The sequence below is a fragment of the Girardinichthys multiradiatus genome, chromosome 9 (genome assembly GCF_021462225.1).
Source record: "Girardinichthys multiradiatus isolate DD_20200921_A chromosome 9, DD_fGirMul_XY1, whole genome shotgun sequence".
Taxonomy (NCBI): domain Eukaryota; kingdom Metazoa; phylum Chordata; class Actinopteri; order Cyprinodontiformes; family Goodeidae; genus Girardinichthys; species Girardinichthys multiradiatus.
In genome coordinates this window covers 16,370,450-16,658,807 of record NC_061802.1, presented here as the reverse complement: position 1 = coordinate 16,658,807, position 288,358 = coordinate 16,370,450, and the positions used below count along the sequence as shown (strand labels likewise).

The 288,358-nt window shown below is 39.8% G+C and overlaps 10 protein-coding genes and 1 long non-coding RNA gene across 18 annotated transcripts; 5 read left to right on the top strand and 6 right to left on the bottom strand.

Annotated features, from left to right (window-relative positions):
- Positions 1-1,452: 1,452 nt before the first annotated feature.
- Positions 1,453-7,722, top strand: LOC124874347. Of its 2 annotated transcripts, none has more exons than XR_007039774.1 (4): positions 1,453-1,964; positions 2,150-2,199; positions 2,294-2,336; positions 6,688-7,722. It is a non-coding gene; the product is annotated as an uncharacterized LOC124874347 (long non-coding RNA). The 2 variants fall into 2 exon arrangements; XR_007039775.1 differs by having other exon boundaries at positions 2,075-2,199.
- A 152-nt stretch (positions 7,723-7,874) lies between these two features.
- Positions 7,875-21,863, bottom strand: sirt5 (sirtuin 5). 2 transcript variants are annotated; one of them, XM_047375680.1, is made up of 9 exons: positions 21,839-21,863; positions 17,137-17,248; positions 16,909-17,042; positions 10,950-11,175; positions 10,676-10,763; positions 9,730-9,783; positions 9,524-9,647; positions 8,415-8,530; positions 7,875-8,311 (listed from the first exon to the last, which is right to left on the bottom strand). In XM_047375680.1, the coding sequence occupies exons 2-9, from the start codon at positions 17,234-17,236 to the stop codon at positions 8,239-8,241; spliced, it is 915 nt and encodes a 304-aa protein (XP_047231636.1). In that variant the 5' UTR covers positions 17,237-17,248; positions 21,839-21,863; the 3' UTR covers positions 7,875-8,238. The 2 variants fall into 2 exon arrangements, with proteins under 2 accessions (XP_047231636.1, XP_047231635.1); XM_047375679.1 differs by lacking the exon at positions 21,839-21,863 and adding an exon at positions 21,756-21,780.
- A 245-nt stretch (positions 21,864-22,108) lies between these two features.
- Positions 22,109-79,144, top strand: phactr1 (phosphatase and actin regulator 1). 4 transcript variants are annotated; one of them, XM_047375674.1, is made up of 15 exons: positions 22,109-22,299; positions 51,870-51,972; positions 58,533-58,815; positions 61,033-61,197; positions 63,177-63,257; positions 64,457-64,582; positions 64,669-64,875; positions 64,955-65,216; positions 67,186-67,382; positions 67,724-67,880; positions 70,639-70,694; positions 70,775-70,836; positions 71,833-71,973; positions 73,291-73,367; positions 78,215-79,144. In XM_047375674.1, the coding sequence occupies exons 1-15, from the start codon at positions 22,160-22,162 to the stop codon at positions 78,228-78,230; spliced, it is 2,073 nt and encodes a 690-aa protein (XP_047231630.1). In that variant the 5' UTR covers positions 22,109-22,159; the 3' UTR covers positions 78,231-79,144. The 4 variants fall into 4 exon arrangements, with proteins under 4 accessions (XP_047231630.1, XP_047231634.1, XP_047231633.1 ...); XM_047375678.1 differs by lacking the exons at positions 51,870-51,972; positions 58,533-58,815 and adding an exon at positions 26,058-26,210 and having other exon boundaries at positions 22,162-22,299; XM_047375677.1 differs by lacking the exons at positions 51,870-51,972; positions 58,533-58,815 and adding an exon at positions 25,850-26,210 and having other exon boundaries at positions 22,164-22,299.
- Positions 79,059-88,889, bottom strand: tbc1d7 (TBC1 domain family, member 7). Of its 2 annotated transcripts, none has more exons than XM_047375682.1 (8): positions 88,656-88,889; positions 87,179-87,298; positions 85,011-85,091; positions 84,691-84,776; positions 82,844-82,981; positions 80,772-80,917; positions 80,263-80,392; positions 79,059-79,466 (listed from the first exon to the last, which is right to left on the bottom strand). In XM_047375682.1, exons 2-8 carry the CDS (start codon positions 87,288-87,290, stop codon positions 79,380-79,382), a joined length of 780 nt encoding a protein of 259 aa, XP_047231638.1. In that variant the 5' UTR covers positions 87,291-87,298; positions 88,656-88,889; the 3' UTR covers positions 79,059-79,379. The 2 variants fall into 2 exon arrangements, with proteins under 2 accessions (XP_047231638.1, XP_047231637.1); XM_047375681.1 differs by having other exon boundaries at positions 84,586-84,776; positions 88,656-88,888.
- Positions 88,890-94,315: 5,426 nt separating this feature from the next.
- Positions 94,316-131,711, bottom strand: LOC124873902 (desmoplakin-like). Its single transcript, XM_047374939.1, has 25 exons — positions 131,431-131,711; positions 128,469-128,556; positions 128,032-128,147; positions 127,785-127,935; positions 126,007-126,132; positions 125,686-125,745; positions 125,417-125,584; positions 125,074-125,178; positions 124,870-124,965; positions 121,504-121,629; positions 121,176-121,328; positions 120,829-120,983; positions 120,589-120,715; positions 119,799-119,985; positions 118,892-119,604; positions 118,614-118,792; positions 117,513-117,651; positions 115,821-116,014; positions 115,539-115,701; positions 115,348-115,431; positions 115,167-115,274; positions 114,998-115,096; positions 113,061-114,887; positions 105,147-111,509; positions 94,316-97,139 (listed from the first exon to the last, which is right to left on the bottom strand). The coding sequence occupies exons 1-25, from the start codon at positions 131,664-131,666 to the stop codon at positions 94,953-94,955; spliced, it is 13,950 nt and encodes a 4,649-aa protein (XP_047230895.1). The 5' UTR covers positions 131,667-131,711; the 3' UTR covers positions 94,316-94,952.
- Positions 131,712-153,915: 22,204 nt separating this feature from the next.
- Positions 153,916-179,234, top strand: LOC124874142 (solute carrier family 22 member 23). The gene is made up of 10 exons (XM_047375372.1): positions 153,916-154,907; positions 156,722-156,825; positions 159,501-159,655; positions 170,611-170,797; positions 172,322-172,449; positions 172,980-173,082; positions 173,269-173,495; positions 174,408-174,440; positions 174,532-174,655; positions 176,957-179,234. The coding sequence occupies exons 1-10, from the start codon at positions 154,488-154,490 to the stop codon at positions 177,375-177,377; spliced, it is 1,902 nt and encodes a 633-aa protein (XP_047231328.1). The 5' UTR covers positions 153,916-154,487; the 3' UTR covers positions 177,378-179,234.
- On the bottom strand, positions 179,118-181,309 carry psmg4 (proteasome (prosome, macropain) assembly chaperone 4). The gene is made up of 3 exons (XM_047375374.1): positions 181,009-181,309; positions 180,781-180,856; positions 179,118-179,463 (listed from the first exon to the last, which is right to left on the bottom strand). The coding sequence occupies exons 1-3, from the start codon at positions 181,228-181,230 to the stop codon at positions 179,342-179,344; spliced, it is 420 nt and encodes a 139-aa protein (XP_047231330.1). The 5' UTR covers positions 181,231-181,309; the 3' UTR covers positions 179,118-179,341.
- Positions 181,310-182,848: 1,539 nt separating this feature from the next.
- bphl (biphenyl hydrolase like) lies at positions 182,849-191,155 on the bottom strand. The gene is made up of 7 exons (XM_047373926.1): positions 190,914-191,155; positions 189,059-189,162; positions 188,810-188,976; positions 183,666-183,819; positions 183,432-183,563; positions 183,148-183,271; positions 182,849-183,058 (listed from the first exon to the last, which is right to left on the bottom strand). Exons 1-7 carry the CDS (start codon positions 190,994-190,996, stop codon positions 182,968-182,970), a joined length of 855 nt encoding a protein of 284 aa, XP_047229882.1. The 5' UTR covers positions 190,997-191,155; the 3' UTR covers positions 182,849-182,967.
- A 4,644-nt stretch (positions 191,156-195,799) lies between these two features.
- Positions 195,800-209,534, top strand: LOC124873353 (dual specificity protein phosphatase 22-B-like). The gene is made up of 7 exons (XM_047373927.1): positions 195,800-196,112; positions 196,196-196,229; positions 200,416-200,498; positions 202,485-202,534; positions 202,710-202,784; positions 204,319-204,490; positions 207,667-209,534. Exons 1-7 carry the CDS (start codon positions 196,092-196,094, stop codon positions 207,820-207,822), a joined length of 591 nt encoding a protein of 196 aa, XP_047229883.1. The 5' UTR covers positions 195,800-196,091; the 3' UTR covers positions 207,823-209,534.
- Positions 209,535-210,715: 1,181 nt separating this feature from the next.
- On the top strand, positions 210,716-217,067 carry LOC124873505 (interferon regulatory factor 4-like). Its single transcript, XM_047374196.1, has 9 exons — positions 210,716-210,872; positions 211,059-211,258; positions 211,820-212,006; positions 212,089-212,165; positions 212,497-212,635; positions 212,732-212,833; positions 213,697-214,071; positions 214,729-214,841; positions 215,874-217,067. The coding sequence occupies exons 2-9, from the start codon at positions 211,061-211,063 to the stop codon at positions 216,033-216,035; spliced, it is 1,353 nt and encodes a 450-aa protein (XP_047230152.1). The 5' UTR covers positions 210,716-210,872; positions 211,059-211,060; the 3' UTR covers positions 216,036-217,067.
- Positions 217,068-223,487: 6,420 nt separating this feature from the next.
- Positions 223,488-286,140, bottom strand: exoc2 (exocyst complex component 2). Of its 2 annotated transcripts, XM_047375843.1 has the most exons (29): positions 286,069-286,132; positions 285,612-285,651; positions 274,228-274,385; positions 271,886-272,062; positions 269,994-270,117; positions 267,241-267,354; positions 265,158-265,282; positions 259,392-259,472; positions 257,486-257,631; positions 253,054-253,135; positions 252,843-252,945; positions 250,791-250,909; positions 246,337-246,450; positions 245,973-246,097; positions 244,382-244,450; positions 244,125-244,282; positions 243,893-244,014; positions 241,362-241,423; positions 239,922-240,002; positions 239,655-239,714; positions 238,676-238,737; positions 238,517-238,586; positions 234,619-234,735; positions 232,844-232,985; positions 224,978-225,033; positions 224,766-224,888; positions 224,460-224,521; positions 224,102-224,161; positions 223,488-224,016 (listed from the first exon to the last, which is right to left on the bottom strand). In XM_047375843.1, exons 3-29 carry the CDS (start codon positions 274,343-274,345, stop codon positions 223,923-223,925), a joined length of 2,766 nt encoding a protein of 921 aa, XP_047231799.1. In that variant the 5' UTR covers positions 274,346-274,385; positions 285,612-285,651; positions 286,069-286,132; the 3' UTR covers positions 223,488-223,922. The 2 variants fall into 2 exon arrangements, with proteins under 2 accessions (XP_047231799.1, XP_047231800.1); XM_047375844.1 differs by lacking the exon at positions 285,612-285,651 and having other exon boundaries at positions 286,069-286,140.
- Positions 286,141-288,358: the final 2,218 nt, after the last annotated feature.

Below are 288,358 nucleotides of genomic sequence, written 5' to 3'. Positions count from 1 at the left end.
GCATTACATTGCAAACGTGCCGAAAAATTGATTGAATTGCAGCAGGGCCGAGCTCAATTTGTGGCAGTGGCAGGCAGAACTGGTTCCGGTGGCAGGCTGTGGCATCCTTGTGGCAGTTTTTAAGCATTTATTTATAATTTTCTGTGAGTGACAATTCAGAATAGCCGCTCATGCTCTATAATAAACCGGCTGTTTGTGCAATAAATCTTCATCATCCTTTCAACACGTCACACATACACATAGTGCTATTTATTTTTCATGTCATGTAAATACAATCACCTTATGTTATGGGTCTAAAGCTGTTTATTAAATAATAATCAATAATGAAATCATTATTTAAAGGTAACAGGCTATAACAATAATGACAACCCATTTGCCAATAATCAGCATCAGCTTCCACAAAAACAGCGGCAACCGCATTGGCAAGCTTTTACGGCCGGTCTGGCACCTTCTGGCATCCTAGCGGAATCCCCTGCCACCCTGCATTGGCTGTGGCGGAACTGCCACAGCCAATGCAGACGTGCACAGCGCCCCCTACCGAACAAGATGGGTAGCTCGGTCAGCAGGGAGTTGAGGAAGAGCGGCTGCTGACGTCACTCTGCTGCGCCCGCCGCTCTGAATGCTTTTTCGTTTTCGAGTTCTGGGCAGTACTTTGCGGGCAGACCACGAAAACGAAAAGCAATGTCTGCTTTGTTTTCTTTTTGATTATGGCATAAAATGTGCAGTCATGAAGAAGAAAATGCAAATAGTATGATTTTATTTATGGGTCAAATAATGCAGCCACATTCTTAAAATGAAAAAGCATTTCTGGAAATGCTTTTTCATTTTCAAATTTTACATTTCAAATTGAATTTTGGTATCTATTTGCTGGGGTACATTTTGAAAAATAAATCTCAAATGTCTTTTTCTTTTTCATTTTAATTAAGTGAAAGAATGAGCAGTCTTGAAGAAGAAAATTAAAATGCAAATAGGATTATTGATTACTAATTTCATTTATGAGTCAAACAATGCAGCCACATTTTTAAAATGAAAAAGCATTTCTGAAAATGCTTTTTCATTCGAAATATGGTAACGATTTGCTTCCATAGATTAATGCGGTTTATTATGAAAGTTCCAGAAAAGTTCCTACCGGACCTTCATGTTGTAACCATGGCGGCGGTCCCAGCATGGAATACTCCACTGGTTGTAGTTTTGTTGATCCCTTCAGTCATTATCCCCTCACAGCGGAAGTACTCTCTGGCTAACTTTGTTGTTCAGATAAGATTAGGTTTCTCAACACAACCTCAGACCCTATTAAGTCCGCAGATTAATGCAAGTAAAATAACTAAGAACAGTACTTTTGTAGCGGCGTAACAAAACTTTCGCACAATTCAAAAACAATAAATGTGTTGTTGATAATATTTCTGACAAATTGACAATCCTTCAGTTTTTCAAATGAGTTTCAAAGAATCTGAGTCAGAGTGGAATAGTTCAGTTTAGGTTTGACTTCTGTAAGTGCTAGAACGTCTAAGCAACGACGAATCTAAAGTAGTCCTGATGCAAAAACTAGGAGTGATACTGTCATATTGTTTTCACAAATTCAGCAGAGCTTACATAGATCATAGGATGATCAATTACGCAGCAAATTCCTTTGAAAGCACTTGAGTCTAGTGTAAAGTTGGAAGCTATAGTTCACTTCAACAAGCCAAAACTTAACTGTCATTTAACTGAATTGAATTTATGGCTGTGGCTGGCTGCTCTGAGAGTTTTCCTTCTGTTGTACAAAAACCTACTGAACTCCTGTAGTAATTCTGACAGATTGTTTGCAACAATCCAGCATTTTGCAGGTCAGCAGTCAATGGTTTTATCATTGACGCCCCCCCCCCACACACTCCTAAATATTAGCTCTAAATCTACCTCAATCTTTCATGAAGAACAACGTAGAGAGACTCCATGGAAACAAAGAAATCACACGGACTAGTCAGGTAAAGAAAGAGATGCGGAGTTGAGTAAAAATACACATGGGTGCTTAAAGAAAGACGTGCTGTCTTTTCACTTGATCTGTGTGCAACTCTATGTGTTGACATCATGTCAGAATCAATACCCTGGAGCTCTTCTGGCAATCACACTTGTTGAGCTCAGTCTGAACCTCTGCTGTCATCACACACAGGGTTTTGGGGTCTTATTCAGCTGACATCTGACAGAATATGTTGTTAAATAGTAAGTTCTGTCTGTCCAACATGTGCCGTGGTTTTCTTTGCTGTTTTCATAGCATAACATGTTTTTAAACTCTTATGTGTTTCAAATCCCACAGCATCAGAAACCCACCTAAAATACTAAAGACTGAGGTGCATAAGGTGAGTTTCTACTAATTCATCATTTATTTCATGCCAGACCCAACAGGAGTGTTTGTTACTAACAGTGCAGTATTTGTCCCATCTGTCTAAAGCACACCAGTTTAAGTTCAAGTGGAGCTCAGCACACATCACATGCTTACCTTTCTGACAGTAGAACAGAAATTCTTTCTTTCTTGCATCCTTCCCAAATAACCGGATGGGATGTAGAAACTGTCTGAGGGTTGTTATGGAGACTGACTTACCATCCTCCTCAGTGTGTATGGTGGCAGATAAACTTCAGTCCTCATCAAGCCTTGTTCGACCCAGTTTCAGTTGTTTTAACCTGTTAACCCTGTTTTATTGCAATTTCCACCTGAAATTACATAACTTAAATAAATCAAGTGTAGCTCTACAGTTATAAGGTCTACCTGCAAACCTTTGGTACCTGTGTAAAGGTAAGACATAAAGAATATTTTTCAAGTGTATTAAAAAAACAACTTTTTGAGTATATTCGTGTTATACCTCACTGGATATACAATCTAATCTCCATTTATCTACATAATTTTAACTATGAGATAAACTCAGATTGAGGTCAAATATGTGGTTGTGATCCATGTAATTTAAACTCTAACGTATACAAAAGCAAGAATATCTAATGATCAACTTTGATGCGTTCTAATTTTTCTATGTGTGCACCTCCAAGATCCTCATAGAAGTATGCAGGAAATAACTCCTCTTCTGTATGCATGTTGCACTGAATAATTCCTCCAAAGTAAAACAACAAATGGTCTTGCTGTAGTTTTGTTTTCTCCAAAAAATGAATAAAGTATACGTTTTTCTAGGTGTGAATGAAAAATCGATGGCACAGAGAGCAACAGGTATGTTTGCTGAAACAAGAGGTGGGCACGTTTGGACTCCAGGCTCAAAGCAGATTCACTTTCACAGTTTGCCAAATGAATTAATATGATGCTCCAGTTTGCACCAAAAAATATGATCTAATTGGAATTTCTGTTGGCTCGCCGCAGTTTTACAGGGAGATAAATCATTCATACACATACCCATAGACACTGTACGTTTAATCTAGTCAGTCTATTTGGTTAATCTTAATTCGATTAGCTTTATCCTTTGGCGTGTTAAAAAACATTAGGATCTGCACTGATCAAATGAGCACAAAAAAACTCATTGTACAGTTATTTGCTTTATTTGCGTCTTCTGTTCTCTGCAACCTAATTCTTGGTATATAAATAATGTGCATCCTATTTTTTTCTTCTTCTAATTATCATTTCATCCACAGGAATAACATGCCTCTCCAGGTTCTAAGCCTAAACAAATATTAGTTTTTTTCAAATGTTTGTGCAAAACAATGCAGACAAAATTCTGGGAAAACAGCTGCACCGTTTCCTTCTTTTAAGTCCCACAGCCACCTGGAAACACATAAACAGAGTCCTTTAGAGGTAACATGTGGGTGCACAGATGATAAAACTGGAGTCGAAGTGGGGTTACAGCATGGAGGAGTATTACCCTACCAGCGCTGTGGCTGGTGACACAGTGACACTGACGTAGATATTTACTGCAACCTTGATCCGGCCTTGGCCCAGGACGACAAAGTGCTATAATTCTTCTTTTCACTGCATCACTGTCTTCAGCTCAGAGCAACTTTAACTTCCATCTCTGACTGATGGAACACTTAAGGAGCAATTGTAGTATTTTTTTCTATCTTTTTGCATCATATGTACAATATTGTATATATGATTTAAATTATTGGGTTCCAAACCAGAGATATATCTGTTAACCATGGTTCCAGGCTTTCTAAAAAGTATTACTTTGGAACTTAGCTGCTTTTTCTCTCATTTTTAGTCTCGCCCATTTTAAAATAAAAATGTTTTATTTAGGCAAGTCATTTATCCATAACACACAGTGCCTTGCAAAAGTATTCACAGCTCTTGATCTTTTATGTAATAGATTTTTGGCAAAGTAGCCCATAATTGTGAAGGAGAAACAAAATGATACATAGTTTTAAACATTAAACTAAAATAATAGATTTTATTCACGAACAAAACTAAAAAAACACAGTTTGACATACTGTTCTTACTCATTATTAGAGACAAGACTTTTCAGACAGTTAATCTACTTTTGTCCCCTGTAGGAACTTCCCTCATTGTTTTTAAGTTCCCACTATACAAAGTGCTCTATCAACCACAAGGACAAAAACTAAGTACAAAAGCAGCAAAACTCAAAAATAATTTTGAAAAACTCTTCGGAAAGCCTAGACAACTATTGATCAAGACCAACATAGGACTGCTTGAAAAAAAAGTATAAAGATATGAGGACTACTTTGGTAAAAAAAAAAAAAAAAAAAAGCTGCAATCCATTGTGTCTAAGTGTGAGTAGCAACTGTATTACTCATCATAATAGACATTTCAATCACATTTTGTGTTATTTTAGGAATTACAAAAATGTAATAAATAAACTATTAAATTGGCAAATATTTTTGGCACCAATTAAATGTCATGCTTTTACTGCCACAAAAGTGTTGAACTGGGCGTTAACAGCATATAAGTAAAATTATAAGTGGTCAACCACACATAAGTGATGAGTAAAAACAGCCTCTAAACAGGAGCTTTAAACATGCTTTCACAAATATTCTTGAAAACTGCTTTGAGATCAGCCCAACACTTGGCTTCAAAGTCATGAATGCTTCACTCCTTGTACCAACGATTTTCTTTATAAAGTATTTGAGCATCAATATTCTGTTTTTACTTTTCACATAAACAAGGGCCTTAAGACAAAACTTCAAAATATTCCATAACCCACTTTAAGAATGTACTTAAAACACCCTTGGAGACACACTAGTGAACCACTGTTTAACACTTGACTGTTTTCCATGTCCTAAATCAAATTGACCATAAAGAACTGTTCTTCCAACTCTAGTTTGTACACATACACCTATAAGCTGAGGTTTAAATGCAGTGGCAGTACCATTAAACTGTGAAGTAACACAACAGAAAGACAAGTGCACCCTATTGCTCTATTAGTTCAGCCACGTTTACTAGGGTCAATTGCCAGAACTTTGCATTGTGATGTGACAGCCTCCCAACAGTGTGAGGTGGTATCAGTCAAATGATAGAAAAGTTCATGTGGTTTGGCTCCCCTTACGAAGGTATTCATAGGTCATGCTGAGGCACATCTACTTTAGCCATAGAACATCTGGGAAGCACCAGTGAATGAAGACTGAGCTTCAAAATCATTGAGGTAAAGCTAATTCTGTGCCTTAAATGTTTAATTTAGTTCTTAATATCACCACCAAGAGTTGGTGAGTACAAGTGATTAAAACTAACCAGCAAGGAAACTTTTCGACTTTTTCCCCATCATTCAAGCTCAAAAGACAACTCTAAAATATGCAAACTCCCCTCGTTAATATAATTTCCAACTTGTAGCAGGCAGTACACTTTACTGTGACTGACTACCATAGTTCTGTGTTACCAAACCCAATTAAAGGAAGCACATCAGTGGTAGAAAGTTTAAATAGGGCTTCCTCAACAGAAACTGTTACTAGTTTTCATATACAGTTGTATCTAAAATTATTCAACCGCCACTGCAGATTAGTCTCATTGGCATAACATCACCACTTGAAGGGAAAACAGGGAAGCTTGTAACCCTTAGAATACCATCTTAATTGTGTTGTATGGAGGTGACAGCATCATGTTGTGGGAAGGAAATGAAGGAGGGACTGGTGCACTTCACAAAAGAGATGACATTAAACATTTCAACACATCAGTCAAGAAGTTACAGCTGGGGACAATTATGGCTTCTTAATTAACTATGACCCTAAGCATACAACCAAATGAAATTAGTTAAAATGTGGATAAAAGAACTCAAAGTATTGTGGGGAGAATTGCAAAAGTTTGTGTGAACAAGGCGGCATAGAAACCTGATTCAGTTACACCAGTTTTATCAGTAAGAATGGGCCACGATTCTAGTAAACCATTGTGAGAAGTTTGTGGGAAAATGCCAAGACTTTTAATCCAGTTCAAATAGTTTTAAATGCAATTAAGTGCTAAGAAAATGTAGGTGAACCTCTGAATATGAAGAAAGTTGAAAGAACATTTCTAAAAAATATATATATATCTCTCTCGCTCTTCTGGCATTTAGCAAGTAAAAATAAATTCAGTATTCCTAACTGACCTAAAATAGAAGTTTAGTCTAATTTTAAGTCAGATGGTGAGAAAAACAAGCTTATGTGTCTTTTTATCCAAGGTACTGTATGCAAATAACTGTTTAACTCTGTAGGATTGTGTTAATAGAAGGAGGTTGTTTGGGTATGACCCTTGCTGTCTTTACTTTTGCACCGCTTTCTTTTTGTCTCTGACAGGTCGTGCTGGGCGGTATATCTCAGATTGGTGTGAAATCGCCGCCTAACAGGCGGGAAATTGGCTGTGTTATTTTTGGAGAGGAGTCATGGGGGACCGTCGGACCATCATCCTCTCTCTAATAAGCAGGTGATGGAGGCATATCGAGGGAGGGAGAGATGGTGTCTCAAACACAGCGCTCTAGCAGATGTGCATATAAGAGGGAACACAGCCCTGTGAGAGGTAGGCAAGTAAAAGCAGAGTGTGTGTTGTAGAAACTATCAAAATAATAAGACAGATTTGAATAACGTCTGTTGGAAGAGCTGGACTCAGCCTGGTCTGTTGGTGCTCAAGTTCATATTGTGAAAGTGAACTGGGCTGCATTGTTTGTGCCCACACACAGAAGTGTCACAAATAATCCGATTTTTACTTAGAAACTAGAATCTGTCTGATATATTCCCCTCAGCACTGATGCATCTGTCCACAAAAATATGGAAACAGTTCTTATAGAGGATGTTTAGTCAGTTTGCTTTGTGGCAACAACAAAAAGTAATACACTAAGAAAAAACAAATCGGTAATTAGTAGCATTGCATCAATTTCTCTAATGATCACACTTCATTAATCAGGTTTCAACATTCTTGTTTTGCAGATGACGGATCAGCTCTGTGAGATGGAGCCTTGCTATGCATCATGTTTTAAACTATTCAATAAATTTCCTGCTGGATTGAGATCCAGAATGTCTGCAAGCCATGTCATGTTGAGATGATCTGCATTTCTCCAAAAAAACCATGGATGCTCCATGCTGATTATTATAAAATATATAAAAATATCAATCTTGAAGAAAAAAACGTAAAAGCTGCTTTTTTGTTTTCAGAAGCAACTCGTAAGAGAACAACATCTTACAAGCTGCTGTAGTTTTCCATTTGCACAATAAGGCTTCTTAGATAAATTATTTCAGATTCCAGGCAATATAAACAGAACAGCAGTGCAGCTCTGGACATAGTGACTGTAAAGCATGGGTTCATGCACAGATTATACAAGGGGGGTAAATTGAGGCCAAGCAGTGAAGTGTCAGGGCAGATATATTTGGGAAGCAGAACAACGCTTATAACACAGACCCTATTTAGGTGTTTGCTGCTTCAACTGGAGCAGAAAACCTCCAGAAACGGGCTTGTTTTTTGCAGCTTGTTTACACACCTGCACATTAAGTAAATTCAGCAGTTTTTATTGAATACTCTTCATTCAGTACCTCAAAAAAACACCCATTTCTGTACATCTCAGTTAGCAGTCACAACCTCTGAAAAGAAGCAGCAGCTAAACACTGACCCCTGCTGTCATAAAAGTTTAATTCATTGCTCTAAACTGATTTTCATACACTTAAAAACTTCTGTTTTTAAGTCAGTGCTGACAACACAGATGTGTAGTGCAGCTTTGGAAAACAATATTTAAAACCATGCTTAATAGTGAAGTTCACTGCTCAGTGTGCACGCTGTTTCTATTAATAAGTCTCCCCTTTGTCCTCCTCTCCAGATCCTTCCCATTACCACGTTTTTGGCAGTACAGTTCTGTGTTTTCAGTTCAGCTCGCTCTCGTGGCGTGCCAGCGCAGGGGGTAAGGTGGTCCCACAAGGGCCGTGAAAGTGGAACCCGCAACCAGAAGGAAACTTTACCAACAGATAGCTGTCATTGTGATGTACATGAATGAAAACATGGCATGTGATTTGTGGGCAAAATCAAAATAAACACGTGCTTGAAGCGCTCAGTGGCTGGAGTATTCTCCATGTTGAATTCAGCCACGGGAACACCTCTGGCTGCTACCTGAGGAGCAAACATGGCTGCTGGATACACGACTGAAGAGGTGCCAACCTGCAGGAACAATTAAATGAATCAGCATATAAAAAAGGCTATGTGGAAAACGTTTAAAAAACCGCCTTAATTTTTCAAAAATATTTTTCAAAAAGAATAGGATGAATTTTACTCCATACAAAATTGCGGGCTTCTTGCTATCCTGGTGCTGTTTCACCAGTGGGTTCAACGTATTGCGGCATTGCACACCGTGACTGAATTATATTTTTTGAGTAAAGTTGTCCTTAAACAAAATAAAGTCCGGCTCCTTGGACACAAAAATAAAAAATAAAATAAAATATTGAGGGACACAAATGCTGATTACCAGGGAACTTTCTGCTCAAAGGAATGTCAACGGGAAGAAAATAAAAATAATGATGTGTAGCAAATTAAAGGTGTAATAGGAAAAATGCCTTACAAAACAGTTAGTAGTGATAAATAAGTAACCCAGTCTTGGTTAGGCTGACAACTACACAGAAACAAACTGTAGATTAGAAATATATAGTCAATTTTATTTGTGACTGTTCCACAATCTGCCATTTTTATTTAAACAAAATAACATTTTATTCTGATGTAAACATTTCCGCTGACTTTTCTGCAAATTAAGACAAACAATATATGCAGCTCATTTCAGATTATCTTCACCAAACATGCATCACAGTCTACCTGCAAACCTCTTTTGTGGAAGACAGAAGGGACTACATTCATTAATGTGCAGGTTTACCATCAAATTTCTAATTTTCCTTCTCCTGAGAGCTGCTGATGGAAAACTTGAATCTGCCCAAATCATTTTAGCTCACATGAAAACACTACAAGTACAGTTACAGAATCAGGCATCAGCACGATGTTCTTTCAGTCACATAATTCATTGTAATGCCCTAAAAATAGACTCTGGAGTTCAGGATATGTCACACTGTTAAACCCGTCTCCTTTAGGTTTCCCTTTTGACACTAAAACTTGCTCCAAAATAATGTAAAATATTTATTTATAGGACGAAATATCACAAACACCTACTACAAGACACAGGTCACAGCTGTCCAACGCTTTCTCTGCAAAAGAGAGGATGTCTGCGTCCAGGGTCTCCCCAAACCAAACCACAGCCGGTCTCAGGAGCCCGTTACAGCCCCTCTGCTCACATCTGAAACACGCACAGTTAATATCAAAACAGAACTACTATGAGAATAAAATAAGGTAGGTAGAGGTGTCTGAGTGTGCTGTACCGGGGAAGCTGCTCAACAGGAATCTGGGCGTCATGCGTGTCTGGGTCAGGAGCTCTGAGGAGACAGGTAGGTGCTGCTCAGAACGTGGACCATGTTACAGAGCATGTGGTATTGCTCAAACGTTGTGGAAATAAAAATGAACAAGCCTTGAAACAAAAAATATATATTCTTGGCTTTTGATCTTCTTAAATCCACATTTATAAGAGCAAAAATGATTCTCAACTTTCATTTTAAATTCCATATATTTTAGCCCTTTTAGACAAATTGTTAACTAATTTATTTTCTCTTTTTAAAGTTTGTTTAAGATGCTGAGCCTTTCAGAGTCTTCATCCTTGGGGTCTGATTTTAATGTTGTGGTTGGAAAACAAGCCCAGATCATCAACCCTCCACCACTGTGTTTGACACTTGCTATATATATATATATATATATATATATATATATATATATATATATATATATATATATATATATTGTCTCCTTCCAAACAGGCCATACTTGTTCAGTCTTATTCCTATTGTCCTGTCCTGATTTTTAACATCCAACATGCCAACTTAGGTCTGTAGAGCCCGAGATGAAGCTCAGATTCCGGTGCAAAAATGACCTAAAATAAGTCAGGTTCTGGTATTAATTGTGGCATCAGAGTTAAATTCTGCAGCTGGCATAAAATTTTAACAATGGGAATTTTGTTTTCAATCACACACATCCATTTTAAATGTCAGATTAGAGACAAAGTGGCTTTCAGAGTGATGTTTGTCATGAGTCAAATTTCTCCTTTTCACTGTGTCATCGGGTGTTATTTAGCTTGCTGACATTCGACTGACTGAGATGGCCTCGATTTCTCTGGCATTTCAAGCTCAAATGACATTGATATTTCTTAAAACACATTTTCACACCGTCTGGGAAAAAATGGCAGAGATTGCCAAACGAGACCGGATGAGCACTTACCCTCTGCCCTCTAGAGCAGCACAAACGGGGCTCTTGTAATTGGCCTCCTCGTGACCGCACATCATGCAGCGCGTTTTAAACAAGCTGCCTACGTTCACACACAAGAGAGAGGGACTGATTAATGCCGGGAAGATAATCGTTAGGCTATTTGAGCTTTAGGTCACCTTTTCAGAGTTTTGCATAATTCAGTTTTGTCTAAAAGAAGCCCAGTGATGAGAGGAGTATATATTTGCTAAATAAAACACAATGGTTAAGAAAAAAAAAGACATCACACCATGGATTTCTAGCAGGGTTTTTGATCCAGCGCGGCGGTGCAGCTCATCGATGTTCTGCGTGATGACGGTAACTTTTCGGCCCTGTTTGCCAAGACGTTCCTCGCACTCTGCGATGGCCAGGTGGGCGGGGTTGGGGTTCTTGGTAAGCATGACCTCACGACGGTAGTGGTAGAACTCCCAAACACGAGAGGGATTGTGGGCGAAGGCCGTCTGAGTGGCCAGTTCCTGAAAGACAGAGCGGGACTGTTTTTACTCTAGTCTTCTGATTTACATCAAACACAACCAAACCTCCGAACTGAACAGTAGGTTTTGAGTAGGGAGGCCCCTCAAAACGGATCTAGAACTGAATATATTTCTGATCAATGGAATCGTATTACATGAAACATAATACTGCAGATTTAAATTATTTGGAAAAAAAGATATAGTTTAACACAACTGTAAGTATGATGAGGCAGCAACAATTTTAGAATGTAAAGTGGTAGATATGTTATCAAAAGCACAGAAAATTGAATAAATGATGAAAAACACTGAAGTTATAAAACTAAAAACTAATTAAGCAGGAAGCAAATAAAACATTTTATTTAAAAATTAGATTAACAGATTTATTTTTTAAAAACGTACTGCACAAACACTATGAGAACATTTAACCATCATATGAATATTTAAACAACACCTCAAGGCATTAGCCAGGACATTAAAGCATTGGCACAAATGGGTCAATGACTCTAAACATACCACCAAATTATTTACAAAGTGGCTTAATAAGTCGGTGTTCTGGAGTGGCCATAACAGAGCCCTGATCGCAGTCTCAGAAAACTAAGGGCAGAGCTGCAAATGTCTGCGTGAGCAAGGCAGGCAACAGACCAGTTACAGTGCCTTGTGAAAGTATTTGGCCCCCATGAACCTTTCAACCTTTTGCCACATTTCAGGCTTCAAACATAAAGATATAAAATTCTAATTTTTGGTGAAGAATCAACAACAAGTGGGACACAATCATGAAGTGGAATGAAATTTATTGGATGTGTCAAACTTTTTTAACAAATAAAAAACTGAAAAGTGGGGCGTGTAATATTATTCGTCCCCTTTACTTTCAGTGCAGCAAACTTACTCCAGAAGTTCAGTGAGGATCTCTGAATGATCCAATGTTGTCCCAAATGACTGATGATGATAAATAGAATCCACCTGTGTGTAATCAAGTCTCCGTATAAATTTACCTGCTCTGTGATAGTCTCAGGGTTCTGTTCAAAGTGCAGAGAGCATCATGAAGACCAAGGAACACACCAGGCAGGTCCGAGATACTGTTGTGGAGACGTTTAAAGCTGGATTTGGATATAAACAGATTTCCCAAGCTTTAAACATCCCAAGGAGCACTGTGCAAGCAATCATATTGAAATGGAAGGAGTATCAGACCACTACAAATCTACCAAGACCCGGCCGTCCCTCTAAACTTTCATCTCGAACAAGGAGAAGACTGATCAGAGATGCAGCCAAGAGGCCCATGATCACTCTGGATGAACTGCAGAGATCTACAGCTGAGGTGGGAGAGTCTATCCATAGGACAACAATCAGTCGTACACTGCACAAATCTGGCCTTTATGGAAGAGTAGCAAGAAGAAAGCCACTTCTCAAAGATATCCAGAAAACGTCTCGTTTAAAGTTTGCCACAAGCCACCTGGGAAACACACCAAACATGTGGAAGAAGGTGCTCTGGTTAGATGAAACCAAAATCGAACTGTTTGGCCACAATTTAAAATGATATGTTTGGCGTAAAAGCAACACAGCAAAATTGATGGGAAGATGGATGGGGCCAAATACAGGACCATTCTGGAAGAAAACCTGTTGGAGTCTGCAAGAGACCTGAGACTGGGACAGAGATTTATCTCCCAACAAGACAATGATCCAAAACATGAAGCCAAATCTACAATGTAATGGTTAAAAAATAAACGTATCCAGGTGTTGGAATGGCCAAGTCAAAGTCCAGACCTGAATCCAATCAAGAATCTGTGGAAAGAGCTGAAGACTGCTGTTGACGAACGCTCTCCATCCAACCTCACTGAGCTCGAGCTGTTTTGCAAGGAAGAATGGGCAAGAATTTCAGTCTCTCGATGTGCAAAACTGATAGAGACAAACCCCAAGCGACTTGCAGCTGTAATTGCAGCAAAGGGTGGTGCTACAAAGTATTAACGTTAGGGGGCCGAATAATATTGCACGCCCCACTTTTCAGTTTTTTATTTGTTAAAAAGGTTTGACATGTCCAATAAATTTCATTCCACTTCACGATTGTGTCCCACTTGTTGTTGATTCACAAAACAATTTGAATTTTATATCTTTATGTTTGAAGCCTGAAATGTGGCAAGAGGTTGACCAGTTCAAGGGGGCCGAATACTTTCGTAAGGCACTGTACACCAGTTCTTTTAGGAGTAGGACAAGATTCCAGCAAACTAATTCAATTCAATTCAGTTTTATTTAAAAAGCGCCAATTCACAACACATGTTGTCTCAAGGCACTTCACAAAAGTCAGGTACATACATTCCAATTAATCCTGACCATTGAACAGTGCAGTCAGATTCAGTTATTTATTCAAATTGGATAAAAAGTTTTTCTATCTAAGGAAACCCAGTAGATTGCATCCAGTCAGTGACTTGCAGCATTCACTCCTCCTGGATGAGCATGTAGAGACAGTGGACAGTCACTGGCGTTGACTTTGCAGCAATCCCTCATACTGAGCATGCATGTAGCGACAGTGGAGAGGAAAAACTCCCTTTTAACAGGAAGAAACCTCCAGCAGAACCAGAACCAGGCTCAGTGTGAGCAGCCATCTGCCACAACGACTGGGGATTTGAGAGAACAGAGCAGAGACACAAAGAGAACAAAGAAGTACTGATCCAGGAGTACGTTCTATGGGAAGGAAAAGTAAATGTTAATGGATATAGCTCCTTTAGTCGTTTCACCTAGAAAGAAAGAACAGATAAACTCTGAGACAGTTTTCAAGGTTAGAGTCTGAAAGAGAACACATATAGTTAGTTACAGTAGAAGCTCAGTCAATCGCCATGTTTGGGAGAGAGAAAGGGTTAAACACTAAAAGACAGGGCTATGTGGATCATCTGTAGAGGGTGAGCATTAAGTTGTTGCCAGCAGAAGCTCGGACGATGCCCCTCTCCAGAAAGGTGTCACAGGCAGAGACAGAGTCAGGCCAGGTGTAGCTTCTAGGAAGAGAATAGAGAGAACAAGGTTAAAAGCTGAAATAACAGCAAATAATGCAAAATTGGAGAGTAGTGTGAGAATGTAGCGAAGAGGGTGAAAGTGGTCATTATGTCCTCCAGCAGCCTAAGCCTATAGCAGCATAACTACACAGATAGTTTCAGTTCAGATTATTTAGTTAAACGGCGCTTATTTACAACAATGTCGTCTCAAGGCACCTCACAAAGAGTCCCACTGATGGTCGTTGTTATACTAAAAACCACAATGATTGGGAGACCTCCCTCTGTCAGACTGATTATAACCATTGGAAAAGAGAAGGTGAGAAGCTTGTAGAAGGATATACAAAACATTTGACAAAAGTCATACAGATTAAAAGGCAATTCTGTCACTAAGGAAAGGTGTGCAAACTTCCAAATTTGTAGGTTTGGTAAAAAACATTTTTGGTATTTGGTAAATGGAAATAATTCTAACCGACCTAAAGCAGGATGTTTAGTCTGATTTACTTAAATTGCAAGTAAAGAAAAAAAAAGAGTTGGGATTATGAATCTGAGAATATTATTTAATATTTAATATTTTATCAAATAATATTTTTGTCTGTTAAGGGTTGTCCTGTGAATACCAGCCCAGTAAGGCGATGGTATTAGGACAAAATAGAAAGGTGTGAGACGAGCTCTGACATTATTGAACAGCATAAACTCTGCACACACATGAAATGAATTCACACAATTTCTTAAAATACAAGAATTTATTAACAAAAACAAGTAAACTAAACTACCAAGCAGAATTAAAGAATAACAAAGACTAATGGGCTATGTACAATATAAACAAGTTCATTAAAGATGATTGGAAATCATGACCAAAAAGAGTGATGCAACATTACAATGCAATGTTTATGTTTGAGAACCAAGGATTATCTTGAAGGATCTGGAAATGAAGTTCAGTTAGTCTTGGAACTAACTTAGACAACCATTCACAATGCAAGATCAGATAACATATTATTTTTATAAAATAATGTTTTAAAGAATGATCTGCTGAATAAAACCAACTTTTTGGATGACTAATTCTCAACGGTGTCTCATTAGCTGCCTTTCTTTATTCAACTAATATTTAAAGAAATATTATTAAGGAAATATTTTGGAAACGAGCCAAATCTTTCTGGAGAAATGGGGCTTAATGGTGTTTACTTAGTTATCAAATTTAGTAAAATAATGTTTAGGGACTATTATTTACTAGCTTGAAAACTAACAACCTTTCTGTTAAATACTCTTTAGTAGCAAGTACGTGTTCTTACCGGTTAGCATTTGAGCTAACAAAAGAAGCTGATAGCTTAGAACCAGAATCAACACATGCCTTTAAAATACCGTTAATAAAAGGGTTAAAATGCATTAGCACGGACGGCACGTTATGGTCAATCTTCTGTGTTTAAAATCCCCCTTCAAGTAAAGTTTGTCTTAACTTTAAAAACACACAAACAAAGAACACAAAACTGAACATGTGTGCTGCAGATATTCTGCTAGCACCAAGATAGCTGAGTTCAACACAAACAAAACTTCACAAAATGAAAAACGTTTAGATCATTTCAATCTAAATCCTTCTATTTTTCTACCCAAACACTTAATCTCATGAACTGTGGTGAGGAAGGTTGTCCAAGGCGGTGAAGTTTGAATAAACGTCCACAGTCGACAAACTGTTAGCTTCCAGCTAACCTCTGTAGCTGTGGATGAAAGACGGCTCATTGTGTCCACCAACCATACTGCATGTTAACAGTGATGTGGTCTCTGCTGTCTTCCTTCCAGACTGGGAGACCGCGTCTCTCCAGGTGCTTCTCTGGAACACCGTTTGCTTCTGCAGGTCTCAAAGAGACAGTCAGGCAATGCTTATACCTTAATTTCCCCTTTTTATGAATGAATACTGGGTACACAAACAGTTATTCACTCGTACTTAACTGGTGCATATGATCGCGTCATCTTATGACACTCTTGGATCCAGTTGAAGAATTTATGTCTTTTTGCCAGCAAAGAGACATTAGTGCGCTGCCTCACCGATTCTGGTCCCGCAAAGAGGAACAGTGGAAGAGGGAGACTTGTGGGAGAGGGAGTGCTCTTATACAGACAGTGGCATCATGGGAACTCCGCTGTTACAGTTTGCTTGGCTGTGCCGGAAGTAGGTTAAATGCACTTTATCTTGAAAGTTCCAGAAGAGTCAGTACTGGAGTTTAATGTTGAAATCCATGGCTGGGTCCCAACAAAAGGTTATGTGTCGTTTATAGTGTATATACAAATCTGGTTTCAACTGTGTAAAAAAGCTCATTCTTCATTGATTAATCTCTTTCATATCCCTGTGACAGTTAAATCACAAAAACGGAGGAATTTATCTGAAAACAAAATGACTGCAACCTTATCAGCAACAAAGTATTATGATTTTGTAATCTTTTGTCCTCCATTTTCTTATTGTTTTTAACCACACACTGTGCAGTGAACCATCCTGGTCTGGTGTGAGGAATGAACAAAAAAAAAAATCTGTCAAGTTAGCAGTAGAAGCGCAAAGAAAAACTTTGAAAGACCTTTAAAAGTCTTCTGAAGGTCTTTCAACAATTGATCAAAACATGCTGATGGAAAATCCAAGTACAGAATAGATGCTCGGCCAACACTAACCTAAATAACTAAGAAAGGGGTTAAGGAGTTAAAAACCCTCCCTTGATTTTGTTCTGTAGAAGTAGAACATGTTTGTTCTGGACCAGCACCAGTAGGTACCCACCTGCGCTTGCCATTTTCTCCAGTAGCCTCCTGCTCCTCTGAAAGTTGGGACTCCACTCTCAGCACTCACTCCTGCTCCTGTGATGATGGCGATGTTGTTGGATTTAGAGAAAACCTTCCTGAACGCTGCCAGGTCTAAACATGAACATAAAAAGACACAGTTGCATTTTGAAAAGAGAGATACAGTTACTTAAAATATAAATAATAAAAAGTTCTGCACTGGGTTTACCTGAACTGGGTCTGGCCATGGCCTGGATTCTCCACGGCTTTCTCAGCCAGGCATACAGGTGAGTGTTTATGACTCGACAGGCGAAACGGCGTACAATCATCAGGTTATAGAACTAGTGGGGAAGAAAAACATTACAATACTCCTTGCTTAACATGACACATAATTCAGGCTGTGTGTGTTTGAGGTAGCAAGATGTCCCTGTGCTCATTCCCTAGTAGGGGCCTTTCTCTGGGGAATTAGTATGTCATCCCTGTGTTCAAATGGGTTTCCTCTCCCTGCCAAACACATATATAGTAGGTTAACTGGCCACTCAGAAATGTCTTTGAGTCTTTAAAGGGTAGATTTTCCCAATTGTTTCCGTGGGGTATAGGAAGAGCCAAGAGAAATGACTTTTTAGCCCTTAAAACTCAAATTTTAAAGGGACACGAGTAGCTACGGAGTAGATATTGTGCCTACAAACACTGGTAAATATTTTCTCATTTAACATATTTTAAAAGGCCCAATAATCAGTGTCATATCTATATGAATATATTAAGTTTAATATCACTAAAAATATTGTTACTCCGTTTTAAAAGCAGGAACAATCTAAAAATTTTTTTTCGTTCGTCGTCTTCCGCTTTACCCGGGACCGGGTCGCGGGGGCAGCAGACTCAGCAGAGACGCCCAGACGTCCCTCTCTCCAGACACCTCCTCCAGTTCCTCCAGGGGGAGCCCAAGGCGTTCCCAGGCCAGCCGAGAGACATAGTCCCTCCAGCGTGTCCTGGGCCGTCCCCTGGGCCTCCTCCCGGTGGGACGTGCCTGGAACACCTCCCGAGGAAGGCGTCCAGGAGGCATCCGGTATAGATGCCCGAGCCACCTCAACTGGCTCCTCTCGATGTGGAGGAGCAGGGGCTCTACTCCGAGCCCCTCTCGGATGGCCGAGCTCCTCACCCTATCTCTAAGGGAGAGCCCGGCCACCCTACGGAGGAAGTTCATTTCAGCCGCTTGTATCCGGGATCTCGTTCTTTCGGTCATGACCCAAAGTTCATGGCCATAGGTGAGGGTAGGAACGTAGACCGACCGGTAAATTGAGAGCTTTGCTTTTCGGCTCAGCTCTCTCTTCACCACAACAGACCGGCACAGCGCCACCATTACTGCGGCAGCCGCACCGATCCGTCTGTCAATCTCCCGCTCCATTCTTCCCTCACTCGTGAACAAGACCCCGAGATACTTAAACTCCTCCACTTGAGGCAGGAACTCCCCTCCAACCTGAAGAGGACAAGCCACCCTTTTCCGGTCGAGTACCATGGCCTCGGACTTGGAGGAGCTGATCCTCATCCCAGCCGCTTCACACTCGGCTGCGAACCGCCACAGCGCATGCTGTAGGTCATGGCTAGAGGGGGCCAGCAGGACCACGTCATCTGCAAAAAGAAGAGACGAAATCCACTGGTCCCCAAACCAGACCCCCTCCGGCCCTTGGCTGCGTCTAGAAATCCTGTCCATAAAAGTTATGAACAGGACCGGTGACAAAGGGCAGCCCTGCCGGAGTCCAACATGCACCGGGAACAGGTCCGACTTAGAGCCGGCAATGCGAACCAAACTCCTGCTCCGCTCGTACAGGGACCGGATGGCCCCTAATAAAGGGCCCCCGATTCCATACTCCTGGAGCACCCCCCACAGAGCATCACGAGGGACACAGTCGAATGTTTTCTCCAGGTCCACAAAACACATGTGAACCGGTTGGGAAAACTCCCATGAACCGTCAAGTACCCTGTAGAGGGTATAGAGCTGGTCCAGTGTTCCACGGCCGGGACGAAAACCACACTGCTCCTCCTGAAGCCGAGGTTCGACTATTGGTCGGACTCTCCTCTCCAATACCCTGGTGTAGGCCTTACCAGGGAGGCTGAGGAGTGTGATCCCCCTGTAGTTGGAACACACCCTCCGGTCACCCTTCTCATAAAGGGGGACCACCACCCCAGTCTGCCAGTCCAGAGGCACTGTCCCCGTCCGCCACACAATGTTGAAGAGGCGTGTCAACCATGACAGCCCCATAACACCCAGAGACTTGAGGTACTCAGGGCGGATCTCATCCACCCCTGAAGCCCTGCCACCGCGGAGCTTTTTAACCACCTCAGTGATTTCAGCTTGGGTGATGAAAGAGTCTAACCTCGAGTCCCCAGCCTCTGTTTCCACCAGGGAATGCGTGATGGCAGGATTGAGGAGATCCTCAAAGTACTCCTGCCACCACCCGATAATGTCCCCATCTGGCTCTTGGCCAGGGATGGTTTGACAGAATTAGAGTATGCCATGCATTTTAGGTAGCTTGATTGGATCTGACGCAGTGTTGAAGTTTTCTAAAATAGTCACTGATAGGTTTAGAAGCACCGAACTCCTACCAGGCCCGAGTTGTGCGTCTGCCACAACCTGGGCCGCGGCACGCTCGGCCTCACTGTATCCGTCAGCCGCCTCAGGAGTCCCACAAGCCAACCACAGCCGATAGGACTCCTTCTTCAGCTTGACAGCATCCCTTACTGCCGGTGTCCACCACCGGGTTCTGGGATTGCCGCCGCAACAGGCACCGCAGACCTTACGGCCGCAGCTACGGGCAGCAGCATCGACAATAGATGCAGAGAACATGGTCCACTCGGACTCTATGTCTCCAACATCCCCCGGGATCTATTTGAAGCTCTCCCGGAGGTGGGAGTTGAATACATCCCTGGCCGAGGGCTCCGCCAGGCGTTCCCAGCAGACCCTCACTATGCGCTTGGGCCTGCCAAGTCTGTCCGGCTTTCTCCTCCTCCAGCGGATCCAACTCACCACCAGGTGGTGATCAGTGGACAGCTCAGCCCCTCTCTTCACCCGAGTGTCCAAAACATGCGGCCGAAGGTCTGATGATACGACAACAAAGTCGATCATCGACCTCCTGCCTAGGGTGTCCTGGTGCCAAGTGCACTGATGGACACTCGTATGTTTGAACATGGTGTTCGTTATGGACAATCCGTGGCTAGCACAGAAGTCCAATAACAAAACACCACTCGGATTCAGATCGGGGAGGCCATTCCTCCCGATCACGCCTCTCCAGGTGTTACTGTCGTTCCCCACGTGGGCGTTGAAGTCCCCCAGCAGAATAATGGAGTCCCCGGGAGGGGCACTATCCAGCACCCCCGACAGGGACGCCTAAAAGGCCAGGTACTCTGCACTACCACTCGGCCCGTAGGCTGAAATGATAGTCAGAGACCTCTCCCCAACCCGAAGGCGCAGGGATACTACCCTCTCATCCACTGGGGTAAACCCCAACACGAGACGGCTGAGCTGGGGGGCAACAAGCAAACCCACACCAGCCCGCCGCCTCTCCCCGTGGGCCACTCCAGAGTAGAAGAGAGTCCAACCCCTCTCAAGGAGATGGGTTCCAGAGCCCACGCTGTGCGTGGAGGCGAGCCCGACTATTTCTAGTCGATATCTCTCGACCTCCCGCACAAGCTCAGGCTCCTTCCCCCCCAGCGAGGTGACATTTCACGTCCCTAAAGCCAGCCTAAGCATCTGGGGATCGGGCCGCTGAGGTCTCCACCTTCGTCCGCCACCCAATCCTCTTTGCACCGATCCCTCACGGTTCCCCCTGCAGGTGGTGGGCCCACTGGGGGATGGCCTCACATCTCTCGTTCGGGCTTGGCCCGGCCTGTCCCGCGAGGAGCAACCTGGCCACCAGGCGCTCTCCGACGAGTCCCGACCCCAGGCCTGGCTCCAGGGTGGGACACCGGCTCCACCGTACCGGGCGACGTCACGTGCCTCGATATTTCTTGAACCACTCTTTGTCTGACCCATCACCTAGAGCCTGTTTGCCATGGGAGACCCTACCAGGGGCATTTAGGCCCCAGACAACATAGCCTCTAGGATCATTTGAGCACTCAAACCCCTCCACCACGTTAAGGTGGCGGTACAAGGAGAGGACATTTTTTATTTTTTTTTCATATGATTATTTTTACCGAAACAATAATAAGAATGTGTAGTTTGTGCATTACTGTACTAAGTTTATATAATTTTGGCAAAATGTAGTATATTTGCATTTAGACTAATATCTAGATCATTTCATCTATGTTTGCAGAATATTATATTTACCCAACTCTGTTTTTTTAGAACTAGCAAAATTCAAAAATCTAAATATATTACAAATACATTCTAAGTACATTTATTTGTCAGTTCACTGCATTTGGCAATCGTATATATTTTTCCTTATAATCAATAAAAAAAATACGCGGGCTAGCATCTGCTGTAGGATTGATAACTGCTTACATTGTATATAAAGACACATTTTTTGCAAAAGACATCAGTGGGGAAAATTATGATGCAGGAAAACAGAATTCAGCCTTGTTCTACAGGAAGCTAGTGTGCAGAAACGGAATGCAGCCCCTCTGATGTTGCTGCCATGACTAAAAGGTCCGTCAACTGTTAAAAGTTATGCTGCCTTCGAAAGCAACTCGAAACTCGTAACGTTAGTCTTTAAACAAGAAAAAAATCTATGTAAACATCTCCAGAAGTAAAACGTCGTAGCTGGAAACGTGTTAACCCAAATATTAGCCACTTGCGTCGCTCTCATGTCACATATACTAAGGTAAAATAACGTAAAATATTTAACCGGTTACATTTTTTCTTATAAAGCTCTCCAGCTTAGATACTTCGATTAAAACAAGAACGTGATTGCCGATGAAGATTTGTTGTTCAGCACCTCGGAGGATTTTTTTGTCTCTCGCACAACAGGAAAAAAATCAAAAATTGTCGCGATTCCGAGTCCTTAAATTACTTTTTCTGGCTACATTGAATGCAACATAGAACTGTACTAGCTAAGCTAACAACCTTGGAGTTCGCACGAGAGAAAACCGTAACCAAGGAAACAGCTAACAGCTAAACGTCTAGCGTAGGAAAGCGAACTGAATCTAGACTTTCGGGAATACAATTAGTATTTTATCTGACGTGGAGTTAAAAGCTGCTGACCTACCTGTCGGACCAAAATCAGGACAACCAGTCGTTTCAAGCAGGAAGTCAGTATATGCGTTTTTCCTCCTCGGCCTTGGATTGGATCAACTGGGAGAACATGAACCTATCATGGTACAACTCAAATGACCAGCAGAGGGCGCGATCACACTACTCATCCACTGAGCAATTTGAGTGTCCATACTCACTGAGAAGGTACGAAAAATAATTTTATTTTTATCAACATCTCGGTAGCGATTATGACGGACTGCAGTTCGTACTTTCTCTTAGCCAACATAAAAAGGATATGTTCGAAAGCACTCACTGGACCGACAAATACACAGGAAAAAAATGGAAACTAAGTTAAGATCTAAGTAGAAGATGCAGATTTGTACAAGTGAGGAAATTTGTTTGACTGCAGTTGACAGTTTTTTCCTCAAAATGGTGCCTATCCTGAAAGCAGTCTGATAATGTGGGAAATACTTCCCAACCTCAATCCTTTTAAAAATTTGCGAACTATGCTAACTCCATATTAGGAAACCAGTCAATTTTAATGAACAATTTAAATGTCAGGAGCTTGTTGATGGGTATACAAATCGAGATGTTTGTCTGTATTTGAGCCTCACCAACTGTAATAATAAATTGAATCTGACTGTATGGTTTGATAAATAGGATCAAATTCAAATGTATGTCATTGAATTTGTATTATTGGAATGAATTGACTGTGTATACATTTAATTATTTTTGTAAAGTGCCTTGAGACAGCATTTGTTGTGAATTGGCTCTATACACATAAAATGAATTTAATTTATATATTTTTGACCATGAATAGTCAACAAAATTTCCATCATAAACTCAAAGTTGGGTTTGCACATACAAGTAAGTTTACCTAAAAAGAGTTTCTGCCAGAAATGTATAGTAATGCTTTCTGCTGCTAACAGTACATCCCTTTCTTTTCATAAGAAAATAATAGGAAATAATTTGCTAATGACTGACATATTGTGGCAAAATATTGGTAGTTTCCTCCTGTTTGAAGGGTTATTAAGCTGTTCATACAAAATACAACATTTAACACAAATGTTGCTTAATGCTAATTGTTTTGGATTTACTTACTTTTACTTTTTTCAATTTGAAATTTGGGTAGTCATTAAGACATTTCACCCTGGAACTAAACTCGTTGACTGACACATTGTGCAAAAATATTCACACAACTTGATATGATATATACTATCTGGCATCAGTCAAAAATTTGTAGAAAAATGTAAAGTAGCAGAATTAAAGTTTAATAGTAATTAACAGATTATAAATTAAAAAGTGTAGAGTGAAGCGTCAACTTAAACCGTTTTCAAAATCTATGTAACATAAATATTAGCATTGACTTTCAAATTTCTATCAATGTTGCGTCAAGTGAGTTGTGGATATACTTATATAATTTATTGATAATATAAAATGTTTAGGACCAAGCACCTTGTGGTACACCATAGGTAAGATTGTGTAAAACAGAGTTAATGTTATTTATCTGACCGAAGTGATTTCTCTTACAACTGTTTATCTAATTGTGTGCTTTTCACATAACACCATGTGTCTCACGCTTTTTCATCAGCAGTATCAATGACTTTTATAAATTCAGTAAACAGTACCACAGCAAATAGTGCTATTACCCACTGAATTTGTTACATCTTTAAAAAGCTGCATTACTGTCATAGGGTTGGACCTACAGGGGTTGGACAATGAAACTGAAACACCTGGTTTTGGACTACAATAATTTATTAGTATGGTGTAGGGCCTCCTTTTGCGGCCAATACAGCGTCAATTCGTCTTGGGAATGACATATACAAGTCCCGCACGGTGGTCAGAGGGATTTTAAGCCATTCTTCTTGCAGGATAGTGGCCAGGTCACTACGTGATACTGGTGGAGGAAAACGTTTCCTGACTCGCTCCTCCAAAACACCCCAAAGTGGCTCAATAATATTTAGATCTGGTGACTGTGCAGGCCATGGGAGATGTTCAACTTCACTTTCATGTTCATCAAACCAATCTTTCACCAGTCTTGTTGTGTGTATTGGTGCATTGTCATCCTGATACATGGCACCGCCTTCAGGATACAATGTTTGAACCATTGGATGAACATGGTCCTCAAGAATGGTTCGGTAGTCCTTGGCAGTGACGCGCCCATCTAGCACCAGTATTGGGCCAAGGGAATGCCATGATATGGCAGCCTAAACCATCACTGATCCACCCCCATGCTTCACTCTGGGCATGCAACAGTCCGGGTGGTACGCTTCTTTGGGGCTTCTCCACACCGTAACTCTCCCGGATGTGGGGAAAACAGTAAAGGTGGACTCATCAGAGAACAATACATGTTTCACATTGTCCACAGCCCAAGATTTGTGCTCCTTGCACCATTGAAACCGACATTTGGCATTGGCATGAGTGACCAAAGGTTTGGCTATAGCAGCCCGGCCGTGTATATTGACCCTGTGGAGCTCCTGACGGACAGTTCTGGTGGAAACAGGAGAGTTGAGGTGCACATTTAATTCTGCCGTGATTTGGGCAGCCGTGGTTTTATGTTTTTTGGATACAATCCGGGTTAGCACCCGAACATCCCTTTCAGACAGCTTCCTCTTGCGTCCACAGTTAATCCTGTTGGATGTGGTTCGTCCTTCTTGGTGGTATGCTGACATTACCCTGGATACCGTGGCTCTTGATACATCACAAAGACTTGCTGTCTTGGTCACAGATGCGCCAGCAAGACGTGCACCAACAATTTGTCCTCTTTTGAACTCTGGTATGTCACCCATAATGTTGTGTGCATTTCAATATTTTGAGCAGAACTGTGCTCTTACCCTGCTAATTGAACCTTCACACTCTGCTCTTACTGGTGCAATGTGCAATCAATGAAGACTGGCTACCAGGCTGGTCCAATTTAGCCATGAAACCTCCCACACTAAAATGACAGGTGTTTCAGTTTCATTGTCCAACCCCTGTAATTTGCTTTAAACATCTGATTATAAAATCTGTATTTGATTTGTTTGTTCAAACAATTTAATGGACAGCAGTTTGAATTATTATACTGACTTCCTTCCGGAAATGGGTCACATATGCAAAACACAGGATTTTACCAACAACAGAGTTTAAACACTACAACACAACTGTGCCAATTCATCTCACTATATTTATTACACTTAGTGAAAGTAGTCGTAGTAGTAGTAGTAGCTGTATGTACATCTAGGTTAAAACAGCTATGTGTGCATGGTGTATTTAATAGTGACAATGTACATTTTAGAGCTAACATCACAGTACTACATCACAATGATGTCCACAAGAACCTAGTCAGCCTAAAACACAACCATTATTGGTGAAAGCTATTTGTACGCTTGAAAGATCATGTGTCTGACAGGATTCACTAGGAGTCTGATGGATGCAACTTTCCTTTTACATGCATTGTGTTTACCACATCCTTTATATTCTGTTTGAGATGGTAGGATCCAGCAATCGGATTTCAGGCAGTTGAATTAAAATATCAGTTTTGAGTTTATGAGAATTCAACATTATGATATGAACAGTTTATACATAGATTCTTGGAATTAATCAGTTTTTAAAAATCTTAGATTTTCCTGATCTCAACACCTCAATAAATGTAGGGTGGTCATACAATCTGATGCAAGAAAAGCAAGAAAGACAGTGTGTATATCTATTATATACTATTTCATTTTAAACATCATATCACGTTCCAGGTTAATTCCCTTCACTTTCGGGTTTACAGGATGCTCACAGGCCAATTACAGTGGTGTGTTTGTGGTGAGCCGCTGATTTGTTGGATTCTGTACTGAAGTACATGGAAAGAAATATCTCTTCAAGCCTTTCATTTATTCCTCTTCATCTCTATCCCCTCTTTACGCCCCCTCCCACACCGTCTCTCCGGGCGGGCGCACTGCTGACTGCCGCTGCGGCGCCGACTCTCCTTCTCTCAGTCCCGCCGGTCGCCTGTGGACGCTGCCCCGCTTGGCCGAACATGGCGGCGGCGCCGGAGGAGGAGGTAGACCGCAGACCGATCCGGAGGGTCCGGTCCAAGAGCGACACGCCTTACATCAATGAGGCGCGGATCTCCCTTCACCTGGAGACAGGTAGGCAGACCCCATGTCCATGCATGTTCACGGCTTTGGGTGGTTTTACCAGCTTGGTACTTCGGTTGTGATGGGAGATGAATTGCTTCGTGGCTTCCCACGGACGCAACGTGACTTTGGGTTTTCATTGTGCAGCATGGACTCTTTCCATAGTGCGGAAGCGTCGTGCTGGCAGTCATAACTGTAGACCACTACATGTGATGTGCAGGAAAGCCAATTGTCCGCGGAGGACGATGGATTGTTTCTGCTGGCAGCATGACACCGCCTTGATTGTTGGCTGCAGTGAAATGTTGGTGAACTTGACTGCCACGGGTTGCTAATTTTTCTAAATGCGCCTTTAATTTATGCCAGATTTCGGCGAAAACAGGATTTAGCCTTTGTGTTGTTGTTTCCTTTGTTACCATGGTCACTATACGGTGCGCCTCTTTTCTTCTGCGTCTCCATACTGGTTTCTGCTGATCCTCCTCCTCATGTGAAAGCATGTATGACTGAGGGAGGCGGCTGTAATGTCACAGCAGAGCTGAGCGGAGCTGTCCACTGCGCCACGGTGCTGAAAATGCCATGGACAGAGCGAGCGGCCGCGGTATCTTGGGAGCTGATCATCATCCGCAATTGATATATTATTATTTTCTCTAACTGCATCACGGTATATTGGGTAAACACTCCCTTCCCCCCAAAATTGGCTGCTGATGAGACAAATCTCAGTCACATTGAATGTAAAGCCCAGTCCATACTTTCCATTTCAAATTTCCCAGCTCATGGATATTGACTAAAACATGCATTTCCACCCTTATACATGCTGCTTTATTACAAAATAATCCAGAGGAACACTGTGAAGTAATACCAATGAAATTATGAATTACTTAGATTCTTTTTCTGTTATATGCCCCCTTTTGGCTTGCTCCGGTCTTCATGACTCATGATGATCAGGCAAACCTACTCATGATCTCTCTCAACTGTTCTCTCTCTGGTCCATAACCATCTCTCTCCATTTTATGCCCTAATAAAAGCAGCACATCCCCTCAGGCAAATTAGCCAAGCCTCTACAGTTTAAATAACGCCACATTTCTTTCCTTTGAGGCCCTTGTCAGGCGATCCATGGGCATAGAAATGTCCTAAAGGAGCAGGAAAAGGCTCCTGTGTCGTCTCCTGGCTGCGAGGTTGCAGCTGCATGAGGAAATATTTTTCTTCATGCATATCTCATGGAACATTTGGTTTTTTTTTTTTCTTTATTCTTCCCCAGATTTTCTTTGAGTCTAATCGTATTTATTTTCTGTTATCACATAAGCCAACTGCACACCCACTCTCACGATTTCCAGTTAAATTGTTTTTGGCTGCTGATGTGCATAAATCCAGCCCACTCCTCTCTTTGATGTGTGTCACCCTTCACATGTGACAAACGTTCATCAAGCCCATGTGTCTTTGTTTGCACACTTGCTTTATGTGTGGGAGGATGGGTGTATCTGTGACTAATTCAGTGTAGTAAACAATTTATTACCAGATGGCTTGTTGTTGCTGTTGCTCTCTTAAGTTCAACAGTCTCCTGCTCCATTAGCCTTTTTATTAACCAGATATGTTTATTAAAAAAAGATTTTTATGGTAAGTTTCCTTCTTACAAGTTAAAATCATTCGGAGTTTACTGTATGTAATAAGCAGCGACAATCAAAAAATTTATTCATGAGAATTTTTAAGCATTGTGCCTTGAAAAAGTATTCACACCTACAGTGCCTTGCGAAAGTACTCGGCCCCCTTGAACTGGTCAACCTCTTGCCACATTTCAGGCTTCAAACATAAAGATATAAAATTCAAATGTTTTGTGAAGAATCAACAACAAGTGGGACACAATCGTGAAGTGGAATGAAATTTATTGGATGTGTCAAACTTTTTTAACAAATGAAAAACTGAAAAGTGGGGCATGCAATAATATTTGGCCCCCTAACGTTAATACTTTGTAGCGCCACCCTTTGTTGCAATTACAGCTGCAAGTCGCTTGGGGTTTGTCTCTATCAGTTTTGCACATCGAGAGACTGAAATTCTTGCCCATTCTTCCTTGCAAAACAGCTCGAGCTCAGTGAGGTTGGATGGAGAGCGTTCGTCAACAGCAGTCTTCAGCTCTTTCCACAGATTCTTGATTGGATTCAGGTCTGGACTTTGACTTGGCCATTCCAACACCTGGATACGTTTATTTTTTAACCATTACATTGTAGATTTGGCTTTATGTTTTGGATCATTGTCTTGTTGGGAGATAAATCTCCGTCCCAGTCTCAGGTCTCTTGCAGACTCCAACAGGTTTTCTTCCAGAATGGTCCTGTATTTGGCCCCATCCATCTTCCCATCAATTTTGCTGTGTTGCTTTTACGCCAAACATATCATTTTAAATTGTGGCCAAACAGTTCGATTTTGGTTTCATCTAACCAGAGCACCTTCTTCCACATGTTTGGTGTGTCTCCCAGGTGGCTTGTGGCAAACTTTAAACAAGACGTTTTCTGGATATCTTTGAGAAATGGCTTTCTTCTTGCTACTCTTCCATAAAGGCCAGATTTGTGCAGTGTACGACTGATTGTTGTCCTATGGACAGACTCTCCCACCTCAGCTGTAGATCTCTGCAGTTCATCCAGAGTGATCATGGGCCTCTTGGCTGCATCTCTGATCAGTCTTCTCCTTGTTCGAGATGAAAGTTTAGAGGGACGGCTGGGTCTTGGTAGATTTGCAGTGGTCTAATACTCCTTCCATTTCAATGTGATTACTTGCACAGTGCTCCTTGGGATGTTTAAAGCTTGGGAAATCTGTTTGTATCCAAATCCGGCTTTAAACGTCTCCACAACAGTATCTCGGACCTGCCTGGTGTGTTCCTTGGTCTTCATGATGCTCTCTGCACTTTGAACAGAACCCTGAGACTATCACAGAGCAGGTGCATTTATACGGAGACTTGATTACACACAGGTGGATTCTATTTATCATCATCAGTCATTTGGGACAACATTGGATCATTCAGAGATCCTCACTGAACTTCTGGAGTGAGTTTGCTGCACTGAAAGTAAAGGGGACGAATAATATTACACGCCCCACTTTTCAGTTTTTTATTTGTTAAAAAAGTTTGACACATCCAATAAATTTCATTCCACTTCACGATTGTGTCCCACTTGTTGATTCTTTACAAAAAATTTGAATTTTATATCTTTACGTTTGAAGCCTGAAATGTGGCAAGAGGTTGAAAAGTACTTTCGCAAGGCACTGTAATAAACTTTTTCACATTTTGATACATTACAGTCAGACTTTTTTATGTTTCCTATTAGGATACTGACACAAAGTAATGCATAATTGTGAAGTGATAGGAAGATGATACAAGCTTTTTAAGTTGTTTTTTTAACTAGAATCTGGAAATTGTGGCATGCATATGTATTCAGCCACCTTAGCTCTGCTACCCCTAAATAAAATCCAGCACCACTAATCAATTTCAGAAGTCAACCAGTTAGTAAATAGAGTTCACCGGTTTGTAACTGGTTCTCAGTACATATACAACTTTTGGACAATTATTGTTATTCTCCAATCCACAACTCTGTCTTCTATACAGTCGAAGAGTGTCAAGAAGAAAGCCATTGTTGAAAGAAAACCACAAGACATGTATGTGACACAGAAAATATGTGGCTGAATAAAAAAGTTTGAAAGGTCCTGCTAATCAGATTAAAAGTTTAATATTATAATAAAATTTTCTACGGGGGACAAAGGTGATTTGGGATTTTCTACCTTAGGTCTGAGAGAGGCGGATCTCGCTGTGTGCAGTGAGAAGCAGTTCGCTGCAAAAGACCTAGCTGAGCTGGGCTCTCCTAACAATAGTTAAGGGGAAGGTTACAGAGCACCGAGAAGGCTCTGACTCTTGGTCCAAATGTGGACAAGTTTTAAAGGAATATTCCCCTATTACCCAGATCCGTAAAGGGCTAGAAGGGTTCGAAGGGATTGGCTCTCACCCAGGGAAAAACCTTTAATTTTATGGATCAAAAATGCACCTATTGCATCAATGAATGGGTTAAAACATTCGATTTTCCAGCAGGGGGCTTGTTCAGCCCTAAAATATAAAAATTAATGAATTTTAGTCTGTAGTCCAACCTTTCTTTAAATTTCTTTAATTTTTTACTCTCTTTTATCATACCACCACAATGAATTTTTTGTGTTTTTTGTCACTGCAAAGTACATTTTTCATCATGTAAAGCACTTTGAATTGTCTTGTTGCTTAAATGCTATATAAATAAACTTGCCTTGCCTTGAAATAGTTTAACTTAAATACAAGAGTAGTATAATTTCTAAGTGATTTCATATTAATACAGAACATTTTGTAGCAGTCCTTGGCTTGTTGGCCGAGTCCTTAATTATATTTGAATTTAAAAAATAATTGATATAATTCTTTAATACATTATTGTTATTGTTAGCTGTTAGATTAAAGGACAAAAAATTAGCACAGATCAAAAAGTAATTTGCTCATTCAGATCATGACAACATTAACTGATATTTTCAAAAACATATCGTAAACTGAGTATGTTAACTTAGTGTGTTACAAAAGTGAGCCTCTCCTTATCCACCTTAAGTTTTTGTTTAGATATTATCAAAAGTATTACACTCCTTATAGGTTCCTGCTTTACTACATCATGAAAAAGATAAGATTCTAAAAGTGAGAATGTTTTATTAATTTTCCCTTAAGTATTATACATTTCTTTAAAAAGCCAGTCAGTCAGTCATTTTCTACCGCTTATTCCATAGTGGGTCGCAGGGGAGCTGGTGCCTATCTCCAGCAGTCTATGGGCGAGAGGCAGGGTACACCCTGGACAGGTCGCCAGTCCATCACAGGGCAAAACACATACAACCATGCACACACTCATTCATACACCTAAGGGAAATTTAGAGTTACCAATTAACCTAATAGGCATGTCTTTGGACTGTTGGAGTACCCGGTGAGAACCCACACATGCACGGGGAGAACATGCAAACTCCATGCAGAAAGACCCCCGGCCGGGAATCGAACCCAGGACCTTCTTACTGCAAGGCAACAGTGCTACCAACTGCGCCACCGTGCATTTTTTTAAATTCCCCTGTTGTTGTTATACATATTTTCCTGTCATGGAGTGAGACTTAAATGTGATCTTTTAATGTAAAAGTTTTTTTTGTTTTATATTTTTATAATGCTATATGTATTGATTACTTGTTCAGTTACCTAGCTTTGACTTATAAATTAATCAGGTAGTACACAAACAAGTACATAAACAAATTAGTACAACATACTAATGTTTCTTTTTGTCACTGTAAAGTACTTTTTTCATCATAAATGACTTTATGTTGTCTTCTTGGTGAAATGTGCTGTACAAATAAACTTGCTTTGCCTAGATAGATAATCAGCTGGCTGGTTCTTCTTGGATCTTCTTTCAGGTATTTCTTTGGATTATTTCTTCTTATTTCTAGATGTTTAGGCCTGACTCTTCCTTGGTTCTCTACTTTCTGCTTTACTCATATTTAAAGCACTCACTGCCCAATGTAATGTCAGAGTTTAGGCGCAAATTAATTAATTCAGTTCACTTTATTATAATCACAAATGTCATCTCAAGGCACTGTAGAAGACAGATGGGTCGAATAGTTGTTCGACCATGTTTTGCTGAATATTGGACCATTTGCACATTGCTGGACGCCACCAGGCCTTCCGGCGTTTTCGGCCATTTTGTATCCCAGTATAGTCTGCTACTACAAATCCCAGGGGGCACTGCGGCTGATATGATGGGGCGTCCCAAGTCTGACGTGACAGGACACTATATAGGATGGTGGCCCCTTTAAGGAGGTGCTTTCCAGCTGAAACCGAGACGTGGTTATCACGCAACTGGAGCATCAATTCTGGAGAAGAAATCCCACTTGGACATTCATTCATTCTCCCCGTTGACCAACGAAAAAGAAAAATTCATGAAAGAGGTTTCTGGAATAGGAAGGCCAGAAATTTCACTTTACCGATTGAAGACGTGAGTTTAACACGTAGCAGAAGAAAAAACCCTCACAGAGGTTTCAAGGAGACAGATTGCCACCCTTGCTTTTGTTCCAGTCGACTACTGACGGTCAGATCATTTTTTTCCCTTTCGCAAAGGAGCCCAAAGGACGAAGGCTGTAACCCCCCCCCCCCCCCCCCCCCCCCCCCTTCTCTCTCTCCTTCTGCTCAGAGAAGACTTCAACAAGTAAAATCCATCCTTTTATTTTTATTTCTTTATTAGGAATAGCGTGGGCAGGGTAGAGTAGGTTTTAGTGCGATTTAGAATCGCCAATTATAGTCAAATGTGTTCTGAATTGTATGTGCATGTTATTGTTTTGAAATTTGATTGCTGTTGAACTCTGAAGCCGCCGCACTTCTCAAGTTGTGTTTTTACTGTGTGACACCTGGCACAGCTGCGCTGTTAAAATTGAATTGCTATAATAACTTCATGGTGACAATCAACCATTTTCTTTGTCTTCGACACTTCATGTTTATTAGTTGCCGCCAAAAGGTTTACAACCCTTTGTGTTCTCGGACATCCCCAGCGGTGGGGGATGTTTTATGGCTCACAGTAACTAAGCTACACTTTCTGGCGGGCCGCTCCCCAAACTCCGCTCCGCGTCACTTTATCACTTGTTTGCCATAACTGCTGGTTTGATTCCATACACGCCCACTGCTGTTGGTTTAGTAGATATTCTACCCTTGTTAGTAGAACTTTGCATGTTTGATTAGGTGAAGATTATTGAATCGGAAGAGCGAATTGTATCAGGGCTATTGATTTAATAAATATGCATATAGATAAAGAGAAGGCGTTTGTGTTTATTTTGTGCAAGAGTGATTTGTCAGTCAAAACAAGGTCAGAGTTCCCCACATTTCGGCAGAAACGGTTGATTAAACAGTGACATCTAGTAAATAGTTATCAACTATTACTGAGAATTTACTCATTGTAATTATCAAGGGCTTTGAGCCACAATTACAATTTCAGAAGACATCTCTGATTTCGATTAATAAATCAGGATTTTTAATTTTGGTTAAGAAATTAATTTAGTTAAATTATGATTTTCAATTATAATTATTGATAAATATTAATTAATCAATAATCATAATCCCAACATAGTATTAGGACTTCACATAAAATGAGTAAAAACAGCTAAAGCTAAAGAAATGCTTACATTTTAAAAGATTTTATGGAGATGAAAAAGTAATTCAATTGTTTTAAATTTGATGCATTTCTTCTTTTCGTATCTTATAGCTTTTTGTCTTGTTAGGCTTTTTTTTTATTTGCACTCTTTTAATTAATCTGGTTTAACAGAAGAAATTCTTAGTTTTCAGAAGTTATGACAGAGAAGATCAGACCACCTACATTCATCCAACCTGGTTCTGTTGATGGAACAGCTCTGTTGTTACTGAAGCAATAGGAGAAAACCTTTTCTCCTCCTTTGTGCCCACATACACGTCTCTGACTGGGATAAAAACCTACTTACCACATAGCTACAGGTTTAAGTACAGTATGCCTAGGGTTTAGATCCAAGCATAATCATGTGTTGGAATGACCACAAAGTTCAGACTTAAATCCAACTGAGACTCTGTATCAACACCTTGAGCTTTTTAAAAAGAACAATGGGCAAAAAACAAGTCTCTAGATGGGCAAAGCTGATGGAGGCATACCTGAAAAGACAATTCAAGTTGAATTGGTTCCATAAGGTTTTGACTCATGCCACATTTTTCAGATCTGTGTGAAAACCATGTATTCTTTTTCTTCCACTTTACAATTATGCTCTACTTTGTTTAGTCTATCACATAAAACCCTAATAAGATATGTAGAAAGTTCCCACGTGGTAAAATGTGAAACAGTTATAAGGGGAATTAATATTTATTCAAGACACCATTCCTTTATTGTTGTGGACCAGAATTTCTCTGGTTGGATTTTGTCCAGCTGCCTTCTTAAACTGGTGTAATCTTCATCTGTCTTCTTGTTTGGCTTATCTTATTGTTTTTGTAAAGCTTCTACTTGGAGTTTTTATCTGAAAGTCCTGTGGAGCTCTGTTACTGATGGCCACGTATGTCTTTCATCTGTTCCGACCTTTTTGCGCTTTACCAAATCATTATTATGGTCCTTTTCCTGATTACCATCTGTTTTTGCAATTAGGTGATTTCCTGATCTTTCTTAGTGCTCTTAGTTGATGTTAATAATGGTCGCAAGGCTTTAATTTGAACTTTTAAAAATAATACAGAAGAAGGAAAATAGCACACGTTATAATAGATCATTTCTTTTTTTCTGGAATAAAATGTGGAAACTACAACATTGTCTTTAAACTTCTGTCATTTTCATATTCGCTTCCTGCTTCTCTGTGAGTTTCTGTGTCTGTTATTGCCAATGGAAAGGTAACCCCTTCCAGTTCACACTGCTGTGGTTTTATAGTAGATTACAGCAGTGAGGCTGAAAAAAGGTAACTTCTTCTTCAATAAATACACCTGGATCCTTCCTTATTCTATTTTTATAAGCTAGTCTCCATCTACCTTCATATTATAATATCTTTTAGCTGCAGAAAGCAGTAATATTCGCAGGTTTTATTCATGTTAATTTGCTCTCCTTATGGTGTTAAAAATAATCTGTCCTGCTTATATCTGGTGGAAAAAGGTGGTTTGCACTTATCTACAGCATTATATTAAAGATACCACAATGTTTTATCTAGTATACCACAGAACATATATATTATATTAATGCATAGTTAATAACAGGGTTCCTACACAATCTAGAAAAATCTGAAAAGAATTAAATTTATCTGTTTTTCATGCCTGGATAAGTATAGGAAAATAATTGTTTTTTTTTTTTTACTTCTTTTAGTGTCCCATTATTAAAGGTTGTATCTGTCCATCAGTTCATCCATACATCTGCCCATTCAATTTGACAGATTCCATATTTAAGACATAACCTTTATAGAAACATCCACCACATATTCATATTCAACCTATCTATTTGTATTTTAATGGTATATTTGTACTTTAAGAATGAGCAAAAAATGAATTTCCCAATCTGAAATTAAACGTATGGAAAAAGGAAACAATTTAAGGAACCAGTAGGTCCAGGATCTTGCCTGTAAAATATGGTGTGCCTCAGGGCTCCATTTTTATTTTATTTTATTTTTTTATTATTAACCAGAAAAAAATTGTTTCTATCACTGTTATGCTCATGACAAAAAGAGCATCTGATGGTTATAAAACCTTTTACATTTCACTGATACATAACTATTTTAATTAATTTTATCTTTCTTTAGAAGCATCCACACTCATCTCTTTGCTGCCAAGTATTCTGATGACAGACCTTATATGAGACTCAATTAAGGGGAGCCTCCTGTCACTGGCTCTTTGTGAGTTTTAAAATCTGTATTGATTTTATTGATTGCTTTTAAAGTATCTTTGTTGCCTCTCATCATCTTTTTTGCCTGACTTTAGTATCATATGACCATGTTTGTGTACTCAATTTCTCTGTAAGAATATGTTATTTGTTAAAGCAGCACAGTTAAAATTAGGGACATGTTTGCTGGAGACCAAACCAGTTTTTGCCCAGCTCCTCTTATTTATGTAATCAATATTTAGGTTAACCTTTATACTAAAGATTTTTCTGATTGATCTAACATTGATCAAATAATTAAATTCTGCTCTAGTTCATGGGTATCTATATTTTAAATCCAATGTTTTAGGATTTCACCTCATTTTATCCACATAAAGTCACTCCAGATTGTACACAGAGCCCATTGGAATTCAGAGCATCTCAGTTGGAGCTCATAAAGAGATGCTGGCATTATTCTGTTCTCATTCAAACACAATAAGTACTAACACCATCCTGAATGAGGAGCTGAGAAAGGGAGTCTTTAAATAAGAGGAGGTAGAAGAGTGGGAGAAGCTTTAAGGATGAGAACAGGATGAAGCCTTTCACATTGTAAGACCATGAATACCGACATACTAACAAAAGGAGAAACCAAGCTGGCTCTCATCCATAGAATACTGTGAGAAAAGGGCTTGTATCTCTTATTATCAGCTGTCTATGAACACAAGTCAGTCCTGGAGCAACACAGAGCCAAGCATACCTGGGCAAAAATAAAAACACACAGCCAAGAAGTCTGAGAGGTTTGAAATCAAATCCAGCGCCTCCTAGCAAATATACCACCCTCCCTCTCTTCCTCTGAGTGTATCCATTCAGCTCACACAATCCGGCCATTGTGCTGAGTGAGGAATCCTGAGCCGAGGAAGGCAAATGAGTCAGAGCTGTTCTCTCTGAAGACAGTGGGAATTATGTCTCCCAGCTGGATGATGTCAGAGTGCAGGAACAAATATGAGGTGTGTCGTAACAGAAGATACCCAGTGCTGCTATGCTTAATAATATTTCAATGATATAACATTATTCTTTTTCAGACTGACTTAACTATTATTAAGGCCTATTTAGGGCAAGAATGATGTGATGATGTGACTAGTATAAATGTTTGGACCCTGAGACTTACAGTCATTCAAATAACTTGACAATCATGTACTGTTAGGAAGGACCACTGCTTAAATCTCACAATAGTAAGGAGAAAAACATGTTTCCAAAAATTTCAGTTGCTGTTTTTTGTTTTCTGTGATCTTCATGGATCACTCTTATCAGCATGTACATTTCTCTAACGGCGTTTATGATTTGCCCTGGTTTTTCCATTATTGTATAGTTCCTTGTAAATAATTTATGGTTACACTCATTATTTTTACAAGTGGCTACAATTTTTTTATAAATCACCCATAAACAATTGATGGGCTCAACTGTTCACTTGGCATCAGTGTCATTTTAAGCCTGCCCAAAATGTATTCAAGTTGCAATTTATACAATAATTATGTATTGCATACGATCCACTTCATTTAAATTTAAAAGAAAACTTCATGTGCCGTAGGCAAAATAAGTATTTTTTATCTTGATGATGATTTTGCACATTTGCTCTACTAATTGAAAAGAAACAGTGAAACAGTGTCTTTAATGGTACTTTCTACTGAGTTTGGAAAGGCAGAAAACTAGTTAAAAATCACGAATAAAATGCAAAAAAATAAAACAAAATTGATTTGCATAGCAATGACTAAAACGCATATGTGGTCTCCAAGGAGAAGACTCAGAACTTGATGGATAAATATTTGTTGGAAAGCACAGTGCTAAGACTTTTCCTGTAGTTGCTCACAAAGTTGGCACACATCTGAGAATCAGAGATTCGCTGTCCATAAAGTCTCTAAATCCTTTAGGTTTCTTGGCTTTCACTAACTCAAAGTTTAGCTCTTTAACAGATTTTCTGTATAATTGAGATTTGCTGACTGGTTAGGCCATGACCTTATGTAGCCACTCCTTTGTTGCCTAAGTATGTGTCTTGACCTTTTGTCATATTGAGAGACTCAATATGATCAATTTTAAGTGTTCTGACTGAGGGAAGAAGGTTCTTGTCAAAGTGTTTATGGTACATGGACCCACCTATGGCCCCCTTAATGCAGTGGAAAAATAAACAGCCCAAAAAGTATAATGTTTTCAACTCTGTGCTTCACTATAGAGTTGGTGTTCTCTCGGCCAAACTGAGCCTTTTTCTTCCTCTAAATGCAGTGGGTTGAGCTGATGTCAATGAGCATAGATTCTGGTGTCATCTCATCAAAGTACTTTCTAAAAGCCTTTATTTTATCAATTAGATGTTTAGTAACAAAGTAAAACTGAATCTGTAACTGTGTCTTGTGTAGTAGAGAGCTGTAGGATTTCAGTCAATTGCACTGAGGTGTATTATCAATAATGTTCTTGGTAACTGGGTCCCAACTGCCTTCAGATCATGAACGAACCCCTCCTGTGTACCTGTAGGCTGATCCCACACCTTTCTCATGACTATCCTCACCCCATAAAGCCAGATCTTTCATAGAACTCCAGATCGAGAGCCTATGATTCATCTAATATTTGTTCAGTTTCCTAATAATCACACCAGCAGCTGTCACCTTCTCACCAAGCTTCTTGTTGATGGTCTTGTAGCCCGATCCGGCCTTATGCAAATCAACGGGCTTTCCTCTGACATCTTTTGATGGCTCTTTAGTCTTGGACATGACTTGGACATAAAGAGGTTGAAATTAATTAAATGGTTCTGTAAACATGTGTGGCTTTTTACACGCAATGAGTTACAAACAAGGATATGTGCAATAATACACTGCTCAAAAAAATAAAGGGAAGACTTAAACAACACAATATAACTCCAAGTAAATCAAACTTCTGTGAAATCAAACTGTCCACTTAGGAAGCAACACTGATTGACAATCAATTTCAGATGTTGTTGTTCAAATGGAATAGACAACAGGGGGAAATCTTTGGTGATTAGCAAGACTCACTCAATAAAGGAGTGGTTCTGCAGGTGGGGACCACAGACCACTTCTCAGTACCTATGCTTTCTGCTTGATGTTTTGGTCACTTTTGAATGTTGGTGCTGCTTTCACACTCGTGGTAGCATGAGACGGACTCTACAACCCACACAAGTGGCTCAGGTAGTGCAGCTCATCCAGGATGGCACATCAATGCGAGCTGTGGCAAGAAGGTTTGCAGTGTCTGTCAGCATAGTGTCCAGAGCCTGGAGGCACTACCAGGAGACAGGCCAGTACACAAGGAGACGTGGAGGAGGCCGTAGGAGGGCAACAACCCAACAGCAGGACCGCTACCTCTGTCTTTGTGCAAGGAGGAACAGGAGGAGCACTGCCAGGAACCTGCAAAATGACCTCCAGCAGGCCACAAATGCGCATGTGTCTGCACAAACGGTTAGAAACCAACTCCATGAGGATGGTAAGAGGGCCCGATGTCTACAAATAGGGGTTGTGCTCGCAGCCCAACATCGTGCAGGACGCTTGGCATTTGCCAGAGAACACCAGGATTGGCAAATTAGCCACTGGCACCCTGTGCTCTTCACAGATGAAAGCAGGTTCACATTGAGCATGTGACAGACGTGACAGAGTCTGGAGACACGGTGGAGAGGGATCTGCTGCCTGCAACATCCTTCAGCATGACCGGTTTGGCAGTGGGTCAGTAATGGTTTGGGGTGGCATTTATTTGGAGGGCCACATGGCCCTCCATGTGCTCGCCAGAGGTAGCCTGACTGACATTAGGTACCGAGATGAGATCCTCACACCCCTTGTGAGACAATATGCTGCTGCGGTTGACCCTGGGTTCCTCCTAATGCAGGACAATGCTAGACCTCATGTGGCTGGAGTGTGTCAGCAGTTCCTGCAAGATGAAGACATTGAAGCTATGGACTGGCCCGCCCGTTCCCCAGACCTGAATCCGATTGAGCACATCTGGAACATCATGTCTCGCTCCATCCACCAACGTCACGTTGTACCACAGACTGTCTAGGAGTTGGCGGATGCTTAAGTCCAGGTCTGGGAGGAGATCCCTCAGGAGACCATCCACCGTCTCAGCAGGAGCATGCCCAGGCGTTGTAGGGAGATCATACAGACACATGGAGGCCACACACAATACTGAGCCTCATTTTGACTTGTTTTAAGGACATTACATCAAAGTTGGATCAGCCTGTAGTCTGTTTTTCCACTTTAATTTTGTGTGTGACTCCAAATCCAGGCCTCCATTGGTTAATAAATTTGATTTACAATTTGTATGTGATTTTGTTGTCAGCTCATTCAACTTTGTACAGAACAAAGTATTCAATTAGAATATTTCATTCATTCAGATCTAGGATGTGTTATTTGAGTGTTCCCTTTATTTTTTTGAGCAGTGTAATTTAATTGCACCTCATGGCCACTTAACTGATTTGTGGGAACTAGAATTCTGGAATCAAATATTGAAAGATATGCAAATATATATTTTTAAAAGTATTTTTTCTCAACATTAGAATAAAACTAACTTGAAAGAAAAATGAAAGACTGTTAATGTCTTTGTGAATGAGTAAACCTAAACATACATAATTAGGTTTTCAACTGTATATCAGAAAAAAAATACATTGGCTTTTTGTTTCTGTCTTTAGTTGTTTCTTGTGGAACCGACACCTGTATACACTTCCAATGAATTTCTTCCTTCTCCTTGCACATCAGGCAATACACCTCAGCAAATGAGAAATTTGAGAAGCCATGCAGCCACTGTGCCTCCCATTTGTTTCACTGATGATGTCACTGATTGGAGTCGTGATTTTGTTTTTGGTAGGCTCTCTCGATCACCATTCCTTCTTGACATCTTGATTCCCTAGCTCACCTTAAACTTATTTGGAGAAAAATTAAATACATGAAAGTAACTTTAAACCTTTATACTTGGTTTACTGACAATGTTTTTGGGTTTTTGTTTAATTGTCCAATCAGAGTTGGAAAAAAATTGGCTTTTTTATACTGTAAACTCTGGATCTGAATCGCTTCAGTACCTTAAGTCCTTATTTGTTTCTGAAATCCTTTCAGCTCTGTCTGTGGCTGTACTGTTTCGGATTTTGTTCTCCCTAAAATGTTTTCTGACAACCTTCAGACTGCATGTCTGAACTCGTTGCGTCTGTCACTCACATGTCAATGAGGATGAAGCCTGCGGGACATTGAAACAAAGGAGGTGGACATGTTTGGAGTCAAAGCAAAAGGTGTCCAAACACAGTATTGTGTTGTGTGGTGGACACATCTTATTTTTATATGAACTTGGTAAAACAATGCAGGTCATTTCTAAATGTGATGATTTTTGTAGCATGTAGCTATAAAAATGTTGCTGTCACACTGCATTAAAACGTGTAACTATGTAAATTCGAGGTTTGCGGATTTAATGTAGTGTTGCCCAACAATAAGCTGGCAACATGTCCAGGGTGAATACCTTTCTCTGCCCATTGAGCACTGGAGATACCAGTCTACCATCTCTAGTTTTCTGCAGATGTTGAGGGACCATCTTCTTAAAGATGGCTCTGTGCTCTTCATCTGTGTTGACCAGTCCAAAATATCATGTGACTTATTCCAATGGCAGTCTATTACTACCTACTTCATCTTGAAGTTACTTAACCCTGATAATTTGACCTGCACCATGTCACAAAGTTGTTTACCAGGGTTCCTGTCAGTCCCTGTCCTCAAAAGTTAAACTGGAAGCGAAAATTGTTCTAGGTAAACAACAGGAAATGGTTTAGTCCTCTGTGGTGCTCGAATACTGAAGACCACAATGTCTGGTGTACAGCCATTCAACCTGATGTACTGGCCATTTTCTGGCACAGCTAACAGGTCAGGAAATCCAGACATTCTTGTAATGATTCCCTCCAGCTCTTCATGTGGGATCCCAGAGCCATTCCCAGGTTATAAGGGATATCTAAAGTCCTCCAGAAAGATGTGCACCTACTCTCGGGTCTACTCCTTAAGAGACGTGTCCAAAAACCTTATTATGGAGCCAACTCAATCAGATGTCTGAACCACCTGTCATTTAAAGATGTCTTTAAATGAAAATGTTATAATCTTTGATAACTATGTTAGTTTTGGCCTGTTTTTACCTCTCCAATCTCACTCTTAAGATTACTTTAACATAGGTCTACGACAGAAATATCAGATATTTTGATGGGATCCACTGATAACCTTTACATCCAGATGTGTCGTGAATTCAGACAGGTCAGTAGTGGTTCTTCATCCTTCATTGCCTGCCTTCTGCATTGAACTCCTCCTCCTCTGCAGGCTCTTAGTAAGTTTCACTTTCCTATCTCTGCCCCCTGTAGCAAACAGAAGTGCAGCCCCACTGGGCTACTGTAAAAAAAAACACTCATCCAACAGCTTTTTCTTCTGTCGTTAGCTATGAAGGCCACAGATCATACAGGAGACAAAGAGGTTGAAGAAAGAGATGACTCATATCTCACTGATATGCCAAGTCGTCACACATTTGCAGTGATATTCCCACATAAACAGACAAGCACACACACTCTCCTGGAGGCCCTGCTGAACTGTCATTTTGTATTAGTTCAGTGCAGAGAGGGGAGGAGGGGTGTTTAAGGCTGTTGAGTAGTGAATGGCAGTGAGCAAGAAGATAAAGGAAATGTAAATCCAACATTTTGGGTTGCTTTTGAACTTACAAACTTCATTTGTTCTTCTCCATCACATCACACCTTTTTTTAAGACTGTTTCCATTGTTTGGTGCCTACAAGTTTCTACTGATATAAACAGAAAAAAACGGTCAGAAACCAAATCAGATGCAAGAAAACCTAAAAACTGCAGCTGTACTGTTTGAGCATTTAAACAATGCCACAATAGGCTCTCCTGAATAGAACATAAATGCATTACATTCTGCTCCCATAGCTGCTCTTCTTCTGTGCTCCTTTGGTAAATCTTCTCTTTTTGTTGTATTACAGCACTGTTTCTGATCGGAAAACAGTTCAAAATGGATGAGGAAAAATTCATTTTAAAAGTTGGAAAATAAATGTATGACACAATATCACCATAACAAGGACAATGACAATAAAAACATTTCCTGCTGATTGAGTTCTCACAAAATTGGCTATTTGGTTAAGAAATCTAATTTTAGTTAAGTTATAAAGAAGGAATGCATAGCTAATATGTTGAATTTGTTTCAAAGATTTACACAATGACCATTTTATGGTATGGTAAATTAGTCTTGGTGTAGTAAGTAAACAATTTCTGTTTCTTGTGATATGCTACGCCACCAGTTGGCATAAATGGATTTGGGTTTATCATATGTTTTAACCCTACCCTATTAGAGGTGCAACAGATAATTGTTCTGAGATCTGAAACCAATAGAAATATAATGGGATTAAAAAATAACTACATGAATAAAAAAGGTGTCAGGATGTGACATTTTGGACTTTGTGGTTTTGTGTTTTGTTTTGCTAGATGTTTCTTGTTTGAGGGTTAGTTTTCATGTTTATTGCTTTCTGTGTTCTGAAAGTTCTGGTTTCCATTTGCCTCCCAGTGTGTTCTCCTCTCGTCTTTAGTTTTCCTCTTTTAGTTGTTAATTACTCAGTTTTTGTCCCCTTTACATTCATTGTCCCTCTTAGCTCTGTTTCCTCTAATTTATCTTGATTCTCCAGTCCCTCCTTTTATAGGTTAGCTTTAGTTACTGTGTACTTTTATTCTAGTCCTCATTCTTCTTCTTCTTCTGTGTTGTTTTTTGGCAGTTGGCAAATAACTTGAAGATGTGCACTAGTCCTCATTTCCTCTGCTTCATTCTCAGTTTGTTCTATCGGTGTTTACTTTTGTAGTCAGGGTTTCTTTATGGTCTCCTTTTGCTTAGGCCTTAGGTTCTTGTTATTCTTCTGTTCCTTCCAGTTCCTCTGTTTCCTTTACCTCTTGGTTATTCTAGATTTCTTCTGTTTTGGTTATTTTATCTTAGTCTATTGTCCTGCTTAGGTCTATGTTTCTCTTTATCGTTTATTGTTTTCACCTGTCCCTTCTGCCTCCTTGCCACACCTGTTCCTTGTTTCTTGATTACCCGCCTTTGCTCTCGTTCTGTATATGAGTTAGTTTGGTTCTTGTGTTTGAGGCTGGTTTGTACTGTCATATGTTGAGGTTTTTGTTGTGGGCCAAAGTGCAGATGCAGGCGAGGAGTCGGCATGGTGAGGCAGAACGATGATTTATTTAAATCAAAACAAAGGCTAAACTCTCAGGCAGGCAGGATGAAAACAGAGAGTTTAGGAGTCCAGGTCTTGCAGCAGCATTTTGAATCAGCTGAAGGCTTTTAACTGCATTTTGTGGACATCCTGGTAGTAACAAATTACAATAGTACAGCCTTGAAGTAACAAATGCATGGACTATGTCAATGTTATTTTTTTGAGCTACTTCTCTTGGTACTGTAGTCCCTTTTGAGTTTGACAGAAAGGAAATTGGATTTAACTCTCAACAAGATGGTTTCCAAAGCGCTGTGAGTTGCAATCTTTGCATACAGTGGATGATTGTTGGAAGGGTTATGCATCTCTCAGGGTTTTTGCTTGTTTTCTCTAGCTGTTTCCTGAAGACATGACTTTTAGACACTGCTCAATGGCTGCAGAATTTTTGGGGGGCGTAATGATTCTCCCTTTGTTCTCCATTGGACCACCTTAATTGTTTTTTAAAGCACACCCCAATAGGGTCATAGTCGAGTGCAAAGACAGGACAAGAAAATATCCCAAATCCCTAAAGAAAAGTTTGAAAGATCTTTTAAAAACCTGCAGCACATTTAAATATTAAAATGTCTTCAAAGTGTGGCTGCTATGATGCAAAATCTGAAGATTTTAGAGGTGATTTGAAATATTTGCACAGTAGTAACCTCAGTTTGGTTTTATGACTTAGAGTGTAATAAAACTGACCTATGATTGCTCCACTACACGAGGAATAAAGCTGTGAAGTTTAGCCGAGGAGGGCAGATAATCTCTCCTGCTGTGAAGTAAATTATGTACAAAACATAGCATGTTAAGCTTCTTCCATCAGCTACGATCGGGGTGCCTCCAGAGAACTGTGTATGTGTGGATTTTAGCAAGGGTGCACTTCAGCAGCCCTGTAGCCACCTAACGTCTTAATCAGGGATGGAGCTGCTAGTAAAAAGGGAGATTGAGAGCGATGCAGATTAAAGTCAGAAAGACTGAGCCTTACAGTCATCTGGGACGCAGCAGCACATTAATCTTTCTTACACTGCCAGGATATTAGTCAGAAAATAAAGCACAAAATTAGAAGCACTACCATCAAAGGCTGCAGGATGATATTTTTTTTTTTGCCTGATGGAGACAGATGCTCTTGATAGGCTGAGACCAAGACATGTAAGGCAATGATTAATAATTACCAGAAACAGAAGAGTCTTTCAGTGGAGAGGTAGCAGGAGTTCAATTTAAAGGTTACACCAGTAAAGTAAAACCAAAAGGTTTGGACACTTTAGATGTTTATTGTCATGTTTATGATGCAGTGTTACAGTAACTTCTTGTGATTCCAATTGTCCAGATGTCCATAAAAATCTAACATTTGGTCTTGTACAGCTCTTGCAAAACAATCAGAGAATTGGGGGGTGTCAAATCTGATTTTATTGTTTTGCATGCTTTCCTTTGGAAAGGTCTTGAGTCATTTTATCCATCCAAGCTAAATCACATGCAGGGTATTGAAGGGGAAACTCAAGAGTCATTGGACAATGATTTGATGATTCATGAGCTTGATTCATCCCCCATTTGTTTATTTTTTGTTTCAAAGCAGGCAGAACTACTTTTGATTTTTGAACTTGGTCTTTACGTATGCAGGCCTTGTGAAGCTTTAAGTTATTCTTCAAAGTTTGGCTTTTTTTTAAGACGCTTCTCTCTAGCCTTTGACTCATTCAGGCATAAATTGGGCATGACTAGTTGATGTAATCGATGATGTTGACAATAATAAATTCTCATCATCAATATTTTGTGTCACCAAAAAATTTTATGTATCTTTATTTTCTTAATTTCTTAACAAAAGTATAACCGTTTTCCTTGTTGTGTGTTAGGAAAAAACGCTGGCTACTGCAGCAGTGTGTGTGTGTGTGTACATACATCAGCTAGGTTTTGTGCCAGTCATTGGTCAGGTCCATCTGAGGTACAGTTTCAAAACACACATAATGAATGAAACATCTATAAGATTTTGTTGAGAGTAAAGTCAAAGCTGAATCTGTTCTATGAAGTTAGACAGGTTGTCTATCTGCTACATTTTCCCCTGAATTAGTGTTTATGCAAATACTTAGACCCACCTTTGATTAATTAATGCAATACCAGCAAGTGTGTTAATGTGCAGACCTTGTGTGTTTTCATTCATCTAATTATAATGAGATAATTTATGATTTAATTGTTAATACATACATTTGTGGTTTACATTACCTAATTATTAAAATATGCAGGGATAGCACTAACTGAAAAATAATTAGTTGATGTTGTAGCCCTAGAACAAAGGCAAAGATGTATGTATTTGAGTGTATCTTCAACACATACACAAAACTGTGCAAGTAACCTATTTTTAACTCTAAGCAGTCTATTATTTGCAACCTTTCCAAAGCACATTTTTTTTCTGTCCTTTTTTTGTTGCATCTAGAAAAACACGTTTGACAGGTGCAAAAAGAATATCATTGTAGCTTCAAAGAACTGCAATGCTGACCAAGATACCTGGACAATTTTAGAAGAAAAGAACAACTCTGTCTCCTTCTTGTAAATGATCAGTATTTCAGGGTCATGCTACTTTACTAAAATGGTCCACATTAATGAGACCATGTTAGAGAAGAAGGAGGGGTAAATTAAGATCTTTGTATTTTGGCTCAGCTCTATTCTTCACCAGGGGAGACTGGAACAGTACACTACTGGTGATTTGCACTGAGCTATGAAATACTCCAGTGCATGTTGTCCGCCGTGGTTTTAAGATACCAATACAGCCATATCATCTGCAAAAATGAGACCCTTGGGTTCGGAAACCAGAAACCCTCCTCTCCATGACTACACATTGAGAACATGTCCATTGAACACCCCATATGGGATCTGTTACCTGGAGTAGCCCTGGCAGAGTCTAACTCACACTGGGAAAAAGCTTTACTTTGTGCCAAGACTTGGCTCCTGCTTTTGTTATAAAAGAAGCTCAGTTCCTACTCCCAGAGCACTCAATACAGTATGCAATGGTGGACACAGTAGTAGACCTTTTGCATATTGTAAAGCACTTGTGGACTGGACAGTCAAACTCCCATGATGACTTCAGTACCTTTTTTAAGGTGGTAATGATCTTCGCTATTGTTCCATAGTCCTAGAGAACAGATAAATATTTCTTGTAAGTAAAAATGTACTTGGCAACAAATATCAATTCTGAAAGCCTCCTTGCTCTCCTGAATCCAATGTTGACGATTGGTTGAAACCCCTTTTGAAGACTTTGGAGTAAACCTTTGTAGGCTGAGAAGGGTAATCACTCTGTATTTGGAACACGCTTTGCGGCCCCTGTTTTTAGAAATTGGGATCAATACCGTGGCACTCCAAGCGTGTTTTCCCAGTTCCCAACATTAATAAAGATCTTCCCTGAAAATGAGGTCTTTGGTAGCCACACAGCTTTAAACCAATTATAGGGAAAAATAAACATCTTTGTTTGTTTTTTTACTCAACCATAACTTATATTAAGTCATTTTTAAACCCATACTAACATCACAAGTTTAATTCAGATGATTTTCTACTTCAAATTCCTGTCTTTAACACAAGGAATGCCCACAAAAAAACAGGATGCTTTTATTAGGAGCAATAAAAGGAACTGAATTTATAATGGCAACTGATGCTAACTGAAATACTATATTTACACATGTTATTGCCATCTCCAGATGGCTTTATGTGAAACATGATGCATGTCTCTCAACTTTAACAATTTGTATCAGATTCTCTCACGTTGTTTTTAGTAAAAGGCCTCGTTTAAACTGTCTGACCTGATAGCATTTAGGGTCAGAGTCAGTCTGATTGGTAACTGTGCTGCTATTGATTGGGACATTTTCATTTGGCAGTTAGTGCATAGCCCACCACAGCCAGACACATGCCTTCTCATCAATAACCACTTTTTAAACACATTTTCCATTAAATGTCTCCAAGGTTTTTCTGTTTCAGCATGAAATACCCAGTGGGCTTCTATCAGTCAGTCAGTTTCTACCGCTTATTCCATAGTGGGTCGCGGGGGAGCTGGTGCCTATCTCCAGCAGTCTATGGGCGAGAGGCAGGGTACACCCTGGACAGATCGCCAGTCCATCGCAGGGCAACACACAAACAACCATGCACACACTCATTCATACACCTAAGGTCAATTTAGAGTGACCAATTAACCTAACAGGCATGTCTTTGGACTGTGGGAGGAAGCCGGAGTACCCAGTGAGAACCCACGCATGCACGGGGAGAACATGCAAACTCCATGCAGAAAGACCCCAGGCTGGGAATCGAACCCAGGACCTTCTTGCTGCAAGGCAACAGTGCTGCCAACTGCGCCACCGTGCAGCACTGTTTCAGCATGAAATACCCCTTGGGCTTCTATGTTCAGTTATTTTACTGTCTAGTCTTTTTTTTTTTTATTCCGACAAATTAAACTCCTACTTTACCCAGAACTGAATATCTTTCATAAACCATTAATTAGTTTCTTATAATACAGACATTTTCTGACATTCTACACTGTTATTGCACTATTTTGTTTATGTAAACATAAATATTTTCTCTTAAGAGAAAAAAAAAGCAATGTCATAAGGGTCAAGTACTTTTTATTATTTAATTAGAATAAGAACATACTGCCAGGTTCAGTCCTCAACATTCATTATGTCAAAGTTCTGAGTGTTGTGATTATGAATATGAATATATTATTTCATATTAATACTTTCATATTTTATTAAATAATATTTCAGTCTGTTAAGGGTGTCCTGTAAATATCAGCCCAATAAGGCGATGGTATTAGGAAAAAATGGAAAGGTGTGAGAAGAGCTCTGATATTATTGAACAGCACAACTCTGCACACACTTGGAATGAATTCACACAATTTCTTAAAATACAAGAATTTATTAACAAAAATAAGTCAACTCATAGTCAAACATATTTCAATCAACAAACTCTTTACTATGCTAAAACAATCCAACTAAACTACCAAGCAGAATTAAAAAATAAGGAAGACTAATGGACTATGTACAATATAAACAAGTCGATTAAAGATGATTGAAAACCATGACCAAAAGAGTGATGCAACATTACCATGCAATGTTTATGTTTGACAACCAAGGATTATCTTTAAGAATCTGGAGATGAAGTTAAGTTACTCTTGGAACTAATTTAGGCAATAATTGGTATACCTTTAAACAACCATTCACAATGCAAGATCAGATAAAATATTATTTTAATAAAATAATATTTTAAATAATGATTTGCTGAATAAAACCAACCTTCTGGATGACCAATTCTCAATGGTGTTTAATTAGCTGCCTTTATTTATTAACATAATATTTAAAGAAATATTATTAAGGAAATGGTAAAATAATATTTAAGGAAATATTTCCTAGATTGAAAACTAAAAACTTTTTGGATAAATGATCTTTAGTAGGCAAACACGTGTTCTTAGCTGTTAGCGGTTGAAGCTAACAAAATAACTTATAGCTTATCATCAGAATCAAACACATACCTTTAAAATACCATTAATAAAAGGGTTAAAATGCATTAGCATGGATGGCGTGTTCTGGCCGATCTTCTGTGTTTAAAATCACCCTTTAAATAAAGTTTGTCTCAACTTTAAAAAAACACAAACACAGAACACATAAACTGAGCACGTGGTGCTGAACAGATAATCTGCTAGCACTAGGATTGCTGAGTTTTCAACAGAAACAAAACCAAACGTCATAAAACGAAAAATGTTTAAATTACTTAATTTCAAACTACTTCTCTCTGCCTAAAACACAACCTCATACGTGAACCATGATGAGTAAAAGTTGTCCGGGGTGACGAAGTTGAAGAAAGCATCCACAGTGAACAAAGGGTTAATTGCAGCTAACCTCCGTAGCCGTGGGGTGGGGCGGCTCGCTTTGTTGGCCGTCCAAACTGCATGTTACTGCTGTAGCCACAGTGTTGCGGTCCAGTTGTCCTTCCTTCAGACCGGGAAAACTGCTCCATTTGGCGTTGTAGAGACAGGGTCTCTGCTGGGAACTCTCTGGAACACAGTTTGCTTCTGTAGACTTAACTTAGTGCATATGATCGCGTGATCGTATGACACTCTTGGATCCAGTTTGAAGAGTTATGTCTGTTTGCCACCAAAGAGACATTAGCGTGCTGTGCCCCTCCGTCCAGTTTCTCTGGGGACCTGCGTGGAAGAGGTCAGTTTGTTGCAAAAGTGGGGTTTTTATTCAGACAGTGACGTCACGGGAAGTCCGCTGTTATTCCCTGTTTCTGGCTGTGCTGGAAGAAGGTAAATGCGATTTACTTTGAAAGTTCCAGAAAAGTTCTTACTGGCCTATCATTTGTAACCCATGGCTGTGGTCCCAACATGAGCATGAAACTGATTTGATCCCGTGAAATGATTACATAGGTTAAAATCCCTTTAATGTGTAAAGCAACTCTTAGCAGACAGTGTTACACTTCAACAAGAAAAATATGTTACCTTATATTCACATCTGGGAGATGGCTAATTGTTGGTTGGATAATATGACAAAGGTTTCACATTGCCAAATATTCACCCCTAACTAGCTGGCCCTCCACTTAGATTTTTCACCACATGAGAGTTTTCTGAGTCTGGAACCTCAGAAAAAGAAAGGAAGAAAGTTTTGCACCTTTGCTACAGTGGTGATAAATGTTCAACATAGTTTGTTGTGCCAAGCTGTTCATTTTTGAGGGACGCTCTGCTAGATTTTGTTTAGTTTTCCTGTCTGACTTGTATTAAGCCTTCAGTGATTTGTTTCCTGAGTTTACTCTCTCTGCCTGATAGTCTGTTCCAGATCCAAAATGAGGAACCATTAGACATCACAACCTAAAGCAAGAGTGACCACTGTCCTGTTTAAAAGTCACCTCTGTAGGCCGAACTTACTGCTAGTGCTGTGGTACTCCAGACCAGTCTTTTAAAGTTTTGTTCTTGGTCTTGCCTCTGAAGTTTTTCTCAAGATGTCAGCTGCTACATCCTTTTTTTAACTGTGACTGGGTGTGAAACTCTTGGCTGCATTCAATTTCAAAATACGTTTTAATTTTGAAAACTTAAAAAAGATCAGATTTTCTTTAAATGTTTGTAGCAATCGCTACATTATTATGATTACAGCACTAGTCTTGAAAATAATCTTGTATCGGTTTGGTCTTGGTCTTAGACTTGCCTCCCTCAGTCTTGGTCTTCACTCAGGGTCTGGTGGTCTTGACTACAACGGTGACGAAAGTCAAGGGGCTCCATATCTGTGGAGATACAGACATGGTTCGATGAGTTCAGTACAGCAGCATTGGATCCAACATGGATTCCTCAAATGTGCTGGCCGAACACTGAGGTGAATAGGGAAAATATTTTCTGGTGATTTATCCCATGAAAAACATTTTTCCATTCCCAACTCCTATTTTTCATCTTATTCGTCTCTTTCAAACTCTTTTTTCATTAAACTTTTAATAGACCATCAAAATTCTAATTTCTCTGAACAACTGACAGTCAAACAGACCTCTGATAAATCTAAAGGTCCTGGTTAGCTTAGTTCTTTCTTAGAAAGAAGCTCCTTCTCCAGTCTTTCTTTCAGTCACTTAACTAGGCTTGCCTGTTTATTGTTTTTAGGATACATTTTACTAAATTCATGATGAGTGAATACTTATTAGTACAAATTGTGTTATTTTCTTCTATAATCTGCAATAAACAGTTACTTATTCCATCTTTTTTTTTCAAAAAATAATAAATGTAAAAGACAGCTTACCTTTTTTAGGTCCAATGTTAAAAACTCCTTAGATAGGTGTGGCATAGTCTTCCATTTAAATTTGTTTTACTGATATGTATAGAATCATAACACTCCTAAACGGTGGACAATTAAACAGAGCAATAAGGCTGTTTAATTATATTTTTTATCAGAAAGCTTTTCAGTCTCATTACTTTTCTTTGGTTTGAGTCCTGTGTCACCTCTCAGGTGAACTGGACTGGGTCCCTTGACCTACAATTCTGAACATATTGTTTCTCAGCTCAGTGGAGAGGGGAGTCTCTGCACATCTGTTTACCCTGTCCAGGGAGACACTGACTGTTTTCATCTGTTACAGACATATGATGTTCACCGGATCCTCTCTTTGGAATTCAGAACCGAGCTGTAAGCAATACCAAAATAGATGTCACTGGACACACTGGATTCTCTCTCTACCACAGGTGCACAGCTTGCTGGAACTTCAAAAATTAGATGATGACCAAAAACAAAAGATTGTGATGCATAAGAGTGATTGTGCAACCAAAATGTAACCAAGTGGGTCAGGCTTCACAAAGTAATTGATTAAATCTATTGAGCTTCTGCTTGATTGTTGTGTTTGTCAGCCTCTTCCCAGAGTCAGCATTTAGAACTCATCAAAACTGCACCATCGACAAGCACTGAGCACAATGGAGTTTAGTTTAGCTTAGTTTAGTTCAAAGCTGTTTGCCAAAACACTTAAGATAACCATAAAGAAAAACAAGACTCTATGGTTTCTTTTTAAAACATATTTTTTACATCTCCAGGGAGAGACACTTCCAAAAACAACATAGATGAGAATATCACTGGCTGAAGCTGCAGTTCTTTCAAGACAATAAGAAGAGACAGACAGTAATGCTTTAAAGGAACATGCATTGATAATGGATCAAATCAAAAACTAACTGCATTCCAAACTACAAAGTCTATTACTGTAAGAAAACAATAAGCATTTATTTACACGTATCTAAATCCACAATTTGTCACAACAGCTTTAGGGTCATCAACACTGCATGTTCTGACAGTCTCGGGCACACAACCTGTAAAACAAGACATGATTTTACCTAAATTAAATATGATGATGAAGAGTGAAAGGGGTGTGTGTTTGTGTATCTGTGTGTGCATACTGTATGTATTCAAAAAGTCATACTTCTGAGGTTCCATAATGCTGGCAATAAGTGATGAAGCTTGTTTGATTTTGATAACACATTAAAGTGGTTGAATTGTGGAAATAAAAATCATTTCAAGAGACTGATAGTCATCGCACAGGTAACAAAACAATAGGCTTTAAATTGTAAGAAGATGGTTTATGAAACTGGGCCGAATCAAGACGAGAAAATTAGAGGAAACTGAAAACATATGTGCTTTTAGGATGTTTGATTAGTGTTTTCTCTCCGCTGGAGGCTGTTGACAGAAATTGTTCAAACATGACAAAACCTGGAAAGAAAATCTAGAAATAACGACATGACAAAAATTCAGACAGCAATTATTCTCGACAGCAGAATTAAAAACCAAACACAAAATTCTAACATGTCAACAGCCTGTCAGTGACAGTGACAATCAGACATTCTTTGAGCTATTTTTACACCCTTTGTTCTCAGAAGTCACTAAAAGGCCTCGATCTCTGAATCTCATCAGAGTTGTCAAGGCTGACACAGCTCCATGGAGATCCTAGCTCAGGCAGGTCAAGGTGAGATTGATCTGGCTAATGTGGACCTCTAATGCAGCACAGAGATGTGAGATGCTCCAAGGGGGAAGGTAAACTGTCTGCTAGTAAAGATAGAAAACCTATTCTGTGCTGAAATAGGTGCTGTTGGATGGGATGTTTTACAATCTGACAGTCGTGGCAACCTCAGTGTCTCATAGACAGCAGGTGAACTGACAGCTCTAAAGTGTGAGCATCGACCCTTATGGTTCTGAGAACTCTCTGAATATCTAAAAGCTCTTCATTACTCTATTAGTGTCTGCAGCATATTGAACAGCAACCTGCCAAACATCTGAGTCCCTTCTGATTGGTGGCCTGTCAGAGGCCTCGAACAGATTTACAAAACCTACACAATTCTCTGCTGCAGCTCAGCTTTCCCAAATTGGACAAAAAAACTGGATGTATCAAGTGGATTATAAAAGGAAAAGAAAACATTGTGGATAAAATAAGAAATCATTCTGGTAATGTGACAACACAGAAGGCACTTTAATTATTCAACAACGCTGTAGCTGGAATACTCCTTTCAGGGCGCACATAAACAAACAGTTACCACACTTAACATTGCAAGGAGTGCAGCTTAATCGAAGCTGTTTTTTTAGTCATTAATAACCTAAACTGGTAATGAGTTATTTCCATCTATATGGCAAATTTGTTATTTAACAGGCTTAAACATAAATATTTTATTCATATGTAGTATATGTTTGCATTCAATTAGTAAAAGAAAAAACTTATGCGTTTTTACAGCTTTTTAGAGTTACTAGCTATTGTCTTAATTGAGAGTATTTTCCACTCATATGTAAAAAAAAAAAAAACAACTGGATGAAACTACAGAAAAAATGTACTTTCCTACTACATTTTATTTTGTTTTCTGCGGTTTTATTTAAGCCACTAGGTTAATTTATCTCCTCATACAACCTTTTTACCAAAAATGTAGAAATATATTTGTTCTTTTACATATTTACATCATTAACTGACTCCTCTTTGCAAAGAATATACACTATCCTTACTGGGATTTCAGGTGAAAATGTGTAATGCCTACAGTCAGAAAAAAATGATAAACAAAAATTCTAACTAAGAATGTGACAAGCAAGACTTTACAAGGACCCAAGTTTATCTTGTGATTTCGTACACTGAGTAGGATGATAAGGGAGATTAATAAATTCTCCAAAGATCACAAAAGGAGAGCTTCAGTAAAGAATGGGATCTTGAAGCCATGAGGTGGCTATGGAAGCATGAGATATTATCTATATGCCAGCTGTTTGATTGGGAGACATCCCATGAGAAATTATTTTGTTTCCCATCATCACGAATGAAATGTTTGCAACACTCTACTTGGACTTGAATTGGAACTATGTGCTCTCTTCAGATAAGAATAACACTGAGCTTTTCAGCAACAATACTGCAGCTGAGTTTTGTGTAAGAAAAAGGATGACTGATTGAAAAGCATCTAATGCCCACTGGTAATTATGGTGAAGAATCAATGATACAGTGGGCCAGCTTCACTAGAAAAGATCAGGGAACCTTCTTAGTGGGCATGGCATACAAAAAACTATCTGAGATACCAGGGCATTTTAAATATAAATCTGATGCTTCCACCAGAAAACAGAAAACGAGTCATCAATGAGACTTTCAGGAGAACAAAAATCCAAAACACATTCAAATCAACAACAAAAATAGTTTACCAGACACAAAATCAACCTTCTTCCATAGCCATCTCACTCTCCAGACCTAAAGCTGTTGAAAATATGTAGTCTCAGTTAAACACAAGAGAGCCTAAAAGAGAAAGCACGGAGTTAAGGTGACAAGTTAGAAAAAAATAGATAAACGGTTTAATGAAAAAGGAAAAAAAAAAATCTGTTTTTGTCTATTTGATGGGTGTTGAGATGGTTTATTTCACTTAAGGTGCATGAAAATGTAACATTTATAAGTGTAATTTGTAAATATGCCTAACCAATTATTGCTTGCACACTAAAACAAATCTGGGTTTGTAAGTTTAAGGAGACCTGATTTACAGTGATGCTGCAGGATCCCTCCTCTGCAGAACTGCCAGCCTTATGTGGCGGAGAGGTTTGACTACCTCTGACCCTAGGGACTTTGTTGTTCAGGGGTTTGGCCCCTGGTAGGGTCTCCTGTGAAAAATTGATCTCAAGGCAGGGGTCATGCAGGCGATTCAAGGATTAATGAACCAAGACCACAGTGATAGGCAGACCTCGCCCTGAGGAGAAAGCAAGGCCAGAAAAAGGTGGGCTGCTTCCACCAGGTCAGGTGTCAGTGTTTGTCTCAACTGGGGGAGTTCCAGTATCTTTGTCTCCTCTGGGTTCTAGGTCAATGGCAAGATGGAGCAGTAAATGGATAGATGGCTGAGGACCTCATGTGTAATGTGGGTGCAGCTCTGGTCTGTTGTGGTGAAGAAGGAGCTGAATCAACAACAGCAGCTGTCAACATACCAGTCTATCTACATTCAGAGATCTTCATAAGAACCCAGATAAAGTGGATAAAATTATCTTCCTCTAAGGTGGCTGGACTCATTCTTAAAGGTAGAGTGTAGAGTTTTGTCATCCAGGGGTGGTTTAGATCAGAGCCATCGTTCCTCTGCATCAAAGGGATAAATCTGAGGTAGGTTGGGAATCTCATCAAGATGCCTTCTGGTCACCTTCCTTTGAGGTTTTCTGGTAACCTCCCACAAGGAGGAAACTCTAGGAGGGACTATACTATTCCTTCTGACCTGGGAATGCCGTGGGGTCACAAAGAAAAACCAGGAGAGAATTGCTGTGAAGAAAGTTGTTCTAGATTTTTCTCCTGGACTTCCACAGTAGAGGAAGGCAATAGATAAATTAAACTGCTACAGGCTCTGACAGTCCATGATTATGGTGGAGTGCAATGTTAATATATTTTTAATTCTTTAAAGATTTAGTTGTAAGCATGGGAATTAAAACTAAATTCTTCAACCCTCAGTTTGAAGACTACCGGCACACCTCTAATATGAGCACAGTCTTGAGCTTTCTGGGCCAGGAAAGACTTTTAGGGGTACTCAGCTGAAGTGATGATGATGTCTGATTTGATGGGAAACAAGGGCCAAAGAAGATGGACCATAATGGCTCCTTATCTGTAAGTCTCTCAGGTCTCATCAGAGTCTTATTCTGATAACATTATTTCCAGCAGCTCTAATGCAGGTGTGATGTACATGTGAAACACTAGTGTTAGTCTTTCCTTGCAGAATGTTTAGATCTTTAGGTGTGCATGTGAGACCAAGGCTTTATTTTTCAAGCTCAAAGGATCTGTTGCTCTGGTTTCCAATCTCCTTCTGACTGGAGGAGCTGCAATTTGCATCAAAATGAGACATTCGAATAAGGAGCTATGGAGTTGCTCTTACTTAGTCCTTGTTTCTTATGAGTTCAGGCCTCATTCAGTCAACTACTCTGAAGTGTCTTTCTCACTCCTCCCTGTTTTCCTGTCTGTGCCTTAATGCCTCACATTACCGTAAACCTGCAGCTGTCATCTTTCAGTACAAACTCTAAAGTAGAGTACCGGTATGTTACAGTTTTTTTTGTTTTAATATAAACAGCATTGTGCAAACTTGCAAAGGAAATAACAATCAGCACGAAGTAGCCACAAAACAATATCACTTATACATATATGTGATGTTTGATGTTCACTAACACCACAGCTTATATTTGAAATATGAAAGGTAGGAGAGATGATTATTGACTGTCTGCATCTCTCCTATTGACTTTAACTGAGCTCCATCTGCTGGCAGAGAATTGTAACTATTTCTTACAGACCTTTTATTCTTTGTAAATTTCTGAATTTAGCTTCCTTTTCTAATTGTATCATATTTGCCATATTTATCTTTACTGCTGGAACGGTAATTCCAGATTTTAGGCAGCAATGACCACAGCTGTTGGACTGAAGGACAATCTGAAAGAGATGACCCGCTTCCAGTAAAACAAACAAAATTAATAAATCAGGTTTACTCTAAAAACTGTTACTTAGGTCCATAAAATATATGCATCTACTCTTCTTCGTGGCTATTTATATTTTTTTTTAAGTGAGAACCTCAAACATCTTGAATCCTTCCTTTAATCCATTTTTTAATCCATCCTTAATCAAATTATTTTTTGCCCTATTGTGGGGTTGATTTTGGAGTTAACTTGGTGGATAAACAAAATAATATTGCCATATTTGTTTTTCTTAGTAAAAGTCATTGCTTTTATTTTAAAACGTGGTTTCTGTGGGAATTTCCAATTAAAAACGGGTATATTTTGTCGTTTTAATTTTAGACCTTAAATAATTTTAAATAAGCCCAGATATCCCACATAAAGTCTTAAATTACCATAAGCCAGAGCTATACCAGAGTGTGGATAAGGTTATATTAAACATGATTACATTGTTAAGTAAATTAAATATAGGCTATTAGGTAAGTTATTAAGTCAACATTCTTCAGTTTGTTTTTGCATAATTCTCGTGGGTATGAATCTTAATGCATAATGGTCTTAAAAAATGTCTTAAAGAGTCTTAAACTTTCAGAAACCTTGTAAAACGTTTTTTTCTAAATGACGAAAAATTATGTACAAATCAACAACAAAATCAATCCATTAAAACACACACATTAATAACATTACCACTGCTTAATACTAATTGTATTAAACACTTCTTAAACATTTTTAAGAAGTTGTGATTTTCAACTTTATTAATATTCAGATTCTTGCACCTCATTGGCTAAAGCTCCTTGAGCCCCACGTACCACGTATAAGTACTCTGCGATTGGCTCTTGGCGTGGGGGGAAGGTATGGAGGGCGCTGGAAACGGGAGAAGAGGAACTGTGTCTCGTAAAAATGTAGTGAAGACGGAAATGTAAGACTTTCAAAATAAAGCTAAGCATGCTAAATAGTTAATAAATCTGTAAAACAACCACATTTTATCTGAATTTAGAAACATAAAAACATTCACTAACACGATAAAGAGCCACTTATGTAGGCCTACTTTATATATTTACTACCATACAGCCAGTTTGCTGGCAAAATAATTGATGTTATAGATACATTTTTCTTAACGTACAGTTAGAAATTTAGTTCATTCTGGCTACCTTTTAATTGTTATCATTTTATCATAATTATTTTTGCCATTGTATGTATCGTTTTCGTGGTTTCGCTCATGAAGCAAAAAAATATATATAATTACACAACCTTTTATTTTGTAGTAGATCGACCGGAAGGCAAAGTATATACTTACTAACTTGTTAGTGTTGGTTGAAGCTGCGGACCGTTTGAAAATCTCCTTTAGCTCCCCTGCTGTTTGGACTTCGAAGGCAACATGATGTCTTTATGGTTCCGACCCGGTTGGCAGACCGACTCCTCATGCCCTGTGGATTCCGGTGATGAGACGAAGAAGCAGGGGAAGCGGGTTAGAACATTCTGCCTGGACAAGATGAAGCCCTGCACACTCTGCGGGGAGCGAACTGAAGCCGCCGCAAACAACAACATCTCTCCGCTAATGATCCGCTGTCAGATCGGTAAAGAGATCAAACACATCTGCAGCAACTGTGGAAGAGCCGAGCCTCTGGATGGTGAGGATGAATACTGCTTTTAAAGTCCTGTGAGGCACTTGAATCCGTATGGCTTTATGTCGTAGTTTTTTCTTTTTCCATTCTTATCTCTGATATACAGTAACTTAGTAAAATATTTTGTTTTTATGTTCACTTTTGCTTCCCACTTTCTGTTCTCCCGATCCACCTCTAAATGCAGAACAGTGCCTCTTTATAACACCCAGAGCTGCTGCATTTCTGCTTAATGATCAAGTGTTAGTTCGCCATTGACCTGTGGGAGATTTTCTGCTTCGAAAATGAGAAGTTCTGTTATCAACCTTGTTCCGGTCCTAACTGGCTTCTTGGTCCTAAATTATATCAAAATCTTCTCTTAGAAACTTTTGATTGTTCCGTACTTGGTTTTTGGTTTTCCTGTGCTCATCAGTGCAGTTTTTAACAATATGATTACAAGCAGCCCATACCAAACTAAACTATAGACATTATTATAAAATACCCAGAATCAAAATTCAAGAATCTATTAAATTATATAAGTGCCAGAGATTCAGGTTTTCTATGCCAGTAATATATTTGGTGATGTTTGTTGTTCAGCAGAAAAGTTTTTAGGGGATCATCTAGATGTTCTGGTAAAAAGTTATTTAGAAAATTTGCCAACTTTCAAAATAGACATATGCAACTTTTTCATTAAAACCATCTTTCTGACATGGAAATGGTGAAGTGCTTTTTTTCCCCAGTAGCTGGATAGACTGCTTAGTTTGGGGTCTTTGTCTATCTGTCCGTCCTTACCACCGACCGACCGACTCAAGTCATATTGTCATTGTGACGTTTACTTACATTATTGCATGTTTTTCTGATTCCGTTCCACTTTGTTTTGTCAGTCCACTGAATCTTTTCCCAAAAGTCTCTGGGATCATCAAGATTTTGGGGAGAAAATGTGAGACGGACCCCTGTGTTCGTAGTGGTTTTAGCCTTTGCAATGAAGGCTACAGTGCTTTAGATGTTGTGGGTTCTTTTGGGACCTCCTGGATGCTCCAAGAGCACATGAGTTAATGTGCTCTTGGAGTAATTCTGGCAGGGCGAAGACTCTTGGAAAGGTTCACCATTGGTATGTTTTTTTTTCCATTCACGATAGTGTTTCTGGTTCATTGGACGACTTTGTAACCCCTTCCTGGCTGTTAGATATCAGTGTCTTTTTTTTCTCATCAGTTCTTGAATTTTTTTAAACTGGGGCATCTGAAAACTGCAATTTGTATTTACTAAGGTTATCTTTGTGTGATATTAAAATTAGCTTGATGATCTGAAAATTAACTGTGTGACCAATGGGACAAACAATTTTGCATGCTACTGCTGGTTGTGTTGCAGATAGTAGTAAGTTAGGATTAGTACTAATTTAATTCCTTTGGATTTCTGTGTTGGAGCTGTGCCAGGAAAAATAGGTTGGGTTTGGTTTCATTCCCAGATCCAAATTCCAACTTCAGAAGGAAGTGGAACAAAAACTACCACCCCTTGTTCTGTATTTACTGCCACCTCAGTTCGTCCTGTCCATACACAAAACTTTCTTTAATTCACTTCTCTTTTGAGAGGTGGGCATCTCCTTCATTAGATGCTCAAAACAACCTGTCAAATTGTGCCAGCTATGCCAAACGTAACGTTCATAAAAAGTAATTCAGATAAAGGATTCTCCAGACAGAAACCCTGGCTTATGTTGGCAAATAGTGCAATTAGTATTTTCGAAGAAAAGAATTGTAGATTAACTAAAGATGATTTTTCTAGCGATCCAGTTAGTAATGAGGCTTTTCACTCCATCCATCCATCCATCCAAATAGAAAACCTCTGCCTGGTGTATACAAATACCTTTCCCAGAGGGTGGAGGGATTAACTCTCCTGATGAAGTCACCTTAACAGTCATTAACAATGGGCCAAATGATGTTTGGTTGACTTGAGTATCAAGTTTCCAGCCAGAGAATGTAGTCTGACATCTGGGATTATCTGGTTTTCCAAACTGTGGATTATAAAATGATTATTGCTAGAATAAACAAGCAAAAGAATAATGTTTTCTTTTATTCTTGGCATGAAAAGAGAAAGCAACGTGATTACATGTAACTCCCCTATAGATAAAGGATATTGTGAGTTTGCTATGATTTAATAGAGTAGGTTGGTGGGTTTGTTGTCTTAAAGCAGGAAGATGGAATCCTTCCGTCTATTTGTTTATGACCATGTCTTTTCATTGTACTGTTCCAGCTGAGGAAGTGGAGCGGCTGGCATCAATGCGCTCCGATTCGCTGGTACCTGGAACCCACACTCCTCCCATCCGCCGGCGGAGCAAGTTTGCCACTCTGGGACGCCTGTTTAAACCCTGGAAATGGAGGAAGAAGAAGAGTGAGAAGTTCAAGCAGACCTCTGCAGGTGAGAGCTGAAACGAACTGAACAACAGATGGATTATCTGCCAGCTTTGCATCTATTCTTCTGTCCACTAACAAATGATGGATATCTTCATGTTGCAAGTAACACCAGAGCCAGGAAGCTCTGTGGAGTGATTTTGAGGTTGGTGCTGCAGAGGAGCTCTGCTGACGTAACATGGTGGCTGTGTAAACTATCAAACCACAAAGGTCAGGTCATCTTCAGGGTATCTGCTCCAGTTTCACCCAGCAAACCATTAGTATCACGGGTTCTGCCAGATCTTGAAACCCGTAAAGTTTAAAAGAATTTGATTTTATTCCTGTTTTATTTTTTAAGACTCAATTAAAAAAAGTAGCCTTTCACAGATCTCACAGTTCAAGTGAACGGTGAACCACTATAAGGCACTAATTATTTTTAACTGCTAAGTAATATGCAGAAGCAATGTTTGGAAAACCAAGCCCATATAATCACCCCTCCACCACTTTGCTTTAAGGTTGGTATGAGGTGTATGTTCTGATATTTGGTTTTCTCCAAACGTAGTAGAACTAAATCTTAAGAAATATATGCGCTACAATATGAGCAGCAAAAGGATTGATTTATGGTCAGGAACAGCCACTGTTGCTGCTTCTCAGCTTGACGAATCAGTTTACATCCTGTTCTCACTGAGAGACACAAACATACTGCAGAGAGGCTTCCTGCAGTCAAGCTGTTCCCCCAGCTGTCGCAGCAGATCAGCTAACATTTAACACTTACATTTAGTTATTTTCTACCTGCTCCTTTGCCTCCAAACACAGATTGTGCATCTAATTAAACACATATTTAAACACATAGAACACTGCATTCTGTGCTCACCATGCAGTATATCTGGATTCTTTCCTTTCAGGCGCGATACACTGTTGCATTATTCGGTAACAACAGAGCCCAAATGTGTTTTTGTTTTCTTCTGGATTTGAATCAAAGTTACTGCATGAAAAGAATTAAACGTCTGGATAAACAAGCCCTCTAACTTCTTTGAGCGTGTTGCTGAAGCTAAATGATAATGTGCATATATTGAGCTTGCTTATTGACAAACTATTATACTTATTGCATGTTTTTGTCACATTTTGGAGAAATTATTTTGTGAGCAAAAGATTAAATAAAAAGAGAATGGTTGTTCAAAGGTTCCATATCAGTGAATATTAATATGAGAAATGGCATCAAAACAGTGAATCTCCACGAATGGAATTATCTAGCAAACAAAAAATTGTAAAAGAACTATAAATATATTTTATATTTTAGATTCCTTAAAGTAGCCACCCTTTGGTGTGGTGAATGAAATATTGACCTTTGGCCGTCTCTCAACGAACGTCTGGGAAGTTCTTCCAAGACTCTTTGGAAAACCATTTCAGGTGACCACCTCATGAAGCTCATGGAGCGAACGCCAAGAGAGCAAAGCAGTTATCAAAGCAAAGGGTGGCTATTATGAAAAATCTGAAATAGTTATTTCTCACTTTTTGTTTGCTACATAAATCCATGTGAGTTCACTCACAGTTTTGTTGGATTTGGTGAGAATCTACAATTTAAATGAAAATAATAATAATCATGAAAATTAAGTGAGAAAGTGTATTTAAGTTTTATCATCATGATTCACACATTTCTGAATCCAGTCTATATTCTATCAGTTAATTTCTCTCCATCAATCATTAGGAGCGCATTTGGTTTTTGGGTTGTTTTTTTGTTGTTGTTTCTTTTAACAATCAATCACAGCTCTTAGAAGACAGCGTCACACCTTGAAACGGGGTCAACCGTGCCCCCTCAATAAGAGAGGAATTTTTGCCAGGAATCTTTAGGTTAAGATAGGAGCTCTCTCAGAGGACTCTGAGAATCTCTGTGAATACGGGCCCAGGTTGTCACCACTGGTCTTTACTGGTCATGTTGATAAAAGCTGCTATATTCACCCCTAGTATTACATTTAGCTCTAGTTTTATTGTTTTTTGTGTCCTCAGTGTTGGAGAGGAAAATGTCTACTCGCCAAAGCAGAGAGGAGCTCATCAAGAAAGGACTCCTGAAGGAGGTTTATGAGAAAGGTAAGAATATAAAAGGTTTTCAAGGTTTCTCAGATTTGACACTTTGCTCTCTTGTTTTTTATATGCTTTCTATTAAGCGCTAATTTATTCAGTGATTCCTTTGCTTTTTCTAAAGCAGTCTGACAACCACACTACTTTATATGAATATTAGAGATGGAAAAGGTTAAAGATGGGTATCAATAAAGCATTCTAAAACCAATCTACAAGGAATATATAAAAGTTATTAGTACTTGTGTATTAGGATATAATAGCCACATCAACCAGTTAGATAAACACAGCAGCACTTATTGCATTAATTTATCAAAGAGTAAGCAGAATGTTAAAAAGTAAGTCTTCATCTATTGGAGATTTAGTCTCAGGTTTTTTGATTGTGTATGCTCTGTCCTTGTGAAGCACTTTGTGATATCTATCTACAAAAGTTGCTATATAAATATGTTTCATTTGCATACTAATAATCACACAATGTATGTCGGGTGTTTTACTGCAGGATAAAACTCTGATTTTAGGAGCTTGTAAGAACCAGATGATTTTTTTTTATTCTTATAATTCATCAAATCTTGGAATATAAAATATATTTTCTATTAAGAAGAATCTCATACTTTCCATACTTTTTTATTTAGGGTAATTTTTTAATTTTATAGGTATTATTTCAAGCATCGATTACATTATGCTGGAAAACATGCACAAAATTCACCATAACAGGTCAAACTACTTTTGTTGGGATAAAAACGTCGACATTTGAAGTGAAAAGGGGGTTGCTTAGAGTTGGAACTGTTACAGATTTCTTTTTAAGAAAATGTTCCTTTAAATTTTGTATATTCACAACTAATAGTTGTAAATGTTAAAAAGTTATCTGAATGTAATAATTTGTTTGCAAGCTACAACCTATAAAATGAACATTTTAAAAAATTTTTAACAGCTAAAAACAGGCTTTTGCTCGCTATTTTGTGAAATGCATTTTTTGTAGACCCTTTACTGTTTTTGCTGTCCTTTTATTTTTTTATCAATCATTTTATCATTAATTTTTTTATTTAATTCATTTTTTATTATCATATTTTTAATTATTCATTTTTTTATGCTCTTTAATTATTTAATTACCTTTATGTCTCTGCAATGTACTTTTTTTATTATGTACTTTGAGTTGTCCTGCTACTGAAATGTGCTACATACATAAACTTGCCTTGCTTTTTTCTCTGCAGATGGGACATCCTCTCTAGTTCTCAGGGAGGAGGTGAAGATGGAGAACGGGCGCTCCCCATTGCTCGGCACAATCCCGTCCGAACCTGAAGGTCCTGAACTGATGGAGGGAGCAACAGCTGCTGTAGGTAGGAAGCAAACCCTCAACCATTGTCACCACTTTGTTTATGTCAGACATACTGCCCTCTGACTGCTTGTTGTAAATATTTCACAGCTGGAAGTTTGGAGTTTCAAATGCAAAGTGAAGGTACGTGTCAACAAGACCAGGCTCAGAACTCCAGCCTGACTCCACCCACAAAGGCCTCCACAGTGTTTCCTGCTGATGGATCAGAATCACCCATCTTGAGACCTCCTACGTTACACAAACAGCCACCTGCTCTTCCACCCAAACCTTTCAGCAGACTCCCCAATCACCTCACAGGTAAGCTTGTCTCTTTGCACGCTTCTGAGTGAGCCTGGGTCCATGTTTCTCTATCTGTCACTTCCTCTCTCTCACGCAGATGGAACCCCAGTAAAGTTGCCATGCATTTCAACCAAGCTGTCTCCTCCTCTACCTCCGAAGAAGCTCCTGATTTCTGTTCCTGCAGGGAGCATGGAGCCCTCTCCGCTCGTCTTCCAGAAGTGCCCCGCCCCACCTAGCCACTCTGTGATGGGCGGACACTCGCTGCAGTATGGGGCTCTGCCGGTGCCCCTGCACCCGCCCAGCCGGATCATAGAGGAACTCAACAAGACACTTGCCCTCACCATGCAGAGGTTTGAGAGGTGGGGGCTAAGACACATAAAAAATGTCTTAGAAATCTGCAATCTCTTCAACTTCATTTTAGTTTTTCTCTTTCAAGACTTTGTTTGTATCGGTTTCACAAACTATATGCCTTCACATACTGTACAGACCAAAAGTTTGGACACACCTTCTCATTCAAAGAGTTTTCTTTATTTTCATGACTATGAATATTCTGGCTTCACACTGAAGGCATCAAAACTATGAATTAACACATGTGGAATTATATACTGAACAAAAAAAGTGTGAAACAACTGAAAATATGTCTTATATTCTAGGTTCTTCAAAGTAGCCACCTTTTGCTTTGATTACTGCTCCTTACACTCTTGGCATTCTGTTGATGAGCTTCAAGAGGTAGTCACCTGAAATGGTTTTCCAACAGTCTTGAAGGAGTTCCCAGAGATGCTTAGCACTTGTTGACCCTTTTGCCTTCACTCTGCGGTCCAGCTCACCCCAAACCATCTCAATTGGGTTCAGGTCCGGTGACTGTGGAGGCCAGGTCATCTGGCGCAGCCCCCCATCACACTCCTTCTTGGTCAAATAGCCCTTACACAGCCTGGAGGTGTGTTTGGGGTCATTGTCCTGTTGAAAAATAAATGATGGTCCAAATAAACACAAACCGGATGGAATAGCATGCCGCTGCAAGATGCTGTGGTAGCCATGCTGGTTCAGTATGCCTTCAATTTTGAATAAATCTCCAACAGTGTCACCAGCAAAGCACCTCCACACCATCACACCTCCTCCTCCATGCTTCACGGTGGGAACCAGGCATGTAGAGTCCATCCGTTCACCTCTTCCGCGCTGCACAAAGACACGGTGGTTGGAACCAAAGATCTCAAACTTGGACTCATCAGACCAAAGCACAGATTTCCACTGGTCTAATGTCCATTCCTTGTGTTCTTTAGCCCAAACAAGTCTCTTCTGCTTGTTGCCTGTCCTCAGCAGTGGTTTCCTAGCAGCTATTTTACCATGAAGGCCTGATTCACACAGTCTCCTCTTAACAGTTGTTCTAGAGATGTGTCTGCTGCTAGAACTCTGTGTGGCATTGACCTGTTCTCTAATCTGAGCTGCTGTTAACCTGCGATTTCTGAGGCTGGTGACTCGGATGAACTTATCGTCCGCAGCAGAGGTGACTCTTGGTCTTCCTTTCTTGGGGCGCTCCTCATGTGAGCCAATTTCTTTGTATCGCTTGATGGTTTTTACGACTGCACTTGGGGACACTTTCAAAGTTTTCCCAATTGTTCGGACTGACTGACCTTCATTTCTTAAAGTAATGATGGCCACTTGTTTTTCTTTACTTAGCTGCTTTTTTCTTGCCATAATACAAATTCTAACAGTCTATTCAGTAGGACTATCAGCTGTGTACTGTATCCACCTCCTGCACAACACAACTGATGGTCCCAACCCCATTTATAAGGCTTGAAATCCCACTTATTAAACCTGACAGAGCACACCTGTGAAATGAAAACCATTTCAGGTGACTACCTCTTGAAACTCATCAACAGAATGCCAAGAGTGTGAGGAGCAGTAATCAAAGCAAAAGGTGGTTTGAAGAACCTAGAATATAAGACATATTTTCAGTTGTTTCACACTTTTTTGTTCAGTATATAATTCCACATGTGTTAATTCATAGTTTTGATGCCTTCAGTGTGAAGCTACAATATTCATAGTCATGAAAATAAAGAAAACTCTTTGAATGAGGTGTGTCCAAACTTTTGGTCTGTACCGTATGAAGTTCTTGTGCTTTTATACAAATTTATTTTTGTTACTGTTGCAGCATTTGTTCCAACTTAAACTGGATGAAATGTCCTTTTGCAGTTTCTGTTCAATTCGTTGAAGAAACTATAGTGGGAGCTTCGTCTGTAATCTCCCACTGAGCTGTTGTGTCATTATTTTTAAAGCATTAATGTACTTGACTGAACTCTGACCTCTGACCTGCTCACTTTACCGCAGTTCCATGATGCACACTGTTTCCACAATGATGATCGAGTGCGACGATGATAAAGAAAATCTCCCAAATGAGGCGGACTACGAGGACCTGCCTGGCATGTACAGGGACGAGGAAGAAGAGGAAGACGACGATGAAGAAGAAGAAGAAGATGACGACGAAGAAGAGGATGAGGAAGAAGAAGATGATACATTGCTTACAAGTAAACTCCTTTCTTGTCCCTCACTTCTCTTCTTAATTGAGGTGTGTGTGCTTTGAATAATCAGTATTTAATCTATTAAAATAGATTATTGATCAATAAATCAAAATTAAAGATTTACTGGAAAGTTCAACTCTTCAGAAGTACAAAAAATAATGGGGGCCTTTTTTGCAACAATTAATGTTTTTTGAAAACCTCTCAGTGTTTGCCCAAGCAGGCAAAGTAAACTGACTGGTCAGCACCTTGCATTGTAGTCTTCCAAGTAATATTGATAATGGAGCAAAAACAGAAGCACACACAATCTGCACACCTGAAATGACACTTAAACTTAATTTCTGCTGAAGGTACGCTGGCCATGAAGGTTTTACGAAAAGACTCTCTGGCCATCAAGCTCATTAACCGTCCATCAAAGAGGGAGCTGCAAGAGAAGAACATCTTGCCGATGCAGTCGGACCAGGAGCGTCTAGAATGCCGCCAACAAACTGCAACCAAACTCACCAGGTGAGGCACAGACACAACAGGGCGAATTGTCACACCGACTTTAATCAACGTACGCTGAAAAAGGAGAGAGATTAAAGGTGAAGAGTCAGTGAATTAACATAGAAAGTGAACGCCAGTGTGCAGTGTAAGGAAAAAGGTGAATCAGCGTGAAATTAGACCGTTCAGTGTGTTGCTGTTACTGACATCTAGTGGTACAGTTGGAGGTTGCAACCATTCTAAATGATACCCCTTTTGCCATTCATTGGGTAAAATTCATTTAGCTGCAGTTAAATTGCTGAAAAAGCCTTTATTCATCAACTGTTTCCTTTCTGGGAAGCAAGACCAGAGTGGATGTTTCTTTTCTGCCTTCGCTCGTCCCAAACCCTTTTTTTACATTATAATCCAAATTATACCAGACAGACAGACAGATAGATAGACGGATGGACGGATGGATAGATAGATAGATAGATAGATAGATAGATAGATAGATAGATAGATAGATAGATAGATAGATAGATAGATAGATAGATAGATAGATAGATAGATAGATAGATAGATAGATAGATAGATAGATAGATAGATAGATAGATAGATAGATAGATAGATAGATAGATAGATAGATAGATAGATAGATAGATAGATAGATAGATAGATAGATAGATAGACAGACAGACAGACAGACAGACAGACAGACAGACAGACAGACAGACAGACAGACAGACAGACAGACAGACAGACAGACAGACAGACAGACAGACAGACAGACAGACAGACAGACAGACAGACAGACAGACAGACAGACAGACAGACAGACAGATAGATAGATAGATAGATAGATGGACGGATGGACGGATAGATAGATAGATAGATAGATAGACAGACAGACAGACAGACAGACAGACAGACAGACAGACAGACAGACAGACAGACAGACAGACAGACAGACAGACAGACAGACAGACAGATAGATAGATAGATAGATAGATAGATAGATAGACGGATGGACGGATAGATAGATAGATAGATAGACAGACAGACAGACAGACAGACAGACAGACAGACAGACAGACAGACAGACAGACAGACAGACAGACAGACAGACAGACAGATAGATAGATAGATAGATAGATAGATAGATAGATAGATAGATAGATAGATAGATGGATGGATGGATGGATAGATAGATAGATAGATAGATAGATAGATAGATAGATAGATAGATAGATAGATAGATAGATAGATAGATAGATAGATAGATAGATAGATAGACGGATGGACGGATAGATAGATAGATAGATAGATAGATAGACAGACAGACAGACAGACAGACAGACAGACAGACAGACAGACAGACAGACAGACAGATAGACAGATAGATAGATAGATGGACGGATGGACGGATAGATAGATAGATAGATAGATAGACAGACAGACAGACAGACAGACAGACAGACAGACAGACAGACAGACAGACAGACAGACAGACAGACAGACAGACAGACAGACAGATAGATGGACGGATGGACGGATAGATAGATAGATAGATAGATAGATAGATAGACAGACAGACAGACAGACAGACAGACAGACAGACAGACAGACAGACAGACAGATAGATAGATAGATAGATAGATAGATAGATAGATAGATAGATAGATAGATAGATAGATAGATAGATAGATAGATAGATAGATAGATAGATAGATAGATAGATAGATAGATAGATAGATAGATAGATAGATAGACAGATGGACGGATAGATAGACAGACAGACAGACAGACAGACAGACAGACAGACAGACAGACAGACAGACAGACAGACAGATAGATAGATAGATAGATAGATAGATAGATAGATAGATAGATAGATAGATAGATAGATAGATAGATAGATAGATAGATAGATAGATAGATAGATAGATAGATAGATAGATAGATAGATAGATAGATAGATAGATAGATAGATAGATAGATAGATAGACAGACAGACAGACAGACAGACAGACAGACAGACAGACAGACAGACAGACAGACAGACAGACAGACAGATAGATAGATAGATAGATAGATAGATAGATAGATAGATAGATAGATAGATAGATAGATAGATAGATAGATAGATAGATAGATAGATAGACAGATGGACGGATAGATAGACAGACAGACAGACAGACAGACAGACAGACAGACAGACAGACAGACAGACAGACAGATAGATAGATAGATAGATAGATAGATAGATAAATTGGCACCCGTAATGCATCCTAAGATGGAATGTTACCTCATAGCATAATTACTTTCTGTAATTATATATAACTAATTTTGTAAACCTTAAGTTAACAGATCGGCATATGTGTGTGAAGCCACCAGTATGTTTCCCCATTACTTTTATCACCCAAACTGTAAAATCATGAAAAAGTGATTGACTTAGTAAAGACCTTAAAAGCAAACTGAAACCCAAGATTGATCTTTTCATAACCACTTTACTAATGTGCATACAGTATGTATTGAACAAACGATTTCTTCTTGCTTCACTCGTCTCAACTGATATATCATGGTGATCTTTATTAGATCATCTTCAATATAATAACATCTTTTGCTGTGATTTAAATGTTCTTATATTTAGTAAAAAAAAAAAAAAGGAAAAAAACCTGATAAAGGTATTTTATGCTGGATGATGCAAAAACACAGTGCTTGAAACCTCGTGTGATATTTTGTTGTATGGCTTCATGCACGTGCACGAAGATCAAAGTGTAGATCTTATTTTCTTCCCTTTCAGGCGGTTGAGTCAGAGGCCAACAGCAGAGGAGCTGGAACAAAGAAACATTCTCAAACGTAAGCCTCTTTGTAGTTACAGTAAAAGGTAAATATTTCTTGCTTGTGTGCGATTGTGGTCGTTCTGGTGTTACTTTCAGCTCGAAACGATCTGGAGGAGCAGGAGGAGAAACGGGAGATCAAGAGACATTTGTCCAAAAAGGTAAGACAGACAAAAAACTGTTATTAATAATGTGTAAACCTGATTAGATGAACATGGGTTAAGTTAACCTGGTTAACCTCCTCACACTACCGATCTTTATTTATTTATTTATTTATTCATTGTTTGCTTTAAAATCCCCAGAAATGATTAATATTTGATTAAATATATTTCAGGCCGAAGCAGTTTTCGCAAGCTGACCCATTTAGGGTGGAAAAAATATCAATATTTTATATTTTGTTACCTAATACTTTGTTGCTTAATATTTTAGGAAGTGGACATTTTATAACTTGTTTTTTGTGGAGATCATTAAATATACTGGCCTGAAAAAACTTGAAAAGCAATGCATTTAAAATCTGGTATAAATATTTTAGGCTGAAGTAGTTTTAAGACATGTTTAAAGTAGAAAGAAACATCAGTACATAATATTTTTACAGATGTTTTAGATAAGCTGGCATTGTTTTCTGTTAGGGACAAATGCATTAGGATTTTAAAGGACCTCTTAGGAATTAAACACAGTCTGAGGTCAACCAACTCCTGCATATTTATCACAGCTGTTGTTTCAATTTACTGTCCTGTAATATTATCTCCCAAATTAAAGATCATTTAGACTGCATCAATGGTTAAAGGGATTGATTGAAATTATACTTCTAGAGTCATCTGTTTTCTTTGCTAATTTGTATAAATACAAACCTCAAAAAATTGCAAAAGATGGTAAATGAAAGAAAATTATTAAGATTACGGGAAGTGAAACTAAAATTTGTACCAAAGCAGTTTAATAACTGGTAAATATATATTTTTCAGTAATTCAGTTACCTACAGTAGGCAGTCAAGAGTTTTAGAAAAATACAACTTTATCGCAAGAAACAGGAGAAGATTGAAAGTTTTAGAGATTGGTACACACTATATGAATCTGAACAGCTCCTAATAACTTTTAGATGATTGCTTCATTTCTGCTGCAGGGTATTTTTAGCGTATGTCTTTTCTTCCACCGTCTAGCTCAGTAATAGGCCCACAGTTGAGGAGCTAAGGGAGGCCAAGATCCTCATCCGATTCAGTGACTATGTGGAAGTCGCTGAGGCTCAGGACTACGACAGGAGAGCAGACAAGCCATGGACTCGACTAACAGCAGCCGATAAGGTCAGTTTAAAGCAGAAACTCCAAACGGAATTGAAGTATATAAGGCTATGAAAAAGTATTTATCCCCTTCCAAATTCCTCTATGGTTGATTTTTTTTGTCACACTGCAAATTGAACAAATTTTAATATCTGACAAATATAACCGGAGTAAAAACAAAAACCAGTTTTCTGAAATTATTTCATTTATCGAGGGAAAAAGCTATCAAAGCCAACCTGGCCAAACTGGTAGTGGCCCACTAAGCAGAAAACTTGCCATCAAGGTAATGAGTGTTGTACATCGCTGTCTAAGACTTTTGGCCCACTCTTCTTTGCAGAACATAACACATTAGAGGGAATTTCAACATGAACAGCCTGTTTTAATGCATACCTGAGAATCTCAATGGGATTAAACTCCAGACTTTGACTAGGCCACTCTATATCATCATCAGCACATTACAGCTCCCAAAACAATCTGTTGCAACTGCATGACGTTGTTTGGGAACATCTCTGTGTGAAAGGAGACTGGGCTAACTGAAGGTGGGTATTTTCTCACTTTTACGGATCTCTGGACCGGACCAGCAGTGTAAGCACGCCCTTGATTTTGGTTTCTTTGAGCCATTCAGAAGTGGACATGCTGGTGTGTGTCATTGTGATTGTTGTCCTGTTGCAAAACCCAAATGCACTCAAGCTCAAGCTCACAAACTCATGGTTCTTTCTTGGCCTCCTGGATGAGTAAAGTAATAATGGCAGTTTGTGGAAAGGTTTACTTCATTTTTGGTTAACGGCTCTCACTGTTGCTTGTTGGAGTCCCAAAGCCTTACAAATTGCTTTGCAAACCTTTCCAGACTGATAAATGACTTTGCTTCTGTTTTTGAATCGCTGTAGAGTGGGGCTTTTATGTGTTGTTTTTTGATGTCTTATTGCCTACTTCATGTTGTCAGACAGGGTGTACTTAAATGATTTCTTGATTCTACAGGTCATGCAGTAATCAGGCCTGGGTGAATTGAACTCAGCGTAGCAAGAATTGTGGTTTGCACTCAATTTTGCAATTTTCAGAGGGGTCAATTACTTGTTTCATTAGGGCCAGGTTGGTTTTATATAGCTTTTTCCCCATAAAAAAATGACATCACCATTTAAACTACAATGTTTCTTGTATTCAATCAGTTCATGCTTGCCTGATATAAAATTTGTTTGATAATCTGACACATTAAAGTGTGACAGAAAAAACAAAATCGAACCAGAAGAAATCTGTAAGGGAGTCAAATTCTTCACCTCTGTGTATTTGATTAAGTCTTGATTGATTGTACTGTATTTATTACTGGCTTTGCGTTATCCTCAGGCTGCCATCAGAAAAGAGCTGAATGAGTTTAAAAGCACAGAGATGGAGGTGCACGAGTCGAGCCGCCATCTGACCAGGTATGTGAAAGAAATAAAAAGCTTCAAACAGTGAAAATAATAAATAAATCTGTGATTGTGGGCGCCACATTGAAAGTCATGCTGTTATACACCACGCTCAACTTTTATCAGTTCGAGTTTAACTTCGTCGGCATCAATCTGCTGACTCTGGGCTTGATTGTTAAACCATAATTAAAGGCAGCCAAGCTTGACCGTTCCAATTATCTTCCTAACTGGAATGTCCTATCAGGAAACCTCTGAAAGCTAAATTATGTCCTGCTGTTGGAGAGTAGCAGCAGAGGTGCCAGTACATAGAAATACATTTTACAGAGTTTGAGAGAAATGCTAGCAGTAACTTAAACTGGATATTTTGCTTCATGAACAGTTGTCTGAAATAAATTCATAATATACTGGACCCAAAGTCATTAAAGCTTGTTGATTTCAGACCTTAACTGTGTTTTGCTCCTGTTCTATGATGGAGATCCAGAAAAAGGAAACTACAATCTTCTTTCCTTCTGTTGCTTCTTCATTTTGAATGCTTCATTGATCCTTAATGGTAAATAACAAGTGACCCAGGTTGAAATATTCCCGACACAATGGGTGACTTCTATAAGAAGCCGACGTGTGATCAGATTTCAAGGCTTGTTTGTGACCACCGGGATGATTTTGAGCGACCTGCGACCATAATTCAAGAATAGTCTGTGTTTAGGCACCCAGGGCAGGTGGTTAATGCAGATAGATCCTTTGTATTCTTGTATTTAACAATGCAAACCTGTAAGAACCTTTTTGATGTTTCAGATTTACAATAATCAGACTATTTTGTTTCATTAAAATACTGGATGTTTAGTTCATTTTTAAACAGGTAAACAAAATGGTAATTATTTAAATTATGTTTGCATTTTTAATCTGAAAATATTTTACTTTCAACTTGAGGATTTTCACCTGCGTGCTAAACATTATGGACACCACTGTTCAAAGTACAAGATCATTTTAAATTCTGTTGGGCAAGAGCATTAAAAACCTTAAAAACCAACAGAAAAAAATTTCAAAATAATCCTGTAAGGAACAGGAAGACAGTGGAGTAAGGCCCGAACTGGAGATCATTTTTCCCGTTTTCAAATAACAATATAAGCGCGTTGCTATTAAAACTTGGATCGATCTTTGAAAGAAATTGAACGTTTACCTTGACAGAGAGTAGCTAAATAAAGCAGAAGCATCATTTTTTTATTTGCTCTACTGTGCCATCAAGTGGACAATAAATGTAAAACAGGCAGAGTGGTTATATTGACATGACTTTGATGTGTGAAGCTTTAAATTTGATAAATAAATGGTGTTTGTGATGCCAATAAACAATTTCTGAATAGTCTCTGTAATCTATAATCCTATCTGTCTTTATGATACAATACCAAGATCAAAAGGAAAAATGAGATCAAATAGAGGACAGGGTTGTGATATGACTTTGCTTGTGTTACTTTGTATCCGTGCTTTTAATAATGACCTTTATTTAACCAGGTAAAGCCTCATTGAGATCTTTACTAAGAGAATTGGAAAGCTATATTCCCTAACCGGAAATCGAATCTAGATTGCGGCGGTGACATCGCCAAATCCTAACCACTAGACCATCTTGCACTTTCTTAAGATGATTTTGCCTTCTTTAGAAAATACCCATTCTCAGGGCACAGATGAAGCTGGGAAGAGAGAAAGGCAACAGCAAGCTTATATAAGTTGTGATAGACATTTTCTATTCATTTCAATACTCCCCTCTTTCTTGCTGAATCCAAAACAAAAGAAGCACAAATAGATTGCTAACGCTAACACAATCCAATCCAAAGACAACTAAATGTGACAGGAAAATCAGCAGCGTTTTGTTGACCCTTGTACAACGAATCACCAGCAACCCGGCAACCCAGTTCCCGAATCAGTCACATGGTCTGACCGGCACCACATGCATCAACACAAACCCTCGATAAGTGCTTCACAAAAAATCTGCCTGGATTACTCAACACATGCTTTGAAGCATTGACTCACTGGACAAAGCCCTAGCTCAAGAAGAGTATTGGAAACGTTTCAGGAAGGTGTTAAAGTTGAAAAGTTATTGATCTCAATCTTCGACCTTAACAAGTCCTTAAAGTACACAATTTACTATACTGGGTCCTACATTAGGTTCAGTTACATTTTTAATTTTTGTGCCGGCTCATCCATTGTTTCTTCCAAACACTGTTTTTGCAATAGTTTAAAAAAGGAACTGGCATCTTCTGTAGAAATTCCTGTGTCTCGTCTTCTTGAATATGCAAACCCCTCTTAGAGAGACAATAACCCTAATAAATAAGTTTTCAACAATGTCAGACTACTCCATCAACCTGAACAAATCAAAGGCCTTTTCTATCTCCTCTAGCATTCATCTCAGTCCAACTATTCCTTTACAGATTGTAAACATCAGGTACCTTGGCATCAATATTTCTAAGAGGCTGAATGAGCTGACACAGTTAAATGCTGCCTCGGCATCAGGGGCTGAGGGTGCTGGGGCTGTCAATAGGCGGACTGGGCATTTGGGTACCGCGCTGGGGTGATGCAGGGTCTGGCACTGAAGTGTCAGGGTTGGGGTGCCACCATGGCCTAGCCCAGCAGGTTGGCCGTGGTGGCACAGGTGGGGTGGAATAGGGTCTGGGGTTGGGAGGGAAGTTAAGGTGTTTGGCTTATGCCCGGTCGGACCTTAGGGGTTTGCAGGCCGAGTTCACCTGCTGGGGCCCACTGGTGACTGGAGTTCTGGTTGATCTGGCTGCCCTTTTGAGGCTCCCCCCAGGTATTTTTGAGGATCTTTGGGGGTCTGTAGCCATGGTTGCTGCTGTTGTGGTGGGGCACCTTGGCATCCATCCCCTCCTAACGTATGCAACTCCACATAGCAGTAGGGTCTCGGGGTGGTGTGAGATAACGGACCTTGCAGGCATGGGGGGGGGGGGAGAGAACCATGCAGTGTCTCGCCCTCTGCTATGTTACTATGGGACTCCTGGCACCCCAACAATCGTCAGGGGTTTGTGTGGGCCTGGGCTGCCATAGTGACTGGGTCCTGGGCTTGAACTGCATGGTGGGAGATGACAGCTTGGCCGTGTCGATGGTGGGGGGGTCTGGGTGCCCTACGTCTCACCCTGTGCCTCTTTGGGCCTTGAGGGGGCTGCTTCTGTGCTTCAAATATGACCTGCCTCTGTAGGGACGTATGGGTTCTCTGGTGTGGTGCCTTATACAGGTCCTTCTCAAAATATTAGCATATTGTGATAAAGTTCATTATTTTCCATAATGTAATGATGAAAATTTAACATTCATATATTTTAGATTCATTGCACACTAACTGAAATATTTCAGGTCTTTTATTGTCTTAATACGGATGATTTTGGCATACAGCTCATGAAAACCCAATATTCCTATCTCACAAAATTAGCATATTATTAAAAGGGTCTCTAAACGAGCTATGAACCTAATCATCTGAATCAACGAGTAGAAACATCCAGAGCCACCGTGCACAGGCGTGTGCAGGAAATGGACTACAGATGCCGCATTCCCCAGGTCAAGCCACTTTTGAACCAGAAACAACGGCAGAAGCGCCAGACCTGGGCTGCAGAGAAGCAGCACTGGACTGTTGCTCGGTGGTCCAAAGTACTTTTTTCGGATGAAAGCAAATTCTGCATGTCATTCGGAAATCAAGGTGCCAGAGTCTGGAGGAAGACTGGGGAGAAGGAAATGCCAGAAGTCCAGTGTCAAGTACCCACAGTCAGTGATGGTCTGGGGTGCCGTGTCAGCTGCTGGTGTTGGTCCACTGTGTTTTATCAAGGGCAGGGTCAATGCAGCTAGCTATCAGGAGATTTTGGAGCACTTCATGCTTCCATCTGCTGAAAAGCTTTATGGAAATGAAGATTTCATTTTTCAGCACGACCTGGCACCTGCTCACAGTGCCAAAACCACTGGTAAATGGTTTACTGACCATGGTATCACTGTGCTCAATTGGCCTGCCAACTCTCCTGACCTGAACCCCATAGAGAATCTGTGGGATATTGTGAAGAGAACGTTGAGAGACTCAAGACCCAACACTCTGGATGAGCTAAAGGCCGCTATCAAAGCATCCTGGGCCTCCATAAGACCTCAGCAGTGCCACAGGCTGATTGCCTCCATGCCACGCCGCATTGAAGCAGTCATTTCTGCAAAAGGATTCCCGACCAAGTATTGAGTGCATAACTGTACATGATTATTTGAAGGTTGATGTTTTTTGTATTAAAAACACTTTTCTTTTATTGGTCGGATGAAATATGCTAATTTTGTGAGATAGAAATTTTGGGTTTTCATGAGCTGTATGCCAAAATCATCCGTATTAAGACAATAAAAGACCTGAAATATTTCAGTTAGTGTGCAATGAATCTAAAATATATGAATGTTAAATTTTCATCATGACATTATGGAAAATAATGAACTTTATCACAATATGCTAATATTTTGAGAAGGACCTGTACACCCATGCACCAACACACACAAAATCAAAATGAATGAAGGTCACACAAACACAGGGTACTATTACAGTAAAGTGTAATAGTACCCTTCAATACAGAACACGTATATTTAACATGCTAGTGTCTTAAACTGGCAAAAACCTAACACCTCTGAACTGTTGACCTACAAGATAGTTGTAAGGGAGTCCTGTTTCTCAGGGGAACATTTCAACTCTTTTGGTTTTGAATAAAGAGCAGAGATAACAGGAAATCTAGTGGGTTACAGGAGGAGAAAAAAAAAAGTCATTTACACACTGCTGCTTCAGTATATTTCATTAACAGACTGAATGTTTCTTTTTAAACTAAATCATTTTGTTTACATTTTCACTGCAGGTTTCATCGGCCGTAGTCGGCACAGTTCTACTCTGGCCATGTTTTTATACCTTTACCTGCTGTCCTTGAACTGCTGATGGGCGTCAACCTACTGTATTTGAGTCAGGAAGTAGGAGCAAAAACTTTCAGATGGGGGGTTGAGGGGGCTAAAAACAAACTCAAAACTGTTGTTTTCCCTCTGTGGGAATTTTTATGACTTCTTGATATTCAAAAGCTTTTAACTGTCATTTTTTATGATGAAAAGAAGGAAATATTTTATTTCACTGCACTTCTGATGTTGGGAAATCCGTGCCAAGTTTGTGGAAGGGAACAGCGGATTTTTTATTTTATTTTTTTTTATAATCATGTTCGGATTTTCATTCTCAGCTGGATTATTTTCTTTTCTTATGCTGAAACTTGCGCTAAACTGCCCTGAAATCCGAATTGAAAACCAAAAGTGATCCCAGAAATTAGAATTTTTAAACACATCAGAGTTCAGTGATCTGCTGTGTCACTGTGCCTACAGTATTGTTTACAAGAATTTTTGAATTGCCAAATGAGTATTTAAAATTAAATATTAGATACGGACACAGCAAACAGCCGCTGAACTCTGCTACATGTTTAACTATCTGGGATTAGCCAACATGAAAAACCTGCCACCTTACAGCTCAAACTGAATCCATAAAGTTGTATATCTGACTGTATTACTAAGGACTGATTTATCTGTGTGCATGAGTCAAAGAGTCAGTGTTCCTGCTGTCTCTTGTATGTTTGAAACTGTTTTGAGAGTAAAGTATTCTCAGACTTCTAAAAGGATGTACATAAACTGTAAGGATTTTCAAATGTTCTTTTGTAAACAGAGAACTGCATGTTGATATTAATTTATTGTGAGTCTTCAATGATGTATGGCATTTCTTAAACAAAGGAAACTTATTAAAAAAAAAATCATAATTTTATGTGTCTTTGTGATTTTTATGAGTAAGAAATCCAGTAAAGTTTGTCATGTTCTCAGTTGGATGCTGGAACAGAAAAACGTGGTTGTGAAACCCTTATCCGAAGAGGCCACCGATGAGTTTCGGATTCAGTTTGGCAGGAATCATCCCCGTATACAGACAGCGCCACAGGTGAATTCTTGGTGGATCTGGGAAAGCATCTCGCCTCCAGCTGTTCTTCTTACGCCACACAGCTAAACTGCGTGATTTGGGTTGCCGCAGTATTTTTGCCACAAATCGATTGCTTTAGATACGATGGCCTCTGTGTTTTCCTGAGGTATCTGCAGGGGAGAGATTGTGATTTTACTTTGAGGCAAGGTAAGTTTATTTGGACATAACCAAATTCATGCACAAGGTAACTCAAAGTGTTTTAGTAAACAATAAAGGAAAAGAAGAATAGTTCAATTTTAAGCATGACAAGAAAGAAACGCACATTAAAATGTATTGACAACTCTCCTGTATTTATTTCCTGACCTATGACAGAAATGTGTTTCTGTGTCACATCATCATTACACCCAAAATAGTATAATGTGGTCCATTTCTCTTCAAAATAGGAAAGACAACAATTCATGCCAATCAAGTAAGAAAGATGTGTCTTGATCTTCATGAATTAGGAAATGGCTGCTTGCCACAATCTGCCTATAAAGTCAAATAGGAAGTCATTTATTTTCAATTTAAAGCTCCTCGACACTCTGCACCTTAAAACATAAAGCATATATGCCCAAAATGATTAAATGTACACAATTTAAAAGGTTGGATTTTTTGTTTAGACTGGACGTTTAATGCCTATTTTATGACAACATTCTTCTAGATGCAGTAGCTAAACTGGAATAAAAAGGGTTCAGTTTGCAGCAGCTAGTCACTTTTAAAAACAAACAGCCTTTAATGTTTGCATAAAAATTCACACTTGGTTCACATTAGCTGTAAAAGATGAATTGGAGTTCTTCCAAACAAGCTGATTTGCCCTCTGACCATATTTGTTTCCTGTGAAAACAGTCTATGAATATATTCTGTTTCAGAGACTTTCTAGATATTCTGTTCTCTGTCAACCACATATGAAAGATTTTTTTTACTCACGTTACACAGGAACTTAACCACACCCTCTGGCCGGGTGTTGCCTATCAACATGATCTTATAGCTGAGCAAGATCTCCAGGGCGACAAAAACAAGGATCTTACAGGAGCCACTGATCACTTTGTCCCACACCCTTAAAAAAAAAGAAAATGTATAAAAGGTCTTGGAAATAACGGGTGAAAACATGAGCAACTATTCTGGGCATCTCTAAGTGATCTATATCAACTGAGCCTAACAAGAACGAGCAAGTCAGCATTCAGTTAAAATAGAAAGATGAAAATTCAAACAATAAATCACTGTACAGCAACCTGAAGCATGAAGAAATGTTTTATTTCTTAAATTGATCTCAAAGAAGGATTGACAACTGTGTGCAGATTTATCCTGAACATTCCCATTTCCTGATGTTTCTTGGTTTGCAACTAGACAATTTTTTAAAGTTGTGTCCAAAACATCTGGATAGATTCTTGTACTGTCTTGTTTTAGCAGGATTCGGGTGATGGGTGTAAACCTACCTCTGCAGGCTGGATTCAGGCAGGCAACCAGCGAAGCAGCGCTTGAACCACAGGCTGTAAGGCAGCTGAGGCAGCGCCCCGATGCTCCTCAGATGGTTCAGCAGCCGAGGTTCCTCCAGACTCAGATAATGCTCCAGGCTCTTTGGCTACAACAGAACAACCCCGACAGATAGGAAGAAAACTTAACACAGATTTAAAGAACTAAATTTTACATCAGCGGGCCTTCTTTATCCAAAACTGGTGTTGATTCAATAGCAGAAACCCTTGTATGATAAAATTTCAAGCAGGATTTACGAAAAATAAAAAGGAGTGCACTAGCTAATTCAGCTGGTAATTCTGGCAACAGGAAACAATCAGTTTCTGTGGCCTTTTCATACAGGATATGAAACATGAATAAAAGAAAACATTAAAATCAAAATGATCTGATTTAAAAGTGAGAGCATTACAGCAGAGGTTTAATGAGACAAACTGCTATAAATAAAAACCTAAAGCAGTTTGTCACAGTTGCACTTTAGAAATGTTGGATGAAGTCCTGTCTCAGTCTGAGAGTCACCAAATTAACCCAACTGTTCAGCACACTATTACACAAAGGCTGCACAGGTCAAGGTGAGGCCACAAACCTAAGTGTGTGCAAAACAGTTCCTTCCATTGATTCAATGCAGACCCATCTCTCCTTCAGTACCCATGAAGAACTTTCCTGATCTTCTAATAAATGATCCACGTGGTCAAATTTTCCAGCGTTGAAAGCACCTGCACGGTTTTGAGTTTGGATCGCCAATTTCCTTTCCTTGTGGTTTTAGATTTTTCGGTGAGGATATGCCTTGAAGGATAAAATCAACATAGCTGCCGTCAGCAATCTAACAAATTAGGGTTGATCCTAAAAAACCCTTTTTTGTCTGAGGGGGGGTGCACATGTTTACTAACAGATTGCAATCTGACATGTTTCACATGTGAAGGTTGACATAGATCTTATTTAAATAGATAACTTTAAATGATTAACATATCTTACTGCAGAAAGATTAGTGTAACTTATGGATTTGATTTTTCATGTGAGGATCTGCCGTGCATAATTCCTAACAAGGCACTCCAGCACACTAAAAATGTACATCCTGATGCTTGTAGTTGTGATCTTTTTGTACTTATGGCAATGCTATGTTCAGTGCAACAATCATCCTCCTGAGGAATCCTGAGCTCAGTTACTGCTGTATAATTTTTTTTTCGATTTCTGAAGCTGACAGTTTTTTTAGTATCTTTTTTTTTATTTTTATTACAGTTTTTATTAAATTACCTTAAACTTCTTATATTTTTTTTGACAAAACTTTGTGTAAGCCATGCAACCTTCACACAGGCTACTTCTTTTATCCAAAAAGTATTTCTATGACGGAAGATTAGCCTAATGATCAAACAAATCCCAGAATATTATAATGACCAGAAATCCTGGGCTGTTAAACTGATTTTTTACTAGTCATGCCTCATAATTCTCCCATGCAGCAGTTCCTCACTGACATAACATGTATGTGATCTGGGACCTGGCCTGGGATTTAAGTGTTTTCCATGCTCTCATCCAGGTCAAAAAAAAATCTCTGTTTTTTGTGTTAAAATGACCAAATATTCACTTTTCTGCTGTACACACATTTCATAAAATATTCAGACCCCTGGCAGATTTACATTTAAAATAATTTTTATGTCTTAAAAAAAAAAAAAAACCTGACCGGCATCTCTTAGAGGAAAATAAAACCTGATTGAACAAAAAATTATTTAATTGTTTTTATTTACATTTTATAAAAAAAAATTACACGGTTGAATTTTTTTTTTTTGTCCTTATGTCCAAATCTTATAGGAATCCAACCCTTCTTGTAATCTGTAATTAAATAATAAAAAAGTAAATATTACTTCCAGTTAAAAGAGTCATGTCTGAAACATTAAAAGACTTGTCTAAAGTCTTCAAAAAGAATCATTGGATCATGATTCAATATTAAAATGACAGATTTCACATTTTAAAAACAAATTCCAAATTTTATAGCAGGTTTACAAGGTTTTAGTTTTTTCTTGGAACCACCAATAACACTTACAAGGTGAGGAAGTGAGTCTCCAAACTTGTTGTGGAACTGATTGATGAAACACTTGATTAGCCAATAGCAGTCGACAGGATCATCAACAATCTCCTCCATGGCTCTGGCGATGGCCAGAAAGTCTTCATTCTCGTCATTCTGGAAATAAAACACAGCAACACTTAAAAAAAAACCTTTGGAGATGCAGAAATATCCATTGCCGTAGTCAGAATTTACTATTGACAAAATGACTTTTTACAGGCTCTACTTTTAAACATATCCAGCTGAAACCATGTTTCATTCACTGTATAAAAAAAGAGAAATTTGGTGGTGAAGACTCATTTGAAGCCAGGTTTTATCTTTACATAATCCACATAATGTTCTTACGTACTGATGCCATCTATTTTGTAAAGCGCACCAGTCCCTCCTGCATCAAAACATCCTCATAACAAGATGCTGCCACCACCATACTTCACAGTTGGGATGGTGTTCTCAGGTTTGCAAGCTTGTCTGTTTTCCTCCAAATGTAACAATAATCCTTATGGCCAAACATTTCAAATTTAGATTTATCGGATCACAGGACATACCTCCAACAATTACAGGCTTTACTTTCGAATGCATTTGCAAACTGTATTCTGGCACTTTATGATGATTTTGAAGCAGTAGCTTGTTCTTCGCCGAGTGGCTTTGCAGCCAGAATCTTCAGAGGGTCTTTTACTTTTAATCTGAGGTCTATATGTATACCTTCCCAAATGATGTTAATCTCTGAGACACAGAACCCGTCTCCATCCTAAAGGCTATCATGGCTGGACATTCCCAAATGTTCATACTTGTGTAGAAATGTTTGAACAGAAGAACGAGGTACCTTCAGGCATCTGGAAATTATAATAAAGGATGAATCAGGCTTGTGAAGGTTGACAGTTCTCTTCCTAATATCTTGCATGATTTCTTCAGATTTTTCCATGATGTCACACAAGGAAGGGGTGTGTTTGAGACGTTGACTTAAAATACATCGGCAGGTTAGCATCCAGTTAACTCAAATGCTGTGAATTACCAATCAGAAAATCATAACGGCATATGTGCTTCCCCAAATGACAGTGATCTTAGCGTATGTGAACTTCGGATTTTGAAGATATAATTAAAAAAATCATTGTCTCAGTATTCTGGCATTTAGCAAACAGAAATTATTTTGGTCACCCTTATCAACATGAAATGTCAAACAGTGAGAAGAATGTTTATGAAGCTTTGCATGTAACCTTTGGTTTTAACTGTAATTACGTCTTGAAATCATTTGGATAGCTGCCACTAACTTGTGAATACATTTACTGTTTCAAACACATTCTGGTTTACTTGCTTCAAATCAGGAGTGACCAGCTGTGGAGTAATAAACCCCACTCCTCTGGCACATTCAAGTATGTGGGGTTTCCTTTCACAATTACAGGCACAAATGAATCTGATTAGTCGGTTAATGCTGTCTTGATGGCTTTGAGGAATAAATCTTTGAAATAACTGGCTTCAGCAGGCTATAACTCGACATGCCGCAAATAAATAAGCTTCAGATTCCAAGTAAACCCAGCTTTGATTACGTAATAACCAGACCATAACAGAGCCATGACTCAAGGAATCATTTCCAGAAGATTTTTTTACAATACTCAATGCTCAAGCTATGATCATCTAAACATATCTAGTTAAAGTATTACAGTTGCAAAATAAGAGGTAATGCAGCTGCAGTCAGCGCTGGTGTGCGACATGCTTGATCTTACCGGTGGTAAGGTCTCAGAGCATCGAGGGAGCACCTGGCTCTCCAGCTGGAACATGCACAGATAGATGTGGGTGAAAGGTGTACATGAGTTGATGTATCTCATCACCTCCAGACTCTCCACAATGTCCTGGTACTGCTCCTTCCTGTAGCCTCCAACCAAAGAGTGAGAGTCACTGTGGGGAGGGAGGACGCCTGCAGGACAAGCGACAATCAGAGCCTGGGAACAATAGAGATGGACTGAACCTCTCCAAACCGCTGCAGGTAAGATATTGGCAGCTATTAACCACCCCGCACAGCTGCACAACTAAATGATGTGGGGTATGCACTGCAGACTTCAGCCAAACAGGGAAAATATGCCGTGGCTTACGGTTCTTCAACATTAAAAAACTGAAGCAGACGTTAAGGTGAATGTGTGTGGTTTCTTACCCAACAGCACCTTCCAAACATGAATCCTATACATGGAGGGGAGAGGGAACCTCTGACTGAAGGTGCTCAGTTTCTCTAGGTCTGCAGGAGAGTAAAACGAATCTGTTGATTGGGTTAGTTAATCATTTCTGACTTGTACAACATGCTTTATCATTTTATATTTTTTCCATTAGTGCTAAAGACAAACCACATAAAATGAAACCTCAGATTTTCATGAGTTTTATCCACTTATTTAAGCAGCACTAAAATGATTAAGTTTTAACTGAAGCTGTAACCGTCGTTCACCTGTTAATAAATATTATTTTGCCTCAGGCGTCCAGTAAAGTATTGCTTTGATAGTAGAACTATGTCTGAAGGAGGTGCAGCATAAGGTTGATGTATCAGATATTTTAAGTCTAAGCAAGTACAAAACACTGCAGAATCTAGTAGGTACCATTACCGCTTCAACACACGCCAGCAAAGGTTTCAGGCAAGGCGAGTCTGCACCAAACCTAAGCAGCGCATCAATCAGCTCATGCATTTTATGGCTTGGTTGAATTCGACGCTGCAAGCAGCACTTCCTCTCGCATCAACACAATAAATACCTGGTCTGTTTACAATAGTTTCAGACACGATTTCTGTCAAGCAAATAAATAAACTAGGGAATTTGTAAATATATATTTTATTCTAAATGGGTGATTTGTGATCTTTTTTTTTTTTTTACTTTCCAGCATTTTTATCCTATCACAAATTTAGAATAAAAATGTCATTATCGGACATTTTTTCTCTTAATGACTCTGATCACTGATTGGCAGAACACATTTTAATACACTTTTTTTACGTTCGTTAAATGCATTAAAACTTTAATTTTACACAATTTCGGTGTGTAAACGCATTAACATAAAGCATGTTCTCCAATGCAGGTGTTTACAGTTCAGTAAAAATGACATATAAGGTTACGGATGTGTTTTGATGCATTATTGGGTTGATTTTGGAATCTCTTCATTCTCTGTCGGATTTAAAACTATTACCTCTTTTATGGCCAATGTTACATGTTTGTTGCAGAGTTAAAATTAAGTTTTTCACAATGGGATTTTGTGTGTGATATAGTCCTTAGAATGTAAATCAGTTGTTTACTCTTACAGAATACCACAGGGTTCCCACATTGGTTCCATTTTCCAAATTTCCATATTTTTCTTGACTCTAGTTTTAGGTTACGTCAGTTTTTATAAAATTATTATAAAACATTTGAATAGTTGGACAAATCCTAAACAAGATGGTGCTGAAGCTGTTCCCAATTCAGTAATGTTGTAAAGGACTATTTTACTGTTTTTTTTGTCATTTGGAAAAACAGACTACCTAAAATATTTAATACTTGGAAAAATCTGCACAGGATTAGCCTAACTTAAATACAGATCTCGTAAATTACAGTTTCAACCAGTGATCAATCGATAAAATTACAAAATTAAAAAAAGAAATTTCAATTACTTGTTACCATCTAAAACCAAACTAGTTGTAGATAAAACTATCCTTCAGTTGAATGGAAACTCACATTGTGAAGTGGCAATCCAAAAGTAAAGGTCAAGACCTAAATTTTTCTGAAATTTAGGTTTTTGTCTTTTAGTTGTTTGAATAAAAAATAGAGCCCAGAAACTCTAACTTTTTCCATACTCATCCAACTTATCCACACCCTGAAAATAATAAAACTAAATGTCATACTTTTCAAAACTATGTAGGGTCCCTGACACCACCATCGACAAACCTCTTTACTAAACACATGAACAATATCAATGTCCAACTAAATGAACTATGGTGATGGAATATACAGATATTAATTCCAGGATTGGAAGCAGACTGGAAAACATCACGTTTCTTTATTTTTAATAACTTTCATGATGGATTAATACTTATTTCTATATATTTATGTGAGCATTTTAAAATCTATGCAACTAAAGTCACAAATCCTGTGCAAAGGTGCGAATAAAATTAAAGCGTATATCAAGATTAGAAATGAAAGGGAAGTAATCTACCTATAATTACTGATTATAGCACTATATTAAAGTCTTCGCCTGGTATTACATTACATTACATTCCAAATGAACCCAACAATAATACCACCACTACTTCCATCTTGCATGTGAGTTTTATGATACGTTCTTCATTGAATTATGCTGAAAAGTGCTTCCCACCCAGTGGATTGTCCTTGAGAAGTATTTCCAGTGATTTCTTCTCCTCTACTCCTCTGAAGCCCACTTTTTCATAATACGCAGAGCGGAAGTTTCTCTGAGGGTCATCAGCCATGACGAAACCTGCACAATCAGACCCAAAGGCAGACATCTTTATTAGTTCTGTGGATTTACTTGTGATAGAAACTGTGATGACAATTCAGTTTTTAGATTATCGTGCAGAGTGACTGGTCCCTTGCAACGAGCATTATTAGAATAAAAACTGTAACCATTTTCGCTGCATTTTTGCCATCAACACAAAACAATCCACAAACTTCATTTTAGTAAAGTTACAGCGATCCGTAAATTAGGAATTAGGATAATCAAATTAGAAAATCAGAATCTGCAAATTATCTCTTGCCTCATATAAGTGATCATCAGCTCAATACTGAAAAATCTGATTTTTTCCCCCCTATTTTGTGAATATATAAAAACAAGTCCCACCATTCTTGATCTACAAACGCATCGTGTAATTAGGAGTTTTAAAAAAGTCAGATAACGGTTAGGGGCAGATGACTTGATGCATAAGTGGGCCAAATATTGCACCCCTTTAATTTTATGTTTGCTTTTATTGCCTCCATCACAAAACCCGCAACATATTGTTTCTCTTTTAGGTGTTATAATATAAAAAAAAAGAGAGAGAAAAAAGATTGGACCTTGTCAAAATCAGAATCGGTTTGTTATCTCAAAGAAAACCAAAAATCTGCATCAGCCCAGACAAATTGGTGCATCTCTCTAGCCATCATATCAGTACAGACAATCCTGTAAAAGAGTGTAACTGAAATCCCTCAGTCAAACTAATTGGCAGGCTGATAGCTCTAAATAAGAGGCAGAAGACATTGAAATCCTCTTATGTTAGCTATGGTTCTCTCCAAAGACAAGCACACCGTCTCATCTCGTTGCATCAGAACATCTTCACAGACAAGAAACAGCTGCTATGAATATTACAGCTGAAATAACAGTGCTCTGCATCATGGAGAACCTCAAGGTGAGAAGTTTACTTGGAGCAGACAGGATTTAGGATGTCCAAGAGGGTCCGGCAAGCACCAGGACCGTATCCTACTGAGGAAGATACTATAAAGACTTTCTTGCCACCAGGGCAGAGCTTACTCAACACTGGCACCAAAGTTTCAGGTGGGTGTTAAGTATTAAAAGTACTTTTATATACATATAGCAACAAAGTGGAAGAAATCAAGCCATATCTGTTAAAGAAAACCATTAAAAAAAAGGCTGAAATTCGGCATAAAGAATGAGAATGTTTTTTCCAGCAGGATACATTGAACCTTCGGGTCAGTTCGCTGCCCAGATAACCCCACTGAAACACTGAATGAAGCAACACGGGAGATACTGTCATGCATCTTTTATATGGACCTCATTATGTGCAAGGACAACGAGAACCGACATGAAATCACCTGACATGACAGCAACATGTTCTTCTCACCTCGTTACGTTTCTTTGCGTCTCCAGTTTGTTGTTATCCTCGGAACCACATCAGATGGTCCTGGTTGTTGGAGCCGTCAGCCGGAACACGTAATTTAGAAAGTTCAGAACATCCAGTGTTTACCCTTTGATGTTTACGTTTTCTGTCAGGCTACTGAACTAGATTCACCTGGACGTCGTTAAAGTAGCACCAGACGCTAAAATTAAAACTACCACAAGCCATGAATGCATATTAAACAACTTCCGGGTAATTCTATCAAAATTAAAGCTTTTAGTAAGTTGCTCATATTTAACCATCGTTTCATTTCTAATGGGCATTAAAAGACACGTAAATAATAAATATATCCCAAAGTTGAGCTAACATACGTGTTAGGGTTTGCTTCTGCACCTATTTTCCTCTCCCAAATTTCAAAAATATACTCTTATTTAGAAGGTTCGCGACAAAGTTAAACAAGTCTGGGTTAGCTATGATGCGTTCAATGTGCCTCGAATGTGGCAATTCTGAGGTGAGAAATTTAGAGCCACTTTCTAGGCTTCCGGGTATTTCAAGAGATGTTTACCTTGTTACAATTAGTACAGTTACAGGTTCCATTAACCAGAGAACTGAAAACAGCTCGTACCTTGAAAACAAACAGGACTTTTTATTTACGTTCCTTTATGTGTCGAACAGCTTGTGTATAGTTAATTCCCCTGTGATTTATGTATGTATTTATTTGTTTATTTATGTCTTGTTCAACACTTTATAATACATTTTGCCAGTTGTTAAAACAGAAGCCTACCTGTACACCAGGGGCGATACTAGACATGAAGCTGTGCTGAGCAACTAGCTTACTCTAGCTTTGTCTCATCTGACCATAAAAATATTTTCCAGCATATTTTAGTCAAGCTTGAAGCTTGAGGTGTCGATTTTAAAAGTAATTTTTTTCTTGTTCACTCACCTACCAATGAACAGTGATACTGTTGCTCCTGCAGCTTTGAAACCTGAAACAATGTTCCTATTTTGTTCTTAAGCAACCATTTCCCCTGCATTTAGGGGGGACAGTTTGTATCTTCTTTCTACAACTTTTCAAAATTGTATATCTTGTTCTTGCATACAGTAGTTTGAACAGATGATGTTATTTGTTGGTGTTTTGTTCCTTTTTTTAGGAGTTGGTCCAAAAGACAATTCACTCTAGATCTTCATTTTGTTCCTTGGATTTTCCCACTGTTCTAAAGATTTATCAGTTCAACGAGTGTAGTAAAACAAAAAAAAATTGTGCTGTAAACTATGAGCTGCAGGTAATCTTGACCACAAACCAGGATGTTTATAGACCTAGTTTTGTTGCCTTGTCAAGCATTCTAGAATCTTCAGCACCAATTATTAATCAATTTAAATAAATGTGTGTATTTATCCTGTAGGTATACTTTTGTGTATTAGACAAACATTTCAACTTGCACATCCACATCTAATTATAGCAGTTGTATTTTTTGTTTAATTTTCCGACCCTGGATATGAACTGTTCTTCCTTGGCATGCTCATACTGACTCAAACAATCATGAAGCTGATAAGGAATACGTGAATTTATAAGTGTATGAGAATATAGAAATCATCATGCACCAAATAATCAAGTAATACCACATAATTTTACCAGAAACATGTGTTAGGGATTTTTAAATCAATAAGGGATGTGGATGTTTGAGCTACAGATTGTTAAACTCATTTGAATGATTTACCCCTTTAAATTGATCTGTCTGAAGATTAAAAACATAATAATTATAAGTGTTTTATAGTGAAATATATCGGACAGTACATTTTTACATGCAGTCTATAGAAATATGTACTGTTAGCTTACAGAAAAACACTTATGCTTCGTTGATCATCATTATATCCTGATTTTTCAAACATTGAATTAAAAATGTCCCTTGGTCTCTCTTGCAGGCACGTTTTTCCCCTCTGGTTGGGACAGACTGTGTCCGGTGCTCTTTATGGTAGGAAAATATGTATTATTTGTTTGTATTATGTTTATTAATTTTAGCATTTAAAGCAACACCTAATTATATAAGACTTGAATTCAAGCATAAATAAAACAAACTGACCTCCTACACAACAAACAAAGGGGACCGAAATACTGACTGATCAGACCAGACTGGCACACTGAGAAAGAGGGAAGGAAAACATATACAGAAATTTAACTAACAAAAATAACTAAACACGGTTAGCTTAAAAATTTACTTGAATGACTAATAACTAAACAAAATAAGCAAATCACAAAAACAAAAAGAACTTATGCAAAAATTAGAATAAAGACTCCATGGTCTTCCCCCATGGTGGAACTCCAGATGGTATCACCCAATCAGTCAATCTGGAATTGGAGCGTGCCAGCCAGAGTCCATTGCTTCAGTTCAAGGTACTCCCCCACAGCACCAGCAAAGAAAGCACAAAAAATGTTAAATATTTGATTAAATTAAATATACAAAAGTTAACCAAATGTGCGCACTACAATTAGAACTAATGTATTTGAATATTGTCAAATGAAAATATAAACAGAAACCCATGTATTTATGCTGCAGTGAATGTGTATATGAAAACTCAAAATGAAAAAGTGTTTGTGTGTGGGGTTACCGACTGTGTGGATACAGGTGTGGCCATCACACAGGAGCAAAGACACATTTTGAACATGCAGTGAAGTAAGCCATGAGGGCCAGAGTTGGGGACTACTGTTTACAATGGAAATATTACACAGATATAACAAGTCAGGTTTAGATCTGAGAGCATCCCATGAGATACGTTTGGTAGAACTGCCCTTGTTCAAACATTTTGCTTTGTTAAATTTGCAATTGCCTTTGAAATTGTTGGTTGAGTTGTGACCTGTCCAGGGTGTACCCCATCTCATGCAATTGAGGCATACAGAAAACATGTATGTAAAAATACTTTTGAAATATGACTTAGTTTTAAAAGGTCTTAATTATAACTTTTAATTAAAAAATGCTTCATACTTCATACCTTGTATGTAAGCAGCCAGTTAAAAGACAAACCTTTTCACAGTGCAACATCAAACTGTAAGGTTGGTGGTAAAGAGTGGAGCCACTCCAAAGGTATCATCACAAAGGAGGAGTTTGAGATGATATGCAGGTGCGTTATAACTGAGGTAACGGTGTTCCTAAAAGACATGGCAACCCTGTAAAATCTATCAAACAAGGTATGAAGATGGTAAATAATTTCCAACACCCTATGTTCTGTTTTAATCTTTTTCTTTCTTATGGTTTTGAACTTAAGAAATTAAGGTTTTAAAAGCAGTATTATTATGGTGTGAAAAGTATTACAGGATTTTTGTTTTGTTTTTTTCTTTAAAACATTTTATTAGTGTTAGTCTCTGCTCAAGCCTGCCTCACTCCTGTCCAAACACTAACCTCTGAACCAAAAATGAACTGCCTACTTGCAGGAACCCAGGATGTTTAGCCCCAAAGACTGTGGACTCCATCCCATTCTTCAGAACTAAAGGGGGAATGTTGGGACCCACAGCCATGGAAACAACATTAAAACTCCAGTACAAACCTTTCTGGAATTTTCAAAATAAATTGCATTTAACCGACTTCCAGCAACTGAGGAGGGGGGTGTTGCAGCGGACTTCCCATGATGCCACTGGCTGTATAAAAGCACCCCCCTTTCCAACAGTACGATCTCTACCATCACACTCTGTGAGAGGCTGGCCAGTGAGACAGTGCGCTAATGTCTCTTTGCTGGCAAAAAGACAAAACTCTTTAAACTGGATCCAAGGGTGTCATACGATCATCGATCATATGCACCAAGATAAGTACAAATGAATCACTCTGTGTATCCGGTAGATTCATTCATGAAAGGGATTTAAGGTACACGCCTGGCTTGACTTTCTCTCTGAGGCCTGCAGAAGCAAACGGTGTTCCAGAGAAGTCCCTGTAGAGAAGCGGTTTTCCCTGCCTGAGAGGAGGACAACGGGAGCCGCATCACCATGGTTACGGCAACGTGCAGTTTGGCCGGCCGACAGAACAGCCGCCACTCCCCACAGCTAAGGAGGTTAGCTGTAGCTAATGTTTAAAGACTAGACGTTTTTTCAAACTTCGCCGCCTTGGACAACGTTCCTCACCACAGTTCATGAGGTTAAGTGTTTGGGCAGAATAATATAGAAGTGATTTAGATTGAAATGATCTAAACGTTTTTCATTTTATGAAGTTTGGTTTTGTTTGTGTGAAAATGCTATCTTGGTGCTAGCAGGCTATCTGCTCAGCACACCTGTTCAGGTTGTGTTCTGTGTTTGTGGGTTTTTAAAGTTAAGACAAACTTTATTTAAAGGGTGATATTAAACACAGAAGATTGATGATAACGCGCCGTCCGTGCTAATGCATTTTCACCCTTTTATTGACGGTATTGTTAAAGGTGTGTGTTTGATTCTGGTGCTAAGCTATCGGCTTCTTTGTTAGCTTCAACTGCTAACAAGTAAGGACACGTGCTTGCTAAATAATATTTACCCAGAAAAGTTTAGTTTTCAATCCAGTAAATAATGTGTCCCTAACATCATTTTACTAAATTTGATAACTAAGTAAACGCCATTAAGAACCATTTCTCCAGAAAGATTTGGCTCTTTTCCAAAATATTACCTTAAATATTTTACCATTTCCTTTAATAATATTTCTTTAAATATTATTTCAATAAATGAAGACGGCTAATGAGACACCATTGAGAATTAGTCATCCAGAAGGTTGGTTTTATTCAGAAGATCATTCTTTAAAACATTATTTTATTAAAATAATATTTTATCTGATCTTGCATTGTGAATGGTTGTCTAAAGGTATTATTGCCAAAGTTGGTTCCAAGACTAGTTTAACTTCATTTCCAGATTCTTCAAGATAATCCTTGGTTCTCAAACATAAACATTGCTTGGTAATGTTGCATCACTCTTTTGGTCATGGTTTCCAATCATCTTTAATCAACTTGTTTATATTGTACATAGTCCATTAATCTTCCCTATTCTTTAATTCTGCTTGGTAGTTTAGTTGGATTGTTTTAGCATAGTAAAGAGTTTGTTGATTGAAATATGTTTGACTTTGAGTTGACTTATTTTTAATAAATTCTTGTATTTTAAGAAATTGTGTGAATTCATTCCATGTGTGTGCAGAGTTTATGCTGTTCAATAATGTCAGAGCTCGTCTCACACCTTTCTATTTTGTCCTAATACCATCGCCTTACTGGTATTCACAGGACAACCCTTAACAGACTGAACTATTATTTAATAAAATATTAAATCATATTTACAGATTCATAATCCCAACATGGTGCAATAATTTGTTCATGTTGTTGTGAGTTACCAGACTTTCATAAAATTGTATGAGCAATACATAAAAAAGGGTTCAAAATTAAATTATACAAAATAAAACCATATATACCTTAACAAAAAATCTTAATCACATAAACTATTCTAATATTGCAAAATGAGTATAATTTGGTAGCAACAGAAAATTGTCCTTGTTTAGTCATGTTTGCTTCGTCACAAAACGGTTTGCTTTTTTCTTTTGCTTTTCTGGTGATTACTTTAGGTACATTAGTTGGGTTTGGATTTTGATTGTTTAATTTTTTGAGTAGCTTTGGATGTGCTAGTAAAAATGAGTGAAAAGTAGCAAATTACATACAAAATTAGGGAATAAAAATGTCCTCAATGTGTTTATTGTTCAAGAATGACCATGCACAAAAATGATTTCAAATCCACTAAAGCAACAAACTCTATGCTTTATTAAATGATGGTGACAAATTAAACAGTGTATATAGTGCTAATCAGAAAATAACCCTCCAAACAACTTGCTAAGTAAAAAAAGAACCGCTTTTACCAAACTTAATACCTATTCCCCAGAAAACATACAGATCATATTTTGATAATTCATGAAAGACAAGCTGTTTATAGTAATAATTCGAATTGAGAGGATGATATTCTATAAAACTTTGGAAAAAGAATATTTTTGAAACACAGCGTGCAAACACAAATATGGCAATTTGAAGAATTATTTTAAAAATACCAATAATTACTATAACAACTTTATTTTCTCTCCAAATACCTTAAGGTGTCTGTCAATAATGTGTTTGTTTATTGTGACACAACTATTCTATTAGTGTTCTTCATATCTGTTTTACTTAAAGCAAAGTAAAACTGAAGCCAAAATTTAAGAATATTTAAAAATATTTTTCTGCACACAGAAAACATTTAGTAGATTCCCACACACAATATTCTAAACATCATTACTAATTTGCAAGAAAAGCAGATATATGTGAAAGCATTTGCCTTTTCTGGATTTATTTGGTAGAGGAAAAGCTGGTGAAGCTAGTAAAACTGTATTGTGGTAATGAATAGCCCAGGTCCACACTGCTTCTGCGCGAGCCCCTTTGTGAGCCACTCCTGGAACCTGGCGTGGATCCTGGGGCTGAAGCAACGTTGTACGGACTACTGATACCTCTAGAAGAGACTGATGATGCCTGAAACATTTTCACCCCAGTGCTCTCCTCAATTAGACAGTTATCAAGCAGTTCTTTGTAAGAAACCTTAAGTTTGCTCTTGGGACATGTCAGATTTTTTGTATGGTGTTTGATGTCCTGGAGCTTTTGTGCCGCTCTCACATCTATCCAGCCAATTTTCAATGCATCCTCAATGCTTCTCCTACAGCCCTTCTCTGGGTCATAAAGCCCACCTGTTGCAACCTGGAACTCCAGAAATCTCTGCCCTGCATCATATGGCAGCCACCTTTCCTTCAAGGCCTGAGCAGCTGACAACTTCCTATTGGTTTTTATATCCTCAAAACCAAAATATGCTTTCTGGGCAGGCTTGAGTTTAGTGACCATGTCATGAGTTATTATAGCCATGCGGGAAGCCTCTTGGATGCTGAGCCTCTTGCCATTTGTGGGATTGACAATTCCTCCAGTGCAAGCTTGGGCCTCAAGCAGTCTTTGGGCTGTGATGGAATCTACTAGACCCCGATTTAAAGCCTCCGTGATTGAAATCTTCTCTACTGTCTCCGTGTCAAAAACAGCCCCTACAGGTTCCACCTCACCAACTGCTTCAAGAGGAAGGGACAGAGAAAAAGATTCACTGGATACATGCTTTTGGGAGTCTGAGAAATCAGCAATAGTCCTAGATAAGGAGCTCCTCTCTGTGATTGTGGTAGTTTTTGTTGTAGTTGTTTTGGTGAAGGTAGGAGATAGCGGTCTCGATACAAAAGTTGATGAAGAAGAGGACAGGGAAGATGACGTAAATGATGCTGGAACAGAGACTTCTGATGTTCTTGAGGTTGATAATGTTGAAGATGAGCTCAGAGATTTTGAAGTTTGTGAAGTTGTTTCCAGTGATGATGATGATTGTGTTACTGATGATCTGCCTGATGGCTCTGGAGTTAAATTTGATGATTTGGATAACGATGATGATAAAGATGATGACTTGTGTTTGGTCTTACAACTGATGATGTCTGCAAATTGGTTGATGGTGATGGCATGTGAGCGATACTGCTCCACATCAGACTGCTCAATGACTCGTTTTTCAAGTAGGTCATCGATATCATATTGTCTTCCAGTTGACTTGTCAATGATAACAAGTCGCATGGAACCATCTGGAGCAGTGTTAGTAATCTCTTCCCACTCACACTCCTGCTCTGACAGCTCCAGGTAGGTATCATAGTCAATGTACCCTTTCTTGTACGCTTCATGTACTGTCATCTCTTTATCAGTCACTGGATCCACAATTATCACTCTCCTTTTCCTTACGGTGTTCTTTTGGCTTGACTCCTGCTTCTTTTTGTCTATGATTGGCAACAGGACGAGCCCGGTGTTCTTATCTAAGATACATCGTTTTTTAAGTTCCAGATAAGTTAGGTTTTCCTCTGTGTTGGGATCAAAGAAACCTTTAGTGTCATCACTCTCATCAGTCAGGATCTTGTTAATTTCCTCATTAAAGCAGCCTCTCTTGATGGCAACATTCACATCAATACGGTGACTGTGTTGGGGATCAATGATGCCTCCGCTGGCAATCTGGGCCTCTAACAGACGAATGCCATGTCCCTTTTCGACTAGACCACTCTCAATGGCCTGAAAGAGGGAGATTATCTTGCCTGATCTAGGCATTTTGTAACCAGTTACAGCCTTTTCTGCTGAAAGCAGTTTGTCTTTAAACTCATGCCCAAAAAGTCTTCTATTGTAGGCTTCAGCAACAGTCAGAAAGAGATTATTGACAGGATCAATCATATAACCCGATGCAGCTTGCGCTTCAAGCAGTTCTAGAGTGTTGCCCTGTCGCAAAAGTTTATTCTTCATAGCCTGATAGATTGACAGCACTTTATCACTGGCTTCATCATAAACTCCTGCTATGCAAGTGGAACCTCCCAGGTATGACCGCAGGCGATCCTCAATGTCTTGGCTTGTAAGTTTACCTGCATTCAGTTGGTCCACATCAGATTTGTTTAGCAGGTTTGCATCAACCAGATCTGTAACAGACACCTCATTTCTTAGTCCCCTTATAGTTATTGACTGTTTAGGTTTAGGGAGAAGCAAAAGACCAGTGCTGGGATCAGATTTGCATTTTTTCTTCAATGATACATATGTAGTTGGTTGTTGAGTATGCGGGTCTAGGTAACACTCAGGAGACTGAATCAATGCCTGATACAGGTCCTCATCAATAAGATTCTGTTTCCTTGCCATGTCTTTCGGTAGGAAAACACTGAGACTAGGGTCCAGAATTCCACCAACAGACTCTTGAGCCTGAAGGAGAAGTAGTGCAGTATCTTTGTCAATTAATCCCTTTCTCATGGCTTGGCCAACTGACAAAAATATGTTGGTATCTGAATCTCGATACCCAATAGCAGCAGATTCAGCTGCAAATAACATTGATTGATCTTCTTTATCTACTATTCCTCTAGCACATGCTTCTTTTACTGTAAGTTTCTTATTTGTTCTGGGGTCAATGATGTGACCTGTGGCTGCCTGGGCAAGAAGAAGCATGTTAGCACTTTCAGATGGCATGATTTTCTGTCTCTTTGCTTCTGTGAAGGACATTTTTCCAAGAGGCCCAGCAACTACACCAGCAATTGATCCCATCCCTTTTAAAAATATCCTAATATCCAAAGAAACCTCTGAGATTGTTTTCTCTCCTTTCATTAGTTGGTCAAATGTGTGTTTATCCAGAACTCCACAATCTAGTAGCTGCTGTGCTGTGACTGTTTTGTGCACAGCATCAAATAATAATTTGGAGGGGTCAATCTTATCTGATACTGGCAAAATATGTAGGCCTGTATGAGTGTTTGTGTTACATTTTGCCTTCAGAGCCCCATAGCTGATCTTGTGCTGAGTTTCCGGGTCAAGATAACAAGCAGGATTCTGTTTTAGAGCATGGATGAGTTTATCATCCAACAGGTTGTGCTTGATAGCTGTGTCTTTTGGAAGTAAAACACTAAGATTTGGATCTAAAATTCCTCCAACTGAATCCTGGGCCTGTAAAAGACGTAACCCAGTCGCCTCATCAATTATTCCTTTTTTCATGGCCTCAAACAAAGAAAGTAACTTTCCTGATGAAGGATCTTTATAGCCAACAGCAGCACTTTCGGCAGCTAAGAGTCTGCTTTGGTCTTTAAAATCCACAACTCCTTTGATGCATGCCTCCTCTGCTGTCAATTTCTGCTCAGTTTTAGGGTCAATGATGTGACCTGTGGCAGCCTGGGCCTCCAACAGCAAATCTGCACTGTCCTCTGATATGATCTTCAGTTTCTTGGCTTCTGAAAAGGAAATGTTACCTTGACGGCCAGCAAAAACACCAGCAATAGGCCCAGTTCCCTTCAGATAAATCTTTTTATCCTTAGATATCTCTTGGACAGTTTTCTCTCCTTTGATCAACTTCTTCAATGTAGCTTGGTCAAGGACACCACAATCCAACAATTGCTGCGCTGAAACTGGCTTGCAGAGACCATCAAACATTAGTTTGGACGGATTGGTTTTCTCAGTAAAGGCCAAAACTATCAGACCAGTGTGAGGCTCTATTTTGCATTTTCTCTTTAAAGCACCATAGCTGGCACCACGCTCTGTGTCTGGATCAAGGTAACACTCGGGATTCTGGTTGAGGGCATGACAGAGGTCTTCATCCAAAAGGTTGCGCTTCATAGCAGTTTCTCTAGGGAGGAAAACACTGAGGTTTGGATCGAGAATACCCCCTGCAGATTCCTGGGCCTGCAGCAAGCGCACTCCAGTCTTTTTGTCAATTAATCCCTTCTTTATTGCCTCAAACACTGATAGAGACTGGCCTGTGCGAGGATCCTTATATCCAACAGCAGCAGCTTCTGCTGCTAAGAGTTTATCTCGATCACTTCTGTCCACCACTCCCCTTGCACAGGCCTCTTCTACTGTCAATTTCTGATTGGAGATTGGGTCAGTGATGTGACCTGTGGCAGCCTGGGCTTCAAGAAGTAAATCTGCACTCTCTGGAGGCATAAGCATCTGTTTCTTGGCCTCTGACAATGACATTTTCTCTAAAGATCCAACGGTGACACAAGCAATGGATCCTGTTCCTTTTAGAAATATCTTTTTATCTACAGAAACGTCTGGGACAGTTTTCTCCCCTTTGATCAACTTGTTAAATGTTGGTTTGTCAAGGACACCACACTCCAACAATTGCTGTGCAGAGACTGGCTTTCGCACGCCATCAAACATCAGTTTGGAGGGATCCTTCCTGTCAGCAAGTGGCAGAAGCATCAGACCAGTGTGTGGCTCTATTTTGCATTTCCTCTTTAAAGCACCATAGCTGGCATCACGCTCTGTGTCTGGATCAAGGTAACACTCGGGATTCTGGTTGAGGGCACGACAGAGGTCTTCATCCAAAAGGTTGCACTTCATAGCAGTTTCTTTAGGGAGGAAAACACTGAGGTTTGGATCGAGAATACCCCCTGCAGATTCCTGGGCCTGCAGCAAGCGCACTCCAGTCTTTTTGTCAATTAATCCCTTCTTTATTGCCTCAAACACTGATAGAGACTGGCCTGTGCGAGGATCCTTATATCCAACAGCAGCAGCTTCTGCTGCTAAGAGTTTATCTCGATCACTTCTGTCCACCACTCCCCTTGCACAGGCCTCTTCTACTGTCAATTTCTGATTGGAGATTGGGTCAGTGATGTGACCTGTGGCAGCCTGGGCTTCAAGAAGTAAATCTGCACTCTCTGGAGGCATAAGCATCTGTTTCTTGGCCTCTGACAATGACATTTTCTCTAAAGATCCAACGGTGACACCAGCAATGGATCCTGTTCCTTTTAGAAATATCTTTTTATCTACAGAAACTTCTGGGACAGTTTTCTCCCCTTTGATCAACTTGTTAAATGTTGGTTTGTCAAGCACACCACACTCCAACAATTGTTGTGCAGAGACTGGCTTTCGCACGCCATCAAACATCAGTTTGGAGGGATCCTTCCTGTCAGCAAGTGGCAGAAGCATCAGACCAGTGTGTGGTTCTATTTTGCATTTCCTCTTTAAAGCACCATAGCTGGCATCACGCTCTGTGTCTGGATCAAGGTAACACTCGGGATTCTGTTTGAGGGCACGACAGAGGTCTTCATCCAAAAGGTTGCGCTTCATAGCAGTTTCTTCAGGGAGGAAAACACTGAGGTTTGGATCAAGAATACCCCCTGCAGATTCCTGGGCCTGCAGCAAGCGCACTCCAGTCTTTTTGTCAATTAATCCCTTCTTTGTTGCCTCAAACACTGATAGAGACTGACCTGTGCGAGGATCCTTATATCCAACAGCAGCAGCTTCTGCTGCTAAGAGTTTATCTCGATCACTTCTGTCCACCACTCCCCTTGCACAGGCCTCTTCTACTGTCAATTTCTGATTGGAGATTGGGTCAGTGATGTGACCTGTGGCAGCCTGGGCTTCAAGAAGTAAATCTGCACTCTCTGGAGGCATAAGCATCTGTTTCTTGGCCTCTGACAATGACATTTTCTCTAAAGATCCAACGGTGACACCAGCAATGGATCCTGTTCCTTTTAGAAATATCTTTTTATCTACAGAAACGTCTGGGACAGTTTTCTCCCCTTTGATCAACTTGTTAAAAGTTGGTTTGTCAAGCACACCACACTCCAACAATTGCTGTGCAGAGACTGGCTTTCGCACGCCATCAAACATCAGTTTGGAGGGATCCTTCCTGTCAGCAAGTGGCAGAAGCATCAGACCAGTGTGTGGCTCTATTTTGCATTTCCTCTTTAAAGCACCATAGCTGGCATCACGCTCTGTGTCTGGATCAAGGTAACACTCGGGATTCTGTTTGAGGGCATGACAGAGGTCTTCATCCAAAAGGTTGCGCTTCATAGCAGTTTCTTTAGGGAGGAAAACACTGAGGTTTGGATCAAAAATACCCCCTGCAGATTCCTGGGCCTGCAGCAAGCGCACTCCAGTCTTTTTGTCAATTAATCCCTTCTTTGTTGCCTCAAACACTGATAGAGACTGACCTGTGCGAGGATCCTTATATCCAACAGCAGCAGCTTCTGCTGCTAAGAGTTTATCTCGATCACTTCTGTCCACCACTCCCCTTGCACAGGCCTCTTCTACTGTCAATTTCTGATTGGAGATTGGGTCAGTGATGTGACCTGTGGCAGCCTGGGCTTCAAGAAGTAAATCTGCACTCTCTGGAGGCATAAGCATCTGTTTCTTGGCCTCTGACAATGACATTTTCTCTAAAGATCCAACGGTGACACCAGCAATGGATCCTGTTCCTTTTAGAAATATCTTTTTATCTACAGAAACGTCTGGGACAGTTTTCTCCCCTTTGATCAACTTGTTAAAAGTTGGTTTGTCAAGCACACCACACTCCAACAATTTCTGTGCAGAGACTGGCTTTCGCACGCCATCAAACATCAGTTTGGAGGGATCCTTCCTGTCAGCAAGTGGCAGAAGCATCAGACCAGTGTGTGGCTCTATTTTGCATTTCCTCTTTAAAGCACCATAGCTGGCATCACGCTCTGTGTCTGGATCAAGGTAACACTCGGGATTCTGGTTGAGGACACGACAGAGGTCTTCATCCAAAAGGTTGCGCTTCATAGCAGTTTCTTTAGGGAGGAAAACACTGAGGTTTGGATCGAGAATACCCCCTGCAGATTCCTGGGCCTGCAGCAAGCGCACTCCAGTCTTTTTGTCAATTAATCCCTTCTTTATTGCCTCAAACACTGATAGAGACTGGCCTGTGCGAGGATCCTTATATCCAACAGCAGCAGCTTCTGCTGCTAAGAGTTTATCTCGATCACTTCTGTCCACCACTCCCCTTGCACAGGCCTCTTCTACTGTCAATTTCTGATTGGAGATTGGGTCAGTGATGTGACCTGTGGCAGCCTGGGCTTCAAGAAGTAAATCTGCACTCTCTGGAGGCATAAGCATCTGTTTCTTGGCCTCTGACAATGACATTTTCTCTAAAGATCCAACGGTGACACCAGCAATGGATCCTGTTCCTTTTAGAAATATCTTTTTATCTACAGAAACTTCTGGGACAGTTTTCTCCCCTTTGATCAACTTGTTAAATGTTGGTTTGTCAAGCACACCACACTCCAACAATTGCTGTGCAGAGACTGGCTTTCGCACGCCATCAAACATCAGTTTGGAGGGATCCTTCCTGTCAGCAAGTGGCAGAAGCATCAGACCAGTATGTGGTTCTATTTTGCATTTCCTCTTTAAAGCACCATAGCTGGCATCACGCTCTGTGTCTGGATCAAGGTAACACTCGGGATTCTGTTTGAGGGCATGACAGAGGTCTTCATCCAAAAGGTTGCGCTTCATAGCAGTTTCTTTAGGGAGGAAAACACTGAGGTTTGGATCAAGAATACCCCCTGCAGATTCCTGGGCCTGCAGCAAGCGCACTCCAGTCTTTTTGTCAATTAATCCCTTCTTTATTGCCTCAAACACTGATAGAGACTGGCCTGTGCGAGGATCCTTATATCCAACAGCAGCAGCTTCTGCTGCTAAGAGTTTATCTCGATCACTTCTGTCCACCACTCCCCTTGCACAGGCCTCTTCTACTGTCAATTTCTGATTGGAGATTGGGTCAGTGATGTGACCTGTGGCAGCCTGGGCTTCAAGAAGTAAATCTGCACTCTCTGGAGGCATAAGCATCTGTTTCTTGGCCTCTGACAATGACATTTTCTCTAAAGATCCAACGGTGACACCAGCAATGGATCCTGTTCCTTTTAGAAATATCTTTTTATCTACAGAAACGTCTGGGACAGTTTTCTCCCCTTTGATCAACTTGTTAAAAGTTGGTTTGTCAAGCACACCACACTCCAACAATTGCTGTGCAGAGACTGGCTTTCGCACGCCATCAAACATCAGTTTGGAGGGATCCTTCCTGTCAGCAAGTGGCAGAAGCATCAGACCAGTGTGTGGCTCTATTTTGCATTTCCTCTTTAAAGCACCATAGCTGGCATCACGCTCTGTGTCTGGATCAAGGTAACACTCGGGATTCTGGTTGAGGACACGACAGAGGTCTTCATCCAAAAGGTTGCGCTTCATAGCAGTTTCTTTAGGGAGGAAAACACTGAGGTTTGGATCGAGAATACCCCCTGCAGATTCCTGGGCCTGCAGCAAGCGCACTCCAGTCTTTTTGTCAATTAATCCCTTCTTTATTGCCTCAAACACTGATAGAGACTGGCCTGTGCGAGGATCCTTATATCCAACAGCAGCAGCTTCTGCTGCTAAGAGTTTATCTCGATCACTTCTGTCCACCACTCCCCTTGCACAGGCCTCTTCTACTGTCAATTTCTGATTGGAGATTGGGTCAGTGATGTGACCTGTGGCAGCCTGGGCTTCAAGAAGTAAATCTGCACTCTCTGGAGGCATAAGCATCTGTTTCTTGGCCTCTGACAATGACATTTTCTCTAAAGATCCAACGGTGACACCAGCAATGGATCCTGTTCCTTTTAGAAATATCTTTTTATCTACAGAAACGTCTGGGACAGTTTTCTCCCCTTTGATCAACTTGTTAAAAGTTGGTTTGTCAAGGACACCACACTCCAACAATTGCTGTGCAGAGACTGGCTTTCGCACGCCATCAAACATCAGTTTGGAGGGATCCTTCCTGTCAGCAAGTGGCAGAAGCATCAGACCAGTGTGTGGTTCTATTTTGCATTTCCTCTTTAAAGCACCATAGCTGGCATCACGCTCTGTGTCTGGATCAAGGTAACACTCGGGATTCTGGTTGAGGGCACGACAGAGGTCTTCATCCAAAAGGTTGCGCTTCATAGCAGTTTCTTTAGGGAGGAAAACACTGAGGTTTGGATCGAGAATACCCCCTGCAGATTCCTGGGCCTGCAGCAAGCGCACTCCAGTCTTTTTGTCAATTAATCCCTTCTTTATTGCCTCAAACACTGATAGAGACTGACCTGTGCGAGGATCCTTATATCCAACAGCAGCAGCTTCTGCTGCTAAGAGTTTATCTCGATCACTTCTGTCCACCACTCCCCTTGCACAGGCCTCTTCTACTGTCAATTTCTGATTGGAGATTGGGTCAGTGATGTGACCTGTGGCGGCCTGGGCCTCAAGAAGTAAATCTGCACTCTCTGGAGGCATAAGCATCTGTTTCTTGGCCTCTGACAATGACATTTTCTCTAAAGATCCAACGGTGACACCAGCAATGGATCCTGTTCCTTTTAGAAATATCTTTTTATCTACAGAAACGTCTGGGACAGTTTTCTCCCCTTTGATCAACTTGTTAAATGTTGGTTTGTCAAGCACACCACACTCCAACAATTGCTGTGCAGAGACTGGCTTTCGCACGCCATCAAACATCAGTTTGGAGGGATCCTTCCTGTCAGCAAGTGGCAGAAGCATCAGACCAGTGTGTGGTTCTATTTTGCATTTCCTCTTTAAAGCACCATAGCTGGCATCACGCTCTGTGTCTGGATCAAGGTAACACTCGGGATTCTGTTTGAGGGCACGACAGAGGTCTTCATCCAAAAGGTTGCGTTTCATAGCAGTTTCTTTAGGGAGGAAAACACTGAGGTTTGGATCAAGAATACCCCCTGCAGATTCCTGGGCCTGCAGCAAGCGCACTCCAGTCTTTTTGTCAATTAATCCCTTCTTTGTTGCCTCAAACACTGATAGAGACTGACCTGTGCGAGGATCCTTATATCCAACAGCAGCAGCTTCTGCTGCTAAGAGTTTATCTCGATCACTTCTGTCCACCACTCCCCTTGCACAGGCCTCTTCTACTGTCAATTTCTGATTGGAGATTGGGTCAGTGATGTGACCTGTGGCAGCCTGGGCTTCAAGAAGTAAATCTGCACTCTCTGGAGGCATAAGCATCTGTTTCTTGGCCTCTGACAATGACATTTTCTCTAAAGATCCAACGGTGACACCAGCAATGGATCCTGTTCCTTTTAGAAATATCTTTTTATCTACAGAAACGTCTGGGACAGTTTTCTCCCCTTTGATCAACTTGTTAAAAGTTGGTTTGTCAAGCACACCACACTCCAACAATTGCTGTGCAGAGACTGGCTTTCGCACGCCATCAAACATCAGTTTGGAGGGATCCTTCCTGTCAGCAAGTGGCAGAAGCATCAGACCAGTGTGTGGTTCTATTTTGCATTTCCTCTTTAAAGCACCATAGCTGGCATCACGCTCTGTGTCTGGATCAAGGTAACACTCGGGATTCTGGTTGAGGGCACGACAGAGGTCTTCATCCAAAAGGTTGCGCTTCATAGCAGTTTCTTTAGGGAGGAAAACACTGAGGTTTGGATCGAGAATACCCCCTGCAGATTCCTGGGCCTGCAGCAAGCGCACTCCAGTCTTTTTGTCAATTAATCCCTTCTTTATTGCCTCAAACACTGATAGAGACTGACCTGTGCGAGGATCCTTATATCCAACAGCAGCAGCTTCTGCTGCTAAGAGTTTATCTCGATCACTTCTGTCCACCACTCCCCTTGCACAGGCCTCTTCTACTGTCAATTTCTGATTGGAGATTGGGTCAGTGATGTGACCTGTGGCGGCCTGGGCCTCAAGAAGTAAATCTGCACTCTCTGGAGGCATAAGCATCTGTTTCTTGGCCTCTGACAATGACATTTTCTCTAAAGATCCAACGGTGACACCAGCAATGGATCCTGTTCCTTTTAGAAATATATTTTTATCTACAGAAACTTCTGGGACAGTTTTCTCCCCTTTGATCAACTTGTTAAATGTTGGTTTGTCAAGCACACCACACTCCAACAATTGCTGTGCAGAGACTGGCTTTCGCACGCCATCAAACATCAGTTTGGAGGGATCCTTCCTGTCAGCAAGTGGCAGAAGCATCAGACCAGTGTGTGGCTCTATTTTGCATTTCCTCTTTAAAGCACCATAGCTGGCATCACGCTCTGTGTCTGGATCAAGGTAACACTCGGGATTCTGGTTGAGGACACGACAGAGGTCTTCATCCAAAAGGTTGCGCTTCATAGCAGTTTCTTTAGGGAGGAAAACACTGAGGTTTGGATCGAGAATACCCCCTGCAGATTCCTGGGCCTGCAGCAAGCGCACTCCAGTCTTTTTGTCAATTAATCCCTTCTTTATTGCCTCAAACACTGATAGAGACTGGCCTGTGCGAGGATCCTTATATCCAACAGCAGCAGCTTCTGCTGCTAAGAGTTTATCTCGATCACTTCTGTCCACCACTCCCCTTGCACAGGCCTCTTCTACTGTCAATTTCTGATTGGAGATTGGGTCAGTGATGTGACCTGTGGCAGCCTGGGCTTCAAGAAGTAAATCTGCACTCTCTGGAGGCATAAGCATCTGTTTCTTGGCCTCTGACAATGACATTTTCTCTAAAGATCCAACGGTGACACCAGCAATGGATCCTGTTCCTTTTAGAAATATCTTTTTATCTACAGAAACTTCTGGGACAGTTTTCTCCCCTTTGATCAACTTGTTAAATGTTGGTTTGTCAAGCACACCACACTCCAACAATTGCTGTGCAGAGACTGGCTTTCGCACGCCATCAAACATCAGTTTGGAGGGATCCTTCCTGTCAGCAAGTGGCAGAAGCATCAGACCAGTGTGTAGTTCTATTTTGCATTTCCTCTTTAAAGCACCATAGCTGGCATCACGCTCTGTGTCTGGATCAAGGTAACACTCGGGATTCTGTTTGAGGGCACGACAGAGGTCTTCATCCAAAAGGTTGCGTTTCATAGCAGTTTCTTTAGGGAGGAAAACACTGAGGTTTGGATCAAGAATACCCCCTGCAGATTCCTGGGCCTGCAGCAAGCGCACTCCAGTCTTTTTGTCAATTAATCCCTTCTTTGTTGCCTCAAACACTGATAGAGACTGACCTGTGCGAGGATCCTTATATCCAACAGCAGCAGCTTCTGCTGCTAAGAGTTTATCTCGATCACTTCTGTCCACCACTCCCCTTGCACAGGCCTCTTCTACTGTCAATTTCTGATTGGAGATTGGGTCAGTGATGTGACCTGTGGCAGCCTGGGCTTCAAGAAGTAAATCTGCACTCTCTGAAGGCATAAGCATCTGTTTCTTGGCCTCTGACAATGACATTTTCTCTAAAGATCCAACGGTGACACCAGCAATGGATCCTGTTCCTTTTAGAAATATCTTTTTATCTACAGAAACTTCTGGGACAGTTTTCTCCCCTTTGATCAACTTGTTAAATGTTGGTTTGTCAAGGACACCACACTCCAACAATTGCTGTGCAGAGACTGGCTTTCGCACGCCATCAAACATCAGTTTGGAGGGATCCTTCCTGTCAGCAAGTGGCAGAAGCATCAGACCAGTGTGTGGTTCTATTTTGCATTTCCTCTTTAAAGCACCATAGCTGGCATCACGCTCTGTGTCTGGATCAAGGTAACACTCGGGATTCTGGTTGAGGGCACGACAGAGGTCTTCATCCAAAAGGTTGCGCTTCATAGCAGTTTCTTTAGGGAGGAAAACACTGAGGTTTGGATCGAGAATACCCCCTGCAGATTCCTGGGCCTGCAGCAAGCGCACTCCAGTCTTTTTGTCAATTAATCCCTTCTTTGTTGCCTCAAACACTGATAGAGACTGACCTGTGCGAGGATCCTTATATCCAACAGCAGCAGCTTCTGCTGCTAAGAGTTTATCTCGATCACTTCTGTCCACCACTCCCCTTGCACAGGCCTCTTCTACTGTCAATTTCTGATTGGAGATTGGGTCAGTGATGTGACCTGTGGCAGCCTGGGCTTCAAGAAGTAAATCTGCACTCTCTGAAGGCATAAGCATCTGTTTCTTGGCCTCTGACAATGACATTTTCTCTAAAGATCCAACGGTGACACCAGCAATGGATCCTGTTCCTTTTAGAAATATCTTTTTATCTACAGAAACTTCTGGGACAGTTTTCTCCCCTTTGATCAACTTGTTAAATGTTGGTTTGTCAAGGACACCACACTCCAACAATTGCTGTGCAGAGACTGGCTTTCGCACGCCATCAAACATCAGTTTGGAGGGATCCTTCCTGTCAGCAAGTGGCAGAAGCATCAGACCAGTGTGTGGTTCTATTTTGCATTTCCTCTTTAAAGCACCATAGCTGGCATCACGCTCTGTGTCTGGATCAAGGTAACACTCGGGATTCTGGTTGAGGGCACGACAGAGGTCTTCATCCAAAAGGTTGCGCTTCATAGCAGTTTCTTTAGGGAGGAAAACACTGAGGTTTGGATCGAGAATACCCCCTGCAGATTCCTGGGCCTGCAGCAAGCGCACTCCAGTCTTTTTGTCAATTAATCCCTTCTTTATTGCCTCAAACAATGATAGAGACTGACCTGTGCGAGGATCCTTATATCCAACAGCAGCAGCTTCTGCTGCTAAGAGTTTATCTCGATCACTTCTGTCCACCACTCCCCTTGCACAGGCCTCTTCTACTGTCAATTTCTGATTGGAGATTGGGTCAGTGATGTGACCTGTGGCAGCCTGGGCTTCAAGAAGTAAATCTGCACTCTCTGGAGGCATAAGCATCTGTTTCTTGGCCTCTGACAATGACATTTTCTCTAAAGATCCAACGGTGACACCAGCAATGGATCCTGTTCCTTTTAGAAATATCTTTTTATCTACAGAAACGTCTGGGACAGTTTTCTCCCCTTTGATCAACTTGTTAAAAGTTGGTTTGTCAAGCACACCACACTCCAACAATTGCTGTGCAGAGACTGGCTTTCGCACGCCATCAAACATCAGTTTGGAGGGATCCTTCCTGTCAGCAAGTGGCAGAAGCATCAGACCAGTGTGTGGTTCTATTTTGCATTTCCTCTTTAAAGCACCATAGTTGGCATCACGCTCTGTGTCTGGATCAAGGTAACACTCGGGATTCTGGTTGAGGGCACGACAGAGGTCTTCATCCAAAAGGTTGCGCTTCATAGCAGTTTCTTTAGGGAGGAAAACACTGAGGTTTGGATCGAGAATACCCCCTGCAGATTCCTGGGCCTGCAGCAAGCGCACTCCAGTCTTTTTGTCAATTAATCCCTTCTTTATTGCCTCAAACACTGAGAGAGACTGACCTGTGCGAGGATCCTTATATCCAACAGCAGCAGCTTCTGCTGCTAAGAGTTTATCTCGATCACTTCTGTCCACCACTCCCCTTGCACAGGCCTCTTCTACTGTCAATTTCTGATTGGAGATTGGGTCAGTGATGTGACCTGTGGCGGCCTGGGCCTCAAGAAGTAAATCTGCACTCTCTGGAGGCATAAGCATCTGTTTCTTGGCCTCTGACAATGACATTTTCTCTAAAGATCCAACGGTGACACCAGCAATGGATCCTGTTCCTTTTAGAAATATCTTCTTATCCCCAGACACCTCTGGAACAGTTTTGTCTCCTGTCATTAACTTTTTCAAAGTCGGTTTGTCCAGGACCTCACAATCAAATAACTGCTTTGCTGTTACAGGCTTTCTTACACCATCAAAGACCAGTTTTGAAGGATCTAACTTTTCAGAGATGGGTAAAAGTAACAAACCTGTATGTGGTTCTATTTTGCAAGTTTCTTTGAGTGCCTGATAGCTGGTATGTTGTTCTGTCTCAGGGTCAATATAATATTCAGGCCTGTGGTATAGGGCTTGACACAAATTTTCATCAAAAAGTTTGCGCTTAATAGCTGTATCTCTTGGTAGAAATACACTAAGATTGGGATCTAGGATTCCTCCAACTGACTCTTGTGCCTGCAGCAGTCGCAACCCAATTTTATCATCTATAAGTCCCTTCTTCATGGCCTGAAAAACTGAGATAACTTTGGGTACGTTAGGATCTTTATAGCCAATTGCTGCAGCTTCTGATGCCAATAGTCTGTCCAGGTCATTAAGGTCCACCAACCCTTTTGCACAAGCCTCTTCAACAGTCAACTTTTTATTAGCCTTTGGGTCAATTATGTGACCTGTAGCTGCCTGAGCCTCTAGTAGCAAATCTGCACATTCATCGGGCAGTAGCATTTGTTGTTTTGCTTCAGTTAAAGACATTTTACGCCGACCACTTACTATAACACCAGCTATGGGCCCAGTACCCTTTAAATTAACGGTTTTGTCCACAGAGACCTCAGGTACTGTTTTCTTTCCATTTTCTAGATCTCTAAAAGTTGGTTTGTCAAGAACACCACAATCAAGCAGATGCTTGGCTGTGACAGGTTTCCGAACACCATCAAATACAAGGTTAGAGGGATCGACTTTCTCAGGAATAGGGAGAAGAAGAAGACCTGTTTGTGGCTCTATTTTACACTTTCGTTTCATTGCCATATAGGTCACATCTTTCTCAGTTTCTGGGTCTAGATAAAGCTCCGGCCTCTGATTCAGAGCATAGGACATGTTATCATCAATAAGATTACGCTCACTGGCAATGTCTCTAGGGAGGAACACACTGAGTATAGGATCTAAGATGCCCCCAACTGACTCCTGGGCTTGTAGAAAACGCAGAGTTGTGTTCTTGTCAGTAAGTCCCTTTTTCATGGCCTGAAATACTGACAGTGGTTTGTTTGTGCCAGGTGCACTGTATCCTACAGTTGCTGCTTCAGCTGCAAGTAACCTTTCTCTGTCCTCGTCATCAATAACTCCTTGATTATATGCTTCTTTCACTGTTAGCTTCTGATTGGTTCTTGGGTCAATTATGTGCCCTGTAGCAGCTTGAGCATCAAGAAGCAGGTCAATGCTATCTGGTGGAAGGAGGTTTTCCCTCTTGGCCTCAGTAAATGTCAGTTTGCAAAGTGGCTTATTGCTTATTGCTGGACCTTTGGGACTTTCAATTATAACCCCAGCTATTGGGCCTGTGCCTTTAAGAGCGACTTTTTTCTCAGCAGACACTTCTGGAACGATCTTATGTCCCTTCACAAGCTGGTTATATGTTGTTTTGTCTAAAACTCCACAGTCAAGTAATTGCTTTGCAGTGACTGGCTTGCGGACTCCATCAAAAACCACAGAGGAGGCATCCATGGTTGGAGGCTCTCTAGTTTGCTTTAGCTCAGTCTCCACGGTCTTTTTAACAGTTGTCACATCTTGCAGTTCTTTTTGAAGAAGTAATAGTCTACTCTTATATTTCTCCTCAGGTTCCCTCAGTTCTTTCATCAATGTCTCTATCTCACTTTTTAAAGATTTCTTTTCCCTTTCGAGAATATCCTTGTCTGTGTCATACTGTCTTATCAAACTTTGTTTGCCGTCACATTGATCCTTCCAATAACTCAAGTCTCTCTTCACCCTGTCATTCTCCTCTTGTAGACGTTGCTTTGTGCGAAACTCTGACTCCAGAGAAAGTTTTATGTGGCTCAGTTCTTCCTCTAGTCTTTGCTTGTGCTCTTTGTCCATTTCCAACCGCTGCAATTTCAGCAACAGAGAATCTCTCTCACTTACAATCTCACTGTACTTGGACTGGAGGGACTGTATCGTTGCATTTGTCTGCAGAAATGAAATAAAACAATGAGAAAAAACGATGACAAAATATTAGTTAATTCAGAAATGTTACAACATAGATAAAATAAATAATTTGTCCATTTTGGTCATAAAATCAGTGACAGTGGTTTGTGTCATAAAGAACAGCACACATACTTGCTTTTTCATTTATTCAGCAAAAACTAACTAGAAGTCTGCTTTCCTTACAAGGAGTCAGGCTTTTCTTTTATTTGTTTATGTGTTCTCTGATTTTTCTTTTATTTTAGTACCTTTTCACTTAGTTTGAGTCCAGTATCTGACCATGTTCAGAGGAATGTGTTTGTTTATTAAGCTACTTCAAAAAATAAAAGGCTCCTGAAGGGTTCTAAACTCAAGGGACAAAGCAGTGTGATACAATGGATGATCTTTGTTGGATTTTACCTATTTCTGTTGTAAATATTTTTCTAGGCTTGACCCTCTTTTACTTTTTGTTTTTTAAAGGCACACTGCAAGGTCTCACACTGGTAGGATACACACTAAACATAAATTGAGTCTTCAAATAAATTGTTGAAAGACCACAGAGCTTGCAGAACTACTTTATGCACTTGACAAAACACATCTACAGTAAGTCCCTGGTTGTAGCCTGAGCTCCTCAGGCAGGGTCCTGCTGGTCATACCACAACCTCAGTTCAGAACACAGGGGGGGAATCAACGATTTCTTATCAGAGCACCATTTGTTTGGAATAATTTGCCCATGAAGATACAATATGCAAACTTACTTTCATTTTTTAAGATGTTTTTAAAGGAAGCTTTTTTCTGTGCCTAAAGGTTTATATGTATTTTGCTTGTTTACTCTGGCTGTGTTATAATTTAGAATTTAAAAAATCCAAAGCAGAAAATGATGTCATTAAATTAAAAAAAGCAAAACTATGCGTGTGTTCTACAATTTGAAGCTGGTTTGCTAAGATTGCAATGTAAACAAAGCAATGCTGAAAATTATCTTTGCTAAATTAAAGAAGTACAAATAAATCTGCCACTGCTACGATCTGACTATTTTCAAGCAAATGATGAAGAAAAACATATTGAAACTACAAAATATTCCAACATCTCTAAATACATAACTATTCTATTAATTTGCAAAACAGCATAGATACACAAAACTTGTGTGCCTTGAATAGTTTAAAAGTGCTCATTTTAAATGCATATCAGTGCTGTTTTGCAGGTTTGGACTATTTTAGGCAGACAATCAAGCTGAAGCAAAGCAGAGGACTGGTTGATTACTCTGGGAAAACAGAATTAAAGACCACAATCATGCATGACTGTACCATGTGGAGAATGATGATAGGCTATTGGCAAAGAGTGAGGCACAGATTTTTTGCATGCAATACATTACATGCAAGATATTTAAACACACAGACGTATGCGTTCAAATAAGTTATTTGGCATCTGGCAGGGGTTCTAAGGGATTTTGCATGCAGGCAAAGGCTAAGGCTACTTAGTGGTTGCTAAGTAGATATTCCAGGAGAGAATTTGAAAAGATGAGACTAGTCCAAGATGAAGAGGCAAGCTTCCATGTACCTCTTTGACCTGCTTTTGTATTTTCCCAGCCTCCAGCTTCAGTTTTTCACGCTCAGAGGAAAGTTCTGACACCAGGTTGCGGTGCTCGGCATTGTTGCGCTCACTCGCTTGCAGCTGTAGTTCCAGGGCAGTAATTTGCGAGGAGAGCTCATCATCAATTTCCTTTTTGGATTTCAAGAGTTCTTCTTGATCCTGTCGCACTGCCCTCAGCTCCACCTCCATCCTCAACTGTTCTTTGGTCTGTGTTTCAATTAACTCCTTAAGCCTCTGTAGCTCAGCAGAGTTATCATTAAGTGCCTTACTCTTCTCCTCAATAGTTTTGTAAAGACCCTCATTTCTGAGGTTTGCCTCCTTCACTCTGGACTGCTCCAGCAGAAGTTGCTGCTTTATGGTTTTCAGCTCTGCACTTAGTTGAGTATTTTGGTGTGAGCAGTTTTGGGTTTGTCTCAAGGTTTTCTCAAGCTCGTCTTTTAGCCGAATGTGCTTTTCTTCACTTTTCTTTTCTGATGTGCTAGCCTGTTCTTGGCTCTGGCGCAATCTAGCGATGGTGCTTGTGTACTCTGTCATGGTCACGGTGGTCTTTTCTAATTCTGCTTCTATCTGCCTTTTCCTGCCTACCTCCTCTTGATGCACTATCCTCAGATTTTCTACCTGGCCTTCAAGGCTATCTCTAACAGCCTGCAGGTCTTTGATGCGTCCCTGCAAATTGATCATGTTATCCTCCACTCTGCATCGCTCCTTGTTCTCTCTTTCCAGTTGTAAACGCATCTGAAGAAGCTCCTCCTCGCACTTCCTCAGTTGGGTTAAAGCCACCAACGAACTGTTCAGCTTCACCTGTAACTGAGCTAAGGACTGCTCAAGCACAATCTTCCCCTCTTCTGTTGTCTTCCTTCTGCGTGTCTCCTCCTCTAAACCGTGAGTAACATAAACCAGTTGGTCATTCTTCACCTGTAGAGTCTTCAAGACTTCAGCCAGCTCTTCTCTATGCTGGTTCCTTTCCTCATCTCTCTGCCTTATTAGCAGCTCCATTTGACTTTCCATTTCTCTCCTCTTGTGCCCATCCTCTATAAGCATAGCCCGCTGATTGCAAGCTTCCTCATCCACCCTCTTCTTGTGCTCTTCAGTCTGGCTGATAAAAGTCCTAAGCCTCCTGAGTTCATCTTCTAGATTCCGCCTCTCTGCGTCCATCCTGTCATATTGTATCTGGAGTTCAGCTGTATCCTCGTCCCTCTGGACTGAAAGCCTCTGGATGTCTGTAAGATTGACTTGGATCTGGGATTCATAGCTGAGCTTTAAGTTATTGATCTCCGTACTGAAATGGGTCCTTACCTTTGACATCTCTTTTTGCAGCTCCATCAACCTTGCTAACTCCTCGGCTAGCTGCCGCCGCATCTGCTCCGTCTCTTGCTCCTTATTTGCCAAACTCTTCTCCACTGCTACTTTGGACCAGCTGACTGTCTCCAGCTCTTGCTGCCTCTTTCTCAGTACTGAGTCGTACTCTTCTTGCTGCTGAGTGTAGCGCTCCTCTGCCAGCTTTGTCTTCCTTTTCTCTTCACCAAGTAGGTACTTGAGATGTTCCACCTCGGTGTTGAGATCAGCCAGCTGGCCCTGAGTGGAGTCTAGGCTGTCCTTGGTGGCACTGCATTGCAGCGCGGTTGTTTGCTTCACCTCCTCCAGTGACAGCAACTGTTCCTGAGACTGTGACAGCTGCAGTTTGAATTGAGCAACAGCCTCTTCCAACGATTTGTTTTTGGCATTGCGCTCTTGCATTTCCTCTCTTAAAAGGCGAAGTTCCTCTTCGAGCAGATCGATCTGGGTGTTGCGCATCTGGGAGTACGACAAAGCAAGAATGACATATAACACATTTAAATGTGGACTTTTGCAGATATTTGATTAATTTTAAAGTAATACTAACAAATAAAATATGACCACAGTACCTTAAGCTCCTCCATGTTTTTGAGCAACTCTCCAAGGTATGTGTAGTAGTCACCAGACAGAGTAAGCAGCTCCATGTAACGAGTTTGAAGGTGTATAGCCTGGAACCAAAGAAAATATTTAGAAGTGACATCTCTTTGTTCACCATGGACCCAAATCTTATGATACTACCTCTTGGTTAAGCTCCATCGTCGGTGACTTAAGCATTGTCCTCTTGATGGGAACGTTGAGCAATGTTTCCAGCCCAGAGGTGTAAGAAGTGAGGTCTGTTTCATAGTCCTGCAAGAAACCCATGCATAAGACCAGAAAACAGACATATTTTATAAGTATGATGCAGGCGTACCTTACTTACCTTGACAGTATTCACACATGTCTCATTGTCTCTCAGCACACTCTCTATTGTCTCCCGCTTCGCTTTGATTTCTGTGTTCAGCGCCTTGAGAAACCAATAAAACATAGGTATCACAGATAAAAATTACATAAAGATTGGCTCTCATTAAAAAAATATGTCAATTAAAAGCAGCAAAGTGATGAACAGAGGACCTTTTGGTTGGTAATGTGCTCTTTTAGTTCTTGAACGCTCTCTATCTTGGTGGCCTGCATGACGTCCTGTTTTTTACGTGTGGCATCAATCCATTCAGTGATAGAAGTGCTGGTTAGCTTGTACTGCTGCAACTGAGGCAGATAAAGCTGCAAGTCCTGCAGTCTGGGCAAGAAGAATGAAACAAAACTTTTACGTTAACATGTATGTATTGCCATATCTTTAAACCAAAAGTATTTACTTTACTTTGATTAAATGTACAAACTAAAGGGAACAAGGTCTACCTGGTGTCAATCTGGGCCTGGATTCGTCTCCAGCGGTCAGACAGCAAGCCCACCTGCTCTGTGAACTTTGACAGCATCAGGTCACATCTGTGGTAGGAGCTGCCCATCTGACTGTTCCAGTGGCTCGCCTTGGACAGCTCTGAATTCATAGAGGTCAGAACATCTGTCTTCTTCCCCAGCTCTGCTTTCATATTCTACATGTTAACAGAAGGCAAGACAAATAAAAAATTGCAATGTTGAATGGGCTTCCGTCAGCAGTTGTAGTTATAGTTATGATGATTAATTTTAAAGAATTAACCAACCACGTAGCACTACATAACACAGCTAGTACTTTCCCAGAACTAAAGGGGATACTAATTAAGAAGTTTGCGTTCTGGAATGTTCTCAGAATTTACCAGGTACTTCTCCTGGTTTGTACCGGGTGCTTTAATTGAAGTTACCAGGTACTTTTATAAAAGTTACAGGTGCAATCCCCGAACTTTTAAGATTGCACCTGTCGTCCTCTAACATTTACGTTCAGAAACCTTCCCAGTGACATTTCAGGAACAATTTCTAAAAGGTGTAGTTACTAGGAACTTAGTGGACACTTTTACAAAACAAACGGATGTTTCCTGGAACTTATTGAGAACTCTAATGGACCTTTACAGAAAACATTCTTAGCACATAATGGCTACTTTCCTTGCTGTTTACTTTCCCATTACTTCTTTGTTAAGTAGGTAAGTAAAGTTTATTTGAAAGGTGCTTAGCCTTTCACAGACAAAATCACACTATAGCGCTATACAGAAAATCAATAAAATAAATATTAAAATGAAATGCCATAAAAAAAGATCAAATTACATCCAATAAACATTCAACTGAAAGCCTGTTTAAACAGGAAGGTTTTTAACTGCTTTTTAAGAGTCCACATAGTCAACTAAACGTTGCTGTAGAGGTAGATTGTTCTAAAGCCTTGGTGCTGTAGACTGGAAGGCTATGTTCCCCTTGGTATTCAGTCTGGTGTGATGAACTAGAAAATGTTGAGCCTCAGAACGAAGACAGCGAGCAGCAGTATATTTTGTAAGCAGATCATAAAAGTAAACTGGGTCCTGGTTGTGCAGTGCTCTGTATGTTAGTGTGAGAATTTTAAAACGAATTGTAAAAATCTATTGGAAGCCATTGGAAAGATTATAAAATGGGGGTAGTGCGAGCTCGCTTGCTGAAGTGTCCAAGTACTCTGGCCACAGGATGTTGTATAGCTTGGAGGCATAAAAGAAATGATTTATCCAAACCAGTAAACAGGACATTCCAATAATCTAATGGTGATAACACAAATGTTTGGATTATTCTTTTGATTTCTGCTGAGAAGAGCATATTTTGCAGTTTAGAAATTTTCCTTCAATGAAAGAAACTGGAACAAGACAAATATGTGAGTCAAAGTTATGCCATCTGCATAAAAGTGATAAGAAATGTCATTAAAAGATTGAATCATGTCAGCTAAAGGAAGCATGTGAAAAGAAAATAACAATGGAGACAGTTTTGGAACGTATGGCGTACTTTCCAGAAGTCACCATTGTCTTTTTAGTGTGTACCATTAGGTTCGAGGAAAGGTCCAAAAGTACATCGAGGTTCTGGGAAAGTACATTATAACTGTATTATATAGAACACAAAATGTATTATTATAAGTCTGTGAATATATAGCATTTCCTAGAATACCTTCAGGGTCTCCATGTATTCATTGACTTCAGCTGAAGATAGAGAAGTGGTGTCTTTTTCTGTCAGTCTTGCTTCATGAACTTTAACTATGTCCTCAGCTCGTGCTATGCTCTCCAGCATGTCTCTTAGAGCCCGTAGCCTAAAGAGAGGTAGAGAGTCATATCACAAGATACAGTAAATTTAAAAACCTGATGTAATGCAAATTATGGTCATTTTCTGACTTTAATAAATTATTTATTTTAAAATATGATTTAATGTCACAACTAAAGTGCATTTAGTCATAGTATTAATAAAAACGGTGTCACATAGCTACAGCAGTCAGGCTTTAACCCCTTCTAACTGAATGATAAACAACACTAAACTCTGTTCTTAACATTACCACAGCTTAATCCATTTAATTTAAAAAATGAGGGGGTGTCCCTCAAGGATTATTATTTGGTCCCTTGACACTTCATGCAATGGGAACATCTTTAATTTCCTTTGCTTAAATGCTAAATGAGTGTTACAGGTTTAAAGCAGGCAACTGTTCAGGTTCAAATTAGGGAACGCAATATGGACTTTTAAGTAAGTAACCTTTTAGTCAATCACCCTATTTGTCTTCTGCCTAACAGCAAACTTGGTAATTATTTTTTTAAATACTAAACACTATTTTCTTTGGAATTACTTTGTTGTTCTACAAGTTTCAAGGTATTTGTAGCTTATATTTAAATACCTCCTCCTCTGATTTTTATTTTTGTTATATATTTTTATGGTATAAGTTCCATTTCATCACTTAAAACAGTTTTTAAGATGTTGCACATGGGTCAGTACTTGACTAACTGATGGTTTTGATGTACAAAATATTTTTTCCAACTAGGGACAACCTTTATTTTTAAGCTTATGACACTTTTCTGTGTATCTTCTATAGAACTTCAGCAGTCAAATTAGGCCAACAGTAACCTAAAAACCTTTTAAGGTTGTGAATTACGTCATGAATTATGCAAGAAGAGACTTAGTTGATCTAGTGGTCTAACACATAAATGTTCCATTAATAAACATCATAAGGCCTCCTGTCTCTGATATGCTTTAATACGATGTTTGGGGTTTGTTTGTGTTAGGTACCTTAGTACATAAGCAGATGAGCTGCTCTCCAGACTGCCCAGTTTCTGGTTGATCACTCCGATCTCACTGCGGAGGAACTGTGCTTTATCCAAGTCATTCATGTTTTCCAGCTCCTTCAGGATACGCTCTCTTAAACGTAGATACTCATCACGCATCAAGTCAACATTATCCTGTACCGACTAAAACAAAAGCAAAAATTAAGTTGTATGAGTGATGTGAAAGAGCTCTTTAATATGTTGTTACTGATTCAAAATGTCTGTTTCTCAGTTTGTGCTTACCTCTAGCTGAGTAATCTTTAGACCACAATCTCGAACACCGTCATCTCCGAAGCAAATATGTACATACTGACTAAGCGAACCCTCAGCAGCATCCATCCTCAGTCTGAGGGCATGCAGCTCCGATAAGAGATGAGATGACAAAGAGAACATAGAGGAGGAGGAAACCTTTCTCTTTTGCTCTGTTTTTGTCACTTTCATCATGTCTTTCTTGATCACCTGCTCCTTCTCCATCACCTCTTTCTTCGCCTGGTTTTTAAGCTCTGTTTGACGTCTTTCTTCCTCCAGCCTCTTGGCTTCCTCTTCTGCTGCAGCTTTTTGTTGCTGTTGTAGTAGTAGTTGCTGCTGTTTTTCTTGTTGCTGTTGTAATATTAATTGTTGCTGTCTGTCTTGCTGCTGTTGTAGCATTAGTAGTTGCTGATTTTCTTGTTGCTGTTGTTGTAGTCGCATTAGTTGTTGCTGTTTTTCTTGTTGCTGTTGTAGTATTAGTTGTTGCTGTTTTTCTTGTTGCTGTTGTTGTAGTAGCATTAGTTGTTGCTGTTTTTCTTGTTGCTGTTGTAGTAGAAGTAGTTGTTGTTGTTTTTGCTGTTCTTGTTGTAGTAGTAGTATTTGGTGTTGTTGTTGTTGTTGCTGAGGTTGTTGTTGTACTATGATCAGTTGCGGCTGAACTTGTTGTTCGGGAACCTGATGTACTTCTATTTGTTTCTGATGTACAACTGTGGAGAAGCAGAACATTTATTAGTCATAGCTTCTGGAATTAAAGGAAGAAAGACTTTTTAAAATATAAAGTTGTGACATAAACATTTTAACAGAGTATACCTAATCAAACTTAAAGATATTTAGTGTTCTCACAATAAGAAAGGTTAGCAATATCAAATAAAATCCAGAGCACAATTTCTAAAATACTCACCATATGTGGGCAGCTCCACTACCAGCTTGTCGTAATGGGCCTGGGCCCCAGTAACCTGGTTTTCAATGCTCCTCTTGTCCTCGTCACCAAACATCTCAGAGCCACTGCTCCTGATTTTGAACTCGTCAAAGTGGGTTTCCAGCTTCTTCATGATTTGACGGTATTCCTCGGGACGCATCTTGGACAACTAAACAGCAAAAACATGTAGACTATGAGTGACTTCCAAACCAGCAAAAAGATAGCAGGAAAAAACACTTAATCTTTTCACTGCACCTGAGACATAGATGCAGATAGATAGGTGGCTTCAGTTGAGGTGGAAGGCTACATAAGTTCCTTGCAACAACATAAATTATGAATGTATAACTATAAGAGTTTAATGTTTTATAACCTCCAAAATCATATCATACCCACTTTTAATATTTAAACATATGCAAACATTAATTAAAGCCTTTCAATTACTGCATAGTAAAAACTCAAAAGTGTAAATGTAATGCTATGTAAAAAACATTAACATTGATTTTTTGCAATTGTTTGTAATAACGTACATTTTGCATGACATGAAAATGTCAAAAATAATAAGAATATTGTCAAGTCAAGATAGAGGATGTTGATAGAATCCAACCAAAGTAGATTCAATGTTAAAATTGAATGAAAACGTGGTTCAACAAAGCAGTTAAATATACTCTCCCTTTAACAGATTTGTTTATTTTTAGTTTAATTGTTTAGGGTGTGTCATATTAAAGATTGAAAATGTTTCATTTATTCATTATTAAATATTCTTATATCTTACCATAGAGATGGTGAGGGAGTTGACATAGTTAATATCCATGAGACAGTAGTGCCAGGCGATGAGACTCTTAACGTTGATGTACAGCTGATTCCAGATTGACATGATGGCTTCGTAATACTGATCATTCCTTTACACAACACAGATACAAAAGAAAACTTTTAACACACGGTGAAAACTTTTCAAATTCTTACTTACAACTTTAAAAATTGTGTGCCCCTGCGGATTGTTTATGTTTCTTACTTGTTGGCGAGGCTGACACTCAGTGGATTAGGAGGTGGTACAATCAGGCACAAGGAAGGTATTAACATGTCGAGCCCCCCTGGGCCAGTTACGTGCCATTTAGTGCGCTGACTGTTGTCTTTCAGGATGGCCTCGTTGTCTTTGAGGATCACCTTCTGCAGGGACAAAGGAAAATATTCTTCTGATTATGAAAACACAGTTGCCTAACTGGGCTCTAGAAGTTTTTGTTTCCATGCAAAATAAACAAATAAAAGCAATCATCACTTTATGTAAAGTCATACCGACATAAGAACCTTTTCTACTTTTTTCCATTTGCATACTATCAAGTCAAGTATAATAAAAGTGACCTGGTCTTGTTTGAAGTCAGTCAGAGCCTTGACGATGATGCCACTGCTGCTCCTCTCCTCTGGGTTTCGGGGTTTCAGCCTTACAATGTTCTTTGACTTGGCGGTCAGGTGTTGCACTTGACTCTTATAGTTTGTGATTGTTTCCTTTTCCAGCTAAATAAAAGAAATAATTATAAATGGGAAACATAGCTGCATTTTCACTTTGCTCTAATGTGATCTCGCTAATCTCCTGCTTGTAAAATGCAAATCCTTTCAATTCAGTTGTGCCACAATGTGACTTCAACTATAGCTTTATATTTAACAAATATACAACAGAAAATAAACATACCTCCAAGCTTTTAAGGAGCTCCTTTAGGTCCTCCAGTGAGGTGTTCTTGTCACAGGTGAAGGTTTTTCGGATTGTCTCGTGTTCCTTTTGCAAAGCCTTGTATGTGTCATTAGCCTCTCTGAAGAACTATTAAAATACATAATACTAGATAAGTATCAAGTAAACACAGTCTAATCACAACCTGTGCTCAGACAATTAAGATATTTCAACGTTTTTAGTACAAATCACTATAGAGATCTTCAATAACTTTTGATTCTGTCAGTAAAATGTGGATGACTGTTTGGTGAACTGAGACATCAACAGAGTCCAACAATGCGATTGGTGCAGTACGTCAAAAATACTAAACCAAGGGATCAACAAAAGTATAGATGGATGCTCTAGACTATTGCTCTTTTGGTTATGATACAGTATATATTTCGTGACTACAGGTAAGGCCTATAACATAGTTGGACTGGCAAATCGCTAAGTTCTTTCTTCTCCAAAACGCATCAGAGCAACACCTACGTTGCTCCAGATGAAGTCGCAACTTGTCTACTCATCCCCCACTCTATCCCACCATCACTTGTAAAAAAGACATCAAGAAACTTCAATTCCTCTGCTTGAGGCAGAGACTGATCATCAACTCCAAGGGAACAGTCCACCTTTTTCTGGTTGATAGCACTTAGGTGGAACGCACATCAGGAATATGGCAGTGTGTCAACTGATGCGTCTCAGTTTGCGCCTTAAACCCATGTTGGATGGGTTGTGCTGACGTGTGCAGGGGCAGAAAAGCCAAGGATATTACAAGCGGCATTCTGAAAAGGTTCGAAAAAGATCACTGTGCGCCGCTTATTGGAGCATCGGCCACCCAACAGACGCAGCCAGTGACAGCCGTTTGATAAAAAAAATAAATAGTGCTCTGTTTTTTGACATGCATCATATGTCACCAGTATGTGTTGCCCTTTAGAGGGACTTTTCTAGCAAGTTATGCACATCTGGGATGTTCACTACAGCTTCAGAGGTATGGACTTCAGCAGTGGGTATTTTTATGAGAAGACTTTGGAAAGGATTGTTTGGAGCTGTGCCATGGAGTTGACCTCATTCTACCAGTGTGGGTTGCTGAATAAAAAATAATACTTAAGTATTTTTGATACATACAGAGACGAGTTGTATTGTTCGGTTTAACGCAAATTATGGTGCAGATTCGACATCTCTCGTCTCCTCGTCTTCCGCTTATCCGGGACCGGGTCGCGGGGGCAGCAGACTCAGCAGAGACGCCCAGACGTCCCTCTCTCCAGACACCTCCTCCAGCTCCTCCAGGGGGAGCCCAAGGCGTTCCCAGGCCAGCCGAGAGACATAGTCCCTCCAGCGTGTCCTGGGCCATCCCCTGGGCCTCCTCCCGGTGGGACGTGCCTGGAACACCTCCCGAGGAAGGCGTCCAGGAGGCATCCGGTATAGATGCCCGAACCACCTCAACTGGCTCCTCTCGATGTGGAGGAGCAGCGGCTCTACTCCGAGCCCCTCCCGGATGGCCGATCTCCTCACCCTATCTCTAAGGGAGAGCCCGGCCACCCTACGGAGGAAGCTCATTTCAGCCGCTTGTATCCGGGATCTTGTTCTTTCGGTCATGACCCAAAGTTCATGGCCACAGGTGAGGGTAGGAACGTAGACCGACCGGTAAATTGAGAGCTTTGCTTTTCGGCTCAGCTCTCTCTTCACCACAACGGACCGGCACAGTGCCCCCATTACTGTGGCAGCCGCACCGATCCGTCTGTTGATCTCCCGCTCCATTCTTCCCTCACTCGTGAACAAGACCCCGAGATATTTAAACTCCTCCACTTGAGGCAGGAACTCCCCTCCAACCTGAAGAGGACAAGCCACCCTTTTCCGGTTGAGTACCATGGCCTCGGACTTGGAGGAGCTGATCCTCATCCCAGCTGCTTCACACTCAGCTGCAAACTGTAGGTCTTGGCTAGAGGGGGCCAGCAGGACCACGTCATCCGCAAAAAGGAGAGACGAAATCCACTGGTGCCCAAACCACACCCCCTCTGGCCCTTGGCTGCGTCTAGAAATCCTGTCCATAAAAGTTATGAACAGGACCGGTGACAAAGGGCAGCCCTGCCGGAGTCCAACATGCACCAGGAACAGGTCCGACTTAGTGCCGGCAATGCGGACCAAACTCCTGCTCCGCTCGTACAAGGACCAGATGGCCCCTAATAAAGGGCCCCCGATTCCATACTCCTGGATTCAGATTGGGGAGGCCATTCCTCCCGATCACGCCACTCCAGGTGTCACTGTCGTTCCCCACGTGGGCGTTGAAGTCCCCCAACAGAATAATGGAGTCCCCGGGAGGGGCACTATCCAGCACCCCCGACAGGGACGCCAAGAAGGCCGGGTACTCCGCACTACTGCTCGGCCCGGCCCGTAGGCTGAAATGATAGTCAGAGACCTCTCCCCAACCCGCAGGCGCAGGGATACGACCCTCTCATCCACTGGGGTAAACCCCAACACGAGACGGCTGAGCTGGGGGGCAACAAGCAAACCCACACCAGCCCGCCGCCTCTCCCCGTGAGCCACTCCAGAGTAGAAGAGAGTCCAACCCCTCTCAAGGAGATGGGTTCCAGGCCTGGCTCCAGGGTGGGACCACGGCTCTGCCGTACCGGGCGACGTCACGTGCCTCGATATTTTGGTCCTCATGAGGGATTCTTGAACCACTCTTTGTCTGACCCATCACCTAGAGCCTGTTTGCCATGGGAGACCCTACCAGGGGCATTTAGGCCTCAGACAACATAACCTCTAGGATCATTTGAGCACTCAAACCCCTCCACCACGTTAAAGTGGCGGTTCAAGGTGCAAATTCAACATGTTATTTCCTTATAAAGAATGCCTGGCTTGGATTGTGGACTTGTGTGTTTTAGGTATTTTTTTTCATTTGTATGAGTCACTTTTTACTTTATCATTATTTTCTCAACCAAATAATATCTAAGCTGCTTCACATTATTGCCTTTTCTAATGTTAACTCTGATGCAGATTATGCAGAGAAAGAAATGTTGGCTAAAGCGACCCAAGTCACAATATTCTAGCTGCCCTGCATGCAGTTAGCATAGCAACATCAACATGGTTAAGGTGAATTATAAGTTTATTTTCTTTCCTTAATTTGATTTTGAATTACCACCTTGTTAAAAAATCTGACACTAAATATACTGACTTGATACATATAACCATATTAACAAAGAAAACCCCCTCTTTTATATTTATGTGTCTTTTTTAGCGTTTAGAAACTTTAAGTTTACTAACTATAGAGCTGCATGTAAAATCAGCTGCATGACCAAAACTGTACTGATGCAACAGTAGAGTAAATTATTTGTTAGTGTATGTCTGAGTCACCTCGGCGTAAGCTGCGTTCTCCTTCAGATGAGTATCAATGCATTTTATAATTTGAAGAAGCCAGGTCCACTGAGTCTGCAAAGTACCCATGTAAGCCTACCAAATAAATAAAAATTAATCATAAACACAGCATATTACAAACTGTATAAATGTAAAAACTCCAAAACAATTGAGTCAATAATTTTTAAATAAAGATCTCCAGACCTCAACCATGTAAAAGGCCGGGTGCTCGCTCTTCAGAAGCTTTTGCGTTTTAGCCTTGAGTTTCTGCACATCCTTCTCTTTCTCCTCCAGGTGGCTCATCAGTTTCTATCACATAAGAGGTTTTATAATTATATAGGACACCAAGATGCAGCTTTAAGAAAAGTTTTGTGGTTGTTCTCTAAGTGCAGGATAAGTGATGGAAATTATTGTGTCCTTATGAAGAGCAAATTATCCTCATAAAAGACATCAGGATTCATTTAGACTAATAGAATTGACTACAAATGGTAATTGACTAAAGGCTCTTAAGCACTGAAACAAAACTACTACTGTTGGTTTCACTAACCGAGTAGCTCTCCTGCTTCTTGGGGATGTACTGTTCTATGTTCTTGTCCCCCCAGTCAAACACCAGCTCCTCTTCCTCCTTCTCATTCACCCACATGATCTCATTGATTATTTCCTGAATAATTTGGATCAGCTCTCGCAGCTGCTCAGTCCGCAAATTCGACATTTTCTAACACAGAAGAAGAAAGTAAGTTGATTTAAAAACAAATTTACAAAAAAAAAAAAGAAGCCACACATTAGTAGTAGTAATGAGTTTTTGGTTTCTTTAACCTGTAAACTTTCAAACTCCTGCTCCAGAGTACGTTGATTGGCTTTGTCTCCTCTTTTTTTCTAAGGGGATGATAATAAAACATTTAAACTTCATTAACATAACAACTATGAATACAAAAATCCTCTCCTCACCAAAGTAATTTACAACTAATGGAAATTTAATAAAGGATAATGTGTGAATAGGATAATAAGATAAAAATTGTATACTATCTATCTATACAGGTTATTACAATAAAAGTAGTAATAATAATAATAAATCTAGTATTATTTATTTATTATCTGAGCCCCATCTAACTGATTCAATCAGAAGACTAAACCCACCAGGTCATCAATTGCTTGTTGCATCTCAGTAGACATCTGGAGTGAGGCATGAAACCTCTGGTGGCTGATGAGCTCCTGCTCAATGGTTTCTGGCTCGTCACCCCAATAGGCTATTTCAATCAAATGCTGGAACACAAAACGAACACTCAACCGGTCAAACTGACAAACTGAAAGCAACAAAACATATGGAATTATGTAACAAACAAAAAAGTATATAAACATGCTCAGGTGTCTTATAAAAATCCTAAACAGCAGGTGAGTGCAGTGACATTATTTTAAATCATTTATCTGTTAGGGTAATCACAATAAATATCTCACTTTGAGCAAATAATTTCCAGATTTTCAAAAGCTGCTGTATAGGAAGACCCTTTGAATGTTCTTTAATCTACAAATAGATTTTTTGGTCAGTCAATTTAAATTACTTTTGATAATTAATCTATTGATCTAAACAACAAATTTTCAATTAGTCAATTAATCTATTGTCTCATTTTTGATGATTAACAGTTTAATCTAAACAATAACATTTTAGGTTTGATTAATCTAAAAAAATTTTTAACAATAATATGAAAGATTCACATTTTCTAATTATTGACTAAGCTAAATAACATTTCATAAATTACTCTGTTTAAATAATAAGCAGTCACAAACTCGTAACAGGTATGAACTGTCATAAGGCATTATAGAACGTGTGTAATATGCTGACATATTACTAAGTGAAGACAGCTGCAGAAGCAGCAGGGTCTGGTGTTCAGTGAGAGCAGACACGCCACATGCAAAGAGTCTGTCTGATCTGAGAAACAGAATCTGATGCAGATTTTATGTTGAGGACAGCCTGCCTAAAGATCTAGACATAACCTTAGCCCTTTGGACTTGTCGCATGCATTGCTAAAGTAAATGCTACAAGTTGTGGGCCACGCCCCTTTGGTTCTACAATCTTAACTGCAGGCTGTATAGGCACACAGGCCCTGTGATCTGTTTGTGATTGCATGTTTATTAGGGAACTATGATCTATCTGAACTATGTCTAACTTAACAAACAGCATTCAGCAGCTTAAAAAATTGAAATGGCTTTGTTTTTTTTCTGTTGGCTCACTAGTATAGTCTGATGCTCATGCATCATGCTGCAATTCTGAGTTAAACCAAACTAAAAGAGCCTCCAAAACCCCATTAACATCAACCAAATTGTAGTACTTCCTCTGTTTTTAAAAACTTTTATAATCCTTTAATAGACTGGACAACCCAGCAACAGTGTTAGCCAACATGTTTATTTTAAGTACTGTTAAAAACAGCTGATTAGATTTACAGCAGACGAGATCTTCTTCGATCTATTTCTCTTTCAATTTAAGCTTTAAATGAGTTCCTGTCCTTTTTAGCCTATAGCAGATTGAATTCCAAACCTGTTCACAAAAATATCAGCACACATGTATGGAGGTTGAACTTTTGACTTGCACTTATTTTTTGCTGTGTGAAAAACACTTTTTTCTCAGTAGAGGCAGTTGGTATAGTGCGTCTACAGCTTCTCCCAAAGGTCTGCTTTTCACTTTTTTAGCACAAATACTGTAAACTGCTGCATCTATAAGGATTTAATATAGTTTATTTTATTGAGTAGCTGCATGTAATCCTGAAACAGCAATAAAAGAAAATCTTCTGTCTCTTCATTTGGGATCTGCTGTCTGAAAACAATTTTATTTTTTCTCAGCACTGGAAACTTGGGTTGGGTTTTGGCTTGAGGTTTTGGCTCAAACAAACAGCTTCATATGTGTTTGAGTTTGTTCCTGCCTTTTGCTGAGTGATCCAAGCCATAGCATCATTGAAGCGCCTTTCAGACTCATCCCAGCCTCCAGAGCTTTTTCTGGTGCTCCTTCTCCTCAGCATGTTGCTGGACATGCCCATGTGGAACCCCTTCAGCTGCTCAGTGTAGTGCTCCACGCTGCAAATTAAGAAGAAAGCAACAATGCATTTGGAGTGGGCCTTGGTAGATATTGTCAAAACATGTCAGAAGTGATTAAAGGTGAAGCTGTTTTACCTCCTCACTACATTTGCATTGGATTGTCCCAGTTGACTCATCTCAAATGCGCAGCCATTTAGCTGCTCTACAGCATCTCTTGCCATCCCCATGAAGTAGTCTACATCACCGGTGCCCTGCAAGATATGTACAAAAAAATATGTTCACATATAAGTATTTATATTCCCAAAACTCAGTCAGACACAAAAGAAAAGCTATTTCTTAAACAGATTCAGCTAAGACCAAAGAAAAACACCTTAATTCTCAGCGTGGTTACTACAGGAATTTTCAACAACTCCGCTTTTAACCACAAAGCATTTTTTTCTGCAAACAGACGACAGGCTGCAACAGTACAATCTCTCTTTTCATAATAAAAACCCAGAAAGAGCTGAAACTCAGTACAATGTTTTCTTTCTCCAGGAAAAGAACAAGTAAAAAGCAGAAAAATCCACACTCACGGCCTGATGGCTGTATTCGGCCTTCTTCAGGTACTCATTGCAGAGACTCTGCTGCTGTAAGACTCTCTGGTTGATGGACATGGAGCCACTGCAGGGAGCAGCAAAGCAAATCCATAAAGATCATCTCTGTAATAAGCTTCAGATGCATTACAGGCAGATTCAACACAGTGTTGCCATTCAGACAAAATCTCCCAAACATCCTTTGGTAAAACTATTCAACTTGTATTCCCCTGAATATAATAACAGAAGGTTTAGTGTCCTTTGAAAATGAGTCATGACAGACAAAGAAGGTTTTTCATCTTAAATTCAAAATGTATGTTTTAATGTACAGTTTTGGCTTAATAACTGCTCTGACTGGGTTGTTCTCTCAGCAAATGATATGTTTTAGAATCTGTATACTCCAGTTAACAATTATTCAATGAATAAACTAGGTGACGATTATTTCAATATTCGATTAATCACATTTAATACGATTAATTGTGTCAGCCTCAAAGTAATCTAATTCAATCAACATGGTTCTTCTGACTGGAAGTAATATTAACATTTTGGAGTGGCCTACGGATCGCAAGGAGGACTTCCAACCTCAAATACTAGAAGCTCATCAACAAAGATGAATCATCAAAATACCAGTGCAAACATGCAACAAGCTGGTCAGCAATTATGAGAAGGGTTTGATTTTCCATTGATTATTGAGAAGGGTATAACTACATGTAATTACGTTTAACTACATTATTTTGTTTTTTAAGACATGCTTGTCTAATGTGCTATCAGAATCAGACTTCTAGTTTGAATAAAAATATGTTTAAATCTAAATCTTCCAGGGATATTGATAATTTTGACCTTAACTGTATGCCTTGATTCGCTTCTCCTTTAGTTACGGTTTGCTTCCAAAAGCAGCCACACTGAATTGTAACATATTGAAGTGTTTTTAATCAACATTTCTCCCCAAACAAAATGGTTTTCCTTAATCCTTGGCAGCTTTTTAACTCATTTTCTGCTCAGCACATGACAATTTTCAGATAAATGTTTTCTGTTTATTTATTAGGCCACTTTATTCTAACCTATACTTTTTTTAGGAGAACTCAACTCTTCTCCAGTCTGTACCTCCATTTAGAACCCAGCCATTACAATTTTATACAACTGTACCCAGTACTTAACTATTGCAAATCAATAGTTAAGTAATGGGTACTTAACTAGCTTAAGTACAATAAATACTCGAATCTCATTTATAGGTTAATTTAAAAGGTTTTTATATAATCTCATATTCTCACTGATTGTGGTCCAGATCCCAGCTGACTCTTATAAAAAATAAGAGATTATGATTCTTATTTAAACCTATAAGCTCTAAAGGTAGATATGATTAATTTGCCAATAAGTATGCCAATATGTAATTGTGTAGATTATAGGAAAAATGGTAACCATTTGTTTTCAAAGCTTGTACGAAACCTCCTCAAGGCAGGTACGAAAGTATCAACTCTGCAAAAATACAACATGGCATGTAAAGATACAAGAATAAAAAGGCTCGTAAATTTAAGGGAAGATCCATTGCTGCATTACAAAAACAACTGAACAAGTGGAGGACAAAGGCAGAAGTATGTGGCCTTTAGGTCAAATATACACAGAAGCAGTCAGCATTGAAAATAAAACTCAACAAAGAACTGAAATATGACCTGAGAGATCCACAATTGTTTATCAGCCAAATTAGCAGCCTATCATTTATTCACATGCAGTTGAGGATTAAGGAGCTGTATCGGGTGAATGAATTCTTAATGTTAAGTTCTTTAAACAACCAGAACTACTGATCAAGCCCACTTTTTCACAGTACTTTATGAAACTCTGGCAAGTAATAAGACCCCAACCATAACAGACTGAAGACCAACCAGCACATTCAAGCTACGAACATGAATAAATGCAGACGTTTCTTCGCATTCTCCTTGCAACCCATTCAGGACAGATGACATGATATACTAAACTAAATCAGCATTGAACATTAAAATGAGAATGTTTAATTGCTGCAGAACCCATTGAAGAGTGATCAGTTTAGCACAAATAGCTTCTGAAAAACTTTAAAAACCAATAGCCTCCCTTATTTTGGGTGGATCCAAACAGTTGCGGGATGTCAGCAATAAAAGCTGATTGAAAAGATTATATATATAATCCATACAAACGACTTAATCTACAGACACTATATATTATTAAGATATTGTAGGCTTTTCTGCTATCATACAATTTACATGCTATTCATCATTTCCTATGCAAATCATAGTCATAACTTTCTCCCACAATGCAACAAAAAAAAACTGACATTAGTTTCCTATAACAAGTTATTTTGCATGAATAAAAGTTAGACTTTTTGTAAAGCACAGGAGTGACAGATTTGCTCTCTGTGTGAGGGTTTTTTGAAGGCTCTAAAACTGAACGTGTCTGGAATTAACAGTGTTGAAGATGTTGCAACAGAGCAAGCTAAAAGGTTCAGTGTGGACCACAAATCAAGTGTCCCTGGGGGCAAAATGAGCTGCTGTGCAAAGAAAAAGATTTATAATCGATAGTAGATCATATTTAAAGGGGATGAAATATGTATGCAGATTTGTTTCATTATCAGGGTGTGGGACCTGATTAATAGCACTTTTCTTACTTTTCACTTACATTTAAAGTACTTGTAACTGTACTCTTGCAAAATTTCCAAGAAAATTTTACTTTAGAAGTAAATATCAAAAACTTAAAATTAAATTGTAAAGTTTTAGAAATTTGATTTTCAGATCAGAACCATTTGTTTGCTTCTACCGTTTTTTTACTCAGTTCTGTTCAAGGTTTGCAGTGTCAACATTAGGTAGATAGATAAAAGGGGCTTTCATGATGGATATTTGATGGCTTCTAGCTTTTCACACTGACAATAATGAGCGAAACAAAGTGCGCAACAGGTTACGAAAAGGAAAAAATGAATAAAGCACATTTTTGGCACCTCATTCCGCCCATCGGGCCGCTCTCCGTGGTGATACTCATCATCCCGCGCCCCTTCATCGACTTCCTCGAAATTGACGAGCCTCTGTACCCCTCCACGAAGACGTCGTATCCATTACCACCTCCATGCGCCACGTCGCTCCGTGCGTAATGGTAGGTCCCTCCACCGGTGAGGTCGCCCTTGGAGCCGACCCTCCGGCTCACGTTAAGCGCCTGCTGGGACCCGAAAGTGTTCATTTTGACCCAGAAACGGCAGCCAGACAAAGCGGACAGCAGACCGTGCCTTCTCCACCTGTCCCCCTCCTGTCCCTCTGCTACAGACTGCGAGCAGCGCGCAGGGGTGGCACGTTTTAGGAGGTGGAAGAGACCACACCTCTGAATCTCCACTGTTCTCAGATGTTTTCATATCCGCGCTGCCACGCCCTTTAAAACCCAACTGGAGACAGAAATGTGTGTTGTTGTATTCTATCTTTCTGAGGACTGCCTTGACTTTCAAAGTTATGGTAAGAGGTTCAGAAAAGTGGATTTTAACTGTAGACTGGTGAACGTGGAGGTTTATGAACATTTTTACAGCATTGCCAGGCTTTCCAAAAGTAATCAAAACATTATTGAGCTCATTTAGGAACCTACGGATGTTTTTTACAAATGCAGACTTAAACCGCTACATTTATTTTTTTATTTGCAGGATTGTGCACCTATGGAATTATAAGATAGGGTCAGTATAAAACTATACAAGCATGGAAGCAAGGAACACTGATACATTATTTATATTTAAAAAACAATAGCCTTGCAAACTTGGAGGATCTCTATGCACTTCAGAGAGATCCACCCAGGTAGTTCTTCTTCCAACGTGCTGTTGGAATCGTAACAAAACAGTGTCAATATCTTTGCTGTGGTTGTGCTGCAAAATATTAATTTGGGGTTCTGTCACTTTAAATACATCCCTGAAGGTTTCCTAGAGGTCATCCAGTCCCCCACATTACCCAAATTAAACAAAAATGCTTTTGACGAATTGGATTACTCTTATACTGGTTTGTCCTGCTAAAAACATTGTTTGTACTGGGTGAAGTTTTTGTTTTAATTAACCCCCAGTATTTTTGCTCTCACACTTTAATGTTTTAGCTCTAACCAGCTTACTCTCCCTGCAGATGAAAAGTATCGCCACACCTTCGTCTACATTTGCTGTGTTTCCTACATGTCTTGCATTAAACAGCAAAAGTGGCTACTCATGGCTTTCTTTCTAAAACGGCTTTCTTTCTAAAATGGCTTTCCTCTTGCCACTTCTCCATGAAGGCCAGATTTGTGGAGTGCATCTAACCTAATAGTTGTTCTGTCAACAGATTTTCCTGAGCTGTGAATTTCTACAGCTCCTCGAGAGTCACAGTTGGTTGCTACCCTAATTAACTCTCCTTGCCCAGCATGTAAATTCAGGTGGACAACCATGTTTTCATTTAGATATATGTCTAGCTAAAGATGTTAATCTTTAAAAAGGTATTGCATTTGACACAAAGAGATCAATAAGATGGTAGTTTTTTATGCAATTTGATCCAAACTAAATTCTTGCTGCACTGAAACAGACAACAAGCTTCTGAAAATATGGACACATTTTCTAATCTGAAGCAGAATCGCTCTGTTAACCTGCAGTAATGGTTGCAGAGCTTCAAGGCAAACTGCTGAAAGTATGGGTGATAACACTCACTAATGCCTGCAGCTGGTTGGTGGGACTCAGGAAAAACAAGTTTTAGAGCCAATTGTAAATGACAGCTTTCTCTTTTCTTTTTCCAAAATGCTCTAAATCACAGTTTGATCTCAAAGTACTCTCTGTCCTCTCGACAGTCATAAGCCGCTGGTTTCCCCCTATGCTCCTCTGATCCAGTTGTTTTAGGCTAAACACAGACCGACTCTCATCAGCAGACAGAGTTTATGTTAAAAGCACCTATTTTAGCTAACTTAATTGTTGAGTGTACAGTAGAGTCTTTGTCTGCCTTTAGGTGGTCCGACCCTCCTGCAAAGTCTGAAATGTAGACTTTCAGGGAAACACACTGCTGAAACATTACTCAGTTTTAAGAAAAGACTCCAGACACATTGGGAATGTGTGTTAAAGCAGTTCACACACTAATTCAAGTCTCTTTTTGGTTTAAATTCAGTAAAGGAGAGTTTATCGGTGGGTTTATTTGAAGTTGGTGCACAAAGGCCTTATAAATCAACCTGAGCTGTTTCATTAGCACAGCATCACAAAAAGAGAACAAGACACTCACCAACATGCAAAGGTATCTGTAGATCACTTGTTTTGGTATTTGTGTGGAAAAACCGTTTGATAAATACTTGATTCCTAATGTTATTGTAGTCCTGCCAAGCAGCAGAGAACCTCTGAACAGGATCAATTAAAGGAGAAAATGGTAAAAAAAAAACAAAAAAAACGTAACTCTCTACTAAACATGGATTTACTTTGTTTAATGTTTTGCAATAAAATATGTAAGACTTGCATAATGCAATCTGTAATCATGTTTACAGAAAACAAGCTCAAGAATACTGCAGTAAGACTGCCATCTGGAAAGGAGAATAAGTCATGTTTTCCTTACTTCTCAAAAGTCTTGGCCTGAGAGGCAAAAAACAACAACAACAATGACACAGATACTGGAGATTTAAATAATTCGATGGAAAACTGGAGAGGAGTCTGGTCTGGGAACCTCAGGGTTTTATTTAGCTATTTGCAGATGATTTGCGATTACCTTCAGGGTGCACTAGAGCAGTCACAAAATATGAGTGTGAGGGGCCCAGGTTGACAGTCAGCTCCTTGAAGTCAAGGCCATGGTTGTCAAAAGGTGGATTGCTCTCTCTGCCCCAAGTGGAGGAGTTCAAGTATCATGGTTTCATTTGTTGGTAGAATAGAATGGGTCCTTACCTGCAATAATGCAGACATGTCTTTGTTCTGTTGTGGGGAAGTAGAGCTGAACCAAAATGTCAAAGGTCAAACCCTTACATCTAGTCATGAGATACAGATCATAACTGAAAGAAGGAGATCCTGGATACAAGTTGCTGAAATCAGCTTCCTCCTTAGGGTGACTGGACTCAACTTTAGACATAGGGTACAGCCGCTGTTCCTCCATATGGAGAGTTGTCAACTGAGATAGTTCAGGCATCTGATCAGAATGCTTCCTAATCACCTGTCTTTGAAGTTTTTTTTGGCATGTCCCACTGAGAGCAGACCTGTAACTCACTGAAGGGACTTTATGTCCCTTATTGACCTGGGAACACCTTGGGAGTCTCGAGAATAAGCTGTTGCTGGGGAGAGATCTCAGTTAAAGGGTAGATTTTTATTCTTCATCTACTTTCTTTTCCCTGCCATTAATTAGTGTTCAATATGAGGGATTGCTGCAAAGTCAACACCAGTGACTGTCCACTGTCGCCTCATGCTCATCAGGAGGAGTGAATGCTGCAACTGACTCAATGCAATCTGCTGGGATTCCTTAGATAGAAAAACTTTTTAACCACTTTGACTAAATGACTGAATCTGTCTGCACTGTTCGATAATTAGGATTAATTGGAATGTTTGTACCTGACTTGAAATCTGTATGATTCGATTTAATTGACTTTGTGACGTGCCTTGAGACGACGCCGTATGTTGTGAATTGGTGCTATATAAATAAAACTGAATTGAACTGAAATGAAAGTTCACTTCTTTCTGTTATTGCAGTTTTATTTGTGTTTTTGCTCCATTATTTTTTTCTTCGCCTTAGTGTTTTTACAACTTACAAGTTTTGTGAGACTATAGTTATGCAAATTAGTACCTACTGGATACACATGGCAGTTGTTAAAATAGCCCCTTTCACAACCACTTAATGCAGGATTAACACGACTTTTAGTCTTCACCATGTGTTTTGTGACAGGGCTGATGCGGTGAGGGGGTTGAAGTCAGTGCCCCTTACTCGCCAACGAGTAAGTCACAGGCTTCCATCAGCTGACTTGTATCAGTGCAAGCGGGCTCTGTGGGCTTGCACTCCCAAGAGAGGTGATGTAGGGTGTAACAGATTTAAAGGCGTAAACAAGACTATGAGAAGTAATTTCAAACATCAAGAGTAACTACAGAAGTTTTTGGTTCTTAAAGCCAGCGGTAATATTATTATCCAGTGTGTCATGGTCTTCATGTCTTTTGGTTCTCACTTGTTTTCGTAATTGGATTATTTTGCATTGTTATTGTCTGGGAGTTCCAGAAGTAGTTAATTTGTATGTGTTGAATCCTTTTATGTCCTGTTTAGTTCATTCTCAGTTTATTTCTGTGTGTTCCTGCTTAGATTCTCCCCCAGCCGCACTGTATTATTATTAGTCACAGCTGGTTCTCATGTCACTCGTCAACCTTCTGAGAGTGAGAGCAGCTGAGTGAGAATGGTAAATGGCCTAACACCAGAGATTGAGGGAATCAAATGGAATTAATGGCAGAACAGAAACTAGAAAACAGTATACAAAAGGAACAAAGACTCAAAACACAAAACACACAGGAGACTGTGGAACTTAGAAGCAGGAGAGAAAGAATACAGGAAGTAAGGAGAACACAGAACAAAACAAGACAGACAACTAGAAATGTCAAACTCCCAAACTAAAGACTACAACTCCAAATGTATGGATAAAAGTTACGACTGTAATTACAGTTCCATGAATCGCAGATGACTGCCATCACTGAATGATCATTTGGTGCTTATGCACCGCCTCTGCCGGTCAGTAGGAATGAAATAGGTATGTTAGGGTATACAACAATATCCTAAGCTTTGAAGATCTCACGCAGCACAGCTTAATCTATCATCTAAAAATGGAAAAAATCATTGCACAGCTGCAAACCTACCAAAACATTACGGTCCACCTAAGTGGGCCACTCAAAGTCCAGGCAAAAATCAAATCTGTTGCAAAACATGAAAATTGATTTTCATAGTCATAATTTCTGTCTAAGTTTGAGGTGTTTCACAAAGAAGAACAGGCAACAATTTAGGTTTAGTGTGACTGCCATTACGACTAGCAAGGCTAGTTTTTTTGTATAGCATATTTTAACAGCAAGATAATTCTAAGTGCTTCACATGATGAAAACAAGTACACTGCAGTGACAAAACAGCATTTAAAAAAAGTACACTGCAGGGGCATATTAAAGGAAAGTCAAGAAATGTTGGACTACAGACTGAAATTAATGAATGCACTTTTCTGCACATATTTTCATAAAATCATTTGGGGAGGAGGCAACTCCATAAAACTGTTCTGACCCATTATGCATCTCAATTATGGGGGAATATTCTTTTTAAGTCAGAGGCTTCCTGGTGCTCTGTACCTTCCTCCTAACGTCTTCTAGGAGAACCCAGCTCATCTACAGTCTGTCGGGGAGGTGTCTGTTACAGTGAAATGCTTCAAACTGTGGAGAGCGAGGTCTTTTATGCTGTCCGTTCCGACGTGGAAAATCCTAATTAGCCTTTATCCCCTGTAGAAACTTTGAACAATATGTTTAACCCTAATAATTTAAATAGAATGATCAAAGGCAAATGTAAACAAATGGGGTTTTAATCTTGGTTTAAAATAACTCAGGCATTCCGCATTCTTGCAGTTTTCTGGAAGTTTGTTCCAGATTAGTGGAGCAGAAGAAATTAATTATGTTACTAAATGTTTGATTTTATTTGTAGAATATATTAAAAATCATTTAAAATTTTCCTTCCACTTTACAGCCACAGTATGTACTACTCCATGATAGTCTACCAAATAAAATCCGGTTAGACTACACTGAAACTCCTGGTTTGTAACGTTACGAACAATAAAAAAAAAGGAACCCTAACGTAACCGAAAGAGAGCAACTGAAGCTAAAGTCAAATTCCTTGTTTGGGCATACAATCTTGGCCAATAAAGCTGATTCTGAAAAGTTTAAGGAGGGCGAAAACCTTTTAACACTATGTACAGAGCTCTGGAGAACTCCAAAAGATTAAATTGTTACCTAGAGAGCAGGGTCTTTGGCACTTTCAGAAAGGTAGCACGTCAAACACTTTTGGATGTTATCTTATTTGGAAAAACACAATTAAAAAACCTTGCGATGGGCTGGCAACCTGTCCAGGGTGTACCCCGCCTTTCGCCCATAGACTGCTGGAGATAGGCACCAGCTCTCCCATGACCCACTATGGATTAAGCGGTAGAAAATGACTGACTGACTGACTGACAATTAGAAAACTATTATTGAACGTCACAACTCAAAGATGACAAAAAGCTTCTAACATCAAGAGCTTGAAATTCAAAAGCTCTGAATGAGTTCCAAAGCAGACAAGAACCATTTTATCCAAAGTACGATCCTTAATTCACCTTTCAGTTATTTTCTCGGTTGAACTTTGCTTTAGCCTGCCTACACCTTGGTTTTATTAAACTCTGCAGCGAATGAGGAATGTGGCATGTGTGTGTTTGTCAGTCTCAGAAAGTTTAAGAAGCAGAAATGGAAATGTTTTTTTTTTTACTGTTTTTTTATCTGTTTGATTTATTACAAACATCTGTTTTTCCTGTGCTTAAGTCTAATTAGAGACTCTACAGATGACTTGCTGCAGAAGAACTTTTGCAACATGGCAACGTAAGTGGCTGCTTGTAATTTTGGAGCTTGCATGAGTCTAAATTTCTGTGGGTGATTCATAAAGGTAATAAACTGCTCCTCTGTCAGAAGAACAGCAAGTCCCACATAACCATCTTCTAATTCCCCTTGGCAATTATCGTTCAGGAGCACGCCTTTGCTTGCACATCAGCTCTGAGACATACTTTCGTTAGGGCAGCATTCCAGCAACGGCTTTTCTGTTTAAAAGCTGCACAAATGTTCAGCTCTCAAAATTCAGCTGGACGGCATTTACTAACGATAAGATTTAAACTGAAATCTGAGTCTGCATCAGTATGTTTTTATCTGCCACTGGAAAAAACTTCTTATTTATGTAGACAATGTTGTTTGGGTTTGTGAATTTTGTACAAAGTGGCATGTAAAATGTTTAAAGGAAAATAATTTTCCACTTTTACACAGTTAAATAATTTTAAGGTGAAGTAACCCTCCACATTCCCACCCTCCTTCATCAAATTTTATTCTGCAGACAGGACTGGGCTTGCAAACTTGGATTGGCTTCAAAAATTTCTTTTAGTGTTATGGGCCATTAAACTTCTCTGATGTTCGTTATAACATTGGTTTCGATCTGCTTTGGACACTTGTCTTTTGCATGCAAAATTCAATCAAGTGGATAATTTGATAATTTGATGAGGTTTGATGTTTATCCCCAGATAAAAGTTATTTGCTAAAAAAAGACATTTTTATACCAGTTGCTTTCTGATCTTGCTTCTATATTGGATTTTAAGGCAAATTGTATTTGCTTTACAATTAAGGGACTTTTTTCTCTCTTGCTTTTAGAGATTGGAATCCAGTATTTTAAAATATGATAACAGAATCAATACCATCCCTGTCGTTAGATGTTCCTATTCCTTTTTCATGGTTTAGCTTGTGGAATGAGGCTGCTTTTTCATTTATTTTCTGTCCAGTCATTTCTCAATTTTAAAGATTTGTTATTTTATGATAATTAACATTTTTACATTTTTTTATTGTCACAGGTGCCCATATTTTCTTCCATTTTTATTACTGTCGTAAGTCACAGTACTTTTGTATAATGTGGTTGAAGGTTTTATATCCTTCTTCTGACTGATACCTTTGTACAATAAGATCTTTTTGATCCTTTGTGACCACTCTACAAACCATCGCTTAGGGTAAACAAAGAAAATTTCAGGAAATCCTACTAAGACATGTAAACTTAACCTTAATTTTCTTAGATTCACCATAACTGAAAAGCAAATGCTGAAACTGAATCAAAAGGCAACTGAGCAACGTTTAGTTTAAGTGTGCACCCTTATGTGGATGTGGAAAATGTTTTGAAATGATTTATGATGGTCTTTTTTTACGTCAAAAGAAACATTTTAGGTGTTTGCATTTTCCAAACCCACCATGTTTCAGCTTGATATGGTTGTAAGCAACATTAAAGCTGGAATCCCTGGGGTCTGCTAAGGTCAATCTCCTGAAGCGTGGTTCTAATAACAGTTTGTAATTGAGCAAACCTGTCCTCATCCCCTTTGAGATGTAATAATTTAGATTAATGTTAATAATACCAAAACACTCTGGGATTATCTCCAACTTGGCATTGTCCCACAGGTGAACTGTGGGAAGCTCCTGGAAGAACTCATCCTCCACACCCATGAAAACGCCCACTCACACACATGCAGAATCACCTCTTGATTTTCACACACTGTGATGATTCAGGACACATCGCAGCATGTTCAGACACCTCATTCTGTAAAAGGAGGGGCATTTTTAAATAATTTTGTCTTGGTTTTTTTTCACTCTCATCTTGTCAGGTTTCCTGCATTTGCATCTTTGCATTTCCTTACCAGTGTGCACTTGAAAGTGATCCAGTGTGTGTGCCAAGGGAAACGTTCACATAATAAAAAGAATGAAAAAGATGGGTGATGGTGACAAATGTTGATATTTGGGGTGTGTCTGCTTGCTTGACATTGTTCTCAGAAGGTATTGCTGAGGAAAGGTTTTAGGAAAAGTGCTTTCATTACTGGATTTCATTGTTTAGCTGATTATAACTATCTGTACATCGAAATGCACAGATAAATCTTAGGCTTTTACAACCTACAGTAATATTTTTCAGTGCTTCTCAGCTGGGTCTAGATGGTAGAAATCTGAAATTGAAAGACATGCTTAGTTGTTGCACAGTACATGCTTAAAGAGTCCTAAATATCTTTGACGCTCCCCTGGTAGAATGGGAGTTAACACGGCCCTGTAGTGTCTCTACACCCTGACGGCCCAGGTCATGCCAAGCTCACATCCTTGTCTACACCTGCAAAGGCAGGTGATACAGCGAGGACACGTGTAAATGTGCAAGTAATGTGAAGGGAAAGCAGAACAGAAGGTTGTTATCTGTGCCCAAGAGATGTTTGCCTGCAATGTGCAAATTGCGTCAGTGTTTCAGTGGTCTAGGGGTCCAAGCAATGGATGTCATCATGGCCTAAAAGCTTTCATTATTTTTCTTTCTTACATCCAACCAGAAAAAGACCCAAGATAACCAAATGATACCACTTTGATTGAATTTTGCAAAAAAAAAAAAAAGAAACATTCCCTGGAAAACCTAATAAAACATCTAAATATATTCTTTTATTGAGGTTTTAATTCTGGTGAAGGAAACACATTGTGTTACAAAACAATAAAGATGAATGAATGAATGGTGCTACAGATATGAAGTCTGCTGAATGGGAACAGGCTGCAGTTTAGGAGAGGCAGGGCGTGTAATCCAAAACTCTGGGAGGAACCCGAATACCTGGAAAAAACCCTGAAAGTAAATCCACACAAGCACCTGGAGATCATATTACACAGAAAATCCCAACTTTAGCTTAGTTTAGCTTTACTTTCTTTATTTCATCTTATTTTAATGCAGTTTAGCTTATTTTAGGTTATGTTAGCTCACGTTAGCTTATTTTAGCCAAGTTGATGTTGACTTACTTTATTTTGATTTGGCTAGCTTAATTGGATTTAGCTTGACTTAAATGAAATATTTTTTTTTATTCAGGTTATTTATTTTTATTTTGGTTACTGTTGCTCAGGTTGGGTTTGTTGTGCTGTGTTTACATCTAAATTAACATACTTTGCCTTAACATAACTTATTTTGGCATATGCAAGGAGGACTTTTCTATTTCACTTTAATTCATTTTTTTTCTTTATTTAGCTTGTTGAAAGATGTGTTGTAATGTTAAAAAATGCATTATTCACCTTACGCCCAAAATATAAGACAAGTTTTAACTGTCAGTTTCATCAACCAATCCAGTGTCTGCAGTTTATGTGTTTGTTTCACCGATCATGTGATTTGTTTATTATCCACAGGCCCTCTTTGCACACACTTTGAATGTCCTGATAGAGACTATGGTGGAGGTTTGGGTGGAGCAGCAGCCACAATCCAAAAAATGTCACTGGCACACACACACTGATACAGCAAAAGACCCGGTTTTGTTTTAAAGATGCTGCCAATGTTTTTACAAGATACTGAACTTAGAATGAAAAGAGTTTGGTAAGGCTTAAAGTAACAAGCTATAATCCTTGGCTTGCAACTATTGCAAACACATTTGATGTCTGAGAGGGTTTGTTTAGTTTAAAGTGAAATATGATGCCAGTTTAATAGTATTGTAGACATATGAACTGTTCATGATCTGGCTGTCTATAAGTTGGTATATAACTCCATTTAGACAGGCTGCAAGCTGCTGCACCACTCTGATCCATTGACAGAGGCGTGCCTGTGCTGCAGGTGACATAGATATGCCTCCAGGGGGGTACAGAGGCAGAACCAGGGAGTAGGAAGTAAATGGGAAGGAGTGGGCAGCACTGAGCTCTGATACCTGAACCTATCTGGGTCACCAGTCACGTGGTGCTGCTCCTGAAACACTCAAACTCTTTCACTGCAGGTCTCCTGGTGGAATCATTTTAATATCATATTAACTAGAAGTCTTAAAGGAACAGGTCTCTGATTTTTCACATTAACTGTGCAAATATGACACAGATCCATGATTGTGTAAATAAATGTTTTCCATACTTGTTTAAAGATATTAATTTGCTTTTTAAAAATTATGCCGGACTTACTGGTAATCTTTTAAAGTGGCCAATAGTTCTCTGTGCGTTTTGACATCTTCAGGTGTTTTCCCTTGGACTTTAGCTGCATTTTGACTAATTTGTGCGTTTTTGGCAGGTGTAAAAAAATGGAATCTAAGAAAGGCTACAAATTTACAAAATGCAAATCAATCCACTTCTTTGTGTAAACTAAGACTCAATGTTGAGATTATGGCTCTGTTGAGGCCACATCATGGTGGTATTATATGAGGAATAGGTATGGTATCTAATGAGTAGACACCATTAATCCTGACCAAATTTCCAACTGTATTTGCCTCCCCAAACATGCTTCACTATTGCCTGCAGACACTACTGCTCTGCGACTCTTCGGCAAAGTAACTGGCTGCTGCTACAAGCAATATATGTCAGATTTTGTTTTATCAGACTAAAGCACCTGCTGTATATCAACCTATATGTGAAATTGATGATCATTTGTACCTCTTAGGTATATTATTGATCACACATTAACTATAATCGTACAGAATCCAGACTTTGTGCAAAGATTGGTTGCTACTCTGAAGGCAATGGCAACATCAAGAATGGATCTGATTAGATTAGATTTTTTTTTGTTTGCTTTCTTTGCATTTTGCAAAGTCAATCAGTCATTTTCTATTCCACTTCCTCCATAGTGGATCGCAGGGAAGCTGGTGCCTATCTCCAGCAATCTATGGGCTAGAGGCAGGGTACATCCTGGACAGGTCGCCAGTCCATCACAGGGCAACCCACAAACAACCATGCACACATTCATTTATACACCTAAGGTCAATTTAGAGTGACCAATTAACCTAACAGGCATGTCTTTGGATTGTGGGAGGAAGCCGGAGTACCCGGTGAGAACCCACGCATGCACAGGGAGAACATGCAAACTCCATGCAGAAAGACCCCCAGCCAGGAGTCGAGCCCAGGACCTTCTTGCTGCAAGGCAACAGTGCTACCAACTGCGTCAGCATGTAGCCTGCATTTCAATTATTATGTATACTTTTTTGATACTGGCGGAGGTTGCTGGAGGCACTCGTCCCTGAAGTGGGCGCAATAGAAATTTCCCCACTGATGTGAAAAATAAAAGTTAACCAGGCACTTCAAAGAGGTTCTATTGCGGGGGGACGGTGTGATGAATCGTGTGGGTTAATACACCCAGCAACCGAACCGAACATATCCTCTTTCAACATAGGCATACTTGAGCTTGGCTACAAAATTGCAGCGAGGAATAAACATGGCGGATATGTAAAATTGATCAGCTGGAAGTCCTTGACCTTATTTAGCTGTTGCACAGCAAATACTGTGACGTAACAGTTGGAAAAATGTAACAGAATCAACTGAACGGACTGAAAAATATGACCCAAACAGAATATAAAGATATCTCCACAACACCTTGAGAGACTAAGTTCAACTTTCTGTACTCCTACAGACTCCAAGAACACAACAAAATGTATTTAAAGGCCAAAATAAGTGGATTTTGCATCATATGTCCCCTTTAAGTCAGAGTTTGGTGACTTAACAAACTAAAAACATTTATCTTGTCAGGTATACTGGACTACAAATGAGTAAAAAAGAAAGAACAGTCCAAATCTTTAAAAGACCATCGGAGGGCCTGTAGAACAGTTGACCAAAGCACAACTATTGTACTTCTCCTCAATAGCAAAGCTTTTCCGCCCCATACAGTATGTAGTTAACATTTCTATGACGTAAAAATGTTGCTGCACTATTAAATTAATAATGATATGACAATAAGAAAACCTTCTAACCAAGGCCCCTTCTGAGCTGCTGAACCTTTGAAGATTTAGAAATAATCTGTCAAAAAACATGTACCAAAAGTTCACAGATAAGATCTATATTCATAAATACACTCACTGGACAGTTTATTAGGTACACCTTGCCAGTACCATGCTAGACACCCTTTTGCCTTAATTCTTCATTGCTTAGATGCAAGAAAGTATTTAAGACAATTTTCAGATATTTTGGTCCATATTTATATGAAAGCATCTCAAAGTTGCTGCAGATTTGTTGGTTGCACATCCATGATAATAAAGGTGATCTATTGGATTAGGATCTGGTGACTGTGGAGGCATTGGAGTACTGTGAAATCATTGTCTTGTTGAAGAAACCAGCAAAACTCGTGTACGCTGTGGGGTTTAAATAATACTCAGTTGGTACTAAGGGGTCCAAAGTGTGCAAATAAAACACGCCCCACACCGTTTCACCACTAGCACAAGAATCGCTGATATTTCACTTTTACAGACTCTTCTCTGTAAACCCGAGAGATGGTTGTAAGTAAAAAGACAACACTTTCTGAAATACTCCCCAACCCATCTGGTATCAATAAGCATGTCACATTCAAAGTCCAATTTCTTTCCCAGTCTGATGAGTGATTTAACTCCAGGAAGTCATCTTCAAAACTTGACTGGCTGGGTCGCTGTTTCTGTTAGGTTGTCAGCATAGTGTTGGCAAGTGTTGCATTTATGTTGACTTTCTTGTGAAGATGACCAGCTGTGGCTTTTACTGAAATCAGTTTGTATAACTTTTTAAAAAAGTGATTTTCAGGTGTAATTAAAGACAGCCTAAACCAGTGACTGCAAAATCTAAATATAAAAAAAAAATAGTTCTCCAAACCTTTTTATTTAATTTAGCCATATTTAATTACATTTCATGTTTTGCTGGGGTTACTGTAGGTCTTTTGGAAATGACAGAACCAGCTCTGTTCTGTAAGATGGGTGTGGTTGGCACACTTTAACTGCAACAGCAAGCAGTGTTTACAGTTTGTTCCAAGACTCCTCCTCTCCATGGAACGTGGAGAAATGTGATGAGAGATGAGCTGATTGTCACCTCTGCTGAACCCCGATTATCAGCTCAGTGTCATTCAGAGGTGACTAACCCCACTCTCTCTACCTGTATTTTCTCCTTTTATCTAAGCAGTGATCTTAGACACCCCTCAGACGATGCTGAAAGCTTGACTGAGGGGAAATTCCACTGCTTAAAATGAACATGGACTACCTTTGGTTCATAGAGCGAAACCTAACATACTTAGAATGGTCAAGCTTGAACTGGATTATTTAATTCTCATGGCCAGTTCTAGAAAACAATTTACCAATCTGTGCAATCTTTACTCAATCTATAAATTGTAATGGAAAATTATTTCAAAGTGCTCTGATATTCCCTTCACCTCTCTCATTTGATTCTGTCTTTTATCACCCACAGGTGACCTTCCATCTACCTCTCACCTCTGACCTCTGTGTTTTATTAGTGTTCTGTTATTTAGAGCAGATGGACTCTAAATTCAAATGCTGGAGAGTTTTATGGTTAACACTTCCTGAAGTGTATATTTCAAGGGAAGGTAGATGGGTGCCCTCATAAATAACTTTGTTAACTCTGACCCGGGGAGGGTCTAGGGGCCATATTTCTAAAACTCTTTGCAGTTGAGATAACACTGTCATGTTCTGGTATAAATACTGTGTGTAAATGTTGATCGGGGCTCTGTTTCACTGACTAACCTCAGTGTCAGGGTCTTCAAACGCTGAATGCCTTTGAATAAAACTTATAAGACAAAGTCCGGATTTTCTCTTGTTATGAGTCAACTTCTACCCACTTTGATAAGAAAATTCCACAACAATTTTGGCGTCACGAACAGGATCTAACGTGCCAGAGGAGACCGCAGGATGGGACACGGACGCCTGGCCAGCCTGGAGACGTTGTCCTCAGTCCACTTCCATTTTACGGAGGGGAGTCCTCATGTCCGCCTGCGGCTTCTGGCTGATTAGATCCGAACAATTTGTCTTCAAATATATCTGGGTGAGAAGTTGCTCTGTATGATATAATGTATATTATTATTTTTATTACACATTAACCATCATCTCCTAACTAATTAATTAGGTTCCAGAGTTGCGAGAGGGAGGACATCAGCTGAGGGCCCGGTTACCCTGCAAAAGGAATTGCAGGGAGGTTCTTATTGGTAACAATAAGATAAAGCAAAACACAGGGTTTTGCGGGTGGTTTTTAGCAATTTTCTACACCTCATAAAGGAGAAAAGCCAGTGGGCAGACGTGCCGCTGAACAGGTAAAAAAAAAATGGTTCCGGAACCTTGAGGCATCAGGGGTGTCTCCTTCTTCATACTCTGATTTATAAAATAATGAAAGGAAAAAGTGGGGATGATTGTGTTAAATGTGCTTTAATTTGGAAGATAAGTTTGGTTTTTCACAGCGTGGAAGTTTGAGTGTAAATAAGTAAAATAGTTTAAAAAGTTTCAAGTAAAACAGTTGATGGAAAAATAAATAAAAAAAACATAAGAAAAGATTAAAAAGCACAGAGTGCATCAATTAAGGGGTTAAAGAGTTAAAACTTTCCTGAAGGAAGTTTTGTTTGTCTTAAATATTGCGATCAGTCGGAAAAGAAGGTAAAATTGAAAAGGGACATTAGAGATGCGAAAAGAAAGTTGTTTTAGAAAGGAGTATAGTTCATGTTGTGGAAGGAAGTGACAGGCAGGGGGACAACTGACTGACTGACTGATAATATGTATTTGTACAAAATCTGAACCTATACTAAACTTTTCTTTTGCCTCTCTCACACACAAATACACACATATATGGGATTTGAGTTCAACATCTGCGTTTTTGAGTCTGGATTTTAGAAACCTGCCCTTCTCTATGGCTACTACACCAGAGACGCTTCTCCAGCACGGCCTGAAAGAGAGAGATCTGCCTTCCTGCATGTTGAAAATCGCAGTGTGACTTTCTACAAAAAAACGAAACTCAGAAGAAGTCTGGACCCACTGAGATGGACAACGATCCATGCTGTTTGCAAGAGCCAGAAGAGTGATACACTGGATTTATATTGAAAGCATCTTATGCGGGCAGAAGAGAAACCGGAGCAAAGTTTCTTCTTTCTCCCTCCTGGAGAAGTTAAAGTGGACAAAGAATGATTCAATGTCTCACCAACAGACCTGGGAAGGGTCTGGTTGTTTTTTGGACTGATAGAGGACTGTGTGCCATGGCAGTCTGACTCTGGAGCGATTTAGAAACTGATGGGGGTAACGTACAAACACACACACATTTGCATAAATCCTTTCCTATTTTCTGCAATGAAGAACGCTTATTAACCGCTGCTCATGTGACACGCTTGCTTGACGTTGACAGATATAGCGGGTTAAAATATTATTTTAGGGTTAGAAAAGTATCTTTAAAAGGGTGATGACTTAACTCATTTGATACTTTCCAGTTAATTCTTTTAGAGAAACAAGTTCTCTTTCGTCGTGGAATATTCAGGGTCAATTATTCTAGTTATTAAAAGTTATTAAAAGCAGAGGACGTTACAACATCTCCAAAACTCAGCAGTAACCATGTGTTTCTATGTTATTCTCAGGACAGATCTCATGAAGGAGTATTTTTAAAAACCCAGCGCATGCGTAAAACCTGATGGGTTTCTCCTTCAGGCATTTTCTGTTGTCAGATTTTGTATCCCATAAATCTAATGGGTAGAGACCTCATTAAAACAGGCTTAGTTCTACTGCAGATGGTCTTCATACAGTTTCTGACACAGTACTTAAAGTTTGGTGCAGTTTTTGTCCGCAAGTGTTAACTGACGCTTATGGAAAGTACAAATTCATTGTTTTTCATAGCAGCTGCTGGGAAGAGGTTATATTAGGTTTTTTTTCTTCCCTCTTCTGATTCATGCAGCGTGTTGATTTACACTGTACCTTATATCAGATCCTGACAAAAACTATGAAAGGTTTGGTTCTGCAGGTTCTTTTTTCTCCCTTTGGAGAAGGAAAGGACACCTAATCAGTTCTGTGTTGCATATAAATATTAAAACACTTGTTGTTTTCTAAGATATCACCAGCTAAAAACTTTTAAAACTTTTGAGAGTAATTGGTTTTGTTAAACACATTTTTCTTGGTAAAACAAACCTTTAAAATGAGTATGAAAAAATGGGGTTATTTAGAAAGAATCTGATTGGACAGTGGTACCACACAAAAATTAAACTAATCTCATGTTTCCTAAAAGACTCTGCATGAAAAGGCCTTCAGAACTGTGGAGTTATTTTCCACCACAGTAACACGTTTTTTTTAAGCATGCTTTTTCTTTATTTTAAAACAGATCTGGGTTTTTGTTCTTGGTTTTTTTAGCATAATGTTTGTCTGAAGCTTCTTATGAACTGGGTTAGAAGCAAATATGATCTGAGGTAAATTAGGAGCTGTGAACTAATAATTTTAAATCTGATTATTGTCCAAGCAGAAATAATATATTTAGCCAATCCTTCAATCTCTGCAGAAAGTTAACACCATTGTTCAATGCAGTAGTACTCAACTTGTGGTTCCTGGACTCCTGAAGCCTGTAAGCCATAGATTTTGGGTCCATGAAATTATAAGACTTAATTAAAGGTAGGCTGATTACTTATTAAAATAGATCTAAGTCAATGATGAGTTCCAGTCATTTTGGTGACTTTGAAATGCAATAATACTCAAAATTTCTACTCTGGTGAACACAGATTGGGGTTGAAGAGTTTAGTTTTGGAACCAAGGTTAGGACTTGTATAACGGAATAAGACAAGTAAAATCCTTTATTTTAGGAAAAGAAAAGAAATAAAGGCTCTCTTAACAGTAAGAGGATGGTCGGCTCAAACTCAAGTCTCCTTGTTTGATTTCTTAGGGTTTAAAGATTAAAGGAATACATAGGAGTACAAAAGTACACAAGGTAATTTCAGATTACTAAGAGATAAAATATTGAAACATTTATCAGCATTTGGATTATTAAAGAGGGGTTCTAGTAATAAGTTTTCCCCAATTCTCAAAATTTAAATAGCCAAATTAAAGAAAATGATGTTTGTTCTTCTTTAAACACTATGTGGGAAAAAGTCCAGTTTGGAGACAAGCTTCTTATCTTAATTTCTGATTAAGTCAAACACTGCAGTTTTGTTTAGTTTGGGTATACTATAAAAATGTCAACGCTGACTTTTCTAATTTCCCCTCGGGGATCAATAAAGTATCTTTGAATTTGAATTGAATTAAATAAAAAATACTTCTTTGCATTTAACTTGAAATTCTGCAATGCAGCTGCGATCAAATTGAGCCAAACAAAAAGAGAACTATAACAATAACTCTCAGGATTGTAGTTATTATTATAGAGATACAGTACAAAGAATTAGCAAAAGGTTTCAGCATCAGTAAATTTGGATTCATATAAGAGAAAACTGTTGCTGTGCTTCTAAATACTTTGAGATCTCTTTGGACTATGTGCACTCATTTTTAAAAAGGATCCTGACGATTGTCATAACCAAATTGATCAATTATAGCATTAAAAGATATGGCTGAGAAAACATATTCTGAAAAGAGATTGTTAAAAATTTCTTTGAATTCTTGAAGCTTCAAATTTGGCCATTTGTCTGTCTTTGATGTTTTGTCTTTGTTTTGTTGGAATTAATGTTTGTTTATATGTTGCATGACAATAATTCATGTTTAGAATAATGTTTCTAAATCTCAGATTGATTAAAACTTTGAGTTTTCAGGAGAGTTAAGAAGCAGCTTGTTTCTGAGGTAGGTGCATGTTAATAGCTAAGCAGTTTAAGTTACACTAATGTGGGATGGGATGAAGAAACTGTGGGTCCGCCCATAGGCTGTCAATCAGAGGTTAGTTCTGCCTGACTCCGCCCACCTACTAGGTTGGTTCATGCCTTTGTTGTCATGGTAACGCTCAGCACCTCCCTTCCTGAGTTTTAACACTGTTTAAGAGACAATAGAGTCAAAATGCTTGTAGTGATTGTTGCCTTAAAAACATGTTTTTTTTGTATAATAATTAAGGGTGTAGCATGACTTTTAGATTTATGTGTTTTATTACTAAAAGGTTAATGAAATAGTTTAAACTAGTTTGAAGAATTAGTTTTGCATGCAGGATCATTGGTGATTTATTAGATTGAAAGTTTCCCTGGTGCCATTAAGCTAGCTGACAGTTCAAGATATGCAAAAGTAAGGAATATGTTTTTGATAAAGAATCAGAGTCATGCCTTTATACTTGGTGGGAATTATTTATTTGATTCAATTTGTAGGGTTTATTCATCCAAATTACATTGGATGTCCATTAATCTAATACTCATCTTTGTACAAGACAAATTAGGATGATGTGTGACTAATTTCTAAGTGAGACATTGATGAACTGAATAACTAAAGTTTGTGTTTTGTTGTTAATGGAACTGAATTGCAGTTAAAAACATCTGGATTTTCTTTATGTTGCTTTTCTTAAATTCATAGTGACACATAGTTATGTCAGAATTCATTTCTTTGGTTCTAGGTTATGTGATCTTGGTTACTAGAACATTTTTGTACAAACTTTTTGCTGGATTGTCGCATGGGTTGGACCCTGCGCCAGAAGAGGGGAATGTCAGAATAAAGTAACATGGGGTTCCAAAAGTTTTAGCACTCATGGGAAAAAGGGTAGCTCAGACCTCCAGTGAGGACTTAGTGACAATGCGAGAGAGACGTTGTACTTTGTTATATAAATGGTGCATAGCTCCCTAAGACCACATTCTGAAAACCTCTCTGAAATTATGGTGTTGATTTTTTGTGAAATTTTACATCTCCACAGATTAGACCATTTTTGAAATTCTTTGTGGGTATTCTGAAACTATGAAATGTTGACCTGTAATCAGACCTTCCTCAAACATCATGTCACATTTTTGATATTCAGAATATTTAGCTGATGGTCATTGCTAGTATATCAGGTGAAGTCAGAAGATCAATTCTTTGGATTTTGTTGGATGTTTAGATGAAGTTCATGTAGTTAAGCACTTAGGTTTGAGAATGGGACTTTGAATTGAAAATTAGCCAAGTGTTGTGAAGGCTCTACCTATTGTTCTCACTTATATGAGATTGAGACAAAGGACACAGGCAAATCTCAGTCCTTTTGAAGTGCTGTGTAGCAGGTCTCCTAATTTGGACATGGGGATATTGCCAAGATAATTTTCTTCCACATCTTTGTGTGAAGATAGGATATTGTTTTACTGTCAAAACCTGTCCACTGTGTTTTCTCAAGTTTCACAGATGGTGAAGGCTGCATTACCAGAAACAGCCACTTCCACCCTCCAGTCCTTTATTCCTGGCAACTGGATTCTGGTCAGAGAATCTAGGAGAAAACACAGGAAGTCCAGGCGCTGGAATGGCCCATATCAGATCCTACTAGACACCCAGGAAAGCTGCAGGAAAGCTGCAGGAAAGCTCCAGCTCCTCCAGCTTCATCTGGCTTCCAGGACACAAGTCATCTTCCAACTGGATCATCCACGGCCTGAAAGGTGTGAGGACAGCGGACCACCATAAGATAAAGAACTGTAAGCTGATCACTGGCGAGTGATTGAACAGGTGGTTGAAGAACACTGTTCTTACAAGGGCACAATAATCCCTTGGGCAGTGCAATGTTATTTCAGAATCTACTTAAGGCCATCGCATTGCCTGAAAGTTAGAAATCATAAGTTGGACTATGGAAGCCTGACTTCCAGCAGGTTAGAGTTCCTGTTTCTAAATATATTTCTAGAGGAGCTTCCAACGACCGCCCACCTGTACCAGACTGGTAACAGGGCAGCTTGAAGCGCAGAAGCCACTCAGGAGAGGCAGCAGGATTTTTGTTTTTTTTAAAGTTGTTTATAATTTGTTTTCTTTGAGAAAAAAAACTGTTTTCTTTCTGTACCAGAAGAAAGGACATTCCACTTCAAGGTCACGATGCAGTTAAATGGAAGATTGTCTGTTCTGATGCTAATGATTGGTATTTCAAGTATTTTTATAACTCTTGTGTTCATTTGGGAAAAGGTGCAGCAAAGACAATGTAGGGCTAATTTGAGGAATTGTGTTAATAATACTCATCAGCTGATTCGAAGAGAGATCCATCACTTTTCTGACTACTATGATCATGCTGATAATGTCTGGTGGCAACTGATGCATCAAACCGTGAGGAAGATAAGAAATGATTGTTGTTATGTTTGTTGTTTGATTTCACGTGCTATTAATGATCAACCATTTTTGGTACCAGTTCCTATTGATGCTACTTATGCTCTAGCTACTTTCTTTCCAGATAACCGGTTGGTGGAGGTCATTTTTCCTTGGGTGATGGTTTTGTAGAATTTTCTTTTAGTTATGTGATTATCTTGTAATCAGAAGAAAGGAGTGTAATGGAAAATTATTTCAAAGTGCTCTGATATTCCCTTCACCTCTCTCATTTGATTCTGTCTTTTATCACCCACAGGTGACCTTCCATCTACCTCTCACCTCTGACCTCTGTGTTTTATTAGTGTTCTGTTATTTAGAGCAGATGGACTCTAAATTCAAATGCTGGAGAGTTTTATGGTTAACACTTCCTGAAGTGTATATTTCAAGGGAAGGTAGATGGGTGCCCTCATAAATAACTTTGTTAACTCTGACCCGGGGAGGGTCTAGGGGCCATATTTCTAAAACTCTTTGCAGTTGAGATAACACTGTCATGTTCTGGTATAAATACTGTGTGTAAATGTTGATCGGGGCTCTGTTTCACTGACTAACCTCAGTGTCAGGGTCTTCAAACGCTGAATGCCTTTGAATAAAACTTATAAGACAAAGTCCGGATTTTCTCTTGTTATGAGTCAACTTCTACCCACTTTGATAAGAAAATTCCACAACAAAATAATCAAAAAAAAGTTGTTTAAGATGTTTTTTCTCTGGCAGTTTCATCATCTTAGATGGCCTTCAGCTTGAAATGTAGAAATGCCAAACTTGAAAGAAATAATCTTCACTAATCACCAATGCTATATATTGCAGTTTGTTTTTGGAGAAACCTTTCTTCAATATGTGAACATTTTAAAAAAGCCAATTTAAATTGTTTTTTTGCTTCATTACCACATCACATGGTAATGAATCAAAAACTACTATATAGGTCAAACCTTCAGGGAAATATTCTACACTAAAGACAGATTCTGGTAAATCCTGTTTTTGATCCTTGCAATGTGTAAAAGTTTTGTATAAACTCAAAAAAGAGAGAAATTTTAAATGTATTCTTTTTTATTCTTCACCAGCATTAGATAGGGTCCTGCTTGAAAAATATAGTAACAGTCTTCACCAACTTAGACTGGGTCCATTTTAAAAAACTAGGGGACGAATAAGCAAAAAACGTTAAAACTGGTCTCTTTTATTTAAACTTTGACCAAATCAATATAATGCTGTGAAATCACCCTTTAGTCTGGAAGCTGCTCTGGCTTTTCTCAAGCTCAGTGTCAGTCATGCTGGACCAGCTAAACATACAATTTGTCCGTTTTTAAAACCTTTAAATTCCATTTATATTTGCTATTATTTTACATTTATAATCTCAGTCAAAAAAGGCAAATTTTACATTTCTCATTAAGACATAAACAGTTGCACGATTACAAAATATGATGGTCTGTCGACCTCTGGTGGATGAGAGGCAGCACAACACCCAGAAAACAGCAACCCTGCTATTGTCCCCCCAAAGCATTTTCTTATCTATTTATATGAAGGTTATGAAAGGAGCCTATGACGCATTACTGAATCCGTAGGATGCTGCGGGAGAACCCATCTGAAAGTGCACACAAACAAGAAAGAAAAGCATCTGGAGCAGGGGCTCTGTGTGCTTTAAATCATCCCGCTTCGTTGGGAAACATGAATGACTGAGTTATCCTAACAGCTTTAATAGGCCTTCTCAGAAGCTGCACAAAGGGCACTATTGTTGCCTGCAGAAGCCCATTAGTGGTGCAGTCGCTCTTTGAAGCCCCTCCAATCGCTGCGAATAGCGCCACCGACGGAGGGCGTGGTTTGCTCCCCCCCCCCCCCCCCCCCCCCCCCCCCCCGTATCTGCTTCAAACCACGCTTTGGCACAGCGTCCCAGAGGAAGCAAGCGGCGGGTTTCACGGATCTTGCAGTGAATCTTGGACGGTTGGATACCTGGGGACCTCAGTGATGCGCAGCTGCAGGACGGCACGGTTTGGACAGGTGTGAGACCTGTGGCGCTCAGAGATGAAGGTCACGCTGATGTTTTAATCACGCCGTTCTACGACCCCCCAGGCCTGGCACTGTTGAGCCCCACATGGATGAATCCTGCTGTAGGAGCAGTACTCATGGAATACAAAGCCTGGCTGAGTCCGCCCCTCTCCGGAAGCCTCCTCGCAGCCCTCTCCTCCTGACACAGCCTCTCCTGGTCCCTCTCGACATGAGGGTGTCTGCTCGGTGATTCGGTGGACCCTGTGTTTTTCGGGTTCTTGCTTTTGTAGGTAACTTACAGGATTTGTCAGCGCTCTGGGATTCCTTTGTGTCAAAGGGTATAGCACAGGGTGCGCAAAGGGCGGCGGAGTGGCGCTGGGGGTGGGCGTCGGTTGCGCACAGCTGCCGTGTTATTGTGCCTGGATTGTGATGGCGGGCAGCCGGCCGGAGCCACAGGACCACCCGCCCGAGAACGGCTTCAGCCCGCTGGAGTGCCCGGCGCCCCGGTTGCTGCCGCACATCGACGGATGCGTGCTCCCCTCTCTGGGGGGCTTCGGGAGACACCAGAAGCAGCTGGTGGTCCTGACCTGGATACCTGCGCTGTTCATTGGCTTTAGTCAGTTCTCGGATCATTTTCTGCTGGCGCAGCCTAACGAGACCTGCGTGTTGCCCGCGGGTAACCTCAGTAGCTGGACCGGGTCACCTCTGCTTGCCACCGGCTCGCCCGCGCCGCATCTCGGGGCCAACGGCACCGCGGAGGGACTCGGGGACGGCGCCGGGCTGCTGTGCTCCTGCGAGGAACGGAGGTTGGAGCTGCAAACGGGACTCCTTCAGAATGTGGTTACCAAGGTAACTGATAGATCTGCGGTACAGAAAATAAGCTCTGTTCCCCATCATCATCCTCTTAATCATCGAGCATCAGTGCTGAGTGTGGAACAAACAGCTGACTAGCAGCTTACCCACTGACCTCAAAATGAGAAGCAGCAGCTGGATTTTGGGAGTGTTGGTTAGGGCTTTTAACGCATAAACAACACAATTAAATAAATATTGCAAATTGGTAGAATAATAACCAAATAAAAACTAAAAGAAGCCATTGCTGCAAGTAATACCGAGCCCAGGGTTCTAAAAATGTACAGTGCACTGCTACAACACCTTTCAGTGTTGTTTTTTTTTGGGGGGGTTCTGCAATAAACCAACCCAAAGCAGCATAAAATTATGAAGTTTTTTACAAATACAATCTGAACAGTGAGGTGTATTTAGCTCCTATTACTGTGATACCCCTAAAAAAATCCATTTCTACAATGTTCTGTTCTGTAAGAAGTTTAAAGCAGGCTTAAGGTATAAAACGATAATCTGAGCTCAGTGTAATCCATCATATGAAAATGAAAAGAGTATAGCACTAATGCAAAGCTACAAAATATGGCGGTCCACCTAAACTGGCAGGCTGGGTAAGGAGCACATTATTCAGAGGAACAGACAAGGCCATGAACTTTTCAGCCAACATGTAAAATGCTCGGTGTAGTGGAAAACTAGCACTGAACATCACCTTAAAAACACCATTAGGGTGAAACATGGTGGTGGCAGCATGTTGCTGTGGGGATGCTTTTCTTCAGCAAGGACTCTGAAGCTGATCAGCGTTGATGGAATGATGGATGGAGCTAAATACAGGAAAATCCTAGAAAAAACGCCAGTTAGAGGCTGAGAAAGACTTGGGACAGTGTTGCGTTCTGAAGGGAATTAGCTGCATTGAATTTTATTTTGTGGTTTTAGAGTAAAGGGGGGTAAGGGTACAGTTTTCAAATATTCAATATTTTCCTTCCACTTTATAATTACATGCTACTTCATAGAAATGAAATATCTAATTTTATTTTTGTACCTTGTGCAAATAGGGAAGGAGTTTTTGCAAATTATGGTATAATTATAGTTTAGAGAGATCAAGAGAAAGTTTAGCCTAGAAGAACCCATATTTAGTGTAGTAAATGGATGGAAATGAGTAGGAGTTCTGACAAGTATTTTATAAAATGCACAACGTAAATTACCCTGTTTTGTAATTTATCACCAATTTCTGCCTTGCATATATGAGCAACATCAATGTTCTCAGGCAGCATCGTGGCTAATAACTTACAATTAACAAAATGTGTTGGAGGAGTTCTCCTCATCTACACCAGAGGCCATTTTATTTCTAAAATATTCATGCCTCGCCACTAATTGTCCAATCTTTCCTCCCCTGTGCGGGTGACGACTCAGTGAGGAGTTTTTCGAATTATTATTAAACAGTTTCTACACACAGCCAAGTCTGACTGCAGGGTTGCTGATTTCAGAGTTGTAAGCAGATGAAGAGCAAGTTGTGCCTCCACATTTGAATCCTTGGCTGCGTTTCAGATGGAGAGAGCTGCAGTGGTGTGTTCACTGACACATGAGAGAAAAACTATTGATTTCTGACACCGTGGACAAGGTCATTCCCATGTTTTGTTTAGTTTTTTCTCTCACGCTTACTCACACACGTGCCTGTGTTTCCTCACAATTTTATAGATTTAAATGTGAATATTTCAGAATCATGAACAGATTTAAAAGTGTGACATGTCTTGATGTTAATTTGCCTTTCCCTGGAAGATTTCAACCCGAGTAAAGCTGCTCTTCTCTGTTTTCTGTTTGTGTTTTAGTGGCACCTCGTGTGTGATTCAGCCTGGAAGGTTCACATAGCCAAGTTCTCCTTGCTGGTGGGCTCAATATTTGGCTACCTGGTGATGGGAGTAATGGCTGACTGGTATGCTCTTCCTTCAAAGTTTTATTAAGGAGTCTTAAATAATAAGATCAAGCCTTATGGATCCAACTATGTTTAATGTCTTAATGTTTAGGACCCGTTTCCTTTGTTCCAAATCACACAAACTGGCTTTTAAAACAAGTTACAACACGTGTTTTACATGTGCTTTTCTGATCATAGGTGGGCAGTGTTTCAATTCACACCTGGTAGCTAATTTATAGTGACCAAAACTTTATTTAATAGATAGTTAAGCCAGATATTTAAATGCAACATATAAAACCTTTTGTTCACAGTCTAACATTAACTGAAAATTACATGTTTTAGGTAAGTTAGGATTAAAATAATTTCTTGCCTCCATATTTTTTCACTTTTAGGAGCAAATATTTCTCTTTTGGCCTCATTCACAATACAATGTATAAAAACTAACTTTGTACTTGAAACAATAGATTTGTGAGACAGCAGAGCTTAGGTTCAGCATGCAACTGTAGACCAGGGAGACAACTTTTCTTTGGATGGAGTCAGTGTGCTGAAACTAGAAGACGGGCCTGAAGACCTTAAGCTTTTCTGGCTGACAAGCATTCATGTGCTGATTGCACCATTTTTACAAGCTTACAACACATTCCACCTCTGCCCTCTGGTCCTTTGGAGATGCATTCACAGCTGTTCTGCTCACTTATGTTGCAGAAAAAAGAGCTGGGGATTTTTTGTGTCAGCAGCTGGCTTTACATCTTGTTTTCTGGATGCTGGAAAGGAACGATAAAGAACATCCTATCTGTAACTCTGCAACTTGTGTGGAGGCATGTCGAGAGACACAATTGACTTTGCATTAGTTTTAGGCAAGACCAGTGAAGGCCAAAGCTGCGGCTATACAAATAAATCATCAAATGTTGATCTATTGTAAAACTATAGTTATAAAAAGTCTGTTAAAATGCCAGTGATTTTAAAAAAAGACTGGTCAGTGAGTCTGACATGAGCCTGACAGTAAGACACCATGAGCTGCAACAGGAATCTATGGTTTGTACTGGTTGCCTTCTATACATGCCAACCATCTGCTTTATTCTCCCTTTGTCCATTTATTCTCCATTTGTGGATGTGAGGAGTACATTTTATAGAAAAAAGCCTTTTCTTCCAAAGAAAACATCCAGGGCTGGCTAAAATCTCCAAAAACCACACAGGAGAAAAATGTTTGGTCAAAATCCTAAACTTATGACTAATTTCCATATGATATGTTTTGGGACAAAAACAATATCCCACATCACCAAAGACAACCCCATAACCATAGTGAAATATGGTGGTGGCAGCATCATGCTCTGGGGTTACATTTTTTCAAATGAAACCAGTCTTTTTTTTTTAAGGTGAATTAAATTCAGAATAGCTCTAAATACCAGTCCATTTTACCCAAAACCTTTACGTGTTTTGGGTTTTTGGAATTGCCTAGCCAAAGATCTGTTAAAGGGTTTGTGAGGTCACCTGAAGAGGGCTGTTGAGAAGAGATGTCTTTATAATCTCAAATATTTGGAGAAGTACAGCTGGCAAATAAGCATCCGGGGATCGGGCCGCCGAGGTCTCCACCTTCGTCCGCCGCCTGGGAACGCCTTGGGCTCCCCTCGGAGGAGCTGGAGGAGGTGTCTGGGGAGAAGGACGTCTGGGCGTCTCTGCTGCCCCCGCGACCCGGTCCCGGATAAAGCGGAAGACAACGAGTACGAGTACGAGCTGGCAAATATTCCCAAGTCATGATGTGGGTGGCTGACAGATTCCAACCAAAGAAGACTGAATGATGAAATTGAATCAACAGAAACCTCTACAATTTATTATTTCATGTCTGTGCAAAGCTATGCAGCCAGATTGTTGCAGCATTTTTATTTTCCATATTATTATTCACTGTTTTTTTTTTTTCAGTTGAACTGTGCAGAATATCACAGTAAATATAATAACAAAACTTTAAAATGATTTCTATAAAGTGAAAGAAATGGTCTTAAAAAGGAACTACAACTCAACAACCATTTGCAAATGGATAAGCTTACTAGCACAGGTGGAGGTAGGCTCATAATTATTAGCTCAGTACAGAAACAAAAAAGCTCCTATTTTTTAGTTTCAAACCAAGGATTTAAACAAATTAAAGGCTGAAAATTTAGTCCAGAGGAAACATGAATATTTTTTGAAATGCAGGGATTCAATTTTTATGTTAAAGTATTATTTTAGATATTTGACTGAAAAGCTTACAGCTTTGGTCATGTATTTATAATAACCTATAGAAATTTAATCTGAGGTTTGAGTTCAGACCAGCTTTTCTGAGATCTGCTTTCAGAAGCTTCACGTTATCTTCACATACCTTACTAGGAACAGTTTTAAATAAGGAAAAACATCTAAGAAAAGCTAAACCAGTGTTTTTCTCTTAGTTACCAAGAGAGTTTGTTGTTGAGAAAGTAATCTAAGGTTTCTGACTGACCTTTCCATGCTTGTTCATTGTGGTCACGTCTGCAGCCTTGGGGACAACCTGAGCTGGACCGTGGGAGGAAATGGATCAGTAACAATGTAAACAATGCAGCAGCTCTGACCTGACCTGCTGACCTAATGACCTTTTGAACCTGGACACAGAGTGATCTCTTTCACCTGACTTCTCCACATTTTCGCTGTCTTTTAAAGCTCTTTGCTGCTTCTCTGTCTCCGTTTCCAAGGTTTGGCCGACACCCGGTGTTGATTCTCTCGGCCCTTTTCATGCTGGTGTTCGGCCTGTCTGTCGCCTTCTCTGTAAATGTCACCATGTTCAGCACATTGCGTTTCTTTGAGGGTTTCTGCTTGGCGGGCCTCGCTCTCTCCCTCTACGTGCTCAGTAAGTACAAGCTTTTGCCTCCTGCTTGTTGTCTTCCTGCTCTCCTGCTGCTGTCCGTCTGTCCTGCTTTATGTTTTCAGGTATGAAGCCATGGGGAGAACAAAGGAGGAGAGACGTTTTAGAACAGAAATTAAAAACTCTCTGCATCCTATATTGTTGCCATCCACTCTAGTTTAACACTGGAATCTCATTGATGACTAACCCAGGGTTTAAAAATATTTTAACTCCTCAAAAAAGAGCTTTGAAGTTTCTGAATGTTTAGTGGCATGACAAGGTATTTGTTTACATATCTCTTCTTAAATGCCACATTTAAATGTTTTAGATTATTGGAAAAAATTATATCAGACAAAGGATTTTGTTTAATTATAAACAAGCTAACCAAACCAGCCTGTCTCTCTGTGAAAAAGTAATCGCCCCCATAACCTAATAACTGGTTGCTCCAGCCTTGGTGATAATAACTACCTTTAACTTTTTGCGATGACTGATAATGAATCCTTTAGTTTGCTTTTCATGAAATTTGACCCACTTTGCAGGATGGTTTAGACTTAGTCACCATGGAGGGTTTTCAAGGATGAAATGCCATTTTCAAGCCATGTCAATGAATCTCAATCAATTTTAGGTCCAGACTTTGACTACACCATTCCAACGTGTTTTTCGAGCCATTCAGAGGTGTGCTTTAGATCACTTTCCTGGTATTTAAACCAGGTTACAGACTGCTGACTCCCGCCAACATGCCAGATGTCCTCCTTCAGGATTTCTGGGTAAAGAGCGGAAATAAGAGTTCCATCAATTACGCCAAGTCGTCCAGGTCCAGAAGCCGAAGCAGAAAGGCGGCTCCAGACCATCACAATACCCCGTGGAGGTATTGGTCTGATGTAATTTGAATGAAACGCTGTGATAGTTTATGCCATCTTCCAAAAAATTACATTTTGTCTCTCTAGCCCAGAGAATATTTTCCCAAAAATCTCGGGGATCATCAAGATGTTTTCTGGCAATTGTAAAATTGTTTTTGGAGTTCTTTTTAGTCAGATATAGCTTTGTAACCCCTTTCCAGACTTATAGGTGTCAATAGCTCCTTTAGGATCATAGCTCCACGATAAACATGCAACCACAAACCTCCCTTTACAGATCACATTCACGTCATACAGGTTGGTCCACCGAGACCATAGGCCCTTAGTGCTTAGACAGCATCCTTTGTGATTCGAGAATCAAAAGACCTTAGCTTACAATTTGCAGCGTTCACCTGAACAATGCGTAAGAGGTTGATTAGTTTATGTTGTGATCCTTGTGTAGGCGTTTTAAATCCATTCAGCTGTTTGGCACCATCCTCAGCATGTTGATATTTACATCAGATTCTGCAGAGTGACATATTTCTCGGGCCAGACGGACTCCTGAGAATGATCTGCCCTGAGGCACCGAGTACTCACCCTTTTTCTGCAGCTGTTTTCGGTTTGTTTCATATCACAGCATCACACTTGTGGCTATAGGTTTGTTACTATCCCGTGAGGCGGACAATGGGCGTTGTGATGGTGGGATGACTTCAAACCCCATTCTGTGTCACGACCTTACATTGTAGTGTAGATCGCAGAACAAAAGGATTATCTGAAAGGGCCTAAAGACTGTTTCTGACCTTGAATTTATTTAGATTGAGGCGTTATGTGTTGCTTTTGAGCTATTACTTACTTCATGTTGTCAAGTGGGTTCTTTTTAAGTGATCTCTCATTCCACAGGTCTATAATGAAATAAATAAATCAGGCCTTGGTTTAGCTAGTAAAATAGGACCCAAAATGTGGTTAATCACAGGTAATTCATCATTTAAAAGGGGAGGGTGATTATTTTTTCACATAGGGCAAGATTAGTTTGTATAGCTTTGTTCCCCAAGTGAAACATCATTTGAAAACTGCTTTTGTATTTGATGTTTTTAGCATGTATCATTTAATTTGATTATATATGTGACCAAAAAAGTCCAGTCAATCCAATTTTATTTGTAAAGAGCATCTGCAAACAGCAACAGTTGACTGAAGTGCTGTAGAGCTCATAAAATATAGCAAAAACGGAAGAAATTTGTGAGGGGGAAATACATTTCACTAGCACTGTAGATGTAAGAGTGATAGCAAATTAGAAAATGTGTTTTTAATTGGAAGATTATGGGTAGCTGGAGATAAAATCAGTAATTCCCTCAATTAGCAGCCGTGATAAGAGTTTGTCGAATTCTATAAGAAAATGACTTTCAGTGCCTCCATTTTTATCTCCTTTAGCAAAGAAATTATGGACCTTTACAATATTTTGGCCACGTTCTTTTCCATCTTTGATTAAATTCATGAGGATTTCCAACATATTCAAGGAAAAAAAGACATAAAGATTATAGAAGAATTGTTCTTTTCTCCTTATCTAAAGTATTTCCTTTTTCTTTTAAGTGCTTTGTAAAAAGAGACTCCTCAGGGTGTCAAGCTGACACCAAACTGGCGGATGACATTTTCTTTTTTCCAGACAATGTCCTCTGCATTCCCCGCCTACTCCCTCTCACCCTCTGTGGGCCTCTTCTCTCTTTTCAGGCCACAGTGAGATTAGTCACACATGATGCGGGAAGCTCAGGCAGACTTGGGCAGTGGGGTGTTGTTTTGTTCTCCGTCAGCTGGGTTGCCTGATGAATTTCAAATGACCCTCTTTTACCTGACGTAAAAAAAAAAAACTCTACAGAGACGTCTGTGGAGAGACGTCTGAGGATTGGGATTTAATCTATGATGTAAACATCAACTAAAGGCTATCAGATTTATAAAGGGTCTGTGAGATAAATGGGACAGATTATAAAACAGAACATTTTCCAGTGTTCATTAAATCATAAACAAAATCGGCCCAGACACTGAATTTTTCTCACTTGTGTCCTCCTAATTAAATAAGCATCTAAGTCTGGTTTACATCTGCAGCTTGCATGCATGAACTGACTGTTTGCATGGATGAAGTTTAAAGCGCAACATAAAGATGTTTGTGTGAGGTGTTGGTTGGCTGTGCGAGGTGTAAATGCATGCAGGAGGAACAAAAACAGTCTCTGTTATATAAAACTTTATTTAATTTAGTGGTTCATTTAAACAGATCTCTTTTCGTGGATGGAACAACTACACACAACATATTTAATGATTTTGTTTTATCTAGAATTTGGTGCAGAAGTTTGAATTAATTGGAGATTTTTGATAAGATTTCTTGACAAGGGCATAGTTTTTAGACATAGGCAACATACTTTTAATTAGCCTTTCCGAAAGCTTAATGAAATGTTGTTTTAGGGTGAGTTTAAGATGATTGTCCTGTGGAACAGATAGTTTTATCCAAGTTTCAGCAGCAAGGTAGTGGTTTAATATGAAGTTGAAGATTCCTTCTTCATTACTCTACGCCTTCATTGAGATAGTCCAACAGCATGATGCTGCCACCACCATGCTTGACAGTTGTTACAATGTCTTAGTTTTATAAAACCTTATTTTGACTTCTTCAAGGATTTGTCCTGTCACTTTGGCCAAACAGCTCAATCTTTGTCTCATCTCAGACGTCATCAAAACTTTTCTTTAGAAAATATTTCCTTTATCCATGTAAGCAGCTGCAAATATTAGTCAAGCTTAAAGGTGTTGTGTTGATGCAAGTTCTTCTTTCGTGGTCTATCTGCACTCTCTCACTCCATGATGATGTAGCTTCACTGTGAGCAGTGACAGGTGTTGAGATTTGTGAAATATGCCAAACTATTTGAATGATTTCTACCAATTCTGCCAAGAAAAGATCCTAAATATGCAGCCAGACTTGTCCCAGAAGCTTGTTGATGCCTATGAAAAGTTTATGTTCAAGGAATAACTTGCGAAGGAGCATTTATTTAAATATCACTGAGGGTGTTAGCCTGTATGCATAACTTTACACTTTTGTAGTTTAAAAAAAAAAATCCAAAGTGAATTAAACTTTGTGCATTAAAATTTTGTCCTTAAATCATTACAGTTGTATTTGTATACATATATATATGTATTATTCTCACTTCTCAACCAAACTGAAATAATTTTGAACCCACCCCCGTATAGAAACTTTAAATGGCTAACAGTAATTACATGCATGGGATAAAAATGTCAACAAATGATATTAAAAATGTGAAGTTGCCGGCGAAATAAATCCACTTAAGGCCAATTAATTTAGTCACTGAAAATATCATTAATAAGAAATGTGGGGAAATAAAAAGGAGTTTCATAGACAGTTTTTACTTCTTTCAGTTTTGCTTTGCTTTGATTTTCATCTTCTGCAAATTAAAGTAATTATTTACTATCCTGACTGAACAAACAAGGCGTTTCTAAATTCATTTTGTCATCATGATGATGTTGCACGGTGCCAGTAGAACGACTCTGTATTAAAAAAATTATCTAATTTGTAAAGCCTCTTAAGAAGAAAAATTCTCCACATTAAAGCTTAAACTTGGTATTTAATCCCCAAAAATAGTGTTTAATTCTAATCTCACTGAGCTGCTGAGCTTAAAGAAAACCGCCTCACCGTCGTGAAGCCTCACTGTAGCAGACGCTGAAGCACAACAGGGGCACATAAAGCCTGTTATACTGCTGAGCAGTAAACAAGAAGGAGGTCACACAGAGAAATGTAGAAATAAACATTTAGGATGGATTTAATGTATTATAAATGAAGGAGGAGTATTTACGTTGCAGAAACATCTATGCTTGCCTCATGTGCTCTTTTCACCCACTGGTGCTGTAAATTCAGTGCTGAACTTCTGTTTTTAAATCTCTCGTGCTCCCCATTAACCCCCTTCCTCTTCCTCATCCTGTACCAATTTATTACACCCACTGTGCTTCTCGCTCATTTTAAATCTCAGTGGTTATCTCTCTGCAGCATGCACTGCATAATGAGATCCACTGGAGCAGTCAGACAGACCCATAGTTTACTCTCGTAAATAATGTGTGTTTGTAGTATATTTGTTTATTGCACCATTTCTGCACAGGTCTAATATTTGCAATGTTGCGCCCGCGTTTTTACTGCAACCTTCCCCATGTTCTCTCCTTCAGTGTGTACAGTATTGTCATAACATGATGATGTTGCCAGACCTGTTATTCTTAACTCCGCAGTTTTTTTAGTTGAAAATTTGGCATATCTTGAATTTGTTTGTCATTTTCCTTAGAAGATCTCAGAAAATGAGAACAACAGAGGAAATCGGTGTTCTAAAATTCAAGGTAGATGAAGCTACCTCTAAAATGGACATGTTTAAAAAATTTAAAAAAAATCTTACCAACCTCCTGATATTGAATTTGAAAAATGCATTATGATTTTCCTGAAACTCCTTGTTGTCGAAAAATATTGGTTTACAACAGTAAATCAAAAGGAACACCTCAAAAGCACAGAAAAAATAGGTGTGTAGCACATTCTTAATTGATTTTATATTTGTTTTCATTTAAAAACACAGCAGTCTTCAAACAGATTTTTGTATTTTTTGCAGAAGGACAAAGCTTTTTTGCTTCACCGAGTAAACTTTAGTAGGACTTTGCTCCTGGCCGTTTTCCACATTGCCAAAAGTAGCCATTCCTCAGTATTATCAAGAGGAAGATCAGAGACAGCAGACTCAACAATGCAGATGAACTGAAGGCCACTATTAAAGCAGCCTGTGCTTCTTTACGTCCTCAGCAGAGCCACTGGCTAATTGCCTCCATGCCATGCCGCTTTGATGCAATAATTCAAGCAAAAGCATGAAGGCCCAAACAAAGGTGTAAGACTACATTTGTTTTAGTAGAAAAAAAATCAAACAAAGAGGAACAACAAAGCAGGTGATGGAAAGGACTTAACTCCATGCAAACAAAAGTTCAGATAAAATACTGTGGGGAAAAGCAAGAATTTAGGAAAAAAAAAAATAGACCAGAACATACAAACAAATGGCAAATCTGACAGAACACACAAGAGTCGGAGTTGGAGAATGATCGTAATAAAAGCAAGATTAATGTAACTAAAGGAGAAACTCTAGAAGCATTTCAAGAAACTAAAAAGCAAAAGCTAAACTCAGGTCACAAACTTGAACCTGGTGAATGACCTGTTCCTCTGTTTTCTCTGTCTCTTTTAGATTTTCACTGCAATTCGGGTTTGCGTAAAATAGAAGGAATAATTAATCTGCAGGAGGCATCTCCAGAGAACCTTTTACATGCAAAATGGGTCAACATACTGTAAATCAAAAGCACATTTCAGCATAAATTACAGAACCTGCAGAAGCACTTTTCAGGGCTACCCATTTTGACACTGCCATGATGTTCAACAAGTAACTTCAAGCATAGGTCTAAAACAGAAGGTTATGCCCACAAATCGAGTTTAATACTGTTCCTCTGCTCTCTTTGTCCTTGGCCCTCTGAGACTTGCAGCTTATGACAAAGACATGGAAAATAGAGCATGTACTAAGGTTGTGTTTCATTGAACTGAGGCGAGTGACTTCGGCTGACTCAGCTGGATTTAATGCTGCTGTCATGCTGTGCCCTTGTTGAATTCTCTAAGCACTTCCCAGCCATTCTTCTCCCTAAAGTCAAGCTACAGAAGAGGATTCCTCCTCATATAATGTTCTATCTAAGAAATTAAAAACATTGCCAACATTAAGCTTTCCTAGGCTGCCTCTTTATGTTGTGTCTTTCATCTATAAATAAATAAAATAATAAAAGTGAGACTATATACGAATACAGAACGAAACACAAGCAAATTTCAAATATGGTTGTTGTTGCAATCTGCTGTTGTGTTTTTTTAGTCCTCAACATAATGATGGTCAGTTTAATAAATAATCAGGTAATCTTTGTTAGTTTTGGTCTTCTAGTTTACCCATGTCGACGTTTTATTAGGTTAGAAGATTTCTTGACCTTGCCGGTTATTTTTGATAACATACCTCTGTAAAAAGTGCATTTGTATGTTAGTGCAGGGCCATATCAATCTTTTTATTAATTTTATGTCCATATTATTGGAGAAAAGTGTCTTTCTTCAGCTCTACTTGTTTTAAGTTTTTGAATCTACTTCAGAGCACTGCAGTTTAGACGCTTTAAATGACCTGTTATGTTTTACTCATTAATAGAATTTTGCCATCTTAATGGTTTTAGACCTTACATCTTGTGGTACATTAAACCTGCGTACTGTATTCTGATTTCTCATATGGAGCATATTGTTGAGATTAAATTAATTATTATTTAAGGCAAAGCAATTATATAGTTAGGCTTTGTGACACTTGAAGCTTCTGACTTTTGGGGTGTTCCTCAGGAATGCCTTCCTGGATCCATAGTTTTCTTTTGTTAAATGCTCCTTTCATATTCAGGTTTTTAAAAGAATCAAGCATTTATATTTACTGCTGTCCTGATGACACCTTTAACTACATTGTCTAACTTTAAATGAACCAAACCCGGGGTCTTGTTTTGCGTAGAAATTATGTGGAGCACTTTGCTAGAAACCTAGGAGTGATCTTGAACAATAAGTAGTCTTTAGCAAATGGCTAATGATATGCTAAATATAATATTTCTGAATGCCAACTAATTGTGAAGCTGCTTCCTTTTGATGATTTTAAAAAAGGTAATCTATGTCTTCATTTTGTTCCTGCTATAATGATAGTCTACATGTGGACAATGGATTACATTATATTCACTTTTAGTTTGCCTTGTCTTGTTACCTCCTCCAGTCTTCCGGTTGTCGAACAGATCAAACAAATTTTTACAGCAAGCACCCATCCACTGTATCACGTACAGGTAAAATGGTGGATACCTCCCTTTCATGTAGCATTCCCTGTCTGTAGCTCTATTTTGGGGATGCAGAATGTGGCAGTTTATGTAACTCTGCACCCAGAGTTGCTTTCAGAGCTGCAAAATAAACAATTAATGCTGAGGTTATTGTGTTTCATTTTCTGCAGATTGACCTACTGCCCAACTAAACTCAATATTCCAGCAGCAAATCTAGGTGCATGTTTTTCTTTGACAGCTATTCTGCATCACACAAACTAAAACCCGACTGTGGTTCTCACTCTGAACTTACGCTGACAAAAGGCAATAGTCTCTTCACTTTGTTGTCAAGCCTCAGGGGGGGTTAGCGAGGCAGCAACAAACAACAAAACGTCGCTGTGTGGTGAAGCTCTCAGCTTTTTGCCTAGTTTGGTCATTATTAGATGTTTGTTTTTTGTTGTCTTCTCTTTGTCTGTTTTTTTAAGCTGGGGTTTTGTTCTGCGAAGCCTCTGCAAGTTTTAGATGTAAAGTCAGAGGAGAAGCTGCTTGGTGAAAGTAGGGGGATGGAGGTGGGGGATGGTAGATTTTTTAAGCGAGTGAGAGCCACTTCAGAGCAACAGAGGAGAGGGAGGAAGGGGGAGTGAGGGAGGATGGGCCCATGGGGGAGTGGAGAGATATTCGGAACAAGAAGAACGGTTCTCACAGTCAGCTGGAGCACAAAAAAGACCCTGACCTGTGTGTGTTTGTGTATTGATATGGCTGTGCAATCAGTGTGATCCATCGCCTCCGCTGAGAATTGGGGAGCCTCTTTTGTTTTTGCTTTTCCACCCATTAGAAATAATAGTGCTCATACTTTTGCCAGTGTAGCCCTGTTTAAACTTTAATTCATGACATTACTGTGTCTCCTGGCTGATTTACATACAGATGGACAGCTTTTAGTACAACCATTTACATTTGGTATTCAAATTCTGTCTTCAGTTATCTGATCTCCTTTAGTGGGTCTGCTGATGTTTTTGTAACATCACGCATTAAGTCAACCGCGCAGTGTTATCATTCAGATATTAACACAGCTGAGATTGATGTGATTTATTTGTTACACAACTTAATATAGGTTATTTTCTAATTATTTATCTGATGTAGCTTTACAGACATAATATGAGTAAAGGAGAATACTGTGATGTGCACAAATATTTGCCCTTTAAATATTTCTTCTGCTTTAGCTGTTTTAGACAAAGACAATCTGAGTAAATAAAAAACAGCTAGTCTACAGATACACCTGTAGACTCAAGAAATTACTTAAATACACACCATGAACCAATCTAAATCCAACAACACATAGACAAAAAGTCATTGAAACCATTAGTATAGAAAGGGTTACAAAGCTATTTCTGTTTCCTAATCAGATTATTTTTGTCTGATATTATAAAATTTTAAAGATCTATGACAAGTGTGACAAAAAAGAAAACAAATTGAGGAAATCTGTGCACTGTGGACATCGTGTGACTTCACAGACCTCAGTTAACAGGACGCCAAAGATTATAATCCGTACAACAGCAGTGTAATAAAACACGACTGCTTGCCAACAGCCATCTGTTCTATACACCTTTATTGTGTATAGAGCACTTCATAAAAGTAGGTAACCTCGTGAACTTAAAAGACGGAGATTTCTCAACTGGCTAAATGTCCCTTGATTAGCTTGTTGAAAAAGATCTGATGTTTCTGTGTGGCTCCATAAAAGTATCGACAAACAGCATGTTTGCAAAAGATTTGCAGAACTACTACTTCTAAGTCAAGCTGTGGGTCAGAGGGAAGAATAGTGGGCTTGCTATCAAAGTTTTCTTTAGCAAGAAAATGAACCTAAAGTTGCCTGGGAGGAAGAAATCGGCCAGTAAGTGCCTGATCCATGCATTGCTAATTAAAAACTAAATAAAACTGTTATCTGTCACAAATGAGCTAATTTAAAGTGATGGTAGCAAGAATGCTCAGACAAACACGGATGTAACATGGACCAGTAGTCCACTGTAGCAGTCTCAAAGGTTTCCCTCCTGTTGTCTTTTGTTGATTTATTTGACTATCTGAAAACCCAAATTCTTTAAAAACCAACCATAAAACAAAATCATACCGAAATTAGACCTAGTTCAACTAATCTGTTGCTTTTAAAGATCGGATGCCAGTGAATTGTCAGAACAACCGGTTTGATGTAGGGTGGTCATCTTGTTTCAGTGATAATGCAGTCAATTAAGCAGGTATTAAACCTCTTTTCCTTGAGGTTTTTGAAAATTCAACCACCTCTTATCTTAGCTCACTAAAAACAGTAATGTCCAAGGTAAACTTACTTAAATTGCCCCCAAGGTCAAAGTTTGACATTTGGTCATAGATTGTGGTAAGGATTACTTTAGCCAGAGCAAATCTGCAAATACTGCCATTCACTTAGGCTGCACAGAAAGAAAGAAATGTTTCTTGAACCTGCGGGGAAGTTAAGTTGTGTAAGGCAAAGTAGAAGAAAGAGAAAGAGGCATTTCCACTAAACCTTTTAACTTTAAACTTAACTGGATGAACTACATTCAGTTTGTCATGTAAGAATAAGGACTGTTATTCAATCTTTCTCTTTTTCTTATCCGTCTTTTTATGCTTTCCCAATTTTGTCCAGCTCTTTGTTGCTCTTCCCTTTGGGAATTGTCTGATGAATGGAAGGACTTTCCTTTTGTTTTCTAATGGGACAACTAATTTGTATTCTGCCCTTAATAGTCCTTCTTTACATTCTCCCCTCTTTTGCCTCCCTCCTATTTTTATCATATTTTCAACAATAATCAAAGACAGTTAAAGTTACAGTGAGTCCCTCTCTCCTCACACACCCACAATAGTCACCTTCAGAAAGAACGTCACCATATGGACCAGACCATCTGGACTGTAAGACATTACAAGTATTAAGACAGGGAACTCGTTCAGAGAGAAATGGGAATATTGAAGAGCTGAGTTCTCTGAAAGGCTTCAGTTTAAATACAGCCTAAATTCACTGAGGTCTTGTGTTAAACTTGTCTAATAATTTAGAAGATATGCTTAATACGGTCTTTACTACTAAACAAACACCCATCCTCATCTTTTGAATCAATTTAAGCTTCTGGTTTTAATTGCCCATCTGCAGTCACATCCCATTTAAACCTGATTTATTGTCGTCTTTGTCTATGACAACATGAAGTCTGAATTTTCAGAGAGATAAAATCTACCCGTCTCTTTTTGCTCTGCCTCTTTATTTAGGGATTGAGCTGTGCTTGCCAGGCTGGCGCTTCTCCATGACCATGGTGGCCAGTTTTCTAAAGGTGGGCGGGCAGCTACTGATGCCAGGGGTGGCCTCTCTGTGCCGCCATTGGCCAAACGGGGATGACTGGCAGGTGCTGCAGATCGTCATTATCAGCCCTTTTGTTCTGATGCTTCCATATGTCTGGTGAGTGGCACCCTCTGAAGACATCCATCCAGGGTTTCTCATGCTGAGCCAGGCAACGGCTTGTACAGTATACACACACATACACATACACACACACACACTACTGAGTACGAAGCAGTCAACACAGAAACAAAGCTCTCTTTCTCCTGTTGTTTTCTTCTTCATTCTTTCTGTCTTGCTCTTACATCACAGTCTGTTCTCCCCTTCTGTTGTTCTGAGGGTACAACCACAAAAGCACTGGAGTGCATTTACTAACTATTGGAAATAAATATTAATAGTTCTTCCATTTCTGTTCACAGCTTTGGAAAACCAGACCAAAAACTGCATCTAAACATGTGCTTCAATTGCAAATAGTGAGCTATGATTTTTGGTATTTACAAAATTTTCAAAGAACAAAAACATGCCCAATAGATCTGGCAGAGTCTTCTGGCAAAAGGAAAGAAAAACAGCCCTCACTGGAGTTTCATTCATCAACTGTACTGTACAAATCAAACTTGAAACAGTTTAGAGAAAGCTGAACAATATTACTGGATTTGCTTTATGCTCGGAAGTCAGATTTTCTGAGTTTTTTTCCAATGTTATTTTGTAGCATTCGTGGCATTTTAAGAACTTACACAGTTTCACCGTTTAGGCTTTGGGGTATTTTGAGATTTTACCAGAAAATCTTTGGTTTAGAGTGTAATGATGTCTCACTCTCTAGATTACAAACCCAGTGAAATATTCAGAACTCCTTTCACTTGAGCCCATGCCCATTAAAAGTTGGCGTTTTTGTTTATTTGTAGCTAGTGTGTGTATTTTTTTTTTTGGTCAAATCGCCTTAAAGGGCAGAGTGCACTCAACCAAACTCTAATTAACATAACGTCTCTTACATAAAACCCAGATGACACATAAGATTTTATATGTTCCTACCATAATTGTCCCGCTAACTGTTCTGCATGGTGACTGCTTAAGGCTTGCCTGCTTTTCTGTTTGCTTGTCTGATTAAAAGAGTGGTACTATGTGATCCCATCCACCCCTGCTTCCAATTAAAGGCTCGGATCACCATGGTGACCATTCTGGTTGTTACAATATTGAGCAGGTTTCACCTTCTTTTATTATTTCGCATTAAATAATTTCCCAATTGTTAAAGAGAAAGAATTAGTTTTTTTGGGGGTCTGCATTCAGACCTTAAAACATTTCCTCTCGATCATATCCCCGTTTTTCCCTTGTTTTGATACAACTCGAGATTTTAAAGTGTGTTTTTGGCTGGGGCTTGCTTGCCTTTTTCTTTGTGATTAGAGAAGTGGTTCTGTTGGCTCCTCTTCCTCCCTGCTCCACAGCAAAGGCAGGAATCCCTATAATAATCTATCTAGTTTTGAAATTGCTCAGCAGGTTCTGCTTTCCTTTATTGTCTCAGAACCAAAAAAATCCCAAATTCCTAAAGAACTAAAAGAATAATGTAAATGAATGTTTGATGTTCAGGCAGTAGATGCATCAACACTTTTCGACGCTTCCAGATTTGATCCCGATCCTCTTAATCTGCAGGATTTTTCCCGAATCGCTGCGCTGGTTGCTGGCCACCCAGCACTACAAGCGGTCCAAAGCCATGATGCTGCGCATCGCCAGGAAGAACCAGGTTGACGCGACAACGGAGCCCAGTGGAGTTCTCACAGGTGAGGATGAATTTAGCAGATGAAAGCTCCCAAACCCATTTAGCTGCCAAATATACTTTCTCTTGACTCACTCAAGTCTTTATACAAGTAATTTCACACTATCTGCTGCTACTTGTGATGCTGCGGTCACTAACAGATGTACATCTGCCTCAAAATAATCAGGATAAGTAATGTTATACTGCCAGTAACGATTAATTTCACAATATATAACGTTTATTGATTTTATCCAATCAATATGGTAAAAATATCCATCTCCCTCAAATAAACACCTACTCCTCTCTTTTATTAGTGTTATGTCATTTTTTCTAAGTGACTAAGAAGATCCCCAATCCCCTTGGCACTTTAACTTCAATACTCTAAAAAGACCCTGAGCATCCAGCCCCTCATTAATTAAATTGAGTTTATTTATATTGTGCGAATTTACAACATGTCGTCTCAAGGCATTTAACAATAAAAGAAAAAAAATAAAAGTAATTTCAATCTGAAAGGAGAAATGAGTCTCAAGGTGTGCATTTCATGTTTCCTACCAGAGCTGGAGCAGGAGCTTCATAAGAAACCCCAGAGGAGCTGCATTGTCAAGATGATGAGTACCAGGAACCTGTGGAAAAACATTGTGGTACTATGTGTGAACTCGTAAGTGTGTTGTGGGTGCCTTTGAATGCTTCTTTTGCTAATCAGAGCCAACATCCGTTGTGTTGAGAGCATGAAATAGCTCATCCACAGATAGACTCAAAGAATGTGGCTGTACATCCTCTCAGGTCATGTGGTTGAGGCGTGTCCCTCGTTCCACAGCTGTATTCTCATTTTGTATCTCTGCAGTCTGACAGGTTATGGGATCCACCACTGCTTCGCCCGTAGTATGATGGACCCGGAGGCCCAGCCCACAGCTTTGTGCCACACTGACTACTACACCATGGCTGGCATCGCTGTGGCCACATGTGTGGCCCTTTGCCCTGCGGTGGGGCTGATGGGTCGGCGTGGAGGACTTCTCACCTTCATGATTATAACAGCTCTGGCATCACTACTGCAGCTGGGTCTGCTCAACTGTGAGTAAACACTTACCCCCAGGCATGGCACTTTGAAAATGCTTTGGAAACGGTGCAACGGGCATTGACTTAATTAGCAGATAAAAGGCAGAACCAACTCGATGTGAGTAAATCTAATCAATCAACAAGCTTTTAGTTCAAAAGTTCAAATTCTGCTTGATGTTCAGTGGAAAGGGTCTTGGTGTAGACCTTTTTTCAAGAGCAAGGGCATTGATCTGTGTTAAATCTGGGCCCAAATTAAAGTCGCATTGGCTATATTTAAAGCAGAAATTTCCATTGAACTTAAAATAATTTTAGGTACAATATATTGTTGCTTGTAAAAGTTTTAACCGATCTTTCTTTGGTATCAGAAAAAAACAGCCATTTGGCTTAACCAACAGGCTACTTTCTGGATTGTGCAAGTTCCTCTGCTGTTACTTACAGGTGACATTCCCAGAACTTCCAGGTTACTTTCCTGGAAGTTCCAGGTTAGTTTCCAAGAAGGGAAGTTACAGGTAACTTTCAAGGATAGTCACAAAGTGAATTATAAATTTGAAAAAGTAGATGTCTAGTACGTAGCAGATGTGTGGCTAAAGCTAAGAAAAAGGATGAACGTTGTTGAAATCATGTTTAAGATATGTCTTATAAAAAAAGAAAGTATTGAAACTTATCTTAGGGCAGAAAGTAGATAATTCTGCAGACCTTGCAGGTAGTCCCTGAATCATAAAAACAGCACAGACTGCAGTACAACCATCATCAGAATTTCTGACCTACATGTGCAGTACATAGTCATTATTTAATGGTCCTGTTCAGAGTTCTCCTAAAGGCTTTTTTATTTTGCTTGTCTTGAGTCAGCATTGTTCTTTCTTTGTGCTTACTAATGAATTGCTCTCCTTTCTTTTCCATTCTTCAATGCTCACTAATGGAATCCAGTAATTGGAAAGTACAGCCTCCGCCATGACACAGGTACAGCTGTTGTTGCAGTAATTTGCAACTTATACTGCTTTCCTCATCGGCCCTTATGACTTTGCTGACATTGTCTTGTTTGTTCGGACAGTTCTGCGAGACACTCTGAATAGAAAATTCTCAGTGGCCTTCTCCATCATTGGCATGTTCTCCTCTCATGCCGTCAGCACACTCAGCATTTTCTTTTGTGCTGAAATCACTCCTACTGTCATCAGGTGAGTTATCACACAGCTGCTTTTACTGTTAGTTCAAACCAAAAAAAGGAAATTCATTTCAAGTACAGGAATATCTAAAAGAAAAATTGAATATTGTGAGAAAGTTCAATAATTTTTGTCACTGATTTCAGAAAGTAAAGCTGATATATTATATAGATTCATTATACATAAACTGAAATACGTATTTCAAGCCTTTAGTACTTCAGTGTCTCAGAAAACTAGAATATAATATGAGATCAACAAAAAGGGATAGTTTGAACAGAAAGGTCAGGCTTCTGAAAAGTATGTTCATTTCTGTGCACTCGATGCTTGGTTTGCATGAATTACTGCATCACTGCGACATGGCATGAAGGTGATCAGATTAGCCTGTGGCACTGCTAGGATGCAATGGAAGCCCAGGTTGCAGATGCATTAGCTAATTAGGATATGACACCATGAATTTCGAATATTTTACTTTTTCAAGAAATTCAAATTTCCTGAGACACTCCAATGCTGAGGCTTGAAATAATTCATATGATATATTGAACGTTTTTCACAATATTTAAGTTTTCTTAAGTTGTACCTGTGGTAAATATTCTGTAAATTTCCATTGTATTGTTCTGATCACAGCTATTTTGTGAAAGGTAACAGCTCCCTCTTGTGGTAAACATTTGACCAAGAAGAGGTAATCTTTGGTGACCTCAAGAGGTTCGATTTAAGAAGTATAAAAACACCTTACAAAATATTGAATTCAGTATACAGTTTTAGTTTGTATGTAAAATTAGCAAATATAACTTTGACAATTTCAGACAACAGCTCTTATCTCAGGACCCTGTTTTATGGAGGTCAGTTCAAACAGACCATTAACTTGTTCTATAGGCTTGGGCCAGTATAAAATACTCAAGTCTATTTACTTTGAATAAAAATACAGTTTGATGGCATCCATATTTAAATATTTTAAATGAGGCTGTTGAACGTGATCTAATCGCTTTAATTTAAATCAGGCAATTCGAACAAACTTCACACGTCTATAGCTGCAACAGGTGTATAGGAGAAAAAAGGGGCCAACCTGCAAAAGCAGAAAAACATCATGCACACGGTTAAACTTGCAAAACTTAAATATGCAACGTTTCGGTCAGACCTGAAAAATGGTTTAAAATTGTTCTGCTGTATTATTATTTCAGTTATGTTATCCATAACATTTATTTTGATTCATAAATTTAGACAAAAATATCAAAGAAACTCCCGTTAAATAAGATGTTTGTTTTAAAGACAGCCTAACCTTAATAACAGTGATGGCTGATGCTGCTTTGGTTTCCACTGTTTCGAGAAAAATTTCAGCCCAATTTGTTTTTCTTGTAAACAAGCAAAACGTGTAGGAGTCTGTTTTCACCCAAAAACAGGTCATTCCAGAAGTGGACCATTCTTTATAACTTTCCATGTGATGACCATCAAAATATTTCACTAGTCCAGTTCAAGTATAATTTTTTACAAATACACTGACATTTTTTTAGCACGAGGTGCGTGGATTATTTTGAATTTTACATATCGAACAGAAAATGTTGTCCGATTTTGGAACAGCATTAACAATTCAGCAGCATTCTTTCAGATAGGTGCCCTGCAGTGTGCAGCAACAGGCAGGGGAGGAGCAGCACTGCTCCAAGAGGGCAGAGTTAACTCTGGTCCCTCCAGCATATTCTCACGCATCTCATTTAACAGATTTAAAACTGTAGATCCAGTACTATGGGACGTTTAAGTTGCTCTAAAACTATATGTCTTTAAAATCTTTAGTGTGTCTTGATATCGGTGGCCAGCCCATGCCTAGTACATGTTTTATTTGAACACCAATTTGTGTAATCTGATTTGTTCAGGTATTGGTTTCAGAAATTCCAAATTAAATGGTAATCCTATACATTTCCCTAAACCCGATGTTGAAAATTATGCCTTTCTAAAAATGTTTACATTTGAATGTATTAATGTATCTGTTACATTGCAAGAATTCCCTGTTTTAGGCTAAAATAGTCAGTCAGTCATTTTCTATCGCTTCTTCCATAGTGGGTCATGGGGAAGCTGGTGCCCATTTCCAGCAGTCTATGGGCGGGAGGTGGGGTACACCCTGGACAGGTCACCAGTCCATTGCAGGGCAACACAGACACAAACAGGACAAACAACTAGCACTCAGTCACACCTAAGGGCAATGTAGCTAAAACTGTCTTCTATCTTATTTGATTTAAACTGCTACGTGAACATCTTCAACATTTTTGTCAGCCGTTACTTCAGGTCATGTGTAAGTAAACTGGATTTGATTATCACTTTGTGCAGGGGTGGAGGTCTGGGCCTAGTCCTGGCTAGTGCAGGCTTTGGGATGCTCACTGCCCCCATCATGGAGTTGCACAACCAAAAGGGTTACTTTCTGCATCATGTGATTTTCGCCTGCTGCACGCTGCTCTGCACCATCTGCCTGCTGCTGCTGCCGGAGCCGCGGGGTCAGCCGCTGCCAGAGACCCTGGCCGACGGCGAGACCTTCACTCGTCAGACCCTGCTCCATCCCGGGGAGCAGCACCTCCTCCTCGTCAAGTATGAAAGGGACTACTCCCGTGTCCACGACACGCCATTACACCTCACAGCCACAGGCGGTGCCACGGCGGCAGTAGCCACCGCTCTGGCAGCGGTACCTGCATCATACACGCTTGCAACTGGTGGTGAGGTGATTGGTAATTGCACAATAGCCAATGGGGTATGAGCTTCACAGCAATAGTCTTCTACTGTGCAAACAACTGATGCAGATAACCAGACAAAAGATGTGATCAAATGTTTTTGTGCAAAAGGAAGAAATGTTAGCACAAACCAGATGAACTGCTGTTATACTGTAGGGAGGTTTGAGATGATGACAATGATAGGAAGTTAGTGTAGTGTTTAGTGACAATGATTCTTTCAGGAGTTGCCAAAAAATATTGTATGGACCGTGTTTATCTGAGGTCAGAGTGTGACGATGGTGATTTTATTTGAGGACTCTTCTGTTTTTGCTTTTTGATTAAACTACACGTCATACATAACCTAAGTAAATACAAAAGGCAGTTTTCCAATGATTTAATTTATGAACTGAAAAAAAGACTGAGCCAATTGTCCCTAAATGTATTTGAGCCCTAAATGTAATATTTGTTATTAACTGGAAATTAGTCTTTTACATTGATGTGGATTTCTTTAGATTGGGCCACAATGTGCTACTTTTTTTTTTTTTTTTTTAGATCTTCTAGCCTCCTTCATGCATTCAGACTTCTCTTAAAGTCATTTCTTGATTCTACAGGTCTGAAACCAATCAGGCTTGGTGAAATTAAACTCGATTTCCAGAAAGGAGAATCACAGCTAATACATTATTTATTAAAGCGAGGGGGTGGGGGGTGTTCTAATAATATTTAAAATCATTTGAAAGGTCCATTTTACTCAGGTTATCTTTGTCTGATATTAAACTTGTTTGAAGTTATCTAATTGTGACAAAAAAGCAAAAACAGAAGAAATCTGTAGGGGGGCAAAGACTTTTTCACCACACTGCAAGTCTTTCTTACTTATTTTGCACTAAATGTCAAAGACACAATCAAGTGTTTGTGAATTTTTAGCCAACATGTTGGAAAACCAGGCTTAATCCAATATAAAAACAACTAGCATGAAAGGGCACAAATGGTTTTAATAGTTTTACATATATGTTTTCCCCCCTTTTCATTTGTGTTCTCTAATTAAAATCCATTTGTGGTACTTTATGCGGTCGGCGTAGACGCTGATCTTTACTGCTGTCTGGGGGGACGTATGAAGGTTGTCGAACGTCACGAACAGCCGGAGACCACGGCAGACTTTAAACGCGTAGCTGTAGCCTTTTGAGACTTGACGAGGCAAATCTGAGAGCTGAACGGATGTTAGGGCGGTGTTCTGCTGTACGTCTAAATGATGTGTCTCAGCATTTCAATGGCTTTATCTCAATGGCTCTGGCTTTTTTACAGATTAAAGACTAGATGTAACTGAAGAAAGACAGTATTTATTTTCTAATGATGCCAAGGGCAAACTTGTTGCTTGAATTACCTCCTTAATTAGCAAATATTTCCACTCCAGTTGTCACTGTTAATTCTCTGTACTTTAGTATTGTTATAATCCTGCTGTTTCTATGTTTAACATTAGACAGAAAGCACAATAAATTACTGTTTTAGAAATAAACACGTGAGGTTTAGAGTACAGCAGCGTAGATCTGGCTTAGTTGTAAATGTGAACATTTATACTACGTGAATATCCAGTAGGATTTGTACATGTGCCATTCATTCATAATGATCATGATCGCCACAGGTTTAGAAGCACATCAACTAGATGGACCAGCCAACTAATCCAAACAACGATTCAAACTATATTAGTGTTGTATGGCTTACTGGTTTGTATGTTTAACTGGTAAATCAACGAAAAACAGGAAAAAAACAAAAAAACAACTCAGCCTCCGATGCTGTTTTCTAAGTGTTATTTTTTTAATAAGATGCATTTGTACAAAAAGCCATAGGCCTACGTGTTTTGATAATAAACCACTTAATTTATTATGTCAATAAAAGAACAGTGGATGTGATTGCTTGTGTGGCGATTTTTGTGTTGGGAGTGTGGTTCCAGTAGAACACACAGGAGAAGGAGGTGCTGATGTAAGGTAAATAAATGTCCTTAAAGACCCAGCGAGTTTCAAAAGTTCTCTGGGTGAAGCTCCATTTCCTTTTTGATCCGGTTTTCCACCAACAAACTCAGGCTGGAATCTGTCATCGGAAGACTGTAACTCACAAATACTTGCTTTTTGGTCCTCTTTGCTGTGAAAGAAAGCAGACAGACCTTTGTTCACTTGGTTTATTAAACAAACTCATATATTAACTGTGTATCTGAGGAAACAAAAGATTTGGAATTTAGAGTTTAAGACATTTAAAAAGTGACTTAAGTTTAGAGGTGTGGTAATCAAAAACATGGCTGAAAAATGTGGTAGGAATTCACCCTAAGAAACATAAGCCATGTAGGCACACATTATAAAATTATTGACACACAAAGTGTTGATCCTTGGTAAGGACGTTGGTTTCATTGCTTCTTTGTTATAACAATTGTTTTTGCAATTAATTATACAGTTGGAAAGCCTGTGTATTTGCCCTTAATTTGTAAGGAAAATGCATTTGTAGCATTTGTAGGTCGAGTGGCAGAGTTTATATGAGGGTTGAATAACAAAAAACTTGCTAAATCCTTTTGACCATACCCAAACAGCTTATTCTACTACCGACTCTTGTTCGGTGCTGTTGATTGGATTATTTGTATGAGTGAAGTTTAAAGAAACACGGCACATAAAAAATGTATTCACCCAACAAACATGCCATCTTTAAGGGTTCTTGGAGACTTTTTTTAAGCGTCTTTAGGTCTTCCTGAAGGCCTCAGACAGCTCTTTTAATCTCACGTCAACAACCAGGAGAACACCAAACTAAAAGTCTGGGGTCTAAACAGGACAAACCTTCTTCAAAATGCTGAGTAACAATGTTGCTATCACGTCCCTCTGATTGGAGGTCTGTGAGCGATTTTAGCCATTTTAAGAGTGAGCAAACATTGGGGTGTCCTCCTATATGCCTCACCAGAATGTTTGGTTTATTTTATCAAAAATTATAAATGGTCTTTTCTTCAGTTCATATTGTTTACATATATTACTTGACTTTTTCAGTATTGTTAAATTTGATATTCAATATCGGAATATCAAAATATGTTAGAAAGACACATATGCTGTGATATGGCCTCCTAACTGATGTTATACAGCTGAGCAATTAGTACTTATTTCTCAAAATTATGTGTTTTTTTTATTGAAGCCAACGTGGTAATGGGGTTTCTAAATGTGGTGGAACTGATTAAAAACTTGCATCAATATCAATATCACTTTCGGTTTTGACAAGCTTAAAACATCACAGTCGCAAACCCTGTGAAGTTTCATTATGAGCACAAAAATTAAATGCATCCTTTTAAAATGTTGTTTGTCCAACTAAAAATGGCTGAAGTGTATTGTTGACGATCTCCTGTTACCTATTATAAGCTTTGACTCTTAGATATGTTCTTGTGAACAGAAGCATTGAGATAAAACATCAACTCATACTTGACTTTACCTAATCTCTGTGCCAAAGAGTTTGCAGCAGTATTGGACGGATCACCCATCACCAAAGTGGATAACGGCATTGGATCCTGAAGACCACAAAGAAAAACATATTTGTCATGAATTCAACAGTTTTGTGTAGAAATGGCTAATAATCAACGGTCTTTCACAGGACTTAATCAACCTCAGAACCACCAATGAGAAGCGGAAAAATGGCAGCTCAATTAACCGAGTTATTTACATATTTGCTGCTCATGGAAACCGCCAGGTTGGACAGAACCGGAGCCGAACCGATCCACAGAAAGAAGCCACCATTCAGCTTCATCGCGTGGAAGTGGACGACCTGCTCCAGAATCTTCTCGGAGAAATTATGCACCGAAATTCCTCCGAAATCCGAACCGTTCAGTATCTCAGTCATTTGAACGCAGTTTGTTACGCCAACATTTAAAACTAGCGAGCGCATGAAACAACAGAAGCTACTTCCTGGTTAGCGTGAGCAAATGGCAGACCAAAGCAATCGATTTGAGATGCAACGATTTGCTCCGGCACAGGGAAGAAGTTGCATGTTAAACAAACTGCAACAAATAGCAGCATTAAAATAGCTTTGAGTTAATATCACGTTTTTTTTTTTTCAAAAACAGCAAAAACGGTCACTTTGAAAATATTGAATATTAAATGTTCACCAAATGGTATTTGATAAATGTTCTTTGTATAAGTTCTAAACACTTTATCATCATGGGAGAAGAAGTGGAGGAGTATAAATACCTCGGTGTTCACCTGGACAACAGGCTGGAGTGGAGATGCAACTGTGAAGCCATCTACAAGAAGGGACAGAGCAGACTGTACTTCTTGAGGAAGCTCAGGTCCTTCAGTGTTTGCTGCATGTCTTCTACTCTGTTGTGATCTCTTCTGCCATCAACTGTTGGGGTAGCAGTGGAGCCAGGGAGTTAAAACAGCTCAACAATCTAATAAAAAGGCTGGCTCGGTTCTGTTCTAACTCCCGTGGAAAGAACATTATGGAGAACCCTGAGCATCCTCTTCATGAGACTGTCGTACAACAGAGTGTCTTCAGTCAGAGGCTTCTTCAGATCTGCTGTAAGACGGACCGCTACAGGAGATCCTTCCTGCCTACAGCCATCAGCATCTACAACAGCTCTTTGAAGAAACCTGCATTATTTGAGCTACAACATTTAATTTGCCTTTTGGATGAATAAAGTATTTTTGAATTTGAATTGAATAGATTTCAGTAATTAGCAAAATATCTGTTATTTGACCTATAATATTCCTTATTTCAGCCAAAAGGTCTGGTTTGTTATTGTAGAAAATAATATTGTTTTATATCATAAACAGTCTGAAAAGAAACAAAATACATCTTGTCTTTTCAAAAATGAAACCTGTAGTTAAATTCTTAAATTTATAAAACAATTATTTTTATGTTTAGTATATCCATCTGATTTGGCTCAAGCTAAAAAAAAAAAAAGGCATGTGCTGAGCGATCAAAATGATTTCTTGCATATGTATACAGTGCAATGACAATGATTTCCTCAGTTACAAATTTCTTCTGTTTTTGCTTTTTTGTCACACTTAAATGTTTCAGATCATCAAACTAATTGTATTATCAGACAAAAAGCAGTTTTCAGATTTTATCTGCAAAGAAAAAATAGCTGTCTAAACCAACCTGGCTCTATGTGAAAAGGTAATGGCTCCCCTTACTGGTATGGCTAGGGTCACTGTCCTTTTGGAAATGTCAATTTTTGGCCACGATTTAACTTCTTGACTGATGTCTTGAAACGTTTCTTTAATATTTCACGCTTTCTGGTGGTGATGTCATTACTAGAGTGATCTCTCTGTTCTTAGCTGTTGAAGCTCTATTAGTCCACTTCTACCACACCATGTTTTTTTGTTTTTTTAGCAAAATCAGTTCTCTTTTATTGACATGATTTTCACCATTCTCTTTTTCAATTCTGGAGCCGCCCCCCCCCCCCCGCTTCTTTTCATAGTATTGAACTCTTTGATTGACTCTTTGTTTGTGGAGTTTCCACTCAACAACAACTGTCACTATGTTTTGCAAACTACAGACATACATCTCAGATTTTTTTTATTTGAAAAAAAAAAAGGAAGAAAATTTGCAAGTAAATTACAGTAAAGTAGTTCAGACAAAGATTAGTGTTTGCGGGCTACAGAAGATCGGTGGTGTGCCTCATTCTTCCAGAAAGTCTTCAACTAGTTTGTTGAATTCCTCAGCATACCTCAGGTGAAGATTATGCTTTCCCTCTGGAATTAAATACAACCTAAATAAAAAGGGACACATATCGTTGTAGCTCAAATTTCAGGATAAATTTAATGCGCTAAAAGATTATTGTTTAAAACATGGTCTCACCGTGACCCTTTTATGTTTTTGTGGAGGTAGTGAGGGTGGAAGCTGGGCACCATGGGGTCTTTCTCTCCATGAATGATCAGGGTGGGACAGCTGATCAGCGGTAGAAGTTCCATGCAGATACTTCCTAAACATGAAATGTAAAAGGCATCATTTCAGCTTAAAACACAAAAAAGGCAGCAAAATATTCCCTCTTTTGTTTTATGGTTTTAAAGAGAATAGGCAAAAAATGGGTCCACCTTAGTTAAAGTTCGGTTGTTATGCGTCTTGCAACATGGAGTCCTCACCTTCTGGTCTGTTAGCAAACTGAGCAATGCCATCCACCCAGTCCTCCCATATTTTAGCAAACGCTTGAACTCCGTACACTTCCTCCATGGGCTGCCGCATCCTTGCACTCCACTTGGAGACGTCACGGACCACTGGGAGTTCCCAGGAATAAAAAAAAGCAGTCATTCAACAGGTAAGAAGCAGAGGCCTACTTTTACACCAGCAACTATTCCAGACAATAAAAACTGGAGTACTGTTGTAAAGCTTGAGGTCATCCTGAGAAACGAAGGCATTAGATCCCCAGACAACCATCTTTTTTATCAGCTCAGGGTTCCTTGCAGCTGCAATCAGAGCAGTGATTCCCCCGTCGCTCCAACCCAGCAGAGAGTACTTCTTAAAGCCCATAGTCTGCCAGAAAAATATAAAAAAAATACTAGAAACAAAATAACAAATAAGGAACTTGCACTTTTTAAAAATATTGTCAAAATAACTTTCAAAAACAGTATAGATTTTTGTGTGATAGTCTAGCTTTCTTCTCCCACACCACTCTGATAAGTGCAATTATTAACGCTTTATATAGAAGACAGCCATGTTGGATTTTGTGTTCAAGACAAAGAAACTTCAAATGGAACCCGTGAACTCTTGGGCCAAACTTACAATAAGTTTCCCCAAATCTTTCTTAATGTAATACTGGATTAACTTCAGCATAAGTGGTATTATGAACATATCTTTTAACTTTGATTATTTACCCCAGAATCCCTCATGAAGAAAAAAATATCGAGGCACGTGACGTCGCCCGCTACGGCGGAGCCGGGGTCCCACCCTGGAGCCGGGCCTGGGGTCGGGACTCGTCGGAGAGCGCCTGGTGGCCGGGTTGCTCCTCACGGGACCCGGCCGGGCCAAGCCCGAACGAGAGACGCGACGCCATCCCCCAGTGGGCCCACCACCTGCAGGGGGAACCGTGAGGGACCGGTGCAAAGAGGATTGGGTGGCGGACGAAGGTGGAGACCTCAGCGGCCCGATCCCCGGATGCTTAGGCTGGCTCTAGGGACGTGGAATGTCACCTCGCTGGGGGGGAAGGAGCCTGAGCTTGTGCGGGAGGTCGAGAGATATCGACTAGAAATAGTCGGGCTTGCCTCCACGCACAGCGTGGGCTCTGGAACCCATCTCCTTGAGAGGGGTTAGACTCTGTTCTACTCTGGAGTGGCCCACGGGGAGAGGCGGCGGGCTGGTGTGGGTTTGCTTGTTGCCCCCCAGCTCAGGCGTCTCGTGTTGGGGTTTACCCCAGTGGATGAGAGGGTCGTATCCCTGCGCCTTCGGGTCGGGGAGAGGTCTCTGATTATCATTTCAGCCTACGGGCCGAGTGGCAGTGCGGAGTACCCGGCCTTCTTGGCGTCTCTGTCGGGGGTGCTGGATAGTGCCCCTCCCGGGGACTCCATTATTCTGCTGGGGGACTTCAACGCCCACGTGGGGAACGACAGTGACACCTGGAGAGGCGTGATCGGGAGGAATGGCCTCCCCGATCTGAATCCGAGTGGTGTTTTGTTATTGGACTTCTGTGCTAGTCACGGATTGTCCATAACGAACACCATGTTCAAACATAAGGGTGTCCATCAGTGGACTTGGCACCAGGACACTCTAGGCAGGAGGTCGATGATCGACTTTGTTGTCGTATCATCAGATCTTCGGCCGCATGTTTTGGACACTCGGGTGAAGAGAGGGGCTGAGCTGTCCACTGATCATCACCTGGTGGTGAGTTGGATCCGCTGGAGGAGGAGAAAGCCAGACAGACTTGGCAGGCCCAAGCGCATAGTGAGGGTCTGCTGGGAACGTCTGGCGGAGCCCTCGGCCAGGGATGTATTCAACTCCCACCTCCGGGAGAGCTTCGACCAGATCCCGGGGGATGTTGGAGACATAGAGTCCGAGTGGACCATGTTCTCCGCATCTATTGTCGATGCTGCTGCCCGTAGCTGTGGCCGTAAGGTCTGCGGTGCCTGTCGCAGCGGCAATCCCAGAACCCGGTGGTGGACACCGGCAGTAAGGGATGCTGTTAAGCTGAAGAAGGAGTCCTATTGGCTGTGGTTGGCTTGTGGGACTCCTGAGGCGTCTGACGGGTACCGTGAGGCCAAGCGTGCGGCGGCCCGGGCTGTGGCAGAGGCAAAAACACGGGCCTCGGAGGAGTTCGGTGAGGCCATGGAAAAGGACTACCGGTTGGCCTCGAAGCGATTCTGGCAAACCGTTCGTCGCCTCAGGAGGGGAAAGCAGTGCTTCGCCAACACTGTTTATAGTGGGGGCGGGAGACTGCTGACCTCGACTGAGGACATTATCGGGCGGTGGAAGGAGTACTTCGAGGATCTCCTCAATCCTGCCATCACACATTCCGTGGTGGAAACAGAGGCTGGGGACTCGGGGTCGGACTCTTTCATCACCCAGGCTGAAGTCACCGAGGTGGTTAAAAAGCTCCGCGGTGGCAAGGCTTCGGGGGTGGATGAGATCCGCCCTGAGTACCTCAAGTCTCTGGATGTTGTAGGGCTGTCATGGTTGACACGTCTCTTCAACATTGCGTGGCGGTCGGGGACAGTGCCTCTGGACTGGCAGACTGGGGTGGTGGTCCCCCTTCATAAGAAGGGTGACCGGAGGGTGTGTTCCAACTACAGGGGGATCACACTCCTCAGCCTCCCTGGTAAGGCCTACGCCAGGGTATTGGAGAGGAGAGTCAGACCGATAGTTGAACCTCGGCTTCAGGAGGAGCAGTGTGGTTTTCGTCCCGGCCGTGGAACACTGGACCAGCTCTATACCCTCTAAAGGGTACTTGAGGGTTCATGGGAGTTTGCCCAACCGGTTCACATGTGTTTTGTGGACATGGAGAAGGCATTCGACTGTGTCCCTCGTGATGCCCTGTGGGGGGTGCTCCAGGAGTATGGAATCGGGGGCCCTTTACTAGGGGCCATCCGGTCCCTGTACGAGCGGAGCAGGAGTTTGGTCCGCATTGCCGGCACTAAGTCGGACCTGTTCCCAGTGCATGTTGGACTCCGGCAGGGCTGCCCTTTGTCACTGGTCCTGTTCATAACTTTTATGGACAGGATTTCTAGACGCAGCCAAGGGCCGGAGGGGGTCGGGTTTGGGGACCAGTGGATTTCGTCTCTTCTTTTTGCAGATGACGTGGTCCTGCTGGCCCCCTCTAGCCAAGACCTACAGTTTGCAGCTGAGTGTGAAGCGGCTGGGATGAGGATCAGCTCCTCCAAGTCCGAGGCCATGGTACTCGACCGGAAAAGGGTGGCTTGTCCTCTTCAGGTTGGAGGGGAGTTCCTGCCTCAAGTGGAGGAGTTTAAGTATCTCGGGGTCTTGTTCACGAGTGAGAGAAGAATGGAGCGGGAGATCGACAGACGGATCGGTGCGGCTGCCACAGTAATGGGGGCGCTGTGCCGGTCCGTTGTGGTGAAGAGAGAGCTGAGCCGAAAAGCAAAGCTCTCAATTTACTGGTCGGTCTACGTTCCTACCCTCACTTATGGCCATGAACTTTGGGTCATCACCAAAAGAACGAGATCCCGGATACAAGCGGCTGAAATGAGCTTCCTCCGTAGGGTGGCCGGGCACTCCCTTAGAGATAGGGTGAGGAGCTCGGCCATCCGGGAGGGGCTCGGAGTAGAGCCGCTGCTCCTCCACATCGAGAGGAGCCAGTTGAGGTAGCTCGGCCATCTATACCGGATGCCTCCTGGACGCCTTCCTTGGGAGGTGTTCCAGGCACGTCCCACCGGGAGGAGGCCCAGGGGACGGCCCAGGACACGCTGGAGGGACTATGTCTCTCGGCTGGCCTGGGAACGCCTTGGGCTCCCCCTGGAGGAACTGGAGGAGGTGTCTGGAGAGAGGGACGTCTGGGCGTCTCTGTTGAGTCTGCTGCCCCCGCGACCCGGTCCCGGATAAAGCGGCAGACGACAAGTACGAGTACGAGTATTTACCCCAGATTTAATTGACATTTTCACAAAATCTCAATTATTAAAATTGCCAAAGCAGAACAAAACAAGCTGCATAAAAGATACACTATTATATTTACTATTATATTTATTAATTAAGAGGGTTTTTTTTGCATTTCTTCCCTTTCTGTTGTGTTCAATCTGGCATCTCCTGATGGTCATAATTATTTCCATCTCTGAAGTTGTGAAATATTTAAAAAAACATTAGAAAGACAGAAACCAAGCAAAAGGCAGCCAAAGGTTGCTGAAAAATAATGATGTATTGACGTGTTCCACATGTAACCCATGAATACGTTACACAATGGCTACAATGGCTGAAGTCATAAAATAAAGATTCATGTGGCACTTTAACCAAGGATTTTAAAGCACTTAAAATTACAATTTATTAAAAATAATTAATATTCTGGCTACTCGGTGGTGCAGTTGGTAGCACTGTTGCCTTGCAGCAGGAAGGTCCTAGGTTTGACTCCCAGCCGGGGGTCTTTCTGTATGGAGTTTGCATGTTCTCCCCATGCCTGCGTGGGTTATTACCGGGTACTCCGGCTTCCTCCCACAGTCCAAAAACATGACTGTTAGGTTAATTGGTCTCTCTAAAATTGCCCTTAAGTGTGAATAAGTGTGTGCATGGTTGTTTGTCCTGTATGTCTCTGTGTTGCCCTGCGATGGATTGGCGACCTGTCCAGGGAGTACCCCACGTCTCGCCCATAGACTGCTGTACATGGCACCAGCTCCCCTGCAACCCACTATGGAATAAGCGGTATAGAAGATGAATGAATATTTAATATTCTGACAATCAGGTGACGTTCAACTTTCTCCTTTCGTTCTGACTAATGTAGTTTCCCTGATGTCCATTAGCAGGCACCATTCATTCATTGTCTAAAGCCTACCTTGAGGGGTCATTGGACAAGAGATAGGGTTCATGAAAGACAGGTCACCACTCAGGCACAGGGGAACACAGACACAAACAGGCCAAAAAAACCCTGCATGAACACAGTCAGACCTAGAGGCAGTTTAGAGAGACCGATTGGCCTAGCGTGCATCCATGTTTTTGGACAGTGGGATGCAGGAGTACCCGGAAAAAACACCACAAATGCCCAAGGAGAACAATGTCACCTGTGTGTCAAATATAGCGGCAGGGAGTAATTCAAGTGAATTCATACATTACAAATTGATCATATTTATCAAACAATGCAGCTAATTGCAGTTTATTTTAAAAATCAGTTAAAACGGTTTCTGTCTAAGGAAACCCAGCAGATAGCATGGAGTCACTGACTTGCATTCAATCCCATTATTATTTTTTCTTGTTCTACTCCAGACCCTCCTGATACAGATTCCTGATACAGATGCCAAATGCTGTATTTATTGGAAATTGATTACAGCACCCAGAGGAAGCCTCTTTATGGTTAAGTGAGGTGATAGTTTACCTTCATCAGATCAACTCCATCCTTTGCATCCCTTTCAAAGAAGTCAGAAGGGAAGTCTCGATCTGGGGGACGGGACTGTCCATATCCGCGGGGATCCCAGCCAACCACAGTGAAGCATTCTTTGTTCAGAGACTTCAACTGAGGACCAAAATCTGTTTTTGTGCTCCCTGTGGTAATAATGTCAAATCTATTTTACACAAGGTCTTGAAGCATATCAGCGGGTTTGTAGGTGTGTAGTGCTGTGTTTACCTAGAGCACCAGGAAGCAGAAGAACAGCATGCTTCCCTCTTCCTGTTTGCTCGTAGTACAGATCAATGCCGTTAACACGCTGCCTGCCAGAGGACACCGAAGAGCTGCAGTGAAACAAAGGTGTATCAGAGCAAACAAGAGAAGAGATGCTTAAAAAGGTGCTTGGATCTGAAGGATACATGATCTGATCATAACATGGTAGTCGGATTGTTTCGTAGCGTAGAGAAATAGAATATTATCAAAATAATCTTGTTGAGTTCAGAAGTAGGTGTTTGGACTTGTGTAAGTGATCAAAACATTTTGCAGGGTAAGATTCTCACATTTTTCTGAGTTCTTGGATGAGATATTAGAAATTGTAAAGTAATTCTAAATGTAATACAGTGTCATGTAAACATTTTCAGCCACTGCTCTGTTAAAAGATTAAAAGAAAGTCTTTCTGCTTAAAGTTGCTTATAATATTTTTACGTGTTTTATATTGTATTTTACTCTTGTTGCTCGTAACTTATTTTATGTGTTCATCGTGTATGCTGTACATATTTGTTTAGCGCTTTGGTCAGCTGTGCCATTTTTAAAGCGCTTATAAATAAAGTTGGCTTGGCTTGGCTAAAGGTTCCCACGTGTTCAGCTGCTGCACTCTTGTTAAAGAAACAGGGATTACTTAAGACACATGTACATTGATGTACATGCAATCCTGCGTTATTATATTTTAAAAAACTGTTTCTATTCGTACTAGGACATTTACTGTTTTTTGCACAAATGTACACAAACAATTACAGCTGGATTATGAAGTATGGCTTTACACTGCAGGATTTCTCAAATTACAGTATTGTTAAAAAAAATTAAAGAAGAAAATCAAGAAAAACACTTCCAATTTGGTTGTCTGTGTATTTGAGTTGGTGACATCACAAAAGGAATGAGAATCAAGGTGATCACCTGTCATTTGTAAACATTATGGTGAAGAAGTGACTTGTTAGATTTTGACATAGACTGTGAATAATTTAAGTTAATTTTAGTGGCACCTAATGTGTTTGAGCTAGAATTAGCCCCCCATTACCTCACAGGCAGTGACAGTGCATGCAATCAGAACTTGTAGTACATCACTCTTTTTGTTTGAAAAGGGTTTTTTTTGTTTTTTTTTCTCATACTTCTTTACTCTAGTGTTGACTGCTCTTCTGTAGGTGCATACATGCAGGGCTAACTGGTAGGACTAGGGTAGTTACAAGTCTGTCTATACTAGTGACTATTCATAGTGGGAAGTTCGGGAAAGATTGGGACTTGAAAATCATCTTAATTGAACTCATCAACCTGACCATATTGTTTTTATATAAGCTTGGCTCCAAACACTGCAGAAGATCTTTGATAAGGAAATCTAGATATTTATTGTTTTCTTTTATGATCTGGTTCCATCTGTTTTATTGTGTCAAGTTTTCCTAAAATCCACACAGTGTTTCCACGTATGGTTCAAACACCTCTGAATGACAGGTTTTATAAAAAAAAAAACCAAACAAACATGTGAAATAAGAAAAAAAAAAAAAACAGAAGAAATATAAATTAATGTAAAGATAACATAATAAAAAAATAAACATATGAATCCCCAATAAAACCACAGCAGGTTAAACTTTAAGGGAGTTTGTATGGGTTAATCGTGCATTTATAGTCAAGCAATGACTGAAGAAATAGCGCCATCTAGTGGACTGAAATAAAGCCATCATTGGGGTAAAAACAACACCGAACGAAAGACGAAGGCGCAACTAAAAAGACCTGTCCAAAAGAACTCCCTATTTGTTGTTGTGGCAGCTTGAAGAACCGTGTACATAAAACTTCATGTCCCGCTGAACGCAGTGCAAAGAGTTACCAATACGGCCGTGACGCTTCCACGATCTTCCTGACGTCCGTGCTGCATTTAAGCAAACGTCTTCCAAACAAAAGCAAGGCCATTCAGTCAGTCGGCGGTGCAGCCACACGGTCGGCTGCTGCACCTTGGATCGAAGCGGTTAAAGATTGTTCACAATCCACTCAGTCGTCAGCTGCATGTTGGTGTTTTTTAAGGAAGTCCAGGCCGCAGGAGTGAGGTTGGCGCTGTTCACGTCAGGGAAACTTAAACGAAAGTACGAGAAAGAACAAAAATGTTTGGTTTACTTTATTTCTATTCCAATCCAGAAAAAGATTTCATAATTAAGCTTAAGTTCTGTGCATTACTAAAGTTTAGCATTTTAAGTTAGGTTTTGTAGCTGATAAATAAATTAAACTCTAACATCAATCCAAGATTTTTCATGTATTTAAAAATGTATTTTTGGTGTGGGGATTAAAGCAAGTTCAGGTTAATTTCAATTATTAAATAATAATTTATAGCAAATATAACTTTAGGTAACTTTACAGGTATACCATTAAATACAGAATTATTCATATCACTGGCAGATTTTAGTTAGAAAGGTATTTTTACCAGTATATTTCTTCTGACTGGAAGTGGCCCACCCAGAGTGGCCCACAACCTAAATGTGCTAGAGAATCTGAGAGAGTTGAAGATTAGGATAATGGAAAGGAGATATTACAACCTCAAAGACTTTGAGCTCTTTGCAAATAATAAATCATCAAAGTACCTGTGTAAGCGTGCAAAAAACTGACCAGCAGTTAAAAGAAGGTTTTGACTGTTGCAATACCAGTAAAGGTTTTTCCACTCGTTTCTCAGAAGGACATACGTAATATTGTTTTTTTTGGGGAGGAATGTTTCCTTTCTAACCAGTATCAAACTTCTTGGTTGAATGAAAAATACTTTCAAATAGAAATCTGGTAGTGGTACAAATAGTTTTGGGCTTAATTGCATATAGCTAAGAAAGTTAACAAATTGCATTAAACATTTGCAATTATCACTCAGTTGGAAGGAACCACTTCCTTTTAATAGGGAAGAACCCAGCAGAACAGGCTTATTATGAGCATCCATCTGTCTTAACTGGCCAACAGCTGAGAAGACAGAACAACTAAACACCCCACAGAAAAGCACTGGGCCACTTGTACGTTCTATGGAGAAGAAAAACAAAGATTATACAGAGTTAATGACAACCAAAATTGCAAATAATGGTTAAGTCCAGAGCAGAGAAAATAAAGAAAGCAGTTGGACAAAGTGGTCAGTCCTGCCAAAGACCGCTGGAGATGGGTACCAGCATCACTTTTGGACCAGCTATTTTTAATTTTTGCAATATTGCGTTAGTGACAGAAAGGATGTTCAGTTTACCATGGGATTGAAAGAACATCCACTGATCAAAGATAGTACCCAATTTATTTACATATTTACTGGAGGCCACACAGTAAATGACTGGCTAAACAGTTTATTATTTTGTCGGTTTTTCTGCTCTTTGAAGCAAACAGTTAAATTAGATCTAAACAGGTAATTTTCGATTTTAGCCGTATTTTAACCTTTGGACAAAGTTATTATTGAGTAGCTGAACTACAAAATTGCTTAATATACTAATGACAGTATGTTGTATTATTTAGAGGTGGAACGCTGCAAGTTGTTGCTTTTACACCTTTCTGTAGCATTTGACTGAATCAACCATGAGATCCTCCTCTCACAGCTTAAAATGTGTGCAGGCAATAAAGCCTTAGCTCCTAAAATGTTCCAGTTATTTCTACTAGGTGGAAACGTCTCTGTCCATCTAGGCTTTTATTCTTCAGTAGCAGTCCCGTTAATATGGCATCCCTCATAGTTCGGTTCTAGGCCTTCTTAAGTGTGAGATTTCTTTTCATTTATTTGTGGTGGAACGTCCCGTTTCATCCATTTGAAAATGATAAAATAATCACTTTCTTGTAAAACAATTTAGCAAACACAACTCATGAATGGAGATAAACTGACTTAGCCTCAATGAAAAAATACCTGTGATTTTTATCTTTGGTAACACAGTTCTTTTAAATAGAGTAATAGGGTCTTAAAGATTTGCTCTGAGTTTAATACTCAAATTTGTTCATTTAATTGAATATTTGACAGAAAATATCAACCACACTGAGTGAAAGATGGAACTTCACCTTTAGGATCCACCAGGAAGGAAGGAAAGTACAGGTCCTTCTCAAAATATTAGCATATTGTGATAAAGTTCATTATTTTCCATAATGTCATGATGAAAATTTAACATTCATATATTTTAGATTCATTGCACACTAACTGAAATATTTCAGGTCTTTTATTGTCTTAATACGGATGATTTTGGCATACAGCTCATGAAAACCCAAAATTCCTATCTCACAAAATTAGCATATTTCATCCGACCAATAAAAGAAAAGTGTTTTTAATACAAAAAACGTCAACCTTCAAATAATCATGTACAGTTATGCACTCAATACTTGGTCGGGAATCCTTTTGCAGAAACGACTGCTTCAATGCAGCGTGGCATGGAGGCAATCAGCCTGTGGCACTGCTGAGGTCTTATGGAGGCCCAGGATGCTTCGATAGCGGCCTTTAGCTCATCCAGAGTGTTGGGTCTTGAGTCTCTCAACGTTCTCTTCACAATATCCCACAGATTCTCTATGGGGTTCAGGTCAGGAGAGTTGGCAGGCCAATTGAGCACAGTGATACCATGGTCAGTAAACCATTTACCAGTGGTTTTGGCACTGTGAGCAGGTGCCAGGTCGTGCTGAAAAATGAAATCTTCATCTCCATAAAGCTTTTCAGCAGATGGAAGCATGAAGTGCTCCAAAATCTCCTGATAGCTAGCTGCATTGACCCTGCCCTTGATAAAACACAGTGGACCAACACCAGCAGCTGACACGGCACCCCAGACCATCACTGACTGTGGGTACTTGACACTGGACTTCTGGCATTTTGGCATTTCCTTCTCCCCAGTCTTCCTCCAGACTCTGGCACCTTGATTTCCGAATGACATGCAGAATTTGCTTTCATCCGAAAAAGGTACTTTGGACCACTGAGCAACAGTCCAGTGCTGCTTCTCTGTAGCCCAGGTCAGGCGCTTCTGCCGCTGTTTCTGGTTCAAAAGTGGCTTGACCTGGGGAATGCGGCACCTGTAGCCCATTTCCTGCACACGCCTGTGCACGGTGGCTCTGGATGTTTCTACTCCAGACTCAGTCCACTGCTTCCGCAGGTCCCCCGAGGTCTGGAATCGGCCCTTCTCCACAATCTTCCTCAGGGTCCGGTCACCTCTTCTTGTTGTGCAGCGTTTTCTGCCACACTTTTTCCTTCCCACAGATTTCCCACTGAGGTGCCTTGATACAGCCTCTGGGAACAGCCTATTCGTTCAGAAATGTCTTTCTGTGTCTTATTCTCTTGCTTGAGGGTGTCAATAGTGGCCTTCTGGACAGCAGTCAGGTCGGCAGTCTTACCCATGATTGGGGTTTTGAGTGATGAACCAGGTTGGGAGTTTTAAAGGCCTCAGGAATCTTTTGCAGGTGTTTAGAGTTAACTCGTTGATTCAGATGATTAGGTTCATAGCTCGTTTAGAGACCCTTTTAATGATATGCTAATTTTGTCAGATAGGAATTTTGGGTTTTCATGAGCTGTATGCCAAAATCATCCGTATTAAGACAATAAAAGACCTGAAATATTTCAGTTAGTGTGCAATGAATCTAAAATATATGAATGTTAAATTTTCATCATGACATTATGGAAAATAATGAACTTTATCACAATATGCTAATATTTTGAGAAGGACCTGTATGTTCTTCCAGTATTATTTAGTTTAAAGTGTTTTATGAAATAGTTTCAAGGAAACCAACCTAGAAACCCTGTGAAAAGACAAATAATATTTGGAACATAAATGTCTGTGCAAGACTTTACAGTAAATAAATGTACCAAAGTTCTTCTTTAACCTTTGGAGTGTATTGGCCTTTACAAAGATGGATGAAAATATCAATTAAAGAGCCACAGCCACAGAACTATCAAGTGTGGTATTTGTTACTGCTAACTTTCATCAAACAAAAGAGTGTTTCCTGTAATAAACTTATAAAGTTTTTTTATTTTAAAAACCTCAACAAAGGCCTGTCTGTTTATGTCTGACTTGACGGTCCTGATGAGTTGTTTGAGACCTCCCCAGTTTTTGTAAACGCCTCCACACTCCTGTGCTTGTTAATGAGTCTGAGCTGTGCCATGTACTGAACCACATACAGGAACACAAGACAAAAACCGGGCTAAAAATACCCCGGTCGCCTCTGAGCGATGTGTCGAAGGTGTTGCCAGATTTACTGGAAATGCAAAACCTGAAGTGTGTTCAACAAGATTGCAAAAGAGTACAAGAAATTTAAGTTAAATGGGGTAATTCTTGGTGTCTAGACAAAACCAGGCGAATAATCAGGCTCAGAACAGTTATTTGATGCTTCTTCTTAATTTTCTGTAATAATTTAAATACATTAGAGCTCTTAGTCCATGACAGCTACTGAAATTATTGGTACAACCTGTTATTTTGATGGACCTTCCATCAAAAATCCTACCAAAAATAGTCAACGTTAAAGTATTTTTACAAAATAAAAATCTGATGAAAAGCTTTCACAATTGAACTTAGATGGGTGATTTCCTTTTTCTAAGTCAAAAATAACCAGTTAAAATTGTGATTTACAGCAGGTTTTGAGCCTGATTGATAAGTGCTCCTTGTATGGCAGAACAGCTCAGCACATAGTGACAACCAGACATCACCCTGCTGTAGATGTGTTCTCCTGTTTCTCCTGGCCCTTGACCATCTTTGTCTGGCTGGTATGTGTCTATGCACGATCCCGTGACACAACCGGGTCTAAATATAAACACCTAAGCAGTGTGCTTCACTGCCAAGATGACATTATGTAATAATAATCAACACGCTCTTGATGAAAGATCTCTTTGGGAATGGGCTGTGGATGTGTCGAAGGCTTTGTGATATTTTGGTTGACCCCAAAGAAGTCATCAAGGATGATTGGAGGACGGTAACACTCAGCTCCTCATTTGAGAGCAATGCTGCTGTAGAGCATCAGGAGTTTCTCCCAGAAGCAAGAATTTGGAGATAAGGACCTTAAAATTGTCTTAGACTTGAAGTTACTCACATAAGACATTTAGTCAAAGATGGGAAATGGAATAAATAAGGTAAAGTATAAGGAAGAATCAATTTAAATCCACAAAATCCTTTTTGCAGTGTCCACTCAACTCCATTTCTTCACTGTTTTTAGATCCTGCCAGATCTCTATCTTGGCAACATTAAAGGTAAGTCATCATGTCAGTGAAGAAATTATTCATTTTTCATTATTTTCAGGATAATGTAGTAGAGCATGTTTCAGTTCCTCATATGGAGAAGCGTGTGGTGAATTGCTACACTGAGCTTGGTTTCTATAGGGTAGAGAGATCACAGTGTGAAGCTGAACGATTGAAGTGCTGCATTTTAACAGGAAAAAAGCTTTTACAGTACTGTTTTTATCTTTATTGAAGTTTTTCCTGTGTGTTTGAGGTGTGCAGCTGCTAGGGGAACATAAATCTTGACAAGTATTGTGAATATAAAGAGCGTAGGTGTGGGAGGGGATGCCCCACGCTGTGGGGGTGTCCCTGATGTGAGCTGCATTCCAAATGTTTCCACAAAACAGAAAACCCAGCATGAGGTTGCTTTTTTCACATAAAATGCACACGCTGAACCATAAACACGTAGGCAATGGTATAAAAATATGTGGAAGACTTTTTGTAAACGTGACCTGTTCTGAAAAATGCTGTCAAATAGGAAACATAATACCTTTCATGTTTGCAAGGCCTTTTTATGTTTGTCACCTAGCTTATTTAAAGACATTTATGTACGACAAAGGAAATAATATTTAGGGCCGGCCTTTTTAAGGTTGCCTGTATACAGAAAAGGTTCGAATGCCCATATCGCAGTTTCATGGCTTAGTTTGAATCAATGAAAAATAAAAACTACTTTTGAAGGTATATTTGAGATGGAAGTTTCTGTCAAGCCTGCACCATATTTTATGTTTTGTAGAAAGGATGACTAAGAGTTTATGTCTAAACCTTTCAAGTTTTTATTGTCATTTAAGTGAAAATGACTTATCACATTGAGGCGATGGTTAATTTTTTTGGGAGGACAAATAACAGGTAACACAGTGCCTAAAGGTGAATTTTAAACATGGCATGTTCTCTGATGCAAGTTAAATATAACTATAACAACATGCTGTTGATGAAGCAACAAGAAAAAGGGAAGTCTTTATTTCTATATCTGTTATACTTTTTCAGATGTCTACATGCTGCAAAAAAGGCCAAGAAATGGGGAGTTCCCCCATAAACCACATTCACTGGGTTGCTAATTGGTGGATTTACATAGTATCCGAACTCTAATCAAGTGGTTTGAATGCCTTAACCTGACCAAGTGCTTTTGAAACCAAGATCCAATCAAGCTGTGAAACTAAGGGCAAGCTAACAACTGGAAAGCCAATTAAATCACAATCAGCTTTATTACCCAGTTTCAAAAATAAAGAATATCTTTTTAAATGTACATATATATATAACTGACTTTACAATGGAATATAATGTGTGGTCAGTCCAAGTATGCATGGTGTTGTACTGGACTGTCAGGTGTTCATCAGTGAAACAGCTTGGGGGAAGAAACTGTCTCTGTGGCGGCTGGTTTTAGCAGACAGCGTTCTGAAGCGCCGTCCTGAAGATAAAAGCCTAAACAGTTTGTGTGCAGGGTGTGTGGGGTCTGCAGAGATTTTACCTGCCCTTTTCCTGAACCTAGACCTGCATAAGTCCTTGATAGAGGGAAGGTCAGTCCTGATTATTCTCTCTGAATGCCTGATTTTTTGAAATGCCAAATAAACTAAGAAATGATACACAAATAAAACTGTAAAATGTGGCTGTGAATCACTGTGGGTGTTCTGAAGGTTGCAGTCAAGCAGCCCGAAGCCAGTAGTCACTTCCAAACTGGATCTCTCATTTGTGTACCATGTCTGAGTAAGTAGAAAAAATGAAAGTTGTATCAAATAAATAAAATCCATTGATAACTTTCTATAACAGTTTCACTAATTGCTGCAAAAATCAACCCATTCTGAAAATTATGATTTTGCAACTAAAACTAAGGTCATAAAACAAAATATATCACCATGTAGTTCTCTACATGGATGATGTTTAAAATCAGGGATAAAGATACTAAAAATAAAAAATACTTTGTGCTTTCTCGCACTCTACCAGTTTTCAAATTTCTATCTTTTATAATTTTTCTTGGTGCCTAATATGATTTGGAATCTTATAAGCGGTCAAGTTCAGGGAATTTTTAAAGTAACACAAAAGTACTTATACAATGTACAGTCATATTCAATAAATTTCATGCAATCCCTAGAGTAACTCAATTCACTAAGTGAAACACATTACATAGATTAAAAATGACAAACACTGATAATTTAAAGTCTTTATGTTTGTTAATTATGAAGATTTTCCACTTACAGCTAATTAAAAAAGAAAGATTTTAATACGGAAATGTGGGGTTAATGAAAAGTATGTTTGATAACTGCTTAAAGTTTGTTATTTTCAAAAGATAACTTTAATCTGAAAAACGAGCCTCGTTGGAATGCATATTTATTGGAATATGCATTCCAATAAATTGGAATGCATATTCCTATTTATTGAATATGACTGCATATATAAGGGCAAAAATGTATGTATTCCACCCAGTTTTAATCACTGCAACTGCTCTGTTATAAGCTAGCCATATTAGCTTGTTAGCTATGCTAATTTAGCAAGATCATTTCTTTCAGCTATCTTTGTCCCTGAATGCTAATCATAAGACAAATATATGCCCTGATGAGTTATAGATAAAAATAGCGATGTCACATACTCCACAGTGCTAAGCAAGTGATTGTAACCTTTTGCTTTGACAAAAGGGTCCTTCTATCATACAAGATCAACATGTTCAGATGACAAGATGGTGCCTAAGAGACCCACAATTCTGGAGTTTCCTAAATCCAACCAAGCTGTTAAAAAGCCAAAAGCCAGTAAAAAAAAAGTCTAAATGAATTTATAAACGATACCCAAAAAGTACACTTAAAAATAGTTCTAATCAAACCTGGGTTTGTAAAAGTTGCAGTAGGCCTGAAGCCTTTCATCACTTACAAAAACTAAAAGTCTTGCTTGTGTCATTTGTGTTAGTAAAAGATCAAATGAAAGCTGCATCAAATCAAATTGATTAATTAATTGCTGCAACCATCTGCCTTTTGTGAAAAAAAGGACTCTGGAAAACTACAATTTGACAATGGATTTCAAAAATCAATATAATGTATTTTCCATGCAGTGGAGTGAGTCTAATTGTCATGATTAATGTTTAAAATCAACAGTACCAAAAGAACAATTCTGCTTCGAATGTCTTTAAAGTTCATGAAGACAGACAAATGCTTTCGGCAATACAGTGTATCTATGCTATTTTTACGGCTACTTAACTGCAGTATGCTCCGAGAAGAGCTGGAAGCTGCTGCCTCACTGTATGTCCCATCCATAAAGAAAACAACCATGGTGCAAAGAATCCTCAGTTTAACATGTTAGCTTTATGTGTTAGGGCATGAGCCTTCATTTCATATTTTTACATATAATGCAAAGCTGAACGTGGCAAGATCAAGGTCAAAGCAAGGGGAGACACATAGGCCTACATTACAGATATATGCGTCCTCACAAAGACAACAAAAACAGCTTACTTGTTTGTAAACAGATGAACTTCATGTTGTATCTTTGTATCACATAATATATATAGTTTTATAGAAATAAAATTACTTTTAGCCTTAAAATGGTGAGAATTATGAACAAAATTGTTATTTTTTGCTTTTTGAGTTTTAGGAGAGTTATTAGCATTTCCTCAACAGCTTTAATGTGATTTCTGTTCCATGATAGATCTGGAGCATGTTTAATTTAAAAATACTGTAATAGTTAATCTTCTTTTTATTGCTTTACTGTTTATTATATTATTTTGTGTGACAAAACCTCTAAAGTTTAAGGTTGTTTAAGGTTACTTGAATATGCCTTGTAGGAGGGCTTCTTTAGGTCTTTTTGGGTGATATTAGCAGCATCCTGCACACTTGCAAAACATGAGAAAAAAATGCTCAAAGCACATCTGTCCATCGTAGAAAACATTTGGCTTCCTTTTAAAGAACAAAATTTGATTAAAACAATTACTGTTTCTTGCTTTTGGGCCAAGCTGTTGGACTGTTTTAGAAACACTGGTTTTCCGGTTTTTCTTTCAGTTCAAAAGAAGAGCAAAACTTTTAAAACATACAGCCATATTTGCTTGGAAGACATTTAGGGAGGGGGTGTGTAGTTGGGCAGAAAATGCTTTATTTAGGTGGCATTCTCCATGGTGACATTTCTGATTGGATGCAGAATATATAGATATATTTAAGATTTCTCAATTTGTCATTGCAATCCACAGATGCACAAGACCGGGAGCTGCTGGCGCAGCACAACATCACCCACATCCTCTCTATTCATGACACAGCTGCACCCGTCCTAGAGGTGAGGCAGCTTCAAACTGGCCTTCTTATTTAAGCATTTGTGACCCCATGACCCAAACCTTGATCCACCTAGACAGTACAAAATGTTCTTCATGCTCAGTTGTTTCCCCCTCAGTGTCCCAGCTGATCAGTACACACAGCTGCTATGCCTCTTCAGAGTTATATCTCCCTGTAGAGGTCTCTGGATACCTTAATAAGTGAAAAGTATGTTCAGAATTTACTTCAATAATTCCTAAAATATGCAATCATAATTTTAGACCCTTTGGTTTTATCTATATTATGCTTTCCACTCAGTGTAGAATCACTTCCTAAAACTTATTGATCATGCAAGATCATTAGTAAGATAAGACTATTTAATCAGCTGAAATAGACAGATGTTCATATTTTCAATTGTGTGACAGTCATAAGACCTGGAATTCACCAGGTTTCACTAAGCACAGCGTTTTCTGGTCAGCAGGGAGGCTTCAGTATTGTTTGGAATTTCAGTCAGTGTGTGAAAATCTGTGTTAGCTGATGCAGCTGCTGTTTGATGTTATATTTTCCTTACAAGATGCTTTAAGTTCTACACATTGAAGTCCAAAAACTCTTGAAAGTAGAACTGGATAAAAGAAAAAGTTTGTGGGTTTTCACTGCGGCCTTTAGATGTGCCTGCAAGTGCAGGAAAATGCATTTTTTAATCATATTTGATTGAATGTGAGAAACAAATTGGATATAAAAAAAAAAAGAGAGACATGCTGTATTGGAGAAAAAAACAATCGACTGGACTTATTTTTGAAGATCTGTCTGACATGTTCAGTGTCCGCTTTCACAACTTTCATCTTTTCCTTGCTGAAAGCGATCGTGAAAAGCTCTCAGAGTATTCTTTACACTTTCTCCATCCATGACAGAATGTTTCATTAAACACTGAAGAGAAACAGCAACCTGTATTGCACAGTATCACTACCCAAACTGGTCAACCACCAAAACGTTTCAAAGGTTTTGGGCTTCAGATCCCATCTTGGCCCACACATACTCTCTATCCTTTTGCTAATCACTAATACAAGACTTAATCTGAGAATTTGTCCTGCAATAAAATGCATGATGCAGCTTTATTTTTTTCAAGAAGTCTGTCATTGAAGATGACTCAGGTCTGTTTTAGACAGAGTGGCCAGATGGGATGATTTATTTGCATACCCAACAGTCAAACTGCTGACTGATTGATTTCTTGGAAGAAGATGTGATGGTTCCTGAGAGAGGAAGGTAAAATTTGCAACCACTAAGTCTCTGAGGTCAGTTGTGGCATTTACGGTACAGGGATGTGGTTGTGATTACCATACTGCAATAAAGAATGATGTAGTAACATTCATTTAATAGATCCGGGATAAATATCCTTTTTGCAAGTATAGAAATTGGTTATGAGCATGCATGTTAGTTAGGAATGTATAGGTTCTCACAGCCAGAGTTTGATATTGCTAACTGTGATGAGTTTTAGGGTTGATTGTGCAGAGACATGAGGTCTTCTCAGCAATATTTTCCAGACCCAGAGGGTCAGAATTTAAATAAATGGTGTGTAGCCTATTGATAGATGTTTTTGCTAAAGGTTATGAACAGCGTCTGGAGCACTTCCAGAGTTTGCTATGTCCCAGAGGACTCAGGGGTTTTTGGGGTGCAGTCATAGCAGGATGAGGTGGTTTCTGTCCAGTTTAAAAACCATCAGCTGCCAGGTGCAAAGAACAGTAAAAACACACACGCACATCGTGCCGTGATCTCACAGGGCAAGGACTGCAGGGTTTCAGGGCAAGTCTCATGAAAAAACAGGAAGTGTGTTATATCCACTACATTTGCATTCAAATGACCTCAATATACAGAACGCTAAATTTCCATTAATATATTTAACATTTTATTGGTATAGTTTTTGCACAGGTCTAAAGGAATTTATGTTCACAAAATGCTGTAGGTTTATTCCTTTAACATCTCTGATTTAAGCTGTTTTGTCTCTTTTGTGCAGGACATGACTTATCTCTGTATATCTGCTGCTGACCACTCAAAGCAAAACCTGTGAGTACCAGATTTTGACAATGTGTACACACATGCTGCAGTCATCCTCATACCTTCGATTGAAAGACGCACGTTTGATCTCTTACTAACATGTTTCATTTTAGATACATGCCTCTATTTTTAGTCCTGTTCAGTTATTTTATTGAATAGCTGATTGGTGTGATGCTTTTGCCAGGATTCAGTACTTCAGAGAGAGCATCATGTTCATCCATGAGAGTCGGCTGAAAGGAGACGGCTGCCTGGTTCACTGGTGAGGACCAGTTAACAGACTCAATCACTCACTTGTTTATGTTGTTGTGTCTTGGCTTAAATAATGTAATAATTAAGTAATGTACCTTTTATGTTTTTTAGGAATTTATCTGATGGATCAAAACAAAGTAATGCATAATGTAATGCATTAGTTGTATAAGTTTTTTTGTGGCCATTTGTTTGCAACCCCCTTTACTTTGAAGCCCTTATATAAATTCCTGATCAACTAATTGTTTTCAAGTAAATAGTCCACTTTAAAAAACTTTTTATCTCATTATAAATGCAGATGTTTTATTAAGGCCTATGGGTGGAAGATAATTTAATGCTGCACACCTCACACTTTATTACCATGGTGAAACGTGTTTGTGGCATGGTTTAGGAATGCTTTTTTACAGCAGGGACAGGGAAGCTCAGTGTTGATGCAAAGATTTATGAAGCTAAATACAATGCAATCCAAGAGGGAAAAAACAACTTGACACTAAGGTGGAGGTTCACCTTCCCGGAGGTCAACAACACATTGTAGAGCCAGAGCTACAATGGAACAGTTTAGATAAAAGATGTCTATGCGTTGAAAAGGCATAGTCAAATGCCCAGACTTAAATTTAACTGAGAATCTATAAATGTATTGTATTGTACTCTCCATCAAATCTTGCAACAATCTGCAACATTTTCAGTCTTTAGATGCGCAAAGCTGGTGGTAAAAAAAAACCCCACAAATGCCAAACTTTTTCAGATTTTTCAGATTTTTATTTAAAAAATTTGTGAAAACTGTGTATCCATTTCTTGCATTTCTCACATTTATGAACTACGTTGTGTTTGTCTGTCACACAAAAACATTGGCTGTAATGTGACAGAAAAAAGGTGAGAACGTTCAAAGCGTAAAAACTATGCTTGCTTTGAGCTTTTCCTAAAACAAATAACCTCGTTCATTACTAATCTGAGCCAGAACCTGTAAAAACGTGTAAAATCATTTAATAAAATTCTGAAAACAACTTAAACATGATGCATCTCTCAGGCCTTGTGGTAGGTCTGTGTTGGATTGTTTTTCTGTTTTTGTTACATACATCACTTTCAGATTTCGTTTTTAATTCAAATAACATTGGAGTTTAAAAGGCAGCTGAGGTCTTTGAAAGACTTGTGGATAGTCTGGAGAACTTTGCATGATTATGAAACAGTTGACTGCTTGGGAAAAAAAGATAAAAATGTTAAAGCTTACAGTGATTCCAAAAAGAAGCAGAAACAGTCAGCTCTATTTCCCTGTTATAGCAAGAATGAACCTCATTATAACTGAAAATCCTCCGATTTTATTTGCTCAGGTCTCATTTTCAGCCACACCAAAAAGGACTTGACTATCAGTCTTTTTAGTTAAAAACTTTCATAGAAAATGCCCTCACCTTTCATCTTGTCTCATATCAAACAGACAACAGCAGACATTTAACCACAGCTTCAAGATTGGGTTTCACTACTTTTGTACACTAAAGCAGAGAATCTGAATGGGAGAGAAATTACTAACCATGAGGGTCTGTCTTTGTCAGCGTGGCAGGAGTGTCCCGCAGCGTCACCCTGGTGGTGGCTTACATCATGACGGTGACCGGACGAGGCTGGGTGGAGTCCCTGGCGGCCGTCAGAGCTGCCCGGCCGTGTGCAGGTCCCAACCTGGGCTTCCTGCGGCAGCTGGAGGAGTTTGAAAACACAGAACTGGCAGAGGTTAGTTATTGTATTAAACTACATTTATATGAACAATTATTGTCAAAGGTAACCTTTTAGAGGTCCGAAATTATTCGAGGAGTTCTTACGCAGTCTAAGAATCTGGAAAAGTGTGTTATTTGATTTCAGTACTTTCTAGGTAATAGTAAGTACAAGAAATAAGGATGAAAACATTTGTAATATTTCTAGAGTTGTTTTCTCCTTCCATTGTCTAAATGTTAGTTTTTTGTTCGTTTGTTCCTTTTTTGTTCCTTCCTTCTTCTGTCATTTCTTCCTTCCACCCTTTTCATTGCTGTGTCCTTCCTTCCTTTAAGTCCCTGCATCCTTACACTTTTCCTCCTTGTGTCCTTCTTTCCTTCAGTTTTTGCAGGGTCCATATTGAAAGTCTGCCCACTGTAGAAAATTCTGCCATAGTTTTTTTTTTCTTATAAAAAGTTTGTGTAGGATCCCTTTCCTCTGGGAAAGTTACTAAAATGCAGCAAAACGTACATTTGCATTTAGTTGAATGGTTTAAACAGTTTTTTAAGACACAAGAGAACAAAAGTAAATGGTTTCCAGTATCTGCACCAACCAACCAATTGTTAGAAGCACAATTAAAAAGCCAAAGTTGGAATATAAAACTAACTCTGCTTCTAAAGTATTTACAAACAGCAGACGCACTTGTGAAAGGTGAGGATTGTGTGTAAAAAGAGTCTTCACCAAACACTTCTTTTTCACAGAAATTGGGTCTCCACTTTATGGTAAACGCCCTCAGAGAATCATCAAGCAGTACAATAAATTCAATTGTCAGTTCTGATAGTATTTCAGATATTAATTCAACTTTTTTGGCATTTCTAGAGCATACAATTATGGATAGATTCAGGGAGTTTATGATATTTTTATAGAATAAAGGCCAAAACTTAAAACCACAAAATCAAAACTATGTTTTATTCATATATCACTGAGGTTTTCTTTGTGTTTTCTTTTGCCTGCTGGCACAGATAACATTTTTTCTAGAAAAGCATCAAAACTGCAGAGAAATTATGGGATTTCAGTAATTTGAAGAAGCGCTGGTCCCTCCAGTTTTAATCTTGTTACATTGGATACCGGTACATTTTAAAATTCATTTAAAAGTTTTAGTCTTTCAGAGCCTTAGGGGGTCAAGTCCCAGCCTTTATCTCTGACCTTTTGAAGCCCTACACCTCTTCTCGTGGTCTGAGATTTTCCAGTCAAAGTCTAGTAATGGTTTCACGAACATATTTAAGGCTAGACAGAATACATCCTTTAAAGCTGTGGTCCCCAGATAATGGAATATGTTGCCTCCATCTCTACTCTGTCTTGATTCTGTTAATTATTTTAAGAGGCAGTTGAAGAACCATTTATTCAGACTGGCTTCTGACTAGTTGTATGCTGTATAATGTTACACGTATGCTGTTTTTATCTTCTGTGTTTTTTTATGCTTGTATTTATTGCAAAGCACGTTGTGGTATCTGAATGTGAAAGGTGCTATATAAATAATGTTTAGTTAATTACTAAAAAATAAAGTGGTTCACTCATTACATTTTACATGTAGGCTGAAAAGGATGATTATAAAATTTACTGAAAAGAGTTTTAGAAAAACATATGTTTGAATGTATTAAAGTTGTGAATTTTTTCTAATACACACAGATTTAAACAGACTCACCAGTCACTTTATTAGGTACACCTGTGAAGTGCTTGTTAACACTTATAGCACCAAAAAAACACTCATAGAGCACAGACCTCTGCCAAGGCAAAAGGGTCATTGATGCATGTCAGTTTTTTTCTATACTGATGACCCATATTCTGGACAACTTCTGGCTACTGTTGTCGCATCATGGTCTGGCAATGATAAACAAATCCTGGATCCTGATGGTGCTCTGCACCACCAAAATTGTATCTCTGTTCCTTGTCCCCATATGCACCTTGTCTGACAATTACATCCAAATCTGTTCAGAACTTTTTGAGATATTTTGCAAACAGACAGACAGACGGACAGATAAAAGGATGTAATTAAAACACAGCATGACAGCAGCTCAATGTGTTTAGGGATGTAGAGGTGGTGAAGATAACTCCCCAAAGACTTAGAACAGTGTATGGATGTTGCTCCCAGATGGGCTGCTCTGAGTATTTCAGAAACAGATTCACAGAGATTTTCACACATGGTCGTCCCATTAGAGATTGGTCTTAAACAGAGGAAATATCTATTGAGCTGCAGTTGTGTGGATGCAAATGCCATGTTGATTGCAGGGGAGAATGGGTAGAATGGTCTGAGATAATAGAAATCCAACAGCAATTTAATTAATTACTCATTACAATCAAGGTATGTGGAATACCACCTCTGAACACACAACAACACGTTGAACCTTAAAAAAGATGGGCCGCTGTAGCAGAAGGACGACCTGGGAGCCAATGCTGTCAGATGAGAACAGGAGGCTGAGACTGCATTTCACACACAGGCTTACTAAAATTGGGCAGTCAGAGATTGGGAACATGTGGCCTGGTTGGTTAAAGCAAGGTGATTCTAATAAAGTGGCTAGTGAGTGTACTTCATACATTCACCAAACTCTTTCAGTAAATTATAACAATTTCTAAACAACCTCATAATCCAAAAACCTCAATTATTAAGTACAAGTTATTTAAATATGTCACCACTTGACCACCATCTGGAGAAAGACCTAATATTGACAAGCCAAACGCCTTTTGGAGGACGTTTTATGGTCAGCAAGACACATTGTGAGTTATGTGGCAATAATGACAAGAAGCATGTTTGGAAGAGTCCATTGGAAGATTTCAAGCCTTAGAACACTACTGTCAAGCATGGTGGAGGTAGCATCATGCTGTGGGGCTGTTTTGTGGTTCAAAAAGTATTTTATTCCCTCTTCAATCAGCTTTCTTTTTACAGATAACATTTAAATTTAAATAGTGTTTATTAAGCTTTACAGCCAGATACAAACCAAATTTTTCCTTTGGGACAACAACAAACCACCAACACTTGGCCTTCAAGCCCTTGGGTGGGCATTGCATGAATGGTCATTGTCACTCAACTGGCTAATGTAGAAATTTAAACTGACTTTAAAAGACAGACCTTTAGAAAGTCTAGAGAACTGCTGATCAAGTCCACTTTAAACTTTTTCATAACAGCATACATATTAAAGCTCTTTCATCCCCCTTTTCAGTATCGAGCCTGGTGGACGGAGCGGTATGGGAAGAGCTCCTTTGATGACGCAGAGGTAGTTCAGAATCTTTTGAATAAAAAATCTAGCAACAACATTGGCAGCAGCAGCTCTGTACCAACCAACATCCCTGCAGCTCTTGGAACAAGTCACACCTGAAGACAGACCTTCTGCTCTGATCTCCCTGGGCCTAAGAACCTGAGGACTGTTGGAATTGCGTCAGCAGGAACATTTATCCGGGCATTCTAGTGTATCGAGGATTGGTTGAATCTTATGTTTGCAGAATGGTTGGGGGATTTCAGACCTCTGTTGTCATGTCATGTCTTGGCCTCTAACTGTCAAAACAACATGCAAGGGCAGCCAAGCGGGACCACAGGGAAGTATGTACATGAAGTCCTGAATGTGAACACACATTTAGCAGCGTACACTCCCCCCTGTCAGTTATGTTATGCTGTGTCTTGAACTTGAATTATGAGTATTAGTTTCTATGCAGAGAGTGGAAACTAAAGCACTATGCATTTCCCAATAAAAATATCACAAGTTGTGCTTTTTTATTACTTGCACTATTCTTGATGTTATTTGAACTTATTTTTATTTTCTTATGTACAGCTAACAGTAGCCACTGCATGAAATATGACATAAATTTGTAAATTGTGTAGTTAAACCTCTATTAATGTCAAATTTCAACCAGGAGGTCATTATAATAGAATGTGGTTCCAAACTTTGAGGATAAAACCTCCTGACGGAGTTAATGAGTTAATTTCCAACAGATTGATTCATATTTGACTTTTTAGAAGTTACCTACCCTTTGAAGCATGAGTATCGGATATATAATGAAACAACTGTTTTACAGTGACTTACAAAAGGGTTCATACCCCTAAACCTTCTCACGTTTTGTCAAGTTACACCCACAGGCTTCAGTGTTCAACACATTCATCAACACATAGTAATGCATAGTTGTGAAGTGGAAGGAAAATGATAGATGGTTGTTGTTTGTTTTAGAAATAAAAATCTGAAAAGATTTTGCAGGTCAAGAGACTGAGATTATTGCCAAATGTTCTTTAGAAATTGCCTGATATTAGGTGAAGAGTGACTCTGAACATCATGCGACAGATTCTGAGTTTGATTTTTTTTTTAGGAATTTTGACAAGGCCATTCTAACACTTCAATAATCTCTGATGTAAAACATGATCATCTGACTGCCTAGGATCCTGTCTCCAGTCTCAAGTGTTTTGCAACCTGGAACAGATGTTCTTCTATAATAATTCCTGTGTTTAACTTCATCAATCTTCTCATCAGGTCTGATCTTTTTTTCTGTCACTGCTAAAGAAAAGCATTCCCATAACATTATTCTGCTGCCACCGTCTTTCACTATGGGTATCGTGTTTTCAGGGTGATGTGCAGTGGGGGTTTTTCTTCCCACATTACATTTTACATGTAGGCTGAAAAGTTTCATTTTGGTCTCACCTGACCAGAGCATGTTCTTCCACGTTTGCTGTGTGTCCTACATGGCTTGTGGCAAAATGCGAAGAAGACATTTTATGGCTTTATTTTAACAATGACTTCCTTCTTGCCACTCTTGCATAAAAGACAAATTTGTGGAGGGCATGACTAGCAGTTGTCCTGTCAACATATTCTCCTATCTGGGCTATGAATGTCTGCAGCTCCCCCAGAGTGACCATGGGCCACCTGGCTGCTTCTCTGATTAATGCTCTCCTTGCCCACCCTATCAGTTGTACGACTATGTCTTGGAAGGTATGCAGTTGTGCCGTACTATTTCAGTTTCAAATGATTAATCAAACAATACTCCACAAGATGTTCACAGCTTGTTTTATAATGTAACCCTGCATTAAACGTCTCCACAACTTTCACCCAGACCTGTTTACTGTGTCCCTTGGTCTTCATGATGCTGGTTGTTCACTAAGGTTCTCTACCAAACCTCCGAGGCCTTCACAAGACAACTGGATTTATTCTGAGATTAAATTACATCTTCAGATATTTATATAAGAACATTTAAAACCATATGTCCTTTTACTTCTATGTAACAACTATACTGTACTTTGTGTTGGACTTTATGTAACTTGTATCCAAAACATTTCTAAAATCTCAGCCGAAAAGAGTCAAAAAAAAAAAAAAAAAAAAAAAAAGTCGGAAGGAATCTGAGATAATTATTAACATTCTGCCAAACAAAACATTGTCCTAACATTACTTCTGTATTTTCTTCTAAACAAAAATAAAGCATGCACATATTTTAATGGGGGATTACAAATCATTTAAGATTATTAATTTAGTATTAAAATGTTTAATTTCTTGTGTTTTATCTTAAATCTCCACCTGTGAAACTGTTCAACTTAGCAGGTGAGTGTGACTAACTCAATATTTGTGGGATGCACAGGTGAAGTTTAGTAAAAACAAACAACATTTGTTCTGTTTCGTGAATCAGTAGATTGATTTTTAATGGTTATTAACATGGTTATTAAGGCCTATTTGAGCTGAATAACATCTACCTCTATTTCTTTATTTATTATAGGCTCGTGCATAAGCTTTGAAATTATATATATATATTTTTTTCAGTTGAGTTTGCTGTCATTACCTTTTCCAAATTTTAGATGCAGTGTCTCTATTTTCGAGTACTACCGCTATGCAATAAATGCTGTTGTTTTTGTCTATGTATTGATGGCCAATTTTTTTTATCCTCTATATGTTTCAGAGCTAGTCGCTTCCTATAATTATATTCAATAACCTAATCTAATTGGGGTATTTTATCGGGTGTTCTGTCTAATCTTCCAGCGGGAACAAACTATTGTTCTTTTTTCTGTGCATCATTTCTCCAGCAGGACCACTCTGCTGCTTTTTTTATTTTTTTTTTCGTAAAGCTTTATCATTTCAAAGAATTGTTTTCGTCTCCGTTCTCTGACTTTCCACCAGTGCGGGTGTGTGACACTTCTGGCTGACGCCGGCAGGGTTTCCCCCGGGTGTCTTACTGGAGATCGGCCGCTGTGTGCGCGCTGATAAGCTTCGCAGGAGAGGAGCGCAGCGTAGCAGCGGCAGGTGCGTCCTCCTCCTCCTCAGCATCCTCCTCTTGTCTCTTGTCTCCGCCCTCCTTGCCGCTCGCTTCACGCTGTGAGGATTTAAGCGGGCCCGCCGGAATGGTGAGGGCTTTCTGAGACTGACAGATTTCAAAACTTGACGGGTTTCGGGTTTCGCAGGTAAGACAGCTTCAATTCGCATCCAGGGCGCGTAAAACAAGAGCAGAACTAGTCTGCGTGGGAGTCCACGTTTAGTGATTATTTCACTTTTACAACTCTTGATTGTGTGCTGCTTTCACAGCCTACACATTATATCGAATTAAGTACAGGACCTATAAGAGGAGTTTTGTTTTTGTCTTTGCTCAGAGATGAACTCTGAAGTGGATTACGGAGGCTCAGGGAGCAGCGGCAACGGGAAGCTGCGCCAGTGGCTCATCGAGCAGGTCGACTGCGGGAAGTATCCCGGCCTGGTGTGGGAGAACGACGAGAAGACCATCTTTAGGATACCGTGGAAACATGCCGGGAAGCAGGACTACAACAGGGATGAGGATGCCGCGCTTTTCAAGGTATGAGACGGTGAGCATGGATGAGAATAAAACTAGAAATGTTCTCAATATTTAGGCTACAGACTGAAGCGTCAGACTTATTGTTAAGATTAAGTTCTCGTTTATTTAGCTGGATGTGGATGCACGGTTATTTTCGGTTGATCTGCGGAGTATTTATGGATTATTTCATCCAGACATTATAGAACTAAACTTGCATACAGCAAACAGAACATTTGCTATATTAAATTAAATTCAGTTCACTTTATTTAATTCACAACACATATGCCATAGCATTTCACAAGACAAACAGGTCTAATGCATAACTAGGTATCTAGAAATATATAATACTGTCCAATTCGACTCTAGTTATAACACAATTCGGTTAAATGTAAAATACTATTTAAAATCTAATCTCAATAAGAAATAATATTATTTTACAAAAAATGAAAGATTCCCCGTCTATATCCGAAATCCACAAACGCATCCCTGCATTCCTGCGCTTAAACCACAGAAGATCTGACCGATTAAGTATACATGAATTAGTTTTATGTTCACAATTTTCTCCTTGCGTCTTGTTTGCAGGCATGGGCGCTGTTCAAGGGCAAGTTTCGGGAGGGGATCGACAAGCCGGACCCTCCGACCTGGAAGACGCGCCTGCGCTGCGCTCTCAACAAGAGCAACGACTTCGAGGAGCTGGTAGAGAGAAGCCAGCTGGACATCTCTGATCCATACAAAGTGTACCGCATCATCCCGGAGGGCGCAAAGAAAAGTCAGTGGCGCTAACACCCCGTTTACATGACACGGTTGCATGCGTTTAACTGCATGTTAAATCGTTTCTGTGTTGCACACAGGGCCCAGACAAGAGGACAGTCCCCTGAGCCCAGTGAGCTATCAGATGCACCACCCCTACCCCACAGTACCCACTCAGGTAATTAACATACGCATAAAAATGAGCGGGGCGGGGCCTCAGGGAGATAGCAGACAGGCTGCTGAATGAACCATGGAATGTTGTACATGCATGAATGAACTGACAAATAACAGCTTTATAATGTGTTGAATGATGCTGAACAAACATTTTAAAAGGGAATGTTGAGAAAAAAAATGGCATAAGTTTAAGCAACTTTTGCACACTTCTTTCCTTGAAAAACTTGCCCTAAATGGATTATAAAACTGAAAAATGTACATTTTGATTATATAATCTTTTAAAAGGGTTTAAAAAGCCATGTTTTATAAATAAATCTGGATAAATGTGTCTACAGATGACACAGTACATGCCGAGTCCTGAATGCAGCTGGAGGGATTACTGCCCGGAGCAGCCGCCCCTGCCCGAGCTGTCCTTCACTCAGTGCCCCTGTCCCCCCCGCAGCCTGGCATGGCAGAGCCCATCCATGGAGAATGGTATGTCACTCAGATCTATAACAGTTGCATAAGCCCTATCCGTTTTACATTCACTTTTGGCGTGCAAACCTCAACTCCGTTCCTCTTTCTGTGCAGGATACCAGCTCAGAGCTTCCATTTACTCCTACGGTCCCACAGACAGTCAGCCCTCGCCCTTCCCACTGGATGCCAGCATCAGATCAGCAGAGGCACTTTCAGGTACACACAATACACTTTCACTTCTCCTTTTTCCCTTTCACGCCATGGAGTCATAAGAGGCCAAATCCAAGTTCAACATCACCTATGACTGTATTGTAATTAAAATGCATTAAATGCATTCATTAATTGCTAATAAAATCTTTTACTATTACATTTCCATCTAAATAGGTGCTGATTTTGTAAAACAGAAGTGCTTTGCCGCGATTTAAATAAAAAAGCTGGCAAAATAGCTATACAACTCCTCACCACATGAAGTTATTCTCTCCCGCAAACCCCTATCTGCACAAAACCATTGTTATCTACCTGTTTGGTGCACCCCAAATAAAAACTATCTAGCAGTTTCATTCCCACTAATCAAATGCTTTTCACGAGTCTTACAGAGATTCCAAAAATACCCATAGCATTCCCGCCAAAACGGAACAATCTTTACAGCATCAGTGTAACAAACAAGTGAAAAAATGTGTTTCTTTAGCAAAAAAGTATGGCAACACGTTCTTAGTATACACCCTAAAAGAAAAGATTATCCAGCTAAACAATTAATAGAGATGTACCAAAAAATGTTTCCTGGGTAAATTCTCAAACACACCAGGTTAAACGTTAGGGCAAAGTATTTCTGAATTAAACTGAATTAGTGTGAGAACAGGGTATCTAAGATCTGAAGTATGACAAATCTTGCAGCACAGATCCTTTCCTACAAAGCAGAGTTTTGTCACTTTCAGATTGCCTTTTACCTGAATAAATGTTGTATCTGGTGCAAGATCCCACTACAGTTTTGAACCTGGTTGTATGGGTGTCAGAAGCATCAGTAAGTCAAAGAAAGGCCATGTTTATTAACCTTCTATAAATTTTTCTTCCTCGACCAGACTTCCGCCTCCATGTGTCGATATACGTACGGGACAGTCTGGTGAGAGAGGTGACCACCTCCAGTCCGGAGGGCTGCCACATCACCCCAAGCCCCCAAGAGAAGTCCTACATGTCGGCAGGCGGTCCAGATGTGGTGGCGCTGCCCGTGGACACCCTCTCGGCCCAGAGGAGGGCAGACGAGTGTCCGCCGAGTCCGCCGTCGGGCCTGGAAAGTGGGGTCTTGCTGTGGATGGGCGCCGACGGACTCTATGCCCGCAGACTGTGTCAGAGTAGGGTGTACTGGCAAGGCGGCCCTTCTCCATATGGTGACAAGCCCAACAAGCTGGAGAGAGAGATCATCTCTAAACTTCTTCATACACCGGACTACCTTACAGGTGATACTTCAGAAAAAGAGATAAAACTCAATTATGAATGCACCCTTTTTTTCCAAAGATGATATTCATTTGGGAAAGTGTCAGAAAAACTCAGACAAAATGGATTTCAGTCAATTCAAACAGGTTAGCAAAGACTTTTAAAATGTTAAAAAATGTTTCATTTTTTCAAGTGTTCATTTTTCTGTTTTCACCAACATAACTGAAATTCACACCATTACCTATTTCTGCAAAATAAGCCAAATTACCTAAACTTCTGTGGTTTTAATCTTAAACCATCTGCCCATACCAAATTAAAAGGACAGTTTTAACTGTGACATTTTAAATACCAATGTCCCAGCTCATTTACTGCAAAGGCCCCTTTGTAGCACCTAAGAAGATCTGTGGTGACCTTCTTAAAGTAGCATTTCATGATAAGCTGTCAGTCACATGTCTTTTTACAGGCCACACCATCCCAACCCACATGCACTAACATCCCCAGCTGTGACTAACAACTAATTGTATTTGCATACTTAGTGTGACCAGGACTTTCCATTCGATTCACCCCAAAATGTCATGCCACTTCAAGAGAAATTCTGTTGAAATCATTTGCCTGCTCTTATCTACTTTAGATACCAGAACTAATAATCTTGCAAACTTGTGTTGTTTCCCACCAACCAGAGATCCAGAATTACGGGCTCCATGGTCGGCCGCCAAGTCGCTTTCAGGTCCTGCTTAGTTTCGGAGATGAATGTCTGGATCCTCAGAGACAAAGGCGAACCCTTACAGTCCAGGTGATTGCTAGGCCCCATTTTTAATAAATCTAAGAACGCCTCCTCTGCAGTTCTGTGTAAATATCTGTTGGTTGACAGTATGATCGAAAACAAAGCTTTAATTTGATAATGCTGAACTTGAAAACTGAAAAACAGGTCTTGAAAGTCTGATGGAACTTCTTCATTGTCAAGATGCACGCTTTGGTTCAAAACTAAATTTAGATTCAGATTAGTTCCTGAGAATTGTTGTTCTACAGTATAAAGTGAAAGCTGATGGATTAATTCAGGAAGTTATGACCTAAGAATGCCATACACCCAAACGAATATCAAAGTTATACAGTCTTTCATTTAAGGAGGCTAGGTTGAGTCAAATACACAATAAATGATCAACAAATTAGAATTTTCTTACACTTCTCCGGATTCTTTTTCTATATTGGTTCATTTTCACTTACATCTAAATAAAAATCTTTGTCAAGGCAAGATGGCAAAAAAACAAAAAACAAAATTACAAAAATGGTTGGCCAGCAGGTGGCGATAACATTGACATAACCCTTCTATGATCAAAACTATATATAGGTACACTGGATTAATTTTGATTTTATGACTGTAGAATTGTAAAAAAAAAAAAAAGGGCATAGAGAAAATGCTCCTGGCCCCTATGTCAACGTCAACGTTCAGTAAACGGTAGTAATTCAGTCTTACTGTGTATTTTTATTTGTGGAATAAAAAGCAGAACAAACAAACAAACGCATGTTAAAACCCGTCTGCACTGACATGAGGGCGATAAAAGGTTAAAGATATGTAAAAATGCCAAGGAAGATATTTCTTGGCATAGTTAGCCATTCTTCATCTTTCCTATCAACTTTATATTTTTTTTTGGCAATTTTTAACATTTCTTCTCATTAATCAATTTTTTTCTACACAAGATCAATTGTAACAGAATCAAGACAAATGTTAAATGTTAAATTTAGGCTACGCTTCCCAAATGGAAAAACAACAACTGCAAGTGTAAAATGGTGCCATATTGAATTGTTTTTCTACCCCATGTTTCAGGTGGAACCGCTATTTGCAAGGCAGTTCCTGTACTACGCCCAGCAGACAGGCAGCCACTACTACCGCGGCTACGAGCATCCCGCAGTTACGGAGCATATACCCGCCAATGAGGACTATCCAAGAGCTGTCACGCATCACCACAGCAGCAGCCTGCAGGAGTGAACCATGAGCGGTTTGAGTGACTGTGAAAAACATCATAAAGCAACCAAAGCATTTAAAAAAAATGGCCACAAAATCTCAGGGACAACAATCAAACATGAACAACATTGTACATAAACTGAATACTTAGTTAGCAACTGTTTACCCTGTTGTCAATGATGTGTATTTACATGTGAGTTAATATTTGTTGGTGTGATAAAACCACAAATTACTGCGATGTTTTATTTTAACCACGCAATATTAATTTCAGGGATTTGAAACTGACAGCGGAGGTGATTGTACTGAAGAGAAATGAAAAAAGACTTGTGCCTTAAAAGAAAAGTGCAAAACACACTTTTTATTTGAGATAACAAGTCCATCCTGTGATTCAGGGTGTGGCTAATACTTGGTTAGCTTAGCTTAGCTGAGTTTAGCTTAGCTTAGCTTAGCTTAGCCTAGTTTAGCTAAGCGTAAAACTGGAACCAAAAATGGCTAGCCTAACTCCATCTTAATCCTGCAAAATCCACCAAAGAGCCAAATGTTTTACCGTCAAGTCAGAAACAAAAGTAAAATTAGATATAATTACAGAAGTAAAACCCAGTAGAACCCAACAAGATTTTAAATGTAAATTTTTAAGCCTTAAACCAGTTGAGAGGCTTTTTTAGTGAATACAAAAGGCCAGATTTGCTATTTTGCAAGAGTAAGCATACTGGCTCTAATTTTGTATTTAATTTACATAAAAATCATACATTCTGTCTGTACATCTAAGTATTGGCGAGGATAAGAATCTTTGAGTTTTTTTTTATTTAACAGACCTCTTGTAAATAGGAATTTTTGGTACATATAAATATATATATTTGCTATAGTAGACACTATTACTATTGTTTGTATGAGAAACTCAGGGAGCTGAATGTAAATAAGCTTCTTAACTTGTTTTTTTTTTATCACAAATGTCTCACATCTGAAAGAAGAATGGGTTAATCTGAATGTCTTTTGTCTTTAAGGATAATTCGTTTGTAAAAAAAAAGGGCAATAAAAAAACCAAAAAAAAAACAACTGTGAGAAAAGACAGGCTCTGTTCATAACTGTGAGTTCTCCGGATAACGTCAGTAGTATCTGTGCGTGGTTTGAGCAGGAAGTGTGGTTCACATGCAGGATGACGCTGGTTAATCAACTGCTGGGTTATCGCAAACAGCGCAATGACATCAAGAAGGGCGGAGAGAGGGGAAGAAGTAAGCCGCGCTTTCCGCGTAGAGCTGGGGAGAGAAAGCCTACTTGTCTTCTGCTGGCAGAAGTGTTTCCACTTTTATGGAAAAGATTCGAAAAGAAACCACAAAAACATTTCTGTAAGCTGCAAAATAATTCAGAAGATGAGCAGGGAAGATGTCATCAGTTGATGAGGTTAGGTTCCAAAAACAAGCCAGAGGGCACTACTTTGAAAACCACTTGATATAAAGCAAGAGAAGGGAAGTTTTCACCAACATTTTTAAAACCTATCAAAGAAAAAGTCACAAATTGAGCATTTTTTATGTGCACATAAATATTTTGTGGACAGCTGTGCAAAAAAATTAAACAAATAATCTCACTATTAGTTTTATGTAATATTTTATAACAATGTCCATGTGAAATGCATTTCTGGTATGAGAAATCCACATATCGTTAGCCTCATAGCATAATTGCACAATAAGTCATATTTAAGCGTTTTCTAAAAACAAGAAAAAACGACATTTTTTTGCAAGCACGTTATGTTTTTATCAATGTAAGAATAGTAAACAAAAATACTTAATGACTAAATGACTTGGGAAATTATGCTATGAGACTAATGATATGTGATAGATTTTTATCTTTTAAACAAATGGGGTTGAGTTATCTAATGAGTAGTCAGTAACTTACTTTGTGTAGAGAGAAATCCGAGTGACTTCATTTTTGAGCATCACTGAGAAATTCTCATTGAGGACCAATTGAAATGACAGTTACCACTGTCTTAATGAAACCAAACTCAAAACATTATTATTGGTTTTAATAAACCCCTTATAATTTTTGTATACCTTGTTACATTCAGACAAAACAGCAGTTTCCTTTCTCATTACTGCCTTAACCAAACAATGTCTGCGCTGCTATGGCTAATTTCCTGCACAATGGGCGCTCTGCATCCTTCCATTGCTAAGTAGTAGGTATTCCTCTGGTCTAATCCCAAAACAACAGCTACAAGAAAGTAAAAATGAGTCAATGTAAAAGTGAAGACAACTCAGAATTTCTGATCAGATGTTGGGATATTTCTACAATACCTTAACTAATTCTTGAAAAAGCTTAGCATTCATGTTAGCAAAAGGGATGTAATTCAGCAGGAAAAAAAAACAGTAACTTGGTAAACAGGTGTTTCATATAAAAGTAATGTATTGTTTGCTTAACCTGCATGCGAAGTCTTGAGTTTGAGAGGGTTTTACAACCCATGATCTGAGTAGTTGTTAGCTGGACTGTGAAAGCTAAATTTCCCCTTGATTCACAAAACTCACTCTAACTGCATTAGTTAAGATACTGACAGTTCATAAATATTACAAATAACCAAACCTAAAAAACAAAGAATTATTCCTTTATTTATTGGGTAGCTGTTAGCCTGACTACAATACAAGAATGTCTACCTGATTTTCCAAACTGAGATCAGTCTGACTACTACAGCTAACATACTGATTGTTCATAAATAATTCATACAATCCCATTAGCTGTTTGCTTGACCCTGTGAACAGTTAGCTCTAGTACAATAAAGGAATGTGTCCCTAGTTCTCCAAACTGCAATCAGTCTGACTACTACAGCTGAGACACTGTTCTTACATATATCGCACAATCCTACCTGGCTGCTGGTTGCTATAGCTAAGATAATGAGTGCTCATACATATTCCAAACGAGCTCACCCAAAAGAACTCCAAGAACAATTACTTTGCTAACCAATTAGCTATTAGCTTCATTCAAATACAAGAAAATTTTTGTACTCGTACTCGTTGTCTTCCGCTTTATCCGGGACCGGGTCGCGGGGGCAGCAGACTCACCAGAGACACCCAGACATCCCTCTCCCCAGACACCTCCTCCAGCTCCTCCGGGGGGAGCCCAAGGCGTTCCCAGGCCAGCCGAGAGGTGGCTTGGGCATCTATACCGGATGCCTTCTGGATGCCTTCTTCGGGAGGTGTTCCAGGTATGTCCCACCGTGAGGAGGCCCAGGGGATGGCCCAGGACACGCTGGAGACATAGTCCCTCCAGCTGGAGACATAGTCCCTCCAGCGTGTCCTGGGCCGTCCCCTGGGCCTCCTCACGGTGGGACATACCTGGAACACCTCCCGAGGAAGGCATCCAGAAGGCATCCGGTATAGATGCCCGAGCCACCTCAACTGGTTCCTCTCGATGTGGAGGAGCAGCGGCTCTACTCCAAGCCCCTCCCAGATGGCCGAGCTCCTCACCCTATTTCTAAGGGAGTGCCCGGCCACTCTACGGAGGAAGCTCATTTCAGCCGCTTGTATCCGGGATCTCGTTCTTTCGGTCATGACCCAAAGTTCATGGTCATAGGTCAGGGTAGGAACGTAGACCGACAGGTAAATTGAGAGCTTCGCTTTTCGGCTCAGCTCTCTCTTCACGACAACGGACCGGCACAGCGCCCCCATTACTGCAGCAGCCGCACCTATCAGTCTGCCGATCTCCCAGTCCATTCTTCCCTCACTCGTGAACACTTGAGGCATGAACTCCTCACCAACCTGAAGAGGACAAGCCACCATTTTCCGGTCGAGAACCATGGCCTCGGAGTTGGAGGAGCTAATCCTCATCCTAGCCGCTTCACACTCGGCTGCAAAACGCCCCAGCGCATGCTGTAGGTCTTGGCTAGAAGGGGCCGGTAGTCCTTCTCTAATAGCCTCACCGAACTCCTCCCAGGCCCAAGTGTTTGCCTCTGCCACAGCCCGGGCCGCGGCATGCTTGGCCTCACGGTACCCGTCAGCCGCCTCAGGAGTCCCACAAGCCAACCACAGCCAATAGGACTCCTTCTTCAGCTTGACAGCGTCCCTTACTGCCGGTGTCCACCACCGGGTTCGGGGATTGCCGCTGCAACAGGCACCGCAGACCTTACGGCCGCAGCTACGGGCAGCAGCATCGACAATAGATGCGGAGAACATGGTCCACTCAGTCTCTATGTCTCCAACATCGCCCAGAATCTGGTCAAAGCTCTCCCGGAGGTGGGAGTTGAATACATCCCTGGCCAAGTTCTCCGCCAGACATTCCCAGCAGACTCTCACTATGCGCTTGGGCCTGCCAAGTCTGTCTGGCTTTCTCCTCTTCCAGCAGATCCAACTCATCACCAGGTGGTGATCAGTGGACAGCTCAGCCCCTCTCTTCACCCGAGTATCCAAAACATGCGGCCAAAGTTCTGATGATACGACAACAAAGTCGATCATTGACCTCCTGCCTAGGGTGTTCTGGTGCCAAGTGCACTGATGGACACCCTTATGTTTGAACATGGTGTTCATTATGGACAATCCGTGACTAGCACAGAAGTCCAATAACAAAACACCAGTCGGATTCAGATTGGGGAGGCCATTCCTCCCGATCACGCCTCTCTAGGTGTCACTGTCGTTTCCCACGTGGGCGTTGAAGTCCCCCAGCAGAATAATGGAGTCCCCTGTCGGGGGTGCTGGGTAGTGCCAAGAAGGCCGGGTACCCCGCACTACCGCTCGGCCTGTAGGCCGAAACGACAGTCATAGACCTTTTCCCCAACCTGAAGGCGCAGGGATGCGACCCTCTCATCCACCGGGGTTAACCCCAACACGAGACGGCTGAGCTACGGGGCAACAAGTAAACCCACCCCAGCCTGCCGCCTCTCCCCGTGGGCCACTCCAGAGTAGAAGAGAGTCCAGCCCCTCCCGAGGAGATGGGTTCCAGAGCCCAGGCCGTGTGTGAGCGAGCCCAACTATTTCTAGTTGATATCTCTCGACCTCCCACACAAGCTCAGGATCCTTCCCCCCCAGCGAGGGTTCAAGACACCTTCATGAGGACTACTAAATCGAGGCACGTGACGTCGCCCGGTATGGCGGAGCCAGGGTCCCACCCTGGAGCCAGGCCTGGGGTCGGGACTCGTCGAAGAGCACCTGTTGGCCGGGTTGCTCCCCGCGGGACCCGGCCGGGCCAAGCCCGAACGGGAGACGCGAGGCCATCCCCCAGTGGGGCCACCATCTGCAGGGGGAACTGTGAGGGACCGGTGCAAAGAAGATTGGATAGCAGACGAAGGTGGACACCTCGGCGGCCCGATCCCCGGATACTTTGGCTGGCACTAAAACCTTTTTTTGTTTTTGCAAAGGACTGTGATTTGGCACACATTTAAACTACTAGTGCTTCTTATCAGCAATGGGAACTTTTTTGCTAGGTTGAAAAACACATCTGCTCCAAAAACAGGTAACAAATATCCTCCACAACCAAGGTGAGCAGAAACGGATTCTCTTTGATGCATCATATTTCTCCATCCACTCATTTACCCACTCTATGAAGAAAACATCACGTCAAAGTAACTTTTTTTTCACCTGATGTTGTGATCTTTTCTCCTGAATGGAACAGAGAATAAAAATATCATTAATAGAAAAACTCCCCCTTTTCACCTCTGTTACTGTAAACAGAGAGCCAGGCGAGGAGCGGATACAGTTTTAGGCTTTGAACCTATTTTGTGAATGAATCCGTGGGAGGAAAGAGAGCTAAGTTTAGAACACCGGCAACCAAAACAACTCGTCTGCACTGCATGGCTTTCCCCTATATGTAGATGGGAAACCAAGTCAGAAAAAAAGCCTGAGGTGTATGAATGCAGACGATAACAGAAATCTGAAAACAAATGACTGAGAACAGCAACTTGTGGTTTTTACATTCAGAAGTTGAAATTTAATGGGTCAACCTTTGCAGATCTACTCTGCCCTCAAATAACCCCTCACATCCTATTAAACTGCCTCATGTGAGCTGCAGGTGTGTCCTCCTCTGCACAACTGACTTCAGCAACTGTGATGCTCGCTTCTTCAGTTCCTACGCCCAAAAACATTTTTATCTGGGATTAAATAACTCAGTTTGCTCCCTCCAGACTAACGGCCCACACCTTCCCCGCCCTGAACCCACCCTCCCTCCGTCAGAACCAGATGCTGACATGACAAACGGCATGTGCAAGGTGATGAGCTGGAACTTCAGAAATGAATAATGAAAGCTGCTCATTGAACCCGATTTGCACACGAACCGTCTGCAAGCATGCATTCATTCCTAGTTGTACAACTGAATGTAAAATGTATACCTCAAGTTAAATTTAAGGTTTAACTGGAAATGGCTAGGCTATAAACTTCTAGATCTTACTTGGTTCATACACAGACTGGCCACTCTATTAGGTATACCTGTTCAATAGCGTATTAATACAATCAGTGAATAGGCCAATCACCTGACAGCAACTCAGTGCATTTAGTTATCTAGATTTGATAAAGATGAATTGCTGAAGTTTAAACCGAGCATCAGAATGGGGAATCAATGGAATGGTTATGATTATCATACAAACTGGTTTGAGTATTTCAGAAACCAGTAGATGGTAATTAAGGACAAAAATGTCATGTTGTAGTCACATGAGAACAGGCAAACTGATTGGAGATGATAAAAAGGCTATAGAACCACGTGACAACCACGGTATGCACAATACCATATTTACAAAGTAATAATGTCAGGTCCTTAACCCTAATTAAGGCCCATACTAATGCTGCCTTGTAACCATTACATGGGATTTGTGAGAGCAGGGCTTAAAGAACAAAAAACATCTTCAAAGCCCTCCAACCTCCTACGCCACAAATGTGCTAGTTTGGAGTTTGCACTGAACACAGTAAGAGTTGGAAAAAAGCTATATTCTCTAGAGAGAACAAGACTAAGTCTTTTAAAACAATCGACTGATAAGGACTTCTTTCAGCAGAACAATGTCCTTCTTTTGTCCCATCTTGCATGCTCTCCTGATCTTTGCTGGTAACTTATGGGGATTGATTGAAAGGAAGGTTTACAAAAACAGATGTCCGTTCTCGACCCTTTCTGAAGCCACCTCTAATGCATGGAGCAATGTTCCCACCAGCCTTCTGGACACTGGCATCAAGCATGCCTAAACACATTTATATGCAATCATCAAGAGTGAGTCATTTTTTTACACTTTTAGTTACTTTGGGTTTTTAAACGCTGATAAACAGCCTGTTTTAGTTCAAAAACAGTTTTCAATAATTTGCCTCCTCTTTTTAGGTTTCTAGAATAGATCATCAAGTGTCCCAAATTAGCATGCTATTATGATCATGATAAATATGTCTAAACGTGTAACTTCACAGTATTAAAGACATATGTTGGAGAAATGTTAAAGGCAAAGTGATGATGACACATTAACAACCAGTTAGTAACTGGACCTTCAACACATATTTTTATCTGACATAATGTTCAACACAAACACTATTTTGGTGTGTAAGTTTATTTTATTAGTGCACAGTAAAAAAAAAAAAAAAAAAACTACAGGAACATTGCATCTTCCTAATAAATCTTGATTGGGACCTAATTCAGTCTGAGGAGACGCAACATCTAGCCACTGGTTCAGAACTTTCTCGATCAGTTCTTCATATGCACTCATTTATGGTCAGGCATGATTAGCATAACCAACACAAATGGGACTCTCCTGCACAGTAACAATGAAATCCACTCATTTAGTGTCTTCAAGATTAGGTTTACAGACATTTGTGTTTATCATAGTAAAGCAGAAATTGAAAGTGATACTGAGGAAAGAAAAGAGAGATGAGTAAATATTAAAGTGAGCAGGTAATAGCTGCAGTATATTAGCTGATCGCAGACAGATTATTACAAGATGATGCAGGATAGTGGAAAACAAGCTTGAGATTATCTCTTGACAGGCTGGACGTTGGAAGGCTGGAAGCAGGTGAGCTGGAGCTGCATGCTGCTCTTAAACATGTTGAGAAGTTCCTCCAGTAACCTGGAGAACAAAACACACACAAAACATGTGAAATCAGTCTGTAAACTGTGATGCATTTACAGAAGCGGGTCAGAATTTAACTCACTTCTTATCAGCCCCGCTGTTCAACTGAGGCAACGAGTCCAAAGCCTGCCTGAAGCTGGTACTGAAAAATTACATTTTATAAAACAGTCAAGTTTATTAACACTTTATTAACAGAGAATACAGTTCAGGGCGAGTCTATGGATGTATCCTGACATGCACGCTGACCTACTTACATGAACACACAAGACACACCGCACAGCAGGCTCACAACAGAACCAGATTACTTTCACTTCCTTTCCAGAACCCACCAACTAACATAAATAGGGATTGTAGTGAGGGATGTGTGACTGTTAGGATTTACGACTGTGACACGCACGGCCATAAATCACTGGGAGCGCATGTGTGAGCGGTGTACTCACTTGCTATCAGGGTTTAGGTATGCGGTCACGGCGTCCCTCAAGGCGCAAAGCTCGAGTCGGGCCTGAATGTAGGGTGGAGGATAGTAGTGGGGGATCAGGTTTGAGAAAAAAACAAAAAAAAGCAAACATGATATCTTGCCATATTAGCCAACTGACAGCAGTTAGCAGCTGAACTGAAATGAGGCATTATCAGAAACGACCGGTGGATCCCCCCACAAGTGTGGTGTTGACTTATGAGTCAGGATCTTACTATGAGTGAAAAACTGTTTGTCTTGTGTTTCTGTAAGTGTATATGTCAGCGTGTACCTGCAGGGCTCCGTTCTTACTGAAGGATGACACACATTGCATAAGGCGACACATCTCATCCGCCACCGATTCCACAATTCTTGACAAAACCCGAGGAACCAGGTCCTTTGAGACGGTAAAGACCTGTTGCAAAAAAAGTTGAGAGTTTGAGAAAGAAGCAAGTGCAGAAAAAAGAGTTTGTGGTGAACAGTGGGCGGGGGGTCTGTTTATACCTCAGCGTGAACGGCTATGATGTTTACAAGAGCTTCCTTCAGGTAGTTCCTTACACCTGAGGGAGAAGAAGGCATAAAATTGCAAATATAATACAATTAATGAAAAAATGAAAATAAAAATAAAAATTCTATGGGCATCTTGGCTGCTTCTTTAAATAATGAACTCTTTTCTCATTCTGTTAGTTTGGTTGGACAGCTATATCTTTGCAGGTGTACGTTTGTTTCATACTCTTTCTGTTTTTAGACAATAGACTGAATAGTGATCTGTTTTTGCTCAAAGTTTGGGATAGTGTTTTAGAACCTAACACCACTTTGAACTTCACATAAAATCTCAGTGAAATGCAAAACTGCAATGCGACATATATGGCAGCTATTTCCCAAACATGTCCAGAGTCTGCCTTTTTCAAAAATTAACATTAGTTGCTACAATACTTTGTCCACAGAACCACACAAATATTCTTAACAACAATGCAATGCAGGACGTTGTCACGGTTGTCTTGCAGGAATGCACTCAGTAAAGAACAGCATAGAGAAGGGAGATGAACGAAGGGGTCTAGATTATCTCTGATCAGCGCTATCTCAAAATAAAACACCCTTAAAAAGGCCCAAACTTGGTCTCTTTACTAATATTTGCAATAACAGATTTTGCTCAGGGTATAATAAAAGTTTCAACAAAAACACTTTAATGAATGTGTAGTTGCTGAAGAAGAACACCTGATACCTGAGTACTTCAGATTTTTAAGAGCAGATCAAAGATTATTTAAAGACATTGAAAATGAACTTTACTCAAGTGGTTTTAAAGAACATTCATGTCTTCAAACACACTATTTACATTTTTAGGGAGGAAATTTATGATGATATTGTAAAAGCATCAGGGTGAAAAGTAAAGGTTTGCAGTTTTTAGCAGGTATGTTAAAACTGACCTTTGGAGCAGCTCTACTTCAAATGAACTCTTGTATGAAACATTTCACTTTTTTATTCAATAAAAAGTCAGGTCTAGGTCTAGGACTGTGCAGAGAAAGGAAACATGGGTAAAGTTTAAATAATGCTAAAGCAGTCTCGGAATATCATTGATTTAATAAAACTAAGCTTGGGTCACCTTTTGTACAACATAGATTTTAACTCATAATTTGTCAGTGTGACAAATGTAACCTTTGATATACAGCTAAAACCAGGTATTTACACTGTATTAATTTATCCCCCATCCCAAAAGCTTTTCTTACTCACTAAATGTTTAATTATTAGAGAATTACTCGTAATCGCACTCGTCGTCTTCAGCTTTATCCGGGACCGGGTGGCGGGGACAGCAGACTCAGCAGAGACGCCCAGACGTCCCTCTCCCCAGACACCTCTTCCAGCTCCTCCGGGTGGAGCCTAAGGCGTTCCCAGGCCAGCCGAGAGACATAGTCGCTCCAGCGTGTCCTGGGCCGTCCCCTGGGCCTCCTCCCAGTGGGACGTGCCTGGAACACCTCCCGAGGAAGGCGTCCAGGAGGCATCCGGTATAGATGCCCGAGCCACCTCAACTGGCTCCTCTCGATGTGGAGAAGCAGCGGCTCTGCTCCGAGCCCCTCCCGGATGGCCGAGCTCCTCACCCTATCTCTAAGGGAGAGCCTGGCCACCCTACGTAAATTGAGAGCTTCGCTTTTCGGCTCAGCTCTCTCTTCACCACAACGGACCGGCACAGCGCCCCCATTACTGTGGCAGCCGCACCGATCCGTCTGTCGATCTCCCGCTCCATTCTTCCCTCACTCGTGAACAAGACCCCATGATACTTAAACTCCTCCACTTGAGGAAGGAACTCCCCTCCAACCTGAAGAGGACAAGCCACCCTTTCCGGTCGAGAACCTTGGCCTCGGACGTGGAGGAGCTAATCTTCATCTTAGCCGCTTCACACTCGGCTGCGAACCGTCCCAGTGCATGCTGTAGGTCTTGGCTACATGGGGCCAGCAGAACCACGTCATCTGCAAAAAGAAGAGACGAAATCCACCGGTCCCCAAACCAGACTCCCTCTGGCCCTTGGCTGCGCCTAGAAATCCTGTCCATAAAAGTTATGAACAGGACCGGTGACAAAGGGCAACCCTGCCGGAGTCCAACATGCACCGGGAACAGGTCCGACTTAGTGCCGGCAATGCGAACCCAACTCCTGCTCCGCTTGTACATAGACCAGATGGCCCCTAGTAAAGAGCCACCGATTCCATACTCCTGGAGCACCCCCCACAGGGCATCACGAAGGACACAGTCGAATGCTTTCTCCAGGTCCACAAAACACACGTGGACCGGTTGGGCAAACTCCCATGAACCCTCGAGTACCCTGTAGAGGGTATAGAGCTGGTCCAGTGTCCCACGGCTGGGACGAAAACCACACTGCTCCTCCTGAAGCCGGGGTTCGACTATCGGCCGGACTCTCCTCTCCAATACCCTGGCATAGGCCTTACCAGGGAGGCTGAGGAGTGTGATCCCCCTGTAGTTGGAACACATCCTCCGGTCACCCTTCTTATGAAGGGGGACCACCACCCCAGTCTGCCAATCCAAAGGCACTGTCCCCGTCCGCCACGCAATGTTGAAGAGGCGTGTCAACCATGACAGCCCGACAACATCATCCTTGAACCGCCACCTTAACGTGGTGGAGGGGTTTGAGTGCTCGAATGATCCTAGAGGCTATGTTGTCTGGGGCTTAAATGCCCATGGTAGGGTCTCCCATGGCAAACAGGCTCTAGGTGACGGGTCAGACAAAGAGCGGTTCGAGAATCCCTCATGATTACTACAGAATCGAGGTACGTGACGTCGCCCGGTACGGTGGAGCCGGGGTCCCACCCTGGAGCCAGGCCTGGGGTCGGGACTCGTGGGAGAGCGCCTAGTGGCTGGGTTGCTCCTCGCGGGACCTGGCCGGGCCAAGCCCGAACGAGAGATGCGAGACCATCCCCCAGTGGGCCCACCACCTGCAGGGGGAACCGTGAGGGACCGGTGCAAAGAGGATTGGACGGCGGACGAAGGTGGAGACCTTGGCGGCCCGATCCCTGGATGCTTAGGCTGGCTCTAGGGACGTGGAATGTCACCTCGCTGGGGGGGAAGGAGCCTGAGCTGGTGCGGGAGGTCGAGAGATATCGACTAGAAATAGTCGGGCTCGCCTCCACGCACAGCGTGGGCTCTGGAACCCATCTCCTTGAGAGGGGCTGGACTCTCTTCTACTCTGGAGTGGCCCGCGGGGAGAGACGGCGGGCTGGTGTGGGTTTGCTTGTTGCCCCCCAGCTTAACCGTCTCGTGTTGGGGCTTACCCCAGTGGATGAGAGGGTCACATCTCTGCGCCTTCGGGTTGGGGAGAGGTCTCTGACTATCGTTTCGGCCTACGGGCCGAGTGGTAGTGCGGAGTACCCGGCCTTCTTGGCGTCCCTGTCGGGGGTGCTGGATAGTGCCCTTCTGGGGACTCCATTATTCTGCTGTGAGACTTCAACGCCCACGTGGGAAATGACAGTGACACCTGGAGAGGCGTGATTGGGAGGAATGGCCTCCCCGATCTGAATCCAAGCGTTGTTTTGTTATTGGACTTCTGTGCTAGTCACGGATTGTCCATAATGAACACCATGTTCAAACATAAGGGTGTCCATCAGTGCACTTGGCACCAGGACACCCTAGGCAGGAGGTCAATGATTGACTTTGTTGTCGTATCATCAGACCTTCGGCCGCATGTTTTGGACACTCGGGTGAAGAGAGGGGCTGAGCTGTCCACTGATCACCACCTGGTGGTGAGTTGGATCCGCTGGAGGAGGAGAAAGCCGGACAGACTTGGCAGGCCCAAGCGCATAGTGAGGGTCTGCTGGGAACGTCTGGCAGAGCCCTCGGCCAGGGATGTATTCAACTCTCACCTCCGGGAGAGCTTTGACCAGATTCCGAGGGATGTTGGAGACATAGAGACCGAACGGACCATGTTCTCCACATCTATTGTCGATGCTGCTGCCCGTAGCTGCGGCCGTAAGGTCTGCGGTGCCTGTGGCGGCAGCAATCCCCGAACCCGGTGGTGGACACCGGCAGTAAGGGATGCTGTCAAGTTGAAGAAGGAGTCCTATCGGCTGTGGTTGGCTTGTGGGACTCCTGAGGTGGCTGACGGGTACCGTTGGGCCAAGCGTGCCGTGGCCCGGGCGATGGCAGAAGCAAAAACTCGGACCTGGGAGGAGTTCGGTGAGGCCATGGAGAAGGACTACCGGTTGGCCCCGAAGCGATTCTGGCAAACCGTCCGGCGCCTCAGGAGGGGGAAGCAGTGCTTCGCCAACACTGTTTACAGTGGGGGTGGGGAGCTGCTGACCTCAACTGGGGACATTATCGGCCGGTGGAAGGAGTACTTCGAGGATCTCCTCAATCCTGCCATCACGCATTCCCTGGTGGAAACAGAGGCTGGGGACTCGGGGTTGGGCTCTTTCATCACCCAGGCTGAAGTCACCGAGGTGGTTAAAAAGCTCCGCGGTGGCAAGGCTTCTGGGTTGGATGAGATCCGCCTTTAGTACCTCAAGTGTTTGGATGTTGTTATTACAGAATTAGTGGTTTTTAATAATTTTCTTGAAATACAGAGGTTTATTTTGGTAGAAATGCTCCACAACCTTTTCACAAAAGTTTGCGGGAGTTTCGGCCCATTCCTTTCGACAGATCTGGTGTAACTGAGTCGGGTTTGTAGGCCCAGATTTTCCTCCACAGATAACGATGGTCATTCAGTTGTAGTTTCATCAGACCACTGGACATATCTCCATAAATTAGTCTTTGTCCCTGAAAGCATTTGCAAACTGTAATCTGGCTTTTTAAGTAACTTTTGCAGTAATAGCTTCTTCCTCTCTGAGTGGCCTTCCAGCCAATGTTGATACAAAGCCTGTTCCAGTGTGGATAACTTGTATCTTCAAAAGGTCTTTTGGCTTTGTTTTGAGGCTGATATGCACATTTCACACTAAAACATGTCCATGGCTGGGACACAGAAGGTGAGGTGTTTACAAAGCCATGATATCATCCTCTGGGCCTCCCCAAGCTGTTTAAATGCACAGTAGCCTTAGCATATGCAAACTCCTGAGATTGAAGAAATGAATAAGAAATTCTTTCATTACTCAAAGAAATAATTTAGGCTAAAAACAAAAGGTTTAGTCGGATTTAACCTCAGTAAGTGAGAAAGAAAATATTACGTGTCTTTTTATACGGTGTTTGTTATCTGGTGACAACTGTATTATGCTTTAATAGACTGTTATTGACCTATCCAGGTTGTACCCTGAATCTAGCCCAATGACCTCTGGAGATGGGATGGATAGATGGATGGACTATTTTCCTCTGGTTTATATTTGCACACATTAGCAAAAACAGATCGTAAAGAAAGTATAACTGAAACTTCAGAGGTTCTGGTGCTTTGGCTTCTGAAGCTCTGGAAAGCCACATTAGGAGTTATTGTATACAAACAGGACCATTTTTTTTTCAAAACAAAATAAATGATAAAAAAAAAATCATATTTTTGTGTAAAGATGTTAAATAGTATGTATGTGATCCAAATAATATTCAGTTGACATTGTTAACAGTCCACATACAGTACACACCAAACGTTTGGACACACCTTCTCATTCAAAGAGTTTTCTTTATTTTCATGACTATGAATATTGTAGCTTCACACTGAAGGCATCAAAACTATGAATTAACACATGTGGAATTGTATACTGAACAAAAAAGTGTGAAACAACTGAAAATATGTCTTATATTCTAGGTTCTTCAAACCACCTTTTGCTTTGATTACTGCTACGCACACTCTTGGCATTCTGTTGATGAGTTTCAAGAGGTAGTCACCTGAAATGGTTTTCACTTCACAGGTGTGCCCTGTCAGGTTTAATAAGTGGGATTTCAAGCCTTATAAATGGGGTTGGGACCATCAGTTGTGTTGTGCAGGAGGTGGATACAGTACACAGCTGATACTCCTACTGAATAGACTGTTAGAATTTGTATTATGGCAAGAAAAAAGCAGCTAAGTACGATAAGTTTATCCGAGTCACCAGCCTCAGAAATCGCAGGTTAACAGCAGCTCAGATTAGAGAACAGGTCAATGCCACACAGAGTTCTAGCAGCAGACACATCTCTAGAACAACTGTTAAGAGGAGACGTTGTGAATCAGGCCTTCATGGTAAAATAGCTGCTAGGAAACCACTGCTGAGGACAGGCAACAAGCAGAAGAGACTTGTTTGGGCTAAAGAACACAAGGAATGGACATTAGACCAGTGGAAATCTGTGCTTTGGTCTGATGAGTCCAAGTTTGAGATCTTTGGTTCCAACCACCGTGTCTTTGTGCGGCGCAGAAGAGGTGAACGGATGGACTCTACATGCCTGGTTCCCACCGTGAAGCATGGAGGAGGAGGTGTGATGGTGTGGGGGTGCTTTGCTGGTGACACTGTTGGGGATTTATTCAAAATTGAAGGCATACTGAACCAGCATGGCTACCACAGCATCTTGCAGCGGCATGCTATTCCATCCGGTTTGCGTTTAGTTGGACCATCATTTATTTTTCAACAGGACAATGACCCCAAACACACCTCCAGGTTGTGTAAGGGCTCTTTGACCAAGAAGGAGAGTGATGGGGTGCTGCGCCAGATGACCTGGCCTCCACAGTCACCGGACCTGAACCCAATCGAGATGGTTTGGAGTGAGCTGGACCGCAGACTGAAGGCAAAAGGGCCAACAAGTGCTAAGCATCTCTGGGAACTCCTTCAAGACTGTTGGAAAACCATTTCAGGTGACAACCTCTTGAAGCTCATCAACAGAATGCCAAGAGTGTGCGGAGCAGTAATCAAAGCAAAAGGTGGCTACTTTGAAGAACCTAGAATATAAGACATATTTTCAGTTGTTTCACACTTTTTTGTTCAGTATATGATTCCACTTGTGTTAATTCATAGTTTTGATGCCTTCAGTGTGAAGCTACAATATTCATAGTCATGAAAATAAAGAAAACTCTTTGAATGAGAAGGTGTGTCCAAACTTTTGGTCTGTACCGTATGTGAAGCAACCAACATAATTTATTTTTTCTCCAAAAGGAGCAAAAACATAGAACTAATGCAAACAAAGCTGCAACTGTAATGCTGTTTTTAGCCATTATTTTCTTTGAGGCAGATTCGATGCGGTTAGGGGCCGGGATACAATGTGCAAACCTGGAAGGTTGAAAATATAACATCCAGTGAACTCTGACAACGAAACAGTCAAATGCAGCAACAGAAAGAAAGTACTGAAACCGGATTTTTAATGCCTTGCAGCACCCCACACGCTTACAGGAGTCCCACACAAAGAGCAACAAGTGAAAGTATCATATCCTAGAATGGTGGTTTAGTGTCCAAAATGTTCTGCTTTCACATGTGGCCCAGGCATAGAAACTTTTAGAGGCTGCAGCAGCAAACCAGCGCAAGGCTGAGACTTGTCATTAGGAAAGGTTGTGCGATAATCCACCTGCAGACCACCTGAAAAATTCAATAGACTCATGCTGTCTCACATCCTGTGTTTAAAGTAAACCACGTATTTTACATTCACATTCCACCTGAGCTTGGAGCTCATCTGGTAAAAGAAATGTCAAAGCACACCTTTGCACACACCCACAGCCCCAACATAAAGGCCATGAGAGCTTCAGGCAGAGCAGCAGAATGATGTTTACAGTAAACTATCAAAGAGTTGTACTCTACACATGACACATGTGAACCACAGCCCTACAGATCAGAACACAGACAACAAGTTCTCATGCTACAAGACTCTTGATGGCTCATGTATGATGCTGTCGGGGTCATGCGGTGGGTGCTGTGGGTGAATTCCCCTCTCTGATGTGAATCCTGGCTTTTATCAAGTCAAAGAAACAGCCTGGTGTTTGTCTGGTACCTGTAGGTATCTGGCAGTCTCTCCAGTCAAAGTATCCAGCATACATGCCGGGCTCCAGGGAGCCTGCGATTGGATCAGCTCGTCTCTCAATGTAAGCTTCAAAAAGCTTCCCATCCAGCTCCCGAACAGCATCCATACTCACCTGGAAGATCAAGGACATATCGAAATTTACAAAAAAAAAACAACCCTGCGTAGTCTCCTAAATATCATCAAATCAGTACTGTTTAATTCAACATAGTCATCAAAAACAGAAAGTATCCCCTCTTTTAACTCTAGAGTTTCAAGTATAAAATACAAATTTGTCAAAGTACATATAAAATTATGTTTCTTAGCTGATTATCAAACTGCTTAAATCTAATCTCAAGTATACAAATACACACATCAGATTTCACACTGTTGTTACTTATAAACCAAAACCAAGATGAAGTGGAAAAGGTGTACGTTAAAAAACTTCCCACTGTATTTCAACTGAGCTGAGGTCCGTACTTTCACTGGGCCACTGCAGCCCCTTGATTCTTTTGGGATTTTTTTTAGCCATTCTGTTGGAGATTTGTTGCTGCGTTTAGGGTCATCGTCCTGATGATGAACCAGTTTGGACCAAGCTTCAACTGTTGGGCGTATTACAGCTAGAATACTTTGGCATGCATAGGAGTTCAGTGTTGACTGAATGATTGCGAGGTGCCCAGCGCTGCAAATCAAGCCCACATCATCTGTCTTCCTCCACCATGCTTGACAGGTGGTATGAGGTGTTTGCCTGTTTGGTTTTCTCCAGACATTACAAAGTTATGCAATGTAACTTTGCAGACCTACGTCATCCTGCAGAACACAGGCGCTCTCCTTCGAACCTTCCGATTTATTGTAAGCACCCTGTCATGAGCTTTATAAATACGCTAACTGAGGCCTCTAGAGTCAGAGATGGAAATATTTTGGCCATTTCTCTCAGCACTGCGCAGTCTGACCTTGGGATGAATTTGCTGTATTGTCCGCTCCTAGGAAGGTTTGCGCTTGTCTTTTTTCCACTTGTGAATAATTTTTCTCACTGTAGACTCCCACTGTTATAGAGGTGGGTCAGACAGAGCTTAGATTTAAGTTATGTTAAGGCCTACTGGTAAACTTAAATATTACCTGTGGAACACATAAAATCATTTCAATCTTACCAATGCTGCCTAATACATAACACTGAACTGCCAGTGTTATGTATTAGGCAGCATTTTGCGTGAATTTCTGCTTTCACATGTGTGACCTGTGTATTTTCTTACAGTATTTTTGACTGCAGAGATATGTAAGAGTTGGTAATTAATGACACAGTACAACAGTTTCATATCAAGTTCATCTTGGGATTTTTGTTTTATTTTTCACAAGCACTTTCAGAGTTATTTTAAGCTTTAAGAAGTACTAACACCAATAACATGTTTTCAACATCTTTGAGGCTCTAAATCAAGCTTTCAAAGAAGATAATGATGAACTGTTTTAACTGGAAAACCAACCGAATTTTTATTTTCTTTGTGATTCAGCCATTAGTCATTGTGTGCCACTGTGTGAGTGAAGAGAAAGCGGTGAAAATGTGGAAATGAGCTTTGAAGACAATAACATTTACCTTTACTTAATCAAGAGTCATCACTCTGCTGAGAAATAGAGCCTCAATGATCAGCTTTGTTGTTGATGACACATCAACGCACTTCTTAACATAATAACAGCATGAATGTACGAGTACTGAGTCCTTTTGCTGCAGTCGTTATGCCTATTTAAAAGGAGGCATGGTTTCGGTTACTGACCCGATTGATCTTCTCTGTCCCTGTCAAGCCGTGCTTCTCCAGGTGGTCGGCCAGGTTCAGGAAGGTGCGTCTCTCCAGGTACTGGCAGTTGCTGAGGATTATCAACAGGCGCTGCTCCTACATACAAAACAATCCCAAGTTTTAACCTCCTGGTTCTACAATGATTTTCTACACACATCAACTTTACACTAAAAAAACAACACTTAAGATATGACACTTTGATACAGTGTAAAGTAGTCAGTGTACAACTTGTATAACACATTTTTGCTGTCTTCTCAAAATAACACACAGCCATTAATGTCTTAACTGCTGGCAACAAAGGTGAGTACACCTCTAAGTGAAAATGTCAGTGGTTGTTAACATGGCGCCTCGTGGCAAGGAGCTCTCTGAGGATCTGAAAAAAAAGAATTGTTGCTCTACATAAAGATGGCCGAGGCTATAAGAATAATGCCAACGCCCTGAACTTGAACTGCAGCATGGTGGCCAAGACCATACAGCGATTCAACAGGGCAGGGTCCACTCAGAACAATTGGCACTATTTAAATATACTGAACTGAAGTTGAGTGCATGTGCTTAGTGTCATGTCCAGAAGTTAGCTTTTAAAAATAGATGCTGTCAGCCTTGCTGCAGAGGTTGAAGGGGTGGGAGGTTGGGGGCTTCAGCCTGTCATTGATCAGACCTTACACCGCAAATGGCATTGAATTGGTCTGCATAGCTGTTGTCCAAGAAGAAAGACCAAACGTTTCCCTTTGGAAACAGGAGAGTATTCCAACATAACGACCCCAAATACACCTCTACGCTTCTCTGCTAAAAAACTGAAGGTAAAGGTGCTGGACTGGCCAAGCATGTCTCCAGACCTAAACCCTATTGAGCATCTGTGGGGCATCCTCAAACGGAAGGTGGAAGAGTGCAAGGTCTCTAACATCCACCAGCTCCATGATGTCGTCATGGAGGAGTGGAAGAGGATTCCAGTGGCAACCTGTGAAGCTCTAGTGAACTCCATGCCCAAGAGGGTTAAGGCAGTGATGGAAACGAATGGTAGCCACACAAAATATTGACACTTTGGGCACAATTTGGACATTTTCACTTAGGGGTGTACTCACTTTTGTAGCCAGTGGTTTAGACATTAATGGCTGTGTGTTGAGTTATTTTGAGGGAACAGCAAATTTACACTGTTATACAAGCTGTACACTCACTACTTTACATTGTATGAAAGTATGATATATTCATTGTTGTCCCATGAAAAGATATAATAAGACATTTAGAAAAATGTGGTCACAAACGATGGATGGGTAGCACTGATTTCTAAAGAGTAATACACCTCATAAATGGGTTGATCATTAAGCGCAGCAACTGACACATAGATTTTCTTTAGCTTATAAAGATTTAACTTTATGAAATGGCCTTTCTAAATACCTGACTAGAGTCTGAGGGAAACTGCAGTATTTGGCTTGTCCTGATCCAGAAAACAGCCTTATCATAGGACAGGATAGGGAGTATCTGCAGGAGGGTAAGGTGCTGTTGTGTCAGGTCTTAACAGACTATCTTGCTGATACCTTAAAGACTATTATGGTGAACATAAATGCAATTGAATTTTGAACAACTGATCCAGTCTTTGTTAACCTGGTTAGGCACGACTTCTTGGATTTGGGTCTTGCCTGGTCAGTTTGTCATAGTCTCTGTGTCTCTAACACTCTAGCATTCATAAGTTGGAGAGAGTATTTGCCACATCTCCACTTAGACACAAGGAAAAGTCTTGGTTTAAACACACACACTACCGACAAAAAGTTAGGGATATTTGGCTGCTGTTGTAACTGCTGTTGGTTTTTGAAACAGGTCATTAGGGTTCTGAGGTACAGAGTTACGTCTCTCTAGACGGGGACTCAGCTAATACCATAGGTTTCTATGGGATTCAGATCTGGAGAAAGTGCAGGCCACTCTTTTCGTGGTACCCCAGTCTCTAGCAGCCATTCCCTAATGATGTGACCTCGATGAACTGGAGCATTGTCATCCATGAAGATGAAATTAGGCCTGTGTTGTTCATGCAGGGGTACAATGACTGGATTAATAAGGTTATTCAGGTAATATGGGCCCACTGGTCCCTCGTCCAGCATAAACGCTCCCTGGCTTAGCAAGACAGTAATGCCCGTGTCCGGTGGTGTGGTCAGGTACCCTTGCAGGTTGTCTAGCATGCAGTCCACACTGATGTAAATGGTTTCGAATGGTCTGACGTGACACTTGGGTGCCTCTCACTTCCCTTAAATGTGTCTGGAGTTCTGTGGCATTCATCATTCAGTTCCACGGGGCACTGTTCACAATGTCATTAGGTCATCAGTGTGGGATGTGGCCAAAGGTCGTCCACTTCTATGGCTTTCTGTGACTCTTCCAGTCTTTCTGTAGCAACCTGCTGATGACACTCTGTAATACTGTAATCTCACTGGCCACCTCTGTCTGAGAACATCCTCTGTGTGGTCTCGGTACTGTTCACCAATTGTTAGGTGTCGTCTTGATCTCATGATGTCAAAATGTGAACAGCATGATGAGGAGGACTGATGAGGATTCTGTTCTGATTGAACCAGGCAATGTATTGGTTGATTCATGGATCAAATACCTGTAGTGAATGTTGCCTTTAAGCTCCTTGTTGGAGAACAGCAAGTTGTGCGAAAAGTACTGAAACATTGAATAGTTGAACATGTGCATCTGAAATTTTACCTGAAAATATGTATATGAAAATGTTTTGATATTGCAGCTGTAACAGCATCAAAATGAGGTTCTAAAAAGGTATCAACTAAGACGGGTTAAACAAAAAAAAAACATAAACAGCACACGTTTATCAGATTTTTATTTGTGAAAGATTTTGAAAACTATGTATCATTTTTCTTCTGTTTTACAGTTACAATGTGTGTTTTTCTCTCATGAAAAATAAATAAAATGCATTAAAGTTTGTAGTTATAACATAAACTCTGGCAGAGTTCAAGGCATAGGACTTTTTTTGTATCGCACAGCTCATACTCCTATCCATTTACTCTTCCTCTACATCATCCAAACTATAAAGAAACTCCTAGTCTTAACAGACAGGGACTGAGATACATTGAATTTTAATATTACAAGAGTTGGATTAATCTGAATTATGTCCTGTCCTACAAGAACTTGCCTATCTTTAGGTAATTGTCAACTCAATAAAATATATTTTTGTTTTCAATCTCAGATTCCACAAACTCATAATAACCATCCAAAACCACACAGATGCAAATACAAATACACCAAATAACCAAGACTAGCTCTTAGAAACAGAGAGATGACAGAGTGATTAGTTTATACTGTACCAACCACATAATACTACATCACTCGCTGCACTTTTGTTTTTCACGCTCCAAGTTCAGTGGGCTACAGAAATCTGATATCTCCTGATGGTTGTCAGGCTTACATCCTTGCATGCTTTTTAGCTGGTGGTTTCTAACTCTCAAAACAAAACGGTTCAAAATATGAGTGAAATCAGTCTCGACTCTGGTCATCCACTAGAGCTCAGCAGCTGAACTCCCGCTACTCATATTCGGGCTGGGGAAACCCCTTCTGCACCTTCCTCCATTTCCCTTTACCAGAAGCACCCCGTACCATGCTCTTCCTCCCATCCTCCTCCTCTGCGTTTTACCCCCCCACCACCACCAACAACAACTCAACCAAGTTACAGGAAACAAGGATGTATCTGCTGCTTGTCCACAACCAGGAAACAGCCTGATAACATTTTGTGGTTCCAGTGACTGAGACGTGTGTTTGTCTAGTTGTATTACATAGAGAGCCCACACTTGGGTGACGCTACCAGGCGCAGGCTGGCTGTAGAAATTCAGGCTATTAAACCAAAAATACTCAATAGAAACAATAACAATGTTGTGCTTACAGATGTTGGAATGAATCCCTCCTGGATCCTGGAAAACCGATCTGGAGAGGACAGGTCCACTGAAATGTTGCTGCAAAGACAGGAGACATTTCTTCTTCAGAGGCGACCACAATAAACATTAAAAAAAAAAAAAAAAGAAGAAATGATCAAAATACTCACCGAGATACATCAAAGTCTTCATCTGCCTTTGTACTCAGCTGCTCCAAACAGTTTATAAAAACCTATGGAGAACACATGGAGATCCACGAACATCAAAGCTCTGATATTTACTCTTATAAGTTAATGAATGAAAACAGGGTCAGTTTTGTCTTAAGCCCCAAAAAGCTTGTGAAAATATTTTTATCCTTTAATACGTACTGGTAAAAAAAAACTGCAGATTGGCAGATTGAAAAAACAAAACAGGAACGTCTGGTCTTCATTATACCTATTTTGTCTCTGTTGTGTGAATCATATTTTTTTATTTGCTTAGTTTTGTGGAATTAGTTAATTTTGTCATAAAAAGTCGCGGGAATGATCTGTGTCGTATTGGGTTTTGTGGTCTGCCTGCCTTTAGCTGAGAATCACTGCAACACATCCATCTTGGCTGTGATCGGCAGAAGCCGGGAGAAAGGTAAATACGACACGGTGTCGTGTAGCAGTTTAAGTTTTATCCCTTTATGTACAAATTCACTGCCCTTCTTTGCTTGTTTTGATGGATGTCTCCTCAGGGTTTGGTTCACCTGGGTTTTCCTTTTTGTAAATTTTTGTTCAAATGAAAAAGAAAAAAACAAAACCAAACAAAGATTTACAGTAGAAATATTTTAAGATACATAACAATGTCAAGAATTCATGCAGACGTGTGCAAACCTATGCAATTTTGCACCAACCCACTAGTAGATGTGGACAACAGTGGATATATGTGAAGAAAAAAAAAAAAAAAAATCCTTTCTGCATGTGTGGAATTTTTTCTAGAAGATTTTGAAAAACAATCAGGGAACGGCTAAGACGTTGAGGACTGAGAAAAGTGAGTTTTAGCTAAACTACTAACAGTGATCTGCTGCTCATGTATGGAAAACCTCCTCAAATCATCCAAGAAATTAGTGTAATAAAAGTAAATGTATGTTATTGAGGTCTGCAGGTAATTTCAAACACATTTTACCTTCATGATGCTCACACTGAGCTCTGCTGCTTGGTCCTGGACCTGGTCTAACTGCAGCACCTGACAGACACAGAGGAAACAAAGCAAGGCTAGAGTTAAATAAACATGATTTAGTATATTTTGTTTAGTTCAGTTGTACATTGTTTTATTTTTTCCTCCTTAAATATAGCTATAAAATGGGTTTTCAAAGGAACAAATGACCTTTAACTTTTTTCAAAGTTGTTCTGAGGGATTTCAAACTTCACTTTAACTAATTTCACAACGTACATTGATTTCTCCTGGTTTGATTTCCAGTGGCTCTTTCAGTGACTGCAGCATCTGGACCATGCACTGTTCAAACTTGGAAGGCTGCAAAAAATGTCAAAGACAGAACATGTGAGAAGAACTTGGGAACATCGGCTGAAGAATAATGAACATAATCTTTAAATTCAGGTCAGAACAAAGCCAGACTGCAGGTGAACTTCACTTAAGAATTTAAGAGTCAGTAAAATTATGGGAGCAGTCTCAGACATTGGTTCAGAAGAATTGTGGGGCAACTTTACAAACCTAAGAAATGAACTTGGACATTTTACATGTTAACTAAGGAATGCGGGTTTTCTACAATTTGCATTGCATGGTCTGATGTTGGAGCTGAATTGCCTAGGATGTCCACCTCTGGGAAGATCTGCAGCTGTCTCAAATGTATACAACTTGTGAATAATCTTTCTCTCTTTAAAGCAGTGGACTTCAAATAGCTTGCGAATGGCCTTACAACTCTTCCCAGATTACTTCATTTGCTGCGACAAATGCTTTGTGAAGGCTATTGCGGATGTCTTTGCGCTTATGTTAAAACACACCTGTATACTTCAGAGCTGCAAACAGCTAAAAGGTTTGCTCATAAATCCAGTGGATGTAGCAAGGGTGTAATTAGTTATCATATTTTCTTAGCATTTTTGTACACTTTAGGTTAGATTTAAAAAAAATTTGAAAACTTTTTATCATGTCTTGATATGTAAATCCAAATAATGGAAAGCGGGTGTACTTTTTTCTTAGTCCTGGTCCATCTTTGCTTACTTCCTTTGCCCCTGTGAAAAAATCTTTTCATTACATAGGGAATGAAAGCTGGTTTGTACTGTCTATTTTGTGTACAACAGAGTTGACATTATAGGATATCTGTCTTAAAGAATCTGATGTCCTAAAATGAGGTCTGGTGCGACTGTGACGACAGTGGTAGAGGTTCATCCTGTAACCAGTAGGTTGCCAGTTCGAAGCCCCGCTCTGTCTGTCTCAGTCGTTGTGTCTTTGGGCAAGACACTTGACCCTCCTTGCCTGCTGGTGGATGACTGATTGTAGTGTAAAGCACTTTGGGGTCTCTGGGAACTTGATAAAGCGCTATACAAGGGCAGGCTATTTACCATTTACTTATAGAAATAGAAGGTGATACGAAGTTTTACAGACCTGAATCTGATAAAAGGTGCAAAGATCACATACAATACAACACACATTCTTATTGGAAAATGATTGCACAAAAATCCATTTTTTGATTTTGCCAGCAGTATGATTCGATTTAATAAAAAATTCTTAACTATTTCCTGATTTAGATAAGTGTAGATACTATTAGATTTAATGCACTAATATAACATAGTCATACAAAAATACTGGGTAATATATCTGCCAATTTTAGCTCTATAACACCAAGACCTGCTTGCTGTGGTAACACCTTCTTACCAGACTGGTGATTCCCTCGTTATCTACAACCCAATCTTCCTTTTCGGCAAGCCTCTTCACATCTAAATGGGGAAGAAGCAATATGTAAATTACTTTCAACCATTTAACAATTTACCAAAAATCAATCACTTATTTATAAAGTGTGATAAAAAAAAGAGAAAATTAGGTGTTTCTGAGGATAAACCACATTGTGTCAAATAAAATCTAACTTTTTGCACAGACTACAGTTTGTTTGGGGTTGTGTGTGAGTGGAGGGACAGGGGTGTAGGTAGTTCAGCGAAAACCAGTCACTCTTCTTAAAATGACCATGCCTAACCACAAGTGAAACTGAACATGTCTGGTTTTGGTCTCATAACACTTTCTCCATTGTAATCCTGGAGGTTGCAGGAGATAAAAACATCCTTACCACCAAAAAAAAAAAAGAGAGAAAAAAAAAAGAGAAAAATTATATATATATATATATATATATAAATATATATATATCAAAGCAGGAAATTCACAGGGGTTATTAGTAAAAAAAAATCATCGCAGAGCTTTTGGATTTCTGTCAGCTAGATGCATCTGTGTAACGTAAACAGTCTGTCATCTGTATTTGATGACAAAGTTCATGCATGCAAATGTAACAGACAATTTATGTTTCTTTCAGGATTATTTATTCTCTGTTACGACACATTTCTGTTACTGTTTTACATTCATTAAACCCACTTGCTTTAGTTTTAAGAGACTTCCTTATTTAATTTATGCCTTGTCTTTTAGGGTTAATTTCCAAAATTGCAAAAATAAAGACATTTTCAGAGTTTTTTTTCCCAACTGTCTCTTGCAGTAAAGTATGCATTTATACAGTGACTTCACAAGGCACGTTCAAACTTGCAACTGATTCTCAATACATTAATATGAAGTGTCCTGCAGAAATTTGCGAGATTCCTAATAAAAATATATAAAAACATTTAATAAGTTAATTGTTTATCACAGTAGCATAATCCTTCACCAAAAACCTGTGAAAATTCCAGCCTTTATTTGAATTTATTTTAAAATGTATTTAGTGGAAAAAAATCCAATGTTACTTTGTATCTTATTGGCACCTCAGCTGTTTATACTTGGTACAACGCCCATTTTCTCAACTGGAAAACAATTCTTGACCTTTAACATTTCCTTACGATTTAGGCATGCATAGAGAGAAATCTGAGGTTCATTATGTGTCTGACACTAACAAGGTTCTCTTTGGAAGACAAATCGGCCCACAGCATCACAGATCTCCCACCATACTCAACAGAGGGCAGGCAATGCTTTTACACATTTTCATACTACTGTTTCACATCATACCCACCAATACTGTGAGATCTGCTCTGCTGCACTGCAAGTCCGCACTAAAATAAACTTGCATACACAATCTGGGACCTGGTGTAGGATTAGAGCGTACCCGACCATTAAATCCAAAATGAAAAATCCCAAATTGACAGTGAAAATGCCCATTGCCCACAATGCCCATTTTTCCACCATACGTACGTTGGATGCAAGAAAACATTAAGTGAATGAAAAGAATAGTTATTTTTACAAATCTATTCATCTTCACCAAGCCCCCTGCTCTTTATCCTTCAAGTAGCCTCAAATATCATGAATTACTGTAAAGGTCTGCTGTGGAAATCTGCTTTTTTTCTCCACACTTTCATCCTAACAGTTTCACTGAGATGGAACCAGTTTGAAGTTCCTGCATCATCTTGGTGTCAAATGCAGTTTCAGGACACAGGATCAACACTGATCCATTATCGATGGCTGCTTCTTTTAGCTTGGCTGCTCTGCACACCCATTCCTCTTTTCCATCAGTTGAAGTATTGTCTCACAGACACTGACATTTTGATTTTCATGTATTTTTGGTTCATTTTCCTCTTTTAAAAGGCAAGGTTTTCTGTACTAACACTTCAACATCTTCCTCAGTCAACACGCATGTTTCGCTTTTACAATATTAACTTTTCATTTGCAACTGATTTGCAAGTCTGTGTTGAATGACTGCTAAAAATATTTGGCTTTTTTATTGGAAGTTCTCTTGTAAATGATTTTTTTCTGTAAGGTAGCTGGAGTAGCTCATTAACAGCTTTAACTGCCGTTTAACTGCAGATTTAATTGCACATTTAAACTTGTTCAGATACCTAAATGAATTCCTGAACAGTTTTCCTTTCCTTGGTCTTAAAAACATTAGCTAGAGATTGAAACATTTTGCATACTGTTTTTAAGACATTTATCTACAGTCATATTATTTGACTGTAAGAAAACATTTCATTGCGTGATAACTGTGGTTAATTCTTTCCTAAAATAAAACAAAATAACACTGTCCAAACATTTTAGTTAATTAAGGGGCTCAAGTAAGATGCACATGTGGACTGCAGCAAATGTTGCAGCAAATTGCATGCCTAAAATCCAGGAAATAAATTTAACTTCTGACATGAAGTTGACATGATCAGGTGCAGCCAGTTTAATAGGGAACAGTTGTCCATTCATTTTCCACAGTTTCCACTCAGTGGACCTCGACTCACCTTGTGACGTATGGAGCAGAGTCACCATCAGGCAATGGACTCTCAGTTCCAGCAGCAGGTCCTGGATCACCTGCAGCAAATCATTTGGGATTTCCAGAGTCGACAGTGCCTCGTGACAACCCCTGGGTGTGAGAGGCACCATTAGACAACCAACAGTGGGTCTTAAATATTGTAGCACAGAGGAAGTCCCAAAAGCGACTGAGGCAAATGTTGGAAATCTCAGGGTGAGAACCTGACAGTATGGATGATCTGAGTGAACCAGGCTCCGGTCAGCTCCATCTTGTCCTCCCAGCCTCCATAAACACTAAGCTCTCCTTGCGGAAGAGTGGTGGAGAGGAGAGCGCCACGAATAAGCTTCACAAGCCTGTTTGTCACCTCCTCAATCATTTTCTACGAAAAAAGCAAAACAGAAAAAAAAAACAATTGTTCAAACCAGATAACATAATTTACAAAAAGAGCTGAATTTAAAATAAAAAAAGAGCCTCATACTTTAAAGTCATTCTGTCTCTGTCTGGCATTCTTCTTGGACTTTTCCACCTGGCCAGATTTCTCTCCAGTCTGCAGGAAGAAAAGGTTGAAAAGCAGTTAATTACCAGAATATTCTATGGTGGATTAAGAGACTGTAAACTCAGTGAAACATTTTCTTCGTTAAAACAATGGTACCCACTATCACAGAGAGGATAACTTTCCAGTTTGATTCCTCAGTCTGGAAAAATATAATGTTTTACATCATTTTGCATCTGGAACACTTTACAGTGTTTTCAAGGATATCACTGAGCCTATTCTGGTTTAGTTTTGATAAACAACCCTTTAGGTTTAGATAAAGGGAAAATAAATCTGCTATCGTAATTGTTCCTGGAAATCCTGCAAAAAATTGCCCATCACAAGATGTGTATCCCCAGCAATTTCATCCAGCTACCACTGGAGGATCACAAAGTGTTGCCAGATCCGAAGGGTCACAAAACTCCTCTGCATTTTCAGAGTTTGACCTAGAGGCAAAACACTGTGTGTGGATGAAGATTACCACCACAAAACGACCTGACCAAACCACCCCCACACTGAAGCATGGTGGTGGCAGAATCATACTGTGGGGAGGCAAGTCTTCAGCAAGGACAAGAAACTTGGACAGAGTTGATAGGAATATGAATAAAACTAAACACAAGGACATTGTGAAAGAAACATTTTAGGTAAGCAGATGTTCACCTTACAGCAGGACTATGACTCTAAATGTACAGCCAGAGCTACAATGAAATGGTAGATGGTATAGAGGAATCGGCAGAAGAGTTTCTAGATGTACAAAGCTGGTAGAAACAAACTACAAAAGACTTGCAGTTGTAATTGCAATGAAAAGTGGATCTAAAAAGGAGTCTGATTTAGAACCATAGTCTAATAAGGATGATTGTAGACTTTTTAAACTACAAAACCTAATCATTTTCTATTAATTTCAATTCTAAGAAAATATAAGAGAACTCCTCGGTGTCATCAGTTAGAAAATGTCTTTGCTGAAAGAGTGACGAGAAGCAAATCCAGTGTTTTTAATTCCCAAGTTAATGCTGACATTTCAAAAGCAAAATTTAAGTAAGCTAGAGTTGCCCCAAACATGCTTCTCCTGGCTGATACCATTTTCCGGTTTTATTTGGGGTCTGATCTGCCAATTACCACATTAACCAATTCCGATATTTTATTTTTGTAAAAGACTAAAACAGGCAAGAGAGAAAACAAATACTGCAAGTTCTTTGCTGGACCTATTGGTTTTGAATCCAACAGTAATTTAATGAATTACAGGATTATTTTTATTTATGCATCTAAGCATATGTCCCTAAGCTAACATTTATCAAAAATTTGAATAAACTCAATAAAAAAGCACATAAAACACTCTTGGTTGATGTTTAAAGATTAAAATGGTTGAAGTTCCTTCCTTTTGATCCACTTCATGAAGAGGAGTTTTTTTTTGTTTTTGACCTGCTGATCACAGATCAGAGCCAATAAAGTGATCAACTGGCCTTGGTGCATCTGTAAAGCAAACTGCTTATTCAATCAAGCTGTCCCTTCTCACTCTGGATGCTTCTGAAGTGTTTACCTCACTGAAAAGACTTCCATTAACGTAGGATATCCACAGCTTCCAGAAGTTTGGCAGCTGACCGATCACCACGTCTGAGAGTTTTTCCACAAACTGCACCTGCTGTGGGGTTTCAAAGGGCCACGCTAGAAGAAAGAAAAGCCTTTATTCACACAAACTCAAAGCTGTGTCATGATGTGTGGGTAATTACACAACAAACGCCTTCCAGGAAGACAAACATTTTTTTTTGTGGTCTTACTGTACTGGCTGATAAGAGATTCCCCTAAGCACTGTATATGACAGAAAGTGTTACACACATAAACATCAGTGTTGGGGCAGGGAAGCCCCTCTGCGGCACCTTGTGTGTGGGTGATTTTGCACTCACTGCTGGGTCGCGCAGACCGCAGACTGCCCCCTCTCTTCAAAGACGCAGAGTGGCCGAGCCTGCCGAGAGCCGCAGGACGGGCATCCCCCTCCAGTTCCAGAGCTCCGACACCCACTGACGGACACGGAGAGGATACAAAAACACATACTTTAAATATCAAATAATCAAATGAGCCATATTCCTAATTCCGAATTCCTCAATAAGCTGAGCAGGTTTTCACACCAAACAATCCTTCCCTGACTTGTCTTTATTTATGTTCTGATCCAGACCCACAGCTTAGAGAATGTCCAAGTTCTTGCCAGGGAGTGGAGCTTAGCGAGTACAGGGGTGAAGTGGGTTTAAACTGTCCACACTATCCTCAGTTACATCCAACAGAACACATCCAGTAGATGGCAACAGCGAGCCATGGAACTGCAATGAATGATACAGCTTTGCAGCCACACGGCCCTATATCACGGGGTGACACAGGTTTGGTGAAATTAATCTGGAAGAAAGCTTAAAAGTAACAGCAGGAGGGGTGAAAGTCACCAAACAGGAATGAAAGTGAAACAGCGGTAGAGCCAAGAAGGGAGCAAAGCTGCTGCAGTGAAAATGAAACTCAGGAGACAGGTTCGTGCAAATGCTGCAGAACGCCTACATGGAGTTTGTCTAAACGAAGGGAGACGGATGGCCACATTTCCAAAACATGTGTGTGTCTGACACACACAGAGAAAAGTGCACCGATGAGTCATGGGCTGAATGCAGTGTGTTAGCAAGCATTGAGAAATCCCCCAAACAAAGGAGCAAATGTGGTTTAGATGGTTGTGCACACAACACAGCAGCCTAGAAAATGTAAGGAAATTCTCATTTGAGTCAGGCTATCTGTAAACATATCACACACACACATATCCACACTCGACCTATATGGAGCAGAACAGAGTGTGCCTTTCATGTTTGCCTGTCTTTTTACAGGGATGAGAGCTGCTGTTGATCCAGGTGTCGGCTGAGGATTGGGAGTAAATGTGGAAGTCTGCAGGATTAAATCTGTGTTTGCGTGGCAATACTATGTAGTCACTTCTCAAAATGTAAAGGTTGAAACCTGCATGTGTTGCAGATAATGTATGCATGCCTTGTAGTGTTCCCCTTTATGTTGGAAGCAGAGATCACCGATGTTGAACACATACATAGTTACGGTGTCTTAAATGTATCTCCATTCCCTACCTACCATTCCGCATTTTAAAATGTCATAACCATAAACGTCTATGTATTTCGTAGACTAACACAAAGAAGTGCACAGTTATAAAAAGTTTTCATTATTTTTGTTTTACAAATGAAAGTCCGACTGTGAATAGACTATAGTGTAGGCATAAATCTCAGGCAAAATATATCTCACATTCAAGCTGTAAATCAGTTATATTTGTAAATCTCTCTCTCTCTCTGGATACTTAAAACTCACAAACAGTTTACTAAAAGATCAACAGCCTTTCTACATAAAATGTCTTGCTTACTGCATTGATGTAGGTAAAAGAAGTTTTGTTTAAATAGTTCCGTTTATAAAGGGGATTTGCTGGAAACGTTTAGTCATACATTAGCAACTTGTGCTGCTTTGCTTCTTCACAAGAAACAATCTCCTCGTTTATGGTTTGATAAAGATAGATGGCTCTAGTTTGCATTTACAACAATTCAGTGTGCGATTAATGGAGCGATACGAATGCCAGAACGGCCTTTGGCCTCTTAATATTGTCTAAGAAGCACAGGAAATGGAGAAAATGATTTCAGCTACTGCAGAGACAGCTGACCCATCACAGACAAACAATAATCCCTGCCATGTGTGATTGAATGTGATTCGAGGCGGAAGAGGAAGCAGCCAGCAGAGGGGATGGTGGAGGCACCCCTCAGAAGGGGGAATGTGGCAAGGTGAGCAAGGCGGGGAGGAAGAGTGGGGACAGGGGAGTGGGCTGGATGTGGTTTTGTGATGATGGCCGTTCAAGCGCTGGCTGGGTGGAGAGACGTTTCAAGAGGTTTCTCACAGTTGAGATGGTAAACAGCAACAAGGTGTGTGTGTGAGAGAAAGAGACGGGAAGAGATGGAGTGTTAAGCAGATTTAAATACAGATTATCTGCAACATTATAAAACTGAAAAAAATAAAAATAAAGACTAAAATTTTTATATGCTTCATGAAAACACAAAAAGACCATCTAGAATAATAATATTAATTTCTGTACATTATTTTAATGAAAGATCTCCTGAGCTGAACGGCAACAACTTATTTTTAACTGGAAACCGCTGCTGTGACTGTAAAAAGTTTAGGAAAAAGTGACTCCTTTTCCTCCGGACGGCAGGATCTTATTGTCTGCTTTGTGTATGCTGCCGGGTCAGCCACACACATACACGTCCTTTATAAATAAAATGCACGCATTATCCTCTTGCTTTAAAACTTAGAAAAATCAACAACTAATGATCTATATTTTAACCATCAAGTCAACTCCAAACCTCAACATGCCTGAGTCAGAGAAAAACTTGGAGAAAAACATTTACACATTTCTACCTCTCCTCTATAACCAATCTGTACATGCAAACTAGTGGTAAACAGCACAGACGTTGTCTTGCATTTCTCTAAATGAATGTTTTATCAAATAATGCTAAATTACATAAGATGTCATCAACCAAAATCTACTGAACATGAACTTCAGTTTGAAACAGCAAAATCAGCTTTAGACTTTGTAAGAAGTGAGGTCAAACATGTGAACTACAGGGTAGTGTTGTAGTCCAACATCCTGTAAGATTTTAGTAGAGACAAAGTCTACAGCACCTACAGCATGTGCTGGGGCGGTTCACAGCCGAGCGTGAAGCGGCTGGGATGAAGATCAGCTCCTCCAAGTCAGAGGCCATGTTACTCGACCGGAAAACGGTGGTTTCTCCTCTTCAGGTTGGAGGGGAGTTCCTGCCTCAAGTGGAGGAGTTTAAGTATCTCGGGGTCTTGTTCACGAGTGAGGGAAGAATGGAGCGGAACATCGACAGACGGATTGGTGCGGCTGCTGCAGTAATGGGGGTGCTGTGCCGGTCCGTCGTGCTAAAGAGAGAGCTGAGCTGAAAAGCGAAGGTTTCGATTTACCGGTCAGTCTACGTTCCTACCCTCACCTATGGCCATGAACTTTAACGAGTACAAATTCAAGACCAACACCAGTCTCAAGAACCGCAACACTACTACAGGAATCCTTCATGTCTTCTTGTCACAATTCCCAACATTTCCAGATTTATGTTTTCCACAGCGCTAAACTTTTTTTTCAGCTATTTTGCACAATATGAAAATAAAACTTCCCTAAGGAAGGAAGGAAGGAAGGAAGGAAGGAAGGAAAATCTAGAAATGCAAAATTTTTCCATACTCCTTCTTCTTCTTCCCTACTTAGCCAGACCTGGAAACCCTTTAAATCCCCCAAATTTCTAGACTTTTTAAGGCCTTTCAGCTTAATCACATTTGCATCTGAATGTTACAAAAAGCAGATTTCAGAATGTGTGAAAAAAAAAATGCGGAAGTCAGATCTTTTTGTTTTATGGAACAGTAAGGTTTATAGAGTAATTTCACTAAATTCAACAACTGCCAACAAAAGTGTATCAAACCCCAGATGGACTTTTAAAATGGCCTGCATTTTTATTTCCTCGTGTGATTTCACAGCTCACCGTAGCTTAATACAGTCTTTCCAAAGAAGCCAAAGTTGATATACATGCTACATTACTTTAAAGCAAAACCAAAAGATGATGTAGTTCTTCTTGGGAGCTAGTCTGCAGTCTCAGAATGATTAGATGTACATTAAACCAAACTATAAATATCACTCCTGTATATTTTTTTCAATGCATTTTACTCCTTAATGTTCAGTTTGCATGTTATTTTTTGTCTTCCATCTCATTTAAAGTGAATAGGCAAAAAGCAAACCAAGCCCCAAATCCATCAAGCCAGAGCCCCGGAAATCGCTGTTTCCCTTAGCATTAGACATGTATACGTTCCAGCTGTACAATGTGAAGCAGCCCCCTCTCTAGCAGTGTTTGCCTGAAATGTACGTGTCTGAAGTGTGGTCAGAGAATCGCACGTCTTCCTATCCACATTTTTCTGACGGCTGATTTTAACAGAGGAAAAGCTTAATTGGGGTTAATTGTTCCAATCCATCTGTAAAGCTGTGCGTGAGGCAGTGGGAGAGAGTTTGTGTGTGCGGCAACATGTCAGGACCTGAAACCCAAATCTGAAGCCAGCGCTGCCTTGCTTTCATCTTATTCATATGCTCGTGAAAAAATAAACACGTGAGCCATGAACAGAACAGGCCTGGGAGGGTGGTGACGAAGCGGGAATGTGAGCAGAGGACTGGTGTGACGGAGACACAGCTGGATTTCGCTTCACTCAGCTACCTTCAGGCTCAAAAAGGACAGAATTGGAAATGCAAAATAGGGGGCTAAGACTAATATTATGTGCCGTTAGTTACCTCTTTTACCGCTGATGAACTCATCTCTGCAGTTTTGCATCAGCTGCAGGATCCACTTGTGCTGAGCATAGATACACTGCCAGGCTGGGTCCCCTGGGGCATGCAGGTCTGAAAGGTACCTACAGTGGACAAAAACACAGACCTGACAAATGAGATTAAAACCTAAAGATGAATGAAGGATCTTAGCTTGAGTTTTGTGTAAATCTCTCTCTTAATAAGTGTAAACAGTAGAAGACAGAAAATCAATTCAAATCTCTGCCAGCATGTACTCAGAACAAATTAAAAATGTATCTAAATGACACAAATATAGGCGACACATCAAATGGTAAAATAAGGAGAAGTTGACTGAAATTGTTAAAGAAGCTGGTGATCTATTAACTTTTCAGCCTCATAACCCAGTTCTTTAAATATGTCGATATTCCTTTATGTAGTTTTTATAAATACGCTGCAAACAGTTAAAACCGTTTAGGGGAAACAAAATAGTCAAAATTAACTGTTACAACCTCCATTGGTCTTGCTGGGCCAGAAGGTACATCAAATGCATATTCAGATTAGATCAGAATGTTTCAGGCCAGGCGCATAGGACAGAAATTAAAGGTTTAGCACCTCTAGTGGCAGATGGAAAAATAAAGAAAATTGGAAAATCTAATTAAATTACATATCAATTAAATATCTTTAGTAAGTAAGCCCAAGCAAGAATTATTTCGCTTATATCAAATCAACTTTATTTGTCAAGTTTGTGCACTTTGTGAAGCTTAAAAGTTACTATTATATTTTTCTATAAATAAAGAATTATGGACTAGACAAATTAAACAATACAAAAAAATTAAAATCCAGTAAAAACCATTCCGATCCTGCAATGAAATGAAGGATGTCGACACAATTAGAAAGAAATGATCGGAGCTAGAAAAAGGACTTCTGCGTTTTCCTTAAAAGTAAAGAAATATTTAATGCAAAAGTTAGAAAGTTAAAAGCATGCATCGGACCAGAAAATCATAATGATTTTTAATAAGAATAAAAATCTGTTAAATTGCTCTTTGTGATGAGAGACATTGAAAAACTCAATCTATTTTTGTTTAACTGTAAAATATACATCCCACAGTAGGTACTATTTTTACAGATTAATTCTTACAATAAATAAGAAACTAAGCAATTAATTATAAAAAAAAAAAAGACCTGTTTATGTATATAGCAAAAATAACTCAGAGGAACATTATTTCTGCAACTGTAAAATAAATCCAGGCTTGAATCGGGCATTTAAAGTATTCTTTGATCATTTGAACTCCAGTCCATCCTAGAAATCCTAATTCATCTCAAAGGAGTTTTAATTTCCCGGACGCCCCTTCAGCGTCCTTTGGGATGTCAGATGATTCTGCCTCTGAGATTTGGCCTTGTTTCTTCTGCCGTCATCCAGTAAACCAGCCGCTCGTTTGTTTCTCATTAAATGGCATCTTTTCAAAAGTTTGAGCGAGACCCACACGAAGAAATGCACCCAGCTCCCACCCTCCACACGAAGGGTAAACAGGAGCTGAGTGGGCGTGAGGAGCTGTGCCTAATGCATTGGGATGAAAGATGTTACCATGTGGTCGGGAGCTGGTCTCTGTGATCCTGACAGGTTGGTACTAACAATAATAAATCGGCACAGACCGCAAGTATGGACGGACGGATACATGGAGGGGAAAAAAAGGAGCAAAAAAGGTGGAGGAGTGAAGAAAAATAGAAGCAAAACAAGTGGGCCACATAAAAAAAAGATGAGAAGATTCATGAACAGAGAAAAGTGAGAGGCAGGGAAAAAAAAGAAAAATGGATGGAGGTTGAAGTTTTAGTAAACAAAGATAAACAGACATGAAAGAAACCAAAATGAGAGCAAGAACAAATTATAAAAGATTTATCATGACTTTGTATTGGATATTTTGAGGGTGAACGCAAAATGATGACTGTTCAAAGCACAAGGACATAGCCTTTGTGTAACCAAAATCAAAGGTTGAAGACACACAGAGAAAGACAGATGATGCAGAACAGTCAGGGAGGATTATAGAACTGTGGGGAGACCTGATGTATCTCTTTTGGTCATGAAGAGTCGACGGCGTCTGTAGCAGTTTTTCCAGCAGGAGATTTCCCAGAGCTTTGATTCTCATCTCAACCTCCGCGTAGACTGGAGTGCAAAACGAAAACAGTTTTATGACATCACAGATTTACTTTGTACCATTTATTCGTTGAGGCTAAAAGGTTCAAGAAGTGCAGAAAAAAATCTAGAATTTACCTTTTTTGAAAACGGCAACTTCAGTATTCCCAAAAAGAGATTTGGCTTTCTCATAGTCATTAATCACCACATCGTAATCTCCCTGGAAGAAAAAAATAAATAAAAAAATCAGTTAATAATGCAGCATTCTTCTTCCTATCAACTCATCAATCATGACACCCACTGTGTATGAAAAGCCTCTCTAGCTCCACCCTCTGGCTGAAAGTCGCCCAAGCTGGACCCCAAAACAAACACACAAGACAAACTGAGGACAGACGAAGCCGAAGCAGAGCTAAACTGCATGAAAGACTTCAAATCTCCATCTTGTTGGCCAGTATTTTCTAAATTCCTACTAAAATAAAGTCTGTTTAAACACTTTCAGGCACAATTTTAAAACAGTAGGAAATATAAATGCACAGAACTGGAGTTTCTCTATGATAGACCTTCAAAACACTAAATACACAAAACCTTAACACAGCACATAAAAGTACATGCTTGTACTTTGGCATATTATCTGTTAGGAGGTAAAATCATTACAGACAGAGAAACAAGCTGCGAAGGCATTTAATGATTAGTCTGCTTGGTGAAAAGTACTTCACCTTCCCTTTACTTCAAGTGTTTCATGTAGACTTTATTCTTGTAAAAGGTTCTGCGAAATTACAAGCCAAGACTTTTACTAAAACTATGATTTACTGTCATACTGCATTTATGCTCCAACTAGGGATGTCATGACACACCAACTTCAAACTCCATATCAATACTAAGAAAAATACTAACTACTTGATACCATTTTCAATACTACGGCAACTGTTTTTGAAGGTACACAGTCAAAAAATTATTTATTACAATATAGCAACTTTTTAGCTTCCTTAATTAGGGCAAAACCAAGAAGTATGGAATTATTTAATGCTCCTTTAGAAAAATATATGACCTGAAAGTGTTGCTTAAAACGGGACACAAGGTAGTAATTAGTACAAGTGTTAATATCCTTTATGGAAGAGAGTACCTTTAATACAGTCATGCAATCATTTTATTTTATTATAATTGCTTATATTTAGTGTGCAACTGTATGCTTTCATTTGCCTTTCAATTTGCTGTCGATACAAATAAATTTTACTACTGTGGAACAAAAAGGTATTATTCTATACTAAAATAAATTGTGTTTAAGTAAAAACATAGATTTGGCACATACAAAACGTATTTTTTACAGTGTAAAAAAGGATCTGGTCCATGCAAATGTATTCAGCAGCAATACTGTATAATTTATGCCTTTAAGGGATTTTGCATAATATTTTCTTTATTATTGGCCACATTAGCCTCTAAATTGCTGAGCCGTCAGCTATTTTTAATTTTACTGCCTTAATTCGTACTGCTGTAGAACGGAGAGTTCAAAGCTGCGCACCTGCGAGGCGCATCTCGACAGGGGGGGTTGACAGAACACCGTCAATGGGCTGTCCATGTTCGTGATGCTAACCTTTAAACAGATAGCGTTAGCTTATGTCGTCTGGAAGGTTTACTACTTCATTGTTGCAGATACAGGAGCTTTTCTGGCCTTTTTAAGTTGCTCTGAAACATCAGTTTCATTGCATTAGCTTGCAGCGGTAGCATCTGCGTAGCTAGCATGTGGCATTATTCCAAATTTTTTTCCTGTCCGTCTGTCTTGTAGGGAAAGTACCTCCGAACAACCCTTTTATTTTGTCAGCTAAAACGAGTTGCATATGATTTTTTCTGGATCAACTCGCCATATTAGCAGGGTGTAAAACTCCCAGTGACAGCTCATGGTTTCGGTCAGTTGAGGCTGCAGGGAGGGGAGGGGCTGAGTGTCTGTTATTGCAGCGCTGCTGCTGGAAAGTGTCACAATTTGGGCAAATGTGAATGGGTCAGTTAATATCAGTTTTGACGCAAATGAGAATCTTTGAATAATTTATTTTTCTAGTATCAATTATATTGAAATATGAACCATTTTGACAACCATAGCTTTAACAAATCTACTTTTTGAGTTCAAGTTATTCCTAGCCTAGAGTGTTCGCTATTCTCTCCATGACGAGGCATGGGTCGGTAGGAGAGTCTCATGATACAATGATCCTGAGTAAAAATACCTTTGTTCTATTATATTTACAGAAATATTTAAGGCTGAATTGTAGAAAATTGGAAAAGCAAAAAATAATGTTATCCATGAAATGCTTTTTGATTTCCATACAGAATCTTAAGCCTCTAGAACAGGGGGTCTTAACTCAAGTTACCCTGGGGGGCCACTGAAGGCAGACACTGGGTGTAGTTGGGCCACATCAGACATTCCACAAAAAAATTGGGACAGACACATGGGGCGCCCTTGTGCCCATGTCTCCCATTGTTCCTGAAATTGTCTGTGCTCATCACCAACCTTTCTCTTCATTGCAAGCTTTGAAAAATACATGAATAGCGCTGTGTGCCAAGATATATATTCATTTCAATTGGAGTCACTCTCAAAATAAAGTTTAAAGTGTTTAGCCAACCAGCGACACACTGAGAACGGCATTTCAGCAATGTGCGTCATTTCCGCTCCTTCTTTCTGTAACAACAGTACGGCGTAAAAAGAACAGTATGGCAGCAGCCGTCTTTCTTTGTGCGCTAGGTGTTCTTGTCTTTCATTATGACATGGACATCATGGCATTTGTAGATGGTAGAAAGTACTGGCATAGCGAGCGCAAAAAAGGCAACTGCTACCTGGCTGTTCATTATCAGCCATGTTGTTGTTCTAAGCTTAGTAATAGAAACAAGTAAAACAAATTACAAATATCTTTGTAATGTTTATTTAGTGAGGTATTTACTATGGAGTAACATGTTTTGATGAGTAAATCTTTTCTCGCAAATTATTCAGTGCATTTCAGTCACGTAAAATATTTTTTTAATAATTTGTCCATGAATGTCACATCATTGCAGAGGAAGCGTGGAGTGCATGAAGCCGGGACAGTGGGATACCATTATTAATTTATTATACACAAACCATGGGATGTAGCCATGGAAGCGTTTTTATTAGCTTTCATTTTCTACAATAACTCCATGGATGCAGTGGGCACTACTAAGCTACTGGCGTTGTACGTCCTAGCCAACACCAATGTTCTGTTGACTATATGGCGAGGCGGGTAGAGCTGGCTGAGTTGCTCCGTCGGAGGCCCACTCCCCTCAATGACATCGTCAACTTCTCATAAGAATCGTGAAATGATTCTTTGCTTGCTTCAAACCCAGCCGATGGCCCACCCCAGGGAGCCATAGTGTGATTGGTAGATTCGTTCAGCTCTAGCTTGTGCAATAATAAAAGGGGCCTTACACATACAATGTGGTAAACGGCCATTCATAAAATCTCATGGGCTGCACTAACAATAAACTTTCATATCAAGGTAGGGCCACAAAATATCGTGCGACCGCGAGTTTGAGTCCCTTGCTCTAGAGTAAACATCTGCTAAATCTAGTAGTTTTCAAGTTCTTATCAGGCAGAAGCCATTCATTGCACCAGCTTAAATTTGACCATTACTCTTTAAACATTGATCATGCTGATGATAATAAAAGCAAGGATAAAAATACATATTTTCTCACACTCCTTGCCCTATTTTTAAATGGTCTTAGATAGCTCAAGTAATAATCTCCCAAATATAAGGCTCCTGTCTTTTTCAGGGTGTTTGTCGTGTTTTTGTAGGTCTCTAGAACTTTGTCTTGTCCTGTTAAATGTCATCACTTTCTTCAGAGAACACCAATTCAACCATTTGCATATTTGTATATTGCTGGGTTGACAAATATTTTCGAAAAATGAATGAAACCACTGTAGTTAAGCCCTGGTTCAAATTCTTGGCAACCAGGCCATGAGAGTGCACACAGGGCCTCACTTAATGGATTTGCTCCCTCACGCTCCACACCGGACTCCAATACTCTCCAACCTTCCTATTAAACGACCATGAGCTACGGAAGTATTTTGCATGTTCAAACCCCCCCTGGGAACTCTCATCTACCGGGAGCCCAATGTTTTTTAATAGGTCTTTGGAGACTCCACTAAGAGCTAGTGAAGAGTGTCCATCCTTGTTTAGTAACTGCAAACTTGAAAACAAGAAGCTCTCTGCATCTGAAGCGAAGGCCTTAAAGAAATGGGATCCAACACACATTGTTCCTAATGAAGACACTTAGAACAAAATGTTAACATGAAAAGAGCACAAGTATTGCAACCTTTTTTTCTAAAGTTATACAAATATCCTGGAAAGTCATAAAATATATTGAAGGTTTTTTAATAATAAAGGCATCCATTTTTTCCCAACTATACACTCTGTTTTAAAGAGTTATTAAAGCTTTCATCTGATCTAAATCCGGATTGCTGAGGACTCCTACCATTAACAGGATGGCGTTTAAGCAAAGATCAAGTGGCTTTTATTTAGCATTTTTCACCCGTTTACATGCTGGGATTTCTCATGTTCGTGGAAAGTACCTTCTGAATGTTACGTTCTATGTTGAGCGGCAGGTTAAAGAGAAACTTAAACCGTTGCAGCACGTTGAGCGCATTGCGTGTGGAGTCAGCCTTGTCTTTTCGTCCTAGGACCTCCTGGAAGAGAGTATCTGCAGTATCGCTCGCTCCTGTGAAAAAAGACGGGAGTGAGAAAAAGTTATGAGTGAGAGCGAAGGAGGTGGGAGAAAATGAGAAACTGGGATACTGTATAAATAAATGTTAAACACCACATTTCCCTCATAGTCCCGGTCTCTGGTTTTCCTCTTGCTCGGGATGTTATTAGACGCAAAAATGAGGAATAGGAGCAGGAACTAAACAGCTCAGAAGAAAGTGACAACTATCTACTTGGTGGGACTTAAGCAGAACTAAGAGGCTTCGTGGGTGGCCTCTTCTGGGCCGTCCAATAGAAAAAAACAAAGTTGTTCTAATCAAAACAAAACCCCTCTGCCCACAACAAAATCCCTGAAAAGGAAAAGGGTGAGCAATAAGTAATATCTAACATTTTTCACTCACCAGTCTCACTTATTAAGGAGATGACATTTAACAAAGCTGTTTTATGATTGGCTGAATGGTGCTGTGTGTTAGATGCATAGGGTTTTGGGTGGATGAACGGAGCTCTAGGCCCGCTGCACCATCGGCCTTAATGTCCAGGTTCAGAGGGATGAAAGATATGTCCGGCTAAGCGGTTTATTTACTCTTCACTTAGGGAAAAGGGCCAGCTTATTGACCTCACATTAGAGTGGCCCCATTATCATGTATGACCCACTGGGGTGGGACACAGGGTTTGATGAGAGATCAGCCTATTAAAGAGAGGAAGACCAACGGAGCGCTACAGGAACACACAGATGTACAGGTTCCAGCACAGTTTTCCCTTCAAAAATCGACCCTATTCTGACTCAGATTTTCTGGCATTGCTGTTTTGTTCCCTATGTCTATTCTATTTTATTATTTTCTATAATAGAATTGATGTATACATCTATTCAGAATAGATAATGTGGATTGCCATTGATATACACATTGCAAGTTCCAAAAGTAATAGGAATTTCTCTTCGACGATGCTTTAGTATTTACATTTAAAAGAAAATAGATGAACACAGATGCAAATGGATAAGAATATGCATAAAATTAATAAAACCTTTTAAAACAATTCAAAATGTTCCCTATGGATTTTTTGCAGACACTTCTGGAGTGGAATGTCTGGAAATATGAAACCCGGAATAAACAAAATTACAAATGCATCTATGCAGGCTGGTATGTTTGTAGGTAGCAGGCCTGCATGATATTCAAAAAACATGTTAAGTGCGATGATATTGGTGAATGCCAAGATGACACTTAAGTTTAGATAAACAAATATTGAACTAAAATAAATAAATAAAATAAATGTCTTTCTGCTTTAGGCTTATTGCACATACAGACAATAGTGCGTAGTCTATCCAGCTACTGAAAAAACAAAAACATTCGTTGTTTGCATCTCCATGATATGGCTTCATTAAAAAAAGTTGTATCTGGCTACATTTGCTGCTTTGGCCAAAAAACCTCTTGACTTCACCAGAACATTGTGGAAATCTAAAAAATTTGCATTAAACAGACATCAACAAATATGTTACTGGCATAGAGAGTCTTAATGCACTGCATTTCTGTAACTAGCTAATGTTTATTGTAGTCCTAGCAGTTTTTCGTGCTAAGGATGCTGTGTACAGTAACTTATTTGCGAACAATAAATTTGTGATCTAGTGTGAAGCCCTACTTTTTCATATTAATTAAGATGCAGGAATGTTTTTCAGACAAACTTAAAAGATAAAGGCCAGAACCAAAAAACCTCTACCTGGTGTAATTCTTTATAAAGGCGTTGCCCATTTTGTTTCACTGAAATAAAAATCAATCTTACGATTTAGGATGTTTTCCAGTCGCTGTGTCATCGATCCCTCCACCTTCTCTGTGCCATCCGATTCCAGCCTCTGGTGAATCGCTGGAAGAGAACGAATAATTTTAATGATAAAGCCTCCAAAATGAAAAACATTACAGTTACAACTTAAAGCACAGAAATCTGAAGAAAAAAACGATTCCTGTTCTCTAAAGTGCAGTGGGACAGATCACCAAAGATGTGAACATTTTTAGCTTCATGAACTGAAGGTAAAACAACAAACAGGCTCTGCCTTAGTGGTAGATGTGAGATAACCCCGCCGGTTCTCCACTCACAGACGCGACTATTGAACCCACCAGTGACTGTTCCCACACTGAAAGGACGTGACCTCGCCCCAGCCTGGATCAAGTCGCACAACTACAGCCATTAACACCACAGTTTGGTGGTTTTGGGACATTTAAACCCCTTTGACCAAGAGCGGGGTAAATATGGATGTAAAATGTCTCATTTGTCTGAAAAAATAACACATTCTTATGCCAAAAATGAGGGGGGGGGGACCCTCTCATGGCTTGTAGCCATCACTTAGCATGAAGAGCTTCATACCAGAGAGGGAATTTGAAAAAACGCAATGAAGGGAGGAAAAAAACCCAGAGGGAAAAAAAGAGGGAGAGAGAGTGGTGGGGGTACACCAGTAAATAAATAAATGGTGTTCAGTAGTGGGCAGCTGGGTGCTGAGAGCTTAGGGTGGGTTTATTGACAGAGTGGAGAAGAGGTGGAGAGGCTTTAAAAGACGATCTCCTGCATACTTGTGTAGCGACACCAATATGCACAAGAACCGCTTTATCTAAAATATGGAGATGACCATTAAACAGTTACGTTAGAGCAGTAAAAATGGCTTTTAGCTGAGTTTTACAAACAATGAGAAAGGGGAGATTACCATTGTTCTGATCAGACAGAAAGAAGCAGAGGAGACTAAGGTATTATTGAAACACATTATTCAACAACACCACTGCCTAATCAGTAAGGACGTCACTACAAACCAGCAGTAAATGTGACTGAACGCAGGTTAAGACAGAAAAAAGGAGAGCACGCGTGTGTGTATGCAGGATTGATAGGGCTGAAAACAAAGGATGACACACACTGCAGGTCTGCTTCATGTCTCCAGACTGCCCTTTGCCCCTCTGCCAGCTGCCTGTCCTCTCATGCTGAGAGGCCTGATGACGTTACAGTTAAGCTAAACATCAAGTCAGAATCCGGAGAACACACGAAGGCAGGTCCTGAGGAAGAGCCGCAGCTCCTGCTTCACTTCCTGGAGCCATTCGGCAAAAAAAGGAAAAAAAGAATAAAAATAAGAATACAGTGTCCCTGGTTTCTAAAGCTGGAGATGTTTTGACTCCTGCTGGGGCTGGGGACGCGGGGAATAGCCCTGGGAATCTTTCATTTTTGGACCACGGTAGCAGTTCCGTTTCCTGCATCACTGGGAGACTTCCTTTTAACACAACAATGAAAAACCTCAAATTTCAACAATTTAGCAGAAATAACCTGCTCCTCCCTCACAGCCTGTCACTCATTCAATCAGCCAGAATGAGTATGTCTTAAATGAATTGGCTCAACTTGTCACTCAGGCTCCATAAACAGACAGTCTGCAGGGATGAAAACCCTCCATCTTTTAATTGCTCTGCAAACCCCTGAGGCTTGCAGGGATTAACAACAGACATTTCTCTTACTGTAAAAATATTGATGATATTCAACAAACAATAAAACGTTCAAATTTAAACAAAAGTTAACAAAATGCTTGAAAATTACATAAGCATGATTTGGTATATCTTTCACAGTCCTCAAACTGTTTGGATTTTTTTTGTAAGTCTAAAACACACTCTTTTCCCCAGTTTTGTTTTTCATAAAAAAGTAAACATTTCACAATGTGGGTTTAATAGAATTAGAGATGAAATAATCAGGCTTTTACTGGCCGATACAGAGTTCCCGTTTCCTTTGAGATCATACCTGCTAAAGGGTGGGAGAGTTACCTGCTAATTCCAATTCTGATTTTCTTTAAAGAACATTATACTGCAGACTTCTTGGAAAAGGCAGCTGTTTTAACTCAGAAAATGAAAATTAAGGTATTGGAAGATTAGAAAACTGTTTTTAGTTCTGCTGCATTGATTGAACTGCATCTTGTCACCATTTCTTTTTACAACTCAAAGTTTGGGATGGGCAATAATCGTAGTGTTTATCAATATTGTGAAACTTTTTTAGCATAACACGCATAGAGATTTATTGTGACAACAATAAACTGATGATGTTTGCAAACCCCAAAACTGACAGTATTGTTTGGATTGTTACTTTTATTATCTTCCCACAATTAAGAGCATTAATAAACATCAATATACTTGAAAATAGGATTAAATGTAGTTATTGTGTGGTGTTTAGCAATGTAATCTGTAAAAATGTTAAGTCCAGTGGAGGGTCCTTCATCAATGGTAGCAATACTTATCTGCCAGCAAAAACATAGTTTATCCAAGTACTAGTAAAAGGCATGAATTTTATGATTTTAATGGAATATTTCAGTTTATATTTTCAATACACTAGAAAAACTCACTGTTTGATGTTGCTTTCAAAGCTCTACGAGGCTTTCCTTGTTTTATACGTACAATAAAGGTTTATAAGTTCGCTGTGACGTAACAATGTGCTGCCATTTGGAGATTATTCTGCCACAAGCAAAAATTACAAATTGCATCCCTACAGAAAGTAGTATTTGCATACTAATCCAAAACAGCATGGAATTCTGCTACAATGTTTGGGTGGGTTGTAAAATGCAAAAGAGTTTCTTACAAAATACTTGATTTGATAGAGATGGTTTCAGTAAACCAAACAGGAAATCAACTAAAAGTTATTAAGTCAGGAACAGAAAAATGTTTGAAAGAAAGTAGACTGCAGTTGTTTGCTCTGAACGTTTTCCATCCATCTCATTTCTTTACCCAGGGTTGGCCTCTCTCCCTTCTTTCCACCTTGCATGCTGCATTAAAAATAAGCCCAGACTTCAATTAAAGTCATGATTAAAACTCTCACATGTGAGCTGAAAGTAAACAAGAAGGGAGACGAGAAGTCACGATGGTGACAGAGTGTCTGCAGGCACAGCAGCAACTTTCAACGCAGCACATTCTTTAAAACGCAACAATTTCTTTAAAATGCCAACAGCCGCCTCTCAGGTGAGCTTGTTCTGGACTGACTCAGAACAACGAAGGCGTGCCAAGCTCTTTACAGACACAAAGAGGGGATTCACAGTTGCTCAGACAGCTGTAGCCGCTGCAGTGAACTTCTGCAGGGTTGACTCCAACTGGCTAGCTCACAGGCTGCATGCCGGCTGGTACGATGGTCTGGCCAACCATACACAGTGTAAAGAGCATATCCTCTACCCAGCTACTCGCTCTCTGTTGCAGCTTTATTTTTCAAGACAGAGAGCCAAATGATGGCCTGGAAACGATGCCGCGAGGCAGTAATGAGTCACGGCGAGAAGACATGGGGTCTAGAAGTTTGAAAATTAACTTTCAAGTAGCACAGCCAGTCCAAATATGAGACGATATATTTTCCCCTCTTTATGAAGGTAAAAGGAAATTATTAAAATTTTGACACAGGTTTCTTGCAACTGGCAACATGAAAACAAATTATGTTTTAAAAGTGAAAAAACAGAAAAGCTCTCCCCAGAAATGATAGAAGTCAAAGACATTTCCTTCTGAGTTTTTAAGAATAATTTACACATTTATCAGTAGCTATAATCCTTCTCCTGATGCAATTTCAATGTAATGTATATGATAGTAGTGGCATCAGGAACAACTAGTGGTCAAAAGGCATTTATTTAAAATAAACGTTTTACCTCAAAAACAGTTTCAGCTGAATGTCTTTGGTTTCTAAGTTGTATTGGACAATGGAAACAATTTGCACTAAACCCTAAAATGAACCCTACAAACAACTTCCTGAAGATAGTTTTGGTTCCTTATAGGTTAAAAATTATGACAAAGTAACTAAACTCGGGAACTCCAAAATTAGGCATAAATCTAATAAGCTATCACACTGTGCTTGAAAACGCCTGGTTGACTGTTAATGTTTGCTGCATTTAGTTTGTATATATAGTCTTTCAATGATTACATTTAAAAACTCTAACAGCAGTGGGAAAAACAAAGTACACCCTTGTAGCTTAGCTCGCATCAAAGAGGGACAGTAGCAGCCAAGTGCTGCTAGTAAAAGGACTTAAAAACTGATTTGTGATCACTTCCATAAAAGCAGGTCAGTTAGCTGGTCTGAACCATACATATGTGTGTTACAGCAATGCCAAGAAAGACATCAGCAATGACCTTATTATAAAACAATAAAATCCAAGGGGAAACACTGATTCGGAAAAAGACTGAACAAGAACAGCCTGTTTGGAAAGGTTGAAGGACAACATCTCTTCAGCAATGTTCTTTAGATAGATGAGTCCAATGTTTTGATAGCTGGCCATACTGTACAGCACCACGTCTGGAGAAAACCAAACACGAGCATGTCATCAGCAAATGCTGATATGCTGTCTTCAAGTCATCTATGGAGTCCTCTCCAAGTATTCCAAACTGAAATTTAAGGCCACCTGGATGACAGCTGAAGCTTGGCCCAAACTAGGTCATGGAAACAGTGAAGCACATTTGTAAAAAATAGGCAGGAGAATGACAAAAGTCATAAAGAAAATGACTGCTTGGTGCTGTAGATGATTCTACAAGCTGTTTCAATGTTTTTCACACAGTTTCTCCATTTCAGCCTTACATTAAATGACTAACATGACAGTGTGGAATCTGTTGTGAGTTTTTCTACACTTCAGGTGATACTTCAATCATTTTAGAACTGTGCAAACATCTGATCATTTTTTTATGTCCTAATATCTAAAACCCTAGAACTGAAAGAGGGAATACCTTCTGTGACCCATCCATTTGGGTCACAGGTTAGTTAGTACATACACGGTGCACTGCTTCCTGCAACCTTTCCAGACTGTTCACTTCCCTTTGGTGCAGTGGGCACACAGTAGGCACGCTCAGTCTAAACGTGAGAATGACTCTGCATTGTTCCCATTGGTCATATTGGATCCGTTATCAGTTCTATCAGTCCTAATACTCTGGCTCGCATTGTGTTGGGCTGCTCCGTTTATTTAGATTCAGCCACTAACAATGAAAACATTGCCTCTCCTCCAACCGGAGCACAAACATACGGAAAGCAATAATAATAAAGATGGAGGCAGAAAAGTGTACATATAAATAGTAAGAGGAAGTTACTGAGTGGCTGTGGTGGGAGCAGAGTGTAAACAGACAAAAGCATGAATGATGAAGTGAACAATTGATTTGAGGTACCTGGCAGAGTGACAGCGGTCTGACTCTGCCACCTTGAAATCTTTTTGGCATCTGAAGGTCAGCGAGTGTGAACATGTGCGTGCTTTTCTAACCACTTTTCAGAGTCAAGCAAGGCTGGATGTGACAGGTGAGAGCCGATCTCATTTTGATGGAGGTGATTTAACCATGTTGTGGTTGGCTGCTGTAACTGTAGCAAAGAGAAGAGGGTTTTCACACAGCGTCCAAATGAGCCTCTTTAATCAACCGCTGCTGAACCACATGTGTGAGTGCGTGTGTGTGTGTGTGTGTGTGTGTGTGGGGGGACATAACTGCACAAACTTTAACATTTTCCCCAAAATCAGGACCTTATTTCTTAGATCAGACATGAAGTCAGGGAGTAAAGGTTTTCTGCACGTTTGGGATAACTTTTTTTTTTTACCTGCCAGAGCGTCCTGAGCCTCAAAGAATGTGTTGAGGCCTCCTTTCACATAGGCCAGACTTCCCTCGTTTTTCTTAGACGCTTGCTTCTTCAGATTATTGGCTGCAACCTTCAGCTGCTCAAAACTGTAACAAAAATCAACAAAAATACATTGATTCAGCTACTAATAATAATTTTCTTGCTAAATATTAAAAGAAAATCCTAATTATTAAAAACAAACATATACTTTAATTTTTTTCTGTTTAATGTATGTTTGCATTTCTTTCACACAATGTCTGGATGCATAGTTTGAGCAACGGTGAATACGTGTATCTGTGTGTCAGTGTCTTGAATGAGGTTTCCTCCGCAGGAACAAACAGTCACCCAGTGAGGTCCAAACAGAGGCCCCTGGTCATGCTGGATCCTCGGGGTCTGGGTTACTGGAAGGCTAAGCAGGGGGGAGAGGAAGCCAGGAGTGTCCAAAATAGCTCTACTCTGCCCCGAGAGTATTTAGGGTCAACAAGCTACCTTGTCTACATGCCGCTCTGATCTTTGAAGAACCAGCTGACAATGTGGGGATAAACTCAAAGGAAATTATTAAAATACAATGTACCTATGCTTTTTTTTTCTACAAGTTGAATTCCTTACATATTTTCTTTACTATTCAGTAAGTGTGTACGTAGGAATTATTGCCAGCAGTATATGGAATTGATTCTTAATTTTTAAATAATCCTCGATTAGTTTTTGGAACCGCAAAATGTTGGAAACTTGTAAAAAAGTTGTGAATTATACATCCTAATGAAAAAAATAATATACAGACTTTTAAATAAAATTTCACACCCATGTGCTGCCCTTTTATCGCTTCCAACTTCCATTATGTGCTGGTAAACAAACCATTTTGTAGCTAGGGCTGCAACGATTATTTTGCTAATCGATCAATCTTCCGACTATTTTCCTGATTAATCAATAAATAATCAGATAGTAAAAGGTGCTAATAGGACATTATTTACAGCATTTGAACCAGGTGAAGCTAAAAAAAATTGGCACTTGAGGAGTCCTGGATGGAGTATATTTACAGACAAAGAAAGTTTATCATCTTAAAATGATAAATGGACTGAATTTATATTCCGCCTTTCCAGTCATAATGAGCACTCAAAGCGCTTTTCACGAAAGCCGCATTCACCCAGACGCACTCACTAATGCGCACACACCCATACACAGATCGCAGATCTGTAAGTAATTTGAGGTTAAGTGCCTTGCCCAGGGGCACATCAACATGTGGCAGGAGGAAGCTGGAATCGAACTCTCAACCCTCAGATTGCAAGATGACCACTCTTCTCACTGAGCCACAGTCGCCTCCTTAAACTCAAAATTTGTATATTTTTTATGCAATTTTGGCCTAATTACTGCTCTCAGTGGGTTGTCAGTTAAACAAATGGCATATTTAAGAGTCTGTATACTCCACTTAACGATGATTTGATTACTAAATTAGTTTAATCACGATTAATCCAATTATTGTTTCAGTCCTATTTGTACCAATCACTAAATCCTATTGTATCAATGTAATTCCCTTTGCAATTAAGCTCTCTAATGAATTATCAAGTATAAACAATTATAAAAATGCTTTATTCTCATGCATCTAAATGAGATATTTAGCTGTACATCATTACATTCAATTTTAAAGGTGGTTCTGATTCCAATTGGGACCAGTTGATCATAATGAAATATAAGAGATTAGCATTCCTAAAACAAAGCAAAATAATGTAAAATTGTAGAGGAAAGAATGGAGACTGTCAGATTTGAAGAAATTATTACATTTTTTCTTAAGAGAAAAATGCCATGAGTAACATGGCATTTGGCACTTAGATCTAAAACAAAATCTTAAGGAAAATATATTTTTTGACTACTTTGTCCAGTGTGTGGTGAAAAAGTATTAAAAAAAAGTGGCAACAGTTTAACCAGAGGATGCTAAAATCAAGATATTACCTTGTTCTAAATGGAAAACACACCAAGTAAACTTTATACCTCAAGTGAAATGATCAGTCAATGGACATTGTTTTCTGCTATTTGAGATGGTTGCTTAAACAGACAACGATGGACCTACCTGGAGCCTGCATGGTTCTCTATGAGGTACCAGGAGGCAGAGAAGTTCTCACTGGTGAAGTCTCCACTCATTCCTGGAAATATCTGCTCCAGGTCTTTCTGTGGGACTTTGCCCCTGCAAGAAAACACATTAAGGCGTATGAATGCAAGGGAATGCTGTATGAAAAACTGAGTATTGAAGAGAACTGATCTGCAAGCATTCGTTGCAAAGCTGTAGGATCATTTTTCTAATGTGATTTTATTTTCCAGTAGGGGGCAGCGTGTAGCCAGGAAGCACAGATGCTGGGAGAGCCCAGCGTGGGAAGTTCAGTGTGCGACGCCTGGGTGCCCCTGGAGAACCCAGTACTCATTAGGGAAGCTTGATCTCTACTAATGACCTGTGGGCTACACAAACCAACAAACCAACATCCCTAGCATCACCACCCACCCTGCAGTTACACACACAGAGACGCACATGAAGGAAACGTCTCACATTAGGGTTCAGTGTTTAATTATGTGAAGAAGAAAACTATCTACAACTACGGTGATGTTTGCGCGCAGATGCATACAAAAACAGAAGTCTCTTTCTGTAGTCTCTTCTCCCACTTCAAAATATACTTAGATTTTTTTCCAGTTGATTTTCAAGTCATTTCAGGTCAAACACATTACCATGAATTAGATTTTAATTTGTATTGTTATCTGACTCCTTAAAAACATTAGGCACAAAAAACATTTCTTCAAAAAAAAAAAAAACAAATCAAACAAATCTGTGAAATTTTAAACATTGTGGTTACTTATTCTAAGATTTTTTTCTCCTGAATGGTGGAACTGATACCAAGAAAGTTGTTTGTACCACAAATGTTAATGAAAATTTCTAGCATTTGTTTTCTGTATCATCAAGCAGAATTCAAACTTAGGAGGTATTTTAAAGAATAAAAGATGAGTTGGTTTTCCTCATATGCTGATCCTGATCAACCAATTGAAATCTGATGTTTTTAAATCATATAGCAGGACTGGATTTTCTTCCATCCAGACGCACAGCTTTTCCTAATATGTTCGGAACAGCATCAACATTATCTTTCCTATAAACCTACATTTAGACATCTGTAGTGGTGTTTCTATCTTTGGATTCCTGATGTAACAAGACGTTTTTACATGTCTGAAGTAAGACTAGTTTTCCGGAAAGTTGCGTTCGACATAATGACAACTTTAGCAGCACACTTATCAGATTTCTGGTTTTCTCTCAAGTTTGACCTGATGATTTTGAATCTCTCTAGGAAAATATGCCACACAGAAACTTATTTGTGCAAACTTTGTTTAGACTAAACAGTTAAATATAACAATCACCGACCATAAAAGTAAATCTTGGTGCAGATTTTTTCAGACTGAGGTAGTTCTGAATCGCTCAGAAAACGAACAGATTACAAGAATATTCTCTTTCATGCATCAAAGCATGTGTCCCGAACCTCTGTCAGATTCTCATAAAACGTACATGGAAGCACATCAAAGAACATAGTGCAAGTTGATGCATTTACAAAATGAAAAACGGGGGGAGTTTTCAGATTTTATGTGTTTATTGCATTTTTAGGCAATCTTATGAATTTACAAAACGAGATGATTAAAGAAAAAATTTCCAATTTTCTTATTATTAGAGAACACTGATGTTTTTAAAAGAAAGCTCTAAATTTATGTTTTTCGTTTGGCATTAATCTGTTAAGTGATTAAGATGCATTCAAGTGCATTCCTGATTTTACCTAACACTAAAAATATATCTGTAGTTTAATAGGCGGGGTACACACCAGTCCATCCCAGGGCAACACAGAGACAAATTTTTTTTTTTTTTTGTGATCTTTCTTTTACCACCCTTATCTGGAGAATACGTGGAAAAAAGCGATGGTCTCCCGTTGTACATCTGATTAGAATAATTGATCAAAAGAAATGCCATGAATATTTAAAAACATAACTGTAGAGTTTGATCAAATCGTAACAACCAATCTGATTAAATGTTTTAAATGTTTGAGCTTCATCACTAAATACGCAGGGAGGTTTAGGTTTGTTCTTTAAGAATTTTAGTCAGAGATTGCAGGATTTGCAAGCAGCACCTCACAAGTTATAACTGAGGAATCTTGTTTAAATACTTACAGCAGCAAACACAGCTGAAAACCCTAAATGAGATCACTCCAGAAAAATGTACACATCCTTACAGACTCTACTCAAACACCTTCATGTTACACATCAACTCCTTCAGAAATAGCTATAATCTGACTATAAAAGAGCAACATGGAAATGTGCTGCTGAGAATGTTTAATGTATCTCTGGGAGCCAGTCAATGCAGCAGCCTGTTTATGGGGGTCTTGTCTCTGGCCACGAGCGGTCACTTGCCCCGAGCCCCTCAAAGCCAAACAAATACTGAGCCAGAAATGTCAGAACTTGACAAGACAAACTATGCGTTACAAGCTCTGCCCTCCCAGCCCGACGCGTGGGAGCCATCAGTGCACTGTCAAGGCAGTGTACGTGTGAGGTTTGCTCCCATATAGTCCTTTCCAAATGTCTCTTTACCATCGTTCTCTCTACTTTATACACAATAATCTTATATCCACTCCCTGTGTGGAGCAGATCAGCCACTTCTATGCTGGCATAATATTTCAAATGCTGGCATATGGGGAGAATTTGGGTCTGTTTAGAGCTGTAAACCATGACTCAATGACTGGAGAGCACTCGTGTTTATGGCGGTGAGATTCCATGTGTGTGTTTTTGTATGTTTTCGATCCGTACTTGTCCATCTCAATGCCCAGCGGATTGCTGGGACGCAGAGAGAAGGGGGAAATTCCTTTGTTGCGGTTCGTCCTCATGTCGTAGTTCACCTCATCCACCCACACTGCGGACTGTTCCAGGATACCTGCAGGACAGGCGGGACGCAGTCACAACTCATCCCAGATGTGCTCGCACATAAACAGGCTTTCTGTCCTACATTTTACATGCATGCAAACAGTAAATATGTCTGCTCCAAGATAATATTTTCATTGTTTTTCTATATTTTAATATTTAAAAAATAAAACAGTTTCATTCAGTTTTTGCAACAGAAACTGCATCACGTGTAGATTACTTTTAAGATTTGTAAAAAAGACACCAAATGCAACAAAATGCATCGCATTAACAATTCACTGCATTAAGAAATTAGCAACCATTAAAAAAATAATATGATATAATAATATAAAGCAATATGATGCAAAACAAGACAATGCCTGAAATCTTAAATCTGAACTTAAGTGCAATTTGTGATTCAATAGAAATACTGTAATCAGAGAGCACGATATTTCAGGTAATATAAATACTATTATGGGTGACCACATGTTTTCATTAGATTTTAGTTAAACATACATGATTATAGAAATGTCACCGGTGTACACCGCCTTCCAAAACTTTTTTATTCAAATCTCTTTGATCCGTTGCATATTTTGTCACAATATAAACCCACACGTCAGTGTAATTTACTTTGATTTTATTAGGATGACCAACACAAAGCGGTACATCATTGGGAACTGGAGGAAAATGCTAAATGGGCTTCATTGTTTTTTACAAAGAGAAATCTGAGAAATATTGTGTGGATTTGTGTTCAGCTCCCTTTATTTTGATGCCCCTTAATAAAACCCAGAGCACTCGACTGCTTTTAGAAGTAAAGTCCCCAGTTAAATAAGTTATCCTGTATTTAGCCTAATTTCAGTATGAATACAAGTTTTCTGTAAAGGCCTCTGAGGTTAATGAGAGAACATTTGTGAAAAAAGGAACACAGCAGACAGCTCAGGGATGGCATTGTTGAGAAATCTAAAGCATGGTTAGCTGTAAAACAATATTCCAGCCACTTAACATCTCAAAAGGCACCGGTCAACCCACCATTTAAAATATGTATGGCACATCTGCAAAGACACTTAGACATGGTTTCCCCTACTGAACTCACCGGTTTTGCATTATTATGACAAGCGGCCATAAGGCTCATGGTAAGAAGCTGAAGAGCTCTGCAGCTCAGGTGGAAGAGTCTGTCAACTACTAGTCATGCAACCCACCAATCTGGGCTCAAACCACTGTTGAAAGAATGATATAAGAAACTAAATTTACATTTTGCTACAAGTTGTGTAGGGGAAGAAGGTCCTCTCGATGGATAAGACCAAAACTAAAGTTTTTACCCAGCATACAAAATCATGTTGTGGAAAACTAATAATGTACATCACCCTGAAGACACCATACCCACGGTGAACCCTGGTGGTGGGTAATGTCATGCCAGCAGGGACAGGGAAGCTGGTCAGAGCTGAAGGGCTGATGGGTGGAGCTACAAACACTTCGGTCCTTAAAGAAAATATGTGAGAGGCTGGGGCAGGGGTTCACCTTCCAGCTGGACTGTGACTCTGTTCATGTGTTACAATGATCTAGTCAAAGTCCAGACTTAAACCCATTCAAAGATATCTGGCCTATATTTAGATTTTAAATGTATTTGTCATCTATATTAGAAAATCTTGTTTTGTTTCATGCCTTTTCTTGTTTTTCTTTGCTTCTTAAAAAATTATTTCTTGGACAGTTAGAAAAACAAGAAATTAGAAAAAGATGATTACAGTGATGATAAAACATTAATAGCTGTAACACTCATGACAGCTTCAGTCATTTTCTCTTACCAATCCTCTCTGGCCTGAACAGTTTGAATGAGACCGTCGAGGTGCCGAGGCCTCCAGACTTGGTGGTGACGATGATTTCTCCCTTTTCGTCTTTGGCAGGACCCACGCGGCACACTATTTTGCTGGCAGACATCCACTCCGCTGTTAGCATGCAGTTATGGCCGCAGATGGACAGACCTGAGAAGGAGGGCAGGAGAGGAGAGGGAGAGGAAAAGGTGAAACGGGTGAGTAATACAGATACACACCGAGAAAACAAATAAACATTTGTGGAGTAAGTACACACACACACACACAGGAACACAAATCTGGGGCCACATAGAAGAGCTTGGTCAGACAGCGCTGACATCTATCAGCAAGTTTAGTCAAACTGTCACCAGGGGTCGAAGCGCAAGCTGAGGTCACAGCTGGCGTGGGTGGCCTTGATCTTCCTCCATCTCACTCAACTGCTTAAAGTTAATGTGAGTGACTCCTCAGTGCTAAGTGGCTCATTACTGGCACAATGTGCACTCTGCCCCTACATCTGTCAGCCTCTTTTTAGAACCTCGCAAAGCCTTTGTGAGGCAGGGATAACTCTGACATTTCCAGCAGGGGAGATCTGGAGCGCTTCGCATGTGTGTCATCAAACGTTACAAAGGCCTGCGAGAGGCGATCAACAAATAGCCCATAAAACCGTAAATAATATGCCCATTAGAGCCCCATTTCCTGCCTCTGTTCTCCACAGGCCACTTTGTTTGAATACATAAGCACTCACACACATTTGTGCATATCTAATTGTCTAAATCAAGCCCCCAGGGACATGGATGGTCAGGAATAGACTTGTATTGCTGGCCAGGGAGCTGCAAGCATGATGGAGAGCGGTTTGGGAGTCCTCTGAACTGCCGTCTACATTTTCACAGTTGTACTGTAGAGGAGAATTTAGCAAATATGAAGGAATATGCAGGCAGACACAAAATGTGACGTTAAAAATCATATAATGAAAGCAAGATGTTTCAAGTCCTAAGGTTTGGCTCATAAACATGTTTGTTTTTTTAAGTCAAATGACATCTCAGTTTTTCTACATTCACAACTATGAAAAAGCCACAGAATTTGTGAAAGTGATGATTCTGGTCTTGAGTGTTTATGAGACTCCTTTCCTCCATTTTCTTTAAACATGAAGTGTATAAATACATACAGCGCCTGTGAGCATGGGGGTCATAACTGTTTGAACGGTTTTTTCTCCTGGGTGGAAAATATAAAAACCAGAAACTCAATGATTTTTTTTTTTACAAAAACATTTTTTATTTAATTTTATTGTGGATTTTCTTTCATCCACACAGGGGCAAAATTAAAGCTTAAGGGCTGCTGGTTGCTGAAAATCCTGACAAACGTCCTTTCATCCGAGGGTGACAATTTGAATCTTTTTGCAAACCTTAGAAAAGTGGTGGTATATTTGACTAACTTCTACTTACGTACGGTCATTTGAACAGATATTCTTTGAAACCACAGTTGTTCAAAAACGGTTCCAAAAGGCTTTCCCAAACTTTAAAAGTCTGTAGTGCTCCTTAGACTTTCCCATCGATCTAAATATCAGTAAACGACATCCTTTGAATGCTAGCAAAGATGATACCAATGAGAAGGTAACATGCCATGGGTATGTCATGGTAAAACACATTTGAGAACCTTCAGCACCACTAATTAAAAAATATGGTCAATGCATGTACATATTTGAGCCTGTGCAATGATATCTTCAGTGGTAATTTTAGGTCTTATCAGTTTAGTTCGTTTTAAAATAGTTTTAAGGGTTAATTTTGCGATTTCTAAGAGGTAGAAAAATGTCTCTCTTTTTCTACTTTTAAAACCATGTTCATTGTTTTCAGAGTTTTCTGTTGGCTTGGTGGTTGGTACATTTTGCAGTAATGCGACAAACTCAACACATTTATTTCTGCTTTAGGTGCATGGTAAAGAATCAGGTTTCACAAATTATCAGTGGTGTTTTAACTCTATGCTCTACATCTCTATGCCCTATAACTCTACGCTCCAGCTAAACTGGATATATGACAGAACGCTGCATTTGTTGCCTTTGACCCCGAGTGAACATCTTTGTCCTGTCTGCTCTAGGGACTCGAACTTTCTTGGTTGTTTTATTGTTAATTGCTTTAAACCCTGATTCTATCCATTTCATTTTGTCTGGGATTTTATTAACAAACAAATATTTACACCTTAAGGAAAATGTATGCATGATTGTCTGCATTTAAAGGTTGTGCAAAGGAAAATCAATTCTGTTTAAAAAAAGACTTAAAATAAAACTAGAAACTATGACTCTACTGGCACAGAGATGTTGGGCTAGTTTTGAAGGTCCTTACCAATAAGATCTGCAGGGCCTGTACCCAGGTTTTCTCCACGAATGGTCACTTTGGTCCAGGCTGGTCCCTCCTTGGGCGAGATGCCCGTGACCAGTGGTGGAGGCCGTGCTCTTGACATTTTGACCTGAGGCACACTGCAGCTCTGGATCAATCAGCACCTGGACAAGTACAGCGTACAGCGGTCAGAATTTGGGCAACAAAACTAACTGAATTTGTTGCACACCATACCATCATTAGATCAACAAATGTATTCACAAACTTCCTTTAAAAAGTCCCATTGACATAAAAGCAGGAGTGGGCAAATCTGCACTGGATTATCCAACAATAAATTCAGATTCCTTACAGTACAGCTTGTCTGTGTGACAGCTTTTTGTTTGTTTGGAACAATTAAGAAAACCAGAAATGCCCTATGCTTTGTATGGCATCTAAACTGGACCCAGTGTAAGACACAGATTCAGTTTAAAAATCTAATCTGGGTCTAGAGGCCAAAAAAAGCTGTGAAATCTGCCTTTTTAATTTTTGAATAATAATATTTGTGGGTTCTCTGTCACTATTAATATAAGATAAAATGACAATTTAAACATAAAATCAAAGTAAAGATTCTTTGTATTATTAAGAATACAGATGTTTATGTTTTCGAAAATGGAATAAGAAATAAGGTCTGAAAACTCAAACATTTTTCTATTCTCAGTTTTTCCCCCCATACTGTGTAAAACTATAAATAAGGATCCAGCGGGTTAACACTACAATTAGAGAGTGAAAAATAACTGTAACCCTTCAAATTGTTTTTTAAATTCAACAAGCACTTTTACTGAAAACCACACCAGCTATTTAGACCTTTTTACCAAAATATGATCAGACTTTGACTCATAGTTCATTTCCATCTCCAAACAATGTATGCATTGCAAAAGTTATCTCTCAGATATTAGCAAACACAGAGAAAGGGGCCAAGAATGAAGCAGACAGAGAGCAGAGAGGATTGGAAGAATGTAAACCTCAGAGTGCAGAATAAATAAACCTGGTCTGCCCAATCATTCCTCATAAGCCCACACAATACTGCACAGATTCTGGTACCAAAGAAGGAGCAACCATGCAAATCAGTTCATGTTGGGGGGAGAGAAAGAGAAGGTTTAAAATAAAACAGAAATATGAAAGGAAGAATTTCAGCTGAGCAGATGTTTGCTAATAAATTACAGCCAGGTCTCTGACCAACCCTGGCTTCGTGAAGCAACTTGGGTTAGGCTTCCGCCCTTTTGCTCTGCAGCCAAAATCACCTCAAACAAAGCAGAAGTTCACACGGACCCGACCTTAACCCTTTGCACAAGCTCAATAATTACGAATAGAAAGAGCATAAAATAAGAAATATAAAACTTCCAAAACTGATGTGGCTGTACATGAGAACACCCAACTGATCCGCAAAAAAGCTTTAAACAGCTGAAAATTATTGTTCTTCTTATTAATTCATCTATGGGTATATGTTGTCTTAATATAGGGAGTTAAACAACTTCAAGGAGTGACATTTCCAGGAAAAGGAGCATCTAAAAACATGTGGGTTACGCACTCTAATCATTACCAGATAAAAGAGAAGCGGACCTTTCAACCTGAGAGACCCGAAAAGCTGATTTCTGGATTGGCAATTCCAAACTTTAGAGTCAAAACCTGCAGCAGCATCCAAATATTGAAGCTTTTAAATTTTTCCACCAGAAGCAAAGGACCAGACTATGATAACTGCTGTTTATAAGACAAATCAAGGTTACTGTAAAGGCAGGGAGTGCTGAGAGAAAAGGAAAACTCTAAAAAATGTACAAGCAGAATTTGCCTCTAAGTAAGGAAAAACAATCGCCAAGGTAAAAAAAAAAAAAAAAACCTTTCTCACAAGCTGACTCGTTTTTCAAACTGTTTCTCCTAGTAAGGCTGTGGAGAGGTAATGGGTGCTCATTTGTAACCTTTGAATTCATCACCATCTCATCTCCCAAACACTTTAAAAGTGAGAAAACTGTAGGGACATATGACAGATTTTCACTATATTCTCTTGTCAATGCAACAGTTACATTTAGACTGAATGGTGACAGGAACCATTCGCTATTAACATCGATCGGCCTTTTCTGGTCGATGTGCCATGTTTGAACGCCAAGAGGTCGAGCTGGCGGTGATAATCGTCGGTTTGGAGGCTGGTACCGGGGCTGCACAACGTTCAGAACATATGACATGTTATATTATTAGTTTCTGCAATGTTTTGCAATGACAATATTAATTATTATTCAAGATGTTGTGATGCTCTGCTACTACCTTTAGTGAGGTGTTTAGTAAGGAGGGAACACAAAAGCTGGAAAAAGCTGTTTGAAAGGAAACTAAATGATGGCTCGGCAGACAACAAGAAGGACACTGATTTTAGCAATCTGTCATCTACCACAACTCCTAAGAGTATAAAATGGCAACTCTATGATCTTCTTATCTTTGTTTTAAAATAACAGTAAAACTGCTTTGCTGCAACTCCTCATTTACACACTGTGATCTCACATTTGCTTCTAATGAACACACACTAAAGATAGGGAAAATATTTTAAGTCTTATTGAGATTATATTATTAAAGTTCTTCAAAAGAAATACAAATTAGTTATAATCAGAGATCAAAATCGGCGTCAGGACTTGAATCGGTGCTTCTCTAATGAAATTTGGTTGAAAAATCAAGAAAAAAACCTGAACACAGAATCAAAAGTATCCTGAAGGAGTATAATACAACATCAAGCTGTCATTTATCACAACTGTTTACAAAGTGAGGCACTCTGCCTTATCTCACAGATCCAGCTTATGTTTATAGAGTCCATATCTAAATATCTGTTTCAAGAAATTCTCCTAAATGACTTATAACCTGTGCAGAAGATGTACAACAATATTTTCTAACTAGCTAAAATTTATTTAAATGCATTTAAGATGTTATCAACAAACAAAACCCGAAACAAAGACTGAATGTTTTATTTGACTAAAAAGAAACAATGGACTGCTCACAGTTTACTAAAAGGAATCAAATGTTGTTTATTTGGCTCAGAGAACAAAAAAAACCTAAAACTGCAACCTGAGATTTTTATGTTATTTTCATTCAAAAGGACAGAAAAATACAGTATTTAAAAAAAGAAGCAAACCAGGAGCTCAGATGCATCAAAGTAAGCAGTACTGTAGTAACCCAAAAACATTACGGAGCCAGAGAGTAGGAACCTGTCTGAGGAATGTTCTGGGACAGCTCCTTCACTGCCAGGCCGGCCTGACATCCCAAAGTTGAGGAGAAACCTCCAGCAGGATTTAACTCGCGCTGTTGCGGCTGCCCTGCGCTTGTTAGAGGAAATGGAGGGGCTCCGAATCTGACATGATGAAGATAAGAGGTCAACAGGCCTAAAACAAGAGCCTGGTATATCCTTCATCAATCCCACATGTTTGGAGCAGGAGCGCCGAGGGGGGTCCGAGTGGGGTGGGGTGGGGGGGACCACAGCTCTTTTTTTGTATAGTATTTCGGATTCTACTTCCAGAAGTGTTCCTGTCCTATATAATACACGTGAACAAACACACACAGGCCTGCCTGCTTGCCCATACACACACACGCGCTGGGCAAAATGACAGTTCAGCGAGGTTTGCGTGCGAGGGGCCCGGGCTGGTGTTGTGTGGTCTGTGCGTATGCGAGCATGAGGACGGATCTGCAGAGAGTTCTGGGCAGTACATGTGTGTGTGCATGCATGGATGTGTGTGTGTGGTCTGGGTGTGTGGTCTCCGGCGCAGGCCTGGGGAGAGCCTGCTGACGGCTGGGATGAGAAAAGAGCCGCTGTGTTTACGTTACTCTGGGGGCTGTTCATGGACACGGGAACACTGCCCAGACCCTTCTCCATAACATCCAGCACGCACGCACACACGTGTGTAACATCATGCACGCTCGCGTGATGAACCGAGTCACACAGAAAGTAACGGGACTCCTGCACAAGCCTCATGTCATGCATCACCACAAATACCCCACTAACAAGGTAATAGAAATTGCAACTTTATTCAAAAGGACACTTAACTGCAAACTCCCTCTTTTTTTTTTTCTCTCCTTTGAGTCGCATGAAAAGGAAAAGACTCAGCAACTGGAAACGTTTAAAGTAGGCAGCATCTTCCTAAAGAGGGATAAAATGACAAGCCTCTAGGGGGCATTAGATGATAAACCACTTTGTTCCAACATGTGTCAAGCCCCATCTTTTTTTGGGGACTAAATTTAATCACAGTCGTTAAAGGACCATTTTTAGCTTTCTTTCTTTTACAGGAATCCCTCAAAATCATGACGCTGCAGCCCTCCAACATTTCACTCTTTACTCCCTCTGGACGCCAACCAACAAACACCAGGGCGGCCTCTAATGATGTAGCAGCTGTTAGAGGAAATTATGCTAAATGATTTAGTGTTTTTTTAAATGAGCACACATTGCAAATTATTGCACAAGAGGAATGTCTTTAATAACTATTTTTGTATTTAATTTTTTTTCTAAGGAGGAAAAGAGCAGATTTTTTTAAGGTTGTAGTCATTGAATTCTTTTATAAATTTTGTTAAAAAACGTAATAGAAAGAAATTTCAATTTATTACCTTTTTTTATATTTGTCCATTAGTGAAATGCAAAATGAAGCTAATCTAAAATGGGTTAAAATATTGATGATGAGTAAATTCTTCTATATGTTCTAATTTGAATAAAAAGATGAAAAGTTTGCTAAAGTTATATTTTAATAATTTATCAATAACCAATCTGGATGTGTAAAGAAAGTGTTTGGACGTCCAGATCTTAACAATAGATTGAATTATCGGCTAATTACTCAATTTCTACAGTTGTTGTAGCGATGCACCGACCACTCAGCCAGAGATGGAAATTGGTTTTCCTTGATCGGCTTTGACCATTGATTGGAAAGGTCAAATACTGAACAGTCCAACATCTTTTCCTGTTCATTAAATAAATGAAAACTGACCTTTTACAGTCTGTAAATACCTCAACAACCAACATGTTCTCTGATGCATGTTGTTTTAACTACAACAAAAATAAACAAATAAATAAATAAAAATCAGATAAAGGCTGGGGACGTGTTTGCTGCAGAAATCACAATAAATATTTAAATAAATCTTGCAATCTCTTTATTTTGTTTTGGATTCAAAACTCCCATCCCCATCAAGGTCTGTTAAGGTCAATGTTTACTGCATTGAATTTGGAAATTAAAACAATGTTTAGAATATTTTTAGAGTTTTTGTTTTTTTTGTTAACTTAAAGCCCTTAGAAAGACGATGAGAATCGGCACGTCAGACCTCAAGAAACAAAGACCACAGTTGTTATTGACCAGCAAGAGCCTCATTGGTGCATCTTTATTATCATGTTGTTCCCCCACCCGGCCCAGGTATCCATTTAACCTTTTCTCCAGAGAAGCACGTGCGTACTAACCCTAATGCCTTGCATGAAGGATCAGAAAACTTCAATGAAAAGAGCAAACAGCAAATAAATGGTCCAGTTTTGACATCTGTTTGCTTCTTTCACCTTTACATACACATTTAACCTCAGAATAATAAACTATGTTGATTGTCTCAGAATGTCTTGATTAGCTGAAATTGTTGCTTCCCACATGAAGCATGGTAAAATTAGACAAGATTAGAGCATTTCCTTTTAGTTACTGGATGTAAAGCAGGGGTTGCACTCGTTGCATTAAAAATACAGATGCTACTAATGGAAATAAGGCAGATTTATTTAGTTTGGTGTAGCAGGTCCAAACATAATTAGCAATTATGGGTGGACAATTATGCACTATGAAGGAAAAAGTGATTTTATTTTATCAGCACTAAAATAAAGAAACTGAATAACAAAATAAATAAATCTAAGGTATTCAATATTTTTAATGTATGTAAAAAAAATTTCCCCCAGGAAAATGTTTTATTTCTACAAAGGTTCCCTTTCAGTGGCGACTCAATAATACAAATACGAAGTGTAACCTGGAGTACTTTCATTTTAGATTTCCTGTTTAAAGAGACTTGAAATATGATGCAGTTCTAAAAAAAAAAAAAAAAATGTTAAATATATTTCTTTACTGGCATGCAAATTAATTTTATATGGAGATAAACATATGCATAAACAATCGGTTTGCATAAATAAAAGTCTTGCATGACCTAGATTATAGCAGTAAGAACGAGAACATCTATGAGTGACTGTGCTCCATGTTGGAGCATCAATACATCAATACATTTCTAGCATCATATCTACACGAACTCTTAGCAACAGCTCAACAGTCCTAATGCTGTTCTAAGTAAAGCATCAAATAACTTGTTTGGGATTTATTTTAGTAACACGGATTAGAATTATTCTGACAGCATCAAAACTGTGTCCACGGAAATAAGCAGATTTATTTAAACTAGCTGACCCCCTATAATGGAAACACACACACAACTCAGTGCCCTGTGACTATGCCATGAATAAGATGTTCACATTTTGGATCATTTAACCCAAGGAGCTAAATGGTGATTCACATATGGCAATGATTGGCATACATTTGTGTGCGAGTGTGAGTGCAAGCGAGAGTGTGATGGGTTCAGCGGGCACAAAGGGACCTATTTAAAAACAGCTCATCACCCTCAATCCATACCCCTCTGAGCACCCCCCCCCACACACACACACACACACACACTCCCACGCCATTTTGCTCTATGCTCCCCATCATTACACAAACACCAGATTCCATCAAAGATCCCTCCGATTCCTCTGAATGCACAGAGCCGGCCAAACATCTCCCCGCCTGGGATAACTGGGCCAATCACACATGCTGGACAGAGCCTTAAACAATCCTCCTCACTGTTCGCGCACACCCATGCCGCTCTAAGATGTGGACAGCCTAATGTACCTGATAGCCAGAAATTAACCATAATATGTGTGAACTGTATCAGATTCCATATAAATGGGCTGCATTAACATAAACTGTGCAGAGTTTGTTTGGCAACAGTGAGTCAGCATCTCCTCTGCAGACCAGCCAGTCTGAAAGTTCATGGAGACTCTTTATGAAGACGAACTGATCAGATGTTTCCCTCTGTCTCTCTGTCCTACCAGCATCATATTTACCCACAGGGTTTGTTATGTTTAGGGCTATCTGTTTGTTTGTTTGTCAGTCTCAAGTGCTTTACAGAGTTAGGCTTAATGAAGTGAAGTCGCCAATTTCCCATATAATAAAATCTTGAAGCAATAAACAGAAATATGAAGAATAGGTCTGCAACTGTAAGAAAATGTTTTCAGAGGATTAGGAGGCTGGAGACAGGCGGCTCTGCCCGGTGACAGGGCGCAGTGGAGCAATCTGAACCTTTGTGAGCCGGGCTGGAACACTGCTGCCCCGGTTGGTTTATGTAAAAAAAGATTTTTTATAAAAATACAAGTGTGAGAAACATCCAGAGTGAAAACACAGCGATTTAATTATCAAAACATAAATACAATATATTTAACAAAAGAATACATTTTTTTCTGTTACTTTCTATATTGATGGGGCTTTGATTCATTTAGATGTAATTTTCTGATACAAGGAATGGTCGAATATTGCAATCAAGAAAACATTATAGCTGTAATGAACTAAAATTGAGATAAGCTGGATTAAATTGACTGAATTTGATTGGATTTTAATCAGATCATCTTCTCATCTTTTCCTGAAATAAATTTAGTCGCAAATTGTTATGATCGATAAAATGAATAAAATATGCATTGAATAAAAATGCCAAAATGCATTTTAAATATTTATTTGATGACTAAGCAGTTCTTAAAAAAAACAAAGTTTGTGGAGGAAAAATATCCAACATGTTAAAGTATTTATTTTTTGCAGTAGCATGATCTCACATTGAAAAGGTCTAGAAACTTCAACCTTTAATTTGATGCATTTCTTCAGTAGAAAGTATAACTAATGCATTTTGTTAGTAATCCATGATTTCCTGTTTCCCTGGGTATTAATATTGTTATGACACAGAGGCCTGTTTATCTTAGATACTCTTCAAAATGGGAAAAACAAGAGAACTTGCCATTTAAGTAAGACGTGTTTGTAGATCTTAAGTTAGCTGGTTGATTTTTAGCTTTTTTGGTTGAGTTTTTGCTTTTTCGGCTGGTTGCAAACTCAAAAATCTGATCTTTCTCTGATCATTAAATGCACCATATGTTATGTTCAATTCATACCTCCTAGTTTGCTATTCTGTCTGCTTCACCATAATCCCTATGCAAGCTAAATTTCACCCCCTGTACCCATCTGCTAGGGGTCTCTGCAAACCTTCACTTGCAGCCTGATATTTTAAGACCCCTCTGGCTGTGTGTGCAGAGGGGGTCGACAATACTCCCTGTCAAATGGTGGCGCCAAACACACAGAAGATAAAGAAATAGATGGGTCCGATCATGAGCAGATGAAAACAAAAACAAAAACAATAACGATGTTCCACCAGGTGTTCTTTGAGGTGGATGTTGCTACTAAGTGAAGAGAATAGAAGTTAGCCATTTTCAGGGGCAGAAATGAAGTTAGAGAAAGCACAGGGATGACAGACGCTATTTAAATGGAAACCGCATTTTCTGCGACATGTCTGCACTGCAGTTCCTTTAGGCTGCAAGAGGGCAAGACATATAGCAGAAAACAGGAAGGCTTATCATATTACCACAAAGGTTCTTTGTATCATCGTTTCTCAGCTATGTTATATGGAACATGCTGGATTTGTAAATGTTGGCAGCCTTTTGAAAATGTAAGGTCCTCTAGGAAATATGCAAGCAGACAGCTGTTTTAGTAGCACTAGTTGCTCTAAATATGCTATCTGCAAATTAGGATGCTAAAGGTAATTTAAAATGTCAACTATGCAATTATTTTGTCTATTTTAATCTCATAGTTAAACCCTGGTTTACAGTCACTGCCCTCTCAAACATGCAGCGTGACTTTGCCTCTGTTCCTAAAATGAACATAAAATCTTTTTTGCATTGAAGTGAGAAAAAAAGACTTAAAATTGTGTTCTTATGTCTACAAATATATGCCTATATTACATTCCTCAAAGAGGCAGGTCAAAGCTTTGCAAGAATAGGAGATTGGAAATTGGCCATAAAATTCAGGTTGGAGCATCTCAACTTTGCAATAAAAGGACATGCTTTAACAAGGCTTGGCAAGGATCCTGGTTTATCTTTCCACCATGTGCAGGGACCAGAAGAAAGGTAAAAAAGGTTTCCAAAGCCGTTAGAACCATTACATGCAAACTGCATGCCAGCAGGTTGTTGGGTAGTGATGCCAGGAAAAGCATTTTCTGTCCTACTATTAGAAACATAAACATGTGGAGTTTGATAAATTCTACTGGGCCTTTTACTGGAACCATGTTAGTTGAACAGGTGAGACCAAGATTGGTGCTGTTCAGCTACTCTAGATGAGGCTGGTGTAAAGGATGAATATGTGGGAAAGCATCTAATGTAAATTCATATATAATATGGTAGAGGATCTGCGATGCAATTAAATAAATGTACACAAATTTCTAATTTTCTTAGATTGAATTAATGCTACTGCAATAAAAAGGGTAACTTCCTTTAAGGCTTTAATCACTTATGAGTTGTGAACCTGTTTCCAAATATCAGCCTTTTTGTTCCCAGCCTATATCACTTCCCAGCTTATTCTGTCCATTCTTCTGTCTGTCCGGGCCTGACTGGGTCACAGGAACCACAGTGTGAAGACCAGTAGTCTGGCTAGCCTGTTAGCAGGATCCAAGCCACAAGGTGGGGCACACTGCAATGAGTTCAGATAGGGGGAGTGGGTGGGGGAGTGTGGTTCGCAAATAAGGCTTGGCCTGACCCCCGTCACTCAATTCATCCCGAGCTTTATGGAGCAGCCTCACTGAGGAAAAGCCAAAGAAAATACAACCCACCACATTCCACCAAAACAAACAAGCAGGGCCACCCAAATTTTTCAATTAGAGCCCCAGGAGGGGACAGGAAATGGATCAGTGTAGCCTTGCCCCTGTGTTTCTCCCTCCCCACAGTCTTCTCTCTGACTTTAGGGAAGTAGGGCAGAAGGTGAAACAAAGTGCTCTGAGTGTGGCCCTGCTAGCATGGATGTAAACACAAATCACAGACATTTCTAGGACACAGCGCCAGCTTGCTGTTAACTTGTCAATCATCTGCTCTCTTTCACCCTCACGTCCAATCAATCGGTTGAGCAAACACAAATGCTGAAGTAATGTTTTCCCTAGACAAACCTATTTAAAGAGATTATGCTACAGCAATTTTTGATTAAGGAACACAAAAAGGAACTAGAGTCTAAAAAAAAGAGACAAGACGTTATACAATAACAGTGGCTCTTAATTAAAGGATTCATAGAAGCAACTACTGAGATCACAGCAGAAACAGTGCCGTTTTCCAAAGAAGGCATTGCTGAACTGTTTCTAAAATGGTCAAAAACTGTACTGGTTCCGGTTTAATAAGAATTATAAAGGAACTAAATACACCATGCAATGTAATAAATTAATCTATAATTATAGATGAAATTATGAAACACTATGTAAATGCAGTTATGAGATTTACTAAACAGATTTATCAACGAGCAAATGCATTAGTAGCTGGAGGAACGTTTAAAATTCAGGTGAGCAGCAAGGGGTCTTTGACAAAAGTTGTCTTATGGAACACTGACCTGAAATTAAAGTCATGTTGAAATGTTTCATCTTTTTATGCACAACAGATATTACAGAAACTTAATAAATGCATAAAAGTAGTTAGAATCTACTTAACATTAAACCCAGGTGTGAAAAAATGCTGTAAACAAAGAATGCTTTCAGAAATATAAATGATGATTGTTTATTTTTAGCGATTTACAAAGAGCTAAGTGAACATACAGCCAAAGTCATTAAGAACTATCTTCAGCGTAAAGAAGAACAAGACTTACTGGAAGTGATGGTATGGCCCTCACACAGCCCTGATCTCAACATAATGGAGTGTTTCTGGGATTACATGAAGAGACAGAAGGGTGTGAGAAAGCCTACATTCACAGTAGATTTGTGGTTAGTTCTCCAAGACGTTTGGAACAACCTACTAGCCGAGTTCCTTCACAAACTGTGTGCAAGTGTACCTAGAAGAATTGATGCAGTTTTGAAGGCAAAGGGTGGTCACAGCAAATACTGATTTGATTCAGATTTCTCTTTTGTTCGTGCATTTTGTTACAGATTAACACTTTTTTTTGAAAACATTCTTTGTTTACGCCATTTTTTCCACACCTGCCTAAAACTTTTGCACAGGACAGTACATATATAGCCATGGACTGTCAACTAAATTGTAATCTGCCCTGCCATATTATTCTGAGCAAACTGCTTTATAAATTGAAATCTTTTCACAATTATTCAGCAAGAACCCCGCCGAATTTTACCGTGGATCCTTCACGCCTTGTAAGAAGCAATCGACACGCTCTGTAACACAAAAAACCCAACAAAACCTTACATTTTGATATAATTTGGACAGAGTTTGGCACAGCTAGCTATCCTGTCGTAAACTCAAAACAAAACGACACTAACCACTTCCAGTCTTTACTTACAAACACTGTTACATTATAGTCAGCCAGTACAAGACGTCAAGACAATTCACTGGCGATTTAAATTAAGAACATCAAAAACGGTCGCTTTGTTGACTAATTTGACATCTAACTGAAGCCTGAGCTAACATCTGCTAATTGGTGAATTTCATGTCATAGACGAGAAACGGTGACTGTCATTCGCCTTCGCTGTAATCCTACAAGCGTTTAGATTTCTCTAAATTTTCTGATATAAGCAATTTCACAACATTACAGGCAAACAAGAAAGAAATATTTTAGAAAAATGGGAACTCACAGCTCAAAAAGGGTTGTCTGCATAGACTGCTTCCTGCTTCCTGCGACAAATTCCGGTCAGAGCCTTCAAAATAAAATAAGATAAAAAAGAAATAAAACAAAACTGATGTTAAATTGTCAGTATTATGAATTATATTTGTAACACATAACTAAATTAGTAAAACGCAACAAGGAATGAAATATTTTCATGTGATTCAAGTGAATTAAAAATAAATTTTTATTGGACTGATTTGTATTCTATAACTGATAATAAAAAGTATAAAACTGAACAAGTTGCATGTATTATTGCCATACTTTGACAAAACAAATTGTGACCACAAACATAAAAGACTACAGACTCTGTAGTCTGGTCACTTTACCTTTGTAAGCAAGTTTTCTTTAATTTATTGTTCATTCCCATCTGTCTCAAAGACTCCTTTAAATGCTTAATTTAAATCGTTTAATGTATTCTAATGATACATTTTGATGTATTTAGTCAGAATAGAGTCTGTGCAACAAGAAAGACAACCTGCATTCTTACTGGAGAGTCTGATGTCTTTCGTGCAAGAACGCTGGAGCCCAGTGGGAGCTCTGCTCTTTCCTCGTCTCTTTCACGGTGCATCACTGAGGTATTTCCACTTGTTCTGGGAAAGTTGCAGCATCATTGAAAATGCAACAGAGACCACCCAGGCTCACACTGGAGCACTGATACCATTACATTTATCTCACCAAATTGTGCAGGGCAGAAAGACTTTCTGTGATAAGGCAAGGCCCAGTCCCCAAGGAAACCATATTGTCCAATTACACGGGGTAATCTGATAATTGAGGGATCAAACTGTGACTTAGTAGTTTGCACAGATGCTGATGTCACACAGAGGCTGTTTGTCTATATAAACATCTACTTAACTGCAATGACGATGTAAGATATTTATCTTATTCTCAGTGGTACTGCCTATGCCAGTGAATGAGAGCATCAGGGGTATAGCACACATTGTGGTGAAGCTACAAACTAATGTTGGCCTTTTTAACTGTAAATTCATACCCATTGAAATTTTGCACATTTTATTGTGCTACAACCATAGACTTCCATGTATTTTACTGTGATTTTATTTGACAGAGCAGACCAAAGTAGCAGGTTATTGTCAAGTGGACCAAAAATGAAGCAGTTTTCAAGCTATTTTACAAACAAAAAATCAGACAAGTACAACATATATTTCAGTCCTCTTTACTCTTATCCGTTAATAAAATCCAGTGGACCCAATCACCTTCAGAAGTTACATAATCAGTAAATAGTGTCCACTTGTGTAAATTCTAACAGATGCTCTGTGAAGGCCTCAGAGGTTTGTTAGAGAACATTATTGAACAAACAACATCAATAAGACCAAGGAACACACCAGAGAGGTCAGAGAAAAAGAAGAGAAAAAATTCCAAAGACGTCTAAAGGGCAGATTTATGTTTTAAAACAATATCTCAAGCTTTCAATAGAGCATTGTTTAATCCATTGTCTAAAAATGTAAAGAGTACAGTATAACTCCAAATCTACCAAGACTTTGCTGTTTATCTAAAGTGGCTGGCTGGGCAAGAAGAGCATTAATCAGACCAGCAGCCAAGAGGTCCATGGGAACCTTGGAGGGGCTGCAGGGATTTACAGCTCATGTGTTAGAATTTGTAGACAGAACAAGTATGCACTCTTCCATAAAGGCAGGATTTGTGGAAGAGAGACAAGAAGAAAGCTGTTGCTGGAAGAAAGCCATAAGAAGTCAAATGTAGGGGACACAGCAAACGTGGAATACAGTACTCTGGTCAGATGAGACAAAAATATAATTTTCTGTCCTACAAACAAAAATGCAGATTTTCTTCTGCAGTGACAGAGATGCTGGTCAGAGTTGATGGGTAGATGAATAGAGCTAAATAAAGGGAAATCCCAGATTTAAGACTGGGGCAGAAGTAAAATTCAATGGAGCTTGTGCTTGTAATGTAATGGAATAACAATCAAGGGGTATGAACACTTTTGCAGGGTATGGCATATAATATATTTTACAATATCTTCTAGGCTGCCTGGCTTGTCTGTAATCTGAGATATATGATGAGGGATCTTTTTATATAGTTCTCCAGGGTTGAGGAAGGTCTTTCATTTTTTGGCTTTTGGTCATTTGTAGTCCAATTTGATTCTTACAATCGCAGCTTTATTTTTGAGTAGGGCAGCAAATATATTGAATTCCAGTAATTTTAGCAATATCACTTTGTGCAATAGCACAATTGTAAAAGATTGCTTGGATGCAAGATTAAGCAGGCTATAAATATAAGTGCCT

Excerpts from the sequence above, each read along its gene's own strand:
- bphl (XM_047373926.1), bottom strand. The coding sequence starts at position 190,996 with ATGGCCTTGCTTTTGTTTGGAAGACGTTTGCTTAAATGCAGCACGGAC. Across the intron at positions 183,564-183,665 it reads TGACCTCAAGCTTTACAACA|TGGTCCGTGACGTCTCCAAG; the intron begins GTACTCCAGTTT and ends GGGAACTCCCAG. Across the intron at positions 183,272-183,431 it reads GTTTGCTAACAGACCAGAAG|GAAGTATCTGCATGGAACTT; the intron begins GTGAGGACTCCA and ends TTTCATGTTTAG.
- LOC124873505 (XM_047374196.1), top strand. The coding sequence starts at position 211,061 with ATGAACTCTGAAGTGGATTACGGAGGCTCAGGGAGCAGCGGCAACGGG. Across the intron at positions 211,259-211,819 it reads AGGATGCCGCGCTTTTCAAG|GCATGGGCGCTGTTCAAGGG; the intron begins GTATGAGACGGT and ends TCTTGTTTGCAG. Across the intron at positions 212,166-212,496 it reads ACCCCACAGTACCCACTCAG|ATGACACAGTACATGCCGAG; the intron begins GTAATTAACATA and ends ATGTGTCTACAG.
- LOC124873353 (XM_047373927.1), top strand. The coding sequence starts at position 196,092 with ATGGGAAATGGAATAAATAAG. Across the intron at positions 196,230-200,415 it reads CTATCTTGGCAACATTAAAG|ATGCACAAGACCGGGAGCTG; the intron begins GTAAGTCATCAT and ends TGCAATCCACAG. Across the intron at positions 202,785-204,318 it reads GACGGCTGCCTGGTTCACTG|CGTGGCAGGAGTGTCCCGCA; the intron begins GTGAGGACCAGT and ends TGTCTTTGTCAG.
- LOC124873902 (XM_047374939.1), bottom strand. The coding sequence starts at position 131,666 with ATGAACACTTTCGGGTCCCAGCAGGCGCTTAACGTGAGCCGGAGGGTC. Across the intron at positions 128,557-131,430 it reads GGCCCGATGGGCGGAATGAG|TGGCTCCATGTCCATCAACC; the intron begins GTGCCAAAAATG and ends TGCTCCCTGCAG. Across the intron at positions 111,510-113,060 it reads TACAAAAGCAGGTCAAAGAG|ACAAATGCAACGATACAGTC; the intron begins GTACATGGAAGC and ends TCATTTCTGCAG.
- phactr1 (XM_047375674.1), top strand. The coding sequence starts at position 22,160 with ATGCGTTTTTCCTCCTCGGCCTTGGATTGGATCAACTGGGAGAACATG. Across the intron at positions 58,816-61,032 it reads AAGAGCCGAGCCTCTGGATG|CTGAGGAAGTGGAGCGGCTG; the intron begins GTGAGGATGAAT and ends GTACTGTTCCAG. Across the intron at positions 67,383-67,723 it reads AGATGATACATTGCTTACAA|GTACGCTGGCCATGAAGGTT; the intron begins GTAAACTCCTTT and ends TTTCTGCTGAAG.
- LOC124874142 (XM_047375372.1), top strand. The coding sequence starts at position 154,488 with ATGGCGGGCAGCCGGCCGGAGCCACAGGACCACCCGCCCGAGAACGGC. Across the intron at positions 172,450-172,979 it reads GCCCAGTGGAGTTCTCACAG|AGCTGGAGCAGGAGCTTCAT; the intron begins GTGAGGATGAAT and ends GTTTCCTACCAG. Across the intron at positions 173,496-174,407 it reads GCAGCTGGGTCTGCTCAACT|TAATTGGAAAGTACAGCCTC; the intron begins GTGAGTAAACAC and ends AATGGAATCCAG.
- sirt5 (XM_047375680.1), bottom strand. The coding sequence starts at position 17,236 with ATGATTGTACGCCGTTTCGCCTGTCGAGTCATAAACACTCACCTGTAT. Across the intron at positions 9,784-10,675 it reads GCTGCTCTAGAGGGCAGAGG|AGCTCCTGACCCAGACACGC; the intron begins GTAAGTGCTCAT and ends CTGTCTCCTCAG. Across the intron at positions 9,648-9,729 it reads CCTGTTGAGCAGCTTCCCCG|ATGTGAGCAGAGGGGCTGTA; the intron begins GTACAGCACACT and ends TGCGTGTTTCAG.
- tbc1d7 (XM_047375681.1), bottom strand. The coding sequence starts at position 87,290 with ATGGCTGATGACCCTCAGAGAAACTTCCGCTCTGCGTATTATGAAAAA. Across the intron at positions 84,777-85,010 it reads TGTTTGGAAGGTGCTGTTGG|GCGTCCTCCCTCCCCACAGT; the intron begins GTAAGAAACCAC and ends CTTGTCCTGCAG. Across the intron at positions 80,393-80,771 it reads CCTGAATCCAGCCTGCAGAG|GGTGTGGGACAAAGTGATCA; the intron begins GTAGGTTTACAC and ends TTTTTTTTTAAG.
- psmg4 (XM_047375374.1), bottom strand. The coding sequence starts at position 181,230 with ATGCGCTCGCTAGTTTTAAATGTTGGCGTAACAAACTGCGTTCAAATG. Across the intron at positions 180,857-181,008 it reads TTTCCATGAGCAGCAAATAT|GATCCAATGCCGTTATCCAC; the intron begins GTAAATAACTCG and ends TGTGGTCTTCAG. Across the intron at positions 179,464-180,780 it reads CTCTTTGGCACAGAGATTAG|CAAAGAGGACCAAAAAGCAA; the intron begins GTAAAGTCAAGT and ends TTTCTTTCACAG.
- exoc2 (XM_047375844.1), bottom strand. The coding sequence starts at position 274,345 with ATGTCAAGAGCACGGCCTCCACCACTGGTCACGGGCATCTCGCCCAAG. Across the intron at positions 250,910-252,842 it reads GACCAAAAGAGATACATCAG|GTACCTTTCAGACCTGCATG; the intron begins GTCTCCCCACAG and ends TGTCCACTGTAG. Across the intron at positions 224,889-224,977 it reads TCATAGCCGTTCACGCTGAG|GTCTTTACCGTCTCAAAGGA; the intron begins GTATAAACAGAC and ends TTTTTGCAACAG.